The sequence below is a fragment of the Cololabis saira genome, chromosome 18 (assembly GCF_033807715.1).
Source record: "Cololabis saira isolate AMF1-May2022 chromosome 18, fColSai1.1, whole genome shotgun sequence".
In the NCBI taxonomy this organism is placed as follows: Eukaryota; Metazoa; Chordata; class Actinopteri; order Beloniformes; family Belonidae; genus Cololabis; species Cololabis saira.
Genome location: NC_084604.1, coordinates 9,548,817 through 9,837,174, shown reverse-complemented (window position 1 = coordinate 9,837,174; position 288,358 = coordinate 9,548,817). Strand labels below are relative to the sequence as shown.

At 41.6% G+C, this 288,358-nt stretch overlaps 9 protein-coding genes across 13 annotated transcripts; 5 read left to right on the top strand and 4 right to left on the bottom strand.

Moving 5' to 3' along the window:
* The first annotated feature begins 21,426 nt into the window (after positions 1 to 21,426).
* Positions 21,427 to 32,535, top strand: thbs1b (thrombospondin 1b). The gene is made up of 23 exons (XM_061707531.1): positions 21,427 to 21,606; positions 21,743 to 21,827; positions 22,038 to 22,597; positions 23,059 to 23,134; positions 23,459 to 23,542; positions 23,686 to 23,795; positions 23,939 to 24,064; positions 24,825 to 24,921; positions 25,765 to 25,938; positions 26,028 to 26,204; positions 26,289 to 26,462; positions 26,609 to 26,736; positions 26,835 to 26,987; positions 27,129 to 27,347; positions 27,437 to 27,544; positions 27,935 to 28,094; positions 28,208 to 28,326; positions 29,132 to 29,366; positions 29,453 to 29,680; positions 29,924 to 30,195; positions 30,285 to 30,382; positions 30,468 to 30,607; positions 30,699 to 32,535. The coding sequence occupies exons 2-23, from the start codon at positions 21,764 to 21,766 to the stop codon at positions 30,704 to 30,706; spliced, it is 3,510 nt and encodes a 1,169-aa protein (XP_061563515.1). The 5' UTR covers positions 21,427 to 21,606; positions 21,743 to 21,763; the 3' UTR covers positions 30,707 to 32,535.
* A 95,368-nt stretch (positions 32,536 to 127,903) lies between these two features.
* Positions 127,904 to 145,592, bottom strand: gpr176 (G protein-coupled receptor 176). Its single transcript, XM_061746765.1, has 3 exons — positions 144,917 to 145,592; positions 136,938 to 137,190; positions 127,904 to 129,878 (listed from the first exon to the last, which is right to left on the bottom strand). Exons 1-3 carry the CDS (start codon positions 145,155 to 145,157, stop codon positions 128,672 to 128,674), a joined length of 1,701 nt encoding a protein of 566 aa, XP_061602749.1. The 5' UTR covers positions 145,158 to 145,592; the 3' UTR covers positions 127,904 to 128,671.
* Positions 145,593 to 146,512: 920 nt separating this feature from the next.
* On the bottom strand, positions 146,513 to 150,479 carry acot20 (acyl-CoA thioesterase 20). 2 transcript variants are annotated; one of them, XM_061746612.1, is made up of 4 exons: positions 150,445 to 150,479; positions 149,034 to 149,592; positions 148,737 to 148,939; positions 146,513 to 148,154 (listed from the first exon to the last, which is right to left on the bottom strand). In XM_061746612.1, the coding sequence occupies exons 2-4, from the start codon at positions 149,488 to 149,490 to the stop codon at positions 147,567 to 147,569; spliced, it is 1,248 nt and encodes a 415-aa protein (XP_061602596.1). In that variant the 5' UTR covers positions 149,491 to 149,592; positions 150,445 to 150,479; the 3' UTR covers positions 146,513 to 147,566. The 2 variants fall into 2 exon arrangements, with proteins under 2 accessions (XP_061602596.1, XP_061602595.1); XM_061746611.1 differs by having other exon boundaries at positions 150,183 to 150,453.
* A 1,703-nt stretch (positions 150,480 to 152,182) lies between these two features.
* susd6 (sushi domain containing 6) lies at positions 152,183 to 190,576 on the top strand. Its single transcript, XM_061746514.1, has 7 exons — positions 152,183 to 152,387; positions 163,104 to 163,280; positions 183,172 to 183,366; positions 184,504 to 184,698; positions 184,824 to 184,962; positions 186,122 to 186,597; positions 188,261 to 190,576. The coding sequence occupies exons 2-7, from the start codon at positions 163,145 to 163,147 to the stop codon at positions 188,284 to 188,286; spliced, it is 1,167 nt and encodes a 388-aa protein (XP_061602498.1). The 5' UTR covers positions 152,183 to 152,387; positions 163,104 to 163,144; the 3' UTR covers positions 188,287 to 190,576.
* A 1,669-nt stretch (positions 190,577 to 192,245) lies between these two features.
* On the top strand, positions 192,246 to 199,283 carry srsf5b (serine and arginine rich splicing factor 5b). The gene is made up of 8 exons (XM_061746262.1): positions 192,246 to 192,362; positions 192,528 to 192,675; positions 195,045 to 195,115; positions 195,385 to 195,501; positions 195,637 to 195,709; positions 196,992 to 197,065; positions 197,160 to 197,267; positions 198,054 to 199,283. Exons 2-8 carry the CDS (start codon positions 192,550 to 192,552, stop codon positions 198,382 to 198,384), a joined length of 900 nt encoding a protein of 299 aa, XP_061602246.1. The 5' UTR covers positions 192,246 to 192,362; positions 192,528 to 192,549; the 3' UTR covers positions 198,385 to 199,283.
* Positions 199,193 to 211,142, bottom strand: slc10a1 (solute carrier family 10 member 1). The gene is made up of 7 exons (XM_061707523.1): positions 210,996 to 211,142; positions 209,692 to 209,919; positions 206,142 to 206,254; positions 204,440 to 204,644; positions 203,200 to 203,378; positions 202,887 to 203,086; positions 199,193 to 199,535 (listed from the first exon to the last, which is right to left on the bottom strand). Exons 2-7 carry the CDS (start codon positions 209,884 to 209,886, stop codon positions 199,459 to 199,461), a joined length of 969 nt encoding a protein of 322 aa, XP_061563507.1. The 5' UTR covers positions 209,887 to 209,919; positions 210,996 to 211,142; the 3' UTR covers positions 199,193 to 199,458.
* A 5,951-nt stretch (positions 211,143 to 217,093) lies between these two features.
* Positions 217,094 to 228,536, top strand: max (myc associated factor X). Of its 4 annotated transcripts, none has more exons than XM_061707426.1 (5): positions 217,094 to 217,272; positions 217,666 to 217,692; positions 224,211 to 224,318; positions 225,488 to 225,611; positions 226,937 to 228,536. In XM_061707426.1, the coding sequence occupies exons 1-5, from the start codon at positions 217,237 to 217,239 to the stop codon at positions 227,122 to 227,124; spliced, it is 483 nt and encodes a 160-aa protein (XP_061563410.1). In that variant the 5' UTR covers positions 217,094 to 217,236; the 3' UTR covers positions 227,125 to 228,536. The 4 variants fall into 4 exon arrangements, with proteins under 4 accessions (XP_061563410.1, XP_061563413.1, XP_061563412.1 ...); XM_061707429.1 differs by having other exon boundaries at positions 225,473 to 225,611; XM_061707428.1 differs by lacking the exon at positions 217,666 to 217,692.
* Positions 228,537 to 230,106: 1,570 nt separating this feature from the next.
* On the bottom strand, positions 230,107 to 256,343 carry fntb (farnesyltransferase, CAAX box, beta). Its single transcript, XM_061746453.1, has 12 exons — positions 256,083 to 256,343; positions 252,399 to 252,463; positions 250,298 to 250,370; positions 248,966 to 249,057; positions 244,858 to 245,004; positions 243,560 to 243,643; positions 238,902 to 238,988; positions 238,679 to 238,808; positions 235,274 to 235,406; positions 233,659 to 233,770; positions 233,430 to 233,544; positions 230,107 to 231,170 (listed from the first exon to the last, which is right to left on the bottom strand). Exons 1-12 carry the CDS (start codon positions 256,179 to 256,181, stop codon positions 231,027 to 231,029), a joined length of 1,281 nt encoding a protein of 426 aa, XP_061602437.1. The 5' UTR covers positions 256,182 to 256,343; the 3' UTR covers positions 230,107 to 231,026.
* A 7,349-nt stretch (positions 256,344 to 263,692) lies between these two features.
* On the top strand, positions 263,693 to 283,722 carry rab15 (RAB15, member RAS oncogene family). The gene is made up of 7 exons (XM_061746834.1): positions 263,693 to 264,016; positions 276,225 to 276,285; positions 278,301 to 278,361; positions 279,133 to 279,210; positions 279,747 to 279,836; positions 281,777 to 281,842; positions 281,933 to 283,722. The coding sequence occupies exons 1-7, from the start codon at positions 263,893 to 263,895 to the stop codon at positions 282,092 to 282,094; spliced, it is 642 nt and encodes a 213-aa protein (XP_061602818.1). The 5' UTR covers positions 263,693 to 263,892; the 3' UTR covers positions 282,095 to 283,722.
* The last annotated feature ends 4,636 nt before the right edge of the window (positions 283,723 to 288,358 follow it).

Sequence of the window (288,358 nt, the reverse complement as noted above, 5' to 3'; positions counted from 1 at the left end):
AAAGGCAACATAACAGCTATAAACCTTTTAGCCATACAAATTACAATCAAATCAATCCAAATCCCGGGATCATACTTATAAACCAGCTGTCCACTTTAAATCAGACGGATGAGTCAGACCTCAGGCAGAGTCTAAGAATTGGTTGGACACACTTCACCATCTGTCCAAACGGCAACGTACCAATCACATGATTAAATGCATGTTTCCAGTTAATACAGACTGGGAATCACGGCCCTCGGGTTGTAAGAGGCTGTTGCTCCAGCTGCTAGAAGAGTTTTCTGAAGTATTTATGGTCTTAAACTAATAAAAACATCAAGAAACAGCAGAAACACCCATCATAGAGAGGATGGATTGCAGCCAATGAAAGGGAGTCTATTAGTCATTTAGCCTGACATGTTTTCAATGAGCTGGGCTTGTTAAAAGGCTTAAAACTGAACCACTGACAACAGGATCCAAGCTCTGAAGAACAAATAATCAAGTCAAGCGTAAATGAGAGAAAGACAAAATTATTTTTTTGCAGCTGATTCTTTTTAGCTTGATAGCGAAGTTATATAGCAATTGACCTTTTCTTTATTAATAGGCCATTCCACCTAATGACCACCTTTCAGTTTGTCAGTTTATAATATTATATTATAATCACCCTTGTGCAGATTTCTATTGTTGAGCTTTGACGCGGTTTATGAAGTATTTTTATCAACTATAAGTGTCTTCTAACGTCCCACTGGATCATCAAACACTGTTTTAACTGTGGTGTTTTCTAAGTTCCAGCTCAACCTTGTTATTTACAGTCTTTGACATGAGACAAGCATTTACTGCCTTCATGTCAACATCTTAACCCCTCAGATTGAGCTTGTGCCCTTTTCCTCCCAGTCTATGACCCTGGCACAGTTTTTCTGTTTCTCTGCAGTCAAGCAGACCCACTTATCTGTATCCTGGTATTGCTTAGCAACATCATCAACAGAGCTGCTGATACAAGCCTGGTTAATGTCAACTGTGAGTCAAAAAGAGGAAATGAGAAGAAATATTTGTGGAATAGCTTCCTGATAATATTTTGTTTAAGATGTAATGTTGCTCTTCACTCAAGTATGTGGGTCTAGAGACAATTCAAATGCTTCACTGTTAAAGAAGTGATGAGGAAGCTCAATGGCAAAGTACAGAACTGGTGAACATTTCATTGAGTGAGAGATGTGCAACACTAAAAAGTGCTTTTTAAAAATTTCAGACGAAATCAAACTAATTTTTAAACCAGCGATCAAGTTTATCTGCAAGTTTAAGTTTAAGTTTAGCAACATATTTTGGTGCATGTATATGATTGAAACACGTCATCCTTGTTTGTATTTATACGCAGGAATATGAATCAAATGTTTCTTTTATTGGCTGTATGTTTTATCTTATCCTTGGGGCTAAAACTACCACATTATCCCAGATTACAACACGTTTTATAAGCAGAACAAGACTTAAGTTCAAATACTTATTGAGGGATACTGTTTTAAATCTTTTGCAGGTTTGCTGCAGGTTTGCAGATTTATGAGCAGTGAAGATGACAAAATCAATGTTGAAAAGACATGAAAGTAAATGTTTTATCATTCTAAGAAAGAGTAGTATGTTATTTCTGTTTTGAAAGAAAAAAAGGGATCAAGGTCTCAGACAATTTTGGCTAGCTGGATCACAGCCAATCACTCAAAAAGAAAAACCTCAAAATCCTCATTGCAACCATCAGCAGCAATGGCCGACTCTCAACTAGATCAAAGTTTTGAATGTTTTTGTCCTCACAGTAGAAAGAGGTTATAAGAAGATTGCAAAGCACAGAACTGATTGATGATTCTTTGTTGAGAAGACAAATACATTTTTTAAGGGAAAAATGCTGTTAGGTTTGCTCAAAAAGCCCATTCAAGACTTCTGTTTGACTTAAAGACCTGCAAGAAGATGATACTCTGTTCATACAAGCAAACCTATGGGGACTTCATGGCAAATGTTTGGAGAAAAAACAAGGGGGAAAAAATGTGATGCAGCTGTTAAGGAAGAAGTTGAAAAGCTCTTAATTTGAGCTTGTGTTGAACATGTACACGGATGATCAGGCAGTATTTTAGCGGTGGAGTGATAGTTGCAGCTAAAAGTAATACAATTCTGCAGCATCACAATATCTGTGAAACAGTAGACGATAAAAGGACACAGATCAAAATCTACTATGAAATACGACAGGAACAACAATCAGGAATTTCTCTCAGCGTCCCAACATCAAAGCCGGATCAAAGGTTTGAGGAGCTATAACTCTAGGTTGGTGCAAAGATTTTATACCCCTTTCAAACTGAGGGTGGAAGCCACTTAAAGGCTCAAAGGTGGTCAATCTGAATATGTCCCAAAGAGGGCATGACTCATGATGTCTGACTCATAACCGAGTAACCGGAGTGTTTTGAGCAGGGCTGGGCATTCGCAGCCCTCAACGGCTGCTGTCCTGCATGTTTTAGATGTTTCCCTGCTTCAACACATCCTGATACAGAATCATTACCGGACTTGTTCAGACCTTGATGACAAGCTGATAGCAATCCATCAATTTGAATCAGGTGTGTCAAAGCAGGGAAACATTTAAAACGTGGGACAGCGGCCCTGGTTTGGAGTGTTGTGACCAGATGGCAAAGGACATAATTGCATAGTTGATGTGTGACGGTTCACTGGCACAAATCTGTCAGAGCAATCACACAAGAATACGACAATTATGGAAAAGAGATGGCAGAATATTGTCTAAAAAACTCAAGGACCTGTTGACAGCTCATGCTGAAGATGAAATTTCTCTGCAGGTTTTTAGATTTTCTCCAGATTTGTGACGCTGCGCAGCATTCAGTTATATGTTTGATATAAAGTGCTTTGCGTTGCATTTTTTATTTTGTCTGAAAAGCGCTATACAAATAAAGATTGATTTGATTTGATTCAGTTACCGTATTTTCGCGACCATAAGGCGCACATTTTTTTTAAATTTTTTTTTTTAAATGTGCCGGGCGCCTTTTGAAACAGTGCGCCGTGTCTATTACCTGAATTACGGTAATGTAAGGCCGGCCACCATGAGAACGGTAAAGGGAGAAGGGGGCGGGTGAAGCCCCCGTGAGTTGCGACGTGAATGAGACTCCACTGAGCTGTTTAATGCGAAACAGATGATGAAAACTTTTAAGGATTTGCTTGATGTGTAAAGTGAAATAAAATACAATCAAACTAAGTTTTGCTCCCGCTCTATTTAAATAAGCACACTTGTGTGTGTGTGTTCTGCAGCGCGTGTGTTTTGCATGTCGGGAACCGAGGAAGCACCTGCCGTGGGTTTGCGGGTCCGATCGCCGCATCCCCGCTGCAGATCCAGTGCTCTTTCCCCGGGAGCCCCTGCTACATGTCCATGTGGGCTCCTGCGGTCCTGGCCGGTCGGAACCGGTGACTTTCCCCGGTTAAAGCAGCGGCTGGAGCAGCGCGGTGATGCGCGCTGCTGCAGCCGACTTCCTGGTTCCCCAAGCGGTCCGATCACCTGGTTCCTGGCCGCTTTACGAGAAGGGATTTCTGGGGTCTGTCTCAGGTCAGATCAGCTTCACCCTCCGAAATTTGCAGCCAAATCTGTCGGTTACAAACCCGGTACCGGATCCCGACATGCGCGTGTGTGTTCGCGACGCGACACACACTTAAGGCGGGAATATACTCTACGCAGGTGGCTGCGTATCCTGCGTACCCTGCAAACGTGTCTGTTCATGCTCCACTGCGTACCTCGCGCTGACCTCGCGTACCACCCGAGTAGAGCCTGTCATACCGATGGTGACCGATAGGGGGCAGTAAGCAGAGCAACAGTTGGAAAAGCTACTTATATTAAGTAGCAGAAGTAGTAGCAGCAGCAGCGGTAGCCGATTAGAAAAACAAACACTTTTACAGGACAATATTGGATGATGTAGGAGATTATAACATCGTGTGAATGTGTGTGAATGTGTATGAATGTTTGGTGGTGGTCAGAGGGGCCGTTTGGCGCGACATGGCAGCCACTCTTCCGTCAGTCTGCAGGGCAGCTGCGGCTACAGACGGAGCTACCGGGAGGATGTGTGTGAATGAATAATGATCTCTGTAAAGCTCTGGGAGCCTTGAAGGAGCTATATAAAACCACAGCATTATTATTATTATTACTCTTTATTAATTTGTATTACTTATTTATATTACTGTTTTACCCCCTTCCCTGTATGTGTGTGTGTGTTGCTGCTACGTGAGTTTCCCCGTTGAGGGAGTAATAAAGGACTATTTTATCTTATCTTATTATTATTGCTTATTATCAAAAGTGGATAGTCTTTCCAGACTAATTTATCCAGCATTCTCCTTACCCATCTCAACAAGAACGACCAAACAATAAATCCAGTTAATTTTAGGTTCATATGGAGAAGTAGATGTCAATATATAAGAAAGATTAACATGGTAAAAAAATGTATTGTTCCTAATATGATTCCAAGTCATTCATTCATTCATTTGCAAGTCATTCAATAGTATTTTTATTGAAAAACAGAGTATTTAAAATAAAATAAGTCCCGTCAATTGACTCCTGGCTCCCGGCACCGCTTCCTCCCGGCTCCGGGAGGCACCGAGGCTCGGCGCGTACCTCCGCCGGGGCTCGGCCGCCGGGGCTCCGCCGGGGGTCCGCCGGGGGTCCGCCGGGGGTCGGCCGACCCCCGGCGGCCGAGGCTCGGCGGCCGGGGCTCGGCGGCCGGGGCTCGGCGGCCGGGGCTCGGCATCCGCGGTACTCCCGGGGACTCTAGTCCCGCAGCACCAGTGAGTATTTTGACCGGAGAGATTATAAAATACTGGACTTCGGCATATTTTACCGGACAACGGAAACCCTGGGGGGAAGTTAAATATTGCATAAATATATGCACGGGGAACTTTCTCCAGGGTAGAGCAGCAGTGCCAGCCGGGATCAGACCGGGAACAGCGATACTAGCGGCCAGAGCGAGAACTGCAGGTCGCGTACGCGTTCAGTGTCTTTTTGAGAACGTGCACGTCGACGCGTCAAATGTACGCAGGATACGCAGGATACGCGAGACGTGACGTCACGCGTATCCTGCGTCTCGCGTACGCGTTCTGAACTGCAAGTATAAACGGGGCTTTACTGGTTTATGTGGCGCTGGCCTGGCGCAGCTGATGGACAGAAACTGTGGTGATTTTTAAAAGAAAAACTTTGCATAAGACGATTCCAGCCGGAGTCATTATAAGGGTGAATGAAAAGAGGGGGCTGGATGAAGGGATGATGATCAAGAAGCCGAGACAGGTCTGGAAATTCGGACTGGCGCAGCTGAATTAACGGAGCTCCTGTCAGATAGGCTACAACCCGGTACCGGATCCCCGACAGCGCGTGTGTGAGCGGGTCCAGCGCGGGGGACCCGGGACGCGGGACCCGGGACCGCCGCGGGACCAGCGCGGGGGGGGGGCGGAGCGGGACCCGGGTCCCGGGTCCCGGTCCAGCGCGGGGGAGCAGACGGGGAGCGGACCCGGTCCAGCGCGAGGGAGCAGACGGGGAGCGGGACCCGGGACCGCCGCGGTCGGGATTTTTAAAAGAAAAGCGTTCCCTAAAGAGACTTTTCCAGCCAGAGTGAAATGAAAAGGGCTGGATGGATGAGGAGATGATCAGTGGCTGAGACAGGTTTATGTGCAGCAACCCGGTGGTTTTTTTAAATTCTTTAATGCAGAAACAGAATATGAACCTTTGAAGGGTTTGATTGATGTGAAAAGTGAAACAAAATATCAAACTAAGTTTTGCTTCCGCTGTATTTTTAGCGCGTGTGTGTTTTGCAACGCGCGTGTCTGCAGCTCCGTCTCCTTAGACGGCGCCTTTTGGGTCGGTGCGCCGTATGTGTGTTTTAAAACCAAAAATGACACACAAAACTGAGGGTGCGCCTTTCCACACAGTGCGCCATATGGTTGCGAAAATACGGTATTTACAATAAAACTGTTGAAACGCTCCATGCTAGAGACACCTACTGAAGCACATCACTTTGCCACAATAACATCAATGATCATCATCAATGTAGTGGGTGAGAGAGATCCCTATGAGGCAACAGTCATTGGCAAAAGTGTCGCCAACCCATAATTTTGGGTCCTGGTTGTTTTAATTATGTTGAAACTATCAAAGCTAAGATATAAAATTACTCAAAATATTTGAGAAGAGTTTCATTGTTTGCTTCACAGCAGCAGAATACTGATCAAGGGAACCCAAACCTTTTGCATTTCAATGTAGATCCATGAAAAAAAGTGCTTACATGGACTGTTTAGTGTAGGTTAGTGTTAAAAGAAGTGCTTCCTTTTTCATAAAGCTGTGCATTTGTTCATAAATCACCCTGTTTACATACCCTGCAGCGCACTGTGACCCTCTAACATAATCTATAGGAAGTTTGATCAACTGAATAGATTCAAAAGACTTTTTTTTTAAAAGCTAGTGTGGTTTTCTGTAAATGCTAAAGGAGGCCTCAGATGGATCCTTTTACCTTAAGCCTGGCTGTTAGCTAACACAATGGTCTTTGTTTGAGGTTCAATGTTGCTGGGGAGTCACAGATGCGGTGAAGAACAGCTGCCTCCAATGTCTGTCAGAATCTTTCAGACTTCTCCTTTTGGTACCTGAATAAGTCTCGCCAATGCAGAAAAAAAAAAACCCAACAACTCTGAGAACAGGTAGCCCCTGTCAAGCTCAGGTATTGATGCAAAAGCCGGGAGCGATGAAATGCCGAACGTGGTGCAACAAATGGGAACGCTTTAAATAAACACTTGAATGAATGTCTGCGTGACAGAAATGTTAACATCTGCTTTGTCAGACAGATTGGGTAAACAAAGGATTTGTCCCTCCGAGACAAAACACGCCGAGCGTTCTCAGCAGCAGAAACACGCCTCACATGAACTTTTTGTGAAGACATTAAACTGCAGAACGTGCACACATAACTTCTAACGTCCCACTGGATCATCAATCCCACCGTTAACATGAAGTGGCATGACAGCCAGGATGTTGCCTCCAGCAGGCAAACATCTTCATTTTCAATGTGTGATGACAGTTTGCATACATATTGAAATAAATCACACATAAATCGAAGTACATTTGTCTGTACATTGAATACTTTTATAATATTTAACTTTAATGATTATTTGGGTTGACATAGAAAAAAGGTATGGCTTGTAAACAAATTTGGATGATAACTTTCATTTAAAATATACCATAATGTGAAGAGGAAAGGTGAGCAATCGGGCAAAGGTGAGGTTTATACCCTTCACTAAAACCATTACACCTGATACAATCCATCCTCAGGTGTTGTAATGAGCAGATGATGCATCCCCAAAGTGTGAAAAGTCCATACCTGCAAACAGTACGCACGCAAACCCTCAGCTAGAGGCTATTTTTTGCCTTTTGCGTGTCACTGCCAGGTCCTGATCCACACCCGTTCTCCGAAACTGCTGGCATTTGACACAGTCATCTAATTGTGTGTTACTTGATTTTGGCTCTGCAGGTCTAGACCGATCCTCCCTTTTGTCCGTACACTCTTGACTCTTCTTCAGCACTGTATTTTCCTCTTGTTTTTTTTTTTCTACATGTACAGGCTTTGAAGACAGAATAAATGTGGAGGAAATCCAAGCAAAACAAATTTAAAAAAAAACAAATAGGGGTTTCTCAACTGTTTACTAGTGATATAGGGCCAGATTGTTCAAGGACAGAGCTGTGTATCTGCACAGATATAGAGGGATGGCATAAGGAAGAAGGGTGAAGTATGCCAGGAATGTGGATGTGGCAGGTGACCTTCTTTAAATCTCTAAATAAAGCTGTGTGACAGTTGTTTATTGCTGCTTTTGCTAAGGTCGTCACAGTTTGTAATTTGTCTCAAAGTGGAGTGTGTTTGGAGTCGAAAAAGGCCGACCGCTGTTTTGAAATCCTCCAAGAAATGTGTTTATGGTAACACTAAATGGTTTTAGACTGCTGAACATGAACCGTTGAGTTGTTGTGCTTGTGGGAGGAGGATCGAGGAGTTAAAACAGGGAATATAAAGTAAAGAGTACAAATATGTTTCATTTTAGTACATTTCTTTTGTCAATACAAAACAAAAATCACTAAACTACATGTTACAGTGACATTTTCATGTCTTCATGCTCATAATTTGCCATTGACATTTTTAAATTTAAACATTAAAAACATTCTGACATTCTGAGCCGGCTGTACTTTGCATGCTATCGCATTATACTAAATTCATGAACATTTTAAAGTATTTGTAATGCAAACAAACCTAAATGGACCAAAAGAAGCAGTGTTTATTGTAATGTGAGAGTAATGATTACTTTTAGTTCAACATATTTAAATTGAACTTGCTTCAAAGACAGTTATGCCAGCGTTTTGGGTTGGAGTTAAGCTAACAGCTTACAGCTACTCAGAAATAAGGCCACTAAGTTTTCACCGTCTGAAACAACTCAAACTCAAACTGGCTTGAGTGTCTGCTATACTAGAGGTTTGCATCGCATCACTTTGGCACCAGATAGTATTTCATTTGGTCATGATTTTTTTATTCATTTCCTCATAATGTCCATGTTGCATTTTATATAGTCCATCTAAGTTTTGGAGCGGTTCCAGTGTGTCAGTTTGAAAGAGTGACAGTGACTTTGACATGGAAGGGAGTCGGGGGTAAACTAATAATCACAACCTGATAATACAGTATCTCTTGGACTAAAAATCTTTCAGTCCGGATTTCAGTCCTAAACCACTACCTGCAGGTCATTCCACTTATCATTGTGATACATGTCAGCATAATCTACTGTCAGGTTTGCCGGACTTGATTGAGATACCGTAGAAGTCCATGATTCATTATTTTATTCAGAAACATACACACTTTTGGAGCTGGATATTAAAACAAAACAAAAACACTTAATAAAAAAAACAAACAGTAAGCAATATGAGAAGATGCATACCAAAGGGCTGAGCAACAGCCAGCCAGCCAGAAACATTACAGTCTAGCTGAGGAAGAAGGAGCAACTGACAGAGACTAACCCTGCATTCACACCAAAAGCTTCAAAATGGCCTGTGGTCTCTCTGGCCGCTTGCATGGCGCCCGCCTGCCAGCTCTAGCAGGCACTTGCAGTAGACGGCCTCGGGGCTGGGAAGTGCAGGGCCCGGCGCCGTCGCTCCATCTGGGTCCACAAAGTGCTGCGAACCCAGCAACTCCATGGGGAATTTCATCGGCTGATATCGGAGCTCCGTTTTATTTTACATGAGCCTGTTACTTACCAGATATGCCAATAATTTCAGACACCTTTTTCCATGCATCAAACTTCTTCTTAATGTCTCATGTCTCATTTCTTATATATAAGTAAAGAGACATCATATGAATCTGTTAAACAAGAGACTGGGAGTTTTTCATCCATCTTCGTTTTCTCTTCCTCCCGTCTTGGCCAAGGCTTCCCGCCTTGAGAATCCTGGTCTGTAATTGGATGCTGCTTTGGCATCGCTGCTGCTCATTTGCATAAAGTTGAGTCAAATTGAAGCTGTGGTCGCTGGCATCACGCCGCTTGCTGCTGCAGATTTGTAGCAAGCGATCATTGAAAATGAATGGCTGCCGGCTGCTTATGACATTAAACAAGAAACCACACAGATGTGAAAAGCACTCAAGATAAAACAATAAATCAGTAGGCTATACATAAAAAAAAACAAATAAACCCATAATCAAAATCCCCACAACTTAACATAAACAAGTTAGGTAGAGATTTGCAGGAGTGTTTTATATCCCATTCACACTGGATTCAAATTATCTGGGCACCTGCAGTAAAGTCTAATAATTATGGAGGATGTCTCTGATTTTAGTTCAGTGTGAAAGCACCATGTCTGTGATTTGTAAAGTAAAAATTCCACCACAAATTACCTGTCCTAAATCAGCAAACACAAAGGTCATGAGATAACTTTAATACCATACAAATGCACATCTCAAAACTTCAGTGATTTTTGTAGCATTTTTCACACATGGAGACATTAAAACTAGAAGACCAGATAAGCAAAAGAGCAAAGATGAGATGATGACATGCCTGGCTGCATCTCGCCTCTGTGACAGCACAAAATCTTTTGTCTTCAACTAAAACATTGACTGCGAAATTTGCTGTTACCATGGCAATTTAAAGGAGCTTGAGGCAAGAATAAGAAATGAGACTCATTAGCGCCACGACGGCCGTCGGGGTTACTGCAGCCAACAGCGAAGCCGGCATGGGAGAACGGGGAGAACGCGCATGCAGCGTCATGTGACGTCACATCCGCAGGACAGCGCGGGGAAATTCGGGCCCGGAATTGCAGCACATTTTGCAGCACACAGCCTGTTCAAGGCAAAGGAGAGATACACTAGAGGGCTCATTCTTTTGGGTTTGGAACGCTTCATCTGAGATTATTACTAGAAAACTTAAAATGTATACGCATTTTTTTCATAAATCCTGCCTCAAGCTCCTTTAAGCATACAGCCCAATGTCATTTTCAGATTTTTCAGTCATTTTTCAAAATCTAACTATAGTGCGTCTGATTAGACACTTTTAATTCATATTTAAAGCTTATGTTTGATAAAAGGTAATTGTTTATAAAATTCTAGGCTTATCCTCACTTCCAGGGATCAATGTCTGTAAATTACGGTAACACCAAAATTCTGCTTATCCACTGCTGCTTGTTGGGATTGTCATCGATACGACTTAATACTAACCACATAGATACACAATAAAATCTTAAGGAAGGCATCAAAAAACACAACAAAGCCTGTGAGGTGCTCACCCACCCTTCAAACTGTCCAGGTATCAGTATGACAACATCTGTGGGAAGCAAGCCAGATTTACTAACACCCTACTCCGCCACCCACATGGCCCAAAGGATCGATCTAATGTCAGGACCGCCCTCGTCCACATCCTGAGAAGTCAATGCTGTTTTAGTGACATAAGGAAAGTCTACATGATAATAGCTTGGAAACATTAACGTTATGCCTTATTGGTATATACTGAAGCTAAATGAAACACAGACTTACTGACAAGTTTTCATTTTTACACTTGAATCGTTGTACCTTTTGTAATAGTTAACAGCTGGTTAGCAGCTGTGGCATTGCTAATGGCCGAAACAGGCGTCCGTTCATTTGCCAAATTTGTGGAAAAAAATGTAACCGGAGAGCCCATTAAGATTAAAAAGAAGCTGCAGATCAATTGTCCGCCAGCAATTATATCAGATGATTCAGAACACCTCCACCCCCCTGAGCTCTGGGATGCCAATTACATTGTCCGTAGAAGCTCATGAAAAGGAGCTGGCACGCCGTGACCACCTAATAAGCTGAAGATGGAACCTGATCAAGACTGCATTCCTAGACACCATTAGATATTTAGAAATCACTGCACAGCTTGAGCCTGTGGCAACTAATGTTTTTTTCCATGTGCAAGCTCCAGCTAATGATATTGGCTTGGCGTGATGGACGGAGGAGTCAAAAGACAAGTAGACACAGGTTATATTCCAAACTTAGTTTAAGTTTGAAAATTAACATGCAGGAGGAACAAAAGAAGCAAATTACAAAATGTAATTGCATTTGTCCCAAATGAGTACAAATGTTTACGTCACTGTTTGGGATTACTAACCAAAACAGTGTTTTCAACTAAAGGACAACATACGTGAGAAACGCCCAAGTCTTAGCCTGAACAGGCGTTAATTTCAGTAACAGAGAGATTATGATGTTGCAAATGTGTTTGTGAATGAGTTGAGCTCTGAAGCTCTCCACTAATGGATTTTGTGCTAGTTAACTGCTGTAAAGAAATTGAAAAGGGTTGGTGATGTTTGATGTTTTGTCCTCTTGCAGAATTGTGCGTTTATTAATACAACCATTTACCAATACTCAAAGTGTAATACCAAAACTGAACAACCAACACACAGCACAACTAGACTGATCTCAGATTCACTGTTTAATTATTCTTCCCGTTCAGGGTCACGGTCCCCTGGGGCCTATCCTAGCTCTCTTTGGGTGAAAAGCAGGGGTAAACTCTGGACAGGTCACAAGTCCATCACAGGGTTACATATAGAAGAACAACTATACACACAGTCCCTTTAGAACCACCAATATGTTTTGGGATTTGGGGAGGAAACTGGAATATCTTGGGAAAACCCAAGCAAAGTCATGGAGAGCATGCAAGTTCTACGCACAAAGGCTCCGGGCCAAAACTCGAACCAGGAACCTTCCAGCTGAGCAAACCGGTCCAACATCCAAAGATACAATCATATAAAACTGCAGAAACCAGCACATCTTCTCATCTAAGGACAAGGAACTAGCTTTTTTATCATTGCTTTATGTCTCAGTTGAGGGGAATTCCATGATTTTTCATCCTGAGCATCATTTCCCTTTGTGGATTGATTTGGATTGTGTTTGGGACATTGAAGTCCTATCAAATTAGGTAAATAAAAGTCCAACCATGAAAATACTAATCTAGACATCTCAGAGATTTGATGTGATTTCCATCAAATCCCATGGATAGACTGTATTTACTTAGCTCTTCTGTAGTCTTGTTCACCACTCAAAGCTCTTTACATTGCAAGCAACATTCATCCATTCACAAAAATGGAACTTCCACTAGGTCATGTTTCTCATAGTTTGACTAACACACCCAGATAATGCAGTTTAAGTTGGGCTAACTGCTGCATGTAAAGGTTCAACTGGACTGAAGCTCATCTACGCCTTCTGTATGTGCTCCACAGTTCCCACCACGAGTTGGACCTTGTTGCCATGTTGTTGTTAAAAACCTAGCTGTCATCTGACTCCCGTTAAGGAGACTTTAAACTTTTAATCTGTGTGACTTGATAGTGAAAAGTCAAAGATGTGAAAACGTAGTGTCAAAGAAAGGGCTTCAAAGTGGATTAATGTGTCAAGTTTAGACAGGGCCTCCTACGCACACAAGCAAACACAGCCCTATCATCTACACCTGAAGGCCTCAGATTACAATGTCTGACAATGTTGTGTAAAGGATCCCCACAGAAGGAAGATTAAAGGAAACGTTATCACATCAGTGGTTACAGTAGTTGTTCCAGGAACCGTCTCCGTTTGAATGACGGCACTGGAAGCTGCTCTTGAATGAATGTAGAAAAATGTTGCAGACATTGCAGCTTGGCAATTTAGACCTCGGATAACTACAATCCTATCATTTTCCTTTAATGATGGCCTAAATAGAGAAACAAATGGCATGTAGAGCATTGCATCAAACAACTCTGGAAACGGAAACAGAATGCACTGATTTGCAAATATAAACTCATTCCCTTCGCAATCGAACATAGAAAACAAATCTGAGAGATTTTATTTTTACATGAAAAATATTAGCTCATTTGAAATCGGTGGTAGCAACCTGTTAACAAAATTAAGACGTAAGAGACAAAAAGCTGTAAAAGTAATTGGTGTGAAAAGAAAAGCCTGGAGGAACATCACACAACCAGTTGGGTTTATTGGCAACAGGTCGATCACAAAGGTGTATTCATGTTTTAGAGCAGCATGTGCTCCAGACTTTTTGTTTTTTCAGAGAAGGTCTTGCATCATTCATCAAGACAACGGTAAAACAAAGACATCCAGGTGCAGAACTGAACTACAGTCCAGTCCTCAAACTACAATTGGAAAAAACAACCAAATATAGTATATAACTACAATACTCTTAAATAGGACTTAAGTAATGTTGCTGTCCATAAAATAAAAACTCCAACAACTCACTGGGCATCAGTTCCTTAAGGTTCGTGTTTCAAAAATATTAGTTGTGGGGTTGTTTTTTTCACACACTGACTAATGCTGCAAAAGGGCTTCAGTATCAGCCACTGCTCTCTCATTCCTTCTCTGCGTACAGACTCACACCCTAAATTGATCAAACAATCACTTACCAAGAAAAGGTTTTTTTTTTAAAAGTCCCAAAAATCATGAAGCCAAGCTAGCGTCACAAGTGCAGCACAGTGGCTTACCAGGGACTCCTTTAGGTGGGCATGCTCCACGAATGACCCCCAACTGTTTTCAGACCGGCTGCGCTCATTAAATTCAAAATTACCTTTTTTTATTAATTTTTTTAACTTGGTAAATCTTCTCAGTTTAAAAATGTAATATGTACTTTGCATTCTATTGTGAATAAATATGGCTTCAGGGTTGTTTAAAATCATTGTATTCTGTTTTTTGTTGGGTTTTTTTTTTCATTTTACAACATTAATGGGAATCAGGGTTGTTCGTACATACCAGGATGTCTCGTGTTCTGCTGTTAATAGAACATCCCTGACATGATGAAAATGACAAATAATCATCTGGGAAGCACAACTATCATTTTGCAAATTAAAACACAAAACTTTCCCTGTTTGCTTTAGCCTTTCTAATCTTTCTATGTTGAGAATATCTGCTTCTGGCTCTCCAACGGTGAAAAGGGAAGCCACTTTCCAAGTTCATGCCATTTTGGATTTACTGTAAATATGAGCAGCTGACTAGGAAAGATCCCCTTACGTCTTCTCGTCAGTGATAACTGCAAACAGGGCGTGGGAAAAACCTTAGGAGCCTAATATTTATCACGTGTGGTTACAGATAGAAGAAGGGTGATGACACATGCTGCGACTTTGAGATCCCGGAGAGAGCTTTTATTCATCTTCACTGTGACATCAATCCCTCTATTGGTTGTCTGTACACAGAAAATGGATCCTGTTCAGGGCTGAGGGGGCTTGAGCCTCTACCTTCCACCCGACAGTCAGCCAGAGACGAGATACACCCTTAAACACGTCACCAGTTCACAAAAGGGCCAATGTTAATTGTAAATTACAGACAGAAAAATATCATTTCCAAGCAATGACTGCACTGTCAGTCAGCTATCGTTTCCTCTCATGTTGAACGCGGTGTGTACATTAAGCCCTCGGGGTGACCGTGACAGCTGATCCGTCACAAGAAAAGGTACCCTAACATATTTCATCACCTCCTGTGCCCCTGACTCATCTCCCCTCCGACGCGGCGCTGCGAGAAACCGGCTCACAGCAGGAAGGTGTGTCAAATAATTGAGAAGCAGAACGCAGGCCTGAGGCCGGGTCAGGACCTGGCACGGTGGTGAACTTCTCCAGAAATCAGGAGTGGCAGAGCAGGATGAAAGTTGTGGAAAGTTTTGTTCATCTGTCATGAAATATCACGCAGTCACTTCCTGAATGTGAACTTCACGGCGCTGGTGCACTGTAAGAAAAGCCCGTAGAAATTACCGTAAAAAACTGTGAAATAGCAACGGTGAAGGACGTTAAATGTTACAGATGAAAATCTTTGTTGACATTTTGTCAGAGTTTGTCTGTCTAACGTGTAATAACTCATTTAATGAAGACATTACTCAAAGAATTCAATGATAGTATGTAGATGTTTATTTCACAACAAATCACCGCTATTAATACTACAAAATATGTTTCACAACACACAATCTTTTAATAAAATAAGCGGAAAAATTCAGTCAAATTACTGTCTTATACTTAAGACTTACTTAATTACTTATAATGAGGCTTTTACCGATTAATAATGCTCTATTTTGATGTTTTCCAGTGAAATTTAATGGGATTAGATGTAAAATAAGCAATGGCTGCACGTAAATTGTACAGGAGAAAATAGCTTTAATGAAGGTATAGTCATGCTAATTTGGCTGAAAATGGATGTTGAATTTACCAGTTTTGTACGTAAATTGTATAATGTTATTTTGTAAAGGATTACAGTTTAAAATTGTAAAATTCACAAGTCGTTCTGTAATGTGTTTTACAATCCGCTGTATCTTTTACAGTATTATTCTGGCAACCACAGCTGCCAGTTTTTTTCCGTAAAAACAACGTTTTTTTTCTTACAGTGTGTGTACTGTTTTCCCCTCCTCACCTTCTTTCTTTAATTTTCCTATTTTCTCATCTAATCTCTTTACTTTTCATTTCCTTATCTCATTCCTTCTTTCATTATCATTTCTATGTTTTATCCGTCTCTCCTTTGTTCAATTATCAGCTTTTCTAATTATTCTTCACGATTCCCCTCAGAATGTAGTTTGTGGTCCTTCATTCCTTTTTTCTTCTGTCATTTCTTTCCCCCCTCCCCAATTCATCCTTTCATCATCCCTGTTTCTCATTTCTACTTCCTCACTTTCATTCTAAGGTCTTCTTCTATTCAGTCTCTTCTTGCTCTTGTCCTCACAATTGCCTTTTCTTATTCTCGTCATGTATCTTCTTTCCTTGTCTCTAATTTCCTGTCCTTTCTCTTCACTTCTTTTTCTACCCACCCAGTGTCGACTATCTTACAAAAGCAGGACAGAAAGGGATATGTGTGTGCACATGTCTGTCTACTGTCCAAAAACATCACAACAGTTTAGTGAATGTGCGTATTGCCATAAAATTCCTCCCTGATTCTTTTATTTATATCCTCTGATGCCAGTAATAGCGGTGCATTTTTCTCCTGAGTGCTTCCTCAGAAGCCAAGCATACAAACTATTAACCAAACACAAGCATATGTCGAAAGTGCGATTAAACAAGCTCCCCGAACCGTGTGCGACCCAAACACAAGTGGCCGTCAGGTTATCCAGGTGACAAATGTTAATCGGTTCACTTTTATGAAGTCAAGTGTTGCTGGACCCGAGGCGGTGGCGGTGTGTCCTCCACAAGCTGAAACAAGCTGCTGATCATCAGCCTCAGTGAAGGCTCAGTGAAGGCTCCTGATCTCAGACAGACTCACAGGCACCAGAGGAGTCAGCTCGGCTTTGACCCCAGGACCCCTCGGGGTACGGCTCCATCCCCAGACGTCTGAACCACCTTCATCCCAAACTCGTCCGCTCAAAAGTACATATCTCGGAAACCAATCGCGCTGCACGTTAGAGGCATGCGTGTCACGCATGGAGTAGATGAATGACACCAGCATGTAGCGCCACTTGCTGAAATGATGACTACGTGTCTGTCAAAGGTGGAGCTGCCGGCTGTCAAGGTGTCAAAACAGAGACAGAGGAGGTGAGAGGATGCTTTCACCACCATTTCCTCCTCCTTTGTCCCATGTTTAAATCATTTCTATTTATGTCTTTTTGTGACTGAAAGGTGGACAAGAGGATGTGAACGGCTTCCAGCAAACCGTCATCATTAAACAGAGCTGCTGATGACAGACTGATCATCGTGTCTCATGAAATATGTAGTTTTGTTTAACATGAAATAATCACGTTATGTCAAACACATCAAAATATGTTATTAAGACATTGCTATGAAAGATTGAAATGGTCAAAAGTGAAGTCAATGCAGAAATGCCTTAGAGGGGACATGCCATCGAAAGTAAAACACATTTAAAATTCTGTTTGAGAGCATAAATGTGTGCATCTTAAATAACTACCAAAATTAAAAAATTCTAACTTATCCCAGCTCTAACTTTGACTTTTGAGTGAAGATGTGAAGCCGCTGGCTCCTCTGAGGGTACTGTGACATCACAGACCCCGGGCAACGCTGTTGGGTAGATTTAAAACATTTTTGACAATAAGACTTTTTGAAATTGTTTCAGCTTGTAGAAGAAAAATAAAGATAAAAGTATGGATATGCTGCAAATAGTTATTTAATAGCACAATATATGCACACATGCAGAATATTGTCCCAATTTAAAATTCTCACCAGATGCTTTTACCAGACATGTCAATAATAATCTTGGGTTTTCAGCTATTTCACCCTGAAAGAGTTTACTGTCGATTATAAATTCCAAATGAATTAAACCCAGTTCTCAACACATATTTTTTCATTTCTCCCTTTTTTTATAAACAAGTTCTTAAAATGTATAACAAATACTTGCAGTGCTCTGCACAAGAAGAGAAGTGTTAGTTTAAATGTATTCATGCCCTCAAAATAATAAATGTCATACCAACCCCTTCCCCCCACTCGGGAGGTCTTCTTCACCTACTTTTCAGTTGTTTCATTTATTTTCTGTTTCTCTCTCATTTCAGGTGTTTGTACTCCCTAGCCTGGTCTGCCTTCCTGCTGTGTGGCATCTTGCTCAGTCCTAATATAGTACACCTGTGTAATGATTTAGTGAAGTTCATTTTGTCTATGGCTTTACAATTTAATTTGCTGATTCTTTTCGTCGGGCAAGAAAGAGTCACTCTGACGTAATCGCCGAAACATGTCAGGTATTTAAAAACCTAAATATTCTTGTCCGATGAAGAGATCAGCAAATTAAATTACACACCTGTGTAATTACTCCGCCTGTATTGTTTGTGCATATATATATATATATATATATATATATATATATATATATATATATATATATATATACACCTCCTTCCTTTTGTCATCTTTTTCCACAGTGACAGCCCGTGTTTCCTGGTTTTAATTTGTTCCCCATTCAACTTTGTCATTGCTCAGACACTATTTACCCGCCTGCCCTTACTTTGATTACTCTTGGCTGATTTATTTACATTCAGACCTTAATCACCTGTGTGATGATTTGGATAATCTTGCCTTATAATCAGAATCAACTGCATGAACTTTTATTTTGTGTAAGATGTGCGTCATGGATCCTTTGCCTCTAAATGCCTGATACACAATGAATGAGTTGAAACTCGGTGCGTCTCCTTTAAAGGTAGGGTAAGGGATTTCTGTTTGGTGCAGCCTGTGTTGATGAAAATATAAACCAAACATGGAGAGCAGACTTCTTCCAGTGAGTCCCGAAGAAAGAACTTGTTGTGATTTGGGGGCTGGCGCCGCTCTACAGTAATTGTTTCCACTTTACAGAGATAGTATAGTGTCCAGAGTGTCCTGGGTCAACACTACCAAGAATTACTTACCCTACCTTTAAATAGCAGTGCCGGCTCTAAAACATGTCTATCGCTAACAAACTCATTCACAAAATCTCAACTTGTGAAATACTGAGTCACTGACCTTTTCCAAAAATAATGGTCAGGGTGTCATTCAGTACACCTCATCAACATGCTTGTGATACAAGTCCTATAATTAAATACATGTTATGCCTCTGAGAAACTCTGTTCTGGTTTCAGAGACAAAAATGGTGATTGCTAAATGCCAGAATAAAGATTTTAAAATAAACAAACTAATGAATAATTTAATCTAATTTAAGCTATTCCTTTATGTAAAAGGACATATTGCTTGCAATAGAAAACACTTCTGAGGCTTGCATGCAAACAAGCTAGTGATGACATCATACAATAAAGCTGATATAAGTTTGACATTTTACATTTATGTTCGCCTTTATATGATCTGTAGTTCTCACACCTCCTCTCTATCTTTATGAAAGGGTGAAGAGGATCTTTCTATTTCACTCATATTGATTGTTGTTGATCATGTTAAATGACGCGACTCAAAGAATGAAACAGTAAATGACTGAAACTCGTGGTAATCACCCTCAGAGAAACAGAATAAATTAAATGAACTGTTGGATTGTGAGCTGCCTTGCACATTTGCCAGGTTTGTACACCTGGTACCAGCTGCAATCTTGGGTTATATGTAACCTCTCAAGCAGACCATCATACAGGTTTGCTGTTAAATAGGTCTGCATGGCATGGAGGTTAATGAAAGTGAAATTAGGCAACAAACATAAGAAAAGATGACAAAAATAACGAGGCCCTATCATTTTTTTAATAAACTGAATCCTAGAAGTGAGGTGTGGGTATAACATGCTCATTAGACAAAAAACACTTTGGCCTTACCTGGAGAGGGCCTTATGAGAAGAGGGTGTTTGGTTTTTTTTTCATCTGAACTGAATGTTCTGTGAGAATAATGACTGATTACAACCAGCTGGATGGCAGGACATGACTGTGGAGTATTAAGCTAAACACATAACAGGTGTGGAGCCAACGCAGGAAGCAAAAGTAACACAAACGAGCGAGGAGAAAAGCTCTTTCATAATAAAACAGGACGTAAACGCTTGACTTGAATAGAAAGTGAGAAACCAGGCAATTTGACAATAAAAACCCAAACCATAACCAAATATATGGTTGCCCTGAGATGCAAAACCCCACACAAGTAGACAAAGCACAAGGTCATTAAGAAAAGTATAACCACAAAGTAGTTGTAGCGGTTCAGTCACTTTTGCAACCTTGTTTAAGAGTCACTCGTGTTCAGCCGCTCATCTTCTCTTCCATTATCTTCATCTTCCATTTTTATGTTGTTTTTTTTCTTTATGTGGTGGAATGCCCACCTGTATTTGTTTTCTTGTCCTTTTTCTTGTTTTTTTTACATGTTCGAAATAAATGAAATAAACTAAAACTAAACTAAATCATTACTCTCTTATCTCTTCATCACCTCTGCCCCGATGTCAACTGTCGCTCTGTGAGCTAGTTTCATCATTACTGGTGAGAGACAAAGAGCCATGAAGAAAAACACAACTGTCACAACAGATTACCGTAATGGAAGTCCAAACCTACTGTGATTGGTTTCTATCAACCAATAGAGATGGCTCTGACTTCAACCAGGAGACACTTCTGTATGATCTTAGTGTGTCTTCCAGGTGCTTCTGTAGGTTATGGGGACAAAGAAGTATCCTAAACACAAAGACAAAAACTCAATTTACTCTCTACTTAAAATAAGCCTTTGTGTCATTCAGTATTTTTTTTTTCTTGATATTATTCTCACTTAATTCCTTTATCAGAAATTGAAAAGCCTCAGTATTATTTAGTATTGGGATATATATAATATGTGCACTTTTATAAAAAAAAAAGATGTGCACATAAAACGAATATAGTACATTTTAAATCACAAATGTCACCAAAACCTGCTTGAATGTGGATGTGAGCTCAGGTGCAGCACCACCTGAAACTGCCTCACACGTCTCTGCGCTGACGACTCACGTCGACTCCTAGTGGTCGGAGCTGGAATAACAACAGACTGGGGCTTTGAACACCAAGCAGCTCACCTTTGATTAGAAATAAATAAGTAAAAAAGCAGCTCCAAATATTAAAACCATAAATACATTTTCATATCAACATTATTAGAACGAAATATTAACACAGAATAAACGAAATGTCAGAATGATTGCAACTTAAGTTAATAGTTTATTTATTTAAACACATTACCTGATGTTTTAGTTCAAAAGTTACTGTTTGATTTTCGTTATTCATTTATTTATTTATTTATTTTTAACTTCCAAAAACATATAGACATTGTGCAAATATGAGCGTTGATCGTGGAGCGTGTTTGTGTGAGGTGGAGTCCCTCCTGGTGAGATGATGGAGCTGAGAGGAAACACTGGTCCATTAAGAGTCTGAGGGCAGCGCAAACCTGCTCCCTCTCTCTCTGCTTTGGAAAGCACTGTTTCTTTTTTTTTTCTTTTTTTTCTCCCTTTCGGTGCAAAGAGGATAAGCTCGTCCCTTTTTCTCTGCTCTCCGTGATTGGACGAGGTCACTTCTTAGGAAAGGCATCAAACTATTTAAATAGCACTTTGTCCCTCCTCGGCTTAAAAGGGAGTTTTTAGCGGCAGATACCAGAGGAGACGGAAAAGAGACGCGCAATATTTTCATTTTTCTTTTTTTCCTGTGGATTCTTCTTCTTTGAAGTAACTTTCCTTCAAATTTATCGCAGAGGATTATTGGTGGACTACACATTTTGAGGGATTTTATTACTTTGGCTCTGCTGTTTAAATTGAACAGGTGAGTGTGAAAGCAGCTTATAATGAGATGTTGCTGGTGGCTTCAGTTTTTGCGCAGCCAACCTGTTGCACAATGACTGAACATAAATGCTGTAGAATAGATGATCAGTCCGTCTGTCTGGGTTTATTTCTCACAGGGAGCAGGTTGCTGTTTCACCATGAAACTGACAGGAATATTTTTGCTCTTGATGCTTTGGACCTGCGAGAGCGCAAGAGTCGCAGGTAAGTTCAGAAGAAATTCTTTGAATGTTCATTCATTTTTTTCTCTCTTTAAAAAAAATTAAAGAAAATAAAATCAATTCATGCTTGGGTTGTTTTAAATCAAGAAGTTTGTGTTTTCAATGGTTTTGTGATGCTGAAATAGAAAACAATGGAAACGGAGCGCACAGCCATGCAGACAAAGACTGAGTGCTTGTTGTTATTCATCCGCAGAGAGTCGGGACGACAATAGCGTGTATGACTTGTTTGAGCTCATCCGTGTCCCCAGTAAGAACCACGGGGTCACCCTGGTGCGAGGAGACGACCCGTACAGCCCCGCCTACAGGATCCTGAACCCGGACCTGATCCCCCCCGTCCCCGACAGCGCCTTCAGGGACCTGATCGACTCCATCCACGCCGAGAGGGGCTTCCTGCTCCTGCTCAACTTCAAGCAGTTCAAGCGGACCCGGGGCAGTCTCCTCACCGTGGAGAAGCGCGATGGATCCGGACCCGTGTTCGAGATCATCTCCAACGGCAAGGCCAACACCCTGGACCTGGTGTACTCCACCGAGAACAAGCACCAGGTGGTGTCCATCGAGGAGGCGGACCTGGCCACGGGCCACTGGAAGAACATCACGCTGTTCGTGCAGGAGGACCAGGCCAAGCTGTACGTGGGATGCGAGGAGGTGAACAACGCGGAGCTGGAGGCGGCGATCCAGAGCATCCTGACGCAGGACACGCCGGCCGCGGCGCGGCTGCGGGTCGGCAAGGGCGCAGTCAATGACAGGTTCATGGTGAGCGTGCACATGGATTCTAAGTTTAGGGAATTAAGTCTGACCTAAAGCAGGGGGGTTTCAGTCATGTCTTAGTGTATATATTTGACCAGGAGTGATTTACAGAGATAAAAGTGGTGCGTGAAGACGCACATAATTCAGAACAGACTGACTTGCATTTTTTTTTAAATATAATTTCATGGTGCTTTTTTGCTTTTTTTGTGTCGATTTTACGAGAATTCATTTTCAACTCGCTGATGTTTTAGAATAGATTAGATTAGATTAGATTAGATTAGATTAGATTAGATTCAACTTTATTGTCATTGCACATGTCAAAAGTACAGGGCAACGAAATGCAGTTAGCATCTAACCAGAAGTGCTTAAGCAGTGAAATAAACACAATGTACAGCATATACACAGATATACACATATATAAATATGTGTGTACACAGTGCAGATAAATAAATAACTCTTGCTTCCAGGGGGTGCTCCAAAACGTGCGCTTTGTGTTTGGAACAACGCTGGACGCCATCCTGCGCAACAAAGGATGCCAGAGCTGTAAGTGATCATGACCGAGACACTGCTGCGCTCACTGATCACCCCCCCCCCCCCCCCCCCCCTGCCTCAAGCGATGGCAAGTCCAAACAAATCCAAAAAAACGTGTTCATTCAAAATGTGCCTGCTGATTTCGACAGAAAACATTCCCGGAAGCTGTTTACAGCTTGTTACCAAATCACAAACATCTCAGGGTGTTAAGGTCACGAAGTGGGCTCTGTTGTCCCCTTTTACTTTATTTCATTTTACAGTAATTTGAAATACCTTTCATCTTTCATAAATAATAATCATGAGAATGTAAAACTTATGCGACTGTTTCTCTTTCAGCGAGTGCACCTGACTCCTTGATCCTGAAGAATCTCAACGGCTCTTCTGCCATCAGAACAGAGTACACAGGACACAAGACTAAAGGTAAGGGACTCTGACATGTGGACTTCATTGCCTGACACCGGCTTGTACTTTTTTGATAAGCATTTTATCTATACTAGAATAAAGCCATATTAAATATGAAGAACCAACATCTAATAATGATCAAATGACTTGTTTTACTGAAGACCTGCAGATGGTCTGTGGTTTCTCCTGTGAGGATCTCATCAGCATGTTCAAGGAGCTGAAGGGTCTCGGTGTGGTGGTGAAAGAGCTTTCCAATGAGCTCCGCCAGCTGGTAAGGAGTGAAGCAGAGAGAAAGTGTGTCTGAATTTGTGTTGGAAGTGACTCGACATGTTTTTTTCAGAATCCCTTTATGAAACAATTTTTTGATGGCATCAGTTCAAACCTGCCTCTGCTTTTCTTTCTGTGCAACCCCAGACAGATGAGAACAAGCTAATTAAAAACCACATTGACATACACACCGGCGTCTGCATCCACAATGGCATCGTCCACAAGAACAAAGATGAGTGGACGGTCGACGACTGTACCGAGTGCACTTGTCAGGTGAGCCCTCCTCTGCCCCATCAGTAACAGGAAAAAAGAGCCACCTAACCCCCTGGCTTTGTTTTTATATGAAGACGACACACTAAAACCAGCACACTTTAAGCACCGCTTCAACTGATCTGGTCAGTAATTAGTAGCGTGTGACTCTGCAGGAGGCTGACGACCTTTATCCTTCTAATGACAGGGCTGATGTTAGAAGGTCAGGTGAAGTGTGGATCCCCTTTAGGGGTTTTAAGAGATGTGTTGCCCATAATTAAGGGGAGGAGTTTGCTTTAAGCACAAAATACCAAACAGGGAGGCTGGCTCCCTAACTTCTTCCTCTACCCCTTTATTTCCTCTTTCTTCGAGAGCATCTGCATGTACACTTACAGAGACAGTTGTGGTGCTTAAGTCATACGTAGGTTGTGTTTGACAGCAAGCTTTACATACTTGGGGCTCGGTGCCCAGTGTGGCACCACAGTGAGAGCAGCATCCTTTATTTGCGCTTTGGCCTGGTGCCCACCCTCCCCCCGACCCAGTGGGCAGGTAGCTGTTAGTGGGGTTCTTCATTCCCCGCCAGAACTGTGTGTTTTAGTAACCTTTTCCTGGTGTAGTGCAGTAAACGCTTGCAAAGTCAGACACTAAAAATGATAAATATGCAGCTAATTACACAAGCATGTCATTAGATGCCACACCTGGGATGAATTTGAGGGAAAACTCCGGCACTATGCAGAAAATCCACACTATCTACAATAAATTTGCTCTCCTTCTATTTGTGCAGAACTCTGCTATTGTGTGCCGCAAGATCTCCTGCCCTCTGATCCCCTGTGCCAACGCCACGGTCCCCGACGGAGAGTGCTGCCCGCGTTGTGGAACACGTAAGCACCTCTTCTCACCGCAGATATGGTTACAGCCTGCATAGTTGGGGAAAAGTGCAATGCAATCACAGCCTCACTGGTTGGCTAGAGTAGTTATATGCTTCATTGAACAGATGAGGCATTTAGTCACTGCTGCTGAACGAGCCATTTATGTTATGTCCCCCATTAAAAAAGCAGCAAAAAAGGCTTCTCTGGAAGTCAAAGTTTAAAGGATATCAAAGTAATTTTAAAGATGATTTAACTGCAATAACATCTAAATAAATCAAAGTGGGATTATGTCTTCGGAACATTGGAGTCTTGTGCTGTAAAACATCTTTCAATCTTCACGTTGAAATGGCTCAAATGTTGCCAGATTCATTAAAAAGTGGCTGAATAATTAGTTGGCTGTAGGGAAGTCGTCATTTGCAGGAGAATTGGCTTTCACATGTGGCTCTTTCAGGCCTGATTGCAACGCTTTCCAAAACCAGAATAAACAAGGAGACGCAGCCTGAGCCCCTCGTTGAAGTCATTGCACACAATCAGTGTCATGTTTTCAAAATGTGTTTCCTCTATCGGAAAACATAAGCCAGCAGGGCATCCCCATGCATCCTGAGGACAGTGGCTCTTTTCTGTTCCTCTGGCTCCTCTGCGAGTGTTAGTCCTGCGCTTTGCTCTGAACAGAGGACCTTCTCTCTATCTAAGTCCCGACTAAATCCACTCTATTAGTCCCCCGATTTAGGAGCTTTCTCTGCTCATTTAGGCCCGGGGGTGTTTGAGAGGAGGTGGGGGGAGTGGTGCCTCACTGGAATAGCTCTCTTATTGTCTCCCTCGTACTCATATTCTCTCTCGCTCTCTCTTGCACAGTGAGTGACTATGCAGAGGACGGCTGGTCGCCGTGGTCTGAATGGACCTATTGTTCTGTGTCTTGTGGGCGGGGCATCCAGCAGCGTGGGCGCTCCTGCGACCGTATCAATAACAACTGTGAGGGCACCTCTGTGCAGACCCGCGACTGCTTCCTCCAGGAGTGTGACAAGCGCTGTGAGTAACACCACGCACAACTGGCGTTCAGGATCTAACGCTCTTCACTTCCTGATATCTGACCTCTGCCCTTTCCGTGCGATCTCCAGTCAAGCAGGACGGCAGCTGGAGCCACTGGTCGCCCTGGTCATCCTGCTCTGTCACCTGCGGCGCCGGCTTCATCACCCGTATCCGCCTCTGCAACTCCCCCACACCGCAGCTCGGAGGCAAGAAGTGTGAGGGAGAGGGTCGGCAAAACGAAAAGTGCCAGAAGTCGGCGTGTCCCAGTAAGTCTGGCTGCATTCACTTCACTTCACGTACCTGCAACCGGGGACCAGAAACTGATGCTGCTCTGTTCTTGTGTCCGTAAGTTGACGGAGGCTGGGGACCCTGGTCGCCCTGGGATACGTGCTCCCTCACCTGCGGCGGTGGTGTCCAGACTCGGAAGCGCCTGTGCAACGATCCTGATCCACAGCACGGTGGTAAAGAGTGTGTTGGTGATGCCCTGGACAGACAGATGTGCAACAAGAAAGGCTGCCCTATCGGTTAGTAATTTTAATTATTTCCAGCACCTGTCCATGTTCCATAAATCTCTAATATGTACAGTTTTTGTTTAAAATGTTTTTCTGTTGCGAAAGGTGTAAATATTTTGTGTAGGATCTTTATAATAAGGTAGCGTTGTTGTTCTCAGATGGGTGCTTGTCCAACCCTTGTTTCTCCGGAGCCAAGTGCACCAGTTTCCCCGATGGTTCTTGGAAGTGTGGAAAGTGTCCAACTGGCTACTCTGGCAACGGCATCAAATGCAAAGATGTTGACGAGGTGCGTATTCCCCGTGTTGATCGTGTCAGCTGCAAGCTTTGTTTGTTAAAGTTTCCAGCTTCAAGATAAAAACTTTTTTTTTTTAATCCTACAAACAGTGCAAGGAGGTACCAGATGCTTGCTTTGAGTTTAACGGCGCGCACCGCTGTGAGAATACCGATCCAGGCTACAACTGTTTGCCCTGCCCTCCCCGATACTCAGGACCCCAGCCTTTTGGCCGAGGTTTGGCGCAAGCTTCTGCTAATAAACAGGCGAGTGCAGCCCTTTCAGCGTGTCAAGCAGCCAATCAGACGAAAGCAAAATATATATATGTGAATAATTACAACAGACTATTCTCATTTATGGTGAATGTGTGTCCTGTGTGTCTTAACCACTCCTTCTCCAATCTGCAGGTGTGCACACCGCGTAATCCCTGCGTCGATGGAAGCCATGACTGCAACAAAAACGCCCGCTGCAACTACCTCGGACACTTCGCCGATCCCATGTTCCGCTGCGAGTGCAAGCCAGGCTATGCTGGCAACGGACACATCTGCGGAGAGGACTCAGATCTGGACGGGTGGCCCAATGCTGATCTGGTGTGTGTGGAGAATGCAACATATCACTGCAAAAAGGTACTGAACTGTAAAGCTGCGAAGCGGTAAAAGTTGCCTTCTGTTATGACCTTTAGCAACGAAGTGACTGAGCTGCGTGTTTTTTTCAGGACAATTGTCCCAACCTTCCCAACTCTGGGCAAGAAGATTACGATAAGGATGGAATTGGAGATGCTTGTGATGACGATGATGACAACGATGGCATTCCTGATGATAGGGTCAGTGAAAATATCCAGAAAGCTCTGCAGTAGAAGTGCGTGCGTGAATGCGTGCGTGTGTCCGTGCGTGTGTGTGTGTGGGTGCTTCTTCTGAGATTTGAGCATTCATTATTCATACGTTCTAATATGAAAGAGGAGGTGGGGCTCGGCAGGAAAGCAAATGTTTCTCCTTGGTTTGAGCCCAAAACCACAAAATTCCAGCGCTGAGGTGGAGCACAGAAGGACCTGCACTGTTTGCCGCCGTTAGATTTGGAACAAGGCCTCAAGATAAAGCACCTTTTCATTCAGCATTGGACCTTTCCTTTGAATTGACAGGCACAGACAAGCGAGTGATGAGCATGGCACCTGGAAATCTGTCCCTAACTCCTCATTTTTCTCTTTCTGAAACAGGACAACTGCCCATTCGTGTACAATCCCAGGCAGTACGACTACGACCGCGACGAAGTAGGCGATCGCTGCGACAACTGCCCTTACAACAGTAACCCCGACCAGACAGACACCGACAACAATGGGGAGGGAGATGCCTGTGCTGTGGACATCGATGGAGATGGTGAGACCTGGAAGCTTTACAAAAAGAACAACAAAAAAAAAACAAGCCTCTTTAAAGCGAGGATTACATTGACGTGTGTTTTCTCATCATGTGTTCCTTCTCTCTCTCTCCAGGGATAATGAATGAGAAGGACAACTGTCCCTACGTATACAACGTTGACCAGAGAGACACAGATTTGGACGGAGTGGGAGACATGTGCGACAACTGCCCTCTGGAACATAATCCCGATCAGGTGTGCGGACACACGCGCGTAACACGTCCCTCCCCACTTTTTTCCGCATCACCCATAACAGTAATCCGGATTCAGCTCCCTGTCTTTCTTGGTGGCTCAGTCTGTATCCCTCTTTCAATTGAAAGAGCTTCGGTGATTAGCTGTGTGTAGCTGTCTGAGCTTTATCACGCCACATAAAGGTGGAGCAAATCCAGTGTGCAGCTCAAGGGCACATTAGTTCAATAGGGCATGGTGGTGAGGGGGGTGAGGGGTCTTTTCAATGGCCCATTGACGTTAGCTGACTAACTGGAGAGGAGCAGCCTGAGGCTGAATATTACTGAGGAATGGGCCAGCCTCCGGGTATGTGCAGCACAGGCCCCGCTTACGCTCAGTCCACCTGTGCCATGCTACATTGAGAAATAGGAATGTGTTGAACAACAGGAATTGGCAAAAAGTTAGGGGTAGGGAGTGGAGCGTCAGAGTCTGGATTAAAGTGGTTGTTAAAGAGTGATTTGCACACGGCTGTTGCAGGCAAGACGTGACACGTCCAGAATTAGATTCAGCAGGTTATCATTTTCTAAAGATCTTCACCTAGATAAGTTTTAGTTCTGCAAACCAGACGTCAGTCTTCAGGCTCAGGAAGTTTGAACAGAAGGACCAAAAGTCCCGTGGAGTCTTGGAGCAGTTGAACATGGCATCTTTACAGAGCAAAATCGTGATTGTACTCTAAGGAATGAAGAGTAACAGTTAAAAAGCAGGTGTTAAGTCACAGTCGGACGTGTGCTCATCCCACTCGTCCTGATGTCTGAACGCTGTATCTTTGCAGTTGGATTCGGACGACGACCGCGTGGGAGACGAGTGCGACAGTAACCAGGACATCGATGAGGATGGACACCAGAACAACCTGGACAACTGTCCGTACATCTCCAACGCCAACCAGGTTGACCATGACAAGGATGGCAAGGGAGATGCCTGTGACCATGACGACGACAACGACGGCATCCCCGATGACAAAGACAACTGCAGGCTGGCCTTCAACCCCGATCAGCTGGACTCCGATGGTTAGCCACATCTGTGATACAGCATGAACACATCGATATAGCTTGGAAAGATATTTTTCAATTAACCTGAAATATATGTTGTCCAGGTGACGGCCGTGGAGACGCTTGCAAAAATGATTTTGATCAGGACAATGTTCCCGACATCTATGACGTGTGTCCTGAGAACTTTGACATCAGCGAGACGGACTTCCGCAAGTTCCAGATGGTTCCTCTGGATCCTAAAGGAACCTCCCAGATTGATCCTAACTGGGTGGTCCGACATCAGGGCAAAGAGCTGGTTCAGACCGTCAACTGCGATCCTGGCATTGCTGTCGGTACGTAAAAAAAGCTTGTAGTGTGTCTTGCGAGCAACGTTCCCCTCCAACTGAGTCTGGAGAATCTCTGAAGCATTTTTGTTAGATGTCACTTCATAAATACATTATCAAGGCGGGAGTTTTGCTTCAATATCGCAAATGAGCCTTGCTTAGCTTGAGCTACACGAACGGCAGAACAGCAGCAAATTAACTGTTTATAACAATCTTTTTAAGTGTTTTTTGTTTGCATTTTTTCTCCGACAGGCTACCATGAGTTCAACTCGGTGGACTTCAGTGGGACCTTCTTCATCAACACAGAGAGGGACGACGACTATGCTGGCTTCGTGTTTGGCTACCAGTCCAGTTCCAGGTTCTATGTGGTGATGTGGAAGCAGATCACACAGACCTACTGGTCAAACAAACCCACTAAGGCCCAGGGTTACTCGGGCCTGTCTATTAAAGTGGTTAACTCCACCACCGGCCCAGGAGAGCACCTCAGAAATGCACTCTGGCACACAGGAAACACAGCAGGACAGGTATGCCGGGCTTACTGACTCAGTGGGCGATTTTTAACATGTGATCAGAAGTCCAGGAGCTCATTGCTACTTATTCTCAAATCCTTTAGGTCCGCACTCTCTGGCATGACCCTAAGAACGTTGGATGGAAAGACTTCACCGCCTACAGATGGCACCTGATCCACAGGCCAAAAACTGGACTGATTCGGTATGCATAATTATTCCTTGCAGTCATTTATAGAAATGTAATGTTTTGAGCCTCTTCAGCTCTTATATGCGTTCTTCTTCCACAGAGTTGTGATGTACGAGGGCAAGAAAATCATGGCAGATTCTGGTAGCATCTATGACAAGACATATGCAGGTGGCAGACTAGGTCTTTTTGTCTTCTCACAAGAGATGGTATACTTCTCAGACCTCAAGTATGAATGCAGAGGTAGGCATTTATTTAAAATATGTAAATGACTCATGTCTGTAAATTATTGCCCAAGCAGGAAGTCCTCACATAACATCTCTTCTTTCGACAGATGCATAAATGGACGGCGCAGAAACCTCTGAGGAATGCACCTTTTTTTTTGTACAAAGTAAGAACTTATATATTCTCCTGCGAAGCCGAGGAGCCGACTTATCTCCGCAACGCTTTCTTCTGTGGCACGCACACTCGGACAGGGCGAAGGGCATGTGGCCAGCCTCAGGGTAACTTGAAGTTGGTTCGGGCAGAGCTCCAACCAGCTGAGGATCAGAGAGCAGGGAGAGCTGGAGACAAAAAGTAGATAAATAAATAAGACAAGCTCCTGAGCCGTGCGAGTAGGACACCAACATCTTTCTACCCCAGCTCTGCCTGCCTGAAAGACCTCATTCATGTCTGTGTGGGAACGGTTCCTCATAGAAAACTATGCACTTCTAGGCCTTTACATCTCTCTCTGTCTTTCTGTCTAAGGTTTTCAGCCTGTGTGCCTTAATGCCTTACTTACTGGACGGACACCCCAAAGAAGAATAACTGTATGTTCGCTTTTTCTTTTACCAAATCGGCCAGGATTTAGTTTCTGAGGGATTCGACCTTCGAGTACTCAGAGGTTGAAGATAGACAAAGATTGATGCTTTCTAGTAAATTTCGCTGTCTAGTACTTGTGACTTAAAAAAAAAAACTGTTGGAACGAGTTAGAAATGAGGATTAGTGGCTGGATGTGTTCTTGCATGTCACGTTTGGAGAAGCATGGCCTTGAATGGATTAAGAAAGTTAATTTACATAAGAACCTCTGTCTGGGACAAATCTAGTTTACCTGCAAGTATCATGGATTTGCTGATGGTTTTTTTTTTTTTACTCCATCATTCTCCAATTAATTTGGGCCTAGGATCACAAATCCAGAACTCCCTTCAAAATAATCTTCATGTCCCGTCATATCTCAACCTTGGTCACTGAAGAGATTTATCTCTATCACCTTTGAGGTTTTCAGTATGAAATGATGTAAATAAATCTAATTTATTGACTCTTGCCTACAGTGTAGGCAGTAAACAAAAATGTAATACTTTGAAAAAGTTAAATATATACGTATTTTAGTCAAAAGACAACTGTCACAGTAAAAAACTCACTCAAAATCTGGTCCAGCCAATTGTCAGCTGCAGGATGCATGCTCAGTGTCTCTCACACGCAGCTGTTTTAAACTAAACTAGATATTCTTCGGATAGGGCTGTTTACTATGAAGTGTATGTGCCTTGTGTACCTTTTCTGCAGAGAGAGATGAAAAACAAAGGAAATCTTTGATGTACAATTATTACCTCATTGCTGTTTATAATTTGATCAAATAAAAAAAAACAACCTAAGTGCTTTTTTTCACATTCGTCTGAAATGGTGGACATCATAGTGCTACTGTAGCATGAGCTGTAAATACTGAGACATTTCATATCTAGAAACAGCAGCGCTCCCGATCCCACAATGCACCCCGGTGAAAACGGGACATTTCGTTTTTGCAATTTTGCTTTTCCGATTTGTATGTCCGATGCAGTTTTTAGCGGATAAATTATTGTTCTGTTCTTGTCTTAGCTGTTTGCGAGAGGTTGATTTGTCTGTGCGTGTGTGTAGATAAATGCTATTTAAATAATTTATCGGGATCTGTCGCCTTACAACAGGCCACATGTCCGTCTGTATAAACGGTTTGCACACTGACGTGAGGATGTTCTGTTCTTTATCGTTTTTACCTTTTTTTTTGTTTTGTTTTTGTGTATCATTGTTACTATTTTTTTGTACAATTAGATTTGCTTGTCTGTAAACATTTTCTTAGATGTACAAAGCAAAATGCAGTTTTTATTCATAGCGACTATTTTGTTACATACGATAAGAAAATAAAAGTCTGTTGTCTCCAACCAGCTTTTGTTTGAACTTTTTTCCTGCTTTTCATACAAATTCAGAAGCAATCAAGTTCGCATCTCCTGTGACATTAACGATGTATATGAAACCCATACTGGATGATCTGGAGCAGACTCACTGCAGGAACTCCACCAGAATTCATCTCGGAGGCAACAGGACTTGAACATGTTTACTGTTGCTTTCAACTCTCGAATAAAGGCACAATGATGGCTTCCCCTGGAGCTCAAACAGACTTGAACATTCTGCGTGGAGGCAAACATCGACTCGATGATGAAGGCCACATGAGGAATGTGGCACGAACATCTGCTCCTCAGCTTCATTTTCATATCCTGTCTGATCTGCAAATATTAGGTTGCCAAAAAGCACTGAGACCTTGAGAGGAAGGAGACAGGCAACAATCTAATCTATTTGATAACAAAATAGACCTTGTTTGTTGCAATGTTTTTGTCTTAAAGGGAACATTGGGGCATGAGACCTTGCATGAGAGCATGTAGCCTGCTTGCATGTCTGAAATGACTACCAACTCAAAAACGGACACAGTGCAACTGTGTCATTTTGGGGAATGCCTGAGTCTTCTTTCACTGATTCAGATTTGTGGGGTTTCTGTGGGATGTCAGACCTATAGACTGTAACAACAATGGTGGAAGAATTGAATCCCTCATTGGTTTCTGAAGAGCGGTTTTAAAGCCTCTTTTTCTTCGTATGCACCCATGCTGCACTGGAAACCGACAGGAACACGCCCACCGTACGCCAATCAAAGTTAGCTGTGACTACCAGCTCCTTTAGCTCATCTCCGCTGAAATATCTGAGAAGCTGCTGTCAGATGTTCCCAGAATATTATACCATTTAGCATGTTGACTCGATTGCAAAAAATTAAAAATTAAAAAATGACTGTTGCCTTTAGCCAATGCTTGGTTAATACAACTGCTGATTACTCCACCTAGTGCAGTAGCAGGACAAATACAGACAAGGACGGAGCTAGCCATTGGCTGAACCCACTGTCAATCAATCATATATTTGTAGAAATAAATGTAAGCGGAGATTGACTCACTTTTGCAACCTGCCTCTAGTGGCCAGGCGAAGAACTGCAATGAATCATATTTCTGGATGAGACTCAGCCATAAAGTTATAGATCATTCGGTCAGACCCAGATGGAAGCAGACTTATCGATCAAAGCCATCTTTATCTCCACCCAGTTTCATGTTCACCTACTTCAGAAAAGGGTAGCACAGTGTTGGAACAGCTTCAAATAATGGTGACCATACCTTGACCATACACCATTTGAAAGACTTGCAATATTATGAACATTTGATTTTGTTGGAGCGGTAGTACACGACTAAGATTGTCTCTAACTGCTACCTTACACTGAGCAACTGAGATAGTGGAGGTGTCCCAACTTAAGAAAGACTCTTCGTGATTTTCGTCTAACTGTAGAAATTTGTGTGCAACCTTGAAATTGCTTGTTAATTGTTAAAACAGCACAGAGGAACATTCAGAGCACCCCCCTGCAGGTGTGTGCAGGGGTGTGGATTAATTCACATAGTTTGACACCGTCCAAGATATACTCTTGTTCATCTCTTACTCAGTCACTCTTTCATCAGTCGCCTTGGTCATGATCTCCATTATAGCCCTCAGTTTTGTGATTTTTCCCGTGGTTCACTGTTCAAATCCAGTCTGCTGTTAGACGTATTAACACGCAAACCTGAGGCCCCCAATAACAGGATGAAGCAACACAGCTTAAAAGTCCTACATCTGGTCATGTCTCGGTTACCAGGAGTCGAGCAGACAGCTGAAGTTCAGTAATGATGGATATGAAGGCTTTTGTTGATGAGTATCAAAGCCCAAACAGTGTTTTTAATAGCAGAGTATGCTTACTGTAAAAGAAACTCACCAGATGCGATGTGTTTAGTAATGTTCACTGAGAACAATTTATTAAGTTGCGACGGGATGACTCACGGTTATTCCTCCAGCAATAAAATGGAGGGATGCAAAAAGACATTTATGGGCTGCATTATTACATTTTTTAACTCAGCCAATCAATTATAAACCGAGGCCAATAAGAATGACTTATTATGTATTTTTACAGAGTGACAACACTGAAGAGTGGGCATCTAAATGCCAGCTGTATTTCTCACATGCTGTTGCCAGCTGTCTACAAACAGCCATGTTTACTCTTAAAAATGTTTCGTGCTGGATGTCAGGATTTGAGGATTCCTACATGTTCCTCTCATACGTGGGCACTGAAACCGCAGCAGATGGTCTAAGACTTTCTTTAAAAGAGACGTATTGTGACCATAATGCAAAAGGTGAAACAAAAGTGCAACAGCTCTTTTGTTAGCCAAATCTTTGCAGATGTCTTCATAGCAGGTGGTAAAAGGAAGTCGAGTCAGACACTCAGTTTTGTCTGGGTCACACCCCAAGAACTCTCAGCCAAATCCTCTAACTTTTCCAGGAGGACATCAAGGTGTTTTCAGGCCAGCTGAGAAGTGTAATATCTCCTTCTTGTCCTGGGTCTTCCTCAGGGCCCTTTTTCTGGTTTGCCATGATTGAAATATATCTCCAACGAGGCATTCACGAGGCATCCTAACCAAATGCCCCAACCACCTCAACTAGCTCCCCTCAATGTGGAGGAAGAGGGGTTCTACTCCGAGTCTGTCCTAGATGACCACATTTCTCAAACGACTCCAAAACCTTGGGGATCACAACAATGCTTGACGGTGGGTGCACCTGACACACTTTTTTAACTACAAAAAGAACAGTCAAATTTCTTCTCAGTAGCTAGACGAGTAAGCTGCACACTTTCCATATACAATTTTATTTATTTATTTATATACACTGGCTGTGTATTGTGGCACCTAGATTGGTGGACTCCTGGTTACAGTGCTCATTACCAGATCGTTGGTTATCCTATCTGGTTTAATAGTTTATAATTAAGTCTGGTTATCTATGTCACAGGGCAACGTGGTGGCTTAGTGGTTAACACTGTTGCCTCACAGCGAGAAGGTTCCCGGTTCGACTCCCTGGCTCGGCAGGGTCTTTCTGTGTGGAGTTTGAATGTTCTCCCCGAGCTCTCCGGGTGCTCCGGTTTCCTCCCACAGTCCAAAAACATGCGTAGTAGGTTAACTGATGATTCTAAATTGCCCGTAGGTGTGAGTGTGAGTATGTCTGGTTGTTTGTCTGTATATGTGGCCCTGCGATGGACTGGTGACCTGTCCAGGGTGTAACCTCTGCCTCTCATATGAAAATTAGCTGGGATAGGCTCCAACAGACCCCCGTGACCCTGCAAACTAAAGTTTGAAGGAAGTTGTTGCCTCTCTTGAGAAAGCCCTGCCACCACTGCTAAGAACATACTGAACCTACTAGTGAAGTCTAGTACCGCCATGTTTCTGTTCCTCGCTGTTCTCACTTTTGGAAGGACTCAGATTTCTGGACTCATGTCAAGTACTTTGGTTGAAAAGGACTATTATCTTAAATAAAGCACTTACCTTTACTTGCTTGGCTCAGCTTGGGGTCTGGCCTGAATTAAAACTTAAACCTTAGCACAACAATTCAGTCTGGTCTCTAGATTTCACAACCATGTCGACTGAGCTTGACATATTAGCTGTGAATAAGACACAATGGGGTGTAGTCATGTATTTTAAAGATATGGCTTTTTGTACAATTGAACTGAGGGATACAGATTAGCTAAGCACGAGGCAGCAGCTACTTTAGCTGATGACCACAACTGTAGCTAATCTCTAGGGGCCTGCGCTCAGCAGCAGCTAGATCCGGCAGCAGCTGGAACATCGAGCTCCTCCAGCCGAGCTATCTTAAGGTTGGCCTGAACCCTTCCAGACTGACTGACAAGCTATCTTTTGAGGGACCTCTGCCAGCTCTGCATTTCAATATCGCTCTGGGGACATCAAAGCTGAATGTCGATTGGTAAAGGGTTCCTGTGGAGTTCAGCCAGAGCCCTACCACCTCTTCTGTCAGCTTTGGCGGTACTTGTTTCAAATGATATTCCAGAAACAACATCAGCAAGAGGATGGATGGATACTGTATATTTGGTCAGAATTAATGTAAATTAAGATAGCCACCATAGATTAGGATGAGCTAGGCTAAAATAGCTTGTGTTGACTGAGATTAGGTGGATATATTTCAACTAGCCGCTGGGTTTCTTTGTTTCGCTAAACCACTGATTCAAAATGGCAGGCTTCTTGTTACAAACTGCATCCATTATCACCTACCACACCTGCTTTAAATAATGACAGAGCATAACCCTGACTCATTATGTCCCACTCCTTTGATGAGACTGCAAAAAGCACTGTTTGCAGCAAAAAGGATATCAACCTTGAAGTGGCATGGCTAACACAAACTGCTGAGGAACAGCACAAAGGCCATCGACCTGGGAGTTTCACCTTCTTTATTTAGTTCCTGCAGCTCAAACAGAAAATTGGATAGACTTCCCACTATTTGCAGGCCCTCATACCTCACGGTTCAAACATGAAAGACTTCATTTAATTTGGCCTCCTTCCTCCTCTGTTGGTCATTCAAAAGATTTCAGCCCCATGCTGCTATGCACTGAGGTGTTGAAGTGTTATGTTAGGATCTGGGGACCCCCCACTGATCACAGCAGCACTTTTCTAGCATTACGGGAGCTCTCAGATAACACCTGAAAATACAGTAGCTGGCGCTCAAATAGGAGCACACTGGAGGGTTTAATGGCAAAAATAACCAATTTTCTTTCAGTAATATTTACCTGGGTGTGTGCTTTGGGATAAAATAAGTCTTGTGTGACACCTGTGTGCTCATGTTTCAAAGACAACAAAAAAGCTGCCATGAGCAGAGCTGTTAGAAATCATCAGTGGAAAACCACCTCAGAGCTTGTGTAACATCTGGAAACTTCTTTACTCGCAGTTTTGGTTATTTCTTGAAACAGCTGTGGTATATATATATATATATATGGCTGGCTGCACAGATGTGCCATTTAGAAGTTCAGAATGCTTTTCCTTTTGTAAGTTTCAGTTACGACAGTTGCAGTCTGATGCCAGGTGTACCGTTACATGGATCAAACTCAAGTCTCTGCATGCAACAATTTACTACACTTCTCTATTACAATACACATCCCCAATGTACCATTTTAATCCATTTATGTGCATAAGTCTCATAAATCATTCCATCTACTACTGCAGCTGAAATGGGAATCAGCTCCTCACGTATCTGAAATCACGGCTCCCAGTCAGAGGAAGGTGGAATTCCCTCTCCGGGTCAAGAATGAGATGCTGTGACGTCTGCAGCAGTCATCTCTGTACTGGTTTGTTGTGGCGAAAAGAAAGTAGCTTCTGCTTCTCCACATCAGGTGTAGCCAGTTGAGGTGATTTGACATCTGGTGATGATGCCTGGTTACCTGGTTGGGCGTGTCCAACCATGAGGAAGCCCAGACGCAGAGCCAGGACATACAAATGAGAGCATGTTTCTCGGATGGCCTGGGAACTCTTTGGTGTTCTCCTGGGACAGGTGAAGAGCCACCTCCTTTACCTGGTCTGAGCCTTTTCTGTTTGGGCTGCTTTCACCACGACCCGAACCGGATGGATTTCCTACTTTTATCAAACATTTATGAAGCACATTCAGTGACATGATTTGGTTTTATTAATGTTGCTTTGTGAAAGTCTAGTTCACTGATTATTGATTTGGATAGCTGTGGTGCACTGGGTAGTGTCGGTTGACCTCAAACTGGTGAGTCAAGGGATCAATCCCTGCCTTGTACGTCTCAGTGTCTTTGGTCAGGTCACTGAATCCCACATTACTCCACCTGCCCCTGCAACTCAGGGGTTACAGCCAGTCTTCTTATAGCACTGGTCCCAAACCCGGACAGATAAGGAGAGTTGTGTCAAAGTTGTGGGATCATATGTAAAGACCTCTTTCAAACCAGTATGATGAGCCGCTGTGAGTTCATTTTGAGTTCATCATTCTTTAAGTAAGTATACCAACATGTACGGGATGAAACAGCTGTAGATGGTACGTCATCCTTGCGACACAAATCATCTCCACTTGATAAGTTTCGAGTTTCATAAAAGCAGTGAATGTTTGTCAATATTCATTTACGGTGGCACGTTCCTCATCCTGGAGAAACCAGAATCTTCTGAACATTGGGTTTTTGGGATCACAGGCCCCACTGCAGCCCAAAACCACAACTGCCGGAAAATTTAAGGGAATTACAACAATCATGGCATCAGTGAAACAAAGAAATGGTTCTTTTGGTTATGTCAAGGCTAGTGACTGCTATGTAATCACATAAACACTTTGGCTGCTTTTCTGTAATTCTCTTGTGTAAGCGCTCATGAAACCCAGCGTTTCCCTCCAGAGAACAATATGGTTCCTGTGATTGTTGCCAGACATAATGACATTCCTAAATAGAGTGCGCTCTCACCCGGGACCCCTGTCCTGGTTGCACCTGTTGAACTCAAAGAGGCTGCAAATATTTGACTGAAAATTGAAAAAAAAAAAAAACAGAGCACCAAATAAAAATCTCATTTTGGAAGTTGTACATCCCAATGTTATCAACAAAATCGAAACTGTGATTCAAAAACAATGAGCCATGACATGTTGATTATTGAAATCTAAAACATAAATTTGTATGATAAGTCAAACGCACTAAAACTCACACTACAATGTTCTGGCTCAAGTGGTGCCATGAATGTTCCAGAGAAAATGTGTTGCAGCTCCACGTACATGACCAGAATTATATTCATTCCCTAGCCACATTACTGTTTTATTGATTTTGAGGAATTTGCCAAATGCGTGCTAAGACTCAGCAATGTGGAAACAACTGCATTGTCTGCTGCACTTAAATGTCCAAGTACTTCAGTGAGAGATGGTCTCTTGTGGCTTGTCAAGCAACAGGTCTGCGTTTTGTTTAGTTTTTTCAGGTTTGGGTGTGTTTGGGTTTTTTTTTCTTAACAGTGTTAGCGCCTTTGATTTCACCAAGTGCTACTTTAATGCCATCCAGGAAGTTAGCCAAATTGCAGTTCCTCAACTTGCCACTAGGAACTGTCTCCAAAAGCAAGTTGTCATATTTAAGATATTTACAACTTGGTTCAAAAAGTGCCTTTAGTCTCTACATCAACACTTCAGATCCATGACAATTGTACAGGGGCTGATTGTTTTTGCACCACATCAGGTAGAATTGTATTAAGCAGCAAATGTATCCATTATTAGCGGTGTGGTCCTTTCAACTGATGATGGTCCAATGGCTAACTGCCATTGTTATAGATACTTGCATGGCCATTTTTATTTTAAAGGAAATACCTTTTGTTTTGCTGTTACCTGTGCTAAGAGTTTTGGGTTGGCTAGAAGATGAAGCAGAGGAGTCTGAAACAGCTATCATTACTCCTGTTTGAAGGCTGCTAGCCAGGGCAAACCAAAGGACAGCAGATGAACAGTTTCTTCTTCATCAACTTCTGCCTTTTAAAGTAGATGAATCCCAGAAAATTTCAGGACGCTTCCAAGTTGTCAAACAGGACCATTAGCCAAGGAAAGGAAACAAGTGCTGCCAGAGTTGAAACCACAAGTATTGGAGATCCGCAGGGACCTACAGTCTCTCGGTCTGCAACTCACAGGCCTATGCCAGTAGGCTTACCCGACCTGCAGGCGATTGTCAGCAGACTAGCCCCATGAGCACAGCAACAACTGCTCCCAGCTCCTCGTTTGAACTCTGGCAACACTCATCTTGGATGTCGTTTCAGTAGCAGCATTTAAAATGAAATGCTGCTGCCCCCATGGCCAGGTTTCCCTTGTAAGAAAGATATTTCATCTCAATAAGACTAACCTAGTTAAATTAAATAAAACTGAAACGAGGGCGTTTAGAGGGATTTTATCGGAATGAATGTAAAGTAATACTAATAAGCAATAGTCAGCATAAGTTAAGCATGCCAAGCTAAATCGCTTATTTACGGTGACTGGACATGGTGGGACTTTTCCACTTGGCCTCCAGGCCGGCTCATTCTGCCCATTAGCAATATGGGCAGAATGAGCCTATTTTTTCCTTGTACAGCAGAAAAAATAGGCTTCAACACTACTCTTAGCATTACCTGTGGATGACATCACTGTGGGGGTTTCTCAGCTCTTCTTATACAGTTTACGCTATTTTAGGGTTTAGCCTCCGCCTGAAGGATGGACTGATCTCACAACAACCACTAGACATGTCTCTTTCCTGTTTGTTTGTTTAAACCTTATACAGATAAATCAAATAAGAGCGTAAGTAATTTGTAGTAATTATATTTATGTTGCTGCTCATAACTCTTGGCTTCTCTGTGAAACAATATCGAGACTGATTTATAGTTGTCCACTGAGACTACTGGGATAGCAAGTAAGTAAGTTAAAGGTTAAAAACTACAAAGTACTTTAAATGAAAGGATGCCTTTTCATATCTTGTTGGTTAAAGTGCTCCTAAAGATGTCAGTGCCAGTCAGTAATTATAAGTCGAGCACAACTGTACATGCTTTTTGAGATGGTTGAGAGGAAGTAACCATGTCAGCACCCTCTCAAACACCTTGATGCCAGGATTCAATAGAATACTTACATTTGTCACAGTGAAGATTATTTTTGGTGGATTTTGCAGAAATTTTGGATGTAAAACACGTTATTGAATATAGGCTCTTCATAGATGTCTTTTTTATGTTTAAAATTGTATTTTCAAGATAATCACACTAGGTGACCAGTGACTCTGCAGGGTTAACCCTTGGAGCTCAAGCAGCACCCTTGGTAAATTACCATGGGTGTGTGTTTTTAGGACACATCTTCCAGCTTTTTTAAAATCCCGTTTTTTATATCTTTTTTGATGTCTAGTCAAAGTCATGATTAATTTCATATCACATATTTCTTTCAAACAGGAACTCAATGACTGCACAGGTCTCATAAAATTGCCAGTTTTTCTGTCATTTTTGGTCATGCAAACGAGCTACGTGAACTTTTTTTGAAAACTTTGAATACTTTTTGCTCAGGTGTGTTTATATAATCGGTAAATATTAGAAAAGAAAAAAAGAAAACCTGTGTCTTGTCAACCTGTGAAAGTTGTTAATATAGCAATGAAAAAAAAACCTAAATGTTCTGAGTTCTACGGATTAATAATGACTTTGCAGGGTATTATTGGTACGCAGTATACTCACATGCACTTGAGGCACCAAGCTAGTTTACTTGCAGGTGTGGTGGCTGCAGAATTCAGTTTTAAAGCTTGTAATAGAAATTACTTTGTGATTATTGGAATCAAATGTATGTACAAGTCACTCTAATCAAACCAGGGTCCAGATTGTAAAGTATGAAAGTAGGTTTTCTTGTTTCACAAAGTAGACCAAAGTAGACCATGGTGATTGTGCGTATGGCAACTTAGCTCCACAACATGGGGAATTATTGTTTCATTGTTTCTAATTACGTATACTAAGGTACTAATTATATTTTGTTGTTGTTGTTGTTGTTGTTTTTGATTGTTGTGTGGCAATGCATAAAGGCCAGCTGCCCACACAGACAACAATAGAGCAGAATTACCCCGGACATTATTAGCATGCTATTCATTAACTGACCTGGCAACAGATGAGAGAAGATGGGCAGACTGAAGGAAGAAGCGGTGGCTTTTAATTTCCTGAAGGGAGCACGCCCTGGTGCTGCTCCACAGCTTCTGTTTATCCACCAGCCTGTAATTCGTCCGTGCACCGGCCTCGTGTCGAGTTACAGACACAGCTTCTATGGCAGCGTGAACACTGGCTGCACACTTAGTGCACCTATCTGTACCACTACGACACAGCTGCATATTACCATCAGTGTGGAATCTCATGTCTGGTAATGACTGGAACGGCCAGTCGGACTGCCTCCAGAGGGCCACGTCAGTGTGCAGGCCATTGCAGATTCCATCAACAAATGTGTAATCACAATTAGTTATCAATGATCAAAATGAGGGTTCTGTTATCTAAAATCTCATTTTAAGGGCCAGTCCCAATACACCCCCTAGCCCTACTTTTCAGCCCTACCCCTAAATTTTTAACGTTCCCGTGAGGGTAGTGGTGTCCCAATTCCTCTTTGCATGTAGGGTTAGTGGCCATAACGAGGGCTAGGGTGTATGAATCTAGCGGTTGAGAGCGAGGGATTTCAGATGCTGACTTTGCGACCGAGGGCCAGAAAAATTTCCCAGAATGCTTTACGTCATCATTTGCAGACTGAATCAAACAAAAAAAAATGGCGGACATTTCTAATTTTTAGTGAATAAAATCAATATTTTGAGTTAGTTTCTGCAAAAAAATGAGATTTGATTACATTTCTAGCGAGAAATATATATTTTACTTTCATAATATTCACTCAGTGAATGTATATAATCACTCGCTTGCCCGTTGTTGCCAAGTCTTTTCAGATCTCGCCAGAATAGAGGCTGATTTATGGTTCCACGTTACACCAACGCAGAGCCTACGCCGCAGGCTCTGCGTCGATTTAATGCGGACCCATAAATCGCCGGCGGCTCTTCTCATCCCCGAAAACATCGGAGCAAGTTTCTTAACAGGCGTTATTTGGATAAACTGAGCCCAGGTTGGGGATATTAACGGTTAATTTTACGCCTGAAAAAATATTAAAACTTAATAAAGTGGCATATTAACAGCGCTACAGCTGAAATTAAAACAGCTTTTAGCTCTGGGCTTCCTGATATGGTGTGACATATGTGCAAACATAACTACGCAGTCGCTTACGTACCCAAACGTAAACCACGCAGTGACGTAGCAAGTGGTGTCCCAATCCCTAGAGAAGATTACAAGGGCCCTACCCCTTCATTTTTAGGGCTAGTGGTAGTGAGTGAGGGCTAGTGGTAGAAAGTAGGGTGAACATTGGGATTGGCCCTAAGTGTTCTTTTTCCTGAAGTCACATCAACCCGAGTCATTTATAACCTGAGAATGAACTCATCTCCCTAAAAAAAAACAATAGAGCATGCCTACCTCTTTTTTTGTGGATCTGTTTATATGTAAGATGATGATTCATCATAATAACACAAAACTGAGAAAAGAGAAAAAATGCTTAAAATTTTGATCCATCAGCACGTTTTACTTCTTCATCTGTGTTCATTAATCATTATGAGGATTCTGTTGCCACAAGTGCATGAGGGATAATCCGATGAAGGCACCTCAAATGGTTAGGTTTAGGAGTCAATACTAAATGGTTAGGGGTAGAAAATTGCACATTGTTAGTTACATGTTACAGAATACATGGATAGACCGGTACAAAGATCAAAATGGTTACAGTTGATGCATTATTCTCTTGAGTCGCTGAGTCTCTAATGTTTGACTCTCCTACAGTGCATTTTATGGACAAATGGACTTATTACAGATTTTATGTTGGGACTGGGCTGGGAGAAGTCAGTAACACGACTTAACACAATGTGGTGCATGGAAACCCTGTATCATGAGATCACGCATATGTTACTTTGACACTTTCCACCGACCAAAGACTTTTTATAGATCAGTGACCATTACATATGAAGAGAATGATTAACTGGCTGATTATATCGGCAGTTCAACTTCTGAGTAACGTACAGGTTGAGATATTACTTGTTGCAGTGACCTGACTGCAGTTTAGCTATGCTCCCACTAATATCCCATATGCAGGTTATCATCTGTCAAAAAAAAAGAGAAATAATATAAATTTCAGCTAAGCATATTATTGCTCTCCATCAATTTAAAAACTGTGTTTTTAAGTTTGTGTTTTTCATTTTTACATTCTGTTTTAAAAGAATGCTATAAGTAAGTCTACCACAGACATGTGAGGGGTAATTAGAAACTAAGTATGATAATGGAGGTGGACTGTAATATCAATGAACCCTGGAGTCCTTGGTTGTAGACGTGGAGTAAATGAGGTATCTACACTCAAGTACAACAAAAGAGATGAGCTTTTATTTAGTTTCAGGGCTCTAGTCACTGACACCTCAACAACGTTGGTGGACGTCGGGTGGACATTGTGTCTTCTGTTTAAACATTCAGGACGTCTTAGATTCTCTGTGTTTTTGGATCATAAACCAGCTTATGCCCCTCACCCCCCTCCAAACCTCCACACAGAGCTGTGAAATATTAGAGATAACTGTGGCAGACAGATTTCCACACAGACGCTAAACCCCCTTACAGACCAGCATAGCGTGAGAGCCACGGGTGTAAACAGCTGAGATAGAGACACCTGTGTTCCACTTCAGTGTCACCAGAAAGGGTGTGATGGAGGACAGAGCAGATACCTCACTGAACTAACATACTTGGGATGGTGCAAGTTGGCAGTTTGTATGATTACGGTGCTTTACGTTCCTTGTGCTACTCTAACTTAACACTTTTTAGCTGCTAAATGGTGAGCATCGGTACAAGTACCTCATAAAAAGATGGAAAGCATTAGGCAAAGCCTGCATCTGCTATGTGAGAACCTGCATGACGGGGAACACGTGTTCCTGCAGGGTTGGACTGCCTTCCTGAAGTCTATTTATAGATGTCTGAACTCCACCTGAACGTCTTTGAGACCATTGTAGGCTGTGATGGAGTGGTAAAAACTTCCAACCACACAACTCTGACTACAACCTCAGTGGCAACGCTTCTCTAGAGCAGTAATGGAGAGTGTGTCTCCATGTGTGAAGTGTGCCATCAAATGCATGTTTGTGTGCTTAATTTCAATTTATTTCATCCATCCATTGTTCAGTTTTTACTTAACAGAACTGATGATGCTAGTCCAGGTATCAGTCAGTGTGGTTACATGCAAATCTAAATCAAGCTATTGGCAAAAATCTAACTAAGGATTAAAATGGAGTTTCAGAGAAATCCAAGTATTCATGCGCGAGAAGACAATCGTTATTGAGTGAGGTGTGTTCGAATCCGCGATGCTAGGTGGCGCCACACCTTTTTTTTAAAGATTTTTTTTTGGGCTCTAGTGGCCCTTTATTCAAGCTGCAGATATGAAAGGGGTAGAGAGAGAGATCGGGGGAGACATACAGCAAAGGTGCGCAGGCCGGGATTTGAACCTGCGACCGCTGCAGGAGGACTGTAGCCTCAGTATATGAGCCGCTACTTAACCCACTGCGCCACCGAGCGGCCCGCCACACAGACTTTTGCGTTGGTGTTCTTCCAGTTAGTTCTATGTTGTTTGTCGTCTTTTTCTCCTACTGTGTTGATATTCTGGCTTTCGCGGTGTTGTCATTTCCTGAAGGGGGAGTCCCCGTGCAGTCACTAGCTCTGCTAAGTTTAGTTGCCTATACAAGCCAGAATAACTGGAATTAGGACCGCAGTATCTGGCACTAATAGCTCCATCTCAAGAGCTTCAGTTCGGTTTGACTACAGCCCGGGTAAGGTGCATACGTGGCTTTTAAAAATTCGATCTTGGTCGGTTTAAGGCAACAATTCGACTTTCTTTTAGCGCATATGAACATACTGAGTGGCAAAGTTAAAGGCAGACATGTATGACAGGTTTTAGTCAGTATGCTGATATAGTATGTTACCTAAACAGGTCTCCTTGAGAGGGACCAGACCTTGTCTCACACTGGAATTGCTCAAAGGGGTAGGAATAGAGTTGGAGACCAAAAGGCCAATTAAGTGGACATTTTACAGGTCTGGGTAAAAGACAGGGTCTCTGTGAACACTGATCAACCTTTGTTCCTACCTTCACTTACTGGCTTGATAACTGGTACAAACATCTGAAATGGGTTTGCCAGACTCTCCCTTAGAGATGTTTTTTCATTCAGGACAAACTGAGAGCAGAGTCACCATTCCTCTGAATTGAGAGGATCCAGTTGAGGTGGTTCTGGTGGTTCAGTGGAAGAATTTGGTTAGATTGCTTTCATGGGGAAGTGTTTAGGGCATGTCCAACCGAGAGAAAGAGATGCTTGGCCAGGCCAAGGAAATGATGAAGAGATTATATATCTCAGCTAACTTGGGTATGCCCCAGTATTCCTGAACAAGGGCCAGAGGATGTTGTTGAGGAGAGGTAGGTTTGGCTACCAAATTTATACTGTTATCCCTGTGACACTGCTGCTTATGCAAAAAATTTGCATAAGCAGATGGATGGATGGATGGATGGATGGATGGATGGATGGATGGATGGATGGATGGATGGATGGATGGATGGATGGACGGAATTATCTTTATTGCAGTCACCGGGCGATTTAGTGAATTAACAGCATAAAAGGCAGTTTTAGACAGTTGTAACCTTTTAAAGTTCTGTATCCCTTAGATAGTGAAGGTCAGTCTTGGTATCCAATAGCAAATCTGTGTGTACCAGCAACATTCCTTCACCAAAAAATGTCCAGTTACAAACAACAGTCCTCTGTAACACTGCGGTCTGGTACTTGCAGGGCAGAGCCAGTCTGAGGAGACATTCTGCTCACATTACTGGGTCAGTGGCGTTGCTTTACTGTGCAGCCCACCTGGGATGATTAAATGGGAAATACCCATTTAACGGTTACAGAGCATTTTATATCAAGTTAATGATAAAAGTTTAACATTTCTGCATAGGAACCATTTAATTCAGCAGTTATTGGAATTTCGTTTTCATCAAAAACAGCTTGTCATTTCCATTCTTTTTTTGGCTGTAACTCTAAAGGGGGGAATGAGATACGTGAAGGTGCGGTGTTGGGTTTCATCCAGACCCATTTTGTGTCCTCAATCGGTGGCGCGAGACAAAAGGCGTACAGAAACCAGAGCTTGAGGTAGAGCTGCACTTTTTCTGCACGTCAGGAAGGCCAGAAGAATGGAGTCCTTTCTCTCCGTAGCCTGGCAGGCTTTACTGTACACGACGGAGAAGCACTCAGCACCGAGGGGAGATGGGCCGCCTTGATAATGCCACACGCACACACAGGCCTCCTCTTCTTCTGCTCACTAGCGCTGGAGAGAGCAGAAAGGTATGGATTGAGGTAGTTTGTGTTAGTGCAAATTCATCGGCTTGCTGAGTCACGATAACTGCGTTCGTCTGGCTCTGGTTCCACCTTTGAGCGAGAAATCATTGGCCTGGTCTTATCTGACACCGCAGCCTTTTGTGCTGGTTTTCTTTTGTCATTTCTGAGCATGAGTAGCAATCCTGACACAAATACACAGCTCTTACCCGATGTAGCTATTGAGAGATGCCTCATTTCTGTCCTCTCTTTTTACACACACACACAATGTCAGAACAGAGATGCTTTGAGAAAGGACAAAAGCAGAGGTACTACACATAGAAACAAATTCTGTACAACATCACGATACCCCCATGAGGATATCTAAACAATGGTCTGAAACTTCTGCGAATCAGTGACGTCAATAATGAGAAACTGCAGTAAAACAAAAACATCAAGGGGTCTTCCATCCATCACTAATGTTGTAGGCTTTCAGGTTCCTATCAAAGCCCACATTCCTGACTTTGTTTACGTTTTAAAAAATTAAAAAGGGGGTGTAGGATTGCTCAAATCATGAGATCCTTGTGATCACATGTTTTATCCACTGGCATAAATTGGAATTTTAGAAAAGCACAAATATTAACGAAGACTTTGGTCTGCGGAAAAAAGACAATGCAGTTTTAATCAAATCTTCAGTTTATTCATCTCGTTTTTCCAAAAGTTCTTTTCCTTTTCATGTGGCGAGTAACTTATATTTTAAGTTAATGTTTCCAAGACAGTTTACGGGAAAGATCGAATTCTTTTAGCATCATGAAATTGTAAGGTAAACTCGCTGATTATAAACAGATGACTTGCCTGTTCATCGTTTATTAAATGCATTGATATTTTGTCGTTTGGTCTGTAAAGAAGTACACAGTCTTAAAATACTTGTATATCAACACAATCTGCAGAAAACCTTAAAAGCCTCAACAGGTTGTGCAGTTTTTGTTGATAGAGATTCAAATTTTAAGCAAACAGTAATAAGTTAAGTTGAGAAATCCAGCAAAGCCAGTCCACCCGATGTTGTCTGACATAAATATTACATTTGTATCACACTGTAGATAGCAGCATCTGTTAAGTGTTACAAATCGCTCCCGGCTCAGTCAAACAATGGTAAAGTTCTGTAGCATCAAAGATTTTCTGTTTGTAGCACAATGAAAATATGAGCCTCTTGTTTCAGCTTTGATTTCAGGAAATCCACATAAACTCCACAAATCTAATTGAACGGCTTTCACAGGCCTCGAATTTGAAAAAAACTGAACATTTAAAGAGCCTTGATGACCACTTTATGGTAACCAAGGATTTGCTCGAGCTTTCACTTAAATATCCGTTCTGGTTTACTGATCTTCCTCTCCGACCACGCTCTGCTTACCCCGCCTAATACCGCCATCCGGTGATGTGTTGCAAGCCCTCGTGTCACAATAAAACAAGCCTTTTAGACAGCCTAAGCGTTTCACAGAGCGATAAAGTCTGTTTTCCTGCAGATTTCCTAAAGCTTGTTATTACTGAGCTAATTACCGACATTCCTCCGGGAACTAAGAGACTCCCGCTCAGAACGTGGCAGCTTAGGATAACAGAGGGTTCCTTATACGTTACTGTAGCAGACGTATGCACATAGACAATATGTTATTCTGTTTTATAAGGACTTGGTGGTTCACCAAAGAGGGAATGTTGCAGACAAAAACTATTTAAGGTGTTGCATAAAGCAAGACTTTTTTTCTAGTATAATTGAAATGTTTCTCTTTTCCTTGAACATAACATAAACAGACCGTATCAGTGTATGACCTCATCGTACATCGTAAACCCAGTTTAGCCACAACTCAAAAACTATTGGGATTATAGGGCACTAGATTAAGATTATGAGGCTTTCGATATAATAAAATGAAAAGGAAAGAGAGAGACTGAAAGAAAAATTCCCTTGCAATACCTCAAAAGCCAGTTACAATCCCATCCCTTAGCGTTACGCCCCTTACGCTAAAGGAAGGATACGGCTCCGTGATATTCTTACATTTTCAGTATCCTCACTAATTCTGGCCAGGATTTTTTTCATATGACACACGTTCCATTATAGTTTATAACCACTTTTTAAAGTCTGAGGGGAACGTTCCATGCCCTGAGGACGATTCGGGTGGCTGCGATCACCCCTGTTTCTAGAACCACAGAACTGTGTTTGGGTGTCGTGGGCTGTACTGACTGCTCTCCTGATTGACACAACCTCAATCAGGGACCATCAAGTCCAACCGTTCACTCAGGCATTTTAGCACTTTTTTACCCGGAAAGGATGTATTTCTTAAACTCCCACATTGCATGAATAAATAATCCTCGTTTGTTCGTTCGTTTTTATTTATTTCGAACATGTATAAAAAAAAACAAGAAAAAAAGATTTTTGATTAACATTTCCAGCACAAATTGGTATTGCATCTTTTAAGTAAGCGTTTTTCTCCTTTTGGAGCAACTTTATTTTTGTATCTTTTGGTTTACTCTGTGTGGAGGTGTGAATAAACGTTCACCTAAAACATCTACTCTGCGTCTGAGTTGTGCCTCCCGTTTGGGGCCAACAATTTTGAAGTTAACATGTATCCACCTTAAGACAATTCTCTGTTGGATAATTAGAAATCTCTGCAGAGGCCTTTTACCCGCTTTTCATATACTGTAATGTGGAAGTATATGAGTGGATTAATACATCAATAGTCATGTTAGCTTTTAAACATGGACATAAAATATTTTTTTCAAGTCAATCAAAACTTTAACATCTTCGTTGACAATAATAATTAGCAGTAGTGTTTCAAAAAATAATTGTGTTAGATCATCCCAGTCTCTAGGTGTGAAATCCAAGGTTGATTAGAAGTCAAACAAAGACTTTGAGGGATGTCTCCAGAGATGACGGGGAATGTGCTGCCGCTGATGACTGGTGGCAGTGAATCATTTGAAAATAATCAATTAAATTCTTGGTTGATGACATCATGAGGACCTTCTCTTTGGTGGAATCTCTTCCACGTCAGCTCTAAGCCCGGCCAAGTGCAGACACGGGAGCCAAGAAAACAGGAGACGCTGGAATGGAGAAGCTGCAGTTCCCAGATGATGAACTCACTTCCACAGTGTCAATCTCAAACCAAGTCTCAGGGTGAAATGAAAGGCTTCCAGAGGGTGACCTGTGTTTCCTCACTGTGAGCCTTTTCATAAAACGACTTTCTGCTCCTTCTTATCTCACTGATGGAAAGAAGCAACCCAGCACCAGCGGAAATACTTGTTCAAGCTCCTTCTTTAGTACAGATGCTGTTACAGAATAGTGCTCCCTCTTGATTTTACGGGGTCCTTTGTAGCAGAGCTGTTGAAACATTGTTGCTTTTCTGAGGATTATGATTATTTTCTTCTCTTTTTTTCTGCCCCAAAAGTATCTGGGTAGCAAAATCCATACCGGCACCAAACTTGGACAGCAAATGGACTTACAAACAGCCTCTAGGAGTGGAGTCGGGAAATGACCACATATAGATTCAGGAGTAGGGCTGTTCGATTAATCGATTTTAAATCGTAATCGCGATTATGTAATTAGAACGATGTTAAAACGTGAAAATCGTAAAATCGATTTTTCACTTTTTTTTTTTTTACCTTGTCTGCACACATATTTATGATTGATACCATATTAATGATTGATGGAAATACCTCTCAATACCTGCGACAAGTGCCCCATGGGAGAGGCTCTTTAGTGTAGGAGGGGGCATTGTAACATGCCACCGGGCATCCCTCAAGCCAGATGCGGTAGACCGGCTCGTGTTCCTTGCAAAAAACTTGCAAATGTGAACAGCAAATGTAATGACTGACATTACACACCTCTACCTCCTTCATGGGTTGCATTATTATTTAGCATGCAAAGACCCAGTTTAGTTTAATTAGAAAATGTCTTGTTTTATTTAATTGGAAATATAACTTACTGTATGTTTGCAAGTGCTGATTTGCTGATTTTTTTTTTCAGAGATAAAACTTTATATTTTATTATATTTTTTAAAACTTTTTTTCAACTTATTTTACAGAGTTTTGCACTTTATTCATTAATTTTTGGTTTAATAAGAGCAAAGTTTGCACATAAATGGGGCAAATGTTCAATAAAAAAACAGCATATTTGAAATCATTTCTTTGCCTTTTGTCAATTCACAAAATAATCGTAATCGAAAATCGGATTTTGAGAGAAAAAAAATCGAGATTTTATTTTTAGGCAAAATCGAACAGCCCTATTCAGGACCATCTAAAAACACCTGACCACTGATATTTATACTTTTGGGTCGTATCTTGGGAAGCATATGGGCTACAACAAAATCTTTTTTTTCGCAAACATTGTCAAAAGAATCTTGAATGGACAGTCCTTTTCCAATGAAACTGGGACTGTGGCCCAGAGACACTCGGCTTGTGACCTGTGACATATTCATCCTAAGTTAGTTCAGTGTTTATTTGTTGACACGTTAAAAGTTAATTCTTCATAGCCACACTAAATTTAGGGCGAATATCAACATATCATGAACCAGCTGAGATGAAGTTCTGAAATGTGGCTTCATGGCACATAGCTCCAGTTGTAGGGAGTGTCTGTGTTTAAGAGAGCAATATTGACAGACGTGAATAATTTAGGGTCATTACATTTGACAGTAATGGCCTGTTGGGGGGTCATGGGGGGGCAAGACAAAATTAACCAGCCAGTAGGGGGCAGTTAATTTCCCTTGGGACTCTGATTTCATTTCATATTTGAATTAAATAGCTTTATTCCCTCATTGATTTGTAGGGTTATGATTTCATGAAAAACCAGAGAGCAAACTCCTCCGAAGGGCTTTCTCCAGTTGTACCGACATTCACTTCCCATCTTCTCCAGAGAGGAGTTATCAAAAAAGAAAAAATGATGATGTACAATTAAAGTCCTGGCCCTTCGAGGCTTCAGAGTCAAAATTTCCTTTTTGTACAATATGTAATATTGTAATTTAGGAAGATTTAGGGACTGTTGTTGAGGCCACTGCTCTTGTTAGTCCTGACAGTCACCCCTTTTGCATATTAGTTATTTAGTTACATTTTTACTTGTGATAAACTGTACGACAGTCACCTCTAAATGATGCATCCTTTGAATAAGGTTGTAGCAATGGAGTCACCAGTATAAGTGCCATTTATAGATATATGTTCTTTAATTCATTTTAATGTTTTCTGATTATGAAAATATAATAGTGCTTTAAGTGTCATTCCATTACATGTCCTCTTGTTAGCGTGTGCAGCACAATCCAAAAACAATCCAAAAAAATACCTCAACTTCAGACAGCAGACTGGGTGATGAGCGTCACCATGCGAACGCTGGGATGGCAGACTCTGAAAATGACAGGGTAACACAACAGCCAACAGGCATGAGGGACGTAACGGGGCAATCACGGTCAGTGTCTTTCATCTACTGTACACTTTGGTGTTGGTGTCATCAACCAGCTGAGAAGAGAGGACAAAAAAAAAATCTGACGCTCATTTTAAAGAGGAACTCAACCCAGCTGTCATCTGCTTCTGCATAATTACATGGAGGATGCAACAGTTTATAGTCGCCAGAAAGGAAAGGTGAGCCGGCTGAGGTGACAAAAGCAGGTGGAGAAATTCTGCCCTTCACAGCAGTCTGTAAATTCAGTTTATGAAAAAAAAATCTACGTATTTATTTTTGTACAAGATTAAGTTCTTACTGTAACATGTATTACTATCAGAGGTGGACAGAGTATTCGACCCCAGTACTTTAGTAAGAGTACAAATACTACTGGTCAAAATTTACTCCGTTACAAGTAAAAGTAGCTCAGTCAAAATATTACTCGAGTAAGAGTAGAAAAGTACTTGCTTTAAAAGGTACTTAAGTATCCAAAAGTAAATGCTTTTAAATTTACTTTAAGTAAAAGTAAGAGTAAGAGTAAGAGTAAATTTCTTATTTTCCACATCAGTAAATTACTATATTTTTTCTAAATTAATTCAAGGATCTTTTAACTCTTGTTTCTGAGAATTAACTCTTTGAAACCAGTCTGTGCCCTCGTTTTTTACTCGGTCGAACTCAAACATTGAGTTAAGATACGGCCAAGGATTTTGTGAAAGTCCCTGCTCCGAGTCCGGCTCATTATCAGACTCAGACGACTCAGCGGATTGTCTTTCTTCTCCTGACGCAGGCGTAGCCATTGTTGCAGCTCTGTCTTGACTTGTTGCGGCTCTGTCTTGACAAACGCAGGCTACTTTGGCGGTATCGTTTTGAGGAGGCTTGACGTATTTCCGCTTTACGTACATCCCAGTGGAGAGCGTGCACTGTGATAGGTCTCCTCCTTTGACAAAAACAGCTTGTGTCCAATAGGATTTTAGGGAAGAAGAAAAAAGAGCAGACCTGAAAGTAACGAGTACTTTTCAGCCTTCCTAGAAATTTACTCGAGTAAAAGTAAAAATATTTGTCTTGGAAATGTATTCAAGTAAGAGTAATAAGTACCAATGAAATCTAATACTCAAGTAAAGTACAAATCCTCTGGATATGTACTTAAGTACAGTACTCAAGTAAATTTACTCCGTTACTGTCCACCACTTATTGCTATGTTATACAGTTTGTGACACATATTCATTAAGCTGAAGCCTTCATCAAGCAAACTAACGTGATTACAGAATAGGACAAGAAACAATGTGGTGGGTTTGAACGGAGTAAAAAATCACTAATATCGATGTCAAATACCAAATTTCTCTGTGACGTTACTATTAGTTCTATTTACATTTAGTCATTTATTCAAGTTTTAGTACATTAGGAACCTTGTTGCTTGTTGGTCAAACAAAACTACATGAAAATATTTTGTAATAATAATTAAAGCTGCAAGCAGCGATGAACGGGCCCTCGCACATGCAATTTTCACCAATAAAAGTCAAGGACTCAAAACCGTGTCAGATGACACCACCCATGACTCTGCATGTCAAACCATTCAAAAGTTATGGCAGAAAGTAGGAACTATCAAATATGGACCAATCAGATGAAGGGGGCGCACTTTTTGGCGTCTAGCGTCGCCACGGTAACGCTTTTGACTGAGAAAAGTAATGCGCATCGTCGCAGGATCGAGACGCACATTTTGATGTTTAACACACCTGGGTGCACGTTACAGTTCGGGCAAAGAAACGGCCGAAGGAATGGCATAAATTGCGCCAAAATTACACGATTAATTAAAAATGGACGACTTCCTGTTCGGTTTCGGCCATGTTTCCAAGAGACTTTTCTTTAAGTTGTGACATGATACAGGTGTGGACCGATTTTCGTGCATGTACATCAAACCGTATTGTGGGGCTTGAGGCACAAAGTATTCTCGGGGGTGCTGTTGAGCCATTAGGCCACGCCGATTAATGCAAACCATTAAATGTCAAATTTTTCGCCAGGCCTGGCTTGCGTGCAAAATTTGGTGACTTTTGGGGGACGTTTAGGGGGGCAAAAAGGCCCTCCTTTCGTCGGAAGAAGGAAGAAAAAAAAACGAGAAAGGCCCTAATAATCTTTATTTGTCAGTATACATCTTATGAAACACATTGAAATTAGTCCGGCCAATTTCCCAGCCCCCGGAGAGCAGGTAGGGGGTTAAGGGTCTTGCTCAGGGGCCCATAACGGTTCAGGCTGGTTCCCAACAAACAGTAAACTATATCAATTGTTACAATTTGATGTTGATTTAAAATTAGAGAACATAATAATAATTTAGGAAAATAAGCTTCATTGCTCATTCATGTTTTTCTTTCAGCCTGCAGTTTAACTATGTAGCATTTTAGTGATTTGGTTGAATTTAACTCATAAGGGCTGGATCTGAATGGGCCTTGATCAAGTTTTTTATTTCAAAACCAACAGCAGTCTTTTTACTTCGTCCACTGGTACTAACACCTTCAAAATAAAAGGTTAATCCACAAGAACCATTCTTGTTTCGAGGAGGAAAAGTATTAGGATTGCTGACCAGGAAAGTTGACACGTCACTTCAGAAACATAAAACGCTTCTTCAACTGTCTAAAACTGTTGATCCACAACAGCATTAGGGTTAGTGTAAAAATGTCTCATTTTTGTAAAACCATATTACATTACATGTACTTTTAACTAACAGATATAATTACGTTTGTATTGAGTGGCAGACACTGACAGACAAAAGCATCTTCAGACCACTAAAAACACACTGGTGTGTCTAGTTTAGGCAGAAACATGGTTTTACTTCAGCGTATGTGGTTGTTTGTCTATTTGTGGCCTGTCCAGGGTGTACCCCAGAATAAAGACTCCAGCAGATCCCGATGACCAGATCTCCATATATAATAATTGGAGGGATGTTTTTGACTCCCTTCTTTAAATTGCCTTCCTTCTTCCTAAGTTTTTTTTGTTTCTTGGACATCTATTACTTAACCGCAAAAGTGTTGTAGAAAATAACTGCCATCCAGAGAGTAGATGCCATCATGGAGGAAGTAAAAAAATCAAGATGTATTATGGGACTTGTTATTATGGTCCATGTATGTCTTTACAATATTATAGAATAGTACTGTAAGCACATGGTTATCTTTGCATGATAAAATTAGATGGATTTGGGCCACGAATGTGACAATGTGGTCTAAAGCACGCATTGGTCAAGAACATAAGCCTTTTAGAGTTGCAATTCTTTATCTTCATTAAATGCATGAAAGAATATCATGGTGTTGGGTTGGACATTCCTACTATTACTCCTACTACTACTGTCATTTAGCAGGTGCTTTTATCCAAAGCCACTTACATCTGAGACACACACACCATGGAGCAATTAGGGTTAAGGCCTTGCTCAGGTGCCCAAGGTGGTTCATCTTGGTTGCCGGGGCTTGAACCTGGGTCCTCCAGAGTCAGACCCAAGCCCATCTCTGTAGCCACTACACCACCACCGCCCCACGCCCCATGCAGTGCTCCTGCAGTGCTCCTGCAGTGGGGTGTGTATTTCTTGTGTAGTTCTTATGGCGAACTGGGCACAGCACCTGTCAATGATATAAAAAAATGACAATGCTCATATGTAGAAGCCAAAAGTCACATGAAATCTGATATGTACGTTCTCATTCATGTCCCAGGGCCACAGAGCAGATATACTGCTCTCCTGATCCAGGATAGGCAAACCACACTTTTCATCCACACACCCCTGAATATAATCAGATATGGGTCACATCAGAAAACAATTTACGCTCAGGCATGTAGTGATTGTAAGCAAAGACACCAAACTTCAGTCTTTGATATGTCCCAGTAAAAGCACCAGGAGTGTCCACCTAGCCCGAGACGGCTACAGGAGGGATCTCAGATCTGCATCAATCTGCTGCAGGTCTTCATCTGTTTAATACAGTTCAAGTAAGTATGACTGAGCAAAAAAAACATCCATTCACCATCTCTTTGCTGCCATTCTGTATTGTTTGCTTGCAGAGCTAATGCTACAACCCTGGGTGGGGAGTGGGGGTTTTTTGGGGTGGTGGGGGGTGGAGGGTAGGGCAAACTCTCCTTACAGGCGCTTGGTCTCAGACCAATACGCTTTGAATGTGTTATTTTTACCCACCAAAAGCTTCTGTAATTACCATTGTAACATTTATAGACTCACGCTCTCTTAGCAACCGTATATTTATTGTGCCGTCAACATGGCAATTAAGGAATGAAAGCGTTCAAGGATGCTGTCCACAAAAACAAGAAGAAAAAAGAAAAAAAGTAAAACAGCACATAATTATCCTAATTTTTCCTTCACCAACACTTGCCTGATGGTAACCAAAGAATACATATTAGACCTAGATGTGCTGGCTAGTAATCAACCCATCAACCTGATGAGGGTTAAACCTGGTGTAGCTATTGTGTCTGCAAGTAAACATGCCAAATAACATTTCTCCAGCCCTAATGGGACCATGGAATTAGATCTAATCTACTACAGCCGTCATGTTTTTTGATTACACAGTGGAAATTATCCATATAAATGTGTGGCTGGTTGCTCGGTGGAAGGTTTGCCCTGAGCAGAATGGTCCATTTTGAAAGTGGCCTTAGGAACTCCAGAAAGTAAAGACAGAAGTCAAATCAAGAGACCAACCAAGAGGAAACGGTATCAGATGAGACTCTGAGCTCAAACCTGCCAAAGCTCCTTTGTGCCACTTTTAAAGGTACTGGCTAGCACCATAAAACAGCAGTTTTTTAAGCACCATGGAGCTAAACACTCATCAACAGGTTGCTCCAGATGGTGTTTTATTGTCTCGAATTTTATTGTCTTCCCATGTAAAAACCTGAATGTGCCATGAAAATGCAAGTGCTTTATTTTATTATTGCAGTTAGGTTTCAATAAAAGAAATAGGAGGTAATCTGTTTATATTCCTCAAACAACAACATGTGAAACCTTAAGGTACCTCGAAGCACCATTAAAAATAATACTTTAATTGAGCCTGTTCTCGGTTTAAGAGCTTTAAACATAGACCTGGTAAGAACTGGACAACCCTTGTGTGATATCACCCAGGTTTAAAAAATGCTTTGGAAGTCTTTTTCTCTTGACACTGCAGGGTGTGATACTAACGTGTGGGCAGAACTAGCAGGTCTGGATGGCACGCTTACCTCAATTGAGTCACTGCAAGTTAACTATGTTTGGCAAATCAGTCAATCCATCCTCACTTCTGATGTCACCACAAACTAATGTGATGTGGGAGTTGCAACGGGGACGGGCAGATCAAGTGGAATCCTCGGGTCGACGCTAAATCACAGCAGGCCGGCTCTCTCACAGGACTTTGCCACAGCTGGCTCTCAGAATCATTGGCCGCGTGATGCTGGTGCTTCGCATCATGACCTCCTGCTTCAAATGTCATCAGAAACAACCACTGCGTCAGGAGCTGGGACCCAACTATAATGAAGCCCCAGGGGACTGTGAACGTTTAACCGACACACGGTTAGCACAGGCTGCAGCTAAACATCATCTGACCCCCTCCAGGCCAACCCACTGCCAGTCAAAGCAGAGTGTTGGCAGCACAACAAAACATCTTCCCTTTAAAATACTGTTAGGTCCTTATTCACAACTCAGGAGTCAACGCAGTGCTAACCACTAAGTAGCTAAAGTGATGACAGCTAACCATCAATCAAGTCTTTACGTTCTTTTTTTTTATTTTTATGCCCAGCTCTAAACATGTTTATTTCTACTGCAAAGTTTGACATTTCAACATGGGGATCAATGAAGATTGACTTGTTTTTCGGAGCCAGCCCCTAGTGGTCAGTGGCAGAACTGCAGTTGTCCTCATTGTGTTGAACTCTGAAAAACGCCCCCCCCCCCCCCCCCCCTAGGTTTAAACACTACCAGAGGAGGTGGATAAAGAATAAATATAATAAAATTAAAAACTGTTATGTTACTATGTGAAAAGTGGGAATAGTTGACAAACATGCATCACTTTTCTCTGTTTTAGGAGCCTATAAAGACTCAAAGCAGTGTTCTCTCATTTGACATATCTGTCTACACGTCACAGTCTTGTGCAACAGTCAACACCGCCCTCAGAGCAGGGTCGCCACGCTACATCAGCTTCAACTTATCTCCACTTCCATGCACACGCTCGTCCTTTTGTGGTCTCTGTATGCTTCATCAGGCAGCAACAATCCCCCCAACTCTTTTTTACTTCTATCTCGCAAAAATTGGAAATTTTACCAGATGGAGGTACTATTACTTTTTTACTGAAGGCTGTAAAGTCTGAACAAGTGCATCACTGTGAAGGTGTGTGTATGTGCACACGCTGAAAACCGAGAATGTGTGTGTGAACAACAGCATCTGTGTTTTCCCCTCTGCCATTCACATTAGCTTGAGTTAAATGGAAGCGCAGCTTTTTGGACGTGCCTGAGGAAACCCCTCTCCAGCGGCTACTGGACGGTCTGGGTGCAATTAAAGTCCAATATAAGAGAAAAAAAGAGTGGCAGGAATGTCAGACGTGCCCAGAATAACCAGACTTGCGGCTGCCATGGCCAGATGTGATCCTGCTCGGACCGCTTCGGGTCTGGCACAAGCTGCCTGGCCGGTATTGACTGCTGAATGCTGCAGCTACAGGGTGTTCCAGAGCGGTGAAAAGGGGTGCGAAGAGAAATCAGAGACCAAGCAAAGGTTAACCTAATTGGTTTCATACATTTAAACAGAACAAAGCTTAAACTAACAAAGTTGCGGCTGAATCTGGAAGGTTGGACGCAACACGGGATGTAGATTGTGGAGACAGAAAATGTGCAGAAAGAAGTTTTCAAATTACATGTAAAATAAATCTCTGACCACAGCTGCAGGTTTGTGTATGAATTCTGTGGGAAGACATACTACTTCTTCCAACTTATAATTTTTATCATATTAGACTGTATTTTTGTATTTTTATTGCAGATGGAATTACAAAAATGACAAAAGTTATGTTTGTATCTCTTCTTAAGTTAAATAAATAGATGAAATAAAATGAGTTCATTGACTGACAGAAGTTTATAAAGCTGTACTTTGTGTAACCGCACAAATGCACCTCTGAACAGAATGAAGAAAATGGATTAAGGCTAGTAAAAAAAATGTTGTTTTTGATCGATGAGAAACGTAAAATGCTTTCTTCACATTTTACACTCAATTTCAAACCATTGAGCTACCAGTTACATGAATTCCTCTTTTTGTGTATATTGTACATCGCTTGCTTAAGCCCATACTGGCGTGTGCAAGTTTTTTTGGCACATACACAACACAGGTGATTTCTTTGAATGCTTCCTTTTAAATGAAACTGAATAATTGTGCATCAAACATCTTTTAATTCATGTAAAAAAGAAAAAGACAATTTGGAACACATTTTAATGGATTTTAGCTGTTTATGAAGTCCATAAACTGTAAAAAAAAAAAAAAAAAAAAAAAAAAAAAAAAGTTATATATACAGGCTGTAAAAAACACTTTAATTGTGTAATGCTCTTGGATGTTGCCAACACACTAATATCGACAAAATATAGATGCCTATTCGCCTATTCTGCTATACAAAGTTAGTAAAGTTGAAAAAAATATTCTGTTGATTTTCAGACATGAGACACGAATTTTAAGTCCACGTACTTTCGACACAAGAGGTTTGATGTTGGGATGCTTTGTCCATTCCAAGGTTTTACTGCCTGAACACTTTTGAACTCCATCCAAGTGTAAACTGTCTAGTTGATGGTTTGAAGTTATGTTCTGAAGTGGTTTTTCATTATTCCAGCGATTTTGAGCAACCAGTTTCAGTGAGAGTAAAAGAGCCTCAAATTATGATGCTGCCACCACCACTCTGAACTGATGTCCGGAGAACACAGTATCATCTTCATACCTGCAAACATGCAATCAGCTCAGTCTCATGTGGCCATAAAACATTTCTCCTGAAAAGCTTTTCTGCAGCCATAAGACGAACTAAAATGTCTTGACAATGGTGTTCCAGTCTGTGAATGTGGTTACTGGGTTTCTCCTGACCCAGAAAAAACTGACTTCCCCTTAGATGAGGGGTAAGGATCTCCCTCCGTATCTCATCGAAGCGACTACGTCTCCCCATAACTCCTTTGCCGCTGTAATCTTTGAATCGAAAATGGGAATGGCTTTAAAAGATATTATCAGGTTGTGTGGATCTCATGTCCAGTGCATTGGCCAGTTAAATGCTGTTAACCCATTTTTGTGTTGGCACACAGAAGCTGGCAGCTGCAGTCAGTCATCATTACTGACAGCTAAGAAGCTTTGGCAAGGCAAGTTGGAGCTTTAAGCCACATTGACTCAATAACGGCTGTTCGTGTAATTTCAACCCTGATTTGTTTTCTGAAAAAATCCAGAGCTGTACAGCCATGAAATCAATATTGGGATGTCAGATAGGTGATTGACAGGGCTTCAAGTATAGCGGATGAAAGTCCTTGTTACAGGCAGCTCAGGTTCAGGTCCCATGGCTGCCTATCATTCCCCCTCCCTGTATACTGTACCTACTTTTCCAACTACTGTTATACCCTGTTATATTTCACATCATATTTCTAATGGTGCAACATACCAAAGTATCCTTTTGGGATGGATTGTGATTTTATAAATGTTAAATAGTTCATGCAACTTTGCATGACATTCAGATGACATTTCCTTTATTTTATTTTTTTTAAACAATACTTTTATTAATTTTTCACTTTTACAAGTAAAGAATGTATACGTAGTATGATCCACAGAAATAACAACCAAAACAGACAAACAAATAAACAGAACAAAAAAACAAAACAAAACACCAGCTCAGATCCATATACACACGTGGACAAAATTGTTGTTACCCCTCAGTTAAGGAAGGAAAAACCCACAACTCTCACTGAAATCACTTGAAACTTACAAAAGTAACAATAAATAAAAATGTATTGAAAATTAAATCATCAAAATCAGCCATTACTTTTGAATTGTTCATTAACGTAATTATTAAAAAAAAAAAACTAATGAAATAGGGCTGGACAAAAATGATGGTATCCATAACTTAATATTTTGTTGCACAACCTTTTGAGGCAATCAATGCAATTAAACGATTTCTGTATTTGTCAATGAGCGTTCTGCAGCTGTCAACAGGTATTTTGGCCCACTCTTCATGAGCAAACTGCTCCAGTTGTCTCAGGTTTGATGGGTGTCTTCTCCAAATGGCATGTTTCAGCTCCTTCCACAGATGTTCAATGGGATTCAGATCTGGGCTCATGGAAGGCCACTTTATAATAGTCCAACGCTTTTCTCTCAGCCATTCTTGGGTGTTTTTGGCTGTGTGTTTTGGATTGTTGTCCTGTTGGAAGATCCATGACCTGCGACTGAGACCAAGCTTTCTGACACTAGGCAGCACATTTCTCTCCAGAATGCCTTGATAGTCTTCAGATTTCATTTTACTTTGCACACATTCAAGACACCCTGTGCCAGATGCAGCAAAGCAGCCCCAAAACATTACTGAGCCTCCTCCATGTTTTACCGTAGGGACAGTGTTCTTTTCTTCGTATGCTTGGTTTTTGACTCTATGAACATAGAGTTGATGTGCCTTACCAAAAAGCTCCAGTTTGGTCTCATCTGTCCAAAGGACATTCTCCCAGAAGCTTTGTGGCTTTTCAACATGCATTTTTGCAAATTCCAGTCTCGCTTTTTTATGTCCAGCCCTATTTCATTAATTATTTTTTTTTTATAATTATGTTAATCAACAATTCAAAAGTAATGGCTGATTTTGATTATTTAATTTTCACTACATTTTTATTTATTGTTACTTTTGTAAGTTTCAAGTGATTTCAGTGAGAGTTGTGGGTTTTACCTTCTTTAACTGAGGGGTACCAACAATTTTGTCCACGTGTGTAAATAATACCCTGGGTAAAAATGTACAGTATGACCAATCAAGAAAATCCCTGCAACATGATATTAGAGACACCCGGCTCTACATAGTTCAAGTAGGGTTGATAGAATGTGAACTGTTTTAGAATGTAATATACATGTAAGGTACTCTAATGGAACCAGATCAAACACCACTCTTTGCCAGCCTTTAACAGTTGGTACTTTTTTATTGATCCACTGCAATAAAATATTCTTCCTCGCTGCATAAGTAAGAATACAATACAGCCTCCGATTACATTTTGATATTAAGTGTTGCTTTGGGACACCCAATACAAGAGATACGGGGTCCATCTCCAATTTTAAACCCAATATATTTTCCATTTCAGAAAGCACATCAGACCAATACAGCTGCAGTTTACGACATGACCAAAAACAATGAGTTAGGGTACCGATTTCTATCTTGCATTTAAAGCACATGGGTGAGAGAGTAGGATTGAAGTGACGTCTACGGTTGGGGGATATGTGCATTCTGTGTATAGTTTGGAACTGTATTGCTTGGGCGTGATTGCAAACTGAAATTGATTTAGCCTGTCTCCGTACATCCTTCCATTCTTCATCATCAATTATGATGTTTAGCTCCTTCTCCCATGTGCCTTTAAGCTTGTCCAGCCCAACCGTGGGGTGAAACATAGAGCTTTATAAAATAGGCTTACAGATACCTCTCTTCCTGTTAAAAATAATAATTTCTCAATAATAGAGCTTTCATGGTTCTCAACTGTGCAAGATATAGTGCCTTATCTGTAAATAACGAAAGAAGTCATGTCTGGGGATAGAATATCTCTATCATTTGTTCAAATGTAATAACCATATCATCAGAGAGTAAGTCCCTCAGTCTATGAACACCATTATCACCCCACTGTTTAAAACCAACATCAACTATCCAAGGCTGGAAATCAGGATTATTCACAATAGGGGTGAAAACAGATGTTAGCTTTGACTTTCATTCAAGTCGACACACTAATTGCCAGGTGTATTAAGCGTAACCGGGTTATTGCAACTCAGTCTGATATTTTTAATGTTCTTAAAAAACAGTAATTCCCTTAGTGGATACTTTGAAAGGGAAGCTTCAACACCTAACGAAATAGAGTTTGAGTTATTTACGACCCAGTCATAAATATACCTCATATGAGTACATAGCTGATATGTTCTGATATTTGGTAAGTCTAGACCCCCTACAGAACCTGGCAGCTGCAATGTAGCCATCTTAAGTTTTGGTCTGCGCTTACTCCATATGAAAGCACTTAGCCATCCATTAAGGTCTTTTATCACCCTATTTGAAAATATTACTGGAATCTTTTGTATGGGATATAGCAATCAAGGTAGTATATTCATTTTAACTAAGGATATACGCCCTAGCCAGGAGACAGGCAAAGAGTTCCATCGCTCCAAATCTTGCCTCACCTTCTCGAACAAAGGAACAAAGTTGGCTTTATACATTTGTTTAAATTTAGGAGTTATGAATATGCCTAAGTACACAAAACCTGCAGGAGACCACTTAAATGGGAAAGAAGGTAAAGCAGCTGGTATCAAATTAAGAGTCCCCATTGGCATGGCTTCAGACTTGGTCAAATTAATTTTATATCCAGAAAAAATGCTAAATAGATCAATAATGTTAAAGGAGCATGAGGCTCCTTTTAAGAAATGAGACTCTCTAGCGCCACCATTCACCACGACGGGCGTTGGGGGTACTGCAGCCAACAGTGAAGCCGGCACGGGAGAACGGGGAGAACGCACATGCAGCGTCATGTGACGTCACATCCGCAGCACAGCGCGGGAAATTCGGGACCGAATTGCAGCACATTTTGCAGCACACAGCCTGTTCAAGGCAAAGGAGAGATACGCTAGAGGGCTCATTCTTTTGGGTTTGGAACGCTTCATCTGACATTATTACTAGAAAACTTAAAATGTATACTGATTTTTTTTCATAAATCCTGCCACAATCCGGCCTCAAGCTCCTTTAAGTAGAGCTGGTATTGACGTCTCCGGATTGGAAATAAATATCAAAACATCATCTGCATATAGACTTATCTTGTGTTCATAATCAACTAGCAGACCCCGTATAGCAGGTGCCATCCTTATGGCCTCCGCTAACGGTTCGATGGCAACAGCGAACAAAAGGGGCGATCGTTCCTCTATACAATGGAAAACTGTCTGATTTAAGCCCATTAGTCAAAATAGCCGCCTGAGGACTGTCATACAGAATTTGGACCCCCCTTATGAAATTATCCCTAAGACCAAATTTATTTAAAGTATAAAATAAATGAGCCTTGCTTACCCGGTCAAAGGCTTTCTCAGCATCTAGAGAAAGCACTAATCCATCAGTATCTCTTTGCTGGAAAGCCTGAATTACTGTACATTGAGAAGGCGCCTGACATTGTTACGGGAGTTACGACCTTTTATAAAACCTGTTTGATTTTTGAGAGTATTTTCCGGTCCACATTCAGAAGAGCTATTGGTCTATATGAGGAACAAGACTCCCTTTTTCAGTATGAGAGAAATATTTGCATCTCTTAAAGTCTGAGGCAACCTATTATGCAAAAACAAATAATTAAACATGTCAAGTAATGGGTCTACTAACAATTCACAAAATTCTTTATAGAATTCGCTACCAAAGCCATCAGGTCCAGGGGCTTTTCCGTTTTGTAAGGTTTTTATAGCATTCAATACTTCCTCTCTGGAAATGGGAGCGTTAAGACTGGTTCTCTGGAGGAAAAACTGCTGATTTTATTGAACTGATACCGGCCCTCCTGGACATGCATCCCTCTGTTCACACTGTGATCTCGCACTCAGGTGCTAATGACGTCATGGCTAGGAAATCCACTCAGCTGCAATATGAACTCGAGTCACGAGTCATTACTGTTGAAAGTCTGGGGAGGAGATGTGTCCTCTCGGGTCCCACCCCTGTCATTACTAACAACTCTGAGCGCTTCAGTCGTCTTTTTAGCCTACACAACTGGATAAAAAACTTCACCATAGCCACTGGTATTGGTTTCATCAGTAACTTTGACTCTTTCTGGACCAGACGGGACCTTTTTAAGTACGATGGACTACATCTAAACAGAAATGGGTCTAGTATACTACAACGAAATTGTATTGACTTTATTGCGTTTAGCCAGGACTGATATTTTGCACAGCACGACCCGGCCCAGCATCCTGACTCTGTCTGTCTCAGCTTTACACCTGACAATGCGGGTCCTGCTGTTGCTGGCTCTGTTTCACCTATACCGGTCTGGAGATCTAAAAGGCAGTATGAAATCTTAGCTCCCTCTCACGCCACCTGCAAAATTGGAAGTTACAATCCAATTCCCACCCTACTAACCATCAGACCTGCCAGACCTCGCAAATCCAGAGTTAACACCCAGAATAACGAAATCATTACACCATCTGACCAAAACTCTGACCAAAACTCTGACCTTGCACTAGCTGACTGTTCAGTTCCTCCTGCAAGATCCCTAAAGATGGCACTCCTCAATGTCAGATCTCTTAATAATAAAACATTTATTGTTAATGACATCATTAGCTCTCATAGACTGGACTGTATTCTCCTCACCGAAACCTGGCTTGATGACACTGGTAATAAAGAACTGATTGAAACATCACCACCAATTTTTTCATTTTCACATTGTACCAGGACTAATATGAAGGGTGGTGGTGTTGCTGCTATATATTCAGATATTCTATCATGTAAAACCATTCATGTGGGCTCATACTCTACTTTCGAGTACTTAGCGTTGGCTATCCGATCTGTTTATCCATGTCTTCTTCTCACTGTATACAGGCCTCCAAGGCTCAGAAAAGGCTTTCTAACGGAATTTAGTGAACTTTTATCCCAAATTACTGTTGAATATGACTACATCCTTATTTCTGGTGATTTTAACATTCATATTGATTGTAACAATGATCACTTTGCCAACCATTTTATTGAACTGTTATCCTCTTTTGAACTCATACAACACACTGCTGGGGCTACTCAGCATAATCAGGGGCACACTCTTGATTTGGTTATTTCTAAAGGTCTTGACATAACCCCTGAGTGTACTCTTGATGTTGGGATCTCTGATCACTTTTGTATCTTCTTTAATGTTGCCTGGACAACTAAAATTACACCTGGTTTAAAACTAGTCAAAAGACGCACCATTGCTGTTGACACAGCTGGTAGCTTTATTGCTAAATATACCAATGCTGTTAGATTATTTGGGCCAAACTCTGACTCTAACCTGGACTTTACTCTGTCTCCATTGTCTTTATGTGACAACTTGATCAATGACTTTAGTCGTTTAGTGACGCAAATTATGGATGACATAGCGCCTATTAAAACCAAATTAATTTCTGGCAAGACAAAAGCACCATGGAGGAATGTGAAAACAGTGAGGGCCCTTAAAAGGAACTGCAGGCAAACTATAAGATCTATAAAGATACACTCGGCACTTATAACAAAGAAATAAAACAATCTAGACAGCAGTACTTCTCTCAAATCATCACTGACAATTCACATAACGCTAAGTTTCTCTTTAGCACAATTGACAAACTCATTAATCCTCCGAGACCCACTGAGTTCCACTCCTCTGATAAATGTAATGAATTTGCATTATACTTCAAATCTAAAATCCTGAACATTAGGAACAATATTGCGGCTTCCTCTGCTGGTGGACGTGACCCCTCTCCCTCTGCTCAGCACCGTAGTGCCAGAACTCTTTCCAAATTCACCCTTACTCAGTGCAGTGACATACAGGAAGTAGTGCAACAGCTGAGCTCTGCGACCTGCTCGCTTGATCTTATGCCCACTAAACTGTTCAAATATGTTTTTAACTGTATTGGTGATGATGTACTCAAAATTGTAAATACCTCCCTATAGTCTGAAATCTTCCCCTCAGGTCTCAAACATGCTATTATAACACCATTGATAAAAAGAGTAACCTTGATCCATTCACTGTTGAGAATTACAGGCCCATTTCAAACCTTCCATTTCTGGGGAAAATTCTGGAGAAGGTTGTCTACCAGCAACAACACAGATATCTGTCATATAATAGCCTGTTTGATGCCTATCAGTCTGGTTTTAGAAAAAAACCACAGTACAGAAACTGCCCTTGCAGAGTTATCAATGATCTGAAGATTAACACAGACAACCACAAAGTCTCTATTCTGTTACTTCTCGACCTTAGTGCAGCTTTTGATACTGTGGACCATGTCATTCTACTTCAGCGCCTTGAACAGTGTTTGGGCCACAGTTCTTAACTGGTTTTCATCATATCTAAGTGGTAGATCTTTCTCTGTTTCGGTCGGCAGCTATGAATCTGATAATGTCAGCATTCAATATGGAGTCCCACAAGGGTCAATTCTAGGTCCCCTACTTTTCAATTTGTATATGTTACCACTTGGGTCCATCATTCGGCATCATAATATTCAATATCATTCATGACACACAATTATATGTATCTGTTACTGCCAATCATTTGAGCCCAGTCAATGACCTCATTCAATACATTACAGATATCAAGTATTGGATGGCAACAACTTATATATATTGGATGGCAACAACTCATATATATATATATATATATATATATAAACATAAACTGTTATACTCACATACAAATGTGCGCAGATGAACATACTTCATCAGAACTTGTGTCCTCGCGTCTTTGTTCCAGTGAAAGTAGAAGCAAAGCGACTTTTTTCGGGTTGTCAAATCTCTTCTGCGTCCCGTTCACCGTCACCCTCAGAGTAGCCGGGTACAGTAGCGTATAGTCCATGTTCATTTTCCTCAGCCGCGCCTTTATGTCATCGAAAGCCTTCCTTCTCCAGACCACCTCAGCTGAATAGTCATTGAAGAAGGAGACTCTGGGTCCCTCATTTGCGTCGTCTTCGCTAGTCCGGCGGGGTCCGAGCCGACGAGCTGCCTCCATCACGCGCTGTTTATCCGTGAAGTTATGAAACTTCACAATCAGCGGCCGGGGAAGTTAACCGGTGCCGGGTTTTGGTGCCAAGGACCGGTGTGCCCGATCAAGCTTCAGCCGCCCTGCTTTTGCATCCATGCGGAGGTACCCATCCACTTTTCGAAGAATTTCACTGAATATGAGCCTTCAGGTACGCCAACTACACGTATATTGCACCTGCGACCTCGGTTGTCGAGATCATCTATGTGTTCCCGCATATCATGCACTTGCTTCTCGAGGCGCGCTAACTTTGCTTCCGATAATGTCGCCACGGCCTCCACATCAGCAATCCGTTTCTCTGCTTCACCCACTCGGGCGCCAACCGCCACCGGAGCTCACTCAACCACGATGTTCACACTATGACGCCATGTTGTCCCCCCATTTCCTTTATTTTAACTAGTACAGATCAATAACACATCCCAACGTGGTGACAACGTGGAAATGCCTCACAAACGCCAAACACCAGTGCAAGATGCAAACCCAAAGACTACTATGGCTGTTAAAAAGTTCTCCTGAAAAATAAACAAAAACTGTAGGGTGAACCATGCAGCAAAAGGTGCATTGCACTGATGCGCGAAATCTGCAGAAACAAAAAAAAAAGAAAGAAATCTGCACACTCCCATCCTGAACCAGGTCAAAAATGAGATCTACCGTTGTTGTAGTTGTTGTAATAACAGACAGAAATCTTATATAAATGTTATCATCTCTCATTACATAAACTCAACAATTCCTGAACCATCCCCGTGGGAAAGACAAGAAGAGCATTGAAAACTGAAGTAAAATTAGAGGTTAAAAATATTATACAGCAGCAACTTATTTTGTTGACTTCAGCCTCCGTGTTTCAACTATGAAACACAACTGGTAATTGGATTTACTGTCTACTCCACTCAGGCCAGCAGACAGTCTGGCGTGTGCCGCCGCCCGGGACACAATAGATGCTCCGCACTTGTGCTGACTGGACACATCGAGCATGCTGACCTTCAGATCTAATGGCCGGACCATTTTCTGTCGGAGGGGGGGGGGGGCTCTTGACCACTATTTCTAGGACAATTAAGAATAAACAAATGAAAAGTTTTTATGTAACTCAAATATAATTTTTTTTTCCACAACTGGGCCTGTTTTGAAAAATGTTTCAAAACAGTTCTGGACCCGTTTGCCCCCCCTCCCCGCCCTATCGGCATTGGCTCCACATAACATAAACTTTGATTTGAGATTGCACAGCACCTCTTTTTAACTCCTGCACAATATCAATTATTAAGAGCTTCTTCTGTTTGACTACAAGCCCCTTAAACAGCTGAACAAATTGCTGTGTTTTATGTTTGTCTAAAATGAATCCTCTTCGTGAGCTGATGAATGTCTTTGTTTCAGGTTGTGTTTATAGCAGGCACTCATTACTTACGAGCAACACTTAAATGCTCCCTCGGCCGCGTCAAAGGATCAGACGGAGACCAGCAACGTGACGGCAGGTTGTTTATGTTGCTTCATTGCTTAGATTCAAAGCTCAGTCAGGTTAGTGCAATTTATATTTCTTTACCCTGAAGTCCTAACACACCAAAGTTCTTAGCCAGGAGTCCTGCAGAGCTTCACGGGCCTTGCAGAGATTAACTATGGGACAAAAGCGCTTAGCTCTATTGGTAACACAGCTAAATCAGATTGGGTTGCTGGGAGCATGCAACAGATCCATTATGTTAAACTAAAGCTCCTTTTAAAGTACAAGTATCCATCTTGTTAACTAGTTCTAAAGGAACTACAGTATGTCCGAGGACCACAATGTATTTCCCTTACAGAAAGGACTCATCTGTTTAGAAATTTTATTTCACTGCTTTATTATTAACGATCATAACATTTTAACCAACATGAAGATAAATGACTTCTGGTGCTGTTATTGAGCTCCTTTAACTTATTTGTCAGATTAAGACAAAATAAATTTCTCAAATGTCTCAAAATCGTCCTTTGTGTGCAGAGTCTGAAAGACAACCTTTAGGAGCCTTTGTGGTATCCAAACCAACCTCAATGCCAAGAATTCCCATACACCTCATACAACTCACAAATGTCAGCATACAGAGAAATCAGGCCACTAATTGTCTTTTGTCACCCAGCGACATTCCCAGTGTCCGCCCCTGGCAACCAGGGCTTAAGGAAGCACAGAGATTTAGTTTGACAGCCGTGTCACCGAGATTAGTGCTCTTCGGGGCGGGGCCGGCCGCCTGGGGGACGTGTCTGGATGAAGTGGGGGAGCGACGGTCGCAGCACAATGTGGCCCGACCAAAGACTCAAACGTGGTCATTCTGCTGAATATCAAATAACGTAACGAGTTTGATTAATGAACCCAGCCACTTTTATCCAGTTTGAGCCGGCACTGACAGCTGAAAGACACATACACATAGTCCTATCACAATACTAAAACAGAATACATTCTTCACGCCAACAATTCATCCTTTCAGTCTTTAGATTCAAGTTCATGAATGTCTCAACAGCTTTTCAGTTTTGGTCAAGATATTTCTTAGGTTGTGTTATGCTAGCCTCAGAAAAGCATATTTTTTTCCAGCTAAAAACTGTTTTGTTTGTTGTTTTTAATGAACAACCACTGTATCTATATATATCTATCTTAGATAAATTCTAAATACAAGTAGCTGAAGCATTATGTGCAAGAAAGTTTTGCTCTGAATAATGCAAAATCATCAAACTGATTCACATTTACCCCAGAAATTACATTAATTCGGTGTGATAACAGTAATCTTTTGTGTTCTGTCGCCACTGAATTGTTGTTTCAATGGTTTAATCTCATCCATCTAACCAGGTGCTTTGTCTGTAATGTGCTTGAATCATAATTATCATCCAATGACATTAAAATGACCTCTTTAAGTTACAGGCACTGATAGAACATGAAAAGATAATCAAACTTCCTCAATGGACAACTTAAATCTCTCCGTATTGCAATCGAAGGAACACAATATTTCGAAGCCCAAGAGTTACTGTATAAAGTGAAACAACATAGTTACAAAGCTAAAATTATCATCAAAAAGTACACAGATCATGTTGCAATGTTGAATCATGATCCTGGTAAAAAAAAAAAAAAAAGAATCAATTTCTTTAAAAACACTATTAAAGGGTTTTTCCGTTCGTGTCGTTTAGAACCAGCACTCTGCATGGGCTTAAATGAAATGAGTGTATGTGAGAAACATGTCCCCTGGCCCCTTACTAAAAAAGGAAATGGAAAAGGCTCTTTTTGAATCTTACCCGTATCTGGATCTAACACTCAGGAAAAGGCACCACTGATGGTTGCGTGACCCATGGGTGTCTGCAGACCAGTTCTGAAGCCATGTTGCTCCAGGAGCCAATGGGAAGACGCTCACTGCATGTCAATCAAATGTATCTTTGCTCCCAGCCCCTTCAACTGAAGGCTGAAGTCAATGGAGACTGACACGCTTTTACGGCCAGCCTCTGTTGGTCAGTCGAGGAACTGCAACCCCAAAGTTAAATGGTGGGCACTTGGAGAAGACGCACCAGCTTTCACGTGATATGCTGCTCCAATGTGGTCAGAAGTGGTATTGCTATATAGAGTGGCTTTAAGCTGTAGGCAAAACCACAATCACTAACAGTGGATCAAGGCTAATTAAGGCCTTCTTCACACCTTCACACCTTAAAATCCAGAATTACGTTATCCGATCACCAGTGGACACCCTCGAGTACAGATGTAAATGTACCCAGCAGTTTTCCCTGATCCCTGAGACCACACGTGTGGGTGTTCAGGACCAAATGTGACCACATTCGCTTAGCACATCCTGGGCCACATTAAAGGACCGCCTTGACAAATAACATCTTCCCTGTAGTCGTAATACCTGTCGTCTATTGCAAGACAATAGACGACAGGTATTTACGTCCTGGTGGCTTGTCGGCTTATGAAATGCTGAAAATCTCAAACTTCCCCCTGGTTCTATGCGTGAGTGTAAAAAAAACTAAATATTTTGTCAGCATCTTTTCCAGAAAAGCCTACACAGCTGTGCTGAAAATGCAAGATATATCAACAAGTCAGCACAGCCCCCTCAGCTGAGGTCTTTGATGCCATTTTTATCTGGCTCGTACTATAGTTGCCCGTTTCCAGAATATAGCAGTTCTGATCCTGTGATTAAAGACACAGCCAGTTGAAAAGGCTCTAAACGGAGCAGAGGTTGGCCAAGTTTAGCGAAAGGACTGTTTCATGTTATCCTCTCACTGGCTATTCCTGTCACTTCTCCACTGGGCTGAGATAAACACTTCCATTCTGCAGTCCCAAAGACACGGTTAAGAGACCACGATTATAGCCTTGGGAGTGTTGTATAAATATCTCTTCTTTGGAGAGAGATGTGTCCTGACAGCCGCAGTTTCTGTTCTCTTTAACTTTTTTTGCGCGTTGCCAACAACTTTCGCCTCTCAGTCTTGTTGACCCGTAAGGTGAACTGCTTCTACACGTGCTCATAGTTTTCCTTTGACTCGAAAGTATTTCTACTCAGACAGCGTGGCTCCCCGGCCCTGCCACGGTCTCACAGCAGCAAAGTAACTGTGTTTACTCTTTACCCTTGTGAATGTCACACTAGTGCACTCCCGCCAGCACTTCTGTTTATGCACGATGCATGAGCCCGTGCTGCATTTCTTATTTTTGTGTACAAATCAGACGATCAGTGTTTAAAAGATCACTTACACGGACACAAATGCAATAAAACATGATCAACAGGAGTCTGTGCAACATCTATGGTACATTGTAGTAAATATTAAAAGGGGAGTGTTGACTGATTAAAAGGAAAATGACATAGCCTAATATCTCTCCTTTAAAACTCACACAGGAATACAAAATGACACGGTGAACCCAGGACAAATCATGAGAAGAAATCTGACCGAAACACAACCTGCTGTTGCCAGGTCCAAGTCTGCAGCTGTTGCCACCAGATCCTGACAGAAGAACAATGTAAGCAACTGAGGAGTGAATGCAGTTGGCAGCAGAGAAGCCAGCGTTGTCTTCAGATGTGGCCTTGAGCTGTCTCTCTGGCAGCCAGCTCCTTGTTGATTTACACCACAGCACCCATTCACAACCCAAACACATCCCAGACAAATAACTATGTCAGGTCGACTCTGTCAGCTTATCGAGGAATCAAAACAGAAACTATTGACCACAAAGTCCGACAGCTCCAGACAATGTGGTGGTGAAGCTGCGGCGCTGTTTGTTGTGGTCTCGGTAGAAGATCCGCTTCACAACGGCGCTGAAGCCCAGGGAGGTCTGGGGAGACTGGGCTGTATATTTTGGTGGGAAATGACAGCAGTGCAGGTTGAATCTCGTTCAACCCACCGAAGAAACGGAAACCAAAGAACACTGATGGTAGCAGGCTCAGTGAGAGAGGCAGATAAAGTATCTTCAACTACAATCCCAAGACATCTTTTTTTAATTTGCAGCACAATACCAGCTTCACCTCAGAAGGTTGGAGCCCCATCTGGACTCGTGTTGGTCTTATAGATAAAAAGTAACTACATATCACCAATACCAATGTGGTCCAATGGGATTACAAATCAGATAATTATGTGGTGCAAAGCAGCGGTGGGCAGTCCTGCGGTGCATCTGAAATGCCATACTAAAAAGTATATACTAAAAAGTATACTTAAAGGAGCTTGAGGCCGGATTGTGGCAAGATTTATGAAAAAAATCCGTATACATTTTAAGTTTTCTAGTAATAATGTCAGATGAAGCGTTCCAAACCCAAAAGAATGAGCCCTCTAGTGTATCTCTCCTTTGCCTTGAACAGGCTGTGTGCTGCAAAATGTGCTGCAATTCGGTCCCGAATTTCCCGCGCTGTCCTGCGGATGTGACGTCACATGACGCTGCATGCACGTTCTCCCCGTTCTCCCGTGCCGGCTTCACTGTTGGCTGCAGTACCCCCGGCGGCCGTCGTGGTGAAGGGTGGCGCTAGAGAGTAATTTCTTAAAAGGAGCCTCAAGCTCCTTTAAGCTCGGCACACTTTTTGAGTAAATATCAGTAGTGTGCATTAATTCAGACGTACTATTAAGAGCACACACGTCACTTCCTGCCGTTGGGAGGAAGTGACGTGACACAGCAGCAGTAGCAGCAGTAGCAGCGTAGCAGCGCTCCGCTCCGCTCTTTCCCGTTTATTCTGGCCGAAACAAGATGACATTATATAATATTATTATATACGAATATTATAATATTAATATTATATAATAATATTATTATTCTTAATATTATACTTATGACATATACGTATAACTTAGCAACCAAACACTGCTGCATTGCATTGTGGGAAGTTTCTGCTCGGCTAGTGTCCATCAATCCACACTAAAAAATTGTCCGGAATGAGTATGGATAGAGCATACTATTGAGTACGTTCTAATGTTTCGGACGCACTAAAAAATCTTGCATACTCATTTTGCATACTCAGTAGGGTGGAAGTAGGGGATTTCGGACGCAGCCCTGGTCCTCGAGGGCAGGTGTCCTGCATGTTTTAGATGTTCCCCTGCTTCAGCACACCTTCATACAAATGACTGTCTCATTAACCTTGATGAAATGCAGATGATGACGAGTCATTAGAATCAGGTGTGTTAAAGCAGAGAAACATCTAAAACAGGGTCAGCGGTCATCGAGGATCACGATTGCCCATCCCTGCTGTACAGGCTACGATGAATATTCATGCCATCTAAGCTCTTGAAGCTGGGCTGTATTCATCCATCTGTTTGTTAACTTACACTTATACAGATTCAGGTTGCGGGTCGCACCGTATTCAATTGTCATTTAAACTGACCACATCCTTAAGGCATGCACAGAAAATGACCCCTGAGCACAGATGATGGGCTCATTTCTCTCACGGCCACTTGTTTATTTCTTATGTTAAATCTGCCACTTTTACAACAGTTTCTTATGATTAGTGCTGTCAAGAATTAAAGAAATTGAGCGATTAATTAATTAAGATCTGTAATTAATTAATCTAATCGCTTTTTTAATCTCACCTAAAAATTGCTGAGAAAAGCCCTCAACTTGAGTGTGTTTTCCTTTAAATTCCTTACATTATTGTGGCCGATCAAAAGACTGATATATAACAACAACAAAAGTGGCTTTTATTTATTTTTTTAACAGACTTGAACAGATGCAGTTCTAGCCATTTACATCCACTTGGTAAGATCTTTCGCCAGCCTCTCGGTCGCAGATAAAGTAAAGTTAGAGATTAAAAAATAGATTAAGCAATTAAAAAACATAACACGCTAAATACGCCTGTAATTAATTAATCACAATTAACGCGCTAATTTGACACCCCTAATTATGATTAGTCCAAAGCAGAGTCCATCTCAAGTAGCCACTTCATCCATGATGAATCACAGGTCTTGAATCTATTTTTTTTTTTTTAGTTAGCTCAGATATCAGCAAGACATTTCGACTGGTGCACAAGCTTTAGTAAGTTCCCACAGGCCCCTCCCACTGGAGCACCTATGTGCAGCCCACATACAGGGTTGCCAGATGTGGTCATATATCACGACAAGTATGAATCAGTATGAGTCAGTGCAGATTCAAGCATTACTGCAGGAGTTAAGATGTACCAAGGGGACCGATCAGGAAGGGGCAGGCAGGAGTGAATGAGAAAAATATTTTGCCCACTTTGACGTAATGTCGCAATAACTCAGAGACAATATCCAAAATCATGTTTTATTTAAAAGCAAGGATGCACAGCATGTACAGTGTGTGAGACTTTAAGGCCACTACGTAATGAGCTGGCGCAAAGTAAAGCCCAAACAAGCCCAAAGTCAATTTTGAAAATTGTCCTCCCTGCCGACGAGAAGCAAAATTGTCCTCCCTACAGACGTATCGCAACAAAAGCAGCAAAATGACGACTGCACGGTGGCAACGACAGAGATGACAGTTTCAGAGCTGATGAAGGAGGAGTAGGATAATGACATGTTTGAAGTGGAGGAGGAAGAAGATTTATTGTTACTATTCTCGATTGCCAAGCAGATGGAAAAAGAGTTGCGTCATGCCAGCGGACAAGTGGGATGACGTTTCCGCTTCTCTGCATCAACCATACCCACTTTATGTCCAGGACCAATCACATAAGGGTTCTTAGACTGCACACAAGAAAAAGTCCTGCCCGGATGACGTGTCTCGAGCAAGCTGCCAGAACCGCTAAACCAGGGAGAAGAAAAAAATGGCATCATTTTCTTTTTCTTACAGCTCTGGGAACAAGAGCAAATTCCTCTGTTCTTGTGGGTATGTAACAACCATTAGTGGCTGCACCTTCAAGCCGCACCTGAGAGTGCAACTAAAAGGCTGCTGCTAACGCTCTTCCTGTCTTTGTCATGGTCCAGGGTTTTATTTGTCTTTTCTTATACTTGGTTCTTTGCATTTGTTTTTTTGTTTATGAGTTGTTTTCTGTTTTATTTTAATCTTCCATCATGCAAACCATCATCCTGATTGTTTGCACCTGTGTCTCCTCAGCCCCTGGCTGTGTATATATCGTCTTGTCTTTACTTTCCTCCCTGCTTGTCCATCGGACTTTCAATCCCACCTGTTTGCCTGTCTGGAGGCCTGGTGATCTTTTGGGTTTTCTCTGTTTTCCGTTGGAGGCTTGTGCAGCGTTTACCATTAAAGGACTTTTCTGTACTCTGTCAACAATGGGTCTCCTGCATCCTCTGTAAACTTCACATCATGATGGTATTTTTGTTGTGTAGTATTATCTAGAATATGACTTCATGTCTTCTTTTTCATAAAGCTTAAATTATGCTGTCGAATTGATGGCATCTTGATGCGGAGCTTCTCCGTCGACACACCCCACCACCACCACCTCCTGATTTGATGAGTAACCATGGCAACTAGAGTTATGTCCAGTTTGAGACCCCAAACACCCGATGAGTTGAGGAGGACAAGGCATAGCTTTAGAACAGAAGCAAAGCAGAGAGAGTAAACTGGTTAGAGGAGCAGATTGCTGACTCTATTTCTTCTATACCTGGCTTTCAGACATGGTACAGTGAAACAATATCACTGCAGCCCAGAAACTGAACTGGTTTTTAATCACACTATCAATTGAGAGTTCTGTGATCTCACCGGTCCTCTTCTCTCTGTACACATCAGACTTCCAGAGTCCCGTAAAAAGATCAAATACTCACATAGCAAAAGGGGACTCTGAAAGGACATAGCAGATAGTATTTCTTAATGAAGCTTAGATCCTTCTGTGTTTGCAGAGATGTTGCACATCTTCTGTAGTCTGTGGTGGAGAGTGTAATCTAATTACAGTTTAGTTTGGTCTGAGCTTGAATCATAATTACTGACGTGTACAGATATTTTAAGGCCCCTTGTAAGTTACACGGTGGGACAGACATGAAAGGGCATCCTAACAGCCTCGATGAGCCACTTAAGCTCGTGGTATGATATTTAAATTTAACAAAGAAGCTCAGAGTTAAAGCAGAGACCATTTGAGCTGGAATTTAAAGTTTATTTAGACAGTATCCCTCATTGCCTTTCAAGCTGGAGTCTATTTTCCAAAATGTATTTATTTAATTTCATATAACCTCTTTAGGATTTAGCACATTTTTTTAAAGTGTGGAGGCTGATGTGCCTGTAGTTTTCTCTTAAGTAGCTTGTCTGGCTCTGATTTCTTCCTGCATCCATTTGGCTCGCGCTCAATCCACTTCGTCTGTTTTAAACTCTCCGTTAGGTGCATACTTTCCAAACAGTCCCGAGATTTACAAGTTTCCAAGTCGTTATGGCACCAAACAGGCATTTTTGAAGTGTCCTTATTGTTCACTCTCAAAATAGCCTAAAGGGAGAGAGAAAAACGGTACAAATAACCAGAAAACAACTGGTTTCTATTTTGTTTTTCTTTTTGAAATAAGATCATAGTTTGGTCATTTCTTCATAACTTGCAAGAAATGTTGACATCTACATCTACACAGCCAGCTCTGCAGCTCCATGTACAAAGGGTCCCAAGCAGGTTTAATATGATGCAGATCTCCAGTGCCTGTGTGAAAAACAAAAAAAAACCCAGTGAAACTTGGACCCTACTGGTGTTTTGAATATTTCCTTTCATCGTATCCCTCAGAGAGAGAGTAATGGTATCTTGCATCCTCAGTGTGTCCGGAAACGTCTTTTCCAGGGTGGTTGTTTGTTATATGAAACCAGAAAAATAACATTTCCTCGCCTATGGAAAGACCATTATTTGAGGAGTGGAATTTCTTTGATTCTGTGAAAGAGTTATGGATGTGGACGTTTGTGCATGACAGAACTTAATGTAGAAGAACTCACACTACCTTCTAAAACCACCTGCTAGGAAGAGAGCTGTAAATATTGACTGAATAGGGCACTTTTGTTTTGTCTCTGCAATATTTTGACCAAAATTGAGCTACACATTATATTATTACCTCTTAAAACTGTGTTTAATTTGCAAGGGAACTTAAATAATATGATACATATAACGCAAACTGTGTGTGCGTATATATATAATTTATACCAATGCATTGCTTCTGGAAAACTGAGGACAGTCCATGTTTGTTAGTCTGGGTCTTAAAAATCACAACATGAATACTTTTCAAAGTATGGACTAAAGATTTTCACTTTCTCACGGCCATTTTAAAAGAGTTACATGGCTCAGCTGCCGAGTCCAAGGCAAATTTCCTCAAGTGGGACAGTAAAGTATATTGAATTGAATTGTCTTTGCACTCTAGAAAAATGGCCAGAACCCTTTTTTGCTTGTGTTGAACTGACAATATTACTGCTGCAATTATAAGAGATGATTAAAATACCAAAGTGAATCAGTAGAATGGGCCTCTGTCAAGAAGACTAAATAAGTAATTCAATTTTATGAAAATCCAAGAAGGTGGAGTGAAATCTTCACCAAGCACAAACGTCCACATCCATAACTCTTTCTGAGAATCAAGAAAATTCCACCTTTAGTTCCACATTTGTTTTCATTCTACTGGTGACACTGAATGCTTTGTCGACGCATGAATGTCTGATTAATTTTCATTGCGGTTTTATCTCCAGCTAACAAATACGATAATCTCTTGGAGCTGAAACACCCCAATTTTGACAAATTTAAAATCTGGCTACAAGTCACCATGTTAACACTTTAATTTACTGGACTGATGTCTGTCAGTGTATTTATATAATAAATAAAAATTGATATTATACTGATTAATAATCCATCTACTGCCTTCATTGGCATCTAGACACAAATTGAATCAAGACCAGAAGCAGAGAGACTTCTGCTGCTGATGTGGGTCAAGATTTGATCATTACTTGTGGCACAATCGCATCACAGATTTATAGAAATCGATAAGTATAATAAAGTGGAAACATGTGACTCAAAGTGTAAAATATAATGACTAGTTGACAACTTTTATTGATAAAGAGAAGGTAAGATTAGAAAGGGAGTAGAGAAAAACTCACAATGGTCCCAAATGTAACGTGAAAGTGATGAAAGAATAATCATTTACTGAACAACGATTAATGGAAACCGGGCTTTGTCCTATTTATTGTCTCAGATCCCAGATGTTCAGTAGGAATAAGACCAGGGTTTTTAGTTGTGCGTTTTTACTTATTTTACTGTTGGAGGACCTGTGACCTGTGACTGACACTGCAACTGTATTGAAGATGTTGTAAAAGACACAATGGTCTCTAGTTTTGGTTTACTGTATACTTTTGTTTGTGTGTGTAACTTTAAGTGACCTCTTCTCCCTTTCTGTTGAGATTGGAGTTATGTGAGTTATGTGAGGAGGGGGTCTTCTCCCCCTCAGACACGGTTATAAAATGGAAAGGTAATGTGCTGTTGTCAGAGCACTCAGACAGATACCAATGTGTGTGTGTGTGTGTGTGTGTGTGTGTGTGTGTGTGTGTGTGTGTGTGTGTGTGTGTGTGTGTGTGTGTGTGTGTGTGTGTGTGTGTGTGTGTGTGTGTGACGTGCTCTCCTTGCAAGAAATATTAATTTGCTAATACTTAACCCGAGTCAGTTTGATGATTTCATACTTCGTTTGTCCACAAAAACTGACACCAAGCTTTCTGACACCTGGCAGTACATTTGGCTACATAATTCCTTGGTAATCTGGAGATTTCATTGTACCCTGCACAGATTGAAGACACCCTGTATCAGACACAACAATGCAGTGCTGTGTCTGGCACAGGGTGTCCTGACGCAAGTAATAACCAGAGAAAGAACAGAACTAGTCTCCAGTTGCATAATCTCATTATACAACTAGAAACTGGATAGAAAAAACCTAATTGAGCCTCCTCCAGCTAATTGAGCCTCCTCTAGCTACAGTCTTTTTTTTTTTTCTTTGAATGCTTCATATTTCTATCTGAACATAGAGCCGATGTGACTTGTGAAAAATGCTCCAGTTTTGTCTCATTTGTGGAAAGGACATTTTCCTGGAGTGTAACATGGCAATATCCATTTTGATACTTCCCAGTCTGGCTGTTTTGTAATTTGCTTTCAACAGTGGCATCTTCCTCGGTGGTCCACTTTTGCTCAAACAGTAATGGATAGTGTGATCTGACACTTGGCCTTGGACGTCACCTTGAATCTCTTTATAAGTTGTCCTTTGGTAACCTTCTTATTATCTGTCTCTTCAATTTGTATCAATTTTTCTCTGACAGCCACACCCGGGGAGGTGGGCTACATTCCTTTGGACCCTAAACTACTGAATGAAATTTGAAACTTTACTCACAGGGTGAGTCATCAGAATGCTTGGAGACTTAGCCTTTACCTTTTGCATGCATGCATTCATCCATCCATCTTCTACCACATATCTCACCAGATGTCCGAGCCACCTCATCTGGCTCCTCTTATTGCAGCAGCTGTACTCTGAGCCCCTCCTGGATGACTAAGCTTCTTACTCTGTCTCTATGGGAGAGCTCTGACACCCTGAGGAGGAAATTCATTTAACTTGTAACCACAATCTTGTTCTTTTGGTCTTTTGGTCACTTGGTATGGTACCTTGTGACCATAGGTGAGGGTGGGAACGTAGACTGGTAACTAAAGAGCTTTGCTTTTCTGCTTAGCTCCTTCTTCACCACAACACATCACTGTGGATGCCACATCAATCTGCCTATCCATCTCCCGCTCCATTCTTCCCTGACTCGTGAATAATACTTGGGATAGGAGCTGATCCCTGGCCGGCAAAGGGCACTCCACCCTTTTCGGGCTGAGAACCATGGTCTCGGATTTTGAAATGTTGATTCTCATTCCAGCCGCATCACATTCGGTGGCAAACTGCTCCAGTGGGGGTTCTAGGTCATGGCCTGATGAAGCCAACAGAGCCACATCATCTGCAAAAAACAGACCCAATTCTGAGGTCACCAAACCGGACCCATTCCCCCCTCAGCTCTGCCTAGAAAGTCTGCCCATAAAAGTCATGAACAGAATCTGTGACAAAAGCCAGCCATGGCAGAGTCCAAACCTCACTGGAAACAGGTCAAACTCACTGCTGAACAAAGTCCTGAATCTGTAAGAACCGGACAGCCCGTATAAGGGATACTGACACCCCATACTCCTGGAGTACCAGAGCCTTAAAATTATACTACGGAACTTGAAAACCTTAACATAATCTAAAATAATTTTAGTGGTAGATCAACTTATAACAGGACAAACAGCTCTTCTGCCGGCGCGAGTGGGTCTGCATCTCCTGCTAAAGGACTATGTAACTCTCAAAAGTCAACATGTGCCTTCCCGGCTGCCAATCAAAACATGCAACCTGGTTTGCGGCATAGGTCACTCTGTTTACTCGTAGAAGAAGAAGAGACGTTAGCATAGCACTTTTCATTCTTCAAATCCACTCTGTGGCCGAAAGCAATACAGGTTTTGTTAAAGGAGGTGAAGAAAAGATCAAGTAGGGGCCCTACAACATTGTAAATGTTGTTATTGGACAAGATAATGCTGCCAGCCGGCTTCAAAAGTCATCTCTGACTCACAAACTATGTCTGGTTATCAATTGGCTTGCAACAAGTTCAGATAATACTACGTTGGCATTTTGTTTTTTTATCATCTCTGAGCTGACTAGATTGTTTCGTACAACTGTTACAGAAACGTGGGATGCTTTGAGGCTGGAAACTATACATGCTGAGTTTTTTTCTTTTCTTTTAATGCTCATCAGACACACAACCCCCATCTACTGTACATCCTCATCTTGGTGTGTTAGAAACAGAGGTGTCAAGTAACGAAGTACAAATACTTCGTTACCTTACTTAAGTAGAAATTTTGGTTATCTACAGTATACTAATTATTTTCAGACGACTTTTTATTTTTACTCCTTACATTTTCACGCAATTATCTGTACTTTTTACTCCTTACATTTTAAAAACAGCCTCGTTACTCTATTTCATTTCGACCTTTAAAAAAAACTATCCAGTTAAATTGCTCCATCCGGATTGAGTGAAATTGGTTGTGGTTGTTTCAGATGTTCTTGTCCAGTTTTGTTCTTACATCCGTTCCCTCAGATTCCTGCAACTAAACTTGGATGTACATTCCAATAAAGGTTAGGATAAATGATAACATGCATAACAAGTTTGACTTTTTGCACCATTACAATACTTATAGGCAACCAGTCATCATATCTTCTGCTCTCTGAAACACATGTTAATTATTATTTCGTTTATTTCGGCATGTTTATATAGACACATTTCATCTCCAGAACATTATACATTGCATACTCAGCACATGACGAAAAGGGTACGGGAGAAGCTGACGCTTATCAAAGTCCCGCCCCGTTCTATGTAAGATTCATGATCACATCAACAACAGAATTCAGTAAGATACATAGTTTACCACATAGCAATTTGTCTAATTTCATCCTTCACAGTCCAGATAGCATGTATGTTTGTACACGTGTCCAGTCCACTCATCCTGATCACCGTTCCTGTGATTTACTACTGTGTCCACTGTTCAGTTATTTTTATGTCCAAGCCTCTTTTTGCATGCAATCCACTTTGCAATGGAGGTGCGTGTGTCAATGCAGATTTTGATTAGTCGCCGTCCTCTGGCTCTCTAGCCGCCTTTGCCCCCTCCGCTCGTACTGACTTCATCTCTTCCCGAGCTTTGGACACCTCCGACCATACATAGAGCTCAATGTCACACACACACATTTTATAGTGACTTTGTTTTGTTTCCATGTTTTGTTTCCATGCCAGGTGTTCCAGTGCTGAATTTCCCACATTGCCATTGTTTTGTACACATAGCCAGACATTGCCTTCCTGTACCTAGGTTTGATAATCCTTCAATAACAGTTTCTTTAACCCATGTTTGAAAACAGTTACATTTCTTGCTAACTTTAATTCATTGTTTAGGCTATTCCACATTTTCACACCAGCTACTGACAAACTATGGCTTCCCATCGTTGTCCTTATCTTTTTCTGTTGAAACTGCAGCAAGCTGCGCATGCTGTGAGGACCTTGACTAAGAGTGCTCAATAGTACACATATATGGTTCTTTAATATATTTGCATTATACTAAGATACATTCATTTTCAATGGTTTTTGTCCTTAATGGCTTTTTTCCCCCTTACATTACTTTTACTTTTATACTTTAAGTAGTTTTGAAACCAGTACTTTTATACTTTTACTTGAGTAAAGAACTTGAGTTGATACTGAGTTGATAGTATTTTTTAAACTCTAGTATATATACTTCTACCTGAGTAATGAATGTGAATACTTTTGACACCTCTGGTTAGAAACAAGGTGAGCCAGTTGATACTGAGTTTTTTTTCTTTGTTTTTACTTTCTCTCACTTTTATTTATTTTTTGCTGCGGTTTCAGATTAACTTCACGAGTCTAACTGAGAAAGACCATCATAACTGCAGAAAAGGTTGTAAGTCATTAGACGATTAGCATGTAAGTCATGTGTAGCCGACTCGTGCTACTCGGGCAACCGGACAGGAACGAGGACACGTGGGTTGGCAGAGAAATTGCCGACTTTATTGGTCACTGTCTGTCACCACACACACACACACACACGCTCATATGGCAGCCGTCGTGTCCGTGTCCCGCACCCTACTGAAGGACACAGGCAGGTAAGAGAGATTGATTAGACACACCATTGCACAATCAGCTGTTCCAAACCGCGTCACCTGTGCGCTACTCCCCCGCACTCCCTCTCTCCCCCGCAGACCACGCCCCAATCCTGCACCCTGCCACATCCTGATTGTGAAAATTGTTTTTTCCCATCTTTCATTTTGTTATTGATGTGTGTTTTCAACGTTGATGACTCTGTGTTTATGCTCAGTGTTCACATGGAAGAGCTGTGGATGAAGCTGTGAAGATGAGGGCTGTTTACTTGTCTTCAGTTATGGTAAGTTACAGATATTAGCTCGGTCTGAAGCAGAATTACGTTGGATGGTTGAATGGTTCCAGTAACCAGTCCATAAATACATGTTATCAGTAATTAGATTTTCACCGCTCTGGACAAGGACAGACATTATAAAAGCATGCAGATTGCTGTTGAAACTGTGACATCATGTTATCAGGCTGGTACAGTGAGGAACCAGACTGAATCCTGCCTTGAATGAAAGATATTGTCAATCATTTCTGGTGTTGCTGCAACAAAGCTTCTTCTGAGAAGTTCAAGGTGTGTTTTCAGTTACTGATATTATAAATGTTTTGGTTTGTAGTAATGTGTTCTACTTCTTCGGCTGCAGTGAAGTCTGCTACCAACACATCTGGACAACTGATGAACCACTGGCTGATGACACAAAGCCGTAGATAAACTAAGGTAATTGTATTCTGGTTTATGGGATGTCTAATGGGATCCCATAAACACGGAATGAATGTTAAAATGTTTTCTTGAAAGCTGGTTTTAATTTTAACCTGAAATCTGGTGTTTTGGTAGACCTGTCTGCTTGGCAAGTCACAGTAATAATAACTTGCATTTATATAGTGCCTTTTAAGGTACCTATGGTCGATTTACAATGGTTGTATATTATTCCTTCACTACGTTCATACTTGGTGATGGTACACTACATGTCCACAGCTGCCCTGGGCAGGCTGACAGAAACGAATGAACCGCCAATCCTTGGATCATTGGACGACCCACTCTACCACCTGTACCACTGCCGTCCATTCAGTAGTTACCTGAATGTAATTATTTATAGAAAAAAAGTGTATACTTGGCTAAATACATATTACAATGAATGTTACAATTAAGTTTAGCTTAGCCACTAAAAACACAAGCAGAAGCTATATATTCCGACCTTTGGTTTTTGCTCTCTCTGTTAGCTTTGTGTGAAGGTTATAAAAATGTTGCTTTACCTTGTCAGTCGACATTCCTTTCTTCTGTAATTTCCTTGTTTTGTGTTCTTTCCAGATTAAACTAGTCTTCAGTTGATAAACAAGCCAACATTGAACCGCCTCGTGAGCGGGTCAGTGTGGTATTGCCACTGAGCAGTAGGGGCACTAAAAACTGCCAAAGTTCTGCAGTGTTGCTTTAAGGAACTCCGGGCGGATGTCCTCATTTCCCCTCCTGAGCCTCGGGATTGTGGACCAGAATCTCCTCAAAGCCATCCAAAGGTCAGTCTTTGCCTCAGTGACCGTTGAAGCTGCCTCCGGAGTCCCACAAGCCGAAAAGGCCCAGTAGAACTCGTTCTTCCGCTTCACTGCATCCAAGAGAACACCATCTAGGTTCAGATTGGGTGGGCCGTTCCTCCAAGTCACATCCTTCCAGGACTAATTCCCCATTTGGGCATTGGAGTGCTCCAGCAAAACGAGAGGGTCCCCAGCAGGGGCTCTCTCCAGCACCCCATCCAAGGAGTCCAAAAAGGGTGGGTACTTTGCTTTTTTGTGCACAAGCACAAACAGCAGTCAGTACCCATCCCCCCACCAGAGGGTTGAAGGAGGCTACCCTCTCATTTACTGGTGTAAACCCCAATATACACTTATGCACATCCCGCGTGGTGCCTCTCACCCTGAACAACTCAAGAGCGTTCGAAGCGGGTGACTTAAATTTTACTTCGGGATTCTTTTCAGCTCAGACATGCATTTGCAAGAAAGAAAAAAATATATATAAATCCCTTTGAAATATGTTGTCATAGAATGTGGTTTGATCTTCATCTAGTTCACAATAATGACAAACACGATTCAACTGTATTTCAACAAAAGCCAATTGGAGTCATGTGGGGTTTGATTAATGAAATGAGTTTGGAGGTGTTGTTTTGAGCTACTTTGATCTATAAAATACAAACATTTAAATCTGCTGTTCATAAGAAGCACCATCTGCTGATTTGAACTAAGCCTCCCACAAATAAGGTCCCTTAAGTCATATACTCAAAGTATTTGATCTGCAAAAGCTTGGATGGGGATTCAAAGTCATCTAAATGTTTCTGTGATTCGAGAGATTAGTTGGTTTTGTTTGACGACTCTTCCTAGAAGTGAGCACCCAGCCAGAATGACACCAAAGGAACAACCAAGGAGCTACATCTGTTTTTTGCAACTGAAAAATGCAAAAAATGCCAATATATGCAGTTCCTTGAATGTCTGCTGGGGGTCGGCTCCAAGTGTAAGTTGATTTACATCAAGCCCTGTGTTAAAATGTCCAGTTTTACAAAAATAAATAAATAAAAATAAACACACAAACCTACAGCCTAGTCCAGGAAACTGTTCCCACCTCAACAGTTAGATTTCATCCATATCACCACCTAATGCAGTTTTGTGGATGAATTGATTCCCCTTGTGTGCATATAGGGTTCATTGCATGGAGTCCAATTAAACGCTATAGTCATAAAACGCTACATAAAGCATGTAGAAGTCTAACTTTTATCATAGGTACTCTTCAACTGTGAGTGATGGAATCTAAAAAAGAAATCCAGAAAATCACATTGTATGATTTTTAAGTAATTAATTTGCATTTTATTGCATGACATAAGTATTTGATACATCAGAAAAACAGAACTTAATATTTGGTACAGAAACCTTTGTTTGCAATTACAGAGATCAGACGTTTCCTGTAGTTCTTGACCAGGTTTGCCCACACTGCAGCAGGGATTTTGGCCCACTCCTCCATACAGATCTTCTCCAGATCCTTCAGGTTTCGGGGCTGTCGCTGGGCAATACGGACTTTCAGCTCCCTCCAAAGATTCTCTATTGGGTTCAGGTCTGGAGACTGGCTAGGCCACTCCAGGACCTTGAAAGGCTTCTTACGGAGCCACTCCTTAGTTGCCCTGGCTGTGTGTTTCGGGTCGTTGTCATGCTGGAAGACCCAGCCACGACCCATCTTCAATGCTCTTACTGAGGGAAGGAGGTTGTTGGCCAAGATCTCGCGATACATGGCCCCATCCATCCTCCCCTCAATACGGTGCAGTCGTCCTGTCCCTTTTGCAGAAAAGCATCCCCAAAGAATGATGTTTCCACCTCCATGCTTCACGGTTGGGATGGTGTTCTTGGGGTTGTACTCATCCTTCTTCTTCCTCCAAACACGGTGAATGGAGTTTAGACCAAAAAGCTCTATTTTAGTCTCATCAGACCACATGACCTTCTCCCATTCCTCCTCTGGATCATCCAGATGGTCATTGGCAAACTTCAGACGGGCCTTGACATGCACTGGCTTGAGCAGGGGAACCTTGCGTGCGCTGCAGGATTTTAATCCATGACGGCGTAGTGTGTTACTAATGGTTTTCTTTGAGACTGTGGTCCCAGCTCTCTTCAGGTCATTGACCAGGTCCTGCCGTGTAGTTCTGGGCTGATCCCTCACCTTCCTCATAATCATTGATGCCCCACCAGGTGAGATTTTGCATGGAGCCCCAGACCGAGGGAGATTGACCGTCATCTTGAACTTCTTCCATTTTCGAATAACTGCGCCAACAGTTGTTGCCTTCTAACCAAGCTGCTTGCCTATTGTCCTGTAGCCCATCCCAGCCTTGTGCAGGTCTACAATTTTATCTCTGATGTCCTTACACAGCTCTCTGGTCTTGGCCATTGTGGAGAGGTTGGAGTTTGTTTGATTGAGTGTGTGGACAGGTGTCTTATATACAGGTAACGAGTTCAAACAGGTGCAGTTAATACAGGTAATGAGTGGAGAACAGGAGGGCTTCTTAAAGAAGAACTAACAGGTCTGTGAGAGCCGGAAGTCTTACTGGATGACAGGTGATCAAATACTTATGTCATGCAATAAAATGCAAATTAATTACTTAAAAATCATACAATGTGATTTTCTGGATATTTTTTTTAGATTCTGTCACTCACAGTTGAAGAGTACCTATGATAAAAATTACAGACTTCTACATGCTTTGCAAGTGGGAAAACCTGCAGTGTATCAAATACTTGTTCTCCCCACTGTATACACAACATCCTGCTTCAGCCATGATGTCAGCAAGAAAAGATGTTGCAGAGAGAATGGTGACTTAAATTTTACTTCGGGATTCTTTTCAGCTCAGACATGCACTTGCAAGAAAGAAAAAAATATATATAAATCCCTTTGAAATATGTTGTCATAGAATGTGGTTTGATCTTCATCTAGTTCACAATAATGACAAACACGATTCAACTGTATTTCAACAAAAGCCAATTGGAGTCATGTGGGGTTTGATTAATGAAATGAGTTTGGAGGTGTTGTTTAGAGCTACTTTGATCTAAAAAATACAAACATTTAAATCTGCTGTTCATAAGAAGCACCATCTGCTGATTAGAACTAAGCCTCCCACAAATAAGGTCCCTTAAGTCATATACTCAAAGTATTTGATCTGCAAAAGCTTGGATGGGGATTCAAAGTCATCTAAATGTTTCTGTGATTCGAGAGATTAGTTGGTTTTGTTTGACGACTCTTCCTAGAAGTGAGCACCCAGCCAGAATGACACCAAAGGAACAACCAAGGAGCTACATCTGTTTTTTGCAACTGAAAAATGCAAAAAATGCCAATATATGCAGTTCCTTGAATGTCTGCTGGGGGTTGGCTCCAAGTGTAAGTTGATTTACACCAAGCCCTGTGTTAAAATGTCCAGTTTTACAAAAATAAATAAATACAAATAAACACACAAACCTACAGCCTGGTCCAGGAAACTGTTCCCATCTCAACAGTTAGATTTCATCCATATCACCACCTATTGCAGTTTTGTGGTTGAATTGATTCCCCTTGTGTGCATATAGGGTTCATTGCATGGAGTCCAATTAAGCGCTATAGTCAAGCTATGAACATAGCTTGACTAAACCATGCATGTAAACATCCAGAGTGGTGTCCTTCACTTTAAAGTGTAAAGTGCTAATAGACCGTGAATAAATGGAAAAACCATGAGCTTAGAAGAAAGATTCATGTACAATTTAACCCCATTGAATCAGTTCCAACTGCATAAAGACACTGCTGCTCTCCCGCAGGTTCCAAAATACACCAAACAATGTTATCATGAATTCCCCACTTCTATTCAGGACTACAGAAACCAACCTGCCATTACGGTACACATTACTGTCTCCATGAAGTCCTTGGCTGCTCACATTCCCAATGTGCCTCAGACGGAAGATCGTGCCGCGCACTGCACAGCACACAACCGCACGGGTCACAATTTCAGACCCAAGTGGTTCAAAACGTTTCTCTCTGATCCTCGACGGTCCCTTGTGTCGCGGCTGCCAGTAAGTCAGACAGACTGTACTGATCTAAGACCACACAAACACAAACAGGGAGGGACGCATTCGTGTCTGCAGGAGATGCCAGACTCATCATGAAAACAGATGGGAAATGATGCAGCGTCACATCAGACCGAGCTCAAAAACAATGTGTTTAAGGTAAAACAGTCCTGTTTCGTATGAATTATTTTTAAAACCACAATGACACTTGATGGGTTGTTTTTTTTTTTTGTTTCTCTTTGTAAGCCAGTAAGAGATTAATGCCACTCACTGAAATACTGTTGGGTTTGTTGTCTGGGTAACGCTCTCATCACAATGAATGAATGGATGGATGGTACAAGTGCATAGGTCAGTACAAACTGACATACACACCTTAATTAAAGATGAAATTAACTGGTCATAAATGCTGTATTATAATATGTAATACTGATCAGTTACTCGGTACGAAATACTGATCATTTGATTCTGTATTTCTGCCGTTATTGTAATCATACAGGACAGCACTAAACGTGTAAAGTCTTAAGGTCCTGTAGTGTAAATGATCTCTCATCCCATATGTTACTCTTGAAAGAAAAAAATAAATAAATAAGAATTGGAATTGCTGAATGTCCACTTACCTGTATGTGTTTCATAACACGAGCCACACACTGCAAGGTAATGCAGTTGATTTTGACCAACTCCTCTTCTGATATCCTCCAATACTGTTCGGTGCGTAAACAGTGAAAAAAATATTTAACCTCAATTACCGGTACCCTAAATCCTAAACAAACTTAAACCTTTTTATCTAGTCGTGTACGTTTCCCTGACGGGAAGAAATGTTTCAATACAATTTTAATTTTTCCCCGTCATTATTATTGCCCTCATTGCCAGCTTTTGCTTATAATTTGCCCAAACCTCCAGTCTTTTTTTTTCCAAATCTTCCATATCACTTTTTCATTGCTTTGCTGTTTTTTCTCGATTCCACCAACATACAAGTTTCTTTATTTTTTACTCCCAGTTCTCCGTGGAAATGACTGCTTTGCTGCTTCTAATGACTCTGTAGTTACCTCAGCATGAACGTTTTCAGCTGAATGGCTTCACTTCACTGTCAGTTTCCTTCCGTCAGTATTTTAAATGTATTCCAGTCTGCTTTCCATTGCTTGTTCCTTCCTGCGTGCTACAGTTTCTACTCGTACGGTGACAGATATTTGAACGTAAACCCTTCCTGCAGTGTTTCCTTTCCCGTTGGGTCTTCCAGTTACATTTTCCTGCTAAAGATTGAGAGGCCAAACTGACAGCCGCTTGCGATTCTGATTCTCACCAGATTTTCCCCAAAGTGTCTCTTCCATCATCCGTTACTTCCTCTATAGCTTAGCTTTTTAGTCGGCACAATCCAGTTTGGGCTATCTTCTGTTTTGTCATGAAGCGCAGATCTGAGACCCGTCCAAAAATAAGAACGCTCAGAGCAGAAAATTCAGTACAACAAAGCCTTCAGTCTTATCATGTTTTAAGTTGCTATAGTTTTGCACACATGTTTTCATGTAAATCTATGAATATGCTTTAACTGAACTTGAAATTGAGCTTTCACTGAACATTTTCAAGCCACCGCATTTATTTTTTCATGTCTTAGTGCATTCAGGACTTTTAGCAGGAGGTCTCACTTACATGCATGATTCTGACCAGATGCTGTTTTCACATCACTTCGCAAAGAGTCTGGGAGAGGAAAAATTATTGTTATTTATTTATGGGGGGGGGGGGGGGGCTAGATTCTGTCCTACCACCCCGAAGCATCCATGCATATTTCTTTTGGTGTTCTTTGTTTGTTGCGCATGCAGGAGGATTTCAGTTTTTCAAAGACATCATTATGGCGAGCTGGAGTCAACTGCTACCTCGATGCTGCCAAACAGTTCCCTCCCCGCAAAACCCATTCACTAAGTGGGTAACTGTGACTTCATAACCACAAGTCTTTAGAAACGCCAAGACATCAACAAAGGTTTCACATAAACGCCTAGTTGTTTGCAGGGAAATCCCAAAACTAGTACTTCCCACAATGCAGTTCATAAATTCAAATGTGCAAGCATGTGATTCACATTGACCATGAATATGTGTTTATGCTACAGGATCCTTTTTCCCCTGTGAAACAATGCCTGAGGCTATTCAAAATTTAAGCTCTGTCAAGCATATTTGCATGTAGACGCCCATCTTTACAGCCAAAGAATCTGAAAATACTTTGTACACGTGCTCCAAAAACCATTAACTATCCTTCCACAGGTTCACCTACGGAAACCTTGTTACGACATTTACTTCCTCTAAGAGTCAAGTTTAATCATTGTCTTGACTTGTACATGTACCATGAGTAGCAATAATGTGAAATAAGACACAACAATCTTACAAGCATATACAAAAACAGCTATATTTAGGCTAAGTCCCACTACTTTGGTGATTGGCTGCAGGATTATCAATGATTGGGTGAATCATGCACTGTGAAAACTTTTATCAATTACTTGATTAGGTCCACTTAGCGTGGAGCTTTTTTCCCCTCATTATTTCATCATACAAGGATGACGACAAAAAAATAATCTGTGGTTGTGTCACAAAGAGTTTTTGTACTGTGTACCAGTCAAGCCTTGCCATCCGCTGCAGCAAAAACATTTAATTTCTGTTGGTTTTGGCACAGATTTACACCACAACGATGACAACTTTTTACCCATATGCATTTTGCAAATAATGAAGTAAAGGTTTGTTAAATCACTAACTGTGTCTGTCATGGTCAGTCCTCCGCTCTGACCTGCCTTCAGTCGTTTTCCACTCCCCTCTCTCGTGCTCACCCCATCTGCCAGCCACGCCCACCTCGTTAGCCACGCCCACCTCGTTAGCGCTTACGCCCACCTGTCACTCACTCCACTCACCTGCTCTCCCAGCTGCTGCTCCTCAGCAATCAAGTAGCTATATAAGCTCCACTCTCCTCTTTGCCCACTGCCAGATTGTTTCTTTGCCATGCAAGACTCTCCAGCGGTCTCTGTCCTGACCTCCCTACCTCCCTGCCTGTTCCTGTACTCTGCCTTGTCTCCTGCTCTCCGGGGCCTGACCTTGTTTTCCGAACCTGACACCGATTCCTTCCTGATCCTGGTCCTGCATTCCTGCCTGCTCTTCGCCCCTGTTGGGAAATAAAGTGAGTCAGACTGCTACCGCTTTGTGCTCTGTGTGCTGCTTTTGGGTTCTCTGCCGGCCGTAACAATACCATCTAAACCAGGGGTCTCAAACTCAATTTACCTGGGGGCCGTTGGAGGCAGAGTCTGGGTGGGGCTGGGCCGCATCAGGATTTCCACAAGAGAAGCGCTGATAAAACATTCCAATGTTCTCAAATATATTTATTTTTAACACAAAATAATGATCCATCCATCCATCCATCCATTATCTTACCCGCTTTATCCCTTGTGGGGTCACGGGGGTCTGCTGGAGCCTATCCCAGCTCATTTTAGGTGAGAGGCAGGGGTTACACCCTGGACAGGTCACCAGTCCATCACAGGGCCACATATAGACACACAAACCATGCTCACAACCACACTCACGCTCACACCTACGGGCAATTTTAGAATCATCAATTAACCTAATATGCATGTTTTTGGACTGTGGGAGGAAGCCGGAGTACCCGGAGAAAACCCACGCAAGCACGGGGAGAACATGCAAACTCAGTGCTAACCACTAAGCCACCGTGCTGCCCACAAAATAATGAATTAAATAAATACATTAAAAAGGAATAAAGAAAGGTAGGAATAAATCAGTAATAAATAAATAAAATAATAATGATCATATAGCAGATACAGACAACTGAAGAAATCCCATATTGACTGACTGGCTGACTAGAGAAAACTAATTATTTTTATTCAGTTTGAAATGTCTGTATTAAAAATTATTTAACCTTGAACTTTCTGAACATGAATGGAACATTGAACATGAACTCTTCTGAACATGGCTTCTCTTGCTGCTAGAGACCTGGCAGCGTTTCTTCTCATATAGCCGAGCCACATTTGGCTTGAGGGAGGAAGCAGTGGAGACCCCTCAGTAGGGCTTGAAGATGCTCATCAGTAAGTCTGGACCTGTACTTGGACTTATTGAAGTTCAAGGTGGAGAAGAGCTTCTCACACAAGTATGTGCTCCCAAAAAGGCACATGGTCCACTTGAACATTTGGGAAAGTTCAGGGAAGCTGGGGGTCAACTCTCTCAAAAATTTGTCCAAGCTTGTCTGCTTCTCCACTCACCTACCTGAACTTGGCTTTAAGTGCAGAGTTGCACTGCAGGTCAATGAGCTCCATTTGAAGCACAGGAGGGGCATCTTGCACATCAAAGGAGAAGGGCTCCGCAAAAATTTGAAATGTGGCTCTGTGCGTCTTGAAGTCTGCGAATCTGTGATCAAATTCCTCCTGTAGCTTCAAAATGGCCTCAACATACTTCTCACCACTGAATGGTGTGCCTGCATCCACGAGTGCCTTGCATGCTGGGAAATGGCAAAGGTTTGTCTGAGAGAGCTGCGCTTTCCATAACACAAGTTTTGTGCAGAATGCTCTCACGTTGTCATAGGGAGCACTGACAAGTTGCCCCTGGCCTTGTAGCTTCTTGTTCAGTACATTAAGCTCATGTGTGATGTCAACAAGAAAAGCTACTGTAAGTCCATGAGCCATTCGGGATCACTTAGCACAGGAACAGCCACCCCGTCCTTCTCCATGATGTCTTTTACTTCTGCTCTCAACTCAAAAAATCTCTTTAAGACCTTTCCCCTGCTGAGCCAACGTACCTCAGTGAAGTAGAGCACATCCCCATATTCTGACTCTTTGGTATTTGGTTGATGCATTTCACAACGACAGACATCACATTGTCAAACTTCAGGCATCTGCTGATGGATAATGCAGTGCAGAGCTATGGCCTTCTCCACACCCTCCTCTTCCAGTTTTTTTTTTTTGAACAAGTGCTACCAGTCCATTCTTCCTCCTGTCATTCATGGGGCTCCATCGGTTGTTATTCCACAAAAGTTCTTCCGTGGCAAACCGGCATTCTCAATGGCATCACACAGCTGGTGAAATATTTCCTTAGCGGTGGTCTGGCCATGCATTGGAATTACTGTGAGCAACTCCACCATCACTTCAAAATTGTCATCAACACCACGGACATATATTGCAAGCTGGGCGGTGTCTGTGATGTCTGTGGTCTCATCAAGAGCCACTGAATATACAATGAAACATTTTGCTTTCTCACACAGTTGATCATAAATGTCACTTGACAGGTCAGAAATGCGCTCTGACACGTGTTGGGAGAAAGGCTGATGTTGTTGAACTGACCTTTCTTTTCTGGACAGACAATATTTGCAGCCTGTAATATGCGCTTTTTGACAAATTCACCTTCTGTGAATGGCTTTCCTGCTTTAGCAATCATCTCACTAATGACGTAGCTTGCTTCGACTGCTGCATTACTCTCTTTGGTTGCTTTCTTAAAGAAATCTTGTTGCCTCAGTAGACGTGTTTTAAGACTGGCAACCTGTTTGGCTCTCTCATCTCCCTGGTATTTTTCCTACTCTTCAGCATGTCTAGTTGTATGATGATGTTTCAAATTGTATTCCTTGTGCACCGCAACTTTTTCAGTGCAAATAAGACACGTCGGGGTGTCCCTGTGCTCAACAAAGAAATATTGCTCTCCCCACTTTTCCTGAAATTGTCTGTGCTCATCTCCGACCTTTCTCTTCACTGCAGGCTTTGAAAGAGATATCTTTGGGGCTCTGTAATATGTGATTCAACTTGGAGTCTGTCACAGGTTTAATTTTGAGTTGACAGGTATGCGCGGGGCTTTGGCGCATGCGCACTTTCGCTCTCCGGTTGTTATCGGAGAAAGGCATGGCGCGCTCTGAGCGCGATCAGCCATGATGGAGATGGCTACAGACACAGGCTGGATCACAGATCACAGCGCCTCCTTCATTTCTGAGCTGAGAGCAGGGGGGGGGACTGTGGGCTCCGAGCGGAGTCAGCAGCTTCACGGCTTCTCCTCCTCCAGCTGACTGGAGGAATGAATGAATTAGTGAGCGAGTCGCTGGACAGCCCGGCCGATGTCCCGCCCTCCAGAGCCATATACTTCACCGTGATTGGTTCATTCAGCTCCACACACAACAAGTGTCATTCATATCAATCTTGCGGGCCGCAGTAACATTAATCTTTCATATTAAAACGGGGGCCGCAAATTATCATCCCGGGGGCTGCAGTTGGCCCACAGGCCGTGAGTCTGAGACCCCTGATCTAAACTATAATTTGATTAAAGTTTGAGAAGAATCAGAAGCTGTGAACCTCACTTTGATGCTGGGCGTGTGATTAACCATCAGCGGCCTGTTTTAATGCTGATGTTTAGAAAGAGTTTGTGGAAAATTCAACTGGGAAATTTTTACAATGATGTGGTGAGTCACAATAAGTTTAGAGCACTTATTAGTTGTGATATCAAAGCAAAAGCTTCACAAAAGGAGCAGGGCTCCAGAAAATATCTCAAGTTTGTGGTAGTGAAAACATACTATAATTGTGTTTTTAAAACAGAAAACAGAGCTTGGCATAATACGATAAAACAATCTTAATAAAACATTAATACCAATTTAAATATTGAAAACAAAATGTAGAATTTTATCACAGTTTATAGAAATGCTCCAACTTGTTGTACACTTTGGCCCATGCACAATCACAACCTACGTGAAGGATAACAGTTTTGGTGATCTCTGTTATTCAGATGTCTGGCTGTACTTAACTAATCAACAGCTGATGAACAGTTAGATCAGGTCACTCTCCAAGGCACTTAATAACATCTCACCAGATAAGTTTGATTCACTAAAACATGTTGTTTCCCAGGTTAGCAAAACCATATGGAGTGTTTCATTTATTTATTTGTCTCAAGGTAACCATAGAAAAATGCCTAAGAAATAAAGTACAAATTGGTAAGAAAACTGACCTTTTTTGAAACCACATAATCTTCCGATATAATTTAATTAATAGTAGCCTATTCTATAGGTTTCATGACCAAGCACTATAGTGGGGTTGGATGCATATGTAATTTTTCCCAGTCATTTCAAATTGGTGTTAAAGTTTGGTTTTCACTTCTAAGTTGAAGTTTAGGGTCTATAGAACAATTTGAGTCCGAGTGTCAAACACACAGATAAAAAATGGCCTCTAGGGGGCGCTGCAAAATATGTAAACTGCTACAACTTTTGATTAGATTAACCAATTTTAACATATGAGGTATGTCTGGATTAAGAATTAAAAGGAGAAACTGGTATACTAAGCATTTGGCGACCAGATTAAAAATAAATACAGTTTTAGCCCAAAATATGAAATGGACACAAGCAAAATTATGCTTTTTTAAAGATAAAGTCTGAAAATATCCTCACAGTTGCTAAGGAATTTTACTTTTTAATGTTATTTCATTAAGTCAATACTAGTGGGGTCGTTTAAGGCTCAGTCATTTCAAATTGGTGTTAAAGTTTGGTTTTCACTTCCAAGTTGAAGTTTAGGGTCTATAGAACAATTTGAGTCCGTGTCAAACGCAGAGATAAAAAAATGGCCTCTAGGGGGCGCCATAAAATATGTAAACTGCTACAACTTTTGATTAGATTATCCAATTTTAAGATATGAGGTATGTATGGATTCAGAATTAAAAGGAGAAACAGGTATACCAAGCATCTGGTGACCAGATTAAAAATAAATACACTTTTTGCCGCAAGGGGTGTGCGAACCGTGCGACCGCACGGGCCTCGCACCTCAAGGGGCCTCGCGCTATGGGCCGTTTTTTTTTTTTTTTTTTTTTTTTTTTTAAAATCAATTTTTATTTTTTTCCTTTTTTCCCTTATAAATATCAACAGTCACGTTCCATTACAGACCTAAAAGTGTACTAGTCTGTGCATATCAATAAATATATGTGCAATGATGTGCGTGTCTGTTGTTCAATACAACTGCGTCAGACCAAGCGCAGTGAGCGTAGCGAGCGCGCGAGGACCCCCCCTGGCCATTTCGCACAGGGCCTCGCAAATCTCCCAGACGGCTCTGCCCACAGGTAATACGCCCCCTTTAAATACTTACTGAGGCACTGAACCCTGATTTTCATAGCTGTTCTAAGACTCCTGAGCAGAAAATCAACAGGGACATTCTTAAGAGTTTAATTTAGTACAATATAGCTCAAAGTGTATTTTTGAACACGAGTAAAATGCTCACAAGCACACCCCTGGATAAGATTTACTCAAGCTTTCTTTTCATACATTTTGGTAGAAATCTACAACAGCGGCACAGCCCAGGGAGCGGTCCGTCTGTGAGGCTCATTTCCAGTGAGGATTTGCAAACGCCTCGTTACGTAGTGAGATAAGGGTCTCCACAGCTCGGAGCCAAAACCTGCTCAAACAGTTCTCCATTTACTGTCACACATGGTTAGGAGCCATCACCGGTCTGCATATTCACTTATTTTTAGGGAAAAAGGAATACTTTTAGGGGTACAGACAATTATATTGACGTTAAACACGTCCGTTAGAAAAACTGAATTTACAAAAACATCCAAACAGAATAAGCGACTTTTTTTTCCCACAACCTCACAGCCCTGACCTCCAAACTGCTTCACTTACCTCCTACGGACGTGTTTTTTTTATAGAGTTCAAGTGACGGCTGATGCCGTGACCCTTCGCAGCATCCACAGTAGCCGTGGAAAAGGTGTCTGCAGGTGCACAAACTTTGCTGAACATACTCAGCGTCCCGCAGAGCTGCAAGTTCACAAGCAGCTCCATGTTGTTACTGCAGGCTCAGCCAGACGTTTCCTGGACGTCCCGCACGTGCTGTGGAAAAACACACGGCGCTCGGCTTCCAGCGTGAAGTCCGCTGCCCTTTACCTATCCACAGAGGAATGCGAGTGACGCATTAAACGCAATTAACAGATGGTCATACCTGAAAATTAACGGAAAAACAATAAAACGGGGGCATGATGATCGGCGTATACGATGTTTTCAATTCAGATGCTTGGTCACATGATGACCACTGTGGAAAAAACACAATTCAATGGAGATCCTTTTATTAGTGTTTCATATTTCTGTTTTTCATGGAACATTTGGACAGAAAATAAAGTTCACAGTGTGCTATTGTATTTGTGAGAGATTTGTGAGAGATTTACTTCAGTAGAACAATTATTCTCATAAATCAAACCAACAAGTTTAATAAAGAATGCAAATAAATAACGATGATTGTTATTGTGGTAAATGCATGTAATATGTTGTTTTTGGGGGGGTTTCTTTGCTTTTTTTCGGGGGGGGGGGGGGGGACTTTTGAAGCACTTTCATCAACTTACATTGTTTGTAAATGTGGTGTAAGAATAAATAGCCTATCACTGTAACCTTGTAAGGGATGTATGTATGACTTCTGGCAGCAACTTAAACAAAAATAAATAAATTATTATTATCGTTCTGAGCTGCATCCTAAGCGTGCATTCAGGATAGTTTGGGTTTTTTTCTCGGATTTTGGGAAAACAAAGAAGCCATGAACACAGCTGTAGCACACGATCACCTCTGCTTTTACTCCTTAGAGGGCAGTTCACTAGCAAGGACCACGCCATCAACAGGATACGTTTAAATGATTTATTGATACGAAGATGATAACGATGACGATGGTGATGATAATGACGATGACAATGGCGATGATGATGATCTATGGATCAGTCGATGCGTTGTGGGGAAGCTGGTAGGGAATCCGCCGCAGCGCCCGGGCAACAACGAACCCCCTAGGAATCTATGAGGTAGAGAAAGAGAGGGAAGAAGGAGAAGAGAAAAGGGGTGGGGGGGAGGGGTGCATAGAACGAGAGCGAAGAGGAAGTGAAGGTTAGGCTGGTATTTGAAGGTTTGAAGAGGCGTGGTGCCGGAGGAGGCGTAGTTGAGGCGTGGTCCTGCTCCCGAAATTCGCTTGTTAAGCTCCAATTGTAGTCGGAGCAAAATTGTAACAGAATATGCGTTTGCACCAAAAGGGCAATTAATGTTATTACTTGGGGCAATTGACCCACATCAAAATAAAATGCTATTTTCAGCCTCTGAAAAGACTAAAATACCGGTAGTCATTCCACTGAAGCGATTGTGTGCGTGCAGCCCTTACTGAACAACCAAGGCAGTTTTAACTTAGTATGAGCATTAAAGGGCTGTTTGTACAGGTAGTGTCTCACCTGATATCTCCTTTTAATCACTACCATCTTATACACTTTCTGTACACTTACAAAGTTAAAATGAAGTTGTAGGAACACTCAAACAGAAACTGGGCAGTTCCATGGACATGCTACATGCTACATGCTACATGCTACATGCTACATGACAAGAAACCAAACACCTCCACAAACACATGACACAGCAAAGGAAATCCAGATCCTCAAATCAACATTCAGGCCTCCGTCCTCTTCACAAGGATCAGGGACATTGATCTGAGGACGATTATGCCACATTCTGGTAAAGGATGATAGATATTTGAGAAAGGAGTGAAATAGTATTAAATGTTCAGCCTAAGGTTTCATCCATTCAGGACTTAAGAACCCACAACAGGGACAGGTGGGTCAGTGATTTATGTGTGACTTGAATGACTGTCACAGAAATCAATGTATTTGTATTTGTACTTGATTTGATCAATACTGTATGTATTGAGAAAAAAAACAATATAAATAATAATAATGTTAGCTTGAGGGCTTATCTGGGTGTTTGAAGTTGCTATCAAATCAAAAGCCCCTTTTTTGTTTGTGGCACCCAGACTGGACAAATGTGCCTGAGTGAGACGTTCAGGATTCTGTGATATCACAGACCCAGATCAGAATAGGATTGTCCAACTTCCCTGAGTTTATCCCCCCCCCCCCATCTTCACTCCATGCTGCATTTGCTTTACCTTGGAGTCGCTGACTCTGCCCACTTAAACATAGCTGTAAAGACATGGCTGAAAAGAGAACCTTTACCACGCTGTGGTATTTGCACAAAAGCATGAATTCTCTGAATGTTCCACTATACCTCAAAACATTGTGTCAACTTTTGAAAAACAAGTGCATAGTATGTCTGTTTTAAATCCTGGCCGAGGCCAAACTGCAGAGAAGACAGATGAGTGGTCTCCTCACTCTCCTTCAGCACCAGCTGCAAGTCTCTAATCACGAGCAGGTCAGAGAAAGCATTTGAGTCAAAGACACACGTCCACTCTGAAGCAGGTCATACATGTACATGCACTCAAGACAACCTTGGAGATGAGTTATTTATTAGGGGGCAATGCCTTTTAACCTCTGGCTAATAGTTTTAGGACCACGTTGGTTCAAACAGCACGGATTGGTTTTCAATCACCAGCTGTGCTTTAGGAACCCCACTGTCAAGCCTACAGTTAAGGGGCCCCGATGATTCCAACCAGAACCGCAAAAAGAAGTTGTATCATTTCATCAGCTCAGAGAAACAAAGTTGATGTCCATAAAATGAATATAATGAAGCAAGTAGAGGCTCAACGACCAGAGAGCACACCCACAAGTGAGTGATCACAGTGTGGCTAACATTTCAGAAGATGTCTCTTACTGTGATTGGTAAAATGAGCAGTTAGGAAGACTAGAACAGGAGACAAGCCTCCTATAGTGCCGGTGCTGCACGCTTGAAATCAACCTGATCATGACCACTCTCTGATCGGACCGGTTCCATTTATTTTCAGGCCGTTAAAACAAACCAGTAACATCAGTATGTGGGCGATCTGAAGTGCTGATGTAAAACTGACTAAAAATAAAAAGCTGGCTCTGTGTCTGGTAATTTTAGCCCAGCGTCGGGCCCACCACACACATCTGTACGAGGTGCGACCACCAGCCTCGATGCCACATCCTTCATCCTCTTTAACAGTGCAGCAACTGTATCCCAAATGCCCTTAAAAGTTTTGCTCTTACAGACATACATTGAAACTGCCACAGTATCACAAAGTATTTTCATGAAAAATGACCTTACAGAAGACGTGGTGCATATGTAGGTTACAGTACGTTGTGGTACAAACAAGTCTTTGTTGTTTCGAGGTCTTACATCATCCGCAGGCCGCAGTTCCTGGACCGACAGCTGGAGAATTCGTTGGAAGATCCATCTGGTGCTCTTAACCCGGGACTGAACCGCTCTGATTTCTGCCTCCCTCACAGACGCTTCTCAGCTCAGCCTCACATGCTGTTGCAGCTTCTCTATCCAAACTTTTGTGAGCCGCTACTGAGCGGGTCAACACAGTGAAAAACTAAAGACAGACAGCGTCACTTCCACGTTGATGCAATTTAATAATAATTCAGAAGATTATACTTTTGCAAAAAGTATCCATCAAAAGGAAAAAAAAAAAGCATCTTAATTTAATTTCTGCGATCTGCACTTTGCAGTCAAAAAACTGTCCCGCTTCCCACTCTCACACTCTCCCTTCATCTGCAGGTGTCAATAATCACTCATTAAATCACTGCATACGCTCTGACACAAGGAGGCGCGAAGACAAGACAACAAACCAACAAAAAATGATTCTTTCTGAACTTATCCGTCCATAATACATACAACACAAACAATACCATGCCCCCACAAACCAATTCATATACACCTTCTTTCAAATAAAGGATTAAGTAAATAAAGTATAATTAGACTAACCAAGATTAATTTTGGCCTCAACAAACCGGCCCCTAATTGTAGATGCTAAAGCAGCACAATTACTGATACACATTCAAAAAAGGGCCAAAACAACCTTGTCATCATTGTGGACGATATAGCACAAAGGAACTCCTGGCTCCTGGGCCGGGTTGTAAAGACACTTCCAGGGTCCAAAGGACTTGTAAGGAGCGTCTTGGTGAGAACCAAGAACAGTGTTTTACAGAGACCCATTGACAAGCTCTGCCTACTCCTGGAAGCAGCAGATTGATGGTTCATGCACGCTTGTCCTGTGTCAGCCTCTAATCAGCTGTTTTTGGATCTGGAGCAGCAGGAAGCCCTGCTGGCTGTCACTCTGGGTCTTGAAACAGTTTCTGCATGTGCACATGACTGCAGCTCCTGCTGTATCTCACCCGACTTTCCTGCCTGAGCTCAGCTTTTCCAGCTGCAGGCCGCTCTCGCGAACTCGGACAGAGGCTCTCTCTGGTCCACAAGGGAGCCACTCTTACACGACAAGCCCTCTCCAGAAGTCATCCTGCAGCTCTTCTCTCTCAAGTCACCTTCTTTTCCCCTCACATGAGCACTGCTCAGCCCAATGTCTCAACATCAACTGTCAGTGAAAGAAGTTTTGAGCTGCTCATCCTGATTGCCACAAGTGGACTTGACCTCACTTCCATCCATCCATCCATTTTCTACACCATTTTATCCTTTGCAGGGTCACTGCTGGAGCCTGTCCCAGCTCATTAAAGGTGAGAGGCAGGGGTTACACCCTAGACAGGTCACCAGTCCATCACAGGGCCACATAGATAAACAGACAACCAGACACACTCACACGTATTTATAATCATCAATTTACCCAGCATGCATGTTTTTGGACTGTGGAGATTATTTTCCTAAAACTCAATCTTCAAAACAAAACTGACATGCATTTTTGATAAAAGACTCTTTTTTTCCTACATTTTTGCATTGATGACTGCATGATTTGCTATATACTTAAAGCTTCTTGCATGGTAATAAATGAGTGTATTTTTACCGCTGTCTTTCATCTTTTAACAAGACTCTGTGGGTGTTGGGATCTGTGGGCACCCCTTGATGTAGTTTTGAAAGCTATTATTTGTCCCCTTACTGCCTTGTTGCTCAACACTTTGGGGAATCCCATGTTGAAGTTTTCATTTTTCTTAATATGTTTTAAAAGGCAGGTCTTGACTGCTGACAGGACCGTTTACTTGTCATGTTGTTATTATATATGCACAGATTGGTTCGGCATTATCTTGGCAGCAGGAAAGGCTTAGTTACAGAAATATTCACAGAATTTTGATTAGGCAGACCGAAAGGCAGTTTTGGCTAATAAACCCAAGGCCATGAAGGTAGGGTCATCCCGGGTTCTTCTCATGTTTTAACTTTCATTTATAGATGAGGTGACAAAATCAAGTGACCCAGAACGTTTGCAGTAAAGTGTTTTAAACATACCAGCCTGTTCTGGGGCTTCTGCTCTCACGTTACATGTGCCCTCTGCACAGGGGGCTCTGGTGGTCAAGGGGTTGTAACACGGTGCCACGACATCACAGCCGCTCAGTACAGCCCTGCAGTCTGACCCGCTACATGCAGATATGGCAGCAACTTGTCCAACTCGTTTCCAGTACCGGTACGCACGCCCGCTGATAGGGGGGGACAAACGGGTCTGTTGTCCCGGGTCCAGGGTAGTGGGGGGGGGGGGGGGCAGAACTGAAAAAAAAATGTTTCAAAATATGCCTATTTATGGAAAAAATATGTAGTATTTGAGTTACATAAAAGCTTGTTATTTGTTTTCTTCCTAATTGTCCTTGTGGTCAAGAACCCCCAACACAGAAATGGTTTGGCCGCTGATCAAAATTTGATGTTATCATTTAATTCAACCATTAGAATGGTCAAAATGTCTGGTCAGCACAAGTCCGGTGCTCAGAAAAAAGAAGAAGAGAAGAAGAGAAGAAGAAAATAGAGGCCTCAGAGATTCTCTACACAAATATTTTATAAATGTGGTGACGGTGAAGCTGGAATTAATAAAGTCAGCGTAGAGCAAGGTAAGAAACAGCGCAGCCAATATTTACCAACCTTGTAACTTAACCTAACTGGCTAGCTCTAATGTTAACGTCCATTAGCTTGTATAAAAACCTGAAGAGCAGAGGGAGAGGAGAGGGAGAGGGAGAAGGAGAGATCCGGGCGCAGGGGGCCCATCTTAGATTATTTTGTCCGGGGCCCCGGCAAGACTGTCAGCTGGCCTGCCGGTACGTGTAACTCAGAGGAGGAAATCTTTGTAAGTCTTTGCAGTTTTGCATTAAAAAAAACAATGTTTTTATTGAATTGTTGAAGTCATGGCTTCATGTTTTGTTTTTTATATTTAAAGTTCAGGTGATGTGAAAATCACTTACTTTTGTTTTTGTCCATAATGCACACAGTCACGTGAACAGAGTGTCACAAATATAATCTAACTTTAATTTCATTTACAGCCAAAAAAAAAACAACAAGTTTATGACCTGGTGGGCTTCACCTTTCTCTTGTTTTTGTGACATGGCACAAAACATGTGAGGTTCCCATCTCGTAAAATGTCACCCTGGCAGCAGCAGCACGAGTCAGTTCCTAAAATGCAGACTCTTTGGGCCATTGTTCAGTTTTTATGTGGGACACAGTAAAGCTGCTGTGCTGCAGGATGAGGACACTGGATGGAAATAACGACAAGGGATACAGCCACTGCGGGGAATGGAGAATGCTGGTAAACTAGAAAATCTCCCTTAAAGTTACAAGATGCCAAAGGAACAAGAGGTGAAGAGCTGAAGCCAAGACGAGTGGAGCCAGAGAGAGAAAATGGAACAAGGAGGGCATGGTGGCAGAGGCGGGTTGTAAAGACTGGAAAACACCAGCAAACATTCATAAAAACGCCTGCTCTGTGTCGAAAGTTAAAGGAGCATCAGTAAATACCATTAACACGGCAGCCTGTCATTTGTAATGTTATGTATATTAGCCTGCTGGCACCAAAGAGTAATAAAGCTTTGGCTATTTAAACTGTTAAAATGACTCTGTCTTTCTGCTGGCTGCTTTCAGTCCCTTCTGGTGAGCGTTGCCTTGATTTGACCGGTGCTTCCTCGTGGTTCCAGGGGAATGGACAGTGTGTGTGCGTGATTCACCTATCTCTCCTCGCTATTTTCCAAAAACATAGAAAGTGATAAAAGGCAATGTTCTGTCTTTTATGTTTCATTTACTTTGTTTCGGGAACCTGTGATTTCTCAACACCAAGCTCTTACAAGTTTGACCTCGTAAAACGTACTTTGGAGGACAGGTCGCTTCAGGTTGGTCTTTTTTCAGATAGGCATCATTTTAGTAATTGGAAGCTGTAAGATTTGTTGATTTGTTTGTCATTCAGCTTTATATATACACATATATATATATATATATATATATATATATATATATATATATATATATATATATATATATATATATATGCATACATATATATATATATATATACACAGTATGTATATATATATATATATATATATATAAATATATATATATATGCATACATATATATATATATATATATATACACAGTATATATATATATATATATATATATATATATATATATATATATATATATATATATATATATATATATAGGCTATATATAATATTTTATATTATATATAATATAAAAACATTTAAACCAAAAAACAAAAAGTGCACTGAAAATTCAGTAGAAAAACATATATAATGATAAGTATTTATTTTCTCTCTTGACTTCCTGCTTGGCATACAGATATAGTCCTACACAGTACTCGAGTTGTAAAAAACAATCAGGGGGGATGGTGGATTTTATCATATGGGGACAGATAATTTGTGCTGATTACAAATAATATAATCTATTACAAATAATAGCACTGACCAAAACACCTGCAGAAATACTGCAGGAATGACATAGCAGCAGTTAAATGCAGCCTTCTGTAAGCTTTAAATATCCACTGGGCTTACATCAAATACATCAAAACACTACAATAAAAAACACTTTTCTGAACTTATCAATATGACTCTGTCCTTCACAGGATAAGTAAAATGGATCACTGCAAAAACTCAAAATCTTAACAAGAATATTTGTCTTATTTCTAGTTAAAATGTCTCATTTTAGTAAAAAAAATCTCATTACACTTAAAACAAGACTCATCACTGGAAAAAAACAACAATTTTCACCTGTTTCAAGTAAATTTTCACTTGAAATAAGTAGGAAAATCTGCGAGTGTAACAAGATTTTTCTGCTTGTAATAAGAAGATAAATCTTGTCCCACTGGCAGATTTTCCTACTTATTTCAAGTGAAAATTTACTTGAAACAGGTGAAAATTGTCAAATAAGTTATTTTTCTGGTGATGACTCTAAATGTAATAGCAGTAATACCACATCCATTGATGAAATGACATAAGGGATGGAAAGGGGGGATGGCAGTTTTAAAGGGGGGAGGATTTTGACCATTTTTATTTCAGGGGGGATGCCATCCCCCCTCATCCCCACTCAACTCGAGTACTGGTCCTACAGGTGGAAGCTGCAGGAGAAGAGGTGCAATCTTTGGAGCGGCAGCCACACTGGTGGGTTAGAGACATCTGAATGTATGTATAAGAAACAAGTATCTCTTGCTCCCTGAAGAGATCTATGAACAAAATGCAATGATACAGCACTGCTGTGTTGCCTGAGCCAGCCCATAATCCATCACCTCATGTATGGATTTTACAACCAAACCTTGATTTGATAGGATGAAAGTATAACATAAACAAATTATAGGGTTTAAAAATGAGGAGATGTATATTTTATGTAAAGATTCAGTAGTAAATGTCCTGCTTATTGTGTCTTTAAGGAACCTGCAGACAGAGGTGGGTGCATTGCTTTAAGGCTAAAAAACAGGCTGTCAGCCCGTGTGATTGTGACTGCAGTGTTTTGACCAGTTTTATCCAGCAGATGGAGATAAAACTCCAAACAAGCAGCAGAAGGAAATGCAATCTTAACTGGACTGTTTATAGTATGATATTACAGACTATTCACAGCTGAATTATTTCAAGGTATCTTATGTTATAGACCAATGCTACAAAGATATTTACTCTCAGAAGGCCTGAAAATGACAGGAATCTTAAAGTTGTCTTGCCAAACCCAAACAAAAGCCAAAAATCCTAATTAAATCATGATGACAAATTCCTTTCAGCGCTGCAATTTTATCACCGAGTTTCTGAGCCCTGAGAAATTCACTGGGGCAGACCAAAGCTAATCCTGTCTCGCTGGGTGCCATCGCACAGGGATTAAATCCTCTCCGTTTAGAGCGGGACGGTCTGTGTTACCTGTGCAAGTACAGGAAATACACACATTTATATCAAGTGTGATCAGATCTGTCAAAATGTCCTCATTTCATCAAAACAACATCCAAAACGAGTTCTTAGACTTGAAACGAGGACTCGCACAACTCCACTGGAACTTGCAAGGTCACGCCTTTTCTATTCAGGTACCCCCACCGGCAATATCCCACAAGTTGCGGGCTGATAAACTGCAGGTTAGAGTTAAGATTTTTTATTCTCCGGGGTTTGTTTACATCTAGTTACCCCCATGGCTCCGGCCCGGGAGGAGGTCTCGCTCGCCCGTGTCTGGACCTACTCCTACATCACTGGAACTGTCTACCGTCCCCCCCAGATCAAATAATGATTTCCTAATGACTTTGCTCCTCTGCTCACACACCTTTCCACCCCTTCACCTGTTACTGCTGGGAGACTTCAACATTCACATGTGTTACACTCTCCAAAACTGACAGTTTTTCTCTTGTCATTCTCTTGTCTTTTTCTCTTTCCCAGCAGGTTAAGAGTCTGAGTGTCATCCTCGACAGTCCTATATCCTTCCCATGCCACACCAATGACATTACCCCCACTTACGTAACATAACGGCGTCCCCCTTCGCTGCTCTTTGGCCTCACTCACAAATCCCTCCATAAACTTCAACTGGTTCAGACTTCAGCTGCCCACATCACCACCAGAACCCCCTCCATCCATCACCTACGGACAATAAATAACATGTGCAATATCAAGATGTGCAATAACCAGTACTCAAGTTTAGGGGGGATGAGGGGGGATGAGGGGGGATGGCATCCCCCCTGAAATAAAAACTGTCCAAATCATCCCCCCTGTAAAACTACCATCCCCCTTTCCATCCCTTATGTCATTTCATCAATGAATGTGGTTTTACTGCTATTTCAACATTTAGAGTCATCACCAGAAAAATTTGACAATTTTTACCTTTTTCAGGTAAATTTTCACTTGAAATAAGTAGGAAAATCTGCCAGTGGGACAAGATTTATCTTCTTATTACAAGCAAAAAAATGGCAGATTTTTATACTTATTTCAAGTGAAAATCTACTTGAAACAGATGAAAATTGTTATTTTTCCAGTGATGAGTCTTGTTTTAAGTGTAATGAGATTTTTTTTACTAAAATGAGACATTTTAACTAGAAATAAGACAAATATTCTTGTTAAGATTTTGAGTTTTTGCAGTGATCCATTTTACTTATCCTGTGAAGGACAGAATCATATTGATAAGTTCAGAAAAGTGTTCTTTATTGTTGTGTTTTGATGTATTTGATGTAAGCCCAGTGGATATTTAAAGCTTACAGAAGGCTGCATTTAACTGCTGCTATGTCATTCCTGCAGTATTTCTGCAGGTGTTTTGGTCAGTGCTATTATTTGTAATATATTATATTATTTGTAATCAGCACAAATTATCTGTCCCCATATGATAAAATCCACCATCCCCCCTGATTGTTTTTTACAACTCGAGTACTGGCAATAACCATATGTGCAATATCTGCCTGTCTACCTCACACACATTCTACCTGCTTTTTTGGAGTGTTTCTTTTTTTCCAATGTACTGTATATACTGTTTATACTTTGTAATTATATATATTTTTTACCTTTTACCTTTTTTTACCCCTCCCCTGCATGTGTGTGTTAAGTGTACTGCTGACAACAAAAGTGAGTTTCCCCACTGAGGGAGAAAATAAAGGATTATCTTATTTTGTCTTATCTTACCTCACCACCGTCCTGCAGCAGCTCTACTTACTTCCAGTCCAGCTGCTTCATGTTGCTACCACCTCCCGTACCCTCCGTCCTTCCTCCTCCACCCACTCGACTGTCCCCACGGCCCGTCTCACCACCGTGGGGTGCAGAGCTTTCAGCTGCTCTTTATGGCATGATATGTCCGTTTATGGTATTTGATTTTAATATTTTTTTCTGTCTCATGTACGGTGTCCTGGAGAACTGGAAAGGCCCCTATTAATAAAACATATCATTAATATTATTATCATGAATCAAACTGAACAGGATATTAGAAGCAAATCCAGATTATGGCTGTGTGGTATTTCCACGTTGGTTTTATTCAAATGGGGATAAAGTGTCGGGTGATTCTCAGCGCAGCCTTCGTGGGAAAAATTCAACCCGATAAATCAGTCAAACTACTGCAGTCTGGGTAAATACTGAACACAAAGAAGGAATGTGTGAACAGTTATGTTCATTTGGAAACCCTAAATGTGCTGGTTGGTGTTTTCTGGTGGAAAAATGTTCTCCTTTCTCCATGGATATGTTTAGATGTAATACTACTTTGGGGTAAAGACTATCTGCTTCAACTGATATAACGTCTCATGGACATTTTACATAACTGACCGCTCTGTAATATGCACACTTTATTCAGATGAAACAATTTTACTTAGATTGATAACCAAGTTTTGACTTAGTTATTACATAACCCTCCTTTTCCTCTTCATTTCTAGGTGAACTTGCTCGTGTTCAGGAGATCAATATTTTATTGACAGGCTGTTGCGCCGCCATAAGGATGTTCTGGTCGTCTGAGTGACCATGACCTACTTCAGTCAACTCATTTCAATTGATTATTACCTTGACAACAGACACTAAGAGGATTGAATGTTTGTACTGAATGTGTATTAAATAAAAACAGATCTGCATTTTCCACCAGGTATAATTGTGTACAAGGACACTTTGCTTCTGTTTGATCTGATCTTTCAGACTCTTTCACAACCAGCTTTAAGTCACTGACATGCATTTTAAATACTTCCCACTCGCGTGACTTGGTTTTATACCCACATGCCATGTTACAGCTGAGCTCAGTCATTGCTTCCTGCACACATCCGTTCATCAAAGTTCCCCCGACTCGGCTCGTCTCTCTGCCTCTGGTCCGAGCTGCCCCACGCTGAGCTCTGATCTGAATCCTTCTTGACCCCAACGCTGTCAAGAGGACATGAGGAACATGACAACGTGTCATCCTGTCATCGCCATGTGTGACAGCTGTTCTGTGACGTGTGTTTGACAGGGATGGAAAAAGCACCTGCAGGAGAGTTCCACCTGTTATATCAGCAAGTTATGACTTGGGAATCTTACTTGTTTAACCAAGTAATAAATACAAGTTTACTTGTAATATCTCAATATTGATGATAAAATATTTACATGTAATGGATTGTTGTGACAATTAATATAAATAACATCAGCATGCATGGACTGACGGTAACATAAATACATTCAAAAAAAAAAACCTTCAGTGAATTGTTAAGAGGTTTCCTGTGGTGCACTACTGTCCCCTATTGGTAGCGCATATGCGAGCATGTACTGTACCTTTCAAAACGGATTTTATGATTAAATATTTTTTCTCCATACTCCATACTTAGCAGGTGTATTTGCAAAAACTGTAATATGAGTGAAACATGAGGGTAAGATAGAACTGCAATGTTTAGTGTTGACAGTTTTGCAGATTTTTTTCTTTCTGCCTACAAAAAAAAAGTCTTCTCTGAAGCACTTCAGAGAAGACTTGGCAAAAGGTCAAGTAAATTAAATAAAGAACAAAAAAAGAACATCAAAGTATTGCACGTGGCAAGTCTGCTCCATAAAATAAAATGTCACAGTCTATCAGCCACATGCGTGTTAAATGTCTGAGGAGCAGGCTTTCAGCAGAATTAAGTATTACAGGCATGTTTTGAACCAAATGTCAAGCAGAAAAATAATGAGAGAGTAAAAGCCCTAAGCCTTTTGAATTCCTGACTGCGATATAAATGAAAAGCAGGGGCTCTGTTTGAGGTCTTTTCATGATTTCTTCATCTCCACTCACATTAACGTTGCGTCTTTGAAGCAGTCAAAATGCTTTTTTGCACACATTTCTCATTAAATGCAATAACCTGATCAGTAATGTCTCAAACACACATTTCCCCAAATTGCAATGTGCTGTTTATGCCCTTTGTACCTCAAAATTTGAAGCTATATTTAAAAAAACGATGTGGTTTGGAGCAAGGAGTGTTTCCTGCACAGTGCCATGCTCAATCGAATCCATCAGCCAGATCGAGGCCTACGGAGCGCAAGAAACATGGCCAGGTGAATAAATGTCAAAGAGTTCACAGTAACCGGTTAGTGACTTCGGGTTCAGTGATTTCAGCAGCACAAGCTGCGGCTGCTGTCAGCAGGGATTTTAGTTTGGCAAGTAAAAGTGCCAGAAAGTGAGTATGAACATTCTTTTCTGTTGACATTATGCCGTGTTAAAACAATTTCTGAAATTGTCTTGAGTTTGTTTTATAATAGTGTGATGTTTTAATTTTCCCTTGACATCTGTGTTCACCTTTTGAAGCTGAACTTGATTTTCGGTACATTTTATGTCCTCATCTAGAAACTCAGGGTGTGTTTTTTCTTTGTTACACTCAGCATTTATACCAGTGGAACATTAGAAGAAACAAAGGTCCTTTGTTACAGCCACTTGCAGTTTGTTTTGTGTTTTTTTTTTTCTGAATTGAAACATATCTGTGTCCTCCGTGGATGTTAGTTGCCAGATAAACCAGAAAAAGGATGTAAATGCTGCACCATGAGGCTTCAGTTCCCAAAAAGCAAATGAAAAAAAAGTAGATGATGAAGAAAAAAATAAACAAAACAAAGACTAAAAAGCTTTAGATCCAAATGATGAAAAAAAAACCAGCCGTCCTTTATTGATTAAGAAAGGTTTTGAAGCATCTTGGCAGGAGCTGACTACTCAGTCCCTGGTGAATCCAATCATGAAGCCTTGGAAGAGGTTTGAACATGCCCACCTGACCTCGGTTACCACAAACTGTCATAAAACTGCTTGAGCTTCAGATATCAAACGTTCTTTTTTTTCTTTTGAATAAACTAATAATAATTGAATCTTTACTAAACTTAGGATGAGCGGTTTTTAATGGATAATTATCTTCATTATCATATTCCAAATATATGTATTTGAGGGAGGAGACAGGGCGGAGTGTTGTGCTCCCGCATGTGCGCTCAAATCCACGCTGATTGTGATGTTCAAAGGAACCTGCGTGGATTTGGGCGTACGCACAGTTTTGAACATCTGAATTTTTTTTTGCGTACGCAAAAATTCCACACATGGATTCACGTTGAAATCCACGCACGTTTCGAACATGAGGCCCCAGGTCCACCCATTAACTCCTCGATGAGTCTCCCTCTGGATATTTCTTGAGTCTGACATCAACCCCGCACAAGTCCCTGAGAGCAGGAGATGCCCCGAGCGATCGCTGACCCCCCAGAGAGATGATGCTCTTGCTTAAACATCTTTGACAGGTTGGGAAAAGCTTGGGTCAGGTTCTGCCCTCTACTCCCTGCATGTCTGTTTCTAACATTTAAACACCTGTGATCAACTTGAGAAGTGCTGATTTTAAATATGCTGTCTTGTAAAGCTATACATTTATTACACATTTGATTGTGTGAGAGAGGAAATGCAGGGGAAAAGGTTGCCATGGGGATTTGCAGTTTCACCAATACAGGTCATTGTTCCTCTTCACTCTAGTTCACCCTCTCCTCTTCCCTCCACTCATCCTCCACTTCACATACTGTCAAGATTTTTCCTGCAAAATGCATTAAAGGACATGTTTATTTTCACTGGACAGTGTTGACTAATCCAATAAAGATGATTTTTGTGTCAACATAATGCCAAAAGCCTGCAAAATAAGCAGAGGTTCTTCCTGTTAAGGAGCAAATTTGCAAATTTGTGGAGGCTTAGCGATGGGCAGAGATAATGGCCGGGTTTCCCAGATCCAACCTCTCTTAAGGATTTAAGAGAGGTTCAAAGAAGGTTTGAACTAAGAGAGAACCCTAAGATACGGGTGTTTCCCAGATGACTTCTTAACACCGTTCTTTAGTTTCGCTCTTTCAGACGCTCTTTGGAGCAGCTGTCCGGTTCTGAAACCAAATGAATCGATGCCAGGCAAATCGATCACCGATCACTATCAGCGCATTTTCACACGCAGCACTGCTACCTAACGCACTAATTCCCTGCTGCTTGTGCGTTATAATGAAAAATTAAGATGATAAATATAATTCAATGACCCTTTTTCATCCAAACGGTGCGTTACTCCGTTATTTCTGGCTACAGTGAGGCTTTTTTTCCCCACACGCAGAAACCGGGAGGAAACGGGGTGGGCGTGTGTGTGCGTTCAAAAACATGAGCCAAGAGAAGGCGAGTTTCGCAAATCGCAACGTGGAATTACAGCAATCCCTGGTTTTTCGCAGGGGTTATGTTCCAAAAAGAACCCGTGATAAGTGAAATTCTTTTTACAATTATAGAGGGCTTCAGATTGCAGAGATCATCCCCGCCTCGCACGTATTCCTCCTCTTCTGAATGATGCGGCATCCCGACTCGCGCTGTATACAGCGCGAGTCGGCAGGTGGGTTTTTTCAAGAGAAGAAAATAGTTATGGGTCGTTGTCTTCGCTCTTTTTTCTTCTGGGCAAAAAGATTCTTTAATATAAACCGACACCATTGATTATATTTGAGACTGTATGAACGATTCATCAAAGGATCTCGTTCTTCAGCTGCTGCTTCCCTGTCATCACATAGGTGCGCTCGGGCTCGGGCACGGCGCAGGTGTCACGGCTGCCTGACAGCCCGGTCCGACAGCACGTCCAGGGGATTGAAGTGCTGACGCACGAATGCGTTCATAAAAACAGTTCTGCTTCGCGCACGGTGACGCGGTTGATTTGCAGCGAGAACATGCTGTATAGCAGCCAAATTATCAAATAAATGATATTCATGATGATCGTTTTATTTGTGCGTAAAGCATAAAGCATATACAGGAACACACTTGTTATTCCTTATTTTTCTTTTTTTTCCCCCTTTGCTGTCACCAATAAATGCAAAACAATATAAATCTAAAGTATAAAATAGATCAAAATTTGTGCGGGGTGCATTGTTTTAATATCTCATTGCTTGGTGTGATATTGATTTGCCTGACGCGGCTGGATCTGTGAGTCTTTGTTCACTAAGATGGTTGTAAAGACTGGGTCAGCAGCATCTTTCATTTCCTTCTTAATGAAAGAGATACTTAAGCTAAGAGCGACTCTGGGAAATGCGATTTTCTTTCACAGGCTCCTTAAGAAGGTTTGAAAGAAGTCTTTCGCTGTTAAGAACTACTTAACTGATCTGGGAAACCCGGCCAATGGCTGTAATCGGCAGACTTGGCGTGCTCACTCAAAAAGAGCAAAAGTGTGTCACCGGGTTCCAGTCCAAAAAACATATAAAAAAAATCCAAATCCGACAGCACTCATTTGAAGTACAAAACTTTAATATATGGTAAATCACTGCACAGCAGCAGAAAATCGGACACGTTTCAGCTTACAGCCGTCCTCAGCGATGAATAATTAAGTGGGTGTCTCCCATTTGACAGAAGCCAGCTGACTCTGATCAACACTGAATCAATCAAAATAAAAACCATACATTAATCATGGAAGAGCCATGAAACTATTCAAATACAATAGAGAAAATAGAAAATATGAGTACATCAAAGAAAAATAATAAATTGATACAACTAGAAAGATGTTTGAGTAGGCCACAAAAACCAAAGAATCAACTAAAAAATAAGATAATGTGCATAGATCTATAGTGGCATCGGGAATAGATATGTGACTGTACAATCACCATCTACAGAAAGCACGACATCACACATTCCTCATTCATACCTTTTGGATGTTCTGTCTGTAAATAATGTATCCAATAGGCCTCTCGTTGGAGGAGTTTTCTATCTCTGTCAGAGCTAATGGCTCACAAATGCATCAAACTCCTGTTGTTGGTTAGATGAAAGAATTAAAAACTGCTTATTGTTAGGATTCTGGTGTGTGTGAGTTCAGATCCAGAAAGGATCTTTGCTGGAGAGCTCCAATGGATCAGGCTGCTGCACACCTGGAGCTGGTCATCTCGACAGGGAGGCTGGTGTTATAAGGAGCCATGGAACATCTACTGCTTGCTGGATGATTGCCATTTCCTACCTGAAGCTCGTGTGGGTCTCTTGGTTTCTTCTGGGAAAATCCCATTCTGTGAACTGCCAAGCTGATGTCCTGGGCTTCGGCAGCCTGCCCTGCTCTCCAGCATCGTCCTCTAACCGAGCCTTCATTCTTCTCTGGTCCGTAGAACTCTCCCTGGAGCCAGAGGTGTCAAACGTATTCACATTCATTACTCAGGTAGAAGTATAGATACTAGGGTTTAAAAATACTCCTGTAGAAGTTGAAGTATCAACTCAAGTTTTTTACTCAAGTAAAAGTATAAAAGTACTGGTTTCAAAACTACTTAAAGTATAAAAGTAAAAGTAATGTAAGGGGGAAAAAAGCCATTAAGGACAAAAGCCATTGAAAATTAATGCATCTTAGTATAATGCAAATATATTAAAGAAGCATATATGTGTACTATTGAGCATTAACATGTGTTTCAGAGAGCAGGAGATATGATGACTAGTTGCCTATAAGTATTGTAATGGTGCAAAAAGTCAAACTTCAGAGGCATGTTATCATTTATCCTAACCTTTATTGGAATGTACATCCAAGTTTAGTTGCAGGAATCTGAGGGAACGGATGTAAGAACAAAACTGGACAAGAACATCTGAAACAACCACAACCAAATTCACTCTATCCGGATGGAGCAATTTAACTGGATAGTTTTTCTTTTAAGGCTGAAATGAAATAGAGTAACGAGGCTGTTTTTAAAATGTAAGGAGTAAAAAGTACAGATAATAATAAAGTAAAAAGTCGTCTGAAAAATAATTACTCCAGTGAAGTATAGATAACTAAAATTTCTACTTAAGTAAAGTAACGAAGTATTTGTACTTCGTTACTTGACACCTCAGCCTGGAGCCCCAGTATTCCCCATGGACCAAGGATCACACCATAGCTTCCTGCTCTCACCGTCAAAGAAGTTCAAGATCCTGATCCGTGCAGGTCGATTCCCCAATGACTTATTCTGGTTTACACCAACATAAAAAACGTACCTTTGTCTCTGAGTAATTCTGCACATGGGCCAGGAAACTGCCACCCATCATGACCGTTATGTCTGGAAAGCATCAGTAGTAAATCGACAATGAGGCTTAAAAAAAACATTTTCCACCTTTGCTTTTGGATATTACCAGATAAGGAATTAGGCCCTGTATGTCATCATATACAGCTGATGTTATAAAAAAAATGTTTCATATTCTGCCACACCAATCAACAATGTTCTTTTGACCTTGGGTGAACATTTCAGATAAATATGTTATATGATATATGTTATTTGGAAATAAGCTGAATATAAGTATTTCCGACAGTTAGAATAATTGTAAATTATTATCGTTGCTGATATAACAGATGTGTAAAAGCTTTTGAGAAATCGCTACTGAATGTAGGTGCTGACTTTTAGTACAGCGTGAGAATGTTCTCAGAACAGCTCGTCTTGGAACAAGCTGCTTCATGTTTCTCATCATAGTAAGACTTGTGATCAATGAACAAAGAATAACCTTGAAACTGTGGTATAACAATAGAAAGGGAAAATACTGTAACTGTGTATATGTATTGAAATATCTAAGCACTGGTATGAAATGTACCAAATAAAAGCGCTGAAGGAGAAAAAAGGGAGAAGGAAGGCTCTGTTTTGCAGCAAGTAAAACTAAGCAACGTGTGTGGTGTTCCTCTTCACTCATCTCTGTTTGCAGGATAGGAAAATTTTTCCTACACTGACATTTCTGAGCAACTCAACTAACACAGCTAAAAATAGTGATTTTTCAAATATGATGAAACATTAAAGCATCCACAAGGAGAGCAGTGGTTTTAAACGTTAACCTGCTGCAGTGACAAGTTTGGCTCTCAGCAGGTGATGCTTCAGTATGTGAAGACAGCTTTGCTTCAGTCGGCTGAAGGACAGCTAGTTTCTGAGAAGACCTCAGACGGTTTCATCATGACAGCCTTTAATGTGTCTCTTAAAATACATTACTGAATGATGAAAGATAGACGGGTTGCAGGAGTCCCGCAAAGACACCTGCTGCGCTCTGAGGACACATTCACTGCATGCAAATTAAAACTAAATGTTAAAAAATATTCTGCTGAATGAGAAAATGGAGCATTCAGGGATGAGGCAGCAGAGTCAAGATAACCTGACACTCACAGTGATCACACCTGTCACACTCCCGCTAACACCCGAGCTGTTTCCATCATCTGAGGATAATCAGCGGAGTAAAGCCGTATCTTCCTCGTGCTGCCCTTGACAAGGTCATTCATGCTCTTATCTTTTCTATACTGGACGACTGCAACTCCCTTTATGGTGGGATGGACCAGTCTCTTCTCCAGATGGTCCAGAATTCAGCTGCCCGCCTGTTAACGGGGACAAGATGGTGGGAAGATATTACCCCGATATAGCGCTCTCTTCACTGGCTGCCTGTTTCTTTTAGAATCGCTTTTAAAACTTTACTCTTAGCTTTTAAATGATTGGATGGTCTGTCAACTTCTTATCTCCCTGAACTCTTGCATTGTGCTTGTAGGGCCCTGAGGTCTGAAGATCTAATTCTCTTGGTGGTTCCCGGGACTCAACTCGTGACTGGGGAGACAGAGCCTTCTCAGTTGCTGCTCTTAAACTTTAGATAAGGATTTTAAATCTCTTTTAAAAACACATTCTTTTACACTGGCTTTTAACTCCAGCGAGCATGATCTGTATGCCAGTCCTTGCATTGTCTTTTGCATTTTCATTGTTTATTCTCATGCTGAGACATTTACTCTCTTTTTCTATCAATATTTAGGCAAATTATAACCACTTGATCTCTCTGGCATGTTTCATGACCAACACGACTTCTTGCTGACAGATCGTTCGTTGTTGGATTTCAAGCAGACTCGCCTGAATTACAAAAAGAAAGAAAAACCAGTCACTGATCTTGTTTCAAATATGGCATCTGTTCATTCTGTTCACTCTCACAGCCACTTCTACAGATCAGAACAACCCAAACTGTTCTTAGACTGTGGGAGGAAGCTGGAGTATCCACGGTGCAAACAACAGTGATAACTATGAACGTGACATTTGGAAATGAAAAAAAGTTTGGTCAACAGCACCAAAGATGACACATTTATATCGAGGCACTTTTAAATTTAAAGCTCTATTCTTGTCTTGTAAGTAGCAGATAAAACACAGATGCCATTACGTGGACGTCAAGTTCTTATCAAGGGTCTAACATCAAAAGTGCAGGGGCCTCATTTATAAAAGAGTGCGCAGGATTCATACTAAAAGTGCACGTAAAGCCAAAAGCCGAAAATGGCAAGCGCAAAAAAAAAATCCGGATTTATACAACCACGTGCACGCACACTTGCACGCAATGTTCTCTTTATAAATCACAGTCCAGCTGAAAGGTTGCGCAGCTGAATTCGGCTCATATCCCGCCCTTTACACGCCCACTTTTTACCATAAATGGGCAATGCAAAGTAGTATTTGCATATGAATGAACCTGCTGAGCATGCGCAGTGGCTTCCTGCAGCCTGTTTGTGCGTCAGGATGGATGAGACGGATCGAGTCACTGTGCCACTAAATGTCACGGAGACTGGGAACGAGATGTTGTGGATGAGGTGGAGGCCAGGAAAACCACATTATTTGGTGGTCACAGTAAAAGTATAAGTAAAAGTATAAATAGTATATACATGCCCCCCCCACTTTTCAAACTCATGTTTTTGTCCCCCCCACTTTTTACAGTTTAAGAACTAACGGTAGGCTCAGCCTGTAATTACAAATCCTCAAGACACTCTGTGCGAAAACGGGACGGGAGCCCCGCTACCCCTCCCCCCCCCCCCCCCCCCCCTCAGTGCTGCTCAAAGCTGATTTATGGTTCCGGGTTAAATCGACGCAGAGCCTACGGTGTAGGTTATGCCGCCACGCGCACTCTACGGCGTAGGCTCTGCGTCGATTTAACGTGGAACCATAATTTAGGCATAATTAGGCTTAACTAGTGTGTGTGTGTGACAGACGTGCATGGGACAATTGTGAAATACAGCATAAACTGAGTTCCGTATTGGTTCTATACGGAACGCAACTTTTAATTCCCAATTACGTAACAATTTCGTATTTCAAGGGACGGGTGGCAAGCCCACTCACAGCGGCTGCAGCTCCAGCACCAGCAGCACCAGAGTCCTGACTGACGCTGTGCTTTAAACACAGAGGGACACGATCAGCGCTATTATATTATAAGTCTGATATGTGATGACATTAAGAGTATGAGATGAATCTGGCTTCATTTCACCACCTCACAGCCTGCGTCGCCAGTTCCCCATGTCTTAAGTATGTTCCTACGGGAGGGTCAGGGTTGCCGTAGGGATACGCACATTTTTCGGTTAGTTTTTTTTTTTTAAATCCCAACCTTTGCGTAGAAGGTGGCTTGCGCATTTTCAGGCCCTGTTTTGTGCGCAAGCAAGCTTTATAAATGAGGCCCCTGGTCTTTTGGTCAGTTCACCGCCTAAAATAACACTGACACAAAGAAAGTCATATCTGAATGGACTGTCATTATCAATGTTTAGAAACATGTTGCTGCTCAGCATCATTATTGATATCACTGCCCAGTGACACATAACGGGGATTATCGTTGCCCCATCCAGTAAACTTTTCTGTCAATTATTATTTTGTCAAGCGCAATGTTCCTTTTAAAAAAAACTACATGAAGCAAAGCAAGAGATGCGTTTGTATTTGTTTATCGTGTGCAAAAAGTACCTGAATAGCTTGTATAGTTTGTTTGAGCAGAGGACCATTAAATGTAACTGATACACATTTTACATCTGCCTCCCAAAACCCTACGGAGCCGTCAGTCTGATCAGTGCATGAAGTCTTTAGTGCAGTCCAACACCGGTCATGGCTATGAAACATGCATGATACAGATCCCTTAAAGCCTTTCTGTGAAACATAATGTCTTTAGCTCTGGCTGGCGAAGAGTTAGCATGTTAGCAGACCGCTACGGATAGTTAAATCCTGTTTCATAAGAAAGACGCTGGAAAAAACCCAGAAAGTCGTTAAATAAATCCGAGCATTGTTCATGCTTGGACTTGATCCCTGAAATGAAATCTCCTTTGGCACGTCAAAGTTACGTTAAACCTCATTTTTGAGTGTTATTTTTATGATACTGGCATAAAGACCAATGTGAGAGAAAAAAAGGTTCTTAATCAGTACAAGAAAATCTGTTTAACTGGACTGAGCTTTATTTTTACAGTGACTCACTTATGTTGAAGAGAAACAGGCAGAGTAGAAATAACTTTTTTATCCTCTCTGGGGTGCCTGAAACACAATGACACGGCTTCATTCCTGCGCACCGACGTCCTCCACCGTCCTGCATGTTCACAGCATCGTTCTGCATCTCCCCTCTTACATGATCCCACATTTCACATCAGCAGTGAGGGAAAGAGCAGGTCTTGCACTGCAGCATCTGGGTAACCCGTTGCCAAGCAACCATGCTAATTAAGACAGGCTTTACTTTGAATGATTAGGATTAATGGGTACTTTAAAAAAGGAGACCATAAAAAAGCAAGTTGTTGAAAACTTGTTACATGCAGTAGCTTTTTGTGAGTGTAATAATCACATAATAATTGTTGATAAGGGCACCAATGATATCGCGACCAAGCATGGGATTACTCTCATAAAAACTGACTGCTGCATAATAAAAGGGGTGGTATTACATTTTCATTACTGTTATGCAGTCAAATTAACCAATCACATGGACTCCTCCTCCTCCCGTTATCTTTCTACGCTTTTAAAACCTCTGCAGCTGTGGATGCAGGCAACATGGAAAGTATTTTACCAAACAATGAAACGATAATATGATGTATTAAATTACCCACAATGCACGAAACCTTGAACAACATCATCTTAAGGTTATGAAGCAGAAATGCAGCAAACTATGTGGCCAATTATGATCTTCTTTTGTTTCCAAAGCTTAAAATACCACATTGGTAGTTTGGTAGTTGAAAATCTGTGTTAAAAATTGCCTTCTTGAAAGATAGTTTTCATAGATAAAGAAATGCAGGTCATTGCTCTTAAAAGTTTGACTGCAAGAGATTGTTACTTGGTTCCTGTGTTTTTATCTATTGTATCCATCCATCCATCCATCCATCATCTATTCCCAATTTATCCCATTCACTGTCTTAAGTTATCAACTTTATTTTTTATCATTATTTCTTTACGATAAAGCAGGTTCCATTTCTCATCAAATCTTATTTGGCTGCATAGGAGGCACAGAAGAGCAAAAATGTCGGATGAACTTTAGAAATCTATCTTCATAGTTATTAATATTTAATATGCAGGACAGTGTAGACTGGATGAAAACAACCTTACCTGATATGTCTCTGCTTTCACCTTTTCACCAGGTCAGGGAGGTCAGTGTAAAGTGTAAATAGAACAACAACCCTAACTTTTAACTGGCTTAAAAATGTCTGGAGCTTGATCACCATTGATCAACCGTTGTGAAATCATTCAGATTCAAATTAGTAAAATGTTCCTCCATAAAAACATATGAAATGTCACAGTCTCAGGATTTATTTAGGATTTAATGAGTCTCTTTTAGAATTATCTTGTTTTTTAAATTTAGTCATTGATAGATTTGCTAAGGGCACGTTGGCGCAGCTGGTAGTGCAGCCACCTCACAGCTAGAAGGTCCTTGGTTCAATTCTCGCTGGGGATAACGTGGGTGCTGAGGGCTGGTTTACTCCCCCCATGACTCCAGCACCCACACCCGGGTGGGGTCTGGGCTATATACTGCTCCCACTGGCCAGCCGCGGCCTGCTCACTCCTCAAGTTAAGGAGGAGACTTGATCTCAGTGCAGGGCCCTCGGGGGTTGGTAGAGGGAGCGATGCCCAAAGTCGGGTTAAAAATATTTAAAAAAAATAGATGGGTTCGTTTTACTTCCTGTTTTAGTTTGAAAGTGTTTTCCTTTGTACGTGATTTCTAGTTTGACTTTCTTGGGTGGTCTGTTTTGACATCAACCTGTTTCTTGTGTGTGTTTCTTTTTCTCCAGTTACTAGTCCGTTGTCATTCTGTTCTGCTGTTTTCCTGGCTTCTCTTGTCTTCCCTGCATTCGGTGTCGTTTATTCCCTGAATATCCTGCTGCAGAGTTTTTGGTTTGATGAGGGCATTGGTTGGTTTGTCCGTTAGTTAGTTTTTTGCCTCTCCTGCCTCACTGTCTCCTACATTTTGGTTCCTCTTAACTCAAATTCAGACATTAAATTAAACCTGCTTGTGGAAAAGAAATGCCAAAAGAATCAAAGCTGAATAATCCATTTTCTATGCTCACTCCTCTCCAGGGTCGTAGGGGCGAGGCCACAACCCTGAATAAAGAGATGAAAAATAAATGTTTTGATTAAACACTTTTACTAAAGTATAAAATGAAGTTTGGTGCAATGTTTGCACTTTCTTTGCACTTCCCTCCTGATCTCTGGTTTTATTGCTTGACAACACCACTGAATTGATTGAGTCTACCGAGTGAGACTGCCCCAGAAATACAATACTGGTTTCCTAAGCAGGCTTTCTATGGAGACGGAGATTGAGAGGAAAATGCAACAATGCAATACCTCTGACAACATGAAGAATGCCACCTACGACAATTCCTGCTTAGATTATGATAAACCAAAGCTGGGGACAAACACATACTTTGTTCCTGTTTGATTGTTACTCAAAAGCCCTTCATGTGTTCCTTCTTAGAAAGGCTGCAAAGAAGATTTAATTCGACTTACATGGATTGGATTGCAGCAGCTGTAATTTACTGCTATCTAAAATGTTACAGTCATCCTTTCATCTGGTTTCCTCAGCTATTTTGGTGACTTTTGTGAGGAGAAACAGTTTTGCATATGAGAGATGTGAAAGTTTACTGCCGGATTCCAACATCCTGCAGTAAATCTTCAGCTTTGAGCTTATGTGAAGGCAGTGAACTGATGGTCACTTGTAGACACGCCCGCCGATAGGGGGGGACAAACGGGTCTGTTGTCCCGGGCCCAGGGTAGGGGGGGGATTTTTTTTTTTATTCTCATTATTACTCATTATTTATTCTAATTAAATTATGGAATCATTTTTCAAAATGTTTCAAAATATGCTATCATTTAATTATCATTTAATTCAACCATTAGAATGGTCAAAATGTCCGGTCAGCACAAGTCCGGTGCTCAGAAAAGAAGAGAAAAGAGAAGAAGAGAAGAAGAAAATAGAGGCCTCAGAGATTCTCTACACAAATATTTTAAAAAGGGGGTGACGGTGAAGCTGGAATTAATAAAGTCAGCGTAGAGCAAGGTAAGAAACAGTGCAGCCAACATTTACCAACTGGCTAGCTCTAATGTTAACGTCCATTAGCTTGTATAAAAACCTGAAGAGCAGAGGGAGAGGAGAGGAAGAGGGAGAAGGAGAGATCCGGGCGCAGGGGGGCCCATCTTAGATTATTTTGTCCGGGGCCCAGGCAAGACTGTCAGCTGGCCTGCTTGTAGATGCTCTTGACCTGATTCATCACAACAAAATTCCTCTGAAGAACTACAGAAGTTGTTTCTTTCTCTGAGACGTCAAAAGGACGAACAATGAAACATGGGACTGAAAATAATGTGGTTAAAGGCATAACTCAGCAGTTTCGTCATCTCTGCCTTGCTATGAGAAGCTTGCCGGCGCATTATTCTTAACACGTTCATCCTGGTCGAGGAAACCAAAGACGACCATGTTGGAGGGTGTTAGGAATAATGCGAGACTAAAAGTAAATTTAAATAATATGCGATTATCAATAGCTGACTGGCTGAGCATCGTCTCTGTGGTTTGTTGTTTTGGTATCGTTAAGGGGGCCCACTCTTGCCCATTTTGTTAGAAACCAGAGGTGGAAAAAGTACAAAAATATTGTACTTAAGTAATAGTACAGATTTTCTGCTTGAAAATGACTTAAGTAAAAGTAAAAAGTACCCATTAGGAACATTACTTAAGTAAAAGTATAAAAGTACCTCAAATTAAATATAATAAAGTACCAAAAGTACATGGTGTAAAATGTACTTAAGTACAAAAGTAAAAAGTAAAAAGTACAAAGTACAAAATTCAAAGTACAAAATTATTTTCAAAAGGATTGCAAAGAAATGAAGTCCCAACATTGTCATGCTGTCGAAAGTGGCTTTATTCCAAGAATTTGCTTACAACTCTAAATAATGGTGATATTATTCTGACCCCATTACCCCATTTTAATTTCTCCCTTTGCTCATCACTGCTGCTGTACCCCATTGGCCCTGCTGACAGGTCCACCCCCAGCCTGTAGTATGCAGTGACAACATTAAGCAACCCCAGCTGAAGGAGGATGAAGGAGACTCTTGAACTGATTGAACTTTTAAATGCCAAAACCACCTTAGAAGGGGTGCAATGAAAGAATGGTGCCCATGGACACGCATCGGCTGCCGCTCGGTCCTCATCGGTCCTCGACGCGGCGCAACTCCCCCTCCTTCTCGGTATGGAGGCCGAGTCACCCCGTCCGCCCAAGGTGTCTCGTCACGGAGCCGCCGCCAGGCAATCACGGGCAAATCCCGCGTCCCCCTTCCCGCTTAATTTCTCATGGTGGCCTCAATTACGTCCGCCTTATGGTTCCGAAAAATGAAAGTATCAATAAAAGTAAAAATTCTCAAAAATCTTACTTAAGTACAGTAACGAAGTACTTGTACTTCGTTACTTTACACCACTGTTAGAAACCTCATGCAAAATACTGGATGGCGCTCTGACTATTGTCAGGACTGCTGTCCAAGTGCGATGTGTTTCAGCAGTGTTTTCTGTGCCGGTACTTACTTTTATACCCAAACAGGGTATAAAATTGAAAAATAGGCATATTTACATTTAGATAAGTGCTATGTTACAGTTAGCCACTGTGATGTCACCATCTGCTTCTGCTGTAAACTGCAATGCTTCCGATATAATGAGCTTCGGGAGGTAAACACACTCTCGTGTATCGCTGTCCTACCCACAGAATTTACGACAGAGCACCAGAACTGCAGAGGGTTTCAGTGAGCAATAAAAAAAAACAACCTCTTCCACAATGTTGCTAGCAGCAATGTGTAATATGAGGCCAAAAATGTAATTCATACTCCAACCAAAATGGGGGCAGTATAACTGGAGAGAGTTTGTCTACTTTCACATAGGAAGAAAACACACAGTCCCTATGGTGTCATTTCAACACCACATGTATGGCAAATCAAAACCCAAAATCTATGAATCAAAAATTATATTCTGTTACCAAGACATCAAAATATCTGTCCGAGAGTGCAATCATTTTTCTCAGTTAAACTTTTCTTTTTTCATCATCATTTCTAAAACTTCTTCTTTTCAAAAGTGTCTTTCTCAGTTGCACATTTTTGTCATTTCAATTCTGAAATCAGAATCATGTCAATGTACTGTGGAAAGGCAGAACAATCGAATCAACGCATTTGGTGCTGAATTGACACCAAAGTAACATGACTCACTCTGCCACCAACAATGTTTGGCAAAACTTACCAAGCTACAAGAAATGTTACAAGTTCCCTTCTGGTTTTAGCACAGTTTTTATCTCCTCTTTTTTCACTTCCGAATGAGGCTTTTTCCCTGTACCGGGTGGTTGTGGTGGTACCAAAGTTCTCCCCCCGAGAGTTTCAGCTGTTTCTGTTTACCTATCCTAAAGTGGTACCTGCATGACTGACAAGTTCAAGTACGCCTACAAACCGTGCAACTTCTTCGTGTCATCATGTTGTACCGAGGCTGCTACGTTGCTCACTAGCACCACACGTGGCAGAAACTGGTATTACGAGACCAGTTGGCCCGAAGCTAGTTATTTAGCACGCTAACTCGGTAGATATTTCAGCAGCCAAATAGGAAATTATTACTTTTGTGACACGACTGCACATATTTTTTCTCATATTCTTGCTGTTTCTAGGTTATTTCAGATAATTTTGCCTACAATCTTACACATTGCTCCATTATCTACATGGAATCTGTTGACGAGAAAAAAATATTAATATAATATTTGAGTGCAGAAAGCTGGTTAAGGACGTTTAAATCCCAAAATGTAATTCTTAATGAAAGATAAAAAATAAATGTTAAAAAACCTTTACCTTTAATTCTTGCATTCTGCAGAAGGATGCACTTCAAATTTAGTTCATTAGCCATTAAAATGTGTCTTTTTCATGGGCCTTTTTTCAAGTACATGTCCCACTTTATTGCAAAACACTTTCTTTTCCATCAATAGTTACATCCGTGTTTGCAAGCTTTTTATGGTCGCAGGGGGTAAAAGGGTGCAATGTTTAAATAGCTCCTGAGTCACATCAGGTGGGAAAGACAAGTCTAAGGCCGGGGTGTTCTTAAGAGAAATCAATAATCCTCCACTTTCATGTGACACTTCAGAATAACAAACAAGCGCTCTGGGGCTCTTATGTTTACTACCGTAACTATGGCAGACATTAATATCTCAAACAACACAGCCGTCTCAGCAAAAACATCCCTCACCATTTTTTGTGCTTTTAAATACTATCTGGGGATGTTTCAAATCAGATGCGACTGCAGGATTTTTCATGATAAAAGCTGCATGAGTTGAGGTTCTTTGTGGACAGAGCAGGGCATTGTGGGTAGCCTTGATGAGAATTACAGCCTGACAAATATTGGATGTGCAGCCTAGCTGTGTTTGCCTCAGACAAAGGGTCAGGTTGAAGCTGTTTCTACTGAATTATGCATCACAAAGAATACCGAGCCAAAGGTGTCCGTCAGAGGAATTTATCACAGAGCTTCTGCTGCGCTTGTGTCACCGCTCTTACCTGCTTTCTTTTACAGTTATTTAAATGTGAAAATGATTGTCGAAAAAACCTTTATATAGTCAATAAAAATGGATCAAAGATGATTCAAAGACTCAGATGGTGTTTTTTTTTGTTTTTTTTATCTCCACAGCACATTCTTACTTTTCTGTTCTCTTTTGTCTCTTTGATTCACTTTGAGTTTCAGAGAAATGAATCAAAACTTAATCAACTCATTTCCAAAATATATTTGCATAATCTACATCTGCATTGTCGTCACATGAAATCTACATAATTTAAAGTACAAACAACACCTAAGACATCAGAAGAAGAATGGAACACCATACTGAAATATTTTAGTGAAAATTGCAAAATATGGTCAAGAAAAAGTCCCAAGAAAGGTTAAGAGAAAAGACTGACTCTTGAGTGCAATCACAGTATATCCATACTCCGTGTTAGGAGACCCAATATCCTCTTATTCATTCAAACCGGAATATATTATTGAGTATCGGCAGTATAATTTGGTCTGTACAGTGTTTTTTTGTTAATACTGATACCAGCTCCAATCAAAAAAAGAAAGATAGAAAAAAAAGTGCTTTTTCAGTCATGTAGTCAGTGTAGAACTGCTTCATTGAGACACTTGATTATTTGAAGCTCCGTGGCTTGCTGGACCCGTGAGGTCTTCCCTGCACCGAGTTGTGTCCAGAGTTGCAGGTGGGATGGGTTCACGGGTCCACGGTGGGAATGATGCTGACCTTGTTGTTCCTGCTGATCCGCCGCTCAGGCCGCGGCCGGGGCACTTTGGTCTGGATCAGCTCCTCCGGCGTGTTCCCCAGAGGAGGCAGCAGCCTCTTCTTGCTGTTCCTGGTTTCAGGTAACCACTGCGGCGGCAGCTCGAAGGGTCCGAAGCCAAACTGAGTGGAGTACTCGGCCTCCGTAGGCGTAGCGGGCGCCACCTGAGACGAGGAGGCATAAGCGCACGTGTGGACGGGAGAAACCCGGGGTGGCATGACCGAAGCGGGGACCTCTTTAGTGATGACCAGCCCCCCGCCAGTGTCCTTTCTCACTTCGCCTCGGGTGCTACCGAGTTTTGACGCACCCTTCAGGTCCTCTTTGGGTCCTGTATTTTGACAGGGGCTGTCGTTCTGGGCGTCCTCCTCTTCTTCTTCCTCCTCAGAGGGTCTGAAAATCTGCTGTTGGCCGATGTTAAACATCTCTAAGAGCTGGCTCCCGGAGCGGCCGGCCGTCTCCAGGCCTGCCGGCTCCCCGGTCGCACCCTCGCCCCCTAAAGAGGCCAGGGCGCCCGTGCTGACCACGTTACGCCGGCTGTAGCGTCTGTGGACCCTGGCCAGCAGGTCCAGCCAGCTGAGACGTGCCGAGCGATTGACAGTCAGAAACAGCAGAGGGCTGGTGAGCAGGGACACCTTGGGGAGCCAGAGGGCGGTGAGATACAGCGAGACCGGAAGCGCTTTGGCGTCTACGAGAATGGTGCGATAAACCACCAAGGCCCCGTAAGGGGCGCTGCAGGCCGAGAAGGCCAGAACAACAGCCAGCAGCGTGGCGTGGAGCTCGGCTTCTCTTTGGGACACGTACGGGATGGAGATGCTGCTCTGCGGCGTCCGCAGCGCTGCGATGATCACCTTCTTCTTCTGGCTGGCGCTGAGCGCTCTGCGGATCAGAAGCATGAAGAAGAAGACCAAGGCCAGGGGGAGGATCACCGTGGTCACGTTGTAGATCAACACGTAGACCATGTGGCCCAGGGAGCGGGCGTGGTCATGTGAGCAGGACGAAGTGACGTAGACATCCGTCACGTTGGTCACGGCAAACACGGGGAGGCTGGCCACGGCCGCGTGGACCCAGATGTAGATGACCAAATCTCGAGATCTTGCATCGGAGATTTTCCTCTCTAATGGGTACAGCACTGAGTAGTACCTGCGGACAGAAAACCAACAGTGTCAGCTCACATGTACGGCCTCACAGGCAAGTAAGACCAGAGGTGTCTTCAGTATTCACATTCATTACTCAGGTAGAAGTATAGATACTAGAGTTTAAAAATACTCCTGTAGAAGTTGAAGTATCAACTCAAGGTTTTTTACTCAAGTAAAAGTATAAAAGTACTGGTTTCAAAACTACTTAAAGTATAAAAGTAAAAGTAATGTAAGGGGGAAAAAAGCCATTGAAAATGAATGTATCTTAGTATAATGCAAATATATTAAAGAACCATATATGTGTACTATTGAGCATTAACATGTGTTTCAGAGAGCAGGAGATATGATGACTAGTTGCCTATAAGTATTGTAATGGTGCAAAAAGTCAAACTTCAGAGGCATGTTATCATTTATCCTAACCTTTATTGGAATGTACATCCAAGTTTAGTTGCAGGAATCTGAGGGAACGGATGTAAGAACAAAACTGGACAAGAACATCTGAAACAACCACAACCAAATTCACTCTATCCGGATGGAGCAATTTAACTGGATAGTTTTTTTTTTAAAGGCCGAAATGAAATAGAGTAACGAGGCTGTTTTTAAAATGTAAGGAGTAAAAAGTACAGATAATTGCGTGAAAATGTAAGGTGTAAAAGTAAAAAGTCGTCTGAAAAATAATTACTCCAGTGAAGTATAGATAACCAAAATTTCTACTTAAGTAAGGTAACGAAGTATTTGTACTTCGTTACTTGACACCTCTGAGTAAGACTCTGGCATCTCACAGCAGCATAACAAAGCTATGAGACATCAAATAAACTAACATGCATTTCAAGATCCTGGTGCTGCTGGTTCCGCCGGGGGAAAAAAGAGCTATTGTTCGAGTGGAGCGTTGCCTGAATACAGTCATGCTGATGCGGCTTATGAAAATCTCTTAAGATGATTTGCAGGGAAACACAGATAAACAGGGCGGAATTTAAAAGCGGACGTGTCTAAAATGCCGCCATCAATAGCAGCAGAAGCATTATGCTCTAGAAAAACATTTCCACCATTTATGTGGGATAATGAAGTTAGTCATGCAAAACTGAAATTATGATATTCTCTTCCTGAAGTATGAGTTTCGAGTGGTTTTACTGGAAGGACGAAAGAGGTAAAATATTCATGGATCCATTATGTTTGCTGCAAACGGACAAAAGGGCTAGGGTGCACATTTATCCTGAGGCCTCTCAACACATTTATGGTGTTGATGTTTCATAGAGGCTTACAAATATCCTTTGTCACAGCTGGTTTTTCAGGTATTTGTCTGCAAACAATGAAAAACCCTGGAAACTATGGGGAAAATTGATGAACGTTAAAGGGGGGCAAAACATAAACAAAAATCCTTTTTCCTGTGCTTCAGTTCAGAGCTTTTATTTTGTTATTTGAAGTGAATGACAGCTATTCACTATTATATAACACAACCTTGTTGCTATTGTTTGGGGCCACTTTGGTCTGAAAGTGTATCCTTCAGTGAGAGGTTGTTACAGCAAGGTCCCGTGACGTCACAGACCCGGTCAGAGAAGAATTATCCAGTTTCGTAATCTTTAAAGGAGCATGAGGCAGGATTGAGCCAGGATTTATGAAAAAAATTCGTATACGTTTTAAGTTTTCTAGTAATAATGTCAGATGAAGCGTTCCAAACCCAAAAGAATGAGCCCTCTAGTGTATCTCTCTGTTGCCTTGAACAGGCTGTGTGCTGCAAAATGTGCTGCAATTGTGACCGGAATTTCCCGCGCTGTCCTGCAGATGTGACGTCACATGACGCTGCATGCGCGTTCTCCCCGTTCTCCCGTGCCGGCTTCACTGTTGGCTGCAGTACCCCCGACGGCCGTCGTGGTGAAGGGTGGCGCTAGAGAGTCTCATTTCTTAAAAGCTGCATGCTCCTTTAACTAACATTATTTCAAGCTGCATTTTTGCACCTTGTATGCAGGCAGCACAAAACTTTAAGAGCTTCAAAGAGCCACGCCTAGAGGGGAAGGGAAGTGGACTTTACTTTTACAGGTTTCTGACCCCGCTTACTTAATCCTGCTGCTATGAACAGAGTGGTAACAGTATGGTTGAAAAAGGAGCCGTTTGTCATGTGTCGATGTGAAATTTTGACAAAACATAGCATTTAAATTTCATTAAGACCACAGGAAATTGTGTCAACTTTTGAAAAGAGACCATAATACATCTCCTTTAAGGTAGACCTGTCCTTTTTAGTAGCTCATTTGAATGTGCTTATTTAACCTACTCATATCAACCCGAGCAATCACATCAACCACATTAAACGCTCGCTCTTTTTGGAAAGGATTAAAATGTATTTCTCCCCTTTTATCTGTGGGCTGTTACCTCATGAAACCATGTAGGCATTTGTTTCTTTAATTCACTGAAACAGCATAACTACCTCCACTGATATTGTTACCATTGAAAGCAAAGAAAATCTTATAAAGAAGTAATTGCTGGGGTTTTGTCTCATCCAAGAAACTATATAAGCCCGTAACTGTGTTGTAGTCTCATGCTGTCTGTCTAACCGCAGCTCTGATTACCCTCTTAAAGAATAAATAATTAATCAGTTTGATACCATTCTAGCTGCAGTTGCTATGGAGCCAAGTCCCTCAATAAAGCAGTAAAACCAAGATTTAGATGAGACTGCACGATACTAAATCTGACTGCAATCACCATGAAAGTAAACAAAACCCCACAGATATTCACTTTATTCAGTGTTTTCCTGCCTTTATGATAAAATCATGCAGTTTGATTTAGTTTTTTTTTATTCTGAAACATGCAATTTTCTCGTTGGCCTTGCTGCAGATGCCAAATATTGTTTAAATATTAATACTGACATAATAAACTGTTGTTTCTACACTTTTCTCACAAGGTGACAGTTTCCCAAGGACTTAAGTACAGTACAAAAGCTCCTTTCGCTAACTATCTCTTTAGACTTCGGCTCAGAGGACCTGGAGGTCATGGGGGGGGGTCAGCCACACCCTCACCCTCTTCTGGGTGTTGTGTCTCATTTGAAAAGATCCTTTCACATTTGAAACCCCAGTTTCACAATTTCTGATCTGAAGGTACCCACAACCTATACTGCCACTGAGCCACATGTCCCTCTGACGACCATTAAATCAAAAATGGTTAGAGTGAAAGAACAAGACCCCACGACAACCCTGAAGTTGGAAAAGAAGACCATAAAAACTCTTGGGCAATTAAAGAGATGTAACAAAGGGTCCGAGGGGAACCTGAAGGAAGCATTAAAGCTCCAAAGCAGTGACTGGAGTCTTTGTCCCGTGGCGTGGACAGTTGTTAGCAGCTGAACAAAGCTGGCCTTAAAAACAGTTCCAGAACGGGCAGCATCCTCACAGCCTCTGGGAAACTGATCAGAATTGAAGGAATGATGGTGTGGCAGGGTGGAGGTGCAGCCACTCAGGTTGATTAGGGCACTGGTGTTCCCAATCAACCTCTCCACCCTGCCTGCCTTCATAAGGCATGGCTGCACAGCAGCAAGAGGGCTCCCTGCGAAGCTGCTGCTGGCTGGAGGTGCTTGTGCACGTGTGGGTGTTTGGATCTGAGAATAAAACAGTTTGTGCACTAAAACCCTGTGTCCTCTCTGTCCTGTCGGTCGGGCCCCCGTAGCACTTGCCCTGCTACTGGATGGATGTTGATCAATGCGGGCAAATTTGTGATGAAGACTTTTTTCAGTCTCCCAGATAGCTGGGACTGGGACTGGGACTGTCCTGGGACTGGGACTGAAACTGGGACTGGGACTGGGCCTGGGACTGTCCTGGGCTTGGGACTGGGACTGGGACTGGGTCTGGGACTGGGCCTGGGACTGTCCTGGGCTTGGGACTGGGACTGAAACTGGGACTGGGACTGGGCCTGGGACTGTCCTGGGCTTGGGACTGGGACTGGGACTGGGTCTGGGTCTGGGGGCCTGGGACTGGGACTGGGACTAGGACTGGGACTAGGACTGTCCTGGGACTGGGACTGAAACTGGGACTGGGACTGGGCCTGGGACTGTCCTGTGCTTGGGACTGGGACTGGGACTGGGACTGTCCTGTGCTTGGGACTGGGACTGGGACTGGGACTGGGTCTGGGACTGGGACTAGGACTGTCTTGGGACTGGGACTGAAACTGGGACTGGGACTGGGCCTGGGACTGTCCTGGGCTTGGGACTGGGACTGGGACTGGGTCTGGGTCTGGGGGCCTGGGACTGGGACTGGGACTGGGTCTGGGTCTGGGGGCCTGGGACTGGGACTGGGACTAGGACTGGGACTAGGACTGTCCTGGGACTGGGACTGAAACTGGGACTGGGACTGGGCCTGGGACTGTCCTGTGCTTGGGACTGGGACTGGGCCTGGGACTGTCCTGTGCTTGGGACTGGGACTGGGACTGGGACTGTCCTGTGCTTGGGACTGGGACTGGGACTGGGACTGGGTCTGGGACTGGGACTAGGACTCTCTTGGGCTTGGGACTGAAACTGGGACTGGGACTGGGCCTGGGACTGTCCTGTGCTTGGGACTGGGACTGGGACTGTCCTGTGCTTGGGACTGGGACTGGGACTGGGACTGGGTCTGGGACTGGGACTGGGTCTGGGTCTGGGACTAGGACTGTCCTGGGCTTGGGACTGGGACTGGGACTGGGGCTGGGGCTGGGTCTGTGGGCCTGGGACTGGGACTGGGACTGGGACTGGGTCTGGGGGCCTGGGTCTGTGGGCCTGGGACTGGGACTGGGACTGGGACTGGGTCTGGGTCTGGGACTAGGACTGTCCTGGGCTTGGGACTGGGACTGGGACTGGGACTGGGACTGGGTCTGGGGGCCTGGGACTGGGACTGGGCCTGGGACTGTCCTGGGCTTGGGACTGGGACTGGGACTGGGGGACTGGGTCTGGGGGCCTGGGCCTGGGACTGGGACTAGGACTGTCCTGGGCTTGGGACTGGGACTGGGTCTGGGTCTGGGGGCCTGGGACTGGGACTAGGACTGTCCTGGGACTGGGACTGGGACTGAACCTATAGGGCCTGGGACTGGGACTGTCCTGGGGTTGGGACTGGGACTGGGACTGGGTCTGGGACTAGGACTGGGACTGGGTCTGGTACTGTCCTGGGCTTGGGACTGGGATTGGTACAGGGACTGGGACTCGGGCTGACGATGATTTCAACCTTGCATGAACATCCTCTCCATCACCATCTGCTTCCCCAGTCACTCTTTCACAAATTGACTCTGCCACCTCCACACTCCACTCTGCAATCAGGACTGATCACACATACCTGCTACTTACCTGCACACACCTGATGTTCACTGTTACACACCTGCTACTCACCTTCCCACACATGCTACTCACCTGCACACACCTGCTACTCACCTGCACACACCTGCTACTCACCTGCACACACCTGCTACTCACCTGCACACACCTGCTGCTCACCTTCACACACCTGCTGCTCACCTGCACACACCTGCTACTCACCTGCACACACCTGCTACTCACCTTCACACACCTGCTACTCACCTGCACACACCTGCTACTCACCTGCACACACCTGCTACTCACCTGCACACACCTGCTGCTCACCTTCACACACCTGCTGCTCACCTTCACACACCTGCTGCTCACCTGGACACACCTGCTACTCACCTTCACACACCTGCTACTCACCTGCACACACCTGCTGCTCACCTTCACACACCTGCTGCTCACCTTGACACACCTGCTACTCACCTTCACACACCTGCTACTCCCTTCACACACCTGCTGCTCACCTGGACTCACCTTCACACACCTGCTACTCACCTGCACACACCTGCTACTCACCTGCACACACCTGCTACTCACCTTCACACACCTGCTGCTCACCTTCACACACCTGCTGCTCACCTGGACACACCTGCTACTCACCTGCACACACCTGCTACTCACCTTCACACACCTGCTGCTCACCTGGACTCACCTTCACACACCTGCTACTCACCTGGACTCACCTTCACACACCTGCTACTCACCTTCACACACCTGCTACTCACCTTCACACACCTGCTACTCACCTGCACACACCTGCTACTCACCTGCACACACCTGCTACTCACCTTCACACACCTGCTGCTCACCTGGACTCACCTTCACACACCTGCTACTCACCTGCACACACCTGCTACTCACCTGCACACACCTGCTACTCACCTTCACACACCTGCTGCTCACCTTCACACACCTGCTGCTCACCTTCACACACCTGCTGCTCACCTGGACACACCTGCTACTCACCTTCACACACCTGCTACTCACCTGCACACACCTGCTACTCACCTGCACACACCTGCTACTCACCTTCACACACCTGCTGCTCACCTGGACACACCTGCACACACCTGCACACACCTGCTGCTCGCCTGCACACACCTGCTACTCACCTGCACACACCTGCTGCTCACCTGCACACACCTGCTGCTCGTTAACTCTGCCACTATTCAGTCCCCTGTTCCACTCACTCTCATTGCCAGATTGTTCTCAGCCATCTCGATGCAACACTCTTCAGTGTTCTCTGTTCTGACTCCCCGTTGCCGACCCTGCCTGTTTTTGGACTCTGCTTTGTCTCCTGTTCCCGACAAGCTACCGCTGTGTGCTCTGTGTGTTGCGTTTGGGTTCTCTGCCGGGCCGTTACACTCTCAGGGAAATCACAAGTTCTGGTTCTGCCAGAGCTTTTCTTCCTGTTCAGGACTGGGAATTGTATCAAAGAAAGGTTTCTGTTGCTTTCCTTAGCAAAGCAATGATTATTGTTTTTATTGGTTTTGTATTAATTGAACTACTTTGGAATGAGTGGAACTTTATTGTTGAAGTGCCTTGAGATGACATTTGTCATGATTTGGTGCAATATAGATGCAGCTGAACTGAAAATTCAATTCAGTGAAGTGAGTAGGACCGCTCGCTAACATACTTCAGTTTCAGTGGTTGTGAGCTTAAGTGACTAAAGAAATCTTAAGTGTAAACATTTACTTCCGTGATCAGGAAACCTGTTATCCCTGTCTGCTTTAACTTTGCCCGTAAACTGACCTGTCGAGCGCGATGGCGCTGAAGCTGAGCACCGTGACGGAGCAGAAGAGTTTGTGGAGGAACTTGAGCGCCTTGCAGAGCAGCAGCGTGTGCAGCCAGGGGCAGCAGCGAGGGCTGGCCCCCAGGGCCACGTCGAACGGGACACACAGCAGGCCGGCACAGATGCTGGAGCACGCCAGGTTCTTGATGAATCGATTGGTCACGGATTTAAAGACGCTCGTGTAGCACGTGCACCACAACATCGTGGCATTACCTGTGGAAAGGAGGATAAAGCTTTCAGGAAAACGTTTCACTTTCTTAACAAGATGAGGTGTGCTTGTATTTTGTTGGTTTGTACTTTTACCGGGGTTTAAGATGTGCAAAATAAGATACCTATAATATAAGATGTTTGATTTTTTTTTATTATTTGATTTTCACTTCCTGTGAATAGTAATAACCCCTTTACGCCTGGTGCCTCATATGTGATACTTTGTGAAACGTCTGCAACACCTCTAAAAACAGTGTTTAAAAAAAAAAAGATTTATACACCTCTTTGAAAAGTTTTTAAAAATGTTGTATTTCTTTGCAGACAGTAAGACCGAAACATCTTGATTTTTTTTTTTTTTTAACAAAAACAAATTGGAGGCCAATTTGATGTGTTTTAAAAAGGTAAAAGGAAGAAGATGAATGGTGTCAAACAGGTGCTATCGACAAACGATTGTAGTGATGATTTGGTACAACAGCCGCATTGATGAAATGCTGAGGCTCCAGAAGAAAAGCTTTGCAGAGAATCTCCACTTTGTCAAATGAGGGTAGAAAAAACACTTTCTTTTAAAAAGCTAAAGAAAGACTGCCAGGACTTGGCGCTTTGTGTCTTCTACAGAGCATCTTTTCATTTTCCTTTATAGGCGCCTCCACAGTGGATAATTTACGCCCATCTATCTCAAACTACTCATCCTCTTTCCCCACATCCATAAATGTCCTCTGATCTTTTCCATTTTCTCCTGCCTGGTATTCCTATATCTAGTATCCTTCTACCAGTGTATTCACTATCCCTCCTCTTTGTGTCAAAACTATCTCTCTCTCTTGTTTAATCTCCGAGATGTCCAACCCTGGAGGTTCCTCTGATGTACCTATTCTTATACCGATCCATCTGTCACTCCCGAAGACAATAACATGGTGATCTGTGCCACCTCCAGCGCTGCTTCCCGTCTCCTGCTCAGTGTTGTCTCCAGGCTGTATATAAACAAGCTGCTCTCAATAGCAACATGTAAACCTTTTCCTCCACTCTCGCTGGTACCACTCTACCACAGATGACTCTAGTCTAAACTCTCTCTTCCTCCACCCGTATGTTTGGGAATTAATTTGGAACTGTTTGATTCTGCAATTTATGGCAAGTCCCAGGTCTAAACTGCTGACGGACATGCCGTGGTGCACAGGGAACTCTCCCTCTCTGCTCTCTTAACTTTATATGACATTATTAACGTCATTCGTTTATGCTTATCTGTTCTTTGTCTCAAGGCAAGAACCCCAGACCTCATTTCTTTGTGGCTGTTTGCATCTCGGTCCCTTGCCACCCTTATGGAGGGTAGTTCTGATGGATATCTTTTTCTATTAAATGTGATTTTTTTTCTTCTTTCTTCTTCTATAATAGGTAAACAATAGATAAGAAATCTATATCTATCCAAAATGTTAATCTTTTGTACAGCACTCCATTGAGGAGGACTCGTTTAGATTAATTTGTGTATTCTGTGCTGGTTTCGAATAACATCATGAAGAACTCCAGACCGGCTAAGTCATTACGTCACCACCACAATGTCAAAAATAGGTTTGAAAGATAGAGATGTCACAAAAAAACGATGGAAAGAATTGAGACTCAAATGAATAGAATAATAGTGAGTCTCTTGTGGCGCATTAGCTGACGTCAGGTTGCACAGATGTCGTGCTGTGAGTCATTTTACTTTAAGGGGGTCAGTATGAAAGAGCAGAGAAGAAGGGTTTTTCTCCTTTTTTGTTCAAAGATCTTTTTGGGCTCTAGTGGCCCTCCATTCAAAGTGCACAGACAGGAAGGGGGTAGAGAGAGAGAATGGGGATGACATGCAGCAAAGGTGCACAGGCCGGGATTGGAACCTACGACCGCTGCAGGAGGACCGCAGCCTCAGCACACGAGCCGCTGCCCAACTCACTACACCACCCAGCGGCTCGCTTTTTCTCCTTTTTATAAAGGATTTTGTTTTTGATGTCTGTGAATGTTCGTACACTAACTAGCAGTCCAGCTGCAGGTAAAAAAAAAAAGAAAGGAAGAAAAAAAAACACAGTACGCCTGGAAGGTCCCTCGTGTCATCTGTGGATTGGTGTTAATTAGCTGCGTCTTTCAGTTAAACAAGATGCTTCAAGGTGTCCAAGATAGTAACGTGCACCGTTAAGATTGAAGCGTGAGTAGTCATTAACCCATTTAGCAGCATTGTTGTTTCATCCCAGTGGTTTTCTAATTTAATTTGTCACGAGAGACCTGCTCCGTGACTGGTGAGGAACAAAGGAGCACGGAGTCAAGCGATAACAACTTGCAGAGCTGAACGCAAACGTCGCCAATGCCACTAATCAATCAGACAGATGCTGAAACTCATTTGCACCTCACAGTAAAACTGAATAGCTGTCTTTGCTAATTACTGGGACATTTGTAAATAAAACATTCTGAGGATTAGAAGGCATGGAGCAAAACTGTAAGTGAGATCGTTGCCATATTTGTAAAGAAAGTAAATTATATCTGTGATTAGGGGATTTTTAAACGTTAAGAAGATGAGGTAAAAAAAAAAAAAGCAGACAAAGGACAGAATAAGTTTAGTCTGTAATCGTTCTTTTCTTTTCTTTCTTTTTTTTTTTAAATCTTGAGCACATTTATTTGAGTGTTTGAAGTCAACCCTGAGTTGAAACTTTGCTGTCACTTTGTTTGAGGCAGTCCAGGGCTGAGAAGTTCTCATTTGGAGTACCACAAGGGTCAATTTTAGGACCATTACTTTTTAATTTATACATGTTACCCCTGGGCAGTGTCATCAGGAGACACGGCATCTCTTTCCATAGTTATGCTGATGACACGCAGCTCTATGTGGCCGTGTCTCCTGGTGACACTGGGCCGATTGACTCACTTTTTAACTGTATTTTAGATATTAAGGCCTGGATGTCACAGAATGTTTTACAGCTAAACCAGGACAAGACTGAAGTACTGATCGTCGGTTCAAAAACCCAGAGAGAGAAACTGGCCTCTAAACTAAATATATATGGAGTAAACCCGAGCAAAGAGGCAAGAAATCTAGGAGTCATATTTGACTGATTTTAATTTCAAATCACATGTACTGTGGTGAGGCCGTTTCTCTCTCTGAGCAACACGGAGAGACTAATGCACGCCTTCATAACTAGCAGGATAGACGACTATAATGCTCTTCTTACTGGTTGACCCAAGAATACCATCAATCAGCTGCAACTGGTTCAAAACGCTGCAGCGGCAGTTCTGACTCAGACCAGAAGGAGAGCACACATTAGGCCCATTTTACAATCCTTACACTGGCTACCTGTTAGTTTTCGTGTTGATTTTAAAGTTATTTTATTACTTTATAAAGCACTACATGGGCTTGCACCAGAGTATATTTCAGAGATGTTTTTATTCTATGAACCAGGAAGGACCTCAGATCCTCTGGCTTTTCATTTTTAGCTGTTCCACAAAGTAGAACTCTGGTCTGGCTTTTATGTAGCATCAAATTTTATAGTTTTATTCTGTTTAACATTTTTTAGAGGTAGTTGTTTTATTTATTTATCTATTTCTTGTAATGTTTTTATTATTATTATATTTTATTGTTGTGGACTGATTATTTTTTAACCTTAATTCTTGAACTTTTATCATTATTTCATTTTAATACTATATTGCATGTCAGTGTGCATTGGTCTCCCAGTTTTTATTTTTGTTTTTATTATGCTTATCTTTCAGTCAAAATGTCAAAGCACTTTGTATTTCATGTACCTGGGTGAAAGGTGCTATACAAATAAAATTTGATTGGTTGGTTGGTTGGTTGGTTGGTTGGTTGGTTGGTTGGTTGCTTGGTTGGTTGGTTGGCTGGCTGGCTGACTGACTGACTGACTGACTGACTGACTGACTGACTGACTGACTGACTGACTGACTGACTGACTGACTGACTGACTGACTGACGGACGGACGGACGGTCGATTGATTGATTGATTGATTGATTGATTGATTGATTGATTTAGTGAGCCATTCAGGCTGCTGTGACATCACAAAACACCATCAGATTAGAATCATCATCCAACTTTCCCATATTTACCTCCACCCATCTTCACATAAATGTTGCATTTGATGTTTGGCTTAAGGTTTTTCTCCCACTGAGGGAGTTTTTACCTGCCATTGTTTATGTTTATGTAATTATTGCTCAGGGGTCATGTTCTGGGTCTCTGGAAATGGCCTAAAGACAATTTCTGTTGTAATAGATGCTATATAAATTGAATTGAATTGAATTGAATTGAATTGAATTGAATTGAATTGAATCGAATCGAATCGAATCGAATCGAATTGAATTGAATTGAATTGAATTGAATGTGCCTCTTAAGTGAGAAGCTAATAGCTTCAACGCCAATTTCAAAAGAGACACACCTCGACTCCACGCCCAAAAATGCATGGCCACAATTTAGCAAAACGTGGCCATCAGATCAATATCTCAAGAGCACAACTAGAAGGAGATGGTGTATAAATGAAATATTAAGCCATGAATTGTATTTCAGTGTTGGATGGTGACAGCTTTCAATGAGACCTAACTGGATGAGGAAACTGAGATGTGTCTTTCCATTTACTTTTTACCATTTAAAATTTGTACTAATACTTTTATACACGTGCAAATACATATTTCAGTCAGCTCTTCCAGTGAAGACTTCAAATGCTTTCTCAAATGATCAAAGTTTCACCGTCGAGGGCCCTGATCTGATCAATTCCCAGTTATTAAGCATACGTAGAGATATTGGAGCTGAAGAACATAACCTCACCTCCTACAGAGAATCGGAGTCTAAATGCGGAAGTTCGGGAGGAGGTGGGATTTTAAGAGCAGCAAGCTCTGCAGTAGAGAGACATCAAAGCAGCAGAAGACAGATCAGTGCCTTTTGCTGCTTAAACAGACCCAGGAACGAGGTGGGGTACCCGGAGTTAACCCTGCAGAGCGGTGAGAGCAAACATGAGTGTTGCTTGAAATGTTTGTCTGAACCGGTCCTAAGGGGTCGCCTCATTTCCAGCTGTGTTTCTAAAATCAGAGATAAGGAAAGTCAGTTACTTCATCAGGCTGAAGGACCTGAGAGGCTGAGCAGCTCCAGGTGGATGCCTAATTATTCCTCATGTAGGTCCCTATATCCTACAAGTCAGAGTGAACCACGCAGCCATTGCTGAGCAGGGGCAGAGGAAATGCTCTGACTCCGTCATCTGGCCAAACTTAGCTGAAACCTGTCCATCTCTCCAACATCCGTCGTGTTTACCACAGCAACCATCAGCTCATTTATGACCTGGAATACATACCTGACAGAGGTACATGTTGCCGTTATGGGATAATAGATGTTAATAACTTCAGGGTCATAGTGTTTTCTTTCTACAAAAGAAAAAAATACAATCCGACCACATTTTACTGCAAAGCATTCACAACACCAAAACAGCTACAGGTCCTTTCTTGCCATTTCCTTTTCTAATTTGGCTGCACCCATGTTTCATCAAAATGAGTAACATGTTTGTGCGCTGTGAAACATCCAGCATCTCACTGAGTACATATCCTCCCAAACAAAGACTTCCCAATAAGGCTAAGTGATCTTTCTGCAGGAAACAGGATGTCACAACCGTGTTCGTGGCAAATGACACATTCATTTGCAGTGCATTCATTACAGACAAATCATTATGTTTTCTGCCTGCCAACATGATGGAGGGGACGTCGATGCCAGGACTGTGTGCTGCTGGTGTGCTGATGCTGTCCATCAATTTACAAGGTTCCCGCCTCACTTCATAATGATCAGCAGCCGCTTGTGCTTCTCCTGGGAATATTGTTGGCAGGGTCAACACGGACTCATCGTTAAAATGCATATGCACGTCCATACTATGTGCCTGCTTCAACGTCAAATGTATTGATTCGTCGTTAATAGAAGTAGTCACCAAATTTTACCCAAGTGTGTTAGTTTCTCATACATTTTCAGTGACGGAACTACATCTATATGGCTCATTTTCATGTTATGAAAAACCCCACCAAATTACTTTTCTGTGCTTAAGACCATTTATTTCTGTGTTTTGAAGTCACTATCAGCCAAAAACCTTTGATCATTTTTACAAAAGCGCAAACATTTTAACTAAAAAAACTAAGACAAGTTGCAGTTCTTTGACTGACCACTGGAGGCTTTGGTGCCACAAAAAACTTTGACATTTACCTCAAAAGAGATCATGTCCCATAAACCGAATCCTGGTATGTCCATTGCATTGTAAACACGGCCAGAATTGTCAAAACACAGAATGGTGCTTACATCATCAAGCTACCCAACTATACAAGCACTTTTAGTTGTCACATATGTGAGGTCAGAGAGGTCAACCCTTTTTCAAAAAACCCAGTTTACTCTGACTGGTCAATGCGGTGGCCCTAGCAGGTCCAGAAATTGCCATCAATTTTAATGTTTTCCAAGAAATGACACTCTAACATCCATTAAGAACGCATATTAAGAGCAAAATCTTTTTTTATTGTTGGACCAGGTGTAAATGGATGTAAAATGCAAGAAAAAACATACACAGAGATTGCAAGATCAACTTACATTTCATGTGGATTCTAAGGAAGACCAAACACTAGCGACTGAGACTGTCAACTCATGAAGAAAAGGTTTGTGGTGGTAATAATACAAGTGAGAAATCATGTGTTTGTTTCATACAACTGGCGTTTCCTTTGCGACCAAAGGAGATGCCCCTGCTGGTCACTAGAGAGAATGCAGGTTACACGCCCCACTGCAGACCTGTTGCATCTTTATCCATCTAACTCTAATACACAATTTATGTTTTACCCCCTACAAATTATGCTAAAAAGTGGAGTTACTTCCTGGCTAGTTGCTAAATGCAGCAACATGTTGGCATACTAAGTGTTTGAAGATAATGCTCCAAGTTTTAATCAAAGTCGATGTATGCCTCAATCACTGCTAGTAGTTAATAGTTGTTTAAACAAGTAGAAGACACACTGTAAGCATTAGGTAATGACGGTTTTCCAGGGAAAGAAGGTTTGCAAAGTAAATGATGGTAAAAGAAAAAAAATACAAAATACGGAAGAGTATTAGGGCCATGTATGCTCGACATTTCGACTTTGTTCTCGAAATTGTACTTCAACATTAATCTCAACATTTCGACTTTTTTCTCAACATTTCGACTTTTTTCTCAACATTTCGACTTTTTTCTCATTTCGACTTTTTTCTCGACATTTCGACTTTTTTCTCAAAGTGCTCTTCCATATATATATATATATATATATATATATATATATATATATATATATATATATATATATATATATATATATATATATATATAGGCTATATATATATTTTCTTGTCCCAACATAAAAACAATTCAGCTGTTGCATCAAATGCTGACAGTAATCAGTCATGGGGGGGATGTCTAACCAGATGCCACATGTTAAGGCTAGAACCTTCTCAGACAGGGCCCCCCAAAAAGCTATAGGAACAGCCTTGACTGTGATCATTTTTACCCATGCTACCTTGTGTTTTGGGTTTTTTTATAATGGTCCTAACAGGCCACAGTGTTACAACTCGCATCAGACACTTCAATAAAGCTTAAATCAGCCAAAATGTGTCCATTTAGAAAGAACCCTATGACCCAGGTATAAACTCCTGGGGTTTCATGTTAATGTGGGTGTTTTGTGTACAATGTGCCTGTTGGATTTGATGGTAGCCCGTTTAAAGTGCGTGCTGGGTCTTACCGAGCAGGGAGCCCAGGAGGATGAGCAGCTGCACGGCGGTGCTGAAGTCCCGGTAGGCTCTGTGCGGGTCCAGCTGCTCCAGCTGCGGGTGCAGCTGCGGGGCCAGCCCGCTGCCCGCCGGCGGGCCGCCGTCCCACCGCACCGGAGGACTGGACGCGTTCCCCGGGTCCAGCCAGAGGTGGGCTGCCGTCAGATTCCCAGCCCCGTCTCCCACCGTGGCCGTGCGGATCCTGCTCTCCATGATGCGGGGCTTCTCAGTGGCGCTGGCCGGGGGAGGAGAGCCTCCAGCCGGGGAGAGACATGTCGGACCTGATGCTCTGGTGATCGCTGATGTCACTTACAAGGATGGAGATCGTGGCAATGCGGCTGCACGATTTACTGTCCGTGGATGGGAAAACATCGTGAATAAAGATGCATGCGTCAAAGCAGAAGGAAATCTGCAAACCTCTGCCTGTGTGGCCCGTGATTTCTCCGCCGGGTGGAGATCAAACCCGTGCATGGATACACGGGGCTCCCTGGATCCCTGGACCCGTCCTGGTGGGGAAACCTCCATCCGAGGACCCCCAGGGTCCGAATCCTCTCCCCATGCAGACGCGCACCGTGCAGGGACACACACTTTGACAGTTTCTCCTGCTGCTTCTCGCTAGACTCAATGCTGTGGTGAGAATATCTCACCAACGAGGTGCAAGACTGAAGAGGAGAGCCCCTCCTCCTCTTCCTCCTCTTCCTCCTCCTGGAAATTCCTCTGATTCTTATGAATGACAAGCAACGTGATCAATTAATACATACATATGCACAAAAACACAACGGTGGATTTTATCTGAATATAAAAAAAACACTTCAAAATATTTTGAATGTTAAGAGAAATAAACCCCCACGAGGTTTCTCCTTTCTCTGCTGTTCTGTTGTTCAGTCTGTACTTTAACGGGAGTGCGTGACATTCCTCTTTGGTTTGAGCAAAATACCAAAAGTAGGGAAGCACATACCTCTGCAGCGCAAAACACTTGGCAAGACAATAAACATCATGTATCACTCTCAGAAAAGAGAAAAACAATATGAAAGTGGCTAAATATGAGTGCAAAGGAAGTGTGATGAAACAATATCAACTACAAAAAAAACCTGCAAAATGTTACTGTGTCCTGTTTGAACACTAATTGAATAAAGCTCTTTTTCTCTGCTGTATGAAGGTAAAATACATGACATTAGGCCAGTTGCAAGGACACATTTGAGGATGTTTTTCTCCTGCTTCAGAACCAGACTCCCTCCTTTGATGTGACTACAAAAATAATGAGACCAGCTTAATTCCTCAAAGTGAAATCTTTGAAGAAGAACAAAGCCTTCATGTCAAATTCCAAGGTGCTGGACTTTTAATGTGGGAATAAAAGGCCCACAGTGGGATTATAGTAACTTGCAATAATTGGTTTTGTTTTATAAAACGGACATTCTGGAGTTAAAAGAACCTATGGGTTTATAAATGAAAATGAATACAAGTCCTGGGTAAGTTGTGTGTTGGCAGAAAATGGATATTAATGTTAGCACCTAGGGTTATTGACATATAGCCTATGTCAAAATAAATGACAATTTTAAGCCTCTGACAAGACTCGAAAATGTCCTTTCATTTGAGTTTGGATGATGTCTGTGAGACAAACTGAGTTTATTTAATCTTTTTGTACAGAAAGTGCATAAAAAGGACAGTTTGCACAGTCACCTTTGTCCAATCGCTGCCACGTTGTTATAAGTTTACCTTTGATATCACAGAATCTACTGCCAATATAGAGCTGATCCTTCTGCACTTCCGAAGTGAACACCAAGAAGCTGTAACACCACATTTGAAAGAGGAACATAGAAATGGACAAACCCTCTGTGGCTTTATCATGTTGAAAATTGGGAGAACGAACAGGCCACACGTCCTTATTACAACTGTTACTCCTAAAAATGAGGTCTGAAGCGAAGGCTGCAGGAGCTGTAAGGATGACTAGTGGCGGCTAGATCGATAAAAGTTGGCTTCGTGGGATTTTCGACTGCAGGTTTCAGCAGTTTTACGCTGGAAAGGTCCTGAAACAATCAGGAGTCGACTGGATTTTGGAGCCAGCCAGTGGTCAGTCAAGGATCTGCATTTTTCTACGTTCCTGGTTGGCTTCAACTCAAACTGGAAGTTGGAATGTTGGCACTTTGGCACATCCTGCAGCTTTAAGGGGTGCCGTGTATAAATCCACGCCCCTAAAATCATTGCTTTTAACAGGGCTGTAAAGTAGCGTCGGAAAGAGCTGTTTTACTGCATTCATGTGGTATTTTGATCAAAACATGTCAGACATTTCATTAATACCTCAGGGGATTGTGTCCATTTTGGGGGGAAAAAGAAAATCCATAAAATGTGTCTTTAACCTAAACATAAACTTTTAATTCAAGCGTTAACACACTTACAGTGTAAGAGTGTGAACACTTTTGTTTTTGTGTCTTGTGTACTGAAAAAAACAAAATTTAAATATTCAAGGTGTATAAAAGTCATAATATAAAGTCTCCGGTGTTAAATACTTTTATATAAATATTTGACAACTCTGGTATTTCTATTCATGTGTAAATAGAGGAAATAAAAAGGCATCACAAGAAACAACTACTATTCAGTCTTTGGCTTTATATGTACAGTTTGCTAACATTGTTTGCTGTCCAAGTGGCTCCTGAAGAAGCGCTGGACTCTCTCCCACAGGTCCAGCTGGGCCTCAGAGTGGGCTTTAGGCTCCCCGCCGAACACCACCTCCATCCCCACAGCCGAGTGAATCCCAGATGGGCAAAAGGGCATGTAGGGGACGTCCAGAAAGTGGCCAGCTTTCGGGTAGGTGACCAGCTGGAATGACTGTTTGCCGTGCTCTCGAAGCGTTGCGGCAGCCTGCTCGGCATAAAGAGCACTGTTCCAGTTTTGATCATCCTCAGCAGCGGCAAACATGAACTGGCAGCTGGCACGTTCAAGTGGAATCAAAGACGCCCGGTACTTCTCCAAGGCGGGGTCTGGTAGGGCATCGTGTATATCTATGAGCCCGGACTCTGTGATTCTGACATTTCCGATGTCAGGTGGGAGTGGAGGTATGACCAGGTCTCTGTAGTGTAACGGAATCACAGTATTGGCATTGCAGCCGTTAATGCAGACGGTTGCTGTGATCCCAGAGAGGAACGAGGACATGGCTAAAGCCAAAGCACCACTGTGAGAGGTGGAAATGATCCCGATTCCAGGGCCCTTTACCTGTAAAGACACGTGTAGCGTTAACGGTCTCATTAAGACTTGTGTAGCAGGTTTTCCTTTATAAGCAGACACACGTTTGGCTTTCCCAGTCTAACACAGGTTTCCAAGTTAAGGAAAAAAAATTTAAAAAAAACATCATCAACATTATTAACAAACTTCATTACTGCAAATGATTTTCCAATAAGTGTTTAATATCATTGTGCTTGTCTTCATGTGTGTGAACTTAATTATCTTTCTATAGCTACATTTAAGGCAGTGTCCAACACAGCCATGTGTCCACTCATACAAACCTAGCGCATTAGATTATTTAAACAAGTGCTACATTCATGCCTATGAGTCTTAATTAATATGCTGTGGTGAAACATAATGTGTTCCATAAATGACAACCATCCCTTAATTGTGTTGCTATATTCTCTGTAGCCAGTAGATGGCAACACTGACACACTGGATGCAAATTTGGGTGCGATATAAAACATCATTTGTTTGAACAGTTTTCACAAAAGATAAAACGGCAAGATCCAAAGTTAGTGAGACAGGTAAATGATTATGGTTGTAACAACTGCTTAAATCCTAAACACTTACCTCCAGTCGACTCCTTAGATAGGTTAAGGCCTCCTGAAAATACTCCAAATCCAAGTGTTGAGGGTTTTCTGGTAGCCCCTGGTAGCGATAATAAGCCAGCGCCAGAACGACAAAGCCCTTACTTGCCAAGAGACTGGCTCTGGGTTCAGTGAGACGCCCACCTAAAGTGTACAAATCCAAAATTGCTGGAAATGGACCTTTTCCTGAAAACAAAAAAAAGCCCAGATAATATTTAGACGTTATACTTGCCAGTTTGGAAGTATCTTTTTTCCACTCTGGTTCCACTATTGAGTCAACCTGGTGGTATGAAGAGCACTCCTCGTAGTTTGCCCTCTTGCAGGGGGATTCTCGCCATCCCCTCGGCCATGAATTCTCTCTCGTTGGTTTCAGATGCGAGCAGCTCGCCGGTCTCCCCGTGCAGGGCTTCCACCTCCACCAGCGTTGGGCTGAGCACATTCTTCTTCAGGAGTTTATTGTGTGGCGTGTCTGGTGCCATAGCCCAGAACAAACCCATGGGCTCCACGCCGGTGTAACTTCCTCCCAGAGAAGGCGCGGTGCAGACATCCACCTGGCCGGTCTCATCAGATTTGTACAACGCAGAAGCTTTGAAATGTAACCCTCTGTCATCAACCAGTTTGGACCTCAGCTCCACTGGTCTGTGAGGAGCAAGTCCCTCTACCTTTATCTGCACCAGCTTGTCAAAAAAACAGCGAGCACTGGGGAGGATTTTCAAGCGTACCTGCGAGTATGCCATGTTGTTGGTTGCGATGAGAACTGTGGTTCCCTTTAATTGTCCTTCTCTTCAACTCTGGTCTTTATTGAATTTCTGGCCTTCAGAGATCTGGTTTCACTGCATCTGTTCACACATTCAACAATGAATGTCACAAAAAATACAACCTTTGTCATCAAATGCAAATCTTGAAATTGTGCACACATCACTATCATAACCGTGTTACTACGGATTTTTGCTTTTGAATACTAAGAAAGTTCAATAAACCTTAAATTCTTACTTGTATGAAGTTATAAATGTCTATCTGCAAGTAAGAATATTTAATCTAGTACATCCAAAGATTTTAATACTTACATTTTAGGTATTATCAACATATAGCACCACTGACTTATAATTAAAAAATGTAAAAAAAACATGAATAAAGTTGCAGGACTTCAGGACTACATGTGCATGCTTCAAACACACATTTTGACAACCTCCATCCTCTTTTTTTTACTTGAACTTCTCCACTAAATATTTAATTAAAAGAGAGTGGCGCTGATCTAGTTGCTGCACATGTAGTACACTGAACATCAGTGGTTAAAGTTTAATTTATTCATAGTGACCTTTCACCCAAAAGGGACAGCCAGCAAAGGTGTCACATGCATCACTGCATAGTTCTCTCTGTCACAGCACTTTAAAACTGGATAAACTACATCCAATGAACTGTCACTCACAAGTCGGGTCAAGTAACACTTTCTTTATCTTCTTATCCCGCTTACAGGCTGCTGTTATCCAGTTAGATCTTCTTGGTCGTTATGAGTTAGTTTATATAACAACCTTCAAGGCGCTTGTAGGTTGAAGTTTAATTGTGGAGTTGTTTTTTTGCTTACTCCCTTCGTTTTAGACAACGAACCACTGACTTCAACAATATATGTCTAAGCCAATACTTGTTTTATTTTGATTTTGACAATAGTTATGTCTCCCTCTCAGTCCTACCTCAAACACCTTGAAGAAGCGCGCATGCGTGAACGCAACAGCTGCGGTTAAACAGCAGACTCGAGGAGCTGGGAGATACCACTCCGGCAAAGAGAGGGGTGTTACATGGTTCACGGGTTTGGGGTGCAATCTGTACGGCAGACCAGAAGAGTGTATCACTTTGTTCAACATCAGTCTTGGAAACCTTATATTTTTTTTATGTGGTCTGAGATTCACATAAAGAAAGATACAATTACAGCCTGTCAAGAATTCATAGGTCACCCCTTCCTGTAATGTAACCATCCACTATTTATTATTCTTTTTCTCCTTGCGTTGCATTTGGAGAGTTGAAATTATGTGTTATCTTGAATTAGTATAACAAAGTATAAAATATCTTAACTAGTAATAGTACAACTTTTTGTATTTAATGTTTCGATATGATTATAATGAATTTAGACAACTTTCCCTGTCGTAAGGAAGTCAAAACAGCCACTAGATGTCAGGGTTGGCGCATAGATTAAAGGTTACACTTCATTCACATGGTTAAGACTTAATTTAAATAAACTATAACGTAGAATAATTGTAACATGCTCCAGTGTTCTTGTACTGAAGACAATACAAAAACGATACATTCCAGGTAACACCATTTGCAAAAGTATTTCCCTTCTGAGCAGATGCTCTGAATACAGGAGCTGTTGGACCAGTACACTGCAGGTATTCTCATTTTAATGGGAAAACTGGAATCACAAGGTGCTGCTCCATCTTGGTCACATCCCAGTAAACCTATACTGTTACATTTGTTTGTTTTTCAGGTCTTCTTTACTTTAGATGAAATGTGAGGTTGTGGAGTTGGAATTTAATCATGTTACTCATTGCCAATTGCTTGAATCTAAAAACCTGATATATGGGGTTCATCTGAAAAATAGGGAAAAGAAGAACAACTATTTTTTATAGTAAAAGACTGGAACAAGGGCGCAAGCAGAAGGTGAAAGAACTGAAGAAAATGAAAGTAAGAAACAGGAAACGCAATCCAGTAACTACATACTTGCCAACATCTGCAAAATTACAATAGTGTGTGGTTAAATCAAAAGCTTTTGTTCTTTCCACCCCAATTCGAATTTTGTTTTGTTTTTTTGTGTATCAACTTGAATAATGCAGAGTAAGGAATAGCTCTCAGTTTAATTCTTTAAATGTGTGCTTACAATGTCTTTTTAACGTTGAAAATAAATAAGTAATAAATATTTCCACCTATTAATTAATTTTACTCATCTTAAATATGCAAGATGTCAAAGTGCTTTTTAATCACATTCAGATCATATGTTTGTCATCTTCCGTTTTTGAAACCTGCTCGGTCCAAAAGAGATCTAATGCCTATTCAAACTGTGAAGACGTTCTTTCTTCAGCAGCAAAAGATATTAAGAAAAAAACAAAAGTAAACATTGAAAAACGACCCTGCAGAGGCACCAACCGAATGACCTCCTCAAAGGTTACACTGATAATCATCTCCGTTCAGGATTGCTTGTAATCACACACAAGAAATAAAACGTTTTTACATACGATATTCGCTCATTTCATTGTTTTCGTGTTTTTTTTTTCTTTTTAGATAATTTTGTTTTTCGGTGTAGTCTTTTGTCTTGTGATAAAATGCGTGCTTTTATTTTGAAGTTCATCTTCTTTGTGGCTGAGCCACGAGCTCTGGCCCCGCCCCCAGAGCTCTGGCCCCGCCCCTTCACCGAGGTCGCCATGGCGACCGCGCGAGAGCGAGCGTTTCCGCTCGCCCGAGAGAAAGAGCTGCTGCTGCGTCGAGGACGAGCTTCAGCGAGGGCGGACGGGCTTTTCTCACGAAAAAACCTCACATTTTCACACCGGTTTTCCATCATTTCGGTGTCGCCACTTACACAACCGTTAATGACTCGGACGTGAAACGGGAAGAGGGAGGTTTGCTTCTGGTAACCTTTACGTTGGTAAGTGTTTTCCTGGTTTCCGCGAGTCGAGCGCACACAGGCCAACCGCAAGAAGTCTTTACTTTGTCTCCCCTTTTCTCCTCTTTGCTCTTATTGGGTTGACAGCAAGCGATAACGACAACCAGATATTATATTACAGTGCTGGTTTACTTTCCAATCGGAATACACTGTTTCAGCGTCGTGTGTCCTAACTAAAGTGGTGTTTAAAACTAGCTGCGACCTGCGTTATTGACGTCTGAATAAATACCGGAGTGCGTTCATTTTTTTTTTCCGCACTCACTTGGCCACGAGCATTACTGAGGAAAACCCATTTACTAGGCTATTGGTTGGATATACAACGAAATAAACATTTGTCAAGCAGGTAGTTAACAGCTGTGACGCCAATGTATTGTCACATCAGGTCACATGAACAATAAAAGGCACCAGGAAGTCAGAAGAATGGCAATTCTGTGTGTGGTGACTCAGTCAGACACGACTCTTCACTGGAGTGTGTGTTAATGTGTCGCTTTATGTTCCAAGACTTTGGTTTTTCTTTGTTTTTAACAGGTGTGTGTGTGTGTGTGTGTGTGTGTGTGTGTGTGTGTGTGTGTGTGTGTGTGTGTGTGTGTGTGTGTGTGTGTGTGTGTGTGTGTGTGTGTGTGTTGCCAGCCCACCACACTCTTTGTTTAAATAGCTCCAGTACAGTTGCACGTGTCGCGGCGTGTGACTCCGCTTCACGACGGCTTCAAGTTCCCACATCACGTTTGATTCCGTTTCAAGGGGTCTGTTATTGGGTTTTGAGTGTCCCCCCGGCAAGTGTGAAGGCCCACCTTCTGGCTTTTGTTCCAGTAACTGTTTGGGTTTCCTCGGGAAATATGTGACACTTGATGTTGCAAAGGGCAGGGAAGTCCAGATGTGATGTGTTTACACTGGAGAACAAAGCCAGGGAAGTATCCAGGTCCAATGTTCCTCTTACATAAATAGCCCTGTGTTCTGTGTCTCACATAGTGCTGACCAGGGTTTTTATTACATCTTTATCCACTGCCACGTTGTTACTTTAGGACTTGTGACATTGTAATATGCAGCATTGAGTCAAATATGCCCAGTCCTTCCGATTTTTGAGATTCCTGCCTGAAAATGAGATTTCTAATTGAAAGTCTTAGCCACAATGTACCATGATTGATGTTCCCATTGTGTAGCCATTGTTTTTTGAGGAGGAATGTTTAGACTGACTTTTCCCTATCGACCATTTTGGCACATTTAGGATTTTGGCTTACTTTTAAACTTGTTTTATTTCATATATACATTGCGTATATGTGCGTTTCAGCTGACCTCCTCAGTGTATCTAAATGTCCCCTGGTGGAACATCTGGGTGTCTACTCAAGCCCATATATCAGTAACTGCTTAATGGATTAGGATGATTGATACCTGTGTGGAATCTTATCCACCAGGAAAATTGACAGACAGTTCAAAGATCTATGTCACATCCGGCTTTATCCTATCAGAATTAAGAAACTGTAGTATGTTTCTTAGATGGGGTTTTGGCTGGGTTTGTATGCTCTTAGCGGGAAACAGAAATGATCCAGGAGATTAAAAGTGATTTTGATTTGTCACAGAGAATTGGGATTACATGAACCAAGTTGAGATTTTCACTAGAATATGATTTATGATTGCAAATCACCAAACGCAAGACTGAATTCAGAGTTCAGTTGTAGAATTTGAAGTTTACTTTTCCACTGTTCTGTGGACTCTTAGCGTGATTTGTACTTCTACATAGCAACTACAAATGTAACTTAAATAGGACCTATGTTTTTGTTGCAGTTTGTACTTGTCCGTTGTTGTTTTTGTCACTAGGTAATTATGACGAAATACCAGGTTGCAGTGCTGGTTCTTTCCTACCGCACTGTAGCTTGAAGTGCTACGCTTACTTTTGTTTATATCCTTTATGTATCTCAGACATAGTAACAGAGCAAATTTAATATATATCACATACAAACTGGAGCTGATAAATGTTAAGCTAAGGTAATATTTACTAACTTCACAGCAATTTGCATTTCTACCTGGGTGGAATTTAACGACAAAGTTATAGCAGTGGGAAATACGAAAACGTAGACCAATGCTACCAAGGTGACCAGCTACATGTGTTGCGATGCTTGTCGATCCGAAATTAAATATGAAGATGCGGTCATCGGGTTTCCCACTATGATATAAATATGACGGGTTAACGTTGATGCATAAATCAAGCTGTTCAGGTCAGGCTGTGGAAGAGGTTATAATGTTTCCTCATGCCAAACATGCGTCGTTTATTCACCATTTAGTCAACGTGTGTTAGACTTTTGCAGATGGTTACTAGTGCTGATTTTCTTTGGCATTTTTTTTAAGACTGTGTTCACGTTCCTGCTTCATAATTGCCTTTAATAGGCTTAAAGTTGAGCCCTTTTCAGTTTCTTTGGTGCGTTGCGTTCGTATATTATGTCCTACTTTGTGTGGTTAAAATTGGCCTGGATGATCCCTGTGTCATCTGCCTTCATAACAAAGGCACTTGTTGGGAAACAAAAAAAGTAATTATTTTGGTGATGAGGATACCTATCTATGTGGTCTGCATCTGTTTATGCAATACCCCTTTTAGGCATCGTTTCCCATCAGTGTGTTAAATCTGTTAAGTCATCCAAAACAAGGACCATATTGTAAATAAACTGCACCATCAAGTTTGAAACTAGCTGCCACTGAATATTCTCCTGTATTGGCTACTTTGCTGCAAAATGCTCACCCATGAAACAGTATGTTTGTCCTTTGCCTCATCCAGTTCAGTAAAGAAATTCAGCCTTGAAGAATTTTTATGAGATAGCATTGGGAAGAGGTTTTTTTACAACAATGAGAGACTATTTCTGGTTTTACAGTATAGGTAAAGAAAACACATTGTATTTTGAGTGAAGATAAGAACATCGACTGGCTTCAATTGATTTCAACATAGCATGACAGTGTTTCTCTGTCCAACCCCTGAATGTGGGTGGGTGGTAACATTGCAGTTTGTTTGACTGTCAAAAACATTACACAAGTGCTAGCAAGCCCTGTTTCATGAAATCATCTGTATAGGTGAAAGAAGAGCTAATTAAATTATTGTATTGATCCTGGTCATTTTCTTAATATTCCTATTGGAGTCGGTTGAAAATATTCTCTCCGAGTGACCTTCCAGCATATTTTTTTCCCCCTCCTACATCTTACTTTTCTTATCATGTTCTCTCCTAGGTATTTCTCTGTTCTTAGTTTTTCAGCCCATTTCTGTGTCTTTCCCTTCAGCAGGATAGAGGGATGTTGAAGAGCTGTGGGGCTCAACAGTACATAATATCTGGTAACAAAGGCTGCTTTCTCTGCTGCTGTGCAGAGTCCCTTCTCTGGGCTCCCTGCACAGGCCCATGCAGGCTCTACCAGCGGCAGCAGCACTTGGGCTTATTGGGGGAAAATCTCCTTTCGGCTGTTTCTTTGGTACACTGAGTGCTCTCTGTTCCCGGACACATGCCTGCACTGCTGTTCGGTTTGGCTCCCTTTGCATTCCAGGAGCCTCGGGCAGCTGAAAAACTGCAGTAGCAGCCTGCTGGCTGGCTGCTTGTCTCACTGCTGGCTGAAGTAGGCTGTAGCATAGTTTTTTCCTTAAGCGGAAAACTAAAAGACACAGTATTTATGCCTTTAATCCACTCGCCTAACTTGTGACCTAAAGATGTAACAATTAAGGAAGCTGCCCTGGTAATGTTATTTCAAGTGTAACTGTGAGTTAAGGATTATACTTAGCTTTAAAGTTGTTTCTCTAATAGTGAGCTACACAATTTAGGTTTGTACAACAGACTGTTAAATCTGGTAGCACCGGTTTTGCTGGATGGCTGCATGGTGAAGTTTGGTTTTATTACATGTATTGTTCAGGAGTACAGTGAAGTAATAAAACTATTTATGATGCCCACCTTAGGGCAGCAAGACAGTATTTAGGCTGTATTGTACCACAGATGTTGTCATGTTTTCTCTGAAGCCTGCATTTTTCAAATGATTTAGAATGGATCACAGTCACAGCTGTATATTTAGTATGAAATATGGAAGTTGACATGTTTTTTCCCTTTTTTATTTGCATATTTCATGTCTTGATGATCTTCAGTTTTGTGAAAATGAACTGCCATTTGCGCATTACTGTATTTACTTACGATTCTGTTGTTGCAATCATCTTATTATAGTTGCTTATATGATTAAAACTAGCACTACTGTTAAAAGGACTTAAATTTAAGTTACAATGACTTTCAAATAGAAGTAAAAGGTAAAACATTTGTGCCTTACACCCAAAATTGTGATCTGAGTTTTCTAAAAGTGCATTGTTACTTAGCTACGTGAAACTGCTGGTACAAAGTGTTTGTTAATGTGGTTTGAAGCAAAATTCTGAATCAGGAAATGAATATCTCGAAGCTTAAAATAGTACCACATGCCTTAAGTTGACGTGTCTAGCTTAACATTGTTGTCAGTTTCTGACAGGAAACCTGCCTAGTTGCAGGTTTAGTTGACATCCAGCCTTGAAGCATCCTGCTTTCACTGTCATATGCCCTGCTGTGCTGTGTTATTAAACATGAAAATACAAGAACATAAACTTGGTGTTTAATCTGCATGAAGTCTGTTGAAACTTCCTGTAAAATTGCAATTTGAATTACCTTGTGTTGAATTGTGCTATATAAATAAACTTGCCTTGCCTAAAATGCTATATTGTTTTGCCATAGCTGTTTGGCTGCTGCATTTTGTAGCAACGTTAAGCAAAAAGCAGTTAATGGATTTATTCTTTATCACACTCTTATGTGAGAGCAATTAAATTAAATCTGCTTAAGTTGTCACTTTGCAGATGAAGTACCTGGTCAATACTCTGCTTTCAGCTCTTTCAAGGGACCTCTCCTGCAATATTTTCTCACCCCAAGTACAGTAGTTATCTATAGTTGCAGGGGGGTGGTATATTGACCTTTCAATTTATAGAAGCATTTTTCAAACAAGATATAAACTCAGACAATACAGTTTATACCATTCTAATCTGACGCCATCTGTTGCCTCTGTAAAGCTGCCAGTGTGTTTCTCATCACTTACTCACTCTCTCTATCTCTAGCTTTCTCTCTCACACACACCCCTCTGTTTGAGCAGCGTGGTGAAGTGTCTGCATGTATTTTATTTTTATTTTTTTCAGAAAAGCAAGTAATGTAGTAATGTCTTAGAGAAGTCATGAACCATTTTCAGTTGAAGAAAGATTGCAATGCAAGTGCGAGGACTTGCTTTCCATCCCTTACCTCTGTCAGCCTAGCAGAGTTGCAGCCTGGCTCATGTTGAGCACTTTTACAATGTAAAACTCTTTTAATATCTAGGCTAAATGTAAGAGGATAACTTACAACTTGTTAAAGGTTTTTTTTTTTATCAGACTATGTTTACATTTGATAACTTACAGACAAGTGATTGACATATACTCAAAATCAATGGCATTTCACTTGCTATGCATTTTGATAACAAACAGTGTAAATAAGAACAGCCACTATCAAAATTCTCACTCAAAATACAGAAAATACATTTTTGGCCCTTTTTCCTCACACTATTTACACCCAAGCAAGTGTTTCTTTGTCCTGATGACTTTGACGTTTGTTCATCCTTGATGTGTCAGGCATTTGTCAGGAACATCTTCAAAGATAAGTAAGGGTCTTCTATAATCCAGACCCTAGCAGCTTCCCAGCATGAACAAATAAGAGGGTTGCTTTGTATCAGATGGCTGGCACAAGTCCCCTGCATGTGCTTTTGACTAGCCTTTGGCTGAATGCAGTTTCCAGACTGTCCTGCCAAATCTGACTTGCGTCACTCTCTCCCACTGGCCTGCACCGCATGCAGGTATGCTTCTCCATCCTGCTCTCAGGGGCATCAGAAATGCTGCATATAGTGGGAGGTTGCTGCTTGTGTGTTGGAAATTTTCTGCCTATGTGAAGGATTTTCAATGCTTGAAATGTAGCCAAGCACAGGGTACTTGGATGTAGAAGCACGGGCCACTACATAAAATATGCTGAAGTTGAATTACATCATAGTGAAAGCCTCATACAATCTTTTTTGACTTTATTTAAATGTATTAAGGAAGCATGTCTGTTTTAGTTTATGGCATGTTTTTGACTGATAACTGATCAACTTAGCCAGATTTTATGCATCAATGGCATATTGTACAGTCTGTACCAGTAACACTTTCGAAAGGTACATATTGTCCCTGATCTGAAAGAGCAGATTGCCCCTCTCACCATGAAGTGTTTATGTGATCAGTCAACCATGTGTGCGTGTGTGTTTATAATTATCGTCTTCACCATGCCCAGGATTGTCTGTAGAAGTAATAGCAATTATGGGGCACAAATTATGGGGCAGCTTGGTTTAAGTAGTTTTTATATCTTAAACAAGAATTGTTTTTGTTATTATTAATACAGGTATACTTGCTAAAATATACCTTTTTATTTTTATTTTTTTGTAGCTTTGTGTTTACACTCAGTCCTCTGGGGCAGTGGTCCCCAACCTTTTCTGAACCGCGGACCGGTTTAATGTCTGACAATATTTTCACGGCCCAATCTAAAGGTGTAGCTGATAAAAAACTAAATAAAATGACCGGCATTAAAAACTGTGGTATTTTCGCTATAGTAGTAGTAGTAATAATAAAAATTGGAAATTGTAAATTACCTATAATATCAGTGTTTCTATAAATGTGTTTCTATGTTTGTTTTCTCATTAACATTATTTAAAGCCAGGCTTTTATTTTATTGTTATATATTAAGTAGACCGATATTTAGTGCTTTTATTTTGAAGGCGTCTCACCGAGACCTCTTAAACATTCAGCGCTTCGGACTTTAACGGTAAAAGTTTAACGGCAGTAGAAAGTGTGTCTGAAAGACTAAATTAGTGTAGTAAATTATAATATATAATATATATAATATAATAGTAAAGTGCTAAAGTGGAGCCTAACTGACACAAAAAGCACCTGCTGATGAGGATTTGTGCAAATTTTATACCGTATTTATGTCCAGCTTGAGTTTGGTCGCTCATGTATTGTGGTAGCTTTATTGTCAACCGAGCGAGCAGCTGCGTCGGTCTGTATTTTAAGTTAAACTTATATGAATGTAGAAAGAGTAACTATTTTATTTTATTTTATTCCTTTATAGCGCTTACGGTGTGTTTGCAGTGTATTTACATACAAGGAATTAAAAAACATTGTGAACCATCAGTTTGAGAGTCATCCATCATCAGTCGGGGATTCTACAGAAATTATTTTTTAATTAAAAACCCGGGGGTTGGGGACCTCTGCTCTGGGGGACTACAGTATATTGACAAAAACTCTAGTTATACCACAGGCGGAAAGCCAGTAAACTCTGATACCATGAAAGGATGGCAGCACACTGCATCTTACACACCTGTGTCGGATGAACATAGAATTCTAAGATACTTTTTACGTGTTTGTGTGTTGTTTTGTTTTTTTGTGTATTTTTTCTTTTAACTGGATAACAAAAGTCAACCTTCAGAACAGGGCTGAGATTGAAGTTGCCACGTCATTTTCAGAGCCTCCATTGATGGCTTGATGGTCAATAAATTTGTCAGTAAATTAAAAATGTGAGCTGTGTCCACTTCTGCAGGGTTCAGTACAATAAGGTCCACAAAATTAGCATGTCCACCCGGCTGTTCCCATCAATGGTAATAAAGATCTTTAAGGCCGCGTTCAGACTGCAGGCAAATCTGATATATATCTGATTCCTTCTCATATCCGATTTTCAGGGCTGACTGTCCACACTGTTTTTAGCAAGTGTCCATATCGGATCTGGCTCTGTTCAGACTGGGCCACATCATGACTGATCTGACGGGTTGCCATAGCAACGACGTCGGAGCGGAGGCGTCACCCAGCGCGTGTATTGTGTGAAGTCTGTATGTATTTTATATATATATAAAAATCCCAAAATATCTGTACCGTTCCTGATTGGGTCGGCACTGCGCATCATTTTTAGACATAAAAATGAACCCATACAGCAAAAGTTGTGTGATCGGCGGAGGGACCCGGCGTCCCAGCAAAATGAGAAACAGAGAAAGGTGTTCAGAACAAAACCATCAGCAAACTAACAAACCAACCAACCAACAAAGCTCAGAGTTAACAAAACGAACCAGCAATTAATAACTGGCAGCCCCGCTCCATAACCTCTCCTCCTAGGAGGAGAGGGGCTGACGGGCTGCAGGTTCAGGCTCACAGCGCGACTGAAGGCTGATTTATGGTTCCGCGTTACACCGACGCAGAGCCTACGGCGTGGGGTACGCGGCGACCCGCACCGTACGTGGAAATGCAGTCTTTTTTTCTGCTATTAAAACATGATTTGTAATGTGAATTTGCAACACTCAAACTACAAATAATAGTTTTTGACGTGACATCAGAGACTGTACATGCTCTCTGTAAAAAAGGATGAGTAGCTCCACAACTGGAAATGAGCGGGTGGTTTGGAGCGTCTGGGACAGTCATATCCGATCTGAGTGTTTGGAGCTGTTCAGACTGACACGCATCTGCCCAAATGAGATATGGATCGGATATGAAACTACCTCCCGGAGGTGGTTTCCATCTGGTTTGCAAAAATCGGATATCATGCGGTTTGGGACTGTTCAGACTTCAAAAGAGTCATCCAGTTTCAATCTGGATGGGCTAAAAATCGGATATTTGCCTGCAGTCTGAATGCGGCCTAATACATTCTAATACATGTGACTACAGCACAGTCATGATGATGTGAGACGGAGCGCCCATGAAACACTCTCCCGCTGCACTCAAAAGGCACGTGTTGGCAGGTTCTTCGATCAGCAAGGAAAGAAAACCTTCAGTGCAGCCATGCCATTACTGTGGGTAAATGGTCCACAATTATATAGGGCCTTTTAGTGTTGTCTACTTTCTGGAGAGTGCCTTTATATTGTGTTTCCCATCACCCATTCACATAAACACCTAACAGAGTGCTTCTTATTATATACATTCTCTCTATGTAACAATCTGCTGCGTTGTCTCTGTCAACAAGTACATGTCAATGAGCACATTGGCGTTCAGTGCCTTTCCCAAGGACACTTGGACATTTTGGATAGAGCTAAAAATCCTCTGGCTGGATGACGAACGTTCCTCAAATACATCATTAATGCCCCCATTGCACATTCTTAAGAATATGTTGTCTACCAGCAGGCAATTTTTCTTGAAAATGCACCATTACTGCTTCATCCTTCAGTCTTTCTGAGCATAGCCAGCACCTGCATCTCATTAACTCATCTCATTAATGAATAAATACAGCATATCCCTCAGTCAACCAGTAGCCTACATGTTTAAAAAAATGTAATTTTGATTTTCATCATGACGGACTGTGGACGGACTGTTTGGCAGTTTGTTTTTTCCATTTCGGGCTGTTAAAGATTGTAAACCTCGATTTGCTGTGTGCTTTTGTCTCCCTAAAGTTGTTTTCAGAAACGCATGCTCGGTTACCTCTGTCAGTGAGGCCCTATGTTTGTTATATATTGTTTTCCCCTTTTTATTTTAGCAGGGCCACACAAGCGTGTACAGAGTTTTCCTAGGTGAAAATTCCTAGACAGTTCATTGTAAAGGTTTATATTTGTTATGTTTCTCTTTTTTCAATCAGCCTTTCCAGCGATATCTCAGACAACACTTGTTTTATATTTTCACAATGCATTATTTATAGATTTAGATATAGATATAGATTTAGCTCTAATTTAATATGCCTTGTCTATATCAAAGACAGATCAATGGAGAAAAAAATATTTGCTATCTGTCGTAAATTGTGCCACAAAGAAAACTCAAGCTTTGTAGACTGATATCATTGATTTGATATTGGCCATAAAAGATACTTGACTGTATGTTGGATATATTGTAAAAGCACAGGAAACACTACAGGAAGCGGCACCTCACACTGATATCTTTGCATAATTTATCCATCTCCGTCAACTGCGGAAACTGCCTGCAGCATACTGTATTGTGGACCAGAAACACAGCCGTGTAGATTGTTTTAAATCACTACATTTGAGAAAATCCTCCTACAGTCTAATTTTTATGTGTTTACAAGTTATTAAGAAATATTACATTTCAGTCTCAAGCCTCTGAATATTGCTCCAATTTTATAATGAAGCCACAAGCTGAGCTTATTGGGCAAACTTTTGACAATGTCAGGCTTTTTGTTGTTGTTTTTTTTGTTAGTTTTTTCTTGAGGAAGTTGCAATTATCATTTGAAATACTGTGCTCAGTCTTGTTTTAGTTTCTCTCCCTCTAATTCTACCACCTCATCAGCAGCAGTGATCTGTTTCCTCGTTATGTCATCTACAACAGAATCTAATGAAGGGTTTATGGAGACAGATCTTGTGCCAGAGCCAAGATTAGGGATTGAAAAGACAAGAACACTCTGATCTGCTGTGCTGCTGATGAATGTTGGTGTTCGTAGAATGCTTCAGAGTAAAAGTAAAACCTTTTTATAGGTATTCATGCTTTTATTGCTTTTTAGCAAAGGACATGCGTATTAATCAAGTACAGAGATTGCTGGTATTATGACTTTTACCGTCAGTATACCAGTCTGTCGTTACTCCCTCCTGTGTCTGTGTTGCTCCTGGTTACGTAATCCTCGCCTAATGTTGATAGTAATCTGTGCTCCCCTCCCCCTCCCTCTCTATCCTTTCCTCTCTGTGTGGCCTGGACAGGTTAAGCCATAGAGGACTCTCCCTGGCCGTCGGAGGAAAAGATGTGCGATGGAATGGTAGCGTGTCCGACGAGAGCCCTGACTACCTCTTCCTCTACCTCCTCCTTTGTAGCCCACAGGCTGGCTGCCTCTGCGCTCATCCTCCTCTTCATCCTGCTCCCTCATGGTCACGCATCAGGTAAATCACACATGCATGAACATATAATTACACATGATGCACACCACATAATCCGCCATCTTTGTCTGTCTTTTCTGAAGTGGTAGAGGTTATTTTCTCCCTTACCTTCCTGGACCTTGTTGGATTAAATTGGTTTTCTTTACCCTTGGGCTGTTCAGTTTGTGCTGCCTTGGAGCAGTCACACTCTGGGACAGTGAATGGATTCACAATGAGTCACAACAGTTTTTCCCTGCTATTGAGTGCAACAGAGAGACGATGTTCTCTGTGGTCACATTGCTGTCATAAGGTTTTAATCAAGTATGACATTCGGAGTCCCCTGAGATCTTCTTAGCACAGCAACTTTGATCATGACCCCAAAACAGCCCTCGGATCAGGCTTTGGGTTTTGGCCCAAAGTCTTGGGTTATATTATTTTAAATGTGAAGTATCAGGTTTTACAATTGTTGTAAATGGAGAGAAATTTGATTCACACACAGAACTTGAAGGTAACTGTACTTATTTTTATAGATCATTACAGAACTGTTGTTAAGCTGTTTTGGAAGAGTATGTTGATATTGTTGACTTTTTAAACCTCTTCAATAATTCACAGATTTATTTTCACCTTCAAAGATCCACCAGTTGCACCATCCACCAGCACTCATGACCACTCTACACATCTAGTGTGTGTAAAGTGCCAGATGTCCACAGAGACCAAATGCATTGTGCATGGTTAAATTAGTAAATGTGTATGAGGGTTGGTTAAAGGCTCCCGGATGTCGTTAACTGATTGTCTTTAATTAATTTGGTTGATGCTTATGCGTGTGCGAAACAGCAACAGACGGTAATATGAAGTGAGAGTCGAGCCGATAAGCAGAAGGGGGGGAGCTGATCCCTAGCGTATCATTTCTGTCTGTCTTATGTAACACACATGATTCATGTAGAGGCCAGAGGGGCTGGTAGCATGCTCACGTTCTGGGATTGACACACTCACATACAGAGTATTAGGAATATTGTGTGCTCAAATCCCTGGGCCATGTGCTCTGTGGACTTTACATGGAACCATGTGTGTACTCGCAATATTTTCTTAATGTCTGATTTACTACATTTCTTTGTAGACAATGCTCCTCTCATAGGCATGAATGCAACCAGTCTGTCAGTCAGCCTATAATAAAAATGAACCTTTTTGAAAGGTTTGTATGTCAATAGATGCATCACGCCGACAAATAAACGCCAAATGAATATTTAGCAATTGCTGTCATGCATCTGTATCAAAAGACTTCCTGTGAACTGTTCACGTGTAAGACTTTTTTTTTTCTTACATTTTTATAATTTTCTCTTTGACGTTAGTATATTTTATTCTGCAGAAATGACCTTTCAGTAATTTAATGCCAAATTCAAGATGAGTTTTTCAGTGTACTGGTGATGTGTTATTACAAGTGAATAACTTGTACACAGCCTCAACAGTTTGTTCTTTTAATTTGTAATAAAAATGTACAGCATTTTCACTTCAAGTATTGTATAAACTTTAATGACGTATTGTATGAAGTTTAATTCGACCACAGAAGATGCCACTAATGATTTTTAATTAGAAGTGTCGTCACTTGATTATGATTTAAAATAAAAACGAGAATGTAGATGAGGAAGGCAATCATAAGTGAGGGTAACATAATTTGGTGCATGTAAACAGAATGCTGCAGCGACCCAGCCACTGCTGTTTTAAAGACAGATTATGTATCCCAGCATTTATAGCCTAAAAGTATAAATTGAAACTACACTCAGATACATTACCATAAAGTCGATGCTTGAAAGGGATCAATAGTTGCTCAAGTCACTGGCCTGTCCTCCTCCTGCTTAGCATACTATGCATACAAAGTAATCCCTCGACATGTTCCAGAGACTGAGATTGTTTTGTAATTTTCATGAATATGAAATTTCATCATTGCAGACAGTCCTGCTCCAGACTCGTATAAATAGCAGTGGACTGAATGAATTGAAATGGATGCAAAGGAATATACTTCAGCCTATTTACATACTAGAACAAAAGCAAACACCATATGAGAAATCAAAACAAACCAGCATCTAACCTCTATTTTTGGTCTGTGGAGGTTTATGTGCCACTCGTTCTTTGGTGAACTTTACTTTTTTTGGAAATGTTGCCTTTTAGATGATTGGAAGATAAAGGAAGAAAAAGGATGATAGACATTAAAGCTGTAACAATAAAAAGAAAGGAAAAGCTTGTCCCTCTGTTAATGCGCTCCAAGATATTTTTAGAGGCACTCGGTCTAAGTCATATCCTTTTATCTGTCAATCACACTTTAATTGATGATGAGATTACCGGAGGGTGTCAGCAGAGATGGTTAAATGACTCTCATGGATTAATGATTGAGATCAATGTGTATGATTACATTTGTGCTTGTGTGTTAAATATGCAAACTTTTTAAACAAAACATGTTCATCAAAGCAGCAAGCCAGTAAACGGCTACAAAGTAGCACCCTGGGTTTGTACCTCCTAAGGGTGTAACGATACACTAATCTCACGATACGGTACGATACACGATATTGAGGTCACAATAACGATACGATATTATAGCAGTATTTTTTTAACAACCTTGCATGAGGAACATATGACTGGAAAAAATTGTCTTTTATTTGAAAGACACAAAATACAAAACAATGCTGTGTGTTTGCCCTATTGTTAAAGTTTGTAATGCTTTATAACTGTTTAAGTTTTAAAGAGAAAGCCAGGCCAACCATTTTCCACAAACTGAACTAAAAGTAAAAATATTTTGCCACAAACTGAATAGTTTCTCTCATGTATGATTTGACTTTTTTCTTTTCCAGAAATGTAACAACTAAAATTAAATGAATACATAAAAGTAAATAAATACATACAATTTTACATCATAAGACTGATTCATGCTCACCTTATAAGTGTAAGAGCAGATTTATTTTTGTTAAGTTTATTTTGGTAATTCAGGGTTCATTATTTTATAAATATATTCTGATGTAAATCAGGGACTATAGTGACACTAGTCAGTTTATCTGTAGTGATTAGTCTGTTTTAGATTGGGCGGAGTGATACGCCACAGTACGGCACTAGGTGCTGTGTTGATGTTCTAAAATCCTACAATGTTGAGGGACATTAAAGTACACTGGAACTCAGCAGAAGTTGTCCCCGTCTTTATCCTACTCACGACCCGATAAAGGTTTCATTTAATAAGGTAAGGCTTAACTCTACACCAGCCTTACATAAGTAAAAGTTCAGAGCTCAAAACGGTACTAGTTTCTTCTGAGCGGAGTAACATTGGTCCGCGGGTCGAGGCGCGGTCGGCACCAATAGGATGCGCGTTACTAGTCAACACAATAGATTAATATTAATAATCCAATATCGCGATACACTTTGTCACCTCCACGACACGTATTGTGACATTTTTGTATCGCAAAATTTGGCAAGATATATTGTTACACCCCTAGTACCTCCTAAAGGATAAGTGGGATAAATCTGCAGGATTTGAAGGGAAACTCTGCAAATGTTGCTTGGTTCATGTTTTTCCAGAACTTATCTGACATCCCACTTATGTTGGCCGCTTGAGCTCAGTTCCTAATATGGTGTCAATTCCTAACAGTAAGCCTTTGTGGTTTGTTGCAGAGGAAGTGGGCCCAGACAGTGAGTCAGAACTGCAAGAGAAAAGATGAGAACTCGCACCACTGAAGTGTCTATTCACATGATTGTCCAGCATGATTTCGACTCTTAACAGTGTTACATTGCAAAAAAGCCAAAAAGATCTGGACAAACTCTCCCTCTGTGTCCAGTCAAACTGATAAACGTTGTCCCCTGAGGTTGAGTTGAATCCGAAACATGGAAGTGCTTGTAAGAACAGAAATAATTTACATTTAAGACACAAACAAGCCTGCCGTGATGGTGATGTTAATGTGTGTTTATGCGTGACAACAGGAAAGGGACTGAAAAGAGGATTCACACGGTAGAGAAAATAGCAGAGGGAGAAGGGAGGGGAACGGAGGGGGGGCAGAGGCCCGCCTTTCTAGTTTCCTTTGTGATTTATGTTTGTTTTTAACAGTGGTTGTTGTCTGAAGTTTTGTATATTTTCTTTGGCTCATCGTGACGTCGTTGTTTTGAAACTTTTATGTAGATCTGTCCAAAGGATGTTATTTTGTTTTATTTATTGATTTTTATTTTAGAGAGCTGATCACATGGAAGAAGACTTGACAACTTCTCTTTCTCTGTAATCTGGACGTAGACTCTAGTGGCTAACATAGCGTCACTGCTCTGACCACAGAAAAACCTCTGAAGGAGCCATGCCCAACTTTTGGCATCTCCAAACAGTCATAGTCTCTGAAACTTGTTGCTTTCCATACCACCAAAATGCTATGTGTGTGGAAAACCAGCACTCAAGTCTGCCTGCACACTGCTGGTTTCCAGCTCTGGTAGGTTGACATGATCGGCTGGGTTTACAAATGAAGCATTCATATGGAAAGGAGAGTACTAGTTGATTTGTATTTAATAGTTCAGAGTTCAGAATAGTCCTTTTTAATAAGGTGAATTGCAGGCGGGCAAGAGTAAAGCATCACATTGACTTCTACTTAGGGCTGCAACTTACGACTATTTTAATAGTCGACTAGTCACCGACTATTGAAACGATTAGTCGTCTAATCAGTTAATTAGTAATTTTTTAATTTAGTATGAGGTTGCATTAATTATGTGGCAAATGATAATAAACACTAGAAAGATGGCACTAGAGCCCTGCTATAGCGGGACTGTTTTCTTCATCATGCTCCCGCCCGCATCCGCTAAACTCTGAGAATTTATGCCGCACAATAATAGAGATGCATTGATTTAGTGTCTTCTCCCGTGCCGCAAGAGAAATGTCCAGACAAATCTATCTGATTTAATGTTAACATGATCATTGTGGAGCTTGATGGATAATTGACAGTTCATAGACACCTGACTGAAAGTTAGATGCAAATCCATCATTGTCATCATCACACAAGCTTTTTCGCCTTTCGCGCTGCATCAATTATGATTGAGGTTATAGCAAAGAGAGTAGCTGTGAGTGGCTCAAATAATACTAATAAATAACATAAAATAAACAAAGTTAACGAATTAAACAAATTATTTTAACAAATGAAAATAGGCTTAATATCTTACCAAGGCGAGTCCATTTCGTTCAACACTCCGACGTGCTTTCTCTTCAAATGCATTACCGACGTGCTCCCGTGAAAAGCAACGTCGGCTTTGCAAACCTTACAAGTCATCTTTTTATTCGCCGTATCGAGGCTAAAATGCTCCCAAACGTTTGAAGTTTTATCACCCGCAGCTGCGCTGAGACGCTATTGTGCATGCGCGACTCTCCGCAGAGATTGTATTAAAGTGAGACGCTTCACTCCATTGGAAAAACACATCTGGCGACAATTGTGTGATGTGGAATTCATCATCGACAATTTTGATTATCGACCTTTGTCGACGAACGTCGACGAATCATTGCAGCCCTAGTTCTACTTCTTTCTGAAACAAGAGAACAAAGAGAGCATTTAGGGGGTATTGGAGGTTACAGCCCAAGATACTGCAAGCTACAGCGTCACTACATCACCAGTCAGTAATCAGCTCTGATAATATATTCTGTGTGTGTCTGGGACTGAGTGTATTGAACATGGTTTGTCTTTTTTTTTTTTGGAACATTTGTTTGTCTTTTTCTCTCTTAAATGTCTATAGCCATTTTTCAGGTGGGACTGAAGCCCATTAGAAGCCACGCGGTCGAATCCATCAGCCTTTCTCTTCCATTACCCGTGTGTTTATCACTTGAACCATCAATCTCTGCTTTCACCCTGTGTCATTTAACAGCCCTCCAATCCAATCAAGCCCCGAAGGCAAACTTAAAACAGTGCATCAGATGAAGGAAAACAGATGCTGCAGTGCAAACAGGTGATGCAAGAGCATTTCATTCACTTTAGATGGTTGACCAGACCGTTCCATTACCTGAGAAGATCAAAGATTGTCAGGGTTAATGTGAGGTGCACTAGTCTGCCACTCACCTTGCTGACACTTTAGATTTTTAGACGAACTGTGCCAACCCCGCTCTTGCTATTTGACGAGTTGAGAATTTGAACCTTTCTCTGATGCCAGATATAATGTAGTAAAGGTTAATGAATGTCTGCTGATAAAGTGGTGACACTAGGTACACAGCTGCAACATCTGACAGCACACATGACGGCACTTAATGGTTACGCTTGAGGCAAAGGCAGTGACTGTAGTGTTGGAGCATTTGTTTCATTAAAAACAAGAAAACATTTCACTTTGTTTTGTTTAATGCTTTGGTTCAAGGCCTAACCACTGAAACTGAGGATTGTTTTGAAGCAGCATTAAGGCTGTGGAAAGAGGCAGTGGGGAAATGGTTTTCCAGTGCAATGCATGCGGTTGTCTGAAGCAGCAGGCAGTCATAATGATTTCCAAAGGGCCTCATCTGAGAGACCAGCCCGTTCAGTAGAGGACATCTCTGACTAATGAACTGCTAAATATATCCCCCAGCCTCTCCTCCTGTTTTATGTTCCTTCAGCTTTTTTCTTTCAGTCACTTACTCACTCTTTTTTTTCTGCAGTCTTATTCACTAATCCTGTTGTGTTTTGAGCATCTCTGTAGAATATTTTTGCGTTTGTGTGTCTTTGGATTTGCATCAAGCCGCCACGTCAAAATCTTGCCAAATTAGATAAACACGTTATCATCTTTTTTATTTGGCCTTTTTTCCTTCTTTTTTTTTTATTATGGTGGTACCCCTCCTCTCCTATCTCACCTCCTCTTTGATGTTTGGTTTTTCAAGTCCGCGTGGGCTGCTTTTCGTCACACAGCTAGTCAACAGCAGCAACCTGTTCAAACAAGCTCAGTGGTTTCCACATAAGCCACGCAGCGTCCTACACACATGCTGAATTTGCCAATAGTTGAGACATCCAAGCTGTGGCAGACTATAAGCAACCATGAACAGACCTCCCATCGCTGGTGAAGCATGAGTGATTTTCTGCACATAGGTATGGCAGAGCAAAAGTATCTTTGAAAAAAAGGAGAAACAAAGGCATTTTCATCTTTCCCAACTATTGTACCATTTAAAGATTTGTTGGAAACCATATATATCTTGCTTTATAGTTTTTATTTGTTTGCTTATGTCGATGAAAAATGAACCTGTTCTTCCTTTTGAGTTGCAATATAACCTTCCAGTGTCACATTGAATGGCTTTTGGTAGTAGCAGGAGTAAATGTTTCAGAGATGCAGCAGTTGATCAGAATGTGGTCAGAATTGGAAGTCTTAGTCAATCAACAATAATACGTTTTTGATGGGGGAGTTTTTCCACTATGAGTAAAATGTAGTCAAAGATAGAAAGTTGAGCAACCTCTAAGGTAAAAATGAGCCATAGAGGAACAACAATAACCATGACATTTGGAGAACAAACTTAATCCACATCCTAAAAGAGCATCACCCTGCTGAGCATGTGCAATGCTATGAAGCTAACAACAGCCAAGAGGCTAAAAATAAAGCTAGTAGGACATACAGCCATTGGCCTCTAGCTGTCACTGGCTGTTGATCGATTATTAATTACAGCTCCAAGAAGGGAAACCTGAATCGACCAAACTCAGAATCACCAGGTCAGACATTGAAGTAAATCAGGAATCTAAATCAGCCAAGAAGCTGAATTTGGTGTAGCTTTAAAATGTGTAAGTTACATTTGCAGTATTTTTTTCAACAGATACACAGTAATTTAAATCAGTTTTAGGACAACAACAGAGTGGTTATAACAGAATATCCAGATTCCTTGGCTGTCGTTCCCTGAAGTGCGTAGATGATAGGCATTCAGGCCTCAGCATGTCTCGCTGTAGAGACGCTCAAAATTGGGCGGTACTGTGCTACTTCTCACAAAAAGCCATTCCTGTTGATTGAGCTTCGAGCTTTGCTACAACTCTGGATTTGTCAAAAGGTTTCATTTGATAAAAAGGCTTGTTTGCTTTCTAAATAAAAGATTAGATATATTCACACAGTCAATATTAGGCAGCAAAAATGGACAGCAAAATGAAGCGGTTGTGCCAGATTCGCTGGTACTCAGCCGGAGGGAAGGGCTGGCCTTCACGTGTGTTATCCTGTCACACATATGCTTGCTTGTTGTCTGGGGTTGAGGGAGTGTACAGCTGTTTTACTTTAATACTACCTTTCAGCTGAAATGGCTCCTTTTATTGCTTTCCTATTTTTAGTTAATTTCTTCTCCAATTAGTGTTGAATAGAGTTTCTAAACATGGGAAGGAGAGATGGCATGCCAGAGTTCATGATTCCTATCTTATCTTCCTCCAGAGAGAGGTCAGATCATTGACCTGGGAGAGAGTCTCTCTTCATGCACGGCCTCATAACCTATGAAACACACTCGCTATCCTAACAGGATGTGCTAATCAAAATTCAGTGTTTCCTCGGTACTTCTCATTGTTTCCTGTTTTTTGTTGTCTGTCATTCTCCGACTCATTGGAAGTGTTGAGATGTTTAGTAGCCTGTTGGCTTTGCTCCGGTCGTCTATTCTGTTCTGATGCAGGGAGCTGTATTCAGGTGATGTAAAAGAATAGAACAGAACAGTAGGAAAACAGTGACAATCTCTGTATGGTTTACCTGGAAATTTGTGTAGATTAATAAATTAAACTTAAGTAGAATATAAGTCTTCAATTTCCAAAAAACGTACATGCAACCTCAAGCGGTTTTAAAACTGCAGCCAACAATAATCAAGACTATACTGGAATAGTAAGCTGTTATTTGGCTAACTCTTTTCGGGCAACATTTTGAAATTAGAAGGTGTGAATTTGCATGTGTAAACTGAAGTCATTGTTGCATATTTGGGGAGTAGTAGCCTAGCGGTTACAGACGAGCCAGGTTCAAGTCCTCAGGAGGGCAACGTGGTGAACCACTTTGGGCCCTTGAGCAAGGCCCTTAACCCTAATTGCTCCCCAGGCGCCGTTAGAAAATAGCAGCCCACTGCTCCGACTCTAACTAGGGATGGGTTGGAAGCAGGGGACTCATTTCAGTGTGTTTTGTAAGATGTATACTGACAAATAAAGATTGACATTATTTGAGATTTGATTATTAATACGTTATTTGGCCATTTTTAAAATAACACAACCTGTCACTCAACTCTCCTCTGTATCTAGTGGTTTTAGTTAGTTTTTTTTTATTTAAGTCAGATAGCATTCATTTCAGCATGTGTTTATGATGATCGTGTTAATCATTCATTGTGGCGCTCTTCTTCCTTCTGGGTGAGTTTTATTTGTGCATATGTCCACTTTCTAATTTCTTTATGACAGTCATCTCTCTTCATCTCCATTTTTCACTAACATAGAAAATGCTTGTTATTGCTTGTTAGTGTGTTTTTTGCTGGTGCAAAATGCTTTTGCACTTTCTAAACTTTACTTATTTTATTGCAAAGATGTTTAATTATTACATTCATTAAAAATACATCTGTTCGAGTCAGTAAAATTCAACAATTACAACAATTAAAGTTGTTTCTCAAAATTGTTAGCATTTATAATTGAAGCGAAGAGATTGATCATGATCAATTTTTATTTGAAAAATGTTGTCTATGTTAAATACAGTTATAATATTCCTAGCTTTTTTGCTCTTTATGTTAAAATATCTTTTTCATTTGCAGGAATCTTTGATTACTTGAAGTGTTGTTAAGCTTGTGCAGTTTTCTGACCATACTATTGGCTAAAAGTATGTTAAGTAACTTTTGACTCTTGTCCTGGTTGTCTCTTTTGTTACATCTGTATTGTGTTATGGCCCCATCCCTGGCCTTTTTTATAGGTTGCATTTTCAAGTTTATGCACTTTGTGCTGTATGTTTTGTAGGATCTGAAAAACTTCTCTCTTTGCAAAATGTTTAGGTGCATTAGCAAAGTTGAAGCTGATATTATTTTGTTTTTTTTTGGTAAGGAATTGCATGCAGTAACTACAAATGGCATACTCCCTTTCTCAGCAGAGTGCACATGTTGAGAGAGTTAGACACAGAGACGCTTGATGCCATTTGTTCACCTCTTGGTGACTTGCTTGAGCAGTTGCTCTGTCAGAGCGCAGTTGGACTTCACAACAGTGATAACGGATGTCGGGCTGTCACAGTGACTGCATTGTTGAAAACAGTTACTGTACCATCACCTCCACTCTGGATTCCTTCTTTTTTTGCTCTTGACATTGCCGTCATACTCTTTCTTATCACCTATAAATGACAGAAGTATGCTACTATGTTGGCTTTTGAGTCGTGCTGATTCAGAATGACTCTTCAATTTAAAGGTGACTTCCCTCAGGCCAGGGTTTTTATTAATAGTACAGCATGTGCTGTACTTTTGCTGTGAACCTGTTCATAAAACAAATTGAGCAGAACAGTAAAAATAAGTGAGCTAGACCATAGCAGCGAGCTGTTGATGGGGGTTCCGTCAAACAGCATTTTTCTAACACTTTCTTTATATTTCATCTCTCTCCCATCACCACTGGCTTTGGTACTAGCCACGAGCACATCAGAGCGCCAGCTCCGGTCAGCAGGGTCGGGATTATCTCCCGGACTTTCACCTTCAACAAATGTCCCAGGCTCAGCACTTGGACCTCTTCTAGCTGGCAGGCTCAAGCTGCTGAAATATGATCAACACATAGTTGCAGTCACAGTTTTTTTTCTTCCTTTTTTTTTTTTTTTTTTTGTAGGGGGATGTGAGAGTGAGTGTATGAACACATGCACGTGTGTATGGGAGGGGTCCCACACACTCTTTTGTTTTCCTCTGAAAGCTGAGAAGAAGGAATGTCTGCCTCCCAGCTGTCCTCAGTAGAGACCGTATCACAGGATAGAAGGGGGGGTTCGCCTCCTCGGACATCCTCCCATCTGTTACACCCGGCCTGTTTGCTTATTGGGGTCACACAATGGTGGTACTCTGCCTGCCTCCACTCTCTTTGGCCTCTCATGCATATTTAACCCTTCAAATGCAAAGTTGTCTGTTGTCTTTTTCTGAGGCACGCTGCTTAAATCTGTCATTGTGCCCCATCCCTCAGTGAGCCTGGACAAAGGGCTGCAGTGGCAGCACACGTGGCTTACTAAATGCATTGTTACTGCAAGGGGGGGTGAGGTAATGGGGACAGGGAGGATGTTTCGACCTGTTCATAAACCTCAGTCTCTGGGTGTAAGCAGTTTGTGTCTCTGTGTAACGGCTGCAGGAAGAGATGTGAGGGGTTGATGGGTGAAAGTTTGTTGACAATCCGCTGCTCGCTGACGTGCTGTATGTTTGATGGGAACGTTCCTTTTAGCAGTAGAAGTTGTGCATCTTGCCTGGACGCCAGCGCTGAAAGGCTTTTTTTTTTTGTCTTATTTTGGAAAATTCATGATGATGACATATGTGCACAGCTCAAGTTCCTATCCCGTAATCGTTCACACAGACAGCATGAATTGGATATCAGAAAGCAACATGAAACTCTCGTTTACTCATGAGCCTTTGGACCCTTGTGGCCTACACTTGTGTCAACGCAAGCTCTCATGTGTTTATATACCATATGTATCGTTTATTATTATATATATCCTGTCTGGCCTGATGGTAAAACATGAAATAAAAAAGAAACAACTTATATGTACATTAATTCTGTATTTTGTTTTTCATGCCGTACAGCAGAAGCTATGTTTTGCTCACCAAAGCCATGTTGTTTTTAATGGCTGAGCATAACCAAGGTTGTATAGTGTGAAATAAAGACAAAACAGCAGTTTCCTGTGAATCTGTGTTGAAATATCAGAGTAACCCCACCCCAAAAACACACATTCATGCACCGCCTTCTTTTTCTTCGTCATCCTCTCATCTTTTAAGTATCTCCACCTTCTTGCTAAACCTCAAGAGACTTGGCAGGAGCATTTTCGGGGGAAAGTTTTTTTTCATGGTTGAGGTTTCTGGATTCTTCCTGCCTTACAGTAATAGAAGTTTAGCTTTTTTATTGCACTTTTTATTACCCATGACCTTTTCCATATTTCAACATATTGTATTTATAGTCTCTTTCTTTCACTTTCACACAATGAGCAAGACGGTGTTCATATGTCACACCGTGACGGTTTCTGACATGTTCTGAGTAGAACATGACACCGGCAGTTACGTACACTAAGTGTCCTGTGTTGAAGGTCCAGCTCAACTTACACTCTTTACTGTGTAGAAGTCTGAACAGGTGAAAGAATGAAACATAAACACACCCCATGGCATCAGATTACGTACATGCACTTACTGATTCCATCTTTTCTTGTCTAAATTATCAGAGTATGTTTGAAATGATGTGTAACAGAATGAAGATTTAACCACACTACACAAATTTGTTCATAGTTTTACTCACTTTGAACTGTAATTTGTACACCAAATGAGTCATTTCCACCACACTGATGCGCCGTGGTGCTTCTTTCTTGTTATTGTTAAACACACCCCAATAAGTGGAGGTAGGGGGTCGATAAAACATTACTCTTATATTGGATTTTGTTAATACAACCTATTGATTTCTGTCTTGAATATAAAATGTTGTGGAAAGTGTTAAACCCTTGTTTTTAAACCAGGGCAAATTTGATACTGGTTAATCTCCAGGTTTAGTCGATTAATATCAAGATTGCACTCGAGAGAAAACATCTAGTTTTGTTTATAACTTGTAGGTAATGTTTTTCTCTCTCTCTTGATGTAATGTGCTTGCCTGCCATGTCATTAAGAGAGTGTGTGGTTTTTTTTAAGTTTAGTTATAGAATATAATTAAATATAATGTAAATATTATCCGTTTTTTTTTTGGTGTTTACTATTTTTTTCTCTTGTACATACTCTTTTTCTACTTTTTATATTGCTCTTTTTTGTTATTTAGCTATTTATTGGTTATTCTATTTTACATTTTTTGTATAAACCGTTGAGCGTGTGTGTGTTTGGCTGCTGCACGACTGAATTTCTCCTCTGGGAGATCAATAAAGTCTTCTATTCTATAAAACATTCTGTAACTTTTATTTTGAAAAGGCTCTGCAGCTCTTTGCTAAAGGGTGCAGCTACCGATTATTTTCACAATTCTTTACATATTGATAATGATGGACATTTCAGGTTATAGCTATGTGAAGTAACTGGAAAAGTGAAAGCTTTAGTTACAGATTTTATGCATCCACTTACTGTTGTCTCATTGGCTTCTAAATGTCTTACAGCCCATAATTATATGTGACAAGTACAGTCGGAACAAACCATTACTTGACTTTAATGGTTTACTCGAGAGAGCTTTTCTGGTTTCTGACCAAAGATTAATATAACATTTCACCCTCTAGTTGTAATCCTTTTTGGACATTTAAGATGGACCATAAATATTTGTGGCTAAACTGAGTGACGAGTGCTCTTTACTTTTTCCTACACTAACCCGCTGAACTGTGTCCTACTAACAACAGCTTGCCTAAAAATCCTGTAGATTAACAGCAGAGACGGAGTGTAGCAAAAAAAAAAAAACAACAAAAAAACATGTCCCCAAAATGACAACAACATTGTCAAAAACAACAACAGAGGATTCTGAGTGAGGCCAAACAAAGGGACAAAAACATATTTACAAGGCCAAAGAGCGCATCATCATCCCTTCAATTTTCAGCTTAATCCAAAGTACACCCCCCCATGCAAACAAATTCCCCTGCTACTGACACACACACACACACACACACACACAAGGAAACACGCCCTCTTTTATGCTCTATTGTTGTATAAAGGGGCCAAACAGCTGGCTGTTGAATTCATCAGTATCTGTTTTGCTTTAGTGTGCTCCCAGCTTGTAATAGAGGATAATTAGAAATGTAATTTGCCTGAGCAAAGATGGCTAAAACCCCTTTTTTTCCCCCCACCCGTATATTTTTCAATCCTGCTCTCAGCAGGAAGGGGCCATTGGTAACAGATGGGTAAAGGGGGATATTCACAGGCAGTCCAGCACCTCGGGGCAAGGCCGGGGATTTTAACACCCCCCGGGGTCTGAGCCTCCTCAGGCTCAGCTTTAAGGTGCTGGATGTTGGGATTAGCAATCAGCCTCATGGGGGCTCTGCCCTGGTCCTTTCTTCCTGCAACATAAAATGCTTCTACAGTCTTTTCACTACTGAGCTCTTTGAACAGCTTACAACTTCATGCTCAAAAGATTTCGAATAGTTTAACCTTTGTATATGTCTTCTTTATTAAACTCTGTATGTGAAATAACCGAGCTGAAAAGCTATTGGAGGCTAGAGGACAAACTTACAGCCAGTGCAGGATTTCTCTTTGCCACATCTTTAAACAAAGATGTAGTGGCAGCAGCTTTTGGGAAATGTGTGTGTATTTATTTTTTTCATTCTCTTTTTTCTCTAGCTTTCACCAGGCATTTTTAACTCAGTTTTAGTCATTATTGTTTTCTTTGGAAAGAAAAAGAAAAAAAACGTGTCTCTCGACAACATCAGACCAGTGGGATAACAGCTTGTTAACTGTGACTCATTCTCTTCCTCTTAAGAACAAAACATGGTGTGCTTAAATCCACTCTGGCGTTGAATAAATACTGCTTGAATGTTTTTTTTTCAAGCTAATTTTCAAAGCCATTATTCAGTGTTGGCTAAGAGAATGGCTGGAAAAGTGAAAATCCGCAAGAACAAACCTCACTGCTGCACTATCTTTGGACACTGGACTGTAGTCTTTATTTCTTTTTCTTTTTTCATTTGTATCTCTCCGTAACCCAACCCACAGTTTGGTATGTACTGTGACAGGGAGCTGCCATCATCTTCTTGTTGTTTTGAAACAGAGCTTCTCCCTCACACGCACTACTGTTGGTCCAGATTAACCTGCCACAGCATGTCTCCTTCGGGCTTGTAATTACCCAGGGCTAATGTGCTCCGTGATGCTGCTGCTGCCATTTTCTGCACTCCCTTTGTTTCTCTTTCTTTTGCCCCTCCTCCCCCTTTTTGCTCTTTAGGGAGTAATGAGTGCATTTTCTTGATGGCATTTTTCCTCCATTTTCTGCCTCTTACCTACTCTCCTTCACACTTCAAGCCTCACAAATAAAAATATTCATTTAACTATTCAACTTGCATGTATTATGCAGTTGTCTCTTAGGTAGGCTCTTACTTCTCCTGACAAGTAAAAATCCCATGGGAAAGTTGGATCAAGTCACATTTCATCACTGCTCCAATCGCTTGTTTTGACATCCTTTGTCACATCTCTTTCTTCTTTTTCACTTTTGAAAATAACATGGATTGAGTTTGTTTAATCCCAAGGTATATGGTGAAAAGACTGTGTGTTATATCTAGATCTGATCTAAATTTGGAGTCCTTGATGTTAGTTTCTATTATTATGCAAAATACAGTGTTTGCTGCAAGCTAATGATTATTTTCATCACCACTAGAACTGCTGTTTTTCTTAGCTCATTTTAATTGTGTTTCCTACAAAGTATTTGTTTTACTTTGCTGAACCTGAATGTTCCAAATCTCAAAGAAATCCATAAACAGTAATTTAAATGGAAATATGTTTACATCTGAGAATCTGAAAAAGACCTCTTTTATTTTCAGAAAACCCCCGAAATGAGTGCTTGTTCATCGAGCCAGTGAATGCTTTACAATGTTTTACTTCCACCATAGCTGGTTAATTAATGAGGGAAATAAACTACTGCAATCAAGTCCATTCCTTTATGAGGTTTCTAATCTTAGTTCTATTGAAATTATATCAATTTTTACACTGATCAGTTATCTTTCTCGAGTCAAGTTGCATCTCTGTCTTGGTCCTGCTGCTTTGCACTTTACAAAATAAGAAAAATCAGGTCCCTCTGTCTCGCTATGCAACCAGATTTTACAGAAATGCACTTTGTAATTTGACAGTGAGACCTCTACAGATGGCCCAGGATATGGCTGCACATCTGGTCTTCCATCAATCAAAAAGGACACATCTCCCTCACCAACCAGTTGTCCAAATCAAATTAAAGTCATCAATGTTTCCTGCTAGAAATGACTGTAGTCTCTGCACTCGGCTATCTAGCATAAGTCATCAAGACTTACTGTAAGCCTGGATTCCTCTCAGGAACGTCCATCCCTTGGAACAAGACAGTGTCATTACAGACTGGTTTCATTTGCGGCTCCGCGATGGCAGAGCGAGCTATCAGATGCTCTCAGAGCAGTGCCAGGCCCATTACTCCAGACATCTTTTAATGCTTCCTCTCTTCACACACCTAACCCTCTGTACCTGCTCTGCTCGTGCTGTGTGATTTAAATGTCAGTACAAAAGATGAGGGTGCAGTTTTCACGGTGGATAAAAATGATGTTTGGAAAATGTACTTTTCCTTGATCTTACTTCTTACCCCTCCTTGATATCGGATATAATGTGATTATCATATACTGTATAGAGACTTTAGGGACTGTCTTTGTTGCAGTTATGAAGCAGATATTGACAAAGTCCAGTGTTAAAAGGCATCTATTGTGCAACTTGATAGTTTTATTCCATTGTTTGAGTTTGCAATGAGAAACACATCCATGGATTTCTGTTTCTGAAACCTTCCTGAAGATAAGAGAACTTTTCAAAAGGAGAAATTAGTTCCATTAATGCTCATCTGTCTTCCCCAGCTCTATTGACTGCCTTGCAGGTCAGCACAAAAGATCAACATAATGGCTAAAGGCTGCTGGTCTGAACTGCCCCCTCAGGTCCTTTTGTCCCCTGCTGCCTCCCAGCCAAAGGTCATCAATTCAATACCTTTACCGGCTCCATTACCACCGTCCTCTCCTCAGAGAGCCTTTAGTCGCCCCAAAGCTCTTCACCAGCAACTGTTGAAGTCACGGTGTCGAATAGCATCCTGAAATGTGTGTGTGTGAAACATGGATGGAGACATGCATGTAGAAACTCAATACTACTTTAAAAGACAAGCTTTGGTGGTGTTTAGCCACCTTAAAACTCAAGGTTATAAATAATCTTTGCAATCTTGGTTTTAATCTTCAGATTCAACATAGAATATTTGTTCTTTAACATTCAGTCTGTATTCAAAAGCTAAGTAAAGCTCAAGAGAAACTCGTTCATTGAGATTTATTTTTTTTGGAACTTCATTTTTATTGACTTTTCAACAACAATACACCATATACATTTTCTTCTTTCTTTTTTCCTTTTTCAGCTGCATACAACATTTGTACACATTATACTTAAGTATTAAGCAAATAAAACAAGAGAAAACAACATAATTATTCACTCCAAAATATACGTATATAATAACAAACCCATAAATAAATAAAAAAATTGTAAAATCAATAATAATAATTGTCCACTCCAAGTTACAACGGTGTGTATAAAAATGCAGGCACCATATTTACTCTAGGAAAAATTGGCATGTGTATAAAAGATGTGTATAGAGGGAATACAGTAAGAATTAGGCAGGTGAGCAACATTGGGTAATAGACCTCATTGTATTAATAAAGCTATGACATATTAATAAAGCGGCTCCACCGCTTAATAAAGGTGGATTTTTGGAGCCTTAATGAGTAAGTGATTTGCTCCATTCGATAGAGATCCCATACTTTTTGGATCCATATATTGTATGTGGGAGGGTCTGGTTTCAGCCATCTGATAGTTATGCACTTCAAGGCTGCTGTAAATAATATATTTAAAAGGTATTTCTTGGCCCTCCCGTCCAGGCTTTTGGGTATTACTCCCAGCAGTGCCACTGTGGGGTCTTGTGGAATATCCTGTTGAAAAATCAAACACCTCTCTCCAGAATACACTTAATACACTTTTTTAGGATATAGCCAGAATATATGGGTGTGATTGGCAATGTGTGTCCCACAATTCCTCCAACATGAGCTGGGATGTGTCGGGATAGTATTGAGATTTGATGGAACAAAGGATTGATCAGATTTAAACGGCAGACGAGGAAATGCTCTGAACTTAGTTCCAATATCTCCAGCAATATCACATCTATAGTTTTCCAATACATCCGTACCATCCATGTGCTTGCTGCTTGTTTTTTTCCACTTGGAACATCTTGACCCCACACACCCAATCTTTCCACAGCAGCGTTCACCAGGACACCCGTTGGTGTCATCAGTTCAAGGTGTGTCTTTATTTATGGGTGTTGACTTTATTTCCTTGTCTCTGTGTGCGCACAAGTCTGTGTCTGTGTGTGAGTAGTCGGTCGCACATTTGAGTGTTTGCATTTAATCTTGTGCTGCCAGCTTAGACCAGCGTTTCTCCCTGGAGATTAGAGGATGTTAGAGGCAGTGCTGTGGAAATAGTCTCTTTTCGATTTCTAAACACACAAAGGGAAGACAAAGTGGCTCTTAGTGCTGCTCTTTGTTTGTTTATGGCAGGACAGTGAGAAAAGCGCTGCAGTAGACCATAGCTAATATGATTTTATAAATACAAATCAAGGATTTGAATAATGAGCCGTGCGGTCATTATTCTTGATGGTATTATTCAAGCTTTTTTTAGAATGAGTGTTTTCTTTTTAATTGTTTGTGAAACAAAGCACCAGACACTGTATGATTCTTTGAAATAAACCAAACATAAATATACACAAATAATATTGAAAATCTTTGCATTCAATTTTTTTTTATTGTAGCCTGAAAGGGTATCTAGTTTGTATTGTATTGTTTGTAAGTCAAGTTCTAATATTTGCACTAATCCCACATTGAGGAGCCACATAAGGGTTAAAAAGGGGTATGTCTGCATCTGCTTCCAAGGAATTTTATCTTGGTGAGAGGAAAGCTGCTCTGCCGTTGTCGTGTCTCAGTAAACACAGGTGCTGCAATGTTTTGACACATTGGCTGGATTTAAATCATCTGCTCTCTCCAGACTGCAGCTCTGTCTGTTTAAACATGACTGTGTGTGTGTCTGTGTGTGGCATTTTTTTCTGCGCTGTTGGATACCAACACAAATTTGCAATTTAATCTCATACTGCAACGATGAAACCCACACACAGACCTGGAGGCTGAGGTGGCCCTGTACCGGCACGGATGGGCATGAGTAGGTGGATCAAAGCACAATTAACTTTAGGCCTTTGCCCCTCGTCCTGTGATTTTTCAGGTGGCTTAGTATTTAAATTCTGCCATTAGCACAAGGTAAATGAGCCTAGAGGAAGATCCTGTCTCACTGCCAGACAGAACCAATACTGACGTGGGATGAAGGTGGTTTAATGAGAGGAATTAGATCTAGATGAAGATTCCTCGGCAGGTATTTTCCGTGCTTGTTTGTACACGTTTTTCCTCCCCATAACTTGTCACACTGCACTGCACACACTTTCCATCTCAAGTTAGTGTAAGAAGCAACCTAGTTTCAAGTAATAAGACTTCTGAGCTTTAATTACCAGCTAAACTTGTCAACTAAACAGCGTTTCTTTGTGAGGTTTTTTTTGACCTGGTGGCAGCTGCCTGCACAAGAGGCAAGAAGAAACTGTGTGAGTGTAATGAAACAGAACAGTATTCCAGCTGCACCACATTAATGTAATACTCCAATTTCTGAGTAAATGGAAAAACTGTGGAGTTCTGTTAGATTTTCATGGAATCAAACGCAACACACACTGTCAGTGATCATAAATGGAACGTAAAATTGGTGTATTGCTGCTGAAAGCACCAAGTCACTAAATTAATATCTCTTGTTCCCCTCGAAGGGTTTAACAAGGGAATCCCTGCATGAATTGAATATTAGGATGCATATCTTGTCCAGAGGCAGGCTCGGCATACGTGACTTACAAGAACTTTATCTTGCATTACTGAAATATAAATGAGGAGCACACATTGACTGCTGGCCTGCAGCTGGGAGTTGGTTACATCAGGAAGAGGAAGAGTCCTCAGAGCCTATCTGTGTCTCATCCAGAACCACCCCTCCATCATCAAGACTTTCAAGCTGCAGCTCAATAATTACTCCTTTTGCTCATTTCTGTTTCCGTAGGTTGTCCGCGGCCACCCAACGTGCAGCATGGAGACCTACTGAACCAGACGGAATCCAACCGGGGCTCCTTCTCCCCCGGGTCCCAGCTCACATATGGCTGTGATCCAGGGTACACGCCAGACGGACCCACCGCCATTATTTGTACCATTGCTGGCACCTGGTCCCATCCAGCACCAAGCTGCATCAGAAGCAATGGTGAGCTCATTCAAGATATTTGACTTATTTTAGCTTTTAATGTTAAGTCATTTTAGGGTTTAGTTTTGGTCAGAATAGTGAGTCTTGGCTGATGATGCTTTTCCAACAGTAACATCATGCTAGTACTGTACCTGGAACAGCTGTTTTTCAAGTCAACTTCTAACTTTTAATGATGGAGCTCTTAAACTGAAATACCACTAGGGCTGGGGATCGATTCAAATGTCAAGAATCGATTCGATTCCGATTCTTAACATTCAGAATCGATTATCAAGATTTGATTCGATCTGATTCGTTTCGATTCCGATATTGATTTGGGTTAGTGTTATTAAAACTGTTTTTTGAGCTGTTGCATGAATTATATGACTGTAGTTATGCAAAATATTACTACTAGTATTATATTGAGATTCAACAGCAAGTATTGGCAGCTAATGATGCTGTAAGGACCAATCAGCTCCCAGAATGCTGATAGAACTGCTTTCAGAAATATCGTGGGTCAGAATTACCAAACAGATCCAGGGCAGCAGACGGATGAAATCTGTTTTATTTTTTCCCACATTCCGTTTTTATTTGTTCCATTTTCGGTCTATTTTGGGTTTTTCATTTTTGAGAATTTGGTTTTCAGCATTTTTTTGCTAATATAACCCCAAGACAGTATATAAAGTAATGAAATATAGACAATTTATGCAATTATAACCTAACACTTTAATGTTTTCATACCTTTAAACATATTTAAAGGCAAAAACATGGCACCAGTTATTCTCGTGTCCAACAAAACATTCCTTTTTTGGGGATAAACAAAAAATAACCAAAAGTTGTAATGTGATGATGAAAAAAAATAATACATAAATAAATAAAAATAAAAATAACCCCCCCCCCAAAAAAAAATTTTTAAAAATCGATCTTTACACATATGAATCGATTTTTAGGAATTAATATGAGAATCGATTTAGAATTGGGAAATCAACACAGGCCTAAATCCCACATCTCTGCAGTCCAGTAATACCGGCAGAGAGGGTTGTCTTGAGAGCCAGCAGGGCACAGCTAAACTCTGAGTGTTGAAATCTCTTCTTCACAGGTAGAAATGATGCCAAACATCTTCTGAACACAACAACCATAACACTCGTCATTTCTCTCCAGTGTGTTCGCCGCCTACTGAACCAGAGAACGGGGGCTACCGCTGCCACCCGTCTCCCTGCCGCCGTCTCATCCATAAGACCGTCATCGAGTACTTCTGCGACGAGGGTTACGCTCTGAAGGGAGACTACAAGTTCCTCACCTGCCAGAACGGCGACTGGGACAGTCCCATGCAGATCAGCTGCCGACTCACACAAGGTCTCGTAACTCCTGTGTTCTGTTTCTGTCAGTCTGCACATTCAGCATCATCGAAGGGTTTGAGGAAAGAACTGTACGATCTGTGAATCCCATTTTGACACCCTTTCTCTTTGTGTGTCCTTCAGACAAGGAGCCGAGCTCCCAGCTGGGCGTGCCAGCTCTGTCCATCGTGCTAACCACAGCTAGCTGTGTGATACTCATCCTACTTTTAGTGGTGCTGTTTGTTCTTGTACAGCCAAAACTCAAGTCCTTCCATCACAACAGGTACAACATTAACTCCTCTTGCAAATCCACACTCAAAGTTCTCAATTTATTAAAGATGTGAAACTGAACAATAGATTGTTGAACCACATCTAAGTAATTTAAGGAATCAGTGACTACGTTTACATGCAGTCAAAATTGGGGTTATGCTAATATTCTGGTTACTGAAACATTCAGAATATTCCGTTTACATGGTAATTAATCATTTGGGATATCTGGATCAAACCAGCGACGCACGGAGAACGTGATGACGCTATTCCCGTCATTTCCACTTCTTCTTCCTGTATCCAAATTCAAAACAAATCCTGCTTCGCGCAACTTTTCTCTCACCTTCTTGTAAATCTGGCTATCCCGGTACTTTCTACCGTCTACAAATGCATATCCCATGTTCATATCCTTCATTACATTTATAAGTCTCCTCCTCACTCCAAAAGTGTGGCGTGGTCTTGTGTTTCGCCGTGTTTAGAAGAACTTCCTGGACTCAAAAGAACAGGATTCCTTGTGAACAGAGCATGCGCAGAAAACAAATTCATGATCCGTTTGATGGGGATATTCCCTTTGGCGTTTACATGACCCAATATTCAGGTTTTAAAAGGAGTAACCCAGGGGTCATATTCAGGTTTTTAAAAACCCGAATATGAGCAAATTCGGGTTATTCAAAGGGGTTATTGGTGTTTACATGGCCATGCAAACTCTGGTTATTACCAATATTCGGGTTTTAAAAGGGTTATTGACTGCATGTAAACGCAGTGAGTGGCATAACCCCTTAAGAATAATCTGTTGTAAAATAAGTGAAAATATTTGGGGCGGCATTTCCTCCAAGTGGCTCTTTCTGTCGACACTTCTCAGAAGTCTGACTTCCGTTGTATACTGTTCACATGTGATCATTTCTTGAATTCCTGAGATGTGAAAGTAGAGATCTATGAGCAGTCAGTGTCATCTGTCAATGAATGCTTCTGCTTTTGCTCCTCGGTTGTGTAATAAGCCAGAGGGCTTAGTGCTACCTGCTGTTAGGAGATTGTACAGTCAAGTCCAATTACTGCAGCTTGGAGGTTCTGGTGCAGTACGCACTACACAAGGCTTTTAAGACAAACCTGATCCTTTGATTTTTGATCCGCATTATTAGACTGAGTTTCTCCGTCCTCGTCTCTCCTCTCCTCAGGAGGGAGCAGGGAGTCTCAGGCCAGTCCAGCTCCATCATAGTGGAAGGCGTCCAGGTGACCCTGCCCTCGTATGAAGAGGCCGTCTACGGAAGCAGAGGTCCCTGCAATGTGTCCGGCCCCCCTCCTCCCTCCCCAACGCCGCCTCCTGCTCCCGCAGAGTCACGAGTACCGATCGTGCTCTCCGAGGGACTTTCTCAGGGAGCCACAGGAGGCCCGGGCTCCAGCAGAACCCGTCACCACAGAGACTTGGACTTCTGTCTCCCATCCACCTCCTCCTCCTCCTCCTCCTCCACATCCTTCCCCTCCCGTCGTCACGCAGAGACCGTGCTGGTTCATCCGGCACCGTCTTCATCATCGTGGGCTAGAGAGCACCCTGGGGGTGCATGTGCAGGCCCCCTATCTCTCCGTAGAGACTCTGAGAGCAGCGACCAGCACAGTCTGCTCTCCGTCACCTCCACCGATGAATTTTCTGATGGTAAGAGAAATCCGTCTCTTTGTACTTCAGAGTTTATTTTTTTTTGATCAAATGTTTTTATTTATTTTTCATGATTTTCTTATCAACGGTGGCATCCACAATGACGTTAAACAAGCATTAAAACATATTCTCGGCCCCTTCCAAACCCACCCCTTGGACCTAAGCAGTCGATGAAAAAAATTGATAATGAAGAAAAACAGATACTACAAAGATAATAGAACAAAGGACAAAATAAAACAAAGGCAAAACATAATAATATCAAAAACTGGACAAGGATAGCTGCAACAAGGTAGTCTATGTCAATTTTAAATACATCTTTCAAGTTTGGCCTTAATTTTATCTGCTGCCATATACCAAAATAACATATTTAGTTGTTTTGCATTATGGATTCAGGCTATAGATATTTACAGGTAGATAATTTCAAGGAAGGTCATATACCAATGAGAGATGTTAAATGTGTGTGGTGGTTTCCATCTTACTGCTATATTCTTTTTTGCTGCTGTTAGGCCAGCAAGCAAATGTAATATTCTGTACTGTTATGGAGGATAATGCAGTTGCAACCTGTTGCCAGAAATGTGCAACAGGTTGTTATTCCCAGACCACATTCATGAAGGTTCCTGGTTTATTCTGAAAGCATAGTGTACATAAAGAGCTAACCAGGATCTTCATATGGTAAAGCTTGCGAGGTGTTAAATAAGTTATGTGTACAAATTGAAAATGAATAAGCTGATGATCTGGGTTTCTGGAAGATGATATTATATTGGTCCATACTTCATTCCAGTTAAAATTTGGGTCCCAAGCAGGTACTTCAGAGTTTATTGTTGACAAATTGAATATGTGAGGGTGGAAAAAAAATAACTGTACCCTATCCTCAGACCAGGAAATAGTCTAAAGAAACTCCCAAAAGCCCAGGAGCTCAGGCTGTACACGCCTCAGTTTGCTGGCACCCATTGTTGAGGTTCATAAGAATACACAAATATGACTTGGAAGGATCATCTAGCATAAACCTTTTCACTCTGAATGAACGCAAGTTGTATCTGCACAATAGAAAAAGACCAAAACTGGACCAAAGCAGAGATTTTGGGGCAAAATTAACACAGCATACTTGCACAACAAAGGCTGAATGTGAAAATAATCCTGGTGTTGTAGAGATGTAGTGAAGACCAAGTTGTTGTTTTTTTTTAAGTTTTGTTCTCATTTGTAAAACCTTACAGGACTGTCTCAGAAAATTAGAATATTGTGATTTTCTGTAATGCAATTACAAAAACAAAAATGTCATACATTCTGGATTATTATTTTAATATTGCTGATCATGGTTTACAGCTTAAGAAAACTCAAATATCCTATCTCAAAAAATTAGAATATTCTGGGAATCTTAATCTTAAACTGTAAACCATAATCAGCAATATTAAAATAATAAAAGGCTTGCAATATTTCATTTGATTTGTAATGAATCCAGAATGTATGACATTTTTGTTTTTTTAATTGCATTACAGAAAATAAAGAACTTTATCACAATATTCTAATTTTCTGAGACAGTCCTGTATAATTGAAAGAGCTTGTACCTTTTGTTGTACAGTTGATGAGCACAGACAGACTATAAAAAAGCTCCCGTTAACATCAGATTGTTGTTCTCTGACTCAGCTGTTCTGTTTCCCCACAGATATACCCCTGTTAAAGGAAGCATGAAGCCTGCTGGCCTGCTATCAGCGTCAGCAGCAGCCCCTCTTAATCTATCTCTCGCTGCTGGCTGGAACTGACTATCGCTGTCAACCTGCTCCTCCCGACTGCCCCTTTCCCCCAAAGCAGCCGACAGAGACGGGCAATTAGAAGAATGCCCACTCCCCACCGCGACCTCTTCTGTCACGGCCCATGCAGAGCAAAGGCAACAATCAAGACGAATACTGTAACATAAGCAATGATGGAGCACCACACGGCCCTGCTACTGGATCAAACCGAAGACGAGCCAGACAAAGGAAGTGGTGCCGGCTCCGCTTCTCCTGTAGATCCTGTGAATATGAGTGTAAGAATAGAAACTGAGACAAGTTGTGTACTATAGGCTTAAGTATGACCACGCACACGGCTCTAAACCAGTGTGGTTCTGACGTGTTTACACAGCTCACAGAAGCTTCTACAGAGAAGGTTAAAGATGCATCGCGTCTTTACGGGATTACTGCAGATATAAATAAAAAATAACGTGTGATGTTTGGCTCCTGATGCCGCGGCGCTCAGAATACGAATCGTCTTCCCGCTGTACTTGAAAAGTTGTCATGCCTGAGTTTTAGCAGCCCTCTTTGCGAATGCTGCATGTTGTTTTCGTTTCTGTTTGTTACAGTACGGTGGCCCACCTTAAATGAAGCATGAAGTCTCTTCTGTCTCTCTCCAGCGCTCCGTTTATCCCGTCAGCATTTTAGAATGGATCCGTGGGAGTGACAGCCACTTCTCTAAAGCTCAAAGCACCATATCACATCTATTAGGGGGAGAAAAGGACCCACTTCTTTCTTTTCCGTCGCCTGCTGCACAGTTTGAAAGGTTCCTGCACAATGTGACGTTTCCTCTGAGCTGTGGAGAGAACGGCTGTTAAACACGGTGAATTGGCACACAACTAAACTATGAGTTCTTTGCGTTGAATATTCTCCCCACTTTACTTTACTTTTTTTTTTTCAGTCACAGAATCTGAGTGCATGTCTCTGCGTGAACTTTCTATCTCCTGTTCCACACAGGAGAGGACACGTCCTCGTACGGTAGACCTCGATGCATAGTTTCCTCACTTGGCTGGGTTTTGATCTGACACTGGCTTCACAATATCCTCATCTTTCACCTTAGGAAAATATCCCACCCATCATGGAAAAGTCACACGTACAAACGAGGGTCACTTCAGGTGTTGGTTTCACTACACAATATGTGTATCATTTATCTGCTCACAATCTCCAATGCATTAATTCCTGCTGAACAGCTGTACAACACTAATGATGGCTGAACCCAGGACTCCACTGTTGTGCATTGTGGACACAAACTGCAACTGGTTGCAGTGCAATAAGAAAAGCTTTGTTATATAGCCCCCTGCCCCCTTCACACGTACTCCCTCCGCCCTCTAATGCCAAGTGCAAATGTAAGAGAGAATGATGGTAGGCTGCTCAAAGTCAGCGCCGGCCTTCATAGCCACTTCAAAAGCATTTGTGGTTGAGCTGGTCGCCATGGAAACGGCATGACTCGGATGGATCCCGGGAATTATTTTTCAAGAAAATTTCTTTTTGAAGAAAAACAAGCAACATTGTGACTGGATTTCTGATTTTAGATTGTCTGTTCTTTTTGGGGGGGTTCGGGGGAGCATTTGTGACCTGTCATTGTCAACGGCTACATAATTAATGCAAACAAAATGTTGCCTTAGACTTGTACATTTTCTTTTTCCTTTCTCTTTTTTTTTGTAATATATAATCTTGAGCCTCTGAATTGGTTGCTTCACAGTATTGCAACATGTTGTTTTCCCAATGGCCTTACTCTGTTTTTTTTTTTCTATTCTATGCATAAAACTGTCTGTGTATTTATCGGTGAGTTTAATTTTGTTGTGGGCACTACTAATGTCCATCCTTCTGTCCTCCCCGGCTTCTCCAGCTACTATGATGATGATTGATGATGGTGATAATGATTGATGATGATGATGATGAACCAGTAAGCCCCTATATTTCAGTACCTCGACTTCACTTTGCTACAAAGCATTACATTGAAATGGGATTCATTTTTAAATTTTTTTTTAAATATCATATATATCGGAAAGCACTGTTGTACAGTGTTGATTCCCTGAAAGTAACAGGTAAAAAAAGTACACGTTTTCTTAATTTCAATGCTTTAAGCTTCAATTTTTCCTCTGTACATGGCAGTGGGTGTGAAGATAGTAATTTAATATTTGTATAAAGTTTAATTTAATTTTACAGTGTGTATATAACTTTCTAATTAAAGCTTTCTTTTGAATGTGGAAGATGTATTGTCATTTTTACTTAAACGTATTATTTGGCCTGTGCAATTAATTGAACTTGTAGTGATTTCAGTTTCGGCTTTCAACGACCAAAGGTAGTGTAATCAAGGAAAATAAAAGTTGCAACGTATCTGGTCTTGTGATCTGGATGATGCACACATGGGTCATGGACTCAGCTTCTCTGAAGGTGATTGATTCCTTCCTCTTTTTTTTTTTGTGCATAATCTTCAGTAAAACACACTCCAGGTCACGCAGATGTTAATAGTTAAACACTTTAGAAATAAACAGCTCATGAGCCTGAATCATTTTTATTTAGTCTACAATTTAAGTTGTTTTTTTTCCTTTCTTGGCCATGACATTAGATTTTAGATTTTGGTCAAACTACTTTTTTCAAACTAGAATATAAAACACAAGTAGCCTGGACCCTCCAATGGGATTTGTTGTTTGTTCTCTCAGATGTAAGTCGCTTTGGATAAAAACATCTGCTAAATGACAGTAGTAGTAATAGTATTTCCCATACGCCAAGAGATTCAACACCTTATTTTTGTTTTATGTTTGTTTAATTTACTATTAATATAAAGGATTAAAATAAATATCAACAATTTAAGTTTGAGAAAAGAATGCTTCATAATGCAGTGAACACCCCCAACCAACCAATCTATAATCAAGCAGTTTTAGCAGATGTCCGTCTCACTCTATTGCTGAGAAAACACTGATTCAAGTGTTGTACGTGCACAAGTTGATGACGAGACATTTCCAGCATGTTCTAGTTTTGTGTGTCCACTCACGGACATTTTCCTTTCGATAAGATCTTGAAAACCCCGAATTCTGTTTTGCAGAACTTCAATTTTAAGAAATTGGTATAAAACATTCCTGAAACTCCTTTCACAGTATTCAGTGTAGTGTCTGTTTCTTTTTTCCCCTCAGTTATGTGCTATTGAGAGTCAAGTACATTTAACCAGCTACTGTATGATGGTTGTATCTCTGATCCAAAATTTGTATAAAGTTGTACATTTTTTCTTTTAATATTATTTGTTCTTTTGTATTGCACCAATCACCACAACAAATTCCTTGTGTGTGTTAAACTACTTGTCAATAAACTTCTTTCTGATTCTGATTCTAAAAATTCAAGTCAAACTTTTAATAATCCAAAATTATACTAAAATTAGATTAGATTGTCCTTTATTTCTCCCTCATTTGGGAAATTTGCTTTGTGCAGCAGCAGTACACTCAACACACACATGCAGGAAAAGGGTGTAAAAAAATATAATTACAAAATATAAAAAGTATATACATTGGAATGAAAAATAAAAAGTAATGCAGTACGGGAAAGAACGTATAATAATAATAATTTATAATATATATAATATATTCTAAATATATTATATATGAAATATATTAATGGCGAGCGGTGGGCAGCATTAACAGTTTCATAACTGCTTCCTGAATCTTTCTTGCTGTGCTTCAGTAAACTGCTGAATGGCCTGATTGGCTTATTAAAGTTACAGCTCTTGCACAAAATGTGGGCAAGACGTTCCTATGTTGGAGTACTCTTGAGCATCAGCGACATCTAGTGGTCGCTATCAGCAACGACGGTGCAGGGGGGTGATGACGTCACCTTCGGAAACCTTCGTCTCCGCTCGGCTTCGCTCGTGTTCCGCAGTCTCGTCCACGTCACGGGTCACGTGGCTCCTGCCCGCCCTGGTTTAGCGCAGGCTCCATTTTGTTTTATTCTGGCGTGTTTCCGTCGACGACCAGGGAGAATATCTATCTTTGTGTCGCTATTAAGGTACGTATAACACCACTATAGTGGCTCCCGTTGCTGAGTTAGAAACGTGCATGCTCTGAAGCAGCGCTACGTCCATGCTTTCATGGAATAACCGTGTATTATTAGGTTATTTCCACTAAGGCCCTGCTGCAGCTGTCTGTTGTCTGACTGTCTTCTGTTCTGCAGCTCGTCTCAACTCGACTGAACCATGAGTGGATGTCGCATCTTCATCGGCCGCCTGAGCCCCTCGGCGAGGGAGAAGGACGTGGAGAGGTTCTTTAAGGGCTACGGCCGGATCCGAGACATCGACCTGAAGAGAGGCTTCGGCTTCGTGGTGAGTCCGGGGGGGCTGGGTCTCTGCGGGGGTGAGGGTCGGTGTGGCCGGCCCGGGCCGAGCCCGGCCCCCGGCTACAGCACAGGGCAGGGCGGCTCAGCAGAGCCTGGAGAGGGGGTTATTGTGGATCTGCCACACCCAGACACAGAACCACCACACATGGTCCTGGTGCAAAATGGAGACCGGGGTCTGACTGTTCTGCTGCTTTGACAAAACATGCTCCCTAATGGTTTTCTACCTTTTGTAGAGCTACAATTTTACTGTGTTTTACTCCCTAAACCACCCCCTTTCCCCCCAAGTGGTGCTTGTCTCTTGCCAGGCCGTTATTGTAAATAAGAATGTTCTTAATGACCTGCCTGGTTAAATAAAGGCGAATGACTGAATGAATATCAAATACAGTGATAGAATTGTTTTGTTTTTTTCTCTTTGTCGTATAATATTCACAAAATTAATGTCATGGGTAGGTGTATTTTGAAGGATCAAATAGTCAACATCCCATATTATCCATTTTACATCGTGCAAGAAATGATGCAAACTTTGAAAATCGACTGCGCATGCGCAGAACCGCAAAGTAGCATTTCTCGGCAGTGAGCAGAAATTGGCAGAACACCGGTGTTCTTCCATTTTTTTTTTGCTGCTTTGCCAAAAAATGCTACCTAAGGGTTTTCTATCTTTTGTAGAGCTATAATTTTACTGTGTTTTACTCCCTAAACCACTTCCTTTCCCCCCCAAGTGGTCCTTGTCTCTTGCCAGGCCGTCATTGTAAATAAGAATGTTCTTAATGACCTGCTTGGTTAAATAAAGGCCAATGACTCAATGAATATCAAATACAGCGATATAATTGTTTTTTTTTTTCTCTTTATCGTATAATGGTCACAACGTGTAATGCAATTAATGTCATGGGTAATGTATTTTGAAGGATCAAATACTCAACATCCCATATCATCAATTTTACATTGCACAAGAAATGATGCAAACTTTGAAAACCGACTTTGCGCATGCGCTGAACCACAAAGTAGCATTTCTCGGCAGGTAGCAAGGATTGGACCGAACACCGGTGTCGTGCCAAAAAGTGATTGCCTACCAGAATCTGATTTCTCCCCTGAAAATGGGTCCTTTTACCTGCCAAAAATTGATTGGAGGCCAAATACAGTTAATGAAAGTTGTTTCTACCTAAATATGATTTGATGTCATTCTTGAGCTTCATAATATAAACACTAGAGCTCACAGGATTGCTTTTAACTCTTTTAAAGGACCATTACAACACAAAATAGGCATTTTCACCTGCCAAAAATTGATTGAAGGCCAAATACAGTTAATGAAAAGTTGTTTCTGCCTAAATATGACTTGATCTCATTCTTGAGCTTCATAATCTGAAAATCTGACGTTTTAGCGCTGTCGCTCAACGGGCTGCTGTGCGCGCTCCCGCGGCCAGAAATCAGATTCTGGCAGCACTTTTTGGCACGACACCGGTCTTGTGGACACTGTTAATGTTCAATGTTTGCACATTTAATTGAATTATTGAATGATTTTAGGAACCATTTGTTTTACATTAGTAACACATATGTCAAAATTAATCGGGTTAATGTAATAAGAAATTAGTACACAGTAATGTGTTGCCAACCGTCCCTTGAAAAATGGAATCGTCCCGTATTTATAAACTAAAGTACGTCCCGTATTGAGCTGAAAAGAGACGCACTTTGTCCCGTGTTACTGTGAGAGTCAGAAAATAGTCATAAAATGCCAATGGAAAATGGCATTGAGCTGTTGAGTTCACAAGTTATTTTTTTCTGTTTTACTCCAACTGTAGCTACAGTCATGGCCTTTGAGGAAGTTTTCTACAGACTTTCTGTTTGCACTTTTGTTATTGCACTAAAAATGTGCACTATTACAGAATGGATGTTCCGCTTACTTTCTATTGTATATTAATTTATACAATTTTAAGTTAAGCAGGACAGGTTTCTATTTAAGAAAGATACTTATTTTATTCAGTTCATTTTGTTGTATTAAAGTGAATTACAGGATAATTTGTTCGAGTCAAACAGTTAAAAAATTATTTCACCCAAAAAAGAGGGCTAAAAAAATTCCCCACGCCAGGAAAGGTGAAGGCAATCGGTTCGGCCGGCCCTGCAGATGAGGTGGCCCTTGTTTATTTTTTAAGGAGTTGGCAACCCTGTGTGTGTTTTAAAATTTTTTTTTTCAAAATAAAAGTTGTCAAATTAAGAAGATCCCACCTTCCTTAAACCATATTCTCACAATCAGTGTACTCTGTATGAGATACAATGTACCAAAACAGCTTCAACAACATTGTATGCATTGTTTTTATGGATCATACATTGCAGCTAATACTTATATTTTATTGACTGTAGGAGTTTGATGATCCCAGAGATGCAGAAGATGCTGTGTATGAGCTTGATGGCAAAGAGCTTTGCAATGAAAGGTAGGAATTTCCTTTTACAGCAAGTTTATGCATATTCAAATCAAATCTTTGGTGCCCAGTATTATGGTGCGGTGTTAAGCCCTCTTTTTTTGTCTGTGCTGGGGGGGCAGGCTAGTTTGATTTGGTTAACTCTTGTTTAGCATCAGTAAGGTCAAGATCTTATTGTACCCATTTGGGCAAAGCTCTCTAAGGCTGATTTTTCTGGGGGGGTGAGCTCTGAAAGCGGCTATGATTGCTTTGTTCTTACAAAAACTGTCCTCTAATGTAAGGGTGACCATTGAGCATGCTCGTGTCCGCCTGCGGGGCGGGCGTGGCCGCGGTGGTGGAGGTGGTGGTGGAGGACGTTTTTCTGATCGCTATGGACGAGGCTCCCAGAACAGTCGGAGGTGAATATTGTACAATATTAAAGTACTGTTCATGAGTCTCAGTTTGCTGTGTAGTCGCAGCTCCTTCTGCCTGTCAGCACTTGACGCAGCTTTTTATTTTATCCCTTTTTTTTCCCATCGCTGTCTTCCCTCAAGCCGAAATCCTCCTCCAATGCGGACTGAAAACCGCCTGATTGTGGAGAACTTGTCCTCACGAGTCAGTTGGCAGGTTTGTATTCCCCTTTTAAAGCTACAGCATCACAAATTGTCACCTTCACATGTCTGCCTCCAACAATACACACACATTGTAGAATTTCAGCTAAAAGCCAACATAGACTTTTTATGAGATAAAATCATTTCAGACTATATGTATCAATAATCTTTTATTGAAACCCAAATTTAATTACTAATCAAAGATCCTATTAATGTGGACTTTTTTGCAGTTAGTAAATCATTCAAGCAAACAATAACAAGCAAAACACTTAATTTGTTCCTGTTTTTCAAAATTTTAACCAATTCTCCACCCCTTTATTTGCCAGCCTGACTGTTGTGTCATATGGAAGAACTCGCTTATGGTGGAGTTTACCCCTTCTGGGTCCTTCTGTCTGGGTTGAGCCAGTGTGTCCTACACCTAGTTGATGCCTGCTGGTCATGTGAGCGCTCGCTCCACACTAGAGGCGCTGGCGGCCCTTCGCTCGCTCGCAACGCCCGGTGTTTGGTTGAGAGCGAGAGAGAGGAAACAGAGTTGGCAGAGAGAAAGCAGAGGAAAGAGCGAGAGTCGATGGTGATGGTGGTGGCGTATTGATCGATGGTTCGTTAATTTGAGGGGCTTCGATCAATCTATCCCCCCCTCCCTTCCCCTACTTCTGGTCTTCCCGCACATCGCGAGAGAGAGCGAAAGAGTGTGAATTCCTCCCAGGTGTCCATGGATATAATCTGCTGTTATGGTGGGCTCGGAGAGCCTGCGGCCCGTCCAAAGGGGTTCGCTCTCAGGTAGTAGTTTCCTCTCTTCCACCCTGTTCACTCTCTTCACTGAGGTGGGGTGCCGAGGCGGGGCGGTCCCGGCACCGAGCCCCGTGCCTTCCTTGACAGGGGAAATGGGCTCTCGGTGCCAAATGCTGCCCAGGTGGTGCCACTGCTGTTCAGTTCATGAAGATGATGTTCATCTCTGTAGTTGTAAGCAGCGGTGCGTCCAAGGATCTCAAAGCTGTTGCAGACTGTTAACCTTCAAACTGATTTAATGCACAAATTGGAATATAATGTGCTTTTTTTTTCTCTGTTCTTTCTTAATTTTGTAATTTGTTTTTATACCGTAAGAAAAAGTGTCAAGGACTTTTGGATCAAACAGAATTTGAGGTTCTTGGACCTGCCCTTCTTATCTGCAGTAGTCTGTGTAGTTCTGAGAGTCTAACTATCTCTCCCTTTTGGATAAATCAGTTCAATTCATTATGTCTCAGCTTGTGCTGTTGTGCCGGACCTCTCCGTAAATTGACCCACGTTTACATATGTAGGACCTGAAAGATTTCATGAGACAAGCTGGAGAGGTGACATTCGCAGACGCACACCGGCCCAAACTCAACGAAGGGTAAGAGTGTGTTTCCTGGATCAAAGATGTCACCTCTTGATGGTCATTTGTCTGTAGTTATAATGTGTGCTGCTTTGTTTTTTTCCTTCCTCAGGGTCGTTGAGTTTGCCTCTTACAGTGATTTGAAAAATGCCCTTGACAAATTGTCTGGAAAGGAAATCAATGGCAGGAAAATCAAGCTCATTGAAGCTACTAAAAGGAGGTGTGTTCACAAATACAACTAGATGTTGTCTGATTCGTGTCTTAGAATTGGGAGATTTTTGTTCCTTCACTACTTGCACTTTTTTTTTTTAGTGCAAAATGTATTCTGGGAGATTTTACCGTCTTATGCACGAGTGCACTGCGTGGCCGTTTTTCAATATGCGTTCTTGTGAAACGTTGTCACCTGCAGTACTTTTCCAACCTCAACAACGCAAGTACAGAAGAAATACCCGGATGTGTTTTGGCTCCACTAATTTTATTGAGGATTTATCCAGCAGAGGCTTGTGTAGACTTGAGACGGCCAAGTATCCCAGAATGCATTTTGCGTCAACAAGAGAGTAATAGAGGATGCAAGAGGAGTAAATGTAAAGTTCTAACTTTAAAAAAATTCAGAAGATTTTTTTCATGTGAGAATATATAACTTTATGTTGGGGTAAAGTTATAAAGATAGTGTATTTTAAAATTTCCTCAGATGTTTTTGGAGTTTTATTTCTTTTCCCTTCTACACAGCTTATAACATGTCTGGCATAAACCAATTAAAAACACATTGTGTAAAGGAATAGTTATAAAGACTTGAGCGGAGCGATGTATGGCCCGTTTTCAGTTGTTTCAGTGTTACGGCTGTTTAACAAATACACTGTTTCACTTGAAATGTAATCAAAATAACAGGGAAGTACCAAAAACCCCTGTTGAAATGGTTGCTATAAATAACTTATTAAATCTCTGGACTCTTCTGTGCACGGGTGCATGGGGTTTTTCCTAACATCTCTCATTTTCCTCTTTGCAGGTCTAGAAGTCGCTCCCGCTCGGAGAGCTCGTCCCGCTCTCGGTCCCGTTCCCGCGGTCGCTCCCAGTCCCGCTCCCCCCGGCGCTCCCGCACCCCGACCAAAGATCACCACCGCTCGCGCTCCCGTTCCCGCTCCCGCTCCCGCAGCGGCTCGCCCGCCGGAGGAGCTTCCCCCAAATCCAAGGAGACCAACAAGCGCAAGTCCAGCAAGTCTGTCACTCCATCCTCCCCTCCGCCCGCGCAGAGGGCCTCCATGTCCCGCTCCCGTTCCCGCTCACGCTCCCGTTCCCGCTCTCGCTCCCGCTCTCCCTCTACGGACAGTCAACGCTAAACCAACGCCACGCTATCAGGAATCGACAGTAGAAGCAACCCGAAAGTTGTTGACCTCTTCTGAGTTTTCTTTAGTATTTTGGTTTCTGCTGGATTTGTCTTGTGATTCTTCAAGTTTCTTTTAAGTTGACACATCCTCAACAAAGAACACTGATATTTAAAAAAAAAAAAAAAAAACTTCAACGGGAATTCAGTGTTTTCCATCTATGTAAAGATCCTTTTGAAGAATTGACCACTTTCTTCATGTTTTGATACTTTTTGCTTCTCAGTGGGACTTTTTATTTTTCCTCCGCTCTTTTGTTCCTCGTGTTCTCCAAGGCCTTGAACCCATCCCTGACATCTGTCCTCACAGCTGGTGTGTGAAAGTGTGTGTGTGTGTTTGTTTGTGCGTGCGTGCATGTGTGAGTGAGAGAGAGAGAGAGAGAGAGAGAGAGAGAGAGATATAACTATACGCTTCTGTTTGATCAAAATCTGCCCTCCTATTCAGTGTATTTTTATTTGTTCTTTAAGCTCAAAAGACCACCGATCTGGCTTTAGTGACGTCTATAAAGAGAACTTGTGTACAGTAAACTCTGCACAGTAAATTAAATTCATGTATTCTACGGTTGATTGTAGTGAGTTAAATTTGAGCATAAAGTTGACACTTCCGCTTCATATTGCAATGATATTTCTGACATTTGAATTTGTTTTTTCCTAGGGATTTGTGTACAGACTGCAGACCTCTGTGAAAGTTGTTTAAATGTAATTCCATAAATTCTTGGTTTGTACTGTGGTTCAAATGAACATGTAGAGTTTGGAAAACACATTTTTGTACATGGGGATTTTATTTTCAGTGAGAAATACAGTAGCTGTTTGTATGGTGTATGAAAACAAGACTTAATAAATCCATTTTAACTATAACTTGGGTTTTGTCTGTCAGGGCTGTGCAGCAGGTAACAAGTACATTTACAAAGTACTGCAGTACAACCTCCAGGAGTTGTCTTGCAGTAAAACACTTTTTCTTGACATTTGTGTGTGGGGCAGGTGGTCTCTTCAGCCCGGGTGGGTGTAGCTCAGCCGGGTTACCAGGTAACCGTTACCGGGTCAGGTTTGATGCTCCTCCATCAGACAGCTCCCTGACTTTGTCTCCAGTCGTCGCTGGCTGGTAAGATTCTGCAAGTCGGACACGAGCAGGTTACAGAGCAGCTTCCTGCAACACACTTCTAGTTTCTCTATTTCAGGGATTTTCAATTCCGGTCCTCAGGCCCCCCTGTCCTGCTTGTTTTAGATGCTACCCTGCTTTCAGCACACCATGATACAAGGAGCTGTGTCATCAACAGAGTTGTACAGACCTCGATGACAAACTAATGAGGACCATTAATTAGAATCAGGTGTGTTGATGCAAGGCAACATCTAAAACATGCAGGGCAGGGAGGCCAGAGGACCGGAATTGAAAACCCCTGATCTATTTCATATCGGGATGTCTGTTATCGATTTGGACTCCAAGCAGTGCAAAGTAAAATAAAGGAGCTGGTTCACATGGCAGGACTGGATTGAAATGTGAGCGTTGATGTTTGTTTTTCCTCCCTGCTTCAGAAAAGTCTGGTGCAGTAGAAACCAGCTAACATGCCAGACATATTCATCTTTATGGCTTTTTAACCGAAGTCCTATTTAAATGACTCCACCCCACACACATTACTACTTTCATTGTTAAAATATTTATCTCCAGTCCCCTGGTTTCAGACTGAATGCAGTTTTCCAGAAACAGCTGAGATCAAGAGTCACAACTGTTTTATTGTGATTGTTTCAGGCGTTTTAAAGCACTCTAACCAAACATCTAGTTTAAGCTTCTAGTCCGATTGGAAAATGAAGTTGAACTTTTGGAGATTTGTTCCTTTTGAACAGTTTAACAAACAATTTATTGATTTTAGATTAGAAAAAAATTGATTTAAACAAAAGTTGTATTATATGACATGGATATTTTAAAAAGAAAACCGCATTCTGATCTAATAATTTTCCGACAGTTTATGTCTGGTAACTGAACTATATATGTCTGGTGTAGTTCATTTTGGCAACTTAATTTCACTCAACATACATCCATTATTACATTTTAGACCTGCAATTTCCAAGTTTATGTGTGAACAATTTAGAGGTGAGCTGTTATTTTTAAACCTGTGATTGTATTGATGACGTGGAACCCAAGCAGCATCACTGAGGAAGAAATAATTCACCAAAAGATCTGATTTTTTAAATGTGAGGAAAAATCATTGAAATGTGTAAAAATCAAGGTTTCTCAAAGACTGGAGGAGAACTGCTTTTCTCTTTTACACGGCGTCATATGAAATGTTTCAACGAATCTGGCGAGAGAAGCAGAAACGTGCCAGGGTCAGCTGGCATCAGCGCCCTTGCTCAGGGACATCTTAACGTTTCTCCACGATGGAATCCTGCAGAAACATCACGTTTTCCCCAGGGACATCTTTGCATTTTATCACCACAGCAAAACAAGGCCACTTTCTGCACACTAAACACACATGGCTGAGCGAGAAGACGATACTGGCCCAAACAAAGAATCTTGAAATATCAAATGTGTTTTTGAACGTACACAGCTCAAAAAATAAAATGAAGGAAAAAGAAACATAAGACAGCCCAGATCTGAATGTCCCGATAACAAAATCACACAGAAATTGATCAATGGAAATCAAATTTAGCAACCCATTGAGGTCGGCTAATTAGATAATGTCCTCTAATGTCCAGCTGTCTTTTCATTTGCACAACAGCATGTGATTGTCAATCAGTGTTGCTTCCTGAGTGGACTGTTTGGTTTGATTGACTTGAGTTACATTGTGTTTAAGTGTTCCCTTTATTTTGTTGAGCAGTGTAGTTTCTCACCTTTAACCTCGTCCAGACAGTACGGGGCAAAATAACTTTAACACTTCATCAACATCAACCTTTCGTTACACCTGGATGCCGGTGTTATGAGTAGGAATGGCAACATTACAAACATGATAAAAGCTATAATGTCTTTTTTTATGTGTTGCAGGCCTTAAAGGTATAGTCTGTAGTCGTATTCAAAAACATTTATTATTATACTGGGTGAAATGGTCCTTCCATCCTGAGAGTAGCCAGTGAATAATGTGTTCAGAAAAAGGAAAGAAAAAAATCCGACCTCTCTGACAGCTTTAATCCTGTAAAAACTCTGACCAATCTGTTTTTTGCACACCGAGTGGCACGGATTGGTCAGAGCACCAGAGGATTGGCAGGGGGGAAAGAACCAATCAGATGCCTTCATTTTAAGTCCCGCCCACGCCCCCCTCTGTCCCATGCGCACACTCGTCACGTCGAAAATCTTGCCGGAAAACTTTGCACACTCGAGTCACGTTTGCTGAAGAATGGCGTAGAAAACGGAGCCAAAACTACCTCCCCAGTATGGGGGTCCGTGGGTATGGAGGCGTCTCCATCCCGGCGAGGGCGGAGAGTGCCGGTGTGGGTGGCGGTGGCTGCGGTGCCGTGCAGGCTCTGTTGCCACGGCTACGCCGTAGGGTACGCCGTAGCCTACGGCGTAGGGTACGCGGCGACGCGCACCATTCTGTGTTGGTGTAACGCGGAACCATAAATCAGCCTTCAGTGTGTGCTCTGTGTGCTGTTCTGAACTCTGTTGTGCTCATTTTGCTGGGACGTCGGGTTCCTCCGCCAAGACACAACTTTTGCGGTATGTTCATTGTTGTGTCTAAAAATGATGCGCAGTGCCGACCCAATCAGAAACGGTACAGATATTCTGTGATATTTTTTTATATTTGTAAAAAAATTAAATTATAAATAAATAAAGGATCCCCATAACTTTGATTGGGTGGGCAGGATGCACGTTTGGGTGGGCACAGCTCACCCCTGCCCCCTTCCCTAAAACCGGCCTCGCTTACAGGTGAATGAGACATGGGGTAGTTTTGTTGAAAATGTGCTGTCCAAAATGTCCTGGAAAACTGGACTCCTGCAAATGCGCGTTCCCCAAAGTTTGTGGGGGCGTGGCTTTGGACGGAGCGCTGACGGGAGGGGGAGGAGGGGGCGGGGCTTAGAGGAGGTGCCACTTTCAAATCTTGCTAGCTCTCCAACATTACTGACTATACCTTTAACTGCCAAAGTTGATGTACATTAACAAATTAGATGCAGTGGATGTGGAAAAAAAATCCATCTGCAAAGAAATTAGGTTGTAATTTGTGCATGATATATGTCTTTTTTTGTTCTCAAATGTAAATATATCAAGCAACTTCACGTTATCCGTGTCCACTAAAGAAAGACTTGGTGTGTGTCTGTAAAGGTGAGTCAGAAATGATCTGTTTTTGTTTGCTTGTTTTCTCAGATCAGCTATTTTAATGTCTTTGTATTCTATTTATTCTGATTTAAGGGGTTTTAAACTGAGAAAATGGTCAAATTGTCTGTGTTGAGGGGCTCTAACCGTGGTTGTTAAATGTGATGTTCCTGTTTATCTTTATGGCCTGTAGCTGGTCTGGAAGCAGCTGTGGGTCTCACCTTTCTCTCCCGCCGTGAAGCGTTTGTAACACCTGAACAGCGCGATGAGCACCATGGCCTCGGACACCTGAAACGACACGTAGACCAGCGGGAACAGAAACATGGGCCCGATCACGGCTGGAGGAAAGGCCAGCTTCAGTATGGTGGAGCACAGCTGGATGTTCTGGCAGCCTGTTTCCATGGCGACAGTCCTCCGCTCCCTAACAGAGGGGGAGAGGAGGAGGATGGGTAGAGACGCGTGCATAAGTCGTGGATGTATATAGAGAAAGGCCCGTGATTGGATGGCAGTACAGTAACTCTGGTCTGGACTTACGGCTGGCTGAGCCTGAAGAGCGAGGAGATGAGATAACCGAAGGCGTAGCCGATGAAGGGCATGAGGGCACCGATGGACATGAGTGGGAGAGACGCCACGGCCAGAACCGAGCCTCCCAGTTCAGAGCCAGCAATGATGCTGATCACCACGACGGACATCATCATTATAGTGAGGCCCATCTGATCACAACACAGGAGGACAAATGTCCAGAGACCTTTTAAAAATGCTTGTTCAGTATGATCATGTATTTTAGGGTGTGTAAAGATATAATAAAAATCATCTGATCATCGTGGGGTTTAGTATTAAGTAATCACAAGCTCAGACAAACACAAACAACTTTTTTCACCATGCCGTTAACAAAAATATAATATATAATTATTTATATTTATATATTTATATAATATCCATATAATTGGAGGTAAATATATGAACCAGTGTATACATAGCATATCTACTCTTATATAGTTATTCAAGTATATTGTTATACCATTGCTGTCTATTGTTCTCTATTATATTGTAGCATTATAGTAAAGTAATGATAATGTAACACTATGCATTATAATTACTTCTATTAGTACATACATACATAGTAGCTCAACTAAATGCTGGGCGTTTGTTTTGTTTACCTTGATTTGCTTTGATTTTGACTATATTTATATATACATATAGTTGAGTATTATATCACTGTATAGAACAGTTATTAAAGTAGGTATGGGTGTTTTATAAGTAAGCTTTTTGAAACTCATCTTGTTATATGTAAGAATGTAGGTAAGATTCAGGGGTAGGACTCGATAAGTGGTTACTTCATTCCTCCATTATCTGGTTACATTTCAATAACCTGACTCAACCCTGAACTCCTCTAGAGGCAATAGTGAGGCCATCTGTTCAACGGACAAAGATTTGTCGAAATTGTTCACACACAAATCCTCTTCCACAACTATGAGAGAGGATAGAGGAAACAACTATTTAATGGTATTGGGGATACTTAGTATGGCCCACATTATTTTACATTTTGGCTTCATTTTTGGTGAGCGTTAAGTTGTATTTGCGTGATAACAGGACCTACTATGATCAGACGATTTTTTATTGTGTTTTTACGTTAAAAAAAAACAACAAAAAAACCACAGGATTAAAAGGGGAGCTACTTGGTTGAGCTTGGTTAAAGGAGACTGAATGTTTGGAGATGACTGTGCTCTGTACAGGTTTCCCAAGCCTCTGACCCTTGCCGGCATTAGCTGACCTTTGTGATGATCTTGGAGTACTGCGGCCGGTAGTAGTTGAGGAGGATACCGGCGCCGCAGGGCACGAGGATCATGACCAGGGACACTGCGATGTCCACGTAAGGCACGGCGTTCTGCAGGGTGGAGAAGCCCTGGCAGTAGAGGTAGAGCAGGAGAGGCATCATGCCCAGAGCCAGTATCGTGGAGCAGGTCGTCATCACAATGCTGAGGGGAACAGACAAGCAAGATTTCTCTAACAAATGTACTTTTGTATCATTTATAAAAATCTGGGGTGCTTGTTAAGGTGGAGAAGTCCTGCCTCAGGTGGAGGAGTTCAAGTATCTCGGGATCTTGTTCACGAGTGAGGGAACAATGGAGCGTGAGATTGACAGGCGGATCGGTGCAGCGTCCGCAGTAATGCGGTCGATGTACTGGACCGTCGTGGTGAAGAGGGAGCTGAGTCGAAAGGCGAAGCTCTCGATTTACCGGTCAATCTACGCCCCTACCCTCACCTATGGTCATGAACTTTGGGTAGTGACCGAAAGGACAAGATCGCGGATACAAGGGGCCGAGATGAGTTTCCTCCGCAGGGTGGCTGGACGCTCCCTTAGAGATAGGGTGAGGAGTTTGTTCACCCGGGAGGAGCTCGGAGTCGAGCCGCTACTCCTCCACGTTGAGAGGAGTCAGCTGAGGTGGCTTGGGCATCTGTACCGGATCCTCCTGGACGCCTCCCTAGGGAGGTGTTCCAGGCATGTCCCACCGGGAGGAGACCCCGGGGAAGACCCAGGACACGCTGGAGAGACTATGTCTCTCGGCTGGCCTGGGAACGCCTCGGACTCCCCCCGGAAGAGCTGGAGGAAGAGCTGGAGGAAGTGTCTGGGGTGAGGGAAGTCTGGGCATCCCTGCTGAGGCTGCTGCCCCCGCGACCCGGTAACGGAAAAGCGGGAGAAGATGAGTGAGTGAGTGAGAGGGTGCTTGTTAAAGGGGACCTATTATGAAAAACAGGTTTTCTCTTGCTTTAACATATATATAGTGGTCTCCCCTCAGCCTGCCAACTCAGAGAAGGAGGAAAGCAACCAAATTCTGCAGTGTCTGTACAGCCGCCCAGATGAGCCATTCAGTCTGATGTGGATCTACGAGCCGTTCAGATTCTGCTCACTTTCGTTACGTAACCAAAATGCAAACCACACCCACAACTATAACTATATAAAACCGTGTAACTGCATGCGAGCGTCCGACTATTGCGTCGCACTGCGTGACATCAGACGCTCTCTGTCCATCTCCCTCCAGCCAGTTGCCACTTTATTGAGGTTTTTGTAGTGAAATGAGGAGGAATCATAGAGATAATTTCTCATTTCAACTAACTGGATCAGCCGTTCCTCATCCATGACCGTTTCCTACAGAGCTTTCAACCGGCTTTCAACGCGAGTGACAGGAAACGGCCAGCACCGCGTCGTGCTGCCTGGACCATTTAGAGAGGAAATGGCAGGTAGAGGCACTGGAGGGGTCCTCCAGGATTTGCGACAGGAATTAAATGTAAATGAATGATGCATAATTTATACTCGTGGTATTTTTAAGCCACTGCCATCCAGATAACGCTTTTATTCAGGGAAAGCTTTGCATATTTCATCAGGATGATCCCATAACACATTGTGCTTGTAATGACACTGCTGGGGACTTGTTGGGCTTCCTGCTCACTTCAGGAAGAAGTTTACTTAATACTTTTCATGAGAAGCTGCAGCACCAACCTTGACCAAGCAAAACGCTGTGAGAGGCATGATGCCATACTGGGAAAGAACCGCAATGGCCACCCCTTTAGGTTTCAGTATGTGACTCTGGAATGAAACAAAGAGGATAGAAATATTACATCACAATATGTACAAATATTCTACCAAGTCCTCCTTGGCATTTTGTTTGGTGATAACACAATGCCAAGGAGGAAAAACACCAGCGATGACCTTAGACAAGCAACTGTTGCTCCACGCTAACCTGGAAATGGTCGTGAGTTCATTATCAAACATTTTGAAGAATAATGGCGCTTTTCCACTAGTACCTACTCAGCTCGACTCGGGTCGCCTCCACTTGGTTTTGGTGCTTTTCCACTAGGGGTCTACCCGTGCTGAGTAGATACTTTTCTGTAACTACTCTGCTGAGGTTCTAAGCGAGCTGGCCAGTCAGACGTCTGAGTCAGGATGTGACATCAGTTGAACAGCGACTATGACGGTGGCTTCTTGTTCATTCTATTCGACAAGCAACGGCAGAGCAAAAGTCTGTTTCATGATCCAACTCTGAGGTTCAGATGTTCATAAACCTGGTGGCTGAAGAGAGGATTCAAAGGGATCTAGACGGGCGATCTACTAGAAGCTTTGTCAGTCCATGACTGCTCGCGGCTACCAACAGACTTTTCAGCAGCGCCAAAACAAACAAAAAGAAAAAGTAAAGCGTCGCCGCTTGAAGCTTCTCTCATTCTCATTTTTAACTTGATATTGAACAAAAGCCACAGACCCAGCAGCACATCTATCATCTCCTCCAGGTTCTACATCTTTAGTGTTGTTGTCTTCTTCATTTAGATACACAAAATACGTCACAGCAGCTTCACTCCAACCTCCTACTTCTGCTCCAGGTGCTGATTTGTTCTGGAAAAGAAACTTGACCGAGTTCAGTCAAGCCAAGTTGAGATGAGTAGAGCCGAGTAGGTACTAGTGGAAAAGCGTCATAACAGTCTACAGTGAGGAAGATTATTCAGAAGTGAAAAAGATTAAAGACTATTGCCAATATTCACAGGAATTGATGTCCCCGCAAGGTCTCCCAACATCTGAACCTGAACCAAAGACCCGAGGACTACAGCTCAGATTCTACAAGTCTCAGTTAGGATTGTGGACATAAAGTTAGAGACTGCACATGGCTTTTTTGGCAGGATTGTCAAGTGGAAACTCTTTTCTCTCTCTCAAAAAAAAAAAAAAAACCCAGCATGACTGAGGTTTGCAAAATGTACAAAATGTTATCTGAACATAACACAAGACTTGAAAAAAATGTCCTATAATTATACTATTATTATTATTATTATTATTATTATTATTATTAATAATAATAATAATAATAATAATAATAATAATAATAATAATAATAATAAATACGCCCCGGTCTGACCTCACCCCTCATTGCAATATATAAATGACCAATTTTAATTCTAATAATTATTCTTGGCATTATCATGATGTATTGTTTCATAGTTTATTATTATATTACCGTAAGTTATGAAATCATGGGATGTGGGATGTTAAACTATAGTCTTATTATATTGTTATATATAATAGTATGGTGATATCATTTGGTTATATGTTATAATATTTTATAAAAATTATGTTATATTAGGATATTACTATATTATTATTCTATATTATATCGTGCTACACCACTCTATATGATAATTATTTATTTGTTTAACTTATTTACTCTCGAAATAATATTGTCAAATTTATGTATCTACTTTCATCACCTTATCTACACACACACACACACACACACACACACACACACACACACACACACACACACACACACACACACACACACACACACACACACACACACACACACACACACAAACACAAACTGATGTCGTCTTTTGTCGTTGTTTGCACTGTATGTTAATAAATAAAATAAAATAAAAAAATAATAATAATAATAGTAATAAATAATAAAATACATTTTATTTGTTGCTGCCTTTCCATACAAGGTCAGAAAGATGAAGTTATTATTATTATATGGGCAGAGGGAACAAGGTGGATGGAGGAGGACGACCTGTTGGACAGGTGTAATGTGTTCAATGTAGGAGGTGTTGGGTTATGAAGGGATTTGTTGGGGAGACTGAAGAGAAGTGAGTTATTGTCATCAATTCGAGGACAAGATTGTGGATGAGGATGATGGCAGCATGTGGAGTGAGAGATGAATGCAGTCAGTTGATGTTTTGGAGGCAGAAATAAGATGCTGTTGATGTGTGCTTGAAATGATGGCATGATGTCGAGAATGATGCCCAGACCCTTAACCTGAGGGGAGGAGGGAAGAGCCGTTGATGTTGATGGAGAAACTGTGATTTTGTCAGAGTGGAGGCCGTGTCGATGAGTAAAGTTTGAGAAAATTAGAGGAGAACCATGCTTTGATTTACTGAAGGCCATCAGAAAAGGGAGGTAGGTGGAAGTTAGGGTTGGGGTTTGGAGGAGATGTAGAGCTGGGTTTCGTCTGCATAGGAATGGAAGGTGATATTGTATTTAGGGAATATGTGTCCGAGGGGTAGGACATGATGATGGATAGAAGGGGCCCTAGGGGTGAGCCCTGGGGCACACCAGCCGTGACGGGGAGTTCATTTGAAGTGTGAGACTTGATCTGTGTGAACTGTGAACCAGAGAGCTATGATGAGAACCAAGTGAGAGGTGTATGAGAGACACCAAGGAACACCCGTCCCTTCATACCCAGTTTTGCAAAAACCAAAAAACACAAACGTCTCATACCAGCTGTCAAGCACGGTGGTGAATAATTTGGGCATTTATTTTTTGGTTGTTTGTTTGTTTTGAAGCCACAGAACCTGGACATTAAAAAGGTCAATCAGTTGAACATGACAGCCACTGTTTACCGAAGTACCCTAGACTCAAATTTTAGCCAAATTTTAAATCAAATTTGAAGCAAATCTACAACGAAATGACTGTAAAAGACAAGAATCACAGTCCCATAGCAGGAGTTGCATTTGCCTGATTTTCAGACATGGTAAAAAGGACTATATATTATGAAGCAAATACTTTTGAATGTATATTTTGACAGCACGGTGGCTTAGTGGTTAGCACTGTTGCCTCACAGCAAGAAGGTCCCCGGTTCGACTCCCAGGCCCGGCAGGGGCCTTTCTGTGTGGAGTTTGCATGTTCTCCCCGTGCTTGCGTGGGTTTTCTCCGGGTACTCCGGCTTCCTCCCACAGTCCAAAAACATGCATGCTAGGTTAATTGATGATTCTAAAAATTGCCCGTAGGTGTGAGCGTGAGTGTGGTTGTGAGCATGGTTTGTGTGTTTATATGTGTCCCTGTGATGGACTGGTGACCTGTCCAGGGTGTAACCCCTGCCTCTCACCTAAAATGAGCTGGGATAGGCTCCAGCAGACCCCCGTGACCCCGCAAGGGATAAAGCGGGTAAGATAATGAATGAATGAATGAATGAATGAATGTATATTTTGAAGATATATTGCTTTGAACTGATTGATTTGTGTGGATGGTGCGCTGGTGACCTTGATCTTGGAAACCTCCATGGTGCATCCCAGTGAAACCATGGTGATGAAGAGGACAATAATCATTAGTATATTGATAGTTTTGTCCATAACTGGCGATAAAAAAGTGGTGGAAACGGAGCTGGCGTTAGCATCCGTCACGTTGATCAAGAAGTCATCATCTTGCCACAAATCCGGTTCAGAAAGCAGATCCATGGCGTTAGCAGCCCTGGAGGTTCTGGACTTCAACTGGAAACACCAAAGGGGACAGCCGTGAGTGAGTAACTGCACTTGATACATCAATCTATCATTTTTCACAACTATGTTGTTGTGTTTTTAGGAGCTCTGCGGTTTTCTCATTTCCTCATCCATCGGCCATGCAAAACACTTGAGCTGCTCACATAATCGGAGCATGACGAGAGTTTGGGAGGTAAAACGCAGAGACAAAACAAATCCTTCAAAGAGCTATGCCTGGGCCTTTAGCGCAGATAACAGAGCAAGAGTGGAGAAGATCACACACGGAGGGAGTGCAGATTATCCTGTGATTGAGGGGCAGAGGAGCTCGCAGCGAACTTGATGACGGGAAACCCTCTTCAACTCTTTGTTCATGCAGTTAGTTTTTTCTTTTTCACTACTTCTGCAGCTGACAGCGGCACCAGAGAGATTGCTGTTGTGCTGATAGGCAGCGCCTTTCATCAGACAAGCTCGGTGATTAGAATTAGCTCAATGCTTCAGTTCATAGTACACATTATATGGTCCTGAGAGGCTTTCACTGAATATTACACGATATGCACAGCGTCAAAGTTTGGAGCAATTTCTTAGAAGTTATTTCATGCCGCCAACTGATAGATATGGATTAAGGGCATGCAGAGCCTCAGCTGAAGTTTTTTATTAAATTGGATGAGGAACGGGTAATACTCCCATTAAAAAGGCAGCTGTGCATGAGACTCTTCTTGCTGCTCTATACCAGAGTTTATGTTGTACAGTATGCAGCTTAACCTTCACACTGGCTAATACGGACTGATTTTTCATAGTTTTGACTTGAGAAACACAATGAACTGAAGAACGCATGCAAGAAACCTAGAGACTTAAAATGAAAGTTTCATGGGTCTTGTTGAAAATCATCAGAACAACTGCATGTTCAAGTGAGTGTAATTTAAACAGCAATCATACTTCAGTTAAAACAGTGCCTAAAAAAATCACCCATTTCCATTTAAACAAAAGTCAGTCAGATTATTTCAGTTTCCAAGTGAATTCTTCTTTCTTTGAATCTTTTTAGATGAAATTTAATCAAAACACTCAAATATAAGTCGCTAAAATCTTACTTCAGCGTGAACAAATGAAGTGACTGTCAGGAAGCTGCAAAGATCTCTTGAATCTCCACGTAACAGAGGAAAAACTTCGCTCTCCTTTATGTTTCAGGCTCCATCTCCACAGCTGACGACCACATCCTCCCTACATGCATGAAGCCGGCATGTAGCCATGCTGAGAGCAGACACATGTCTGTCACCAGATTTGACATCCCTGGTTTTCTCAAACGAGCACGTGTATCAGAAAATTGCAAGGCGAAAGAGCCTCGAGAAAATATTGAGCCGTAAAACATTTTCACTGTGCTGAAGGTGAGAATTACACACCTTTTATGCGGAGGTAACTCTCTACAGCGCATCAAGAGAAAAGAAAATCAGATAAAAAAAATGCACAAGTGACTTCCACACCTGACAGGTAGATGTCATGCAGGACTCACCTGTTGTTCCTGTAAGTTCCTCTGTTCTTCTCTTCTCTCAGGAGCAATATCTGGCCCTTAAATGGTGTTAGTCACTAATCATCCACTAAAGGTGCACGTTGTGCAGAAGTGCCACCTAGTGCACCTTTTATCTGTGAGTCTTCAGAGCAGAGAAGCCTCTCAGATCAGGATACAGCTTTAACTTTAACTAAGCTTTAACTTTAACAATACACTCATACATATAAATAAATAAATATATACGGTACAGACCAAAAGTTTGGACACACTTCCCCATTTGTTTCAATGAGAAGGTGTGTCCAAACTTTTGGTCTGTACTGTATATGTTTAAATATATATACCTCTGTGTGTATATATATATATATATATATATATATATATATATATATATATATATATATATATATATATATATATATATATATATATATATATATATATATATATAATTTACTTATTTATTTTTAATTAAAAAAACAGGGAAAAAAGAAGCAGCCTGGGCAGTACCAAGTACCCCCATTAGAGGATGTAAGAGAGTAGGTTGGAGCCAGGTGCTGCAAACCTTTATTGATCATTAGTGGGTGTTGTTAACACTATATGGTGTGTTAACACAATGCCAAGAGGGAAAGACATTAGCAATAGTCCGCCTGGATCACTCCTTGATTCACGGCACATCATGTGAGCTGGAGATGAATTTTTCTGACAAACAAAGGTGTGGATTGTTGGAACTTTAACAGCAGTGGTCATCCAGAGCAGGAGGAAAGTGAAAGGTTCTGCAATCTTTTAAGTTGCTAGCATGGGAGAACTTTGGCTTTCCCCCATTAAACCAGGGCTTAGTTATATTTCTAGGGAGTTACATGTCAAGGTTATGGTGTGGAGTCTACACCTGCGATGGACATACAGTACGTTGTCAGTTCAATGCATAAACCCCCTTATATGTGATTCATACTTTATTTAAGGGTGGTGGACAAAATATTCACGGTATGTTGTTGTCGCCACACATGGAGGTCATACGAACTTACAATTCAATACACACATGAAATGATTTATGTTGATTGAACTCTGTCAAGAATAGAGCATTTGAAATCCAAACAGAAGACCGAATCTATTATTTTCTTACATATCAGCCAAGTCCAAACTTTACGTATAATAACAAATTATACTATCTGCACAGATTGTTACTGTAAAGCCGATGCCAAGATTCTTGATAGCTTTCATTTGCCTCTGCTGTTATTGCAGCGGGGGATGCGTGAGAGTGAATGAGTGAGAAAGAGCATAAAGGCATTACACGATGGTTTCTGAGCTGGAGTGATTTAATCCCAACGAGTAAAACTGCAGAGGATATGCAGACAGTCTGTGGAGTAGACGCATTCATTTAGAAAGAGGGGAAACAGACACACATAGAGGTGTGAATTATAAAAGATGAATGTTTTTTTGCACCTTCAAAGTTGGGGGAAGACTAGTAAATCAAAGAAAGATGTTGTGAATGATTCCATCCATTTATTTTTTAAACCTGCTCCTTCCTGTTCACAGTTACGGGGGTCATGCTGGAGCCGATCCCAGCTCTCCTCGGGCAAGTTTTGAATAATTGATTCTGTTAATATTTCGTTCAGAGTCCATTTAAATAAAACTTGATGTCCTGCAGACAGAAAGGAACCAAAAATACTGAATTTAAAGGTTTGAAAGGCCTCAGTGTGATGAGACTGGCAGGAAGAAGGAGGAAAGAGTAGTGCGGTTGGACCAGTGAAGGGCTCTTACTAAAAAGTAAGACAAACTGTCATTTGGAAAAAATTCAGACTCAATATATAAGAAAAGCCAGCAGGGCCTTTTCTGTCTCCGAAAACTTTCTAAATACCAGGTGGATTCTTCCCGGATGACTATGTTTTATCGTTCTTTCATCGAATCTGTCATCACTTTTTCTTTCATTTGTTGGTTTCAATCCTTGAAGGTCAAAGACAGAAACTTGCTCAATAAGGTTGTCAGTCTAAGCAGTAAAATCATGGGGACGGCTCAACAAACTTTACAAGAACTTTATAAAAAACAGCTGATCAAGAATGCAAACTCCATATTGTCTGATTGCTCACATCCCTTACACCAACAGTTTCAGTTTGTACCATCAGGTTCACTGCTTAGACTCCCTTTTGCAAAGACAAACAGATATAAACACTCCTTTGTTCCTCCGCTATTGTTCTTTTAAATGCCGGAAGGAAAAGGTAGTGGGTGAAAAAGCGTTCACTCTCAAGCTTAGGTCTATACTACTATTGTAATTTATTATGTATATTTTATGTATATTTAACATTGTGTGCTTCTCCTGTCGCAAAACTAATCGCCCCCTTGGGGACAAATAAAGTAATTGATTGATTGAAGTCTCGATCATTTAAGGCTGAATTATGTTAAACCTACGCCGTAGGGTACGCGGCTACGCGGGAGTCTCTCCGTAGCCTACGCTGTAGCCTGACGTGCACCTCCCAAAAAATGTAACTACGTGTCGAGGCGACGCAGACCCAACGCAGACCGAGAGGACTGTGATTGGTTTGCTTGGTAGCAACGCATTTCCGGTTCCGGTTCTCTCTCGGTCGCCATTGTTCACTGTGACCGGAAAATTAAAATAAAGCCGGAAGCTAAACAAAGAATCAACTAGAGACGACGATAACAATAAAATTGTTGTAATTCAGCCACATTGGAGGGTTTTTCGAGCATGAATCGCCTTTTCTTTTCTCCAGGAGAAAGAACGCAAGCCCCTAGCGCTCTGGGGGGGTATTTCACCACGGCGAAATGGAGTGACGGAGAAGTCCGAAGGGTTCACGACGGCGTCACGGCAACGGCGTAGGCTCTGCGTTGGTTTAACGCAGAACCTTAAATCAGGCTTTACTGTAAATCTCCTAATAGTATCTGTTTGTTGAAATACTGCACAGACTGCATTCTGACTGACTTGTGGAATAAAAACAATTAAGCTGCAGCTTGAAGGTCAAATATGCAGATAACCCTGTTTGAAATGACTCACTATGTTTATTAAATAAAGAAAAGAAAAAAACGGAGATGCAGGAGATGCAAACTTACCCATATAAGCAGAAGTGTCGAGACATGGTTAGCAGGGGGGGTTCATGTTCATGTCACATACATTTTGATGTTATCTGAAGAAAATGTAATCTTTTGAAAATAATCTCCCTTTCAAAAAAAAACATCCGTTTAAACAGCATTGTTTGTTTATCAAAGCAGACAGGAATGAAGCTTCCCTCAAACACATCTTTGCCACCATAGCAGTACCGATTCAAAGCTGGCTCAATCTGTACTTTGTAATAACACGGAGGCATTTTGAGCAGCTTGGACTGCAGGACTGTCAATTTCTTTATTTTGATGAATCTCATCATCTTTGTGCACACAAGTGTTATAATCTGTTTTTCTTCAGTCACAAGGATAGTGCTTCCATTGAAGCGTCAACATGCATTTTCTACTGACATTTTCAAATATTTATGCTGAGCAGTGAATGGACTGGGAGTCTGATTAAACGTTAAAAAGCTACATTTGAAACTGTGATTCTGCTCCAAGCCTCTTAACTGCTTTGAGAAACTACCCTTAATCTGGGTCCAGAACTGACAATGCACCCCATCCACATAGGAACAAAAAAACAAATCTATGGGCAACGGCGTACAGGAGCCTTTCTATTTTGCTTTGCTATATGTTGCAAGTGGACAAAATGAGGGCATTTCAGTGGTTTAGCTTAAGGAGGGGGAAGGAAGGGAGGGGAGGGAAGCTCTGGCTGGACTGATCAGCCCATCTAGCTGTAATTACAGCAGGGCTTCACATGCCTGCATTTTTTTTACAAGCTTTTCTGCCTTCAGTCCCAGCCACCGCTGATCAGTGTCGGCTGCGATGAGCTCCATGCAGCTTGATTACTATAATGTGAAATGGAGCTGAAACACTTAATAATGCAACTCAGACTGGAAGGAAACGAGGATGTGGCAAGATAGCAGAAAATGTGTTGTTTTTAAGAGCCCCACCAAAGTATTACATCTAACTGTAACATTGCTCATTCCTTGAGGGATTTTGAATGCGCCTCTGATGTACAATTAAAGCTAGATGCTTTTTTTTTTCTTTGCTGTTTTCTAGAAAGACAGAGAGCAATCTCTGCAGCAGATGATGCATTATTAAAGCCTGGCCTCATTGTGGATTCATATTCCCGATATGTATGACCACACCGTCATACATATAGGCTACTGTATGCTTACGTAAGTAAAGCCATATTATGTCCAATATAGCTTAGAAGATGTGGTAGGATGGAGGTCAGTGCAGCTCCACAGCCATGCATCTACTGGAAAGGAGATGAAAAGCTTGACGCCTTCTACAGCTGGTGTGGTTTCTTGGCAGCCCACTGGGAGAATATAAGAGGCTGTTCCAAGCGTTTTTAGGCTGTTTTTTTGTTGTTTTTTTACACATTAACTGATCCACTGTTGGTGTGCAAAATAATCCACAGTGTAAGCTCCTTATCTACTGCAGTGTAGTGAAAAAGGAACCACCAGAGCAGATTATTTACAATTTGTACTGAGACCAGTACCCCCTCGAGGTAATACATTTCTTCCAGTTACAATGTACAAAGTACTCTTAAAGGAATTACATATTGATCTGTGAAGATTATTTCTGTAAAATTGTTGATCTCCTCAAGCTAGTTTTTGCAATAATTTCGCTGATACATTCCTGTATCAGCTCCCCCTGCCATGAAATCATTGTACAGATGTTACAATAGCAGTTAAGGGATGGCTTCATCTCAATGCAGTTTTAGAAAGAGTTTATTTAGGGTTAGGAATTAGTTTATTGTAAAATATTTACAACACTCGTCATTTATATCTTGCTGATGCCAACAAAATATAAATTACCGTAAGACTATCTTAATTCCGTCGGTATTGGACCCCCAGTGCAAAACAGAGCCTTTCCGGAAGTCTTTTATCCCAATGTCAGACTTTTTAACAGTTTCATGTAGTTTTTACTGGTGTTGTTGTTGCTGCTGTCATTATCTAGTGACAGTCGCATGACATTACTGCAAACAAAGAGAACTTTAAACCACTGCACTTTTACTGTTTTTTTATATCCTTTTGTTTTTGACTGAGCGTTTTTTAATGTTTTTTTATCCATCAAGCAGAGTACAGTCTTTCTATGTTTTTCATGTAATTTATTTATTATTTGTCTGTCCTGTTTATTTCTGTTCTGTGTCGTGCTGGTGTGACCAATGAATTTCCCTCTGGGATGAATAAAGTCTACCTTATTCTAGTGTAGACTGTATTTTTGCAATCCACGTGTCTCATAGATGGCCATATTTAGCTACTTTGACGTACAACTGTGACTTAAACTACAATTCCCATGGTGCCCCTCGCATATAAGTGGCTGTGACGTCCCAGGCTGACTAAATGGCTCTTGGACGTTGTAGTTAAGAAATAAACGTTGTGACCACTGAAAACAGTTCCGAATATACTCCCGAAGTTTGTGTAACTTGTGATATGACAAGTAAATGTTTTAAACAGTTGGTAAGGTTTATAACCGAGCCAGGGTTTCTGTCCTCGTTTGCTAGACTGGTAAAAAACAAACTGGGGTAACGTCACGTCCCAGAATGCCTCGCGGCGAGGCGCGCATGCGCAGCTTGGGCGCCGCGCATGCGCGTAGGGGCTTTGCGCTGCGCGTGTGGAGCAGTCACGTGTTTCCAGCTCGCTCGGTTCCGTCCAAACAGCGAGCTGCTGCTAACTCCTGCTGTCGCTGCGCCGCTCGGTGCTAAACCGATCCATGTTGTGTTTTTAGCCACCCGTCCCCCTCGACTAGACTATTTTTATCAAAGAATGAGCGATAACGATGATATCGAAGTCGACAGTGACGTAAGTATGGAGACTCCCAGCCTTTAAACGTCTTTTCCTCTAGCAGTCGATGTAGCCGCGGCGGCTAACCTGGTAGCTCCCAGCGCCGCCGTGCTGAGTGTCGGCTGATTTATGGTTCCGCGTCACACCGACGCGCACCTTACGCCGTAGGGTACACGGCGACGCACACCGACACGGTGTGCGTCGCCGTGTACCCTACGCCGTCGTTTAACGCGGAACCATAAATCAGGCTTTATATCACATTTTTAAAACCAGGGTCCTAGTTGATTCATGAGAAACGTTAGCCTTTTGTGTCTAAACCAATGTTAAATTCTTGAGCTTTTTTTTCGTAACCTCAGCCTCTTTTAAAACAAGTATTGCTACAATTGTACTTTTTGTTCTGTTTCTTCGCAGGAAGACTCGCCGAGGTATCACTCTGGGGTGCGTAGAGCTGCGGGGCTTCTCCTCCGAGAAATGTCTTTATGTTGTCTTTATCTATCACACTTTTGCTTTTACATGTAATACATGAAGTAGGAAGTGTTAATCTAAACGACCAGAGCATGATGGTCTCTCCTGAATGATGGTTTAGGTCTAAATGAATATAATTGTCTCCAGTATGAATTGGTCATGCGTCTCCAGCCCGTTGCAGGGTGTTCCTCTCTCTTCCCCCAGTAAGGTCCTTATACCCGGACACGGGGAGACGGTGACACCACGGCTATATTTAGACCTCCACTTTACTCCTCTACAGAGCCTTTATTGTAACGCAGTGTTGTTTATTTCCCGCTGATACAAAGCCGCCAAAGCTGCGGTGATCCCGCTCCTCTACAGGGGTTTTAGTATGTTTTAGGGGGGGCAAATGTTACCATTTAGGTCATCAGTCTGTTGAGACGGCTCATATTTCTCTGCATCCGTGATGAGGATGCAGATGAAACGTTAAAAACAAAAAAAAAAAAGGAAAGGAAAGCTGCTGTTGTGTTTTTTTTTTTTTTTGTGTTTTGCTGTTGTGACCGCGCCTGCATCTCGGACAGCTCTGTGTCAGGAAGGGCTGCAGCGGGATGTTTTCCTGTGTTGCAGCCGGTGATTAGAGCCATCTTCTCTCAACAGGCAGCCCTAGGGCTGGCAGCCTAAACGCATGACGTATAGCTCCATGGCACACGACTCTGCACGACTCAGCTGCTGCATGAAACCAGCTCTCACTTTGAGCCGGAATCCGGATGCACTGGTGCATTTAAAACAGCTCCAGTGTTATATTTTAGTATACATTAAACAGGCTGCTAAGTGTTGGTAAATAAAACGTAGGGCTTTTTAAGTTAGTTCGATTGAACTGAACTGATGTGCTTTTAATTTGTTCATTTTTCTGTTAAATGATGTCTTGGAATTTGCACCAAGAAAAGATAAGGGGTATTTAATTGCAATTTTATTGACATCATTGCCTTTTAATGACTTGATCACTATGAACTCTGGTCTATTTTAGCTGATACTAAACACAATTGCAGCTCAAATGAACAGTAGTCTGTTTCAGGGCTGTCCTGCAGGCTTCTGTAGAGAAATGATCACTTGAACTCGTGTTTATGAACATTCATGTTGCTTTAGTTGTATGTAATTGCTTTTGCCGTCATTCGGATTGCTGATTTCTTAAATTGTGGCCTTTTGATTATAGAGAGATTCATCGTGCTGGTTTGATTTGATTTGAGTTTTTTTATTTTGGTCCATTTGGATACAACATAATACAACATAAAAAAAGGTCCAATATATTAAATGGCACCGAAAAGGTATATGCTGAAGCCAAGGCTTATTATGCTTACCCTTTTATGAACCTCGACTAAGGAGGTTTTATACAAAACAAAACTAATAATTTGGGTTCAAACATTGAAAAAGAATGGATATATTGGACAAGTAACAGAGGTATCTAGACAAGAAGCAAAGACAAAAAAAAAAGATGAAAATAGAGACTGGTCTTTTACAACTGAGGAAAAGTATCCCTTTAAATAAATTGGAGCTGCTTCTTCCTCAAAACCATCGCTGGTTAGGCATTAATTGAAAGAGAGTGGCTATATAGAGCCTGTAAACTGAGCAACAGCCAAGATGTCCATCATGTGGTTTGGGCCTGCATTCAGAATTCATTTTAATTACATGAAGCTTAGTGAATTTGTCACTCACAGTGGTCTTTTTTTTTTTTTTTTTTTAACAACCAAGATCTGCTTCTTTGAGCTTTAACAGTTTTTTGACGACATTGTGAATAATTTAACTTTGACCATGAAATATGTGCACATTTCTAGACTGGAGTTTCTAAATCAAAGCATTGCATTGACGCATTCATCGGTGCAGGCACGTCTAGAACTAAACCTTTAAGCTCAACAGTGGTTACCGTGTGAAAAATGTTGGTATTCATACCCACACTGAGTCTGTTGTTTGTAGATAACGTGAGCGAAGAAGCTTCTGCAGAAGACGCATCACAAGCAGTTAGAGTTGGATATTGTTGTCAGTGTTATCGTTTCTTTGTAGTACATGGAATATTTAATATTACAAATATTTGGTCAGATAAATGTTGATACCTGGAAAATGTCCTGACTAGGTTGAAGTAATCATTTGACTAATCAGCAGTTAAACTATCCCCGTCGCTCACGTTCATTTTCCATTCACTTTGTAGGCTATTTCTGCTGCTGGATCATTTTGTTAGTGTTTCCAGGGTTGTTCGTGCAGGAAGGTTTTCCATGGTCTCCAGCTCTCTGGCTGGAGTGCGTTTTCATGCACAGAATATAAGACGAGCTCCTGGAGCCAGGAAGCAGCAGCTTCCAACTGGCACCTGGAGCTGTTGCGTAATGTTTCATAGTCAGGTATGAATAGCATGGAAGGAGCCGGCTGGCACGTCCTCTTACTCAGCCAGCGAAAGCCTTTTTTTTCCTTTCTTTTTTTGATGGACTGACAATGGCTGCACTCCAGTAATCTGATGCCTGTTTTTTATGGGGGCGGTTGTGCTTTGCAAGTCAGATCTCATACATGATGCAGCTGAAAGATCTCAACAGATCCAGCTGTATTTGTAAGACATTAATATTAATATAAAAAGGTTATTTAATTAGCAAGTGGCATTTTTACCGAACCTGCACTTTAAAAGTGCAAAGAACTGGGAGTGGTAGTCTAGTGGCTACAGAGGTGGAGGGGTCTGGAGGACCCAGGAATGGCAACCAAGATGAACCACCTTGGGTCCCTGAGCAAGGCATTAACTCTAACTGCTCCCCGGGCAAAATAGTGTGTGTTCTCTCAGATGTAAGTTGCTTTGGATAAAAGCGTCTGCTAAATGACAGTAGTAGTAACTGTAACTTCTGAATTTAGGCTTAGGTTTCCACACACATGGAAATGTATGTATGCAGTCTGCAATTGTTTTTATTTTTTGCTGATGTACCTTTTATTTTTAGCTTTTTAATTTGATACATTAATCAGAAACAAAGGTATTTTCCTGGTTATTTTGTTTTCTCAAACATTTTTAAAATCGGGATAAAATGGCACATTTATGCATTTATGGCCAAATTAGTTGTGGTTTTAATGATGAAAGTTCCAAAAGCAGAAACCCAAAAACACTTATGTAAAATATACAATCTGTGTAAATTGTGTGTGTATATGTTACGGTTAATGTAGAAAAACGGCTATTTTGCAAGATAGCCGGCTAATGTGCAAAATAACCGCCAGGGCGGCTAATGTAGAGAAACGGCAGTAGCCGGTTAATGCTGTGGATGTGTCAGACCCCACACTTTTTCGGTGAGTGTAACTTTAGGCTTCTTCAACAGCCATGAATAGCCTTGTCAACAACAAGCATGTGCAGCATATGGGCTTCTTACATTGGCTGCTGCGCACCAACTGCACTGATTGGAGACTGTAAGTGTGAAGCGCGAATTTCATCCATTCAACTGAACTGTAGTCTATTCTGTAGTAACTGGACTCTATCTACCAAATGAATTACGTTTGCCTAGTTTGTTTTGGTTCCATCAATTTGTGCAAATGGAGGAGGAGGAGAGACCTCATCTCATCATGATTCGGGTTTAGGAGCTTCACCTTCCATGAGAGAGACGCAACAACTGTTTGTCTGTTTTGGAGGTGCAAAGAGAAGGTGGGAATAGATCTTTCCTCACAAAGACTGCCACACTGGATATTTGCAGGTACATTTCCCAGACGTGATCTGTAGTTTGCATTATTCGTTTTAGAATACTCAATTGAGGAATATACTGCATGGGATTTGGACTCAGAATAATTGCCACGGCATGCTCCGGTCAGCTCGAGACAATTGTCTCGAGCTGACCGGAGCATCGAGACTGGAGAGATGATTAAAAATGTGATGTCCGCGCACCATGAGCTTAAAAATGTATTACCACCTTGACAAATGTACCTTGTGTCCATTTTTCTACATTAGCCGCCCTGACGGTTATTTTGCAAAATAGCTGTTTTTCTACATTAACCGTAACACACACATATATATATATATATATATATATATATATATATATATCGTATGATGTAACTTTCATCCTTGTGGAAGGCGGTCTGATGTACAGTCCCTCCTGTAAAGTGTCACTGTAACAGACAGACTCCTTCACCGTTTCCTGGATATGAATATTTTATGGCAGAAATAGCGGTTTGCTATCAAAGATGGTTTTAGTGCCCGGCGAGACGCTCCATTTGGTCCTTCCTTTGGCGACTGCTGCAGAGCCTTAAAGGGGATTATTGCCTCGCTATGATAAAATGCTAGAAATCGGGAAGAACTGTTGGATTCAAAGTGGCTGAACCTCGTTGGACACTTACAAACGGTGTGGGAAGACCACACAGTGTCAACATGCTTTCCAGGGTTTCAAAGGAACATTGAGTACATCGTCTGAAGCTCGTTGATCGTTTCTAAATCTCCTGCGTGTCCAGATGTGAGTCGTCGGTGGTGCAGTTGGACTCAACCTTCCCCTCCACTGAAACCATCCGTACGAGACTGGATGCCAGTCCTGTGACTGCACAAACCTCGTTTGTTTATGTCGGTGTTAAAATGGCTGATGCAGAGAGATGTGTCTCCAGTTTGGTTTTCGGTTGCTCCAACGTTCAGCCTCTCAGCCAGAGGGCTCACATGACACCCACAGTGTGGTTGGTGTTAACTGAAGGCTACTGTTTTTTATCACAATTTCAGTTTCATTTAGTGTCATTTGGCTCTTTGTTGGACTAGGGCGTCTTGTGTTTTTTTTTTTTCAGCATTTACTCCAACTGGTAGATGTGTTGATTCAGCTCGTGATGTAGTCGACGCAAGTCGCGGCTTCAGTCAGGTTAATCTGTCGGCACTCCCACAAAACTTGTGACACTGGAAACTTGTTTCAGCTGGTGTTTTGTCTCACTTGTGGCCACTTTGGTTTTCATTGTGATCCTTCAACAAAAGACTCATGATACAGGGTCACATGACTTGTAGCTGCCCGAGGCGGTCCTTGGCATCACCGTCATGCTGGTGCGCCGCTTAATGTTTGTCTGGTAATTATGTGGACTAGTTGGCAAGTGTCGTGTGAGTGGTGGCTCTGATGGTTTGGTGCGAAGGCTCGTGCAACCACCTGCAGCTGTCAGACTGTCAGCTGCAGCCATTTTGCACCCTGTCATGTTGTTATAATATATATTTGCTTGAAACTTGCAGCCCTTTATGCGTCCTTTTCCAGAAGGAATTAATTAAGGTTGTAAGAGCATGGTATTAAATATTAATATATGTGCAGACAAGGTGAGGGGAAAAAAGGTTGTAAGAGCGAGTGAGGATTGCTTTATTAAGGTGTTACTGGTTATTATACTTGAGTGTTTGAGCAAAATAACACGATCAGAGCTGTTTAGTGGTGGATTAATGAAGATGGCAAATTTATTAACTATGTAACTTGAGCAATAAATAATCCAGAGTAATGTCTTTAAATTCTTGTTGCTCAACAGTTTCAGTCTTTGTAATCCTGAGCAAGCATGTGATGCTCTGCCACATCTTTATGACAGCACTGTCTCCTGTGAGACCTGGGGGGGCAGGGGGGCCCCGGGACACGTAGTGACGGCAGCAGGGGTTTGCTCATGATACCAGCACTCAGAAGCGCGGGATTTGGGCCAATTAGAAGGAGGCGATTACAGTGTATAGGGAGATCTGATCTTCAGATCATGAACTACTTGCCCGTATGTTGTTCTGTTAGCAGTTTTGTTTTAGACGTGTTACAGAATCGTAACTGTATTTTAGGGCTGTGCGATTAATCGATTTTAAATCTAAATCGGATTTATTAATCAAGACGATGTTAAAAAAAAAAGGAAAATCGGAAAATCGATTTTCCTTTTTTGCAGCTGGCTGCATTACAGACGGAGCTCATCTAGTCATCTTTGTTTGGTCAAGAAAATTGTAAATGTTGTCACTTTACTAAACTCAAGGAGGATTCACAGTATCTTTCAATTGCACTTCATTCCCAATAGGGAATTTTGTTTGCTATTTTTCTTTAAAGATAAAATATTTGAAACAATTTATTCCATTGTCTTTTGTAGTTTTACCAAAAAAATCGAAAATTGGGTTTTCAGAGAAAAAAATCGGGAGTTGATGAGTTAAATGTGGATATTTCTTGCACAGGGACAGTCCATTGTTGAGATTTAATTCCTTTTACTTGTACATTCAGTGTTTAAAAAAACAAACTTTAATGGATTGACCATACAACCTGTTAGGCTTGAAGATAGAGGTAACAAACAATAAAGTCAGATTAATAATGAAAAATAATTGTACATTTTCAATTGTCTTATTTCCATCAAAAGCAGGTAAAGATGTTTTATTAGTGGTTGGTGCTCTGAGCTGAGAGGGGGCTGACTGGGAGGCGTGCCTGCAACGGCAGCCGCTGGTCCGTGTAGGTTTGAGCAGGAACGGCTGGACGCCCGCCGTCTTCTCCCCCCGCTGCTCGGCCGCCAGCCTGAAGGCCTTGTGACTCTTCTCTCTGCAGGCAGACAAACGGGCACACCACAATGCACTGGAGCGCAAACGTAGGGACCACATCAAAGACAGCTTTCACAGCCTCCGGGACTCGGTACCCGCTCTGCAGGGAGAGAAGGTTGGTAAAGCCCACAGCACCGACAACATGACACGCAAGCTGTTAATGTTGCTGTAAATGCTTGTTGCTGAGTTCTCTGATGTTGTGAATGTTGATGCTGGTTGAGGAGACTGAGAGCAGATGGAGGAGTGCAGACTGGCAGCAGCGGGGCGACGGCGCAGTCTGAATACTCGGACCAGCGTCAGGAAGCTATTATGGGGAAATTTTACTGCTCTCTTCCTGTTTTGACATCGGTGACATCGAGAGGTTTTGGAGTGGGGTCAGTAACTGGGACCGCAGTCTTATTTTCCCACAGCAGAACCTGAGGCCTGCTGATCCTGCAGACGTTTTAAAAGTAATGTGAAGTCTCCTACCCGTTGATCCGGACCTCTCCCTGGATGTGTTGTTGCCTGGAGGGCTGTTGTTTTGTTTCTGCTCCTTGTGACTGTAGAAGCTCTTTAACTACATTTGAGTGTTAAATGTCGGACTGGTGTTCAGATTCCCAAAGCTTCACTAGCATTTGGAAATAATCAAATGTATTTAGTCTTGTTTTAGCGTTTCAGCTTTTAATCAGTTGTTTGGATTTTAAAGAATTCATATTTTTCCCCCAGAGATGCTTTACTTCAGGGAAAATATTAAATGAAAAACAGCCCAGAAAATGGTATTTGCCCTCACAGATGCTTTACTTCAGGAAAATACCATTTTATGGGCTTCAAAGACGAGACTTTATGGATCCAGTGCTATAGAGAAAGGGTTTTATGCTTGCACCTTTTTATAGATTTGGACAAACTAATAGGTTCTGATCAATGGATGGCTGTCGTAGCAGGTAGATCATGGTGATGAGGGTGCAGAGCTTGTGCTAGAGGAGGAGGAGCCAGCGAGGCGTCCTGCTCCTCTGAGCTGAGCAGTCAGACGTCCGACAGTCATCGTAGGTGCTCGTTGTGACAGTGAAGTGTCAGGCTGGTGACCCGTCCTGTCAGGCCGAGGAGCCAGCAGGTTTTCGGCGCAGAAGCGCAGCGTTGTCCCAGATTCCCCGCGGCTGCTTCAGTCTGCAGCTCTCTCCCTGCTGCTCTGTGCAGAAGCATGACCGCAGCACAATAAATGACTGATAAAAATGTGATAAGGTGTCTCTGTACTTGCGTCATCACTTTACTTTTTGCATGTGTCACTAACAGCAGTCTACCAAACAGGCATCTCGAGCTCAAATCCTAGACAAAGCTACAGAGTACATCCAGTACATGAGGCGAAAAAATCACACACACCAGCAGGACATCGACGACCTGAAGAGGCAGAACGCGCTGCTGGAGCAACAAGGTAACCACGGCTTGATTTCAGTCCTGGGGAGGGAGGGGGGCTGCAGCTTTAGGCTTATTAGTGTTAGTTTCTCCCTGGTGAACAGACTTAGATCAGCTCTTCCTGCCGCTAAATGTTTGAGCTTCCACAGACGTGTTTGACTCGAACTAAAGAGCCTCCACCGGCAGCGGCGAGAGCAGAGCTGAACCATGTTTCTGATTACATGTTGTTGTGGGAAGAGGATGCAGATTTGTGGTTTGAGAGCCTTTTGTTTCAATTTTAACATCAAACAGACAAAGTAGAGTTTGAAGTCATTCATTGCTGGTTCTACTTTTTCCTTCCTGTCTCCAAATAATTTTTCTGAATCGCCACACGCCAAATGGATACTTGATATTTAAAGTAAGATGAGAGTTAGGACTTTAGTTAACAGGTTGCACCCTCTGGGCTTTGAGGTTGTAACCAGAAACGCTAACCCCCCTCGTGCCTCATGTGATGTTTTAGGGTTCTCTTATTGCTTTATTATTATTTTCAAGCGATTCATCAGAATGTCAGGGGAAATTATGCTGGTTGTGGTTCCTCCTGAGACACTACTGAGTAGGGCTGGGTGATATATCGAGATTTTAATATATATCGATATATTTTAAAACGCGATATGGTACGAGACAATATCGCTTATCGATTTAAAAAAATAAAAATACATAATGATTTTGATATTGCTTATTTTGTGACAAATTGACTTGAATGTTTTATTTTAGATTTGCACAAATGTTTTGTTATTTGCACAACTGTCAACCTCAGTGGAAAAGTCTGCCTGTTACTGTCTACATTGTATTAATTGTACAGTGTATTTTAATTTAATTGTTATGCAGGAAAGGGATATTTGTTTTATTTTATTCAAGAAGCATTTTTATTCTATAAATGCAGGCAGTTTATTTTTATTTCATTTGTTTTATACATTTTGATATTGTGCAGACCTCTGTTAATAAAGGAACCTGTGTGACATTTGGCACGAGGCTTTGTATTAAAACTGACTGTTTTTTTAAGGGTTTGCCTCAGAAAAAAATGAAGCTAACAGAGATGCTATGCTATAATGCTTTGGGGGAAACCCCAATTATGGCACAGAAAAAATATCGATATATATCGAGTATCACCATTCAGCTAGAAAATATCGAGATATGACTTTTGGTCCATATCGCCCAGCCCTACTACTGAGCATTACTTTTACACATTTTAAAGGGTTCAGGCATCTTCACTGATTTACTGAAATGGCTGCCTCTTTGTTTCTGCCAGCTGGTCTAAGCGTGTTTGCTCACGCGCGTCTCTCCGCTCTTGTTTCTCTTTTGCAGTCCGCGCTCTGGAGAAGGTAAAGGGCTCCACGACGCTGCAGTCCAGCTACTCGTCGTCCGACAGCAGCCTGTACACCAACCCCAAGGGCAGCGCCGTGTCGGCGTTCGACGGCGGCTCCGACTCCAGCTCGGAGTCTGAGACGGAGGAGCCGCCCAGCAGGAAGAAGCTGCGCGTGGAGGCCAGCTAGACGGCCCGGCGGCCCAAACTCGGCCACGGTGGAGGCGGCAGGGCGGGAGGGGGGAAGGGCCGGAGGATTTCAGCCTTCAGAGCTCCCAGCTCATCAGTCCACTCCGCCCCTCGTCACGCAACAACGACCACCACCCCAGCCTCCATCACCGTCCTCGCTGTTGTCTGTCCTCCATCTCTGCTTGGGATGGCACTGGAGACGGGTGTCCCCTGAAATCCCACGACATCGCCACCACCGTCTGTCCTCGCAGCCCGTCTCCGCCCACGGAGGAGATGAAGCGAGCAGCGCGGGAGACAGCTGCTTGGGTCCATCTAGAGAGCTTCAGGTCCCCCCTCCTTCCCCAGACCCCTTTCTTTATGTTTCCTGTTTTTCGTTATTGGTATCCCCCTCTCTTTGCAACAAAAACAATCCCAAATTCAAAGTAAGGCAGCTTGGCAACTTAAGGACTTGATGCTTTTTTTGTACTCTCGGTAAAGCCCCTCGTCCTCCGGGTTGATGTCTGGGGCAGAACAGGGAGCCAGACGTACTCTTCTTCCAAGCACTGCTATTTTTTGTTTTGTTTCGTTTTTTGTTCATTTTGTTATTATTGGTTTAAAAAGACAGCCTCTTAAGAATTTACACACCGAGATAAATCCTCCTGGAAAAGTTTACCTTTTTAAAATTAAAAATCAAACATTTGTAGCTTACTTTTTTTCCACGAAAGAATGTGAAGATGCTTTAAGCAAATGTCAAAAAGTGATACCCACCTCAGGCCCACTGGATCGCAGATGTTTTCTGCCTCACGCGTTTCTTAACACATTATTTAAAAAATTAAGAAAAAAATAACAAAAAAAAAACCACGACTCCTTTTGTTGAAATTGATGTTTTGAAGGAGAATATTCCTGAACTTGTATCGTATTTTGTCCTTTAGCTTGAAGTAGTGAATGACTTTAGGTGGCTGAATACGTTAGGCATTTCTTTTTATATATCATACCGAGCATTGATTGGATGTTTCCAAGACTACAACAGTATGTTTTGCATTTTGTAGTACTCACATGTCATGGAGGAGAAATGCTGATTTGCCACACAAGTTTTCTTTGAAATAGATATTGAATGTCAACAAGGTAGCTCCCGGCGTCGAGGAGAGACGAGTCCCTGTCAATGTGTTGTGCTTTAAACAGTAAAAAAAAAAATCAATGTTGCTGAACCCCTCAAGGAAAAAAAGGAAGCATTTGCGTCTCTAGGAAACGTGTGTATGTATATTGTTTCCATTTTATTTCCAGTTAGGAGGATATAATTAGTGTCGTAGGTCTTTGTCCGATTCCATTCCATGGAAATTACAAGTATGTTGTACATACTGCCAACAATTGTCTTGCAAGTTGAGGCCTACCTTTACTATGAGACTATAAAATAAACTATTTTATCCTTTAAAATGCTTCCTGTGGTTACTTGGCCAATAGTGAACCTACCTATCTACCTTATGTAACCAGTACTCGAGTTGTAAAAAACAATCAGGGGGGGATGGTGGATTTTATCATATGGGGACAGATAATTTGTGCTGATTACAAATAATATAATATATTACAAATAATAGCAGTGACCAAAACACCTGCAGAAATACTGCAGGAATGACATAGCAGCAGTTAAATGCAGCCTTCTGTAAGCTTTAAATATCCACTGGGCTTACATCAAATACATCAATACACAACAATAAAAACACTTTTCTGAACTTATCAATATGACTCTGTCCTTCACTGGATAAGTAAAATGGATCACTGCAAAAACTCAAAATCTTAACAAGAATATTTGTCTTATTTCTAGTTAAAATGTCTCATTTTAGTAAAAAAAATCTCATGACACTTAAAACAAGACTGATCACTGGAAAAAACAACAATTTTCACCTGTTTCAGGTAAATTTTCACCTGAAATAAGTATAAAAATCTGCCAGTGGAACAAGATTTTTTTGCTTGTAATAAGAAGATAAATCTTGTCCCACTGGCAGATTTTCCTACTTATTTCAAGTGAAAATTTACCTGAAACAGGTGAAAATTGTCACATTTTTCTGGTGATGATTCTAAATGTTGAAATAGCAGTAAAACCACATTCATTGATGAAATGACATAAGGGATGGAAAGGGGGGGATGGCAGTTTTACAGGGGGGATGATTTTGACCGTTTTTATTTCAGGGGGGATGCCATCCCCCTCAACTCAAGTACTGTATGTAACCATAGTAGCAGGAAAAAGTATGTGAAGCTGTTTCTGCATCCATTTAAAAGAAAGAAAAAGATTTGATCCACAAACTCATTGTGTTTGACTTATAGTTTGTCTTTATTCATGACCAATAATCATTCACGATTCTGGAGGAAGTTAAACTGAAATGATACAGGAAGTGTGGTATGTGAGCACGGTGGAGGAACATCATGACTGGTGCTCTGCACCAGTCAGGTGATGCCGGCTGAACCCGGTACAGATGCTGTGGAGAAACGTCCCACGTCCCTGGAGGTCGTGCAGCTTCGCCTGCTTGAAGCCCCGTGAGTCTTTAGTGGGTGTTTAATGGGTCGATGGACGCACAGGAAAGGTCGTGTACAGGCGTCTTCTCGTGGTCCTGTCCACCTCCTGCACTGATCTAGAGCCATAACCTGAATTTTAAAAATACTTCCATGTCTCAAAACACTGAAATGTTTGACTTACCTGAATAATTTATATGAACCTGCCGGCTGCCCAATTATCGGTTCCCTCTGGAAATTCTGTGCTGCCTGTTCGAGCAAGCTTTCTGCAAATGAAGCTGCTTTTTTTTTTTTTACTTTTCCTCCCAGACTTACGCTTCACATGTCCAAATGTAGCTGATTTCTCACCTTATGAAAAATGAAGACATGTCTGAAGTATATTTAATAAAAAAAACTAAATGAGCATTTGGCAGCTGCTCATGAACCCTGCAAATGAGCTCCAACTCTGACTGAACTGATGGAGATCTCTTTTACCCTGAAAGAAGGCAGATCAAGCAGAGAAACATGGCCCAATCTTTAATAAAGAAAGTGAAACACCAAGTCAAAGAGGACCTTTGAGTCGGGAGACTGATACAGACAAGCATCTTGAAAATGCTGCTGCACTTCATCATGCTACCCACTGATTACACTCATAACCGGATTAAATTAAACTAGAAAGTCTTGTTTGAACAAATGAAACCTTGACAGTGACTGGAGGAGAAAAGGATGCACGTGTTTGACATGCCAGACACGGTGGCAGTGGTGTCATAATGAGGGGATTTCTGGGTTTCACTGATTAAAAAAATCCATCTGAAAACATGGTTATGAAGAAATAATTAAGAGACCAGACTAAACCAGTTTCAAAATCACAGAGCTGTTAGCTGCCGAATTAAACCAACTCTAGAAGAGGAGATTGTTTATTTCTGATCAAAAATGTCACTTATTCAACCGTCAGAGCATCATGTACTGAAATGCAGCCCGTCTGGCTTCAGCAAAGACTCTTATTTCCAGTTTCACATTCTCATCTTTAAACTGTTTACGTGGCGCTTGATCATCTGGAATGCGTCGGAGAGTTACACCCATCATTTAAAATGTAAAAACATTTACAACTCCACGATGAGAATTGCCATATAAACTTTTATTGACTAGGGTCATGTTGAAGCCGCATAAAGTTACCGTTTTGTCTCAGTAGGTGAAAACAAAAGGCGATACGAGCAAGAATCCAGCGGAATTCCAAACTGTCCAAGAGTATTTTTTTTGTTTTTTTTTGTACTTTATTCAGGAAAACCCCTCCTAAACTCCAGCCCTGGTCGCTGCCGGCGGTCCGTCTTCCTGCCGGTCGTGGTGACGGCCCACGTCAGACCTGACTGCTGCTCTCTGGCTCGAGTCTGATCCCCAGAGTCGGCTGGTTCAGGCACGATCTGAGACTGGGACGGTCTAGGGCTCGGCCGGCGGGGAGGGTTCGGGGTCGGCCGAGGCTCCCGGGCGCCTGCTGTCGTTGGGGACGGGCAGGCGGAGGAAGTGCTGCAGGGCGTGAGCCACCTTCTCCGGACAAATGTTGTAAACTGGATGAGTCGGAGCCTAGACGGCCAAACAGGATGACAAGAATGTATGTGTTGTGGCACAAATGTTTTCCTTCGCACTGTAAACTGCTAAACGCTTTTCATTTAAATGTGACGACACCCGACTGAGGGCTCTTTTTTCCCCCCATCTGCTGTTTTAATCTTCCAGTTGATGCGCATGGCGGCGGGCCTGCTGCACCAGCCGGGAGCCCCAGCAAGACAACAGGAAACAGGAGCAGAAAACAGGTGCAGACACCACGACTTCATGTTCAACATGTTGCCATGTGTCTCCTTTTTCCTTTGAGCAGTAAATGGGGCTTCAGTTAATTGCAGATACGCAGGAGTTCTCACTACACACCCCACTAATAAATCACTCGCATGAAGCTGATTACTTCATGTTCAGTAATCATTTATATGAGTCACCGAGAATCTAATTTATTGCTGATTTATTTCAGTCAGTGTGAACATACTTTTAGGAGCAAATAATAAACTCATGATCCTGAAATTTAGCTGCTGTTTCTTTATAAAACCAACATGCAGCAGTTTACTCATGAACAGCCTCCTGATCACAGACTTGTAAAAGAGCTGGGATGCACCAGCTACAGCTGCATTCCCTCCACGGTCACAGAGTGACCAGTGGGTCCCAGTGGGGCTCTGGTCGGACTCGTCTAACATCTGGTAACGGCTGTTTTGGATGTCGGTTTAGTAGCAGCATGTGAAAAGCAGAGGTGTCAAGTAACGAAGTACAAATACTTTGGTACCTTACTTAAGTAGAAATTTTGGTTATTTATACTTCACTGGAGTAATTATTTTTCAGACGACTTTTTACTTTTACTCCTTACATTTTCAAGCAATTATCTGTACTTTTTACTCCTTACATTTTAAAAACAGCCTCGTTACTCTATTTCATTTCGGCCTTTAAATAAAAACTATCCAGTTAAATTGCTCCATCCGGATAGAGTGAATTTGGTTGTGGTTGTTTCAGATGTTCTTGTCCAGTTTTGTTCTTACATCCGTTCCCTCAGATTCCTGCAACTAAACTTGGACGTACATTCCAATAAAGGTTAGGATAAATGATAACATGCCTCTGAAGTTTGACTTTTTGCACCATTACAATACTTATAGGCAACTAGTCATATCTGCTGCTCTCTGAAACACATGTTAATGCTCAATAGTACACATATATGGTTCTTTAATATACTTGCATTATACTAAGATGCATTCATTTTCAATGTCTTTTGTCCTTAATGGCTTTTTTTCCCCCTTACATTACTTTTACTTTTATACTTTAAGAAGTTTTGAAACCAGTACTTTTATACTTTTACTTGAGTAAAAAACTTGAGTTGATACTTCAACTTCTACAGGAGTATTTTTAAACCCTAGTATCTATACTTCTACCTGAGTCATGAATGTGAATACTGAAGACACCTCTGGTGAAAAGAAGATTGCCCTTCACAGCAGATGTAGAGGGTGTTTTGTGTCTCTTTAAGATGGTCACTCTCAAAGACCTCGAAGAAGGGAACTGGACTTTCTTTTCTTTTGTTCTTGAAGACATTTCCGCTTCTATACTAGTTGGTTCAAATTTGAGTTAGTTTCCTTGTTTCAAGCTTTTGAGAGTTGAGATGACTTAGATGACTCTATAGATCTATATCTGTCCCACTGTCATCATTTCACACTTGGCATCTAACTTTGGAGACTGTTTCACATTCGGATCTTGTTGAAACTCTTTTTGTCCCTATTATGCTTCTTTGAGGTTGTACCTTTGGGATCATGTTTGGTCTAATTTTGGTGGTTTTACAATCTTTGTGGTTTATTTGTGTTTCTTTATGACACTTAAAGAGCCTTCTTTGGTTGTTCTTTGCCTTTTTCCTGGGATACAGTATATTTCTGGGATAAGAACAGGAGCTCTGCGACTGCCTGGGTCCCCGAGCCAATCCCCGGTAGGGCTGTTCAGTAATCTGTTCATGCATTTAGCTATTATAGTTTAACATTTCTTTCCAAGTCTCTGCCGCAGTCTGCTCAGCTGTTCTGCAAATCAAGCAGCGGAGTGTAATAAAGATCAAATTTTAGCCCTTTAAATGAGCTTACGAGATGTTGTTGGGGAGGATTTTGAGACCTTTGGACAAAAACATCACCAGAGTTTTTCTGCTCAGCTAAGTCCAACAAGGACAGAGATTTCAGAGTGGGAATTTCGACATGGAAAATTACACAGATGGCCAAAGAAATCAATCTTATTTTCTTTCCTTCATCCCTTCCCTCTCTGCTGTTGCATCCTCACCAGTCTGTTTTCCTCCTTGCCGAGGACCGTCTCGTGATGGATGTCCATGTTTCCGAAGTGCTGCGCTACGGAGAGGCCGCTCAGGCAGTAACACGTGTGGTAGAAGTCTCTGGACCTGCACACGCCAACACACCAACGGTATGTATGAGCAAAAGCACACGAATGCCATCTGATGGTGTGAAGTGTGTGAGGCCTGTGTGTGTCTGAGGCCAGATGGCGTGGTACTGACTTGCCAGGCTTATCCAGAAGGCCCCCGGTTGGATTCTGACAGCACAGGAGGATGTACTCCTGCAGGGCCTGCTGCTCAAACATCCACCGCTGCCGACTCAGCTCCAACTCTCCTGCACAAACACAGATCAGTCTCAGCACCACAACCTAACTGCACCTCGGAAATACAGAGCGGGTCATGTCGGGGGTCGTTAAAAAACTAAATAGGTAGCTTATGAGTAGGCCTGTGTTGAAAAAAATCGATTTCCCAATAAATCGATTCTCATATTAATTCCTAAAAATCGATTCATATGTCTAAAGATCGATTTTTTTTTAATTTTGGTGTTTTTCTTTTTTTTTTTAATTTATTTTATTTATTTATGTATTTCTTTTTCATCATTACATTACAACTTTTGGTTATTTTTTTGTTTATCCCCAAAAAAGGAATGTTTTGTTGGACACGAGAATAACTGGTGCCATGTTTTTGCCTTTAAATATGTTTAAAGGTATGAAAACATTAAAGTGTTAGGTTATAATTGGATAAATTGTCTATATTTCATTACTTTATATACTGTCTTGGGGTTACATTTGCAAAAAATGCTAAAAACCAAATGCTCAAAAATTAAAAACCAAAATAGACCGAAAATGGAACAAATAAAAACGGAATGTGGGAAAAAATAAAACGGATTTCCTCCGTCTCTGTTTCCTCCCTGGATCTGTTTGGTAATTCTGACCCACATGATGTTTCTGAAAGCAGTTCTATCAGCATTCTGGGAGCTGATTGGTCCTTACAGCACTAACACCGTCTGTTACTGCTGTTGTTTTGTTACTGTCTCATTTATGGTTGTCTAGTATCACTGTTTTTACTTTTAGTGTCTCTGTCCTTACTTAACTTGTTGTATGTCACTGTACGTCAAACTAACTGTCATTCTGTGGTGTGTCACTGCATTATGTCTTTATTCCTTTTTCTTTTGTGTCACTGTTGTTGTATGTGCTTTTATTGTCTATATCTTAATGTTACTCCCCCTCTCCCTTCCCCTTAGGAGGTCTTTCACCTCCTACCAGGCCATTGCCTTAAATAAGAATGTATTCTTAGCCATTCTTGCCTGGTAAAATAAAGGTTTACTACTACTACTACTACTACTACTACTACTACTACTACTACAGCATCATTAGCTGCAATACTTGCTGTTTAATCTCAATATAATACTAGTAGTAATATTTTGCATAACTACAGTCATATAATTCATGCAACAGCTCAAAAAACAGTTTTAATAACACTAACCCAAATCAATATCGGAATCGAATCGGATCGAATCAAATCAAATCTTGATAATCGATTCTGAATCTTAAGAATCGGAATCAAATCTTGACATTTGAATCGATCCCCAGCCCTACTTATGAGTGTTTATTTCAAGTTTTGAACGTGAAAACAAAAACAATGTAATGTTCTTGTCAAAAAATGTCATCTTAATGTCAGTGAACGGGTTCATTTTGCCGTTTGTGCAGAGTGCTGCATGCGTGTGTGGTCTGGCCCCCGGTCCACGGCGCTCACCAGCAACAGGTTTAACTGACTGATGACACATCGTGGTGGTGACACCTTCTTCTACCCTGTTAGAGTGAGAGTGAAAGGTTACCTTCTTTGAACAAGGCTCTGTGGAGCAGCGGCAGAAGTCCAGCTTGCCAGAATGAGTAACAGCCGTCCACCAGTTTGTTACAGCGGCCCTGGAAACCGCCCTCGAATCGCATCTGCCTGCTGACCACCCAGCGCTGAGGGGGAGACGGGACAGACCTATGAACTCTCTGAGACTCTGGGAGTAATCACACGTCACCTGCTCTCTGGGAGCAGAGGAATTCCTGATGGGAGCATCACACCCAACCAGCAGAGCCAAATCACACAGGAGAGCAGAGAGCAATCACCTCCAAATGAGAATGAATTTGAAATACAGTTGCCCTGGAAACTGCTAATGGAAACGCATTCAGTTTACTGAGCTTATACCGAGCAATTATGGGATACTGGCTCAACAACAGCTGGGGTTCAGCACACCTGGGGAAGGAAGGAGGATGTTTAGCTTATTAATTCACGGGTTCATTTCAACAGAACCTGGGAAAGGAAGATGCAGGAGGAGGCGGAGGTTCACAACAGCTGACTCATCGCCGGTTTCAGCAGACGCAAAGAAAAGGTGTGAAATGTTTCAAATGTTAATGAGCTCCCTTCGGCCTTTCCTCATTTTCCACACATCCAAAATGCAAAGATCACTTCCTTATACGCCAATATCCCCCAAAACTTGGAAGAAATCCAGAAGTTTAATAAAAAGAGATGGCTTATGATTAAATTAATGAAGAAGATCTAAATGATCAGTTTTGTTCAGGTTTCAGGTGCATTTGGAGAATAATTCCCCTCCTGGGAAACCTGCAGCATCACAGTCAATAAAGCAGCTTTCAGTCGCAAATTCAGAGCAGTTCATTTATCGGCAGACGGATAATCAGCACACTCAACTCAAAGTGTCTCAGTTTTAAAAACAGCAGACCCAAAGCAGACCTTGAAAGTTTATTCCTTCCCTTTTCAGAGTTTTGTCTTAATGTACTTCAATATGTCTTTAAAAGTTCCCAGGGAAAACGGCGCGCCGTAAAACTCCGACTTAATTTGCTGAATTTCCATCAACCTCACAGTTAATGATTTATACATTCTCTCGCAGATGAAAGTACAACTCTACAATGCAGCAGCTCCTCTTACAGGGCCGTGTCGTTTAGTGACCCGTACAAATCTCTGGGGATCTGTGACATCACAGCTGTAGATCAGACTACAATTATCTGCAAATGAGGGAACGGTGCGTATTTGAGAGTCGGTTTGGTGTGTGGGAGTGTGAGCTTGGCGTTTCTGGATTTGTTCTGGTTTGTATGAATCACAGGTTTGGTACCTTGTGTCATGCAGTAATAACTTGCTTCAGTGGTTATTAAGTGCAATTTGTGTGCAATTTTCTTTTTAATCTTCGTGCTGGTGCAAAGGTGTGAGATCAATTTAAAGTAAGGTGTAGTCAAGTGTCTCACTCCGCCTTCTAAAAGCAGCTGCAATTATCACAAGTCTGAACAGACTTCATTAAGACCAGAGGAAATGGTTTTAACTATCGAGAGGGAGCACATCCTCTGTGAATAATAAAGAGCTAAATAGTTTCTGTGGTTGCTGCTGGTGACGAGCCGAGATGTCTGGGTTAATATCACGCCGTCATTAAAGCTGTGAAAACTGGCCAGATTACATTTTACTCTGGAGTGTGATGCCCCTTTAAGTTCTGCTATAATGTTAACTGTTGATAAAGTTTTAATGAGCCGTGTTCTGGTCCATTTGGTGAAAATAATAATAAAAAAAAAAAATAAAAAAAACTTGATGTGTAAACCTATGCAATCATAATCAAACTGAAATTCAACACCGTTCAGTGTTGTATGTCTGTGTAAATATGGTGTGAAGGTGTTGTCCTCAGCTGGTGTCCTCTTACGTTTGCTCGGCTCCGGATGGCTTCGCTTCCTGCATGCAGACGTGTTTGCAAAGTTGTTTTAACAAAAACCGATGGACAATTTCATCGGCCAGCCCACAAATGTTGACCTGCCACAAGCAAATTCTACCAGGTTAACATCTGGAGAGGACGTAGAGCAGCAGCAGGCCTTCTGAATCCCCACCGTTTCATGAGGAGTCTTCAGGACGTCTACCGCTGCATGTACGGCACATGTTGCCAGGTGCCTTTTATTTCTAACAAAATTTTATTTCCCTTTTTAATCATAACTGTTGTGTTTGAACTTTTAGCTACAAGAAAAAAGATCCAACTGAAGCACAAAGACCATGCTGACGCCTTCACCTAGCCCGGGGGTCGGCAACCCGCGGCTCCAGAGCCATACAGCTCTTTAGCGCCGCCCTAGTGGCTCCCTGGAGCTTTTTCAAAAATGTTTTACCTTTTTTTTTTCCCTTTTTTTTCTTCCTTTTTCCTTTCCTTTTTAATCTCGACATTTGGACCTTTTCTCAACATTTCGACTTTTTTCTCGAAATTTTGACTATTTCCTCGACATTTCGACTTTTTTCCTCAACATTTCGACTTTTGTCTCGACATTTCGCCTTTCGCCGTTTGCCTTCATTCTAAGGCTTATACAAGACTTTTCATGTTTTGCGGCTCCAGACATATTTGTTTTTTGTGTTTTTGGTCCAATATGGCTCTTTCAACATTTTGGGTTGCCGACCCCTGACCTAGCTGGTTAGTTCAACCTTCCACCAGTGGATTTCAAAGAAAAGGTGCACAGAGATCTAAAACAAAAGCATTAGAACAATAAACGATTTAAAATGCAGTTTCCAAATAGAACAATGAAAACGTTCCAGGCGCTCCACCTGCTGCAAGTGCAGGAGCTGGGACACATGTGCTTGACATTCATGGCAAATACTGCCCTGGGATTAAAATTGTTTTTGTCAGCCAGGTTGTCCTTGCTCTGATTGTCCCGTGTCTCCTGCCTGAGGGCGGCGGCCGCACCGGCAGCTTCCTGGTCCTGCCGGCTCTTTGAGGATGTTCTTTACTTGGTTCATACAGCAGCTATGAAGCCAAAACTGTCCTCAAAGACCCGACACACCCGGGATGCTGTTGCCCTCAGGCAGGAGATTCAGGACAATTAGAGCAAGGACAAACTGGCTTAAAAAATGTTTTCCTCTATACCGCCTTGTGAGGCACGAACACCAAAACAGGGGTCAAATGATGGCTGTGTGAAGTGGCACTGCAGAGTGTAACGGGGTTCTGGGGCAGCTGTGGGCCGACTGACTAAAGCAGTCAGTGACCAGAGACATTAAGGCCTGTGGACTCTGAAGTAAAGGGGCCATCCTCAGATTGTGAAAGCTCACACAGCGGAGGGAATATTGTGCCATCCTGGGATCACTGTAAATGCACATCTGGAGGTGGCGTTTAGAGGGGATCTTCTGTGTTTCTGGCTACAATAAGTACCAATCTCCATAAAAACACTCAATTCACATCAAATGAAATCTAAAGTTAGAGGTAAGAACAGTGACTCACTAATAAAGCTTTGAGATCCAGCATATGTTCTTTGCCCAGGATGACGAGCGCCGCTGTGCCACAGAAAGTATAACCGCCATGAGCTTCCAGCCCTGGGACTCCGCTCAGACCGCCCTCCCAGTTCTGACACCTGCAGCCCCGGGGAACGAGCACAACATCACAGAGAATGAGAGGAAGGAAAACAGGATTTCATTCAATGCCTTTTTCTTTAAACGTCTTTTACCTGAGGATCCAGTTGGTCGTGTCTTCAAACAGTTTAGTTGTGATGATGTTTGTGAGCGACGCTACAGAAGCTGCACAGTAAGCACTCCTTTAACAAAAAAAAAAAAAACACAGGCTGATAAAGATCAGCAAAAGGAACCGTGGGCGAACACGCCGTCTCCTCCAACTGCATTCTTCTTCTAAAGTTTTAGACGGGCAGCAGACAGAACACAAACACTCATTTCCTTTCATTCACCACTATAAGATCATCCTGGGAGGCGTTTTGTTTCCCCCTCAGACTGATTATCATCAGACCACTTACGTGAGGAAATCTGTTATAGGGCAAGATGTATTTAATAAATAACAGACAATAAAATCAGAAACACAACAGATGTAGTAACTTTGACTTGAGGTTCTTTTTGTTAAGAAAAACAACAACAAAAAACTAACAAATAAATACTACACCTCAAGCAGCATCAAAAGAGCACAAAAAAGCAAAGAGTTAAAACAAAAGATAGACTTTGAGAGGAAACTGAGCCTGTAAAATGCACGTCGTCACTGAAAGTGCTCTTTATTGAGGTTGTGCTGTTCTCACGCGTGAATATTACCAAAGATCCTCTATACAGAAGATAGCGCATTACCGTTACTGCCAATGGTATGAAATGGTATACACTTCCTGTGTGGCCGCCCCTCTCCCCACATCGTTTTGGAACATACAACACTAGATACAGTAAAACTTTCTTCCAAAAATACTTAAATAATAAAAATAACAGTATTATTAAGCAAAGAAGCAAGTTTTATTTTAGTTTTAAACTTCATTTTATCCCCTCCTTGAACCGCCACCTTACTGTGGTGGAGGGGTTTGTGTGCCCGAGTGATCCTAGGAGCTATGTTGTCGGGGGCACTTTCGCCCCTGGTAGGGACTCCCATGGCAAACAGGTCCTGGGTGACGGGCCAGACTAAGAGCGGTTCACAAAGCCTACCATGGATAAAGTCAAATCAAGGACCGTTACGTCGCCCGGATCGGCGTCACCGGGGCCCCGCCCTGGAGCCAGGCCTGGGGTCGGGGCTCGTAGGCGAGCGCCTGGTGGCCGGGTCTTTGCCCGTGGGACCCGGCCGGGCTCAGCCCGAAACGGCGACGCGGGTCCGCCTTCCAGTAGGCCCACCACCCGCAGGAAGGACCATGGCAGGCCGGTGCATTGTGGGCTGGGTAGCAGTCGTGGCGGGGTGCCTCGACGACCCAATCCCTGGACATCAACCCTCACAGTGGGGACATGGAATGTCACCTCGCTGGGGGGGAAGGAGCCGGAGCTTGTGCGTGAGGTTGAGAGATACCGGCTAGAGATAGTCGGGCTCACCTCCACACATAGCTTGGGCTCTGGAACCCAGCTCCTTGAAAGGGGCTGGACCCTCCACTACTCTGGAGTTGCCCAGGGTGAGAGGCGGCGGGCTGGTGTGGGCTTGGTTATAGCCCCTCAGCTCAGCCGCCATGTGTTGGAGTTCACCCCGGTGAACGAGAGGGTCGCTTCCCTGCGCCTTCGGGTCGGGGATAGGTCTCTCACTGTTGTTTGTGCCTACGGGCCGAACAGCAGTGGGGAGTACCCGGCCTTCTTGGAGTCCCTGGGAGGAGTACTTGATAGTGCTCCAACTGGGGACTCCATTGTTCTACTGGGGGACTTCAACGCTCACGTGGGCAATGACAGTGATACCTGGAGAGGCGTGATTGGGAGGAACGGCCTCCCCGATCTGAACCCGAGTGGTGTTTTGTTGTTGGACTTCTGTGCGAGTCACAGCTTGTCCATCACGAACACCATGTTCAGGCATAAGGGTGTCCATCAGTGCACGTGGCACCAGGACACCCTAGGCCGGAGGTCAATGATCGACTTTGTTGTCGTTTCATCTGACCTTCGGCCGCATGTCTTGGACACTCGGGTGAAGAGAGGGGCTGAGCTGTCAACTGATCACCACCTGGTGGTGAGTTGGATGCGCTGGCGGAGGAGGAGGTTGGACAGACCGGGCAGACCCAAACGGATTGTGAGGGTCTGTTGGGAACGTCTGGCTGAGCCCTCTGTCAGGGACATCTTCAACTCCCACCTCCGGGAGAGCTTCTCTCGGATCCCGGGGGAGGCGGGGGACATCGAGTCCGAGTGGACCATGTTCTCTGCCTCCATTGTCAACGCGGCGGCTCGAAGCTGCGGACGCAAGGTCTCCGGTGCCTGTCGTGGCGGCAATCCTAGAACCCGGTGGTGGACACCGGAAGTACAGGATGCCGTCAGACTGAAGAAGGAGTCCTACCGGGCTATGTTGGCCGGTGGGACTCCTGACGCAGTAGATAGGTACCGGCAGGCCAAGCGGGCCGCGGCTCGGGCAGTCTTGGAGGCAAAAACTCGGGTCTGGGAGGAGTTCGGGGAGGCCATGGAGGAGGACTTTCGGTCGGCCTCGAGGAAATTCTGGAGGACCGTTCGGCGCCTCAGAAGGGGGAAGCAGTACTCTGCCGGCACCATTTATGGTGCTGGTGGGGAGCTGTTGACCTCGACTGGGGACATTGTCGGACGGTGGAAGGAATACTTTGAGGATCTCCTCAACCCGACTGACATGCCTTCCACTGAGGAAGCAGAGGGTTGGGGCTCGGAGACGTGCTCATCCATCACCCAAGCCGAGGTCACCGAGGTGGTTCGTAAGCTCCTCGGTGGCCGGGCACCGGGGGTGGATGAGATTCGCCCTGAGTACCTCAAGTCTCTGGATGTCGTAGGGCTGTCTTGGCTGACACGCCTGTGCGACATTGCATGGAGGAAGGGGACAGTACCGCTGGGGTGGCAAACCGGGGTGGTGGTCCCTCTGTTCAAAAAGGGGGACCGGAGAGTGTGTTCCAACTACAGGGGGATCACACTTCTCAGCCTCCCGGGGAAAGTCTACGCCAGGGTACTGGAGAGGAGATTACGGCCGATAGTCGAACCTCGGATTCAGGAGGAACAATGCGGTTTTCGTCCCGGTCGTGGAACACTGGACCAGCTCTATACCCTCCGCAGGGTGCTTGAGGGTTCATGGGAATTTGCCCAACCAGTCTACATGTGTTTTGTGGATCTGGAGAAGGCATTTGACCGTGTCCCTCGTGCCATTCTGTGGGGGGTCAGTGAGTATGGAGTCCGGGGCCCTCTACTAAGGGCTGTCCGGTCTCTGTATGATCGAAGCAGGAGTCTGGTTCGCATTGCCGGCAGTAAGTCAGACTTGTTCCCGGTGCATGTTGGACTCCGGCAGGGCTGCCCTTTGTCACCGGCCCTGTTCATAATTTTTATGGACAGGATTTCTAGGCGCAGCCAGGGGCCGGAGGGGATCCGGTTTGGGAACCTCAGGATTTCATCTCTGCTTTTTGCAGATGATGTTGTCCTGTTGGCTTCATCAGACCGGGACCTCCAGCATGTGCTGGGGCGGTTTGCGGCCGAGTGCGACGCGGCAGGGATGAGAATCAGCACCTCCAAGACCGAGGCCATGGTTCTCGACCGGAAAAGGGTGGCATGCCTTCTCCGGGTGGGTGGAGAAGTCCTGCCTCAGGTGGAGGAGTTCAAGTATCTCGGGATCTTGTTCACGAGTGAGGGAACGATGGAGCGGGAGATTGACAGGCGGATCGGTGCAGCGTCCGCAGTAATGCGGTCGATGTACTGGACCGTCGTGGTAAAGAGGGAGCTGAGTCGAAAGGCGAAGCTCTCGATTTACCGGTCAATCTACGCCCCTACCCTCACCTATGGTCATGAACTTTGGGTAGTGACCGAAAGGACAGATCGCGGATACAAGCGGCCGAGATGAGTTTCCTCCGCAGGGTGGCTGGACGCTCCCTTAGAGATAGGGTGAGGAGTTCGGTCACCCGGGAGGAGCTCGGAGTCGAGCCGCTACTCCTCCACATTGAGAGGAGTCAGCTGAGGTGGCTTGGGCATCTGTACCGGATGCCTCCTGGACGCCTCCCTAGGGAGGTGTTCCAGGCATGTCCCACCGGGAGGAGACCCCGGGGAAGACCCAGGACACGCTGGAGAGACTATGTCTCTCGGCTGGCCTGGGAACGCCTCGGACTCCCCCCGGAAGAGCTGGAGGAAGTGTCTGGGGTGAGGGAAGTCTGGGCATCCCTGCTGAGGCTGCTGCCCCCGCGACCCGGTAACGGATAAAGCGGGAGAAGATGAGTGAGTGAGTGAGTGAGTGAGTGAGTGAGTGACTTCATTTTATCCGATGGGAAAACGATGAGAGCCAAATCTCGCGAGAGTGTGTTGCTCAGACAGAGACAGGTCTCAAACAAAGTTCATTTTCTCCTAATCTGTCAGTCTGAAAATTGCCATTTTGGTGTCAGAATGTTCAGAAGGTTTGTGGATTTTGGAAAATGGGTCCCATATTTACTTAGGTTACTATGGGGCGAAGGAATTGGTAATAATCTGTGCTCACGTTCACTTTTCCCATAGGACTCAATAGACTCAGGACCTACTTCCTGTCTCCTAAAGGGGCGTGGCAGTCACGTGACACAGATACAGGAAACCCAACCGTAGTGGGCTGTAGAGTTTATTGAACGTCTCTGATATTACCATCTGTTGAAAATATAACAAATTCTATTCTGGAGAGGAAAGAAACAAGGGAAAAGAGGAAAAAAGCTAAGAAAGCAGAACGTGGAGGAGGTAGCTTCATGCTCTGGACTCTCACCTGACATCCACCTCCCCTCCAACGTGCATCACGAAGGAGCCGTTCGGCTGCTTCACTGACCAGAGGAAATCTAGGAGCTTCTCCCTGAAGAGAAACACGAGGACACAGCAGAGCACGATGAGCGTGTCAATGACTTTACCGCGTTTATTAAAGCACTAATGCAGAAATCAGAGCTTCACCTCTAAATCTGTTTCAAAGCAATAATCCTGAATTTGAGCCAATTAATTACCCAGAAAATGTGGGGTAAATAAAAGGCGTGTAATCACCGCCTCTAATGCATCTATAACAGCAACAGCAAGCGTCTGATGCTCCTCCAGAAACATTTGGAAGATCGCTGCTGTTACCGTGAGCACTGCAGGGAAAATAATTATATCTAAAAGGGATTGAAAGGCATGAATGATAAACGTCAAGCATTATTATACAGTCTGGTTTAGAGCTTAGATGGTTCACAGATTACTTGAGACCATCAAACAGTTTTCTGAAAACCTCGATGGTGGTTATGCTAGAAATATATTGGAACATAAAAGCAAAGACATCCGGATGACCCAGCGTCAGGGGGTCTGCTTTGACGGATCACCTTTCCTCTCACATCAAACTGAGAGAGGAGCATCACCTACGAGGAAGATGGAGAGCTGGGGAAGGTAACATGATGCTCTGGGACATGGTCTCCTTGGAAACGCTGAGTCCTGGTATTCACGTAGTCGTCGGGTTGACAAACACACGCCTAATCATTGCTGCAGCCCACATAACCCCCTCATGGAGATGACTATTCCCTGATGTCTTTGGCCTTTTTCATAGCTTTAAAATCTGTAATAATGGTTTAAGGTCCATGACAAAGAGCTCCAGGAGCCGAGTTCAAATTACACAAATCTCAACCCAGCCAAGTACAAGTGGTTTTATTTATTTAGAAAAGAAACATCCATGAAGGTCAAATCTCTGGCTTACATGACCACTTAAACAACGTGGAGCCGTCAGCACACACACTTCCACAGCTTTCAGTAGGTGGCTTTAATGTTGTCACCAATAAGTCAAATAAAAAGCCTTTTTTTGCGTTATGACTATGAACTGAGAACGCTTCAGGTTTCAGTCTTATGTTACATACAAAATAACACAAAAAAGGTCTTAAAAGCTTTAAAATATTGAAGCATAGTGGGAAACATCAAAGCAGAAGACTTGTTTAAACTGAAAGATTTCATCAGCCAGATATCAAAGAGAATATAAATCATTTCCAAACATCCGATAAACAAAAACTTGTCAATCACACACAAACATTGTTGACAGAGCTGATGTGGCTGTACCGGTCTATGACGGCGTAGGCCTCGTCCGTGCCGATGATGCAGAGGGCGTTGACAGCAGCGTAGGTCGGGGCCAGGTGGGCGTGCTGACCGGGACCTCCAGCGAAGCCCCCGCTGGGGCTCTGACAGCGGGACAGGAACTGACACACGCTGGAGGAGGAAAGGATTCAGAAGTCAGGTATTTCTTCTTCAAACAGACACTGAACAGCAGACAAACGTTACCAACTGAAGCTCTTGTTCTGTGTTTGGTTACTGTGAATTAGGGCTGGGCGATATATCGAGATTTTAATATATATTGATATAATTTCAAACGCGATATGGTACGAGACAATATCGTTTATATCGAGAAAAAAAAAAAAATAATAATTTTATGATTTTGATATAGCTTATTTTGTGACAAATTGACTTGGTTTTATTTCAGATTTGCACAAATGTTTTGTTATTTGCACAACTGTCAACCTCAGTGGAAAAGTCTGCCTGTTACTGTCTACATTGTATTAATTGCACAGTGTATTTTAATTTAATTGTTATGCAGGAAAGGGATATTTGTTTTATTTTATTCAAGAAGCTTTTTTATTCTATATATGCAGGCAGTTTATTTTTATTTCATTTGTTTTATACATTTTGATATTGTGAAGACCTCTGTTAATAAAGGAACCTGTGTGACATTTGGCACGAGGCTTTGTATTAAAACTGACTGTTTTTTTAAGGGTTTGCCTCAGAAAAAATGAAGCTAACAGAGATGCTATGCTATAATGCTTTGGGGGAAACCCCAATTATGGCACAGAAAAAATATCGATATATATCGAGTATCGCCATTCAGCTAGAAAATATTGAGATATGACTTTTGGTCCATATCGCCCAGCCCTACTGTGAATTAAAAAAAAAAAAGAAAATCTCTGGCTGAGCTTCAGATATCCTGCGAGTCAGCTGCTGCTCAGGACAGCGTTTGGTTTGGACGTGCTGAATGTGGAAAAAGGTTGACTTCCAACGTCTCCTGATGCATTCATGGATCAAACTGCATAAATTAAGTCTGTTGGATACCACGGAGGTGGCAGATTTGTGCTCATTTCAGATGCACATATTTGATAGCTTTCTCAAAATAATTCTGTTAAAAAAATGCAACTTTTTCTGCTTTCATATGCAAAGAGAACTGCATCTGCGATCTGGAGACATTTGATCACAAGACTGGTTAAATCTCTCGGAGCTTCTGAACAGATTCGGGGCAGAACGTGTCAACGTATCAAACTTTTTTAACTCTGCAACTCAGCACTCTCGTTCCTGGCAGACACAGCCGAGTTTGAAGCGTGGACAGTCGTGTTATTTCACTTTAGCTGACGTGTCACAGTGGACGGACCATCTCAGCCACAGTTTCCTTTCTTCCCAGTCTCTGTTCACCATGCCGCCTCTCTCACAAATGTCTTTTTCATCCACCGCCATGGAGAGGAATCACAAAACTGTAACTCTGCCCTGAGCCAAGTGAGTTGGAAGGGAAGCCTGCGTTAAATCTGGACGAGCTGCTTGCCAATCCTGACCTGAGAACAGTCGTGGGATTGAAAAAGGAGCGATCTGTTATAGTGCTGCGTTGTTGCAGAGCCTTGAACGGGGTCCTGTGTGTTTTTGTGCGCGAGCGCGTCACGCTGCCGCGGAGCCGTGCCAGCCGCGGGGCTGACGCTCCTCGCAGCAGCGCGGAGAGGCGGCTCGGAGCCCGGCATGGCTCTGCGGTTTGAAGAGTGGTATTTTCAGGAGGCGGTAATTTGATGAAACGACACTTCTGGTGGCCAAAAAAAAACACATAAAAAAACACACACAACACATCACTTACGGTTGCCTAGACGTTTGTAACGAGATACAGCTGTGCCCAGCCATCAATGATTATTACATTATTACATAGTAGGTAACAATTAATAAAAACCAAAGTTAAATACAGGACTGTCTCAGAAAATTAGAATATTGTGATAAAGTTCTTTATTTTCTGTAACGCAATTAAAAAAAACAAAAATGTCATACATTCTGGATTCATTACAAATCAACTGAAATATTGCAAGCCTTTTATTATTTTAATTTTGCTGATTATGGCTTACATGTTAAGATTAAGATTCCCAGAATATTCAAATTTTTTGAGATAGGATATTTGAGTTTTCTTAAGCTGTAAACCATGATCAGCAATATTAAAATAATAAAAGGCTTGCAATATTTCAGTTGATTTGTAATGAATCCAGAATGTATGACATTTTTTTTTTTTTTTTTTTTTTTTTTTTTTTTTTTTTTTAAATTGCGTTACGGAAAATAAAGAACTTTATCACAATATTCTAATTTTCTGAGACAGTCCTGTACACTGTTTTTCAAATAAAAAATTGGGGCTCACACAACAATCCCCCTCGCTTTTATATTTACCACATAAATACCAATAATCACACAAAAACAACGGAGAATACCTTAAAAAGGATGCAACTACAGAGGGTGGTCGGGTGCTTAAGGGCGTAATAAAGGAAGCATTAAAGCTGATTTACTGAGCATATGTGTTGCTGTGTGAGGTCCCGCGTCTTTGGACCACATTCTGATCCAACCTTCCTCCCAGAGAGCTCCTCAGCCCTCACTCACTATGAATATAACCGTCTGAGAAATTATTGTAATGCAATGTCGTACATTTATTGATATCTGATTGCTGACCTTTTCATCTGATTTCATGTTTTCTCTCTTTGCCGAAGAAAAAGAGCGTCTTTGAACTCATGTACCTCCCTACTGCTGCGCCATGATGTTACGAAAAGTATGTTAACAGTTGTATGATCTGCCGTTTGAGAGAAGTAAACGGAGGGTTCCCTACTTCAGGGAAGATTTCAAGTGTGTAACAAACCAGACTACGTTACACACTTCACCCACAATGCAAAGCGCCAGCCAAAAAAAACCAATCCGAAAATTAAAAAAAAAAAAAAGGTCTTTAGAGCAGAAAAAACAGCAGGTGTCAAAAATATGTCCTCTGGAGATTCAAGATAATCATAGATGTCAGGATGTAACGTCTCCGGACACTTGGACGGACTGTTTGTCCACTTTGATTTTAGCAGACTGATTACTTGAAAAAAATGCTGGCGATTGTTCATCCGCAGTAACAATATATGATCCAGTCTTGCTTAACAGCTTTCTGGTTCAAACATTAAAATTCACCAGTGTTTTCACCCAAAAAAATGAGTGAAGGCATTGAACAATGATGTAAGATATCCTGCCTCAAATAAATAAAGAACCCCTTAGGCGTCTTCCTTTATGCAGTGTTGTGAAATATCTTCAAATTAATCCATCAAAATCACTTTCCTCCTTTCAAAAAGCCCTCTAGCCTTGTTAGAAAGAGATTCAATTCAACTTGCTTTATATTGCATCTATTACAATACAAATGGTAGTTTTCAGAGACCCAAATCAAATATTGTAAGAAACGATGGCAAGTAAAAAAAACAACACATCTAAAAGATAAGAATATATAAACAAAACTTTTTTTTTTTTAAATACCAACATGCTGCATCTGGTCTTAATAATATAAGAATAATCTTAATATACAGGACTGTCTCAGAAAATTTGAATATTGTGATAAAGTTCTTTATTTTCTGTAATGCAATTAAAAAAACAAGAATGTCATACATTCTGGATTCATTACAAATCAACTGAAATATTGCAAGCCTTTTAATATTTTAATATTTCTGATTATGGTTTACAGTTTAAGATTAAGATTCCCAGAATATTCTAATTTTTGGAGATAGGATATTTGAGTTTTCTTAAGCTGTAAGCCATGATCAGCAATATTAAAATAATAAAAGGCTTGCAATATTTCAGTTGATTTGTAATGAATCCAAAATGTATGACATTTTAGTTTTTGTAATTGCATTACAGAAAATCACAATATTCTAATTTTCTGACACAGTCCTGTAGTCTAAAGAAAGAGAACAGCTGGATATCATCTTGAAGTCAGATGAAAAAAAATGCGTTGGTATTTATGAAATGTACCATCTACTCTATCAGGCTCGTCTATGTCTTTTACCATCTTGAGGACCTCATGTATGAGTTAATATGTTAAAGTACAGATGACAAAAATAAAATGTGGGAAATATTTGGTGCAACTCACTCTGAGGCGACAGCAGGAGGAATAGGTTCCTCTAGTAACTCCAGGCTGTGAAGGATCCAGAAGCAAAGCCACGGCCTGCTGGCATCCAGACACTGCAATCACACAGAGAAACACGTACTGATTCAAACGGGCATCAGGTGATCAGTTATACCAATAACTCCAATAGCATCAGTCTGTCAGAGGCACAGATAGGATCCAGGGCCCCACAGAAACCATCATGACCCACAATTTATTCCTTTGTGTGGTAAATGAACAGTAGCAAGAAGTAGTATGTGAACCTTGTACAGATTTTCTGCATTAAATTGCCTTAAAACGCGATCTCAACTTCCTCCAAGCCACAATAACAAACATATTAAGGTTAAACTATCACAAAACTACTAACTAAAAGTGAACCCGCTGAGGTTAGAGGGGGTTGACAATCCTTCGGCAGTAATGAGCTTTCAGTAGCTCTGGATCAGACTTGCAAACCGTTCAGGAGGACTTTTTTTGTCCAGTCCTCTCAGCACAAATCAAGTCCTTCCACAGCGTCTTCATGGAGTTCAGATCTGGGCTTTGATTGTGTTACGCCAGGCTTAGAGTTCCCATCTTGCAGCATCATCCAAAATCTACTAAACTTCAGCTGGTGGACTTCCAGTAGGACATCTCGCACAATAATTTTGTAAACTTGGGAATAAATGTTTCCCCCCCGACAATGGCACCACTTGCCTACTCATTAATGTATCCATGGTGAACTCATGAAAAGATGTTTGCCTTCTACTTGTGGTTTCTTCTCAACCTCATCTTGGCGGGACGACCACTTCCAGGAAGAGAAGCTTCAGTACGACACTATCTCGGTTTATATATTTGTCTATCAGTACACAGTCTGTGGCTTGATGGATGCCTAAACACAACCGTTTGAACAAGCATTTTAAATAACACTGGTATGTAATACATTTGGTTTTGCCTACACATCATGAAAGTGTGACACGACTTCTCTGCTTTGACAAACATCTGAGCTTTGTTGGTTTAACCGAACGCATTCTTTAACTTAAATCAGGAAATGTTAGGAAAAGTTGAAGGAGAGGATTTCCACAGATTGTGAATATAGAGGTTAGAGCGTACCACACAAAACAAAGAAAAACAAAGGTAACTCTCTTAAAACAGATCAGCATATATTTTGCAATATTACAGAGTAGTTTGTGTTTGTCATTTGCAACAAGGAGGACACACAGGACCTACTTCATCTTTTAGTAAAACACTTAACTCTTCATAACAGAATGAATATTGACACTATCCACACATCCACACGGGGGACATCCATGTGTTCTTTACTAACTAAAAGCATTACTGTACCTCATAAGCATCTGATAGATGACGTAATCCCTTCTTGAGATATTGATAGTGCTGCTCACGCATCAATGTTGGCCTTCAAAGGAAAAATAAACAGGAATTACAAACAGGAAGCATCATGCAAAGTGTTACCATTTCAACGACGTAAAACATCACATTGAGACATATATGTATACACATATTTTTAAAAAGGACATTATTGAACTGGCTAGACTTTGCTTCTATGGAAGTAAAATGGTCCAATGCCAAAAATAAGACAAACTGAAAGGAAAGTGACAGGGGCTTTACTCCACTGAGAGGCACTGCCCCCTGGCATCTACATGGATGTAACTTTCACACTGCCGTCCACCGAAACTGTGTCTGCAGAACAAACGAGGAAGCAGCACTCCTCTCCTACAGAGTCAGGGGTGTTGACCTACTGTGTCTTCCAGACACTAGTCTGGTGGAATCCGTGAAATGCAAACCCAATTCAAAGAGACCAAAACCCACAACTCACAGGAGTCACAGGGTCTACTGCTAACATCCTGTTTCCAGACACTTCAGGACTTCCTCTGTCCACCCTGATAGGTCAGAGCTGTTTTTATTGCGTGATGAAGATCTACTCAATACTAAGCGGGGTGATTTTAAGGAAACGGCTAATCTGTCTATAAAATATACAAAACCAAACGAAAAAGTAATACACAGCAAAAACTCATGGATTTTCTACATTTTCCTGAGCAAACTGTCAAATAATAATAATAATAGATATGGAGACTTTGTCTAAAACAAGACAGAAGAGCCTGGGACACAAGCTGTTCTCTTGACTGGTTTAATGTGCAACACAGGAAGGAGCGTGCACTTTTCATGTGCACCTCCAGCTCAATGTGCACGCAAGCCGGCATATGTGTTAACGACTCAAAGACAACTGACACTCCCGCCTTCCTCTGCACCCACCCAGCCTCCATCGCTGCTTGCCCTTTCCGTGCGCTGTTCCCTACCCACAATGTAATTATACTCCTCCTACACGGGGTTAGTCACGGATCATTAACGGAACTTTTTGCTGCAGTAAATATGCAACACAACAACAATCAGAGGACACACAGGAGCAATGCCGAGCAGCAAAAGAAAATTGAAAAAAGAGGCAATCTGTCTACTACAACAAGGCCTAATCATTGTAGAATGTCAATTTTAGGAATACATCTAATGTAAATCGGTTTGTTTTGCACAGATATCTGTCTTTCTTTCTAAAGTGAGAACACAAGTCCACATTAGATTTGGAAGATCTGGGTGGAAACCATTACACAACAGCCTTTTCTTCCATCTGCTGACCCTTGCAGCCATGCAACAGCGCAAAAAAAAGAAAAGAAAAATAAACCAACCAGATGTTCTCTAAGCGCACTCCCTCCTCTGACTAATGGTGTTAATTTACTCAGTACCAAATGCATTTCCACACTGCCTGCAGCAGTTGTCATAGAAATGAGATGAGTCACCCCAGTGAGGAGTAATGACAGCTGATAGCAGCGCGCATGTGGCCTTATCAACACAGCATTTAAACGACAGGCGCTGTACATCATGGTGTACCCACCCCTATTAGTAAACCATCGCAGCTTTCTTGGAAATGCATCTTAACGGCTGCAGCGACTTTCAGTTTTATTGGATGGATAGATGACCGGCACTGCTAAGACCAAACAATGTCTGACCTAAATGTCAGCGGGCTTTCCTAACCCCAGCTGTGTGCTATAAGAGAAGATGACTGATGTCAGTCCTGAGTTCACAGAATCACTGTCATCATTTAAAAAAAAAGCTCTCATGTTTAAATCAAAAGCTAGGGGACTTCATTTTCTGTTCTTTACAAACACCCCACATTGTTCAAAATCTCTTAATTACTCTTGATTATGATAATTTACGCAAATGACTGGTCTTTTAATTTTTTAAGGCTTCTACCAGAAAATGTTTATGTGCCTTGATGCACATTTCCCCCTCACACTGTATTTCTGCAGCACCTCTTGCCACTTTCAGTCTGAAACGGTCAGTTTTAAACTCCTGTCACATTAAAGGCCCCAGCCGAATAAGAAAAAAAAATGCTTTCAATTCATAAACATCTACAGACAGTACAGGTACTTACTGTGATGAGCTGTGCATTTGCTTGTAAACATTTATGACTTCTTCAATGCTTTGTTCCACTTTTTTCTAGAAAAAAATAAATACAAAGTCATTATGAAAACCATTCCTAAACTTAATCCCACCCCCATCAGACAATGATCAGAATGAAGAGGGACAGTCCTACATCATACACCTCTCCCCAGGGTGAACACGCCCCCTTGTGGGTGTAAAACCACTGGTGGCTGGCTGGAAAAACAAGCATCATCATGCCTAAAAGTTGCTGTGTTGTATGCTGTCGCCATATTATTAAATAAATAAAAGTCCCAGTTTGTTTTTTTCTTTTTTTCTATTTAATTAATCTCTTGACAGAATAGTAAAAACATTAAAGGAAACTGTAAGACCTGGCTAGCTGTCCACTTGTGGTTGTAACTATATCTTAGATAAGCAGACATTAAAAGTCATAGCAGTCAAAAATGATGCTTTATTCATTGAAAGAATAGCCAATCAAGCCACAGTGAACATGGTAAACAGCAGAGTTAGTGCAGTTAAAACAACATTCAGGTGTGGGTGAAGAGGTTAGATAGCTATAAGTTTTATGACAAGAGCTTCTTGAACATCAACCTGAGATTCAATGAGGTAATTAAAAATGTCAGGATATGACACCTCCGGTCACTTGGGGCGTTGTTCTCCCACTTTGAAAGAGGCAGTGAATATTCCTCAATCCCAGCATCTGAAGATTTCTCAATATAATATTTGAGAACATGGGGCAACAATGACATTATACAGGTGTCTGTGTGACAGGCCAAAACACCTTTATAGTGACAAATGCCCTTACAAATTGTATTGACCACCATTCAAATTAGAAGAATTCTTCTCGCTCAGAACGGGGCGGGGACATTGAGAAAAGCAAAGACAAAGGATGTTTTGTTCTCATCTATGGTGAAAGCTGTAGAATTATATGAATACTGTACAATTAATTGGATAAGAAACTGCTTTAATTGGAATAAATATAGTATCTGTACTAAACTCTTGAACTGCTGTGGGGCTGTTTTTCTGTGTACAGGGTCTCAGAAATTAACCGAACTGAAATCCATTTCAGAATTGCCTGTTCTTGAGATAAACAGATGTTTAAAAGGACACAGTATGTTACATGCAGCCACAGAGGTTGCAGTGTGCTATTTGCACTTGGTGGGTATATACATCTATAAGGATTTTTATGATTTCTCTATTAGTTATTGCTCATGATCCCTCCCTCCACACGACTCATTGATCAGAAATTAGGACGGTGGGGTGATATTAACAGTCCCGGACTCATGGATTAGACCAGAGCCCCTATCCAGCATGTTTTAGATGTTTCTCTGTTTCAGCACACTGTGATAAAAGTAGTTGTGTCAACAACAAAACTGTCCAGACCTTTATGACAAACTGATGACGACGAATAATTTGAATCAGGTGTGAGGAAGCAGAGAAACATTTACAGGCACACTGTCCTGGCATTTCACTGTTTATGGCACTGCACTTTTTATTTTACTTTTATTTCTATTTTTATCTTTATATGGGTGTTTGGCTTTTGGGGGTGTTTGATTTGTAAATGACAGTGCTGTGTGTGTGAGATGGAGATGTTAATTTCCCCGAGGGAACCTCCCAAAGGGATTAATTAAGTCATCTGAATCTGAATCTGAATCTGAAATCCACCCCTCCCTCCCTCCATTGGCCAGAAATGAGGACGGTGGGGTGATATTAACAGCCCCGGACTCATGCATTACACCAGTGTCTCCCAATCCTGGTCCTCCGGCCAAACTGTCCTGCATGTTTTAGATCAGGCGTCGGCAACCCGTGGCTGTAAAGCTGCCCTAGTGGCCCCCTGGAGCTTTTTCTAAAATGTTTGACCTTTTTTTTTCCTTCTTTCCTCTTTCTTTTTCTTCCTTTTTCTAATCCCGACATTTCAACTTTTTGTGGACATTTCGACCTTTTTCCTCAACATTTTGACTTTTTTCTCGACATTGACTTTTTTCTCGAAGTTCATAATGAAAAACAAAATCTTCCCCCAGTTATAGCTAATATAGATACATGCAGCATGTGTTGCCTTCATTCTAAGGCTTATACAAGACTTTTCATTTTTTGCGGCTCCAGACATATTTGTTTTTTGTGTTTTTGGTCCAATATGGCTCTAAAACATTTTGGGTTGCCGACCCCTGTTTTAGATGATTCCCTGCACCAACACACCTGATTCTAATTAATCATCGTCATCAGCTTGTCATCAAGGTCTGCACAATTCTGTTAACGACATAGTCACTTGTATCATGAGGACTATTAATTATAATCAGGTGTGCTGAGGCCGGGAAACATCCAGAATATGCGGGTCAGTAGATGTTGAGGACCAGGGTTGGTTTAGATGAGTGGTTCCCAAACTAGGGGGTGCGGCGAGGTTGGAAGGTAGATGAATTTTTTTTTTTTTTTAAGATTTTTTTATTTCTTTAAGATTTTGCCTTCAATTCAAATGTGCAGTGAGAGAGAGACAGGAAATAGGGGGAAGAGAGAAGGGGAATGACATGAAGTAATGGTCTGGCCGGCGGGAATCTAACCGGGGACCTGCTGCTTCAGGTCCCACAACTACTCGGTGCTACTGGAAGGAAGATGCATGTGGTAATCTCTCACCTGCAACCGGTTTGAGAGGATCTGTAACATGAACAAGCCCACCCCAGTCACTGAAAAGGTGTGGGGATTAAAGCTGACATTTTTGCAGAGCAATTGTTGAAATTTTGATTATTTGTTTAACTGTTGCTGCTGGGTTTTTTTCCTCAGGGAGCTGGTTATTTTTGGAAAAAAATATGTTGAAAGTAATGCATACTGTATTGTACAGTAAAAAGGAAAAAAAAAAATGTGTTGCACACATGAAGCAAGTCCACTCACATCACTGAAAAGATGTGGGGATTAAAGGTGTAATTTTTGTAGAGCAAATGTTCAGATTTTGGCTCTGGAAATTCTGTTACGTACAAAAGGGGGGCCTGGCAAAAAAAGTTTGGGAACCACTGGTTTAGGTCCTGAGGCCCAGGGTTGGTTTAGATCAGGGGTCACCAATCCTGGTCCTCGAGGGCCGGTGTCCTGCATGTTTTAGATGTTTCTCTGCTTTAACACACCTGATTCTAATTAATCGTCATCAGCTTGTCATCCAGTGCTGCACAATTCTGTTAATGACACAGTCACTTGTATCATGGTGCAATGAAGCAGGGAAACATGTAAAACCTGCAGGGACACCGGCCCTCGAGGACCAGGAGTGAGGACCACTGGTTCAGATTCTCCTGCATCCTCACACCTGACTCTAGTTAACCTCCTCACCAGCTGCTCATACAAACCTGCACAACTCTGCTGATGACACAGCTCCTAGTATCACCCCCGGGACCGGGGCTGGGAAACACTGCATTACACACACTAATACTATAGGTTATACTAGCCAATTAAAGCGTAAGGGTTGTACTACTTGAGCTGGTCAAAGTAATAAAAGGTTAATCCCATTAGGGCTGGAGCTAGCGGAGCAGCAGCTAGGGTCTGCTAACTGATGCTCCACCTGCTGGTCCTGCTGCTTTAGCGAGGCCGACTGGACAGATGTGATGTAATGAGTGAGACAGGACAGTCCTGTCTGCTCCCTCTCCTGCAGAGTAACAGAGTAACGCAGTAACGCGTTACCTGAGCAGGTCTGTCTCACCTGCTCGGCAGAAGTCACCGTCTCCACCGCCTCGTCCGTAAACCTCTCCGCGGCGTGGCCCGCGTCCAGGCACCGCAGCGCTGCGGGCGAGCCGTCCATGGCAGCAGCGGGACCGCTGGTGGTGAAATATCACTGATATGAACACGGAAATACGAGCACCGGTACTTTGTTTTGATAGTTTATCCCAGTTTGTCTCGCCGCTGAGGTGGAGGGAGGGGGAGCACCAGCTAACGGCGTCCGTGCGGGAACAAACCTCCTCAGTTCCGCTTCATCCACAAATGCAGATAACATGGGCTGGGATTAGGGTTGTTACTCCTTGAGAAATAAATAAGGACCTTACACCTTTCCTGGCGTGGTGAATTTTTTTTATCCCCTTTTTTGTGAGTGAAATGATTTTTTTTTTTTTAAGTTTGACTCGAACCAGATGCATATTTTTGAATGCCATGAACACATGGAAAACAAATTATTATCCAGTAATTCATTTTAATACAAAATAACAAAATTAACTGAATAAAATACGTATCTTTCTTAAACAGAAACATGTCCTGCTTAACTTAAAATTGTATACATTAATATAAAATAAAAAGAAAGCAGAACATCCTATTCTGTAATAGTGCACATTTTTAGTGCAATAACAAAAGTGCAAACAGAAAGTCTGTAGAAAACTTGTAAACATATTTGTGCCTCAAAGGCCATGACTGTAGGCTACAGTTGGAGTAAAACAGAAATAAATAACTCATGAACTCAACAGCTCAATTCCATTTTCCATTGGCATTTTATGACTATTGACTCTCAGTAATACTGGACAAAGTGCGTCCCTTTTCAGCTCAATACGGGAATTGCAACGGGATCTGTTGTTCCTGCCGTAGACTGTTGCCGTCCACCTGAGCTGTCAGCAGTTACACCCAGTCCTACCGGATGCGTGTCAGCCTTCAAAATAAAATGCAAATGCTTTTCGGATACAGTAAACCCCGCCGGCTGATTCCAATAAAAGCATGTTGAAGACTAGGTTCAAGGATCTTTCCCACAATTGGCTTAGGAATATCCCAGATGCTGAAAATCTGTAGTATGCCTACTTTTATTGTAATAAGTCTTATTATGCACGCAAAATGTGGCCACAGAGAAAGGCATTAGAATCAGAATCAGAATCAGAATCAGAATGACGTATATTGCCAAGTAGTTTAACACACACAAGGAATTTGTTGTGGCGATTGGTGCAATACAAAAGAACAAATAATATTAAAATAGAAAATGTACAACATGTTGGTTTTAAGTGCCGGAGTAATGAGTCTGTACTAGGGGTGGGGAAAAAAATCGATATTTCAATATATTGTTGTGCTCTCTGTTTCAATAAATAATCGATATACTGTCGGCTAATATCGATATTTTATTACAACACACATAATGGTTTACGCGGTTGTCACCGCACTATTGTTCAAGCTCTGCCCCGCCCGCCCCCGCTGCCCTCGTGAACAAAACAAACATATCGAAGCGGCCGCCTGAGAAACCAGCTCAGAAAATACAGAACCACAGTTTACTCCGTACAGACAGCGGGCTGAGCAGCACTGTACATGCTGGAAATGAATGCTGTTTGAGCCTGAGTGTTTAAACTTCCATGTGCGTTAATCTCCGCTCGCACAGACAGCCAGCTGCGTTAAGAAACGGACCCCGCTCCGCTCGCGCTCCACGTGAGGAGAGCCTTGTACTGTAATACACAATTATTCCACCTATTACAGACGCCGTTAAAGTAAATGGTCGTCAGTCTTTTTGTGTTATGACGTTTATGCTTTTCACTCTGTAAGTGATCCTCGCTCGTATCCTTCCGTGTCCAGTCAACCGTGTGCTGGGAAAACTTGCAGATCATTGAATCACAGTCACGTTACACACGGACACGGACACTCTCATACAGACACGCCCCCACCCGTGCAAAACCAGTGTTCAGTGCTTTGGATATTTCAGCTTAAATTTCAAAATGTTATATTAGTTCAATGAAGTTCATATTATTTATATTTATTATAGCTTGTTTGGTTTCTTCTGTTATCGGATACAGTTTGTCATGACATGAGTGAAAAATGCCTGATGCTTCATGGCAATATGTGTGTGTGGTGACAGAATAAATTAGACAGGCTAAAAGGATATTGGAAAAGAAGGGATATTGTTAAGCCTATTTGAGTTATGTATTTCTTAGTTATTTCACAATAATTATATTTGTGAAATTATTATTTAATGTATTTAATTATTACAAAGCAGTGCACTGTCCTGGTTTATATAAAACATGTTATTAATGTTCATGCACTTTAATTTGTCCAGCTGTACAGTGTTTAATTTACAAGCCTAGGAGACAGTGAGGAAATATACAAATGCACTTTCTTGTATGAAGTTTTGGCATTGAATAAATGCATAACTACAGACGTTTTCCTTTTTATAGGTATTTTTTCTTTTTCAGTCCCATATATCGTGATATATCGCTCTTACCGATATATCGATATATCGAATATCGAAAATATCGTGATATTATCGATATCCTGGGCCACATATCGCCAAAGTATCGAATTGGGACTTACCCGTATCGTCCCACCCCTAGTCTGTACAAAGGTGACCTATGATGTGTGTTAATGTGATGCATAAGGTCAGAAGTGGGGTCTCTACGTTAATGTTACGTAGAGTGGGGTGGGGGGGATGCAGTTTCACACTGCATCGACTAGAGACTTACAGAGAGGCAGACTAATTGAGGCACAACAAGATAAATTGATAAAACAGAACCTATCTTTTTAGTTACAGTAATGGAATAAGATGAGATAAGATGATCCTTTATTACTCCCTCAATGGGGAAACTCACGTGTTAGCAGCAGAACACTTAACATACACACACACACACATACGTGCGGGGAAGGGGGGTAAAAAGGTAAAAAAGTAAAAGATATATACAAAATATGTACAGTATATACATTGCAGTGGAGATAAAGAGATACAAAACACAAGATAAAAAAAATAGTGCAAAGGAAAGAAAAACAGTGCAAAAAAAGCAGGTAGAATGAGTGACAACGTTTTAACTACAATAATGTTCCACATCAACTCTAAATATAATTAGTTTTTAAAGTTATGATTTTGCAGGTCAGGTTTCCAAACAATATCGGTTATTTATCAAATCAGCAAGGCCACCAAATTTGTAAAACAAACAACAAAAACAAAAACAAATTGTTTTTATAATTATAGCAGAAAAGCTATGTTTTAATTGCTTCAGCAATCTTGTACACATTATGTCAGGCTTTAACATTTCAGTCTATTGTTGCATAATACAGTTTACACCAAATAATTTTTGGCAGAGAATATTTACAAATTCCAATTAATTAAAACCACAAACGTTTTTGCCCCGTTTCACGTGTTGAGCTAGTTTTATATACGCTGCAGGAATACGATCCCAGATGCTGAAGATCTGTATTATGCCTATTTTTATTGTTATAAACCTTTTTATGCATGCAAAATTTGGCCACAGAACAATTCTTTTAATCCTCATTTCACAGTGCACCGACAAGAGACTTAACAGAGAGGGAGAACAATCGAGGCACAACAAGATAAATAGATAAAACAGAACCTATCATCTAGTTTCAGTAACTGAATAGGCAATGTTTTAACTAAAATAATGTTCCACATCAACTCTAAATATAATTAGTTTTTAAAGTTTTGATTTTGCAGTTCAGGTTTCCAAACAATATCGGTTAGTACAAAACAGATGTATTCCAGTTATCATGGATTCTGCTAGTAAAGCGGATACTGGATGACTGTGGTTTATCTCTGGTTTATTTCACCTCTGGCTCTCTCAAACATGTAATAACATTGACTGGTTGAAACTAACTGTTGAGCAAAGGTTGAAAGATCAATTTCTGCAAAAATGGCAAAGTGAACTCTATAGGATGACGTCATGTGATATTTATGTAGAGTTTAAGAAAGAGTTTAAACTAGAACAGTACTTATTGTGTCAAAATCAAAAGTATAGACAGGCCATTTGTAATTTTAGGATGAATAACAGCATAATTCCAAAGTCACTGGAAGGTATAAAGGTTTATTATTATTATTATAAAGGTCTGGATAGAAGTCAGAGATTCTGTAACGTCAACCGTATTGGAGATGAGTTTCATATTTTGTTTGAATGTAAAAATGTAAATATAATGAATCTCAGACAAAAATACTTACCAAAGTATTATACAAACCGACCATCTATGTTTAAATTGATTTTGTTACTTCAATCTAATAAGTTAAATGTTATTTATAAATTAGGCGCCTTTTTGAAGAATGTCCTTCCTCTGTTCAAATGATATTTATTTTGCCAAATTGAGTATTTTAGTTGAAAATGTACAGCCTGCCACTTGCTACAAATGTACAAATGTTTGTGTACTTGTGTTCCATACCATGTGATCATGGTCGTGAGTTAAAGGGGACCTATTATGAAAAACATGTTTTTTCTTGCTTTAACATATATAAAGTGGTCTCCCCTCAGCCTGCCAACTCAGAGAAGGAGGAAAGCAACTAAATTCTGCAGTGTCTGTGCAGCCGCCCGGAGGATCCTTCCAGTGTTATGTGACTTTTACGAGTCGTTCAGAATCTGCTCCCGTCCTTACGTAAGGACAGGAGCTGATTTCCATAGGTTGGCCTCCGCTGCTGAAACCACGCCCACAACTAACTCCGCCGGCCGGAGCGTCCGCCATTGTTCCGAAGCGGTGGCTGTTTCCACAGGGAGGAACAGTAAAAATTAGGTTTTGCATCCACACTTAATCCTCATCCACATCCTCATTAAAGGATCAGTACCAACAGTACGGACCCGGCAACTGCACACGAGTCAGCGGTAAGTGACGTTAATTTTTTATGTTATTTATATTTGTTTACAAGTATGATCTTTGCAGGGGCTAAGTATTTAGCTTAGCTCCGGTGTTAGTCCGTGTTACAGAGCTCTATTAGTACCGTAATACATTTTTCTTCTGTTTATGGTTTCAGATCTTCCAAGCACCTGAAGCTTCAACGACACCTTCAGAAGACGCACAGTCCTTCCTTGAGCAAGCAATAGTGCATAAATGTTATTTATATACAACTTATGTTATTTTTTCTTTTAACAATAAAGTTGCCATTTGTGAACAGTCAGTGTTGTGATTTCTTTACAGTTAACATGATTCATTTGTCTTGTAACATAAGAAATGAAATGATGAGGGATCGGAGTAAATAACTGTGGTGTACCTGTTTAGAATTCAATTAAATCTTCCTGTGTGAAGACGAGGTGACTAAAGGCTGCTTTATGGTCTGCGTTACACCAACGCAGAGCCTACGGCGTAGGGTACGCGTCGATTTAACGCAGAACCGTAATTCGGGCTTAAGATCCCAGCGTCCGACTATCGCGTCGAGCTGTGTGACATGGGACGCTCTCTGTCCACACTGAAACCGTTAAACTCGCGACCAGTTAGGTCAGTCCAATAGAAAATAAAGCAATGGAATGATTTTGTCGCTGACGCTTACATGGGACACGCTTTAATAGTGTACACAGCCAGGCCCGGTTCTACGAGGGTGCATAAGCATGCATTGCACCCTCAGTTTATGTGTTTGCATGCTCAGTTGAAAAGACGAAAAGAAAACTGACAAATGCGCGTGCGTCAAGCCTGATTTATGGTTCCGCGTTAAATCGACGGCGTAGGGTACGTGGCGACCCGCACCGTACGTTCGAGTCCCCGCGTATCCTACACCGTAAACTCTGCGTTGGTGCAAGCGGAACCATAAATCAGCCAGTGTTCGTCACTCATCTGCTTCCAGCGCGCAGTTACCTGCAACAGCAAGACGCTGCTCTCTGCTGCTCTGTTAAGACAAAGTAACGATGGATATTCAGAAGTGGTTCCAGCACAACAACGCAAGCAAGTTTACAGGACTGTCTCAGAAAATTAGAATATTGTGATAAAGTCCTTTATATTTCTGTAATGCAATTTAAAAAAAACTAAAATGTCATACATTCTGAATTCATTACAAATCAACTGAAATATTGCAAGCCTTTTATTATTTTTATATTGCTGATTATGGCTTACAGTTTAAGATTAAGATTCCCAGAATATTCAAATTTTTTGAGATAGGATATTATCTTTCTTAAAAGGAACCCTGGCTATTAAGACATGTAGGTCTTAAAAGATAAATGTTGGTATCAATTATAACAATGTGATATAAAAAACCTTGTTGATGTCTTCGTTTTTATAAAATTTGAAAATATAATTTAACTCGTAGGTCGCCATTGTTGTTTACACCGCAATGCATTCTGGGTAGTGACGTCAGACGGTGGCCCCTGCTAGCCCCCGTCCACTGTTTTGACACCCAGATGAAAACACAGCTAAACAGGTGACGGCGCACCAGAAACACAGATCAAAACAAGCTAAACATTAAGGTGACGGCGCACCTACAAAAAAGTAAAAAAAAAAAAAAGAAAAAAGTACCGCACCATAAAGCATGAACTATAAAAACACCATAAAACTCAGATAGACTAACAGACCACACGTTTCAACTAGCAGATAGCCGATGCTACAATAAAAACCCCAGCCAGATCTGGCGTCATTAAATTAAATAAAGATGTTCTTGCCTATTTGACGTGAAGTCTGCGCCTCCCGTTTCGTCAAAATCCCGGGCCAGTCCCCTCAGCGTCGGGTCTGTCATCAAACGGTGGAGCCAGCACCGAGTTTTAGGGGGGTGGCAGGGGTGGGCTATGCCCACCCAAACGTGCATCCTGCCCACCGGCGTCTCCATCCCAGCGAGAGCGGAGAGCGGATGGCGGTGAGCTGCTCTAGAGCCACGGCTACGCCGTCTACGGCGTAGGCTACGCCGTTGACGCCGTAGCCTAATGCACTGGTAAGATGCGCACGACATTGATCATTTTTGCAGATCTCCCGTGCATCACAGAACTTTCAGCCAGTTTGCCTGAACCGAGACGTCTTATGGGCTCCCTTGTCAGCCTCCACGGCCGGGAGAGTGCTGCTCATCTATGTTTTAGATACCTGTCCCAGGTAAACTAACGGGGCTTATCTTCCCCGAGCCACCGAACTACGTCATCGCCCCCCAGAATGCATTGCGCAGGTAAAACATGGCGCCTCCCGCAGGTCAAAATATGTGATAAACATTGTAGATTTTTAAAGCAATTAGATTATTTTATGTGTTTCTAACAACATATTTTAGTATAAGAGAACAATTGGCTAAATAGGGACTACAAGTCTTAATAACCAGGGTTCCTTTTAAGCTGTAAGCCATGATCGCATCATTCAGGCAGCCAATCAGTGCAGAGCCTCATTATCATAGCCCCGCCCCTCAGAATCCCTCATAGAGAAGGAGGTTAGAAGCGGTAAAACTAGAGACATGGCCCAGAGGCTGAATTTCTGATTTATGTAGAAAAAACAAGCTTTTGATTGTTTTTAAGACATTCAAGGCCTTTAAAATATACATTAAATGCCATAATAGGTCTCCTTTTAAAATAAATGATGATGAGAAATAATGATCCCAGATCATAAACACAAACCTTTATGTTGAAAGGAAACACCGGAAGTGCTGTTGTGTTCTCCAAGTGTAACTTGACAGCGGTCCACCGCGCCCACTGAAGCTGCAGGTTGCCTGGGCAGCAGCAGCATCTCTGTCCTGTCCCCGAGCAGCAGCAGCAGCAGCAGCAGCAGCAGGAACAATAGCCTCATGTGGCCCTTGTGAGCAGACATGGGACGCAGGCGTGGAGGAACCGGCCATTCATCGCTCACTTAGCTCACTCTAGTCCCTTTTTCAATCCACCACTACGTGCAGCAACAGCATGGCTAAACAGTATGATGTGCTGTTCCGACTGCTGCTGCTCGGAGATTCTGGGGTTGGGAAAACATGTTTGTTATGCAGATTCACGGACAACGAATTTCACTCATCTCACATCTCAACCATTGGTAAGACTGCAACAGGATTTATTTCCTCTTTTTCTCCTCAGGTAATGTCGATTACCTGTATTCTTTATCTCAATGGTATTTCAGAATTTTCTATTGATGTCTTTTGTGCATTGCATTCTCTTTGTGTGCATATTGCTCAACATCTTAATATAAATACCATCAATTCAACAGGAACACGAATTTAAAAGGCTATATGGAGACTTCATTGTAGAATGAATGAATGTGGATTTAGCACCACCTAATGATATGCAGTGATATGTGGAGTGGATGTAGGAGCCTTGGAGGAAGAGCCATCACTTGGCTGCAGGCACGAGTTTACAAAGTATCAGACCGTTGTACTGTCTGTGCAGCAAAGTGTCAAACAAAATAACAGCATAAGTCCAACAAATGGAGGCTTTATCACTGCACAGATCAGGTTTTCTGTTTTTGCATGACATGGCTTACTTGGGCATCTTTCTACAGAAGAGTATTAGGGCCAGGCAGGAGAAAAATAAAAGAGGAGAGGAGGAAGATTTTCATTATGCACTTCGAGAAAAAAGTCGAATTGTCGAGAAAATAGTCGAAATGTCGAGATTAATTTTGAAGTACAATTTCGAGAAAAAATCGAAATGTTGAGAAAAAAGTCAAAATTTCGTGAATAAAGTTGAAATGTTGAGAAAAAAGGCGAAATTTTGACTTTTTTCTAGAAATTGTATTTCAACATTATTCTCGACATTTCCACTTTTTTCTCGAAATTGTATTGCAACATTAATCTCGACATTTCGACTTTTTTCTCGACATTTCGACTTTTTTCTCGAAACTGTATTTAAACATTAATCTCGACATTTCGACTTTTTTCTCGAAACTGTATTTAAACATTAATCTCGACATTTCGACTTTTTTCTCGAAACTCTATTTAAACATTAATCTCGACATTTCGACTTTTTTCTCGAAGTGCACAATAAAAAAAAATCTTCCCCCTCTCAAATATTTTTCTCCTGCATGGCCCTAATACTCTTCCGTATCTTTCCACCTCTCCTATGTTATAAGAGTAAACCAGCCCCCCCCCATGCTGTGGTAGAGTTACTTGTCTTTTCTGTAATAACCCTGGTTTGCTTACTCAGGTCACGGGGGGATTTTTCTCCCACTAAACCCTGTTTTTGGTGATCCAACCAGCAGAAGTAATACACATCACTTGTAGTGAAGAGACAGTCGGTCATTAAACGTGTGATAAGTGTTGCATTTATCAGCAGAAATCACATTACAAATGTCTGACGCATACCGTAAAAGGCATCGGGCTCAGAACTGCTGCCCTGTTTTTCTATTTTAACATTGTTTGATTATTTGTTCACACTATTTTTGGACTACCTGTGTGTTTGGATGGAAACCCGGGGAGTATAAGAATAGTCTCTGTGATATATTCTTTGCACTCAGAGCTTGCTGGCTGCAAACATTATATCTTGAGATCAGCTTTACTATTTAACAAAGATTGTTTCATGGCAAATTCAAAATGCTATTAGATCTCAAACCTGACTGTATGACAATATTAATAGATTTGATGCAACAAAATTGCATCACATTTTTTTGGTACCACCTCTGGTAAAATAATATAAAGCAACAAACGTATCTTTAATTAAGGGTGTGGACTTTTGATTGGCAGCTGCCACAACGGATTTAATCCTGATCGTGCCAATCGCCGTAACCATCAGTCCAAGCAGGGCCTTACTCCTCCTTTTGCAGCTCTGCCAGGACTTATTTTGGATGTTGTTTTTGTAGCAACATTTGGAATGAGGATGTTTGGACTTATTTAATAAGAATGAATGTAAAATCATATAAATTATAAACTCATACATCTATGATTTCAACAAGGCCACTCTTCTTTTCAGTGAACCTATTATCCATCAGTCAGTCACTTTCTTTTTGACGTGTTTACAATCGAATACGTGGAGGAATGTAAACCTCCCAAACGTTTTTTAAAGAGGTGTATCATCTATCTTCACTTTATTATCATATTTGACGAGTTCTCAGTTGGACTGTAGTCTATTGAGATCATTACCCATGAGGCCTAGAGTGGACTGCATGTGGTGGAAGACTTGATAAGAGCAAGATTCCTTTAGAGACAGGCAGCAGGTTTGAAAGTTTGTTCGTCAAGAGACGGTCCAGCCAGACCATCAGTGACTACAGCCCATAACAGAAACCCTCTTAGAACCTGCGGAGCAGCATTTGTAGTATGGCTGTGCGATTAATCGATTTTAAATCTAAATCGGATTTATTAATCAAGACTATGTTTAAAAAAAGGAAAATCGGAAAATGGATTTTCCTTTTTTGCAGCTGGCTGCATTACAGACGGAGCTCGTCTAGTCATCTTTGTTTGGTCAAGAAAATTGTAAATGTTGTCACTTTACTAAACTCAAGGAGGATTTACAGTATCTTTCAATTGCACTTCATTCCCAATAGGGAAATTTGTTTGCTATTTTTCTTTAAAAATAAAGATAAAATATTTGAAACAATTTATTCCATTGTCTTCTGTAGTTTTACCAAAAAAATTGAAATCAAAATCGAAAATCGGGGTTTCAGAGAAAAAAATCGGGATTTTATTTTTGTCCAAAATCGCCCAGCCCTAATTTGTAGTCGTCCCATTGATCACTGTTCCACCGCGGTGCCAATCTTTCTGCTCCATCAAGACTCTCGACAAACATTTGGATAGTCTGTTTACAAAACTCCTGACTCTTCATCTAGTAAATTTCTCACACCATCGGTCTTGAACTTCTTCAGCTGAGACTCAACCAAAGTTGACTTGACACCTCTGGAGCGTCCAGAGGGTTCACTTGTGAATGAACTTGACAGCATTGGGGGTAAGCTGGTCCCTGGAAGCTTTGCATTTAACTTTTTTGTTGGGTCTCATGCATTTAATATGCTCCTTTTCACATTTCCATCTGTGCTTGTCAATGATGATATATGCTCAGGGGTTTGCAAAGACAGCAGTTTACTATTTTAAGTCACAGACCTATGGACCTGCTCGACTGGAAGCTTCCACCCTGCAGAGTTATGCTTACACCGAGCATTGCATCCCTCTCTCTTGTTTCTTACAAGAAAAGTTCAGCCTGTTTGTGTGTGTTTGTGTTGAATAAATATGATGAATGAGGTGACTTTAAAAAAAACAACTTCTGTTTGCTTAGTATTCGCAGTCTCAGCTCAAGGAATCAGGCTGTTTTGTGATACGGGTGGGAAGGTGCGGATGTTGGTGCTGGAGCGAATAGCTGGGGGCAGCGGGTTGTGTTCACAACCCGCTGCCCCCAGATCTTTCTTGGGCCTGCAACGATCAAAACTCCTCTCCGCTGATACACATGGAGAGCCGTCCTGCAGCAGATCAGGGAACAGACAAAGGGAAATACAATCTCCCCCATTCCCCCTTATGGGTACCTCCAGTGTTCATCCATTTTACCTCCAGTGTTCATCCGTTTTACCTCCACTGTTCATCCGTTTTACCTCCACTGTTCATCCAGTGTTTTACCTCCAGTGTTCATCCGTTTGCCTGACTGTCACTCACTTTTTATTCTTAATTAGCTCAAAATCTGGCAGGATGTCTCATCAAAGTCTCTCCCCCTCACTCGTCCAGGATAGAAATGCAGATGAGTCTCTTCTTTAGCTGGTGAAGATTCACACCTTCTCCTGTTCAGTCCTGAACGTTTTGACAGTTATCGCCTGCCCAGTTATGTGCTGTTATAAAAAAAAGAAAAGAGAATGTCATCTCAAATGTCAGCTCAATCAGACGTTGAATATTATATCGTATGGTCATATAGGGTTCTCAATCTGCACAGCGCCGCCACCACCAGGATGCTTCCCAGTCAATAACACGGACCCAATTATTAATGGTGAACAGAGCTCCTTGAGTTGTCTGTCCAGAGCACGTTCTTCCCACAGCTGTAGTCTTGTATACAACGTTCCCTGGCAAACTGTAGTTTTGCATTTTGTTTATTTATTTATGTATTTATTTCGGAAAGGAAAACCACTTCCTCTCACGCCTCCCTAACAGTTAAATTATGTTCATTTTGATGAAACGGGTGCAAGGCTCATACTTTGATGAAGTTTGGTGTTCAGGTTTAGCTTCTGTCCGCTCTCTGACTTGATTTGCAGCCACAGAAATGCCCACCGTGACTCTGACCAAACACCTCCATCTTGGATTAGTCAAGCCGCCGATATTATAATAATAATAATAATAAGCTTTATTTGTATAGCACCTTTCCAAACACAGTTACAAGGTGCTTTTACAAAGCAGAATTAAAAGGCAGAATCCAATAAAATGACAAAAATATAAAAACATAAGAACATAGAAATACAATAAAACATTAGAAAATACTAACATTGGATATTATAGAGTACATTATTGGATGTTAAGTAAAAGCACATTTAAAAAAGCATGTTTTTAAAAGAGATTTAAAAATGGACAGAGATGTGGCTCGCCTGATCTCCTCAGGCAGGTCATTCCAGAGCGACGGGGCCCTGATAGCAAAGGCCCGGTCGCCCTTAGTTTTTAGTCGAGATCTTGGAATCTCTAATAGGGACCCGCCGGAGGATCTCAGGCTACACCTTGGCTCGTATGGGACTAAGCAGTCTTTGATGTACTCAGGGGCCAGTCCCATCCGGTCCTTAAAAGTGATCATTAAAATCTTAAAATCAATTCTAAAACGCACAGGTAGCCAGTGTAATGAAGCTAAAATCGGGGTTATGTGTACTCTTTTATTTGAATTTGTGAGGAGTCTGGCAGCAGAATTTTGGATAAGCTGAAGTCTGGAGAGATTATGTTTACTTAGGCAGGAGTAGAGTGAGTTACAGTAATCCAAACGGGATGTGATGAATGCATGAATGACAATTTCCAGGTTCTTGGGAGACAGAAAGGACTGGATTTTGGAGATTCTGCGTAGGTGAATGAAACAAGACTGGACAGTTGCTTTAACATGCTGATTAAAGTTGAAATTACTGTCGAAGATGATACCAAGATTTCTGCAGCTGGGGGTAATACTGGTGGAGAATAAACCAAGTTGTGGTGAGATGTGATTGTGTGTGGTGCCTGGGCCTATGATAATGACTTCGGATTTGTCCGGGTTCAATTGGAGAAAGTTATTAGACAGCCAGGTTTGTACTTCATTTAGGCATACTTTGAGAGTGTGTAGTTGATGGTTGATGGTAGGGTCGAAAGAGAAATAAAGCTGTGTATCATCTGCGTAAAAATGGAATCTAATATTGTGTCTGCGGATTATGTGACCTAGAGGTAACATGTAGAGTGAGAAGAGCAGCGGGCCAAGGACTGACCCCTGAGGTACTCCACAAGACAGAGATGCTGTGGAAGATCTGCAGTCACCAATAGCAACATTATAAGTCCTATTGTGGAGATATGAGTAAAACCAGTCTAAAACAATGCCAGAGACGCCAACCCACTTCTTGAGACGTTCCAATAAAATCAGGTGATCTACGGTATATAAACTGGCAGTCATTCATTCATTCAAATCGTCTGGAGTTGTTTTTAAAACTACTTGCCAGACTCACAAGCAATCCAGAACCTTTTCCATGTTGCTGGAGAGAGCTCATTAAATCTTGGAGTGATGACCGCTCCTCAAAAACAAGGAGAACAGCAGGTCCTCAGTGTGAGAGGTTTGAATGAATGAGTTTTCACACGTCACTTGATAAAGAGTTAGTAAAAAAAAAAAAAGCCCACAGTCTCCATAAGTTGCGCTTTTGCTCCATATCCATGTACACGAACCCCTACTCTTATGGCAGAACAGTCTTTGGAGCACATTTTCTGGGATCTGCTTTCATTTAGCCACGAGAGCATCACCGAGGTTCACCACTGACGTTCAAGGCTCCACTCAACATTTCAAAAGATGCAAGAACACGTCTACTCAAGTTTAAGACTTTGCTTTTCCTATGCATTTTCTTGCAATGTTTATGTTAAATATATAAGTGTTGGCTTATGTAGGTTTATGTGCAACTATACAATATATGTGCATGTAAAAGCTGAAAACCTGAAGCATTATGGGAAATCAGCTACCAAAGACAACCATTTGTACTGTTGACTTATGAAAGGTTTCAAAGTTCTGGCAGATGTTTTATAATATAAAATCCACACTTTTTCTGTATTAAAGGGGACCTATTATGGAATCTAATACCTATTTTAAACAGGCCTTGAATGTCTGAAAAACAAGCTTTTGATTGTTTTTGCTAAATAAATGAGAAATTCAGCCTCTAAGCCATGTCTTTATCTTCCCATTCTCTAACCTCATTATCTATGCGGGATTCTGAGTGGGCGGGGCTATGATGATGAGGGACTTTGCTGATTGGCTGCCTGAATGACGCGATACACCGCTACGAAAAATGGTGGAAGCTCCGGCCGGCGGAGTTAGTTGTGATTTCACGCATCGGAGGCCAACCTATGTAAATCGCATTTTGGTTACGTAACGAAAGGGAGCTGAATCTTATTGGCTCGTAGATCCACATCACACTGGACGGCTCATCCGGGCGGCTGTACAGACACTGCAGAATTTGGTTGCTTTCCTCCTTCTCTGAGTTGGCAGGCGGGGGGGGGTTGGAGGGGAGACCACTTGATATATGTTAAAGCAAGAGAAAACGTGTTTTTCATAATAGGTCCCCTTTAAGTATTAAGTATATTTTAAGTCACAGAGTTTGACTTACGGTCAGGAACTGTGGACCTCCACACCAAACCCAGAAGCCTTTGTTGAAAGCTTTCTCAAAGAAAAATCTTATTAAGGAAGTAAAAAGTGGAATAAAAACTCTCAAATAGGATAGCAATAAATGTGTTTGGCCTATGTGACCACTTCTGAGTTCTGATCCCACCTGAGTGACTAAAACGCCCTCGCTTGTTCCAGTATCTCATTTTATCTTCACAAGTCTCGGCGCCCCGGGCTTCACGGAGCACATTCCTCTGGCAAAGAGCAGTTGTTGAGGTGATTTAGTATTGATATTCAGTCACACCGCTGGGTTTAATCTTCCACGCCGTTACCCCGATGGTGGTATCACCGTTCAAGCTCCCGGCTGTCAAAGCACCGATGAAATATCAGCGCGGCCCGATTCTAAATCATATCCCAATAAGCTGCTGCCCTGGCCGTGGTGATCCCAGCGGCGCTGAGGTCGCGCTCTGGTCGGCTCATTAGTCTGAGGGGTCGCAGATGTTGCCCCGTTGTAAAGAAGGTGTGGGGAAAACGATGCTGTTGTAAGGGGCTGGTGACAAATGTCTTCTCATAGTATGCCTGCTGGGTTTTGTTTGTTTTAGAAAAACAATCATGAGAAATAAATGTACGATGGGTCTCTCAAACAGTTTCCTGTCAGGATGTAGTTTTTCCTCTCAGCTTTGGCAGAGGATGCAACATCTGTGACCTCCAGCAAAGAACTTGAATGTGTTTTCTCATTAATTAGGGAAGCTTCCCCACCTCAACCTCCTCCCGTCTTAAACAGGCTTGTTCTCAGTGAAAAAAACAATGTTTGTGGACTACGTTTGATGTTCTGTCCTCTTTTCTGGAGTGGTTTTATTGGGGATGGATGCTATCAAAACACTAGTAGGTCTGTTTTTTAACACATGAGTGCCTATAGTACCTGAAATACATAATTCAGTTATGATCTTCCTTGATTGCCTGATTATGTAGATCAGGGGTATTCAACTAGATTAGGCCGGGGGCCACATCTGCAAAAAGACTGTATGGACTGGTACACGGAAAATTTGGGGGTTTTCAAAATGTATTTTGCACTCAAAGACGAAGATATATGTATATATAATACATTTGTGCTCAGGAATGAGCAGGAGAATATATATGTCTAGTTTACATATGAATTATGTATTTAATATCTCCAGATTTAGTCATTGTGAATGTTAAATATAATATTCAGATAAAGAAATATTATTTTAAATGCAAGTTCATTTTGAAACCATGCATTGTGCAAACTTAATGAAGTTGATATTGACCTACTTTTAATAAAACACGCCATAATGACAAAGCACCACTTTCCACCAAGATTTCCTCATTTGAATATTATATTAAGCATTGAGCACAAGCATTTCAGTCCATAGTAGCCAGTTTGATGTTATAAATAAGCAACCAAAATATTAACCATAAGCTCCTTTATTAATGAAACATCTGTGCATTCTATCAGCAAAACAAAACAATCACATGAAATTATAGGAGGATTAGAAGTTCATCTGAAATGCAACGTCCTCATTTAAAGATTCAAGTGAAAAACATTTCAAGCCAATCCTAGAAGCCCAATGATGTAAACAAGTCCTCTATAAACGGAGGTTAATAACAAATAATGTGACAAACATTATCACTGTGCAACACTGGCAAAAAATCTGAAGTAGTAAAAAACATCTCTAGCAGAGATTAACATGTACAAACAATGTCCAATGAATCATTAACCAACTAAAACGGCTACCAAAATGCGATATGTAAACCATGTTAGTTTCGCTTGCCAGCCGGAAGTGACGTCGGCCGGAAGTGACGTCCAAAAAGGGGGGGAAAGTAGTGTTTCGATCGATCGGCCGTCTGATCGAAGCGAGTTAAAGCGAGTCGGTCTCCTTTGACACCTTGTTAAATTTGTCCAACTTTGCAGTCAAAACAAACACTTTTATTGCTTGCTTGGACGTAGTTTTGGCTTCCACATCCAACAGCTGGACGGTGGGAACTTTTTTATGCACACCACAGATTTATGCATATTTTGGAGGGTGGTACTTCGATTGAAGTCCTTGGTGTCGCTCTTAACTGCTGTGAATGAAGATGTGCAGACCATAGTATTTCTTGCTTTAAAGTTGATGCAGCTTGTTGTGCTGTTAACCGTATAAAGAGGCCGCTGTGACCGGTTTTGGGTTGGCTTGGAAGTATGTTTAGCTACCTCTTTAACCCAGTTGAAAGCAGCTAACGCGGGTTAGCCGGGTGACACCAGCTAGACGTCCCCTCGCTCATTGTCTTTGCAGCGGCTAGGTCCCTCTGTTGAGCAAGCTTCACCTCAGATCATTTTCTGAATCGTGCTGAAATTGATATTGTGGTTCCCAGTAGAGCTCAAATAGTCTTTGCTTCTGGATTGTGTGATTTTTTTTTTTTTTTTTTTTGGTAGCAACGTCTGAAACGAGGACACTTGGAAAGATTTGTTCAGAATCAGTGTAAGGTACCTCCCGACCCATTTGTTCTGCCCGTTTTTTGGATTCTCTTTACAGACTCTTTATATCAAACCATCCAAAAGTTATGGCAGAAAGTAGGAACTATCAGATACCGACCAATCAGATGAAGGGGGGGCGCGCTTTTTGGCGTCTATCATCGCCACGGTAACGTTTTTGACTGTGAAAAGTAATGCGCGTCGTCGCAGGATCTAGACGCACATTTTGAGGTATAACACACCTGGGTGCACGTTACGGTTCGGGCCGTATTAACGTCCGAAGGAATGGCATAAATTTCGCCAAAATTACACAATTAATTTAAAATGGCCGATCTCCTGTTCGGTTTCGGCCATGTCGCCAAGAGACTTTTCTTTAAGTTGCGACATGATGCAGGTGTGTACCGATTTTCGTCCATGTACGTCAAACCGTATTGTGTACACACAATACGTCTGGGCTGTTGTTGAAGGTGAAAGGTCGTCAGCGACAAAAGAAAAGTAAGTCTAGTTTGGGAGTTTTCTTCCCCTCTTTGTCGAAACCTTTCACGTACGTTATCAACGTGGCTCGGCTGCAGCTCGGGGAGTTCGGCTGCTGCCGTCGGGAAAAAAAAAGAAGCTTCTCAAGCTTTTATTCCTCGGCCGCTAGCAGTGCTGACTCACAGTAGGACATTAGTCATGTCTTACACAAATCCTCCAGGAGCTTTTATGCTGCTTCGTTGCAGTTGGACTCCACTCGAACTTCAAATAGACCTCATGTAAAAACATGACGGCAAAGCGAGCCGTTGCATCGGACCTCTATGGTATGCTGATATAAAATATGTCACATACATTTCACTAGTCTTCTTTTAATAAAACTGATTACATGAAATGCTTCTTAACACTGTTGTGGTTGCTCACATTGATGACGAGTTAGGAACTGTGAAGGAAAGGTTTGGCCTCTGTTTTAATATCACAAACCAGCCGTTGACAGCTGCTGTCTGTCTCTGCGGGTATGGACGGTCATGGACGGCTGATACACCCCCCTGAGAATTAGTGTCAGTGCTCCAGCCGCCATCTATCCGTCCATCCATCCATCCATTAGTGCGCCAGTCCCCATTACCCACCGCACAATGACATGGATTGCAGCATAATCCGTCTTGCATTGTCAAACACAGCCAATGAATCCACACTTTTAGGTGTGTACTTATTAGTTTTAACATGGCTCTCACACTGCTGATTGTGAAAAGCTGCCATGTTAAATTAACTGCTGTCTGTCGCATTGTGCATTTTTCACTCATTTAGTTCCGGTTCCCTCTGAGAGGGGAAAAGCTCCCCAACTGCAAGATTTCTGAAAGCTGCAGAGGTTGAGGTTTAACTCTAGGAAAATGTACATCTGCATCTGCTCGTTTTATTTCACCAAGATAATAAGAGTCTGTATAAACACGAGTTCCTGGAAGTTGTGAATTCACACCGAACTCTCGGTGAAAGCAACGGCATGTCAAACAGTCTGTTAGTGAAATCTATTTCCATCCACTGGAATTTCTCACTGGGACTTTTTTCCTCATTCCTCCATTAAACCTAGGCAAAGCTTCGATTTGAGTCTCCTCAGTGGACTCCCAGCTTCCAGAGAGTCGTCCTCGCGCTTCTAATGTTTTCAGCCTCGTAGAAATAAAACTCAAAAAGGCCCAAACGGCAGGACTTCCAGTATTGCAGATCGATCGGACGCAGGCGCTCTTTCTCTGAGCGTGACGCCTGCTGTGGGATAAACTGCTAATAAGAGTTCTCAGGGATCAGAGGGGTCCGTTTAACACCCAGGGGGTTGCACTTTATTGACTTAAATGCAAAATATGATTCATTAATTGAGTATTTTGATGGTATACTACAAAAAAACATAATTAAGCTGAATGTAACGTAAAGCAAATTTGGGCTGAATTTTTAAAACACAGTTCTATTGGTGCTGTAATACTTTTTCCTCAAAGCCATGACAAAAATAACTTCCAAATTGTCATATAAATGCTAAACAAAAACAAGCAAAACCCTTTGGTTTATGAGGTGGATTTCAGAAATTGTATTATGCTCCGTAGTCTGAAATGAATCAGGATACACTGAGATGTAAGCAACGTCTTTTTATAAAAATTAATGACCTTTTCTGTGTATTAGACTGTTTACTTAGGTATTTATTTAGGTATTTAGGGTCTCTATTAACTGAAAAAATCCATAAAGCAGCCCTTTCACTTTACCTGTGGCTACCTACACTGCAAAAAAATTTTTTTAAGAAGGTTAAGCCTTGTTTCAACAAAATTAAAAGTCTATTTTAGAAAAAAAATGTTTTTTAGTTTTAAGAATTCAAGTCAAAAACATTTTTCTTGCCCCACTGGCAAAGATATTTTTTGCTTTAATAAGACATATACTAGATTTATGGAATATTAAGCTTATTTCTAGAGGGACGGTTTTTTGCAGTGTGGGATATGAAAATCTTTCACAGAGTACTGTGATTCAATTCAATTTCAATTCAATTTTATTGATATAGCGTCTATTACAACAGAAGTTGTCTCTAGGCGCTTTCCAGAGACCCAGAACTTGAACCCCCGAGCATTTGTGACATCACAAATCCAGATCAGAAGGGACATATTCAGACTCCACATCTTTATTTCTAGTCAGGCTGTATTTTCTTTATCTAAAAAGGGGTTAAAAGCTGTGACACTGATTTTAAAAGAGGCCCGTGCTGTGAAAGAGCGTACTCACAGTCCAGCACAGTGCTTGACTCCTTCCCTAGAAACCAGCTAACTTCTCTGCAAATTTTTGCCCTTTTTTCTCATATCGCTCCCCATGCGATCAACAAAGAGAATTGATCAAGACCATTTTCTGGATCATTAACTCTACAGGCTCTCATGGTATCGGTGCTGTCTGTCAGTGAGGTTTGTAAAGTGGTACCAGATGGGGATGAGCTTTTATCAAAAGACATGTTCTGTTAATCCACTCCAGCCACGTCTGGAACACCAAAAGTAATCCATAAGGGATTGCAATATTCCCTCTGGATCAATATCAAAGAAATGTAATAATATCTATCCTGACCTGATCTTTTCTTCTGCAGGGGTGGATTTCAAAATGAAGACATTAATAGTAGATGGGATCAAAGTACGGATACAGATATGGTAAGATACTGGAGCGAGGCACAATACTAGAAAACCTCGGTGCATGTGATCAAGCGATTGTGAAAAGACCGGTTCCAACTGACTGGATATCAGTTATTTCTTTCAGTATTTATGGAACTGTCAACAATTTTTATTAACCATGTTCAGAGCTTTTATTGAGAATGCAGGGGTTATGGCGTTTTATTTGTATTCTAGGAAATTAAGGGGCAACGTGGAAGTACAGTAGTAATACTTGAAGATGCTTGGACAGATTTTTATCAACATGAATATGAAATAGCATCATAGATCAGCATGAGCTAAACAGCTGCCTGGGACTGAAATAAGGAGGCGTGTCCCAGGTCAGTCCGTAAGAGGAAAAGGACGCTCCAGAATGCCTGTTTAGAAAACCTGTGGGTAGAGTCCAGAGCTGGGTAGAGTAGCCAAATATTGTACTCAAGTTAAAGTACTGCTACTTCAGAATAATATGACTCAAGTAGAAGTAAAAAGTATTCATCCAAATAATTACTTGAGTAAAGTAAAAAAGTACTTGGTGAAAAAACTACTCAAGTATTGAGTAACTGTTGAGTAACGTCTGATTTATTTTTTTAACACAACCATTCAAACAGACAAAAGTACAAAATAATCATCTTCAGGCAAATTAAATCAATAAAATAGAATTAATAAACAATAGCTTAAATTAAAATAATCTTAAAGTAAATTCAAGTACTTTAATAAATAATAAAATAAATAAAATAATAACAGAATAAAAAAAGAAAAAAAGCACAAGTAGCACAAAATTTCAAGCCTTTGTACTTTTCTTTTTGAACCAGGCAGAACTAGAACAAACATGAACTCATAGAAACTCTGTGTGTGTTTGAGTCTGTGTAAATGTGACAAAACATGCAAAAACAAACATTTTCCCCAAAGAATCACCCAGTGATGTCCTGAGATTGACGCGTACGCGGATAAAAGGGATAAAAGAAAAGTAACGAGCTCAATGTAGCCTAATGTAGCGGAGTAAGAGTAACAGTTTCTTCTTCACAAATCTACTCAAGTAAAAGTAAAAAGTATAGTGATTCAAAACTACTCCTAAAAGTACAACATTTCCCAAAACTTACTCAAGTAAATGTAACGGAGTAAATGTAACTTGTTACTACCACCTCTGGTGAAGTCACAGGGTATTTATCCAGTTCTTCTTATACAGTCTATGTTTTTAGACTAAACGTGTTATGAACTGTTCATAAATCCTCCCATGCGGTTTTGAAGCAACATGCAAACAAAAACAACACAAAAACGTAGTAGTTTGACGACACGCAGAACAGCCGATTTGGAGCTACGACGAAAGACATCAACATGTTTCTTTCCCAGCGGCTGTTTGCATTGGCCCAAAATCATGCAGCGTTTACACGTGTATATATAACGAGCATGAGCGTAGCTTGAGCTCTGCTCTTCTTCATCGTCATCTTCTTTTATGGAAAAAGTTGCTATGAGCGACCATGGTTCTGCCAAATAAAACCTACAGATTTCAGCGAAGTATTTGCAAGTTAAAAGTAAAGGGACAGAACATTTACATGTGATAAATATTAACGCTTAAATGAAATGCTCCTGAACCCTCCTGAACCAAGCTAAGGCCAAGTTTGGAATAGATTCTGGGGGAAGTGGAGTGGACTTAATCCACTAAAATGATGCCTCTAGTTGCCATTAGTAGGATTGCACTTTAAAGTGCCTCAAACAGTAATAGTTTCTTAAAGTATAATAGAGATTCATTTAGATCTTATTCTTGGGGACCTTGAATGGCGTCACATCAACCCAAAAAAAAACCAAACAACAGACGAGGACAGTTTTTTATTATTTCATGAAAACAGTGTTTGATGTACAGTACTTTGACTTAAGAATGTTTAATTAAGGTCTTTTGTTTTGGTCTGTGTCCTTATGTTAAAATGTTATATAAAAATCCTGAAATGAGGTCAAGCGTGTGTGTGTGTGTGCGTGTGTGTGTGTGCGTGCTGATCTGTGTGTGTGTGTTTGGTGTGCAGGGACACGGCGGGCCAGGAGCGGTACCAGACCATCACCAAGCAGTACTACAGACGAGCACAGGTCAGCGGGGTTTGAATGAGCGTGCAGCTCCGTCAGCCGCAGCGTGGGATTCGCTGCATATTCAGATACTATCAACGTTGAAGTCAAATGTTTCTGAGATTATTTTCTTGCATTTAAGTGTATACTGAAAATGCAGTTTCTCTGTTTTTTTCCACAACTTGCCGTCTCCACATCCACCCCAACATTATTGCGTCAAAGATTTTTTTTTTCTTTTGCTTTAGGCTGCTAAAAAGATTAAAGGGACTCAAACTGAGTTGTCCATTTACCAGAAACTGGCAATGAAATTGGAGGAAAAGTCTCCTGTTCTTTCTTTTTGTGTGTGTGCATTTAAGCCATTCGGCAGATTTCTCATCCAACCTTGTAGTTTATAACTTGAATTATTTTTCTGCTACAAAGTGCCAGTTTTCCAAGAGGTAGTCTGGTGCATCAGGGGGGATTAATCAACACTTTCAGGTTAGATAAGTGATTTAAGATTGGAAACGCCAACACGTCTTTCCTGCATTCATTCAAACTGGGAGCGATCTGATATATTGATGTTTTTGCCATTTCTTTTGCTTTTCCCTCGCTTCTAAGCAATGGTTGCCACAAATTGTGGTTTCCATGGTTTCAGGAGCCAGGATACAGAAAGAGGCAACCGAAAATACATTTTTTCACATCTTACAACAAACACACATGATTTCTACGAATGTGCTGCTGCTGGAAGTCTCTGAGATGCTTTCATGTGTTTTTTATTTTTAAAAATGTCTTTTATCTTTGACTCTCTCTCCTCAGGGGATCTTCCTGGTGTATGATATCACGAGCGAGCGGTCCTTCCAGCACATCGTGAAATGGGCGAGCGATGTGGACGAGGTGAGTCACTAACGTGGACTTTAAGAGACAGATAAATCCGGCGAAACCCTTTTTTTTTTCTCCACGTCGTAGAAAGGCAGATCTCCTGAGTGTAAACAGAGTCTAGGTTTTCCAGAGAACAGATGGATGCTGCAAACTCAGCCAAATGCATTTTCCAATTTTCCAATATCTGTCATATTTTCAAATGTGTACTCGTAGTAATGGACAGGACGTATCGTTGTTTTTTTCTCTTAGGTTCTTCATAAAGCGCTCTCATGTGCCCAGCTTTCCACCATCATTTCCCAGAAGATTTTATTCTATTAATTTAGTCATAATGAACCTAATTTCCTCTATGAGTCTGTCTGAATAACCTCAGTATTGATCTTGGCATGCTTCCCTCCTACTTTTAATTATGATCTTATTTCCTGAATGCTGCCACTCCTGGCTTTTTTCTCCCCTCCGCCTCCTCTTGACATTTAAAATTGCTCCTCCTGTCTCTTTCATTTCCTTTTTATCTGGATCAATCTTTTCATATCCACCCGCCGACCCCCTGGCAGTACGCTCCTGTAAAGGTCCAGAAGATTCTTGTGGGGAACAAGTCAGACGAGGTGGACAAGAGGCAGGTAGCCACGGAGCAAGGCCTGAAGGTGGGACTGCTACTTATCTGTAGTTACTTTGCAGCGGATTATTAAACTTGGGTTCAGTTTTATGTTAAATTAATGCTGCAATGTTATGTAAAATGTGGATTTCTGATGCTTAAATTGACACAAACACACAAAGATATGAAAGTGATGTTAAATATCACTTGATCGTAAAGGGTTTTAGGATGAGATGTAACTTAATGGAGCATGAGGTAGGATTGAGGCAGGATTTATGAAAAAAATTCGTATAGGTTTTAAGTTTTCTAGTAATAATGTCAGATGAAGCGTTCCAAACCAAAAGAATGAGCCCTCTAGTGTATCTCTCCGTTGCCTTGAACAGACTGTGTGCTGCAAAATGTGCTGCAATTCGGAGGCCGAATTTCCCGCGCTGTCCTGTGGATGTGACGTCACATGACGCTGCATGCACGTTCTCCCCGTTCTCCCGTGCCGGCTTCACTGTTGGCTGCAGTACCCCCAACGGCCGTCGTGGCGAAGGGTGGCGCTAGAGAGTCTCATTTCTTAAAAGGAGCCTCATGCTCCTTTTAAAACTTTTTTTTTTCCAATTTGGCATTATCTATTTGACAAAAAATAAATAAAAATGTGGGCAATACTTTTGGAAAAAAATATTTTTTTTTGTTCTAAAGATATAAACAAATACACCAAGTCCATGATTATGTATTATTTTATGTATTATACAATAAATAATCAATAATGTAGCATTTGTGACTCACAGGTGACAAAACGTTTGTAGTAGTTCCTAACGAAGATGACACGTGTTTGTGGAAGCATCTCAGCTCATTCTTCCGTGGTAAATTATTACCATCATCATCCAAGTTTCCAAGAATGGACGTTAGCGTTTAGCTGCCCTCACACAACAGGACTGAGCTGCAGGCGCTAAGACGACCTCTCCGGGACTCGCATTGTAGTGTCCTTGAAATGGTTTGGAAATGGTGAAGTTTCTGTTTCCGATGTTTGTGTCCGTCTGGCTTTGACGTGCTGCTCTGTGAGCGATCAAGATCTTCTTGGTCGGTGACCTCGACGGCTTCGTCCAAGAACAGTCTGTGAAACATTACACAGTTCTTGCAGAGATCCAGGGATTCTTGTTCAGGCAACGGTGCACTGCTTTTTCTTTTTGGTGTTTTCTTTTCTTAACAAGAATTACAGAGGATTCTCTCTCATGTTTTGATGCATCAATTCTTTTAATAAAGATTTATGGGCTCATTATTTGCTCAGTTATTATTTGAAGGCAAACATCTAATGATAACTAATAATTTGGGGAAATTCATTTTCACTTGATTTTGTACAATTTAAACTTAAATATTGAATTGTAGGTCCACCTATCATTTTTTTTTTTTCTTTTTTGCCTTTTTTTAAATCTTCATCTTCATTAATTGCCCTTGCGGCAAAAGATATATTGTCCAGACTGTTCTACTGAGTTCACATGACTTTAGTTCACACGAGAGAGCTGAATGTAAGTTGGGAATCCTGATCGGCAGAAACCCCTCTAAGTAGTTCCTGTGGGCCGAGCTAAGTTCCTCTCCTACGACAGGGGAGGGTGGGGACGTTTTCCTAACTGCAAAGGGTCCTGAAGGTCTCTTTTACATCCCGCAACTGGAAATGGGGACACTCACTAATGATGACCCTGGAAAACTGCCCGGAAACCCTGTTGATGGAAACGCACTGACTATCTTTGCATCGAGGATCAACAGAGGGTGCAAAATGAACAGAGCACCCTCACAGAAATGATAAATGCATCAATATTTTTGACATATTCAAGACTCTAATCACCAGCAGTGGCCCCCTCTAGGCAATTCATTATATCTCATTTCATTTTTTTTTTTTTTTTAATTACAACACAGGGAGCTTTTTAATTAAATTGGGTATTAAAATACTTTTTTTTTAAATTAAATTTCAATTAAACTACTAAACTGTTTTGTACCCACCAGCTGGCCGAGGCGTACGGGATGGCCTTCTTTGAGACAAGCGCCTTCACCAACCATAATATCTCAGAGGTGAGCTGGAACGAGCCGTCATTTCTCCTGGTAGCAAACAAGTAGCCTTGGTTTCTCACCTTGTTCTCCTCCTGCCGTTTCCCCTTCAAGACTTTTACACAACTGGCTGAACAAGTGCTGGCAGCCAATAAAAAGGACCTGGATCTACTCCGGATTTCCCTCAACGACGAGCTTAACCTGACTGCTCTGGAGGAAGAGGAGGGACTCTGCAACGGTGACGCCGGCGACCAGCGCAAAGGCTGCTGGTGTTGAAGGAACAACGCGGATTCTCAACAAACATATTTACCACACTCTTCATACACACTTGGGAAAATGTGATGTTGATTGAAGTCTAAAGTAAAGAAAAGCACTTAGCTAGAAGTTTGAAACCACTTGGCGAGTTGGTTTTATTGAGTATCGCCAAACAGTTTGAATGTTTGACAGGATTTTTGCTCACTAAAGCACTTGTTCTTACTCAGTTCCTTTTTGTCTTTTACCAAATGCAATCAATAACCACGACAAGGAGAGGCGTGAAAGAACATTTGATCATCTTTTCTTTGCAGTTTTTGTACAGTAGTCATTATAGAGAGTAAGATGTAAACTAGAACTTCCCACAACTTACTTGAAGTGTTTCACTGTTGTTTTTTTAAACATTACAACGGTAGTGTCTGATTTAAATCAAACCAACAATGGAAATGGTTGTGTCTGGCCTTCATTTATCACTTCAATTATGTCCTGATTTTATATTTGTATCTTTTTTTTCTGATCAGGATAGTAGCACCCACTGCTTTTCTGTGAATGCTTTTAGGTGTAGTGAAAGGATTTGCCACAAGAGGGCGCCCGATACTTTGTTTAAAAAAATAAATAAATAAAAGCTCAATTCACTGAGGATGGCTGTGCTCACATTTGCAATGGTCACCCTAAATTAAATGAATCGATCTTAACTGAATATATGCAGTTATTTTATCACTTTAATGCGCTATTTTCATTGAAATGTTGACTGCACAGGATGCTTTTGCAGCCTGCGAGTACTCAAAGAGAGCACGAGGAGCAAATCTGTTCAATTTCCTTGTAGCAAAACAGAAGGTATTTTTCTATGTTCTGTGTTTGTTTTAATAGAAGAAAATATCCTATACTGTCAGTGGTTTGATGACTTCCGATTGCATTGTACATACCAGAAACCAGGCAGAGAGGAGGAGAGGATTTTACTGCATTACCATTGGAGGACTGTATAAACATCAATAGATATTCAAAATATTAAGAAGTATTCATTTTGTGAACATGATCTTTTTGTTGGTCTGTCCTCTTCTCACCGTTTTGTACAGAGTCAAGTGAAAAAGCCCCCTCTTTTCCCCCCCTCACAGATTATCAAGGGATGAGTAAGAGTTTTGCATGCTTTTCACTCTTCTTTCCTTTTCCTTTTATTGCAACTTCAGTGAAGTTAACACCCGCCTGACCACAATAAAAGTATAACATTTGACCAAAGTTGCCTCTTGGAGGGTTACACAGAATGACCATCATTAATAGGGAAATTTGGTGAAATTTTTGCAACTTATGCTACTGGAAACAAGTGTTAACGTACGCTGTGTGTGTCATGGCCGTATGTGCTGAATGATTTAAGCTCTAGATACACCAGGTATCTGTTTTTTTCAGGAAGTTTTTTTTCTTCTTTCTTTCCTGTAGACTATTTTAAATGTATTTGTGGAAATATACTACATGCAACATGTTATTCTTGGAGCGAAGATGTCAGCTGTTTATGAGTAAATCCTTGTAGTTATATGATTCTGTTCCAGGACGTCTTCTTGATGAAGCTGAGACTGGCACATCTCTCCATGTGATAATGCAAATATTGTGGCATTGTTTTTCAGGTAATGACAAGTCCTCAAGGCGAAGCGTAAAGTCTGGAATAGTTATGATAACATTGTCATTATTGTCATAAAGCTGCAGCCATGTGCAAAAGTTAGTACTTTATGTTTTTTGTATTAGAAAGTTATAAAAACCATCAGATAGTAGTGGGTATAAGGAAAATGCAACCTCAGGCAAGCAACCTGTCACTTTTTTCACAGTGACGTAAGTTATTGAACCATAATGAAAGCAAAAAAAAGAAAGAATCATGTGGGTGAATACCAAGTATCCCCATGGTGCAATATGTCCAGTACTCGAGTTGAGGGGGGATGAGGGGGGATGGCATCCCCCCTGAAATAAAAACGGTCAAATCATCCCCACTGTAAAACTGCCATGCCCCCTTTCCATCCCTTATGTTTTTTCATCAATGAATGTGGTTTTACTGCTATTTCAACATTTAGAGTCATCACCAGAAAAATAACTTATTTGACAATTTTCACCTGTTTCAAGTAAATTTTCACTTGAAACAAGTAGGAAAATCTGCCAGTGGGACAAGATTTATCTTCTCATTACAAGCAAAAAAATCTTGTTCCACTGGCAGATTTTTCTACTTATTTCAAGTGAAAATCTACTTGAAACAGATGAAAATTGTTGTTTTTTCCAGTGATGAGTCTTGTTTTAAGTGTAATGAGATTTTTTTTACTAAAATGAGACATTTTAACTAGAAATAAGACAAATATTCTTGTTAAGATTTTGAGTTTTTGCAGTGATCCATGTTACTTATCCGGTGAAGGACAGAGTCATATTGATAAGTTCAGAAAACTGTTTTTTATTGTTGTGTTTTGCTGTATTTGATGTAAGCCCAGTGGATATTTCAAGCTTACAGAAGGCTGCATTTAACTGCTGCTATGTCATTCCTGCAGTATTTCTGCAGGTGTTTTGGTCACTGCTATTATTTGTAATATATTATATTATTTGTAATCAGCACAAATTATCTGTCCCCATATGATAAAATCCACCATCCCCCCTGATTCTTTTTTACAACTCGAGTACTGAATATGTCATGGCTCAAGTTTTAGCAGCAATACGGTGACGCAGTGGTTTCCTGTAGGACTTAATCGGTTTTGAGGATTCTTCTGGTCCATTCTTCTTTAAAACATTGCTTCAGGTCATTGAGGTTTTGGGGCATTTGCTTATATGCAGCTTTCCCAACATCCTGCCACAGCATTTCATTTGAGATTCTGTTCGTGTAATGTGATTAAACATGATTAGTTATAGAAATATGGACATCTCCAGTATGCATCCAGCATGAATCTCTCCATCACTGGCGTTTGAGCGTGCCCTGATATAGAAAAATGATTCTGGAGACGAATACGGAGCTCCGTGCAGATTGCTACTGTCATGAAATTGTATGTTGATTCGGGGCACACACTTGTCGACCCGATGGCTTTCATCAGAGCGGAAAGTAGCTCAGTTCTCATTATACAAGTTAACTACTTGTATATGTCAGCCAAGTAAATGTCAGCCTCTTAGCAACACAGGGAGGTCGTTTATAGCTATGTACGATAATTACTACTCACTCTTTTAACCCTACATTTTTGTTATGTTTTGTTTTTCCATGTAAAAAATCGCAATAGTAATCATGCGATTTTATTGGATCTGAATATTAGGAGGCGAATGCAACATCAGGCAAACAAGAGTACATAACTTTTTCCCCTGTACCTTTTTTTTATTCCATAAACACAAACCGGAAAAAAAGGAAAATTCAGCCCCACTATGTTAGAGAACTAATTTCCTTGTGTTTTCCAGACATGATGCTGGGCATTCAGGCCAAACCATTCCAGTGCAGTTTCAACCGTACACAGGACATTGTTCCAGAAGAGTTGTGGTTTGTTCAGATACTGTTTGTGAACCTCAGTTATGTGCTGTCATAGCCTTGAACAGTTGCTTAGTTAGAATTTGCTCTCAGGTCTTTTTTCTATTTGTCTGAGCTTTGCATGATCTGACCTTGGGGTTAAATTTGCTGGAAAGATTGACAACTGTGATGTGCAGTTGCTTATATTTTTGCCTCTTAGCATTGTGTTAACATACAGTGCCTTGCGAAAGTATTTGGCCCCCTTGAACTTTGTGACCTTTTGCCACATTTCAGGCTTCAAACATAAAGATATAAAACTAATTTTTTGTGAAAAATCAACAACAAGTGGGACAGAATCATGAAGTGGAACGAAATGTATTGGATATTTCAAACTTTTTTAACAAATAAAAATTGAGCTTGAGCTGTTTTGCAAGGAGGAATGGGCAAAAATTTCAGTCTCTCAATGTGCAAAACTGATAGACATACCCCAAGTGACTTACAACTGTAATCGCAGCAAAAGGTGGCGCTACAAAGTATTAACTTAAGGGGGCTGAATCATTTTGCACGCCCACTTTTTCAGTTTTTTATTTGTTAAAAAGGTTTGAAATATCCAATACATTTCGTTCCACTTCATGATTGTGTCCCACTTGTTGTTGATTCTTCACAAAAATTGCAGTTTTATATCTTTATGTTTGAAGCCTGAAATGTGGCAAAGGGTCACAAAGTTCAAGGGGGCCAAATAGTTTCGCAAAGCACTGTACATCTGGATACTTCAAACCAGCAAACTGCCAAGCTTTGTTTTTACAGAGGTTTGTAATGATCTGCTCATCAAAGTTCAATGATTGGCAGGACGTGGCTCCCACCTACCGTCTTAAATCCTCGGAATCTGTAAAGGGGCTACTTGATGTTGCCCACATGTTTTTTCCCTCTCTTTTTTCCCCTATGGCTTATTTCTTGTTGTTAAATGAATAATAGCACAGCCAAAAAAGAAAAAAAAAAGTTAAATAGTGTAGTTTGCCTGAGGGTTTCGTAATACTAAGACCCACTACAGTCAGAGGATTTTTAATATGATTTTACACACACACATAAAACAAATGTCTGTGCACTGTGCATATATATGGAAACATCTCAGAGGATTAACATGTTTTTCTGCCCTCAGTCTTTATTCTGATATCTCCCAGTAAATATTAGCTATGTATGGCATGTATAGATTAAACTCCTGCTTTACAAAGGGAGAGTCCACATTTCTCTGATCCCCCTGACAGTTTCTGTGTCGCTGCTTAACTTTGCCACTAGGTGACAGATTCAGCCCATCGTCATCCTCACTGCTTGTTCTTATTGTAGGGACTATGAATGTGACATGGTGAGTTTCATTCATCATTTATAATCTTACACAGCCCAACAAGTTGGAAAGTAATTAACAATTAGTGGTTGTGTCCTCAGATTAAACCCAGAGCCACACACAGGATATATGGAAAACATGATATATGAATGAATAAATGATGAGTCACTGGCTACCTTTTTATTTAACAACTACAGGGAAGGAAGCTGAAATGCTGTTCTTCGTTGCTTCATCTGAACTGTAACGTTGCGAAGTCATCAAAGCTTTTTTGGGGGCATTTACCACAATAAAGAATATGTAAGACGAAGATGTGGAAGCTGATGCTACTGAGTGACACAAGGACACAGAATAACAAGTCCCCTTGCACACATCACACCCACTCACACACACACATATATATATATATATATATATATATATATATATATATATATATATATATATATATATATATATATATGTGTGTGTGTGTGTGTGAGTGGGTGTGATGTGTGCATATATATATATATATATATATATATATATATATATATATATATATCTGCACACAAGGGGACGAGTTTATTGCTGCAGTTGCAGATTGCTGTTATCATTCTGCATCGTTCTGCAAGCTTTACCGTGTTCCTCCAGGTCTTGCAGCTGTCTGACATTCAGCCATATGGTGTGTGTGTGAGAGGAAATGAGAGAATGTTTGGGAATTGTTGTGGTGATATAATCCAATCTGTGTGTGAGAAAGTCAGAACGAAGCAGGAAGAAGAGGCAAGCTCCTTGGTGTGGACAGCTATCGAATACAGTGAGTTCAATCAAATAAGAAATTGAGTTTCATCTTCCTGATGACTCAACACTGAAACTCATCCTAACATCCATTCACGTGTTTGAAAGATGAGCGTGTATACTCGTGGCAACATCCTAAGTAGAAGTAGCCGGTTACATATGCATTACGTATGTATTATATATTCACCTTGGAGGTGACTCACAGGCATCCTCACTGGATTTATAGCTTATATTGATGCAGAGGAGTGGAAACTACTCCAAACCCAAACTCAATGACAGCACTTGTTGTATTGTATCTTAAAATAAACATGAACATATTTCTAGGAAAGCTTGTTGTTTTCTTTCTAAAACCTCTGTAAAAGAGAAGTCTGTGGAAGCAAAACCAAGTGATTGATAAATTGAAGTAGATAAGATATCAATGATAATTAAAGCTGCAAGCAGCGATGAACGGACCCTCGCACTCATGGCCCCCATAAGCATATCAGAAATGACACTACCCACGACTTTCTATGTCAAACCATTCAAAAGTTATGGCAGAAAATAGGAACTATGAAATATCGACCAATCAGAAGAAGGGGCGGGGCTAATTTGCACCAATTATGGTCAAGGACTCAAAACCATGTCCGATGACACCACCCACGAGTCTTTATGTCAAACCATTCAAATGTTATGGCAGAGAAACGTTTTTCTAGGGGGCGCTGTTGAGCCATCTTGCCACGCC

Excerpts from the sequence above, each read along its gene's own strand:
- thbs1b (XM_061707531.1), top strand. The coding sequence starts at position 21,764 with ATGAAACTGACAGGAATATTTTTGCTCTTGATGCTTTGGACCTGCGAG. Across the intron at positions 24,065-24,824 it reads GTACCGAGTGCACTTGTCAG|AACTCTGCTATTGTGTGCCG; the intron begins GTGAGCCCTCCT and ends CTATTTGTGCAG. Across the intron at positions 30,383-30,467 it reads CCAAAAACTGGACTGATTCG|AGTTGTGATGTACGAGGGCA; the intron begins GTATGCATAATT and ends CTTCTTCCACAG.
- gpr176 (XM_061746765.1), bottom strand. The coding sequence starts at position 145,157 with ATGGAGAGCAGGATCCGCACGGCCACGGTGGGAGACGGGGCTGGGAAT. Across the intron at positions 137,191-144,916 it reads CCTCCTGGGCTCCCTGCTCG|GTAATGCCACGATGTTGTGG; the intron begins GTAAGACCCAGC and ends TCCTTTCCACAG. Across the intron at positions 129,879-136,937 it reads AGCGCCATCGCGCTCGACAG|GTACTACTCAGTGCTGTACC; the intron begins GTCAGTTTACGG and ends TTCTGTCCGCAG.
- acot20 (XM_061746612.1), bottom strand. The coding sequence starts at position 149,490 with ATGGCATACTCGCAGGTACGCTTGAAAATCCTCCCCAGTGCTCGCTGT. Across the intron at positions 148,940-149,033 it reads AGTGCTCTTCATACCACCAG|GAAAAGGTCCATTTCCAGCA; the intron begins GTTGACTCAATA and ends TTTTGTTTTCAG. Across the intron at positions 148,155-148,736 it reads ATCTAAGGAGTCGACTGGAG|GTAAAGGGCCCTGGAATCGG; the intron begins GTAAGTGTTTAG and ends GTGTCTTTACAG.
- susd6 (XM_061746514.1), top strand. The coding sequence starts at position 163,145 with ATGTGCGATGGAATGGTAGCGTGTCCGACGAGAGCCCTGACTACCTCT. Across the intron at positions 163,281-183,171 it reads CCCTCATGGTCACGCATCAG|GTTGTCCGCGGCCACCCAAC; the intron begins GTAAATCACACA and ends CTGTTTCCGTAG. Across the intron at positions 184,963-186,121 it reads AAGTCCTTCCATCACAACAG|GAGGGAGCAGGGAGTCTCAG; the intron begins GTACAACATTAA and ends TCCTCTCCTCAG.
- srsf5b (XM_061746262.1), top strand. The coding sequence starts at position 192,550 with ATGAGTGGATGTCGCATCTTCATCGGCCGCCTGAGCCCCTCGGCGAGG. Across the intron at positions 197,066-197,159 it reads CGGCCCAAACTCAACGAAGG|GGTCGTTGAGTTTGCCTCTT; the intron begins GTAAGAGTGTGT and ends TTCCTTCCTCAG. Across the intron at positions 197,268-198,053 it reads ATTGAAGCTACTAAAAGGAG|GTCTAGAAGTCGCTCCCGCT; the intron begins GTGTGTTCACAA and ends TCCTCTTTGCAG.
- slc10a1 (XM_061707523.1), bottom strand. The coding sequence starts at position 209,886 with ATGGATCTGCTTTCTGAACCGGATTTGTGGCAAGATGATGACTTCTTG. Across the intron at positions 204,645-206,141 it reads GCTGCAGCTTCTCATGAAAA|CATTGTGATGACGACCTGCT; the intron begins GTATTAAGTAAA and ends TGTTCCCCTCAG. Across the intron at positions 199,536-202,886 it reads CTTCACGGCGGGAGAGAAAG|AATCTTACCAGCCAGCGACG; the intron begins GTGAGACCCACA and ends TCCGACTTGCAG.
- max (XM_061707429.1), top strand. The coding sequence starts at position 217,237 with ATGAGCGATAACGATGATATCGAAGTCGACAGTGAC. Across the intron at positions 224,319-225,472 it reads CCGCTCTGCAGGGAGAGAAG|CAGTCTACCAAACAGGCATC; the intron begins GTTGGTAAAGCC and ends TGTCACTAACAG. Across the intron at positions 225,612-226,936 it reads CGCGCTGCTGGAGCAACAAG|TCCGCGCTCTGGAGAAGGTA; the intron begins GTAACCACGGCT and ends TCTCTTTTGCAG.
- fntb (XM_061746453.1), bottom strand. The coding sequence starts at position 256,181 with ATGGACGGCTCGCCCGCAGCGCTGCGGTGCCTGGACGCGGGCCACGCC. Across the intron at positions 243,644-244,857 it reads GCCTACGCCGTCATAGACCG|GGAGAAGCTCCTAGATTTCC; the intron begins GTACAGCCACAT and ends GTTTCTCTTCAG. Across the intron at positions 231,171-233,429 it reads GCAAGGAGGAAAACAGACTG|GCTCCGACTCATCCAGTTTA; the intron begins GTGAGGATGCAA and ends TTGGCCGTCTAG.
- rab15 (XM_061746834.1), top strand. The coding sequence starts at position 263,893 with ATGGCTAAACAGTATGATGTGCTGTTCCGACTGCTGCTGCTCGGAGAT. Across the intron at positions 264,017-276,224 it reads ATCTCACATCTCAACCATTG|GGGTGGATTTCAAAATGAAG; the intron begins GTAAGACTGCAA and ends TTTCTTCTGCAG. Across the intron at positions 281,843-281,932 it reads CCAACCATAATATCTCAGAG|ACTTTTACACAACTGGCTGA; the intron begins GTGAGCTGGAAC and ends TTCCCCTTCAAG.